Genomic DNA, 288,358 nt, shown 5'->3' with positions numbered 1-288,358 from the left:
GTCAGCTTATTGCCCCCAACAATCTGGATCCTCATTTTACTGATCGTGTAAGGATGGAAGGCTGAGTCAACCTCGAGCCCGTCAGGATCGAACTGCTGGCCGTGGGCAGAGTTAGCCTGCAAGACTACCTTCTAACTGCCACCACCACAAAATTTCTTTGACCTCAAGGCTGCGTAACTCTGAATGCAAATCCAATGGGAAACCCCCCCACTCTGCGTGGCAAGGAATGGAAGTCCATCAAAACATTGATGGGGTTCAGGATGACAATGTGTTGCTGGCTGGCTCTGCCTCTATTCTAGATCCCTTTCGGATGCTCTTTGGAACATGCCCACCCGCCCCCTGTTCAGCTTCCAGGGGTCACATCCTGAACCTGCTTTGTGGCTCAGAGCCTGTGCCACTTGGCAACTCCCCTCGCATTGCTTGGCAACCGAGCTCCTATGCAACCACCCCATGGCAACTTTCTAGCTTTGAATAAAAGCTCGTTCACGATTGTTCTTTGCCTCCCTCTGCAATATCCCTGACAATGTCAGGAGGTAATATCGTAACCAAAGCAACCGAGACTGCCCTTGAACATTTCCATTACGGAAGAGGGGAAAATGCAGACGGTTGGGGCGACGCCAAGAGCACCCTAGGAGAGGAGAATTCAGGAACGCAGAATTTCCCATTTCACCCTCCCATCTTGAACGGCAGGCTGAAGATGCCGGCAGGCGTCCGGTTTTCTTTTCTAAGTTGCAACTTGCTCCTTCCTTTTACCCTTGCCCTATATATCAAACTATGCAGGGGTGGGCTTCAAGAATTTTAGCAAGGGTTCTCTGCCTGGTGGTTGGGTGGGTGTGGCCATGGTGGGTGTGGCCTAGTTGGCCTCCTCCTCCTCCACCACAGTGTGTGTGTGTGGGGGGGGGGAGCATTTTTGCCCTCCCCATAATCTGGAGGCTTTCTTTGAGCCTCCAGGACAGTGGTGGGATTCAAAACATTTTCATTACCGGTTCTGTCAGCATGGCTTGGTGGGCATGGCATGGCTGGCATAGCAGGGGAAAGTTACTGCAAAATCCTTATCCCCTCCCCACCCCACTAACCTGCTTTCCAGCTCCATTCTCCTGTGCAGGGCAACCAAAGAAGACCCAGCCAATGATCAGCTGGGACTCAATGGGAGGCGGAGAAGAGATGAGGGCGGGGCCAGTCAGAGGCGGGATTTGCCGGTTCTCCAAACTACTCAAAATTTCTGCTACCGGTTTTCCTTAACTGGTCAGAACCTGCTGAAGATCACCTCTGCTCCAGGAGGGCAAAAACGGCCTCCCCAAACTTCTTCCACCCTTCCCAAGCCTCCGTGCGTATCCTGTACTTACCTGCATCCTAAACAGGCCACGTGGAGACTCCTGGGAGGAGTGGGGTGGGGGCCAGCCAGGAGGGGGATTTGGGGATTCTCCGAACTTCGTAGAATCTTAAGCTAGGGGCTCTCCTGAACCCCTGGAACTATGTGATCCAGAGAGGAATGCTCTGCATCTGTGGTAGAGACCCTCTCCCCGCTTGACCCTGACTCGTGGTTTGCTTAACTGTGATTGGAGTAGGATTCAGCTGGCTGCGTTTGCACAGTGCAGCAGCTGAAAACGGGTTTGCAAACCACGGTGGCTAATCGTTGAGTTTCGCAAGTTGTACTTGGCGAAACCCCAATCGACTGCATGATAGCTTAGTGCGACCCCCCCCAAAAAAAACCTGTCTGATCAGGGAGATGTCAGGTTTCCAAGTGATGAAACCCATTTAAAAAGAAAAGTACAAAGTCCATCTTTCAAAAAGATTTCTTTTATTTAGGAAGGCATTCAAATTGGTAAAGTCCATAGTAATTCCGGATCTGACCCAACCTGGAATTACCCCCGCAATATTAGAAGTTAGAAACAACCCCCCAAAGTCACATTCTCCAATAGGAGTAATTCAACGTTGCCTGATGTCATAAATCTCTACCTCCAGGGGATCAAGCACAGACAGCTCGTTTTTCCACGGTAAGAAGAACCACCTAGCCTAAACAACTCTATCTATCTCCACTCCTCCCCCGGAGGAAACCCTTCCCCCCATTACTGCCACAGAGTAAATAAGAAAAAGAATATATACTAAGACAAACTAAAATGGCTACACTTATGTCAATTTCGGGCTTGATAGGAGAGTTATCATGTGGACAGCTAAGCTTCCTTGGGATTCTTTCAATCCCAGTTTGCTCCCCACTGGCTGCCAGTTTAGGATTGTTTCTGTTTCTGTTGCTAAGTGAGATACTTGTTAAGTGAGTTTGCCTCCTTTTACGACCTTTCTTGCCACCCTTGTTAAGTGAATCCCTGCAGTTGATAGGTGAGTAACCTGGCTGTGAAGTGAATCTGGGACCAGGTGAGACATGATAGCAGTCTTCCAATATCTCAGGGGCTGCCCCAAAGAAGAGGGAGTCAAGCTATTCTCCAAAGCGCCAGAAGGCAGGACAAGAAGCAACAGATGGAAACTAATCAAGGAGAGAAGCAATTTGGAACTAAGGAGGAATTTCCTGACAGTGAGAACAATTAATCAGTGGAACAACTTGCCTCCAGAAGTTGTGGGTGCCTCTTGGAAAAACACCTTTGGGGAAAAGGGATCAGATACAGCAATAGGCATAAATATGAACCAGTGGCCAAGCATCAGAATTTTAATCCCATGATCATGGGGATGCTGCAAATGTTGTAACTGTGAAAAACAGTCATAAGTCACATTGTTGTAACTTTGAACTCTCACTAAACGAACTGTTGTAAGTTGAAGGCTACCTGTATCAGTTAAACTGGGAAGTTGATAAACTCTCCTGGAAAAAGGCAAGGTCAAATGTGCTCCATCTTGTTATCCGGTGCTGAGTCCAACAAGGGTAGTTTTTTCCCCTTTAATGTAGCTTTGCTCTGGCTTATTGCAACATAGATCTTAGCCGAGTAAGAGACCATATCTGACTGCATATCATAATCAGTCCCAGAGAGCTTCCTGTTCAAGGGAGCCACCCACGCTTATGCTACGCATGGCCCTCAAATTATATCACAGTTTGTCCACAGGAGATATAGTCCAAAGGTAAGCAATTTATAGTCTTCCAGATGAGATTAGATTTGGAGCAATTTTGAAGCACCCCTATAGCATAGCGCTTTGTTAAGTGATGTTCAAGATCAGTGTCTCTCAATCTTTGGCAATGTTTAAGGTGTGTGGATTTCAACTCCCAGAATTCCTCAACCACCACAGAGTTCTGGGACTTGAAGTCCACATGTCCAGTGTCAAGAAAATCAGAAGGCAGTTCAAATTGGTGTAAAAGGGGAGGCAGGCAATCCTGATGAGCCACATGGACCACGGGAAAGCTGAGAGATAAGAATACAAGCCGCCACGCCTGCCTGCCCCCACTCTGTCCCACTGTGTCTTGGCTTCTCTGCTCTGTTGTGACCTAGAGCAAGTAGAAGAACTAGGCCTCCCCAAAAATAAGACCCGCCCCCCCAAAATAAGGCCTGGTGCTTATTTTGGAGCTCAAAAATACAAGACCGGGTCTTATTTTCGGGGAAACATGGGCAGTAGGGCAAGGGTGGGACATTACCATCAATAATTTTGTGACCCTTGGGGATAATTTGCTTTTTGGTAAAAAAATGTGGTCCCTGGCAAAGAAATTGCATTGTCTGGTCTGAATGACTAATAATCACGGATCTTCATCCTTGTTCTTCTCTCTTTGACAGGGCGATGTCAACCAACCCGAATGCCAATGGTTCTTCCTCCCAAGTGCTCATGGAGGAGAACTCCATGCGGGACAGCATAAAGGTTATCACAGGGGTAATATTCAGCTTCATCTTCCTGGCTGGTGTGACTGGGAATGGGGTAGTCCTATGGGTCACTGGGTGGAAGCTGCGATGGACCTCCAACACTGTCTGGTTCTTCAATCTGGCCTTAGCCGACTTAGCATCCACCTCCCTCATCCTTGTCACGGTACTCAACTTGGCTCTTGACCTCCATTGGCCTTTTGGCTCCGTGGCTTGCAAAGTGGCCAATTGCCTCTTCGGGCTGAGCGTGTGTAGTGGTGTGTTGTTGCTGAGCTCCATCAGTGTGGATCGCTGTGTGTTGGTGGTGGCTCCTGTCTGGTGCCAGAACTACCGCACGCCCCGGCTTACCTGGGCGGCTTGTGGATTCCTTTGGCTCCTGTCGTTGGCATTCTTCGTTCCCAGCTCGTACTTCTTCACCCAGGTCTCCGTGGATAACAACAACCGGAGTTCTTGCAACAACCTGGACGTCTTCCAGGACTGGCAACAAGCCGAAGTCCTCACCATTTGCATTTTTCTTTATCAATTCCTCCTTCCCTTACTGGTCATCTCCATTTCCTACACAATCCTGGTGGTGACCATGAGCAAGAAGAAGCTGAACAAATCCAGCAAACCCTTCCTGGTCATCACCAGAGTGGTCTTCTGCTTTTTCCTCTGTTGGCTCCCTTATCACGCTTTGGCTCTGGCCAGGATCTCAATGGATCTCGTGCCCAACAGCATGCGACTGGTGGCCATTCCCCTTTCCAAATGCTTGGCCATGTTCAACAGTTGCATCAACCCCTTGCTTTATGTCTTTGTGGGGCAGGAATTCCAGGATGCAGTCCGGAGATCTTTGCTGCAGGTCTTCAGGACTGCTTTTGAGGAAGCACCTCTGGGCGCCAACCTCTGAGAGAAGTCCACCAGGAAAGCTGGTCTCTCAGGATTTCCCCGGCAAAAGAAGGCATTCTCAAACTACTAGGAATGGGAGGGGGAGAGAAACAAGGACTAAAAACTAGGCTTTAAAAAAAAAGAAGGGGAGTGAAAATGATGTGATAATTAGCACACCACCTTGGTGCAATGGAAGAGTAGAATTGTTGAATGTGTATAACCCGGCCGGCTGTGGATCTCTCCATTTTTGTCAATGCTGCCGCCCTCCTTTTCCTTACTAGCATAGTGAATCTTATCGGCGTCTGCTCAGACTTCAGTCCCATTAAGTTCAGTTGGGGGGCGGGTGTTTACATTTAAGTGAAAAAGATTGCACCGAATACTTAAGCTAGTAGAGTTATGTATCCGGTGGGCTGTTTATCAGCTTGACTGCTCTGTTTCTTTTTTGCAGAAGCTTGTGGAGAAGCGATCCTGCTTATAGATGTTCTGATGCTCTCCTCTCCAAATGTTTTGGGACCCAGGCTCCTTTGGAAAGTGCAGTGGGGGGAGGGGAGAGGAATTGCAGCAGTTCCTTACCTCCCTGCCTTAAAATGTAAATTCATGTAAAGCAAAATCTGCAGAAATCTGAAAAAAATAATCCTACCGCTTGGTGTATATCTGTCATGGCAGTCAGGATAGCTGGACTTCTGGTTACCTTTGCTAGATTATATCCTATTCCAGTATTTCTCAACCTTGGCAATGTGAAGATGAGTGAACTTCAACTCCCAGAATTCCCCAGACAGCCATGATGGCTGTGGAATTCTGGGAGTTGAAGTCCATTCATCTTCACGTTCCTAAAGTTGAGAAGCACTGTCCTATTCCATGCATTCCTCCCCGCCCCCCCTCCACTTTTCATTTTTCTTATAAAAATACATGTTTTCTATCAAGTTGAACCTGGCTCTTGGTGATGTACATACATCAAGGCCGTTTTCTGGGCATCAGATGGAAATGGCTGCTTTTATTGGATAATATTTTTTTTTGACTTCGCACTCTAACTAATAACCTCGAGATTTTGTGTCTTACTATCAAAAGCTCTCACTGTTCCTGAAATGTTTTCCATTTGTAAAGATCACCACCAAGAAGCATATGGTACCCATGCTACCATTACATCCCATTCTTCATAATGTCCCAGGGTGAATAACAGCCACGGATAATTAGCTCACTGAAAAGCAAGAGAGGCCTTTCTCTAGAATGGATAGGACAAGCTCTCCCTTCTCCTTTTAAGTGACCATCCAAAGATTACACCCCCAGCATCAGTTATACCAACCGACTCTTTGGGGTTAATCTTTCCGCAGAGCATGGAGTGAGGGATGAGTGGGGACGTTTTAACCTTTCTAATTTGCCTCTTGGAGGAAAAAAAACCACTCATTCCATTACCAAGGTTTAGGTGGCCTGTTCTTGAGGCTAGAGAAACAAGATTGGGAAGGTGAATGTGACCTACCGAATGAAAAGAGAAGCAGCTGAACTTTTCGAACAAACCTTGGGTAGTCTGGGTTTTTCAGCTGCAAAGAGGCTTCTAAAGCCATTTATGACTAGAAAGATGGAGAGTCAACTTTCCAGAGCTTTAAAGAACACCATTTGCTTTTTTGGACGGCTACAGACCTCACTCTCTCCATTCAATTTTTGTGACTGATTTTAAACAAGACATAATCTCTCTCTTACTTCAGACCAAGTTTTCCTAGTGGGGAACAAAATGGAACTTTATACCAGTGTGCATATCTAAAACCAAAAGTTGGATTGTGCAAGAAAGCGAATTCCAACTAACTGGCAACCAACTTGGTTAATGATGCAGGATGTCCCACATGATGGTCTCGTCTCTGGAGTGTTTCAGCAAAATGTGGCTAGTATTGTGTATTTTGCATCAAGGTAAACTCGGGCTAAAAAGTGCTTGTTCTTTGGACTCCAGATTGGTTGTATGCAGGGGGAGACATAAAAACAGATATCTGCTGCTTAGGATAACAAAATTTAGAGAAGGGGAGTGAATTTAGAGACAATCACCCTCTCCTGCCACCATCAAACTCCTACCATGCCTTACATCCTAACTGTGTTTGGGGTCAAACCACGTGCATTTTTAGAAAAAAGAATGCACATTACTTTTTAAAATCTTGTGTTTACCCACCACTTTCAACAGCTGAAGTGGCCCAGCATGTAAAGTTTAGTTATAATCGCAATATAGCTTAAGTTACGTTGTCTGAATTCAACCTGTTTGGTTAGCTTGCAGCTTTGACACAACCCACAAGTGCAGATGTGTTTAGTTACCAGGTTCAGCAAAGCCTAGATGTAAAATTAAGTCACTTTTTTGGGGTGTGGGTGGGGTGGGGTTTGTCTTGACATTTTCATACTGTTCTCAGCCTAGTTGAGAACACTTCAACCTGCTACTTGAAGGTAGAGTTGAGGCTCATCTTATGTGTATCTCAGCCATCACCTGGAAGATCAGTGGTACCCCTACCAAATGCCTGCCTTGTTACTACAATTGCCATAAGCCCCTGCAGGCAGCCCCGAGGCACTAGGCATTCAGTGATGGACAGAGATAATCTTTCCCTCATCATCTCGATACCGAAGTGCCTCCCCAGGAGACGAGTGAGGAACTACTACCTTCTGATTTAAATTCATCGTTAGAGCCCTTCTAGAGAGGCACAATGTTCTCTGCAATGCAAAAAAACCTCTTTTGATTAGCCCAGCGGCTGCCAACAGCACAGGATGAACAAAGGACAGTCATTTTAGCAAAATCACCATTCGCGGCTGAATTAAAGAGAAAAGCAAGGACGATCAAAAAAAACTAGCGTGGCAGTGAAGCTTTATGAATATGGCTAGGAAGCTGCCAGAAAAAGCAAAAAAAAAAAAAAGCCAAACTTGTTTCCTTCATTTAAAAAGGCATCTAAAATCTTTATTTATACAATGGACAGCTTATAGATTAGTCTGTCTCCAGATACGGGCGGTGATAGGGATAGACGCATGGCCAGATATTGTAGTGACCAGTTTTTTAAAAAAATTCAAGGGAAGAAAATGCTTTAGGTCTTTCTCTTTTAGTACCAAAAATATATCTTTTGGTTATTCTCAACCTCAGAAAACATTCATGGGGAAGGGGAAACCATTGGCGACTTGCTGCTTCAAATTTGCCAATGGAGCTAGGCGGTTACAAACAAAAAACAGCAGTCAAATTATATATCCCTTTTCAGTTTTTTGACCTGCAGTGGATCAGTTAAGATTAATTAAGATCGTCTGGGTTGTGATCCTTCTCAAAAGAGGCCTACGTGTTCCTTTAAATGCAGCATTTCTCAACCTGAGCTGCTGGTAGATGTGTGGGTTTCAATGCCAGAATTCATGTTGGTTGAGGAATTCTGGGAGTTGGTCCACATGTCTTCAAGCAGCCCAGGTGGAGAAACACTAGTGTAATGGTTGTAGATTCTTCTAGAAGGAAATTTCGGGCATGGTGAGTGCAAACCTTTGCAGTTAGAATGAATAAAGGGAAAAAAAACAACTGGCTATGAATTGCTAAGCGTAGATGTGGGGAATTTCTCTTGGGAAATGTCTGCTTGCTTTGAAATGCTGTTTGTATATTTATAAATAAAACAAGTGGAATAAAGACATCACAAATCTCCTACACCTTCCCATCCAGAAAAACAAGACAAAAAAAAAAAAAAAAACAAAAACTGGAATGGGTGGTGGGGACCGGTTTAATTTTAATTTCTTGAATTAAAAACATCCCCAGGCTTCTGGCTGTTGATCCTGAAACCTTTGTTCTCCACGTTTGTCACAAAAAAGTACACAAATAAGGTTCTGACCACACCACAAGTACAAATCAATTCCGGGTGAAATGCTGGAAGATACATTATACACCAAGCACCAGGACTGGTTGGATTCAAGACCATGTTAAGGATGGCACAGTAACTTTCACTGGGAAGCCTCCACCCATTAAAAAAGAAATCCTACGCCATTTTCTTCATGAGTCAATTCTGCTCCCCCCCCCGCTTCTCCCCAGCCTAGCTGTTTGCACACTGTTAATTTTAACAACAGAAACTGATAAACCCGATTACACAAAAGGTAGATCCTTTCATTATGTCAAATGATGTAACAAATATAACAAGGCAGCTTTTTGTGTTTTGTTTGCCAAAAGTATGACTGGAATAGAAAAAGCAGGCAGAATAAACAAATGAATGTAGGCCCCGAGAATAATGACTTAAATCTTTCCAGAAGCTGAAGGACCTCATCCAGTTCCCAAGCAGCGTAACTATTCTCCAAGGTAGGTTTTTTCAGTTGCTTTCAGATGTGTGGAGGTCCACACATCTGAAAAACTGCAAGGTCCTTGGTGCTGAAGTCGGTTGCTTTCTTGCAGATGCGATGGCACTGATGATGCTGTCTAATACGGTAGTGAAATGTCTACAAGAAAAGCAACCAAACTCAAGGGCCCTACTGCTCAATGTTAGGATACAAATATCCTTTTCTATTGGTACATCTGAATGTGGCTCAGGTCAGGGACCCCTGCTCCAAGGAAATGCAACATGGAAATCAGCTTGATGAAAGCCAAAGCTGGACCAAATGCAGTGTTAGTTCTTCCGGAATCACACATTTTGGGAAATTTTAACATTTCAAACAGAGATTTAGGAATATACTAAAGGTGAGCTGTTACAAAAACTACTGAGATATCTGTGGAGGGAAGATAGTGAAGGAAAAAGTGTCATGCTTATGCAGGCAAAAAAATAAATAAAACGAAACCCCGAATGAGGAAATCCAACGCTGTACTAACACTCAAGTGATCTGTTTAAGAGAGAAAAGCGATCCACTGTCTTTCTTACATATGGAACGACTGAACTGTAACCTGAATAATAGGTCATTATTTAATAGACCTTGCACAATCTACCCAATTCCTCAGTCTCAATCAACCATCATTTTTTAAGATAAATAGCGGAGTGATAGTCCTCTGAACACGCCTGAATTACAGGAGTTCTCAACTTTTGCTTAGCGGTCGTTTGAAGTTACAATGGATCTCCGAAAGGTACTTATGACTGGATCCCAAAGTTTTGAATCCAGAGAAAAACATCCTATAGCAAACAATGGGTTTACTTAATGACCACCGCACTGGCAGGCCCAATTATAGTCATAAGCCGATGGCTACCCCCTCCTATTTTATTCCTGGCTGTGTTGGCTAGAACCGAAAAGACTTGAGATCCCAGGAATATCTGGGTGGCTGCTGGTTTTCCTCCGCACCCTCATTTTAAAAAGATTCACTGACTCAGCTTCAGTCTTTCAGCCTTGTTAAGTAACCATCGAGCATTTTATTAATCGGAGAGAGGAGGAAAAAAATAAAACAAGTGTACATGCACACACACACAAAATTCTGACATTTTTAAAATGACGTTCCGCTAATGGGAGCGAGAGAAACAAGTGTGTATGTGCCTGTGTGTTAAGGGATGAGTGGTTAGAACACACACTTCTTTCACAGGTCCAGTGCAAGTGTTAGAGACAACCAGAATAGGAACCCAAAGGTGCCAAAGGAAAGCTTGGGACATCGCTAAGGCAAAGCTGGAAGGGAAGAGGACGTTCTACAGGACAGAAATCAGAACTCCCATTCATCCATCAAGAGCTCATGGGGTCATCCAAGCCCTGCGGGAGCAAACCACCCAATGCCCCCTCTTCTCCCGCCAATGGATGTGTCTTTCATCAAAGAGCATCTTTTCATTTTGCACCACCAGAATTTGGGAAGGGTTCCCGTTTGGAAGTTCAGTGGGAATATGGGACTAAATTTAGCCTGGAGGTAGCATCCCCACTGTGATGGGCCAAAGTGAGTTGAGTTTTCTACTCTTCAGCCCATGTAAACTGCTCCACAGTTTGCTTGCTTTCTGTCTGTCTGTCTCTCTCTCTCTCTCATTCTCTCTCTCACACACACACACACACACACACACATCCCCATGTGCCAAATAGCTACCTCCTTCCAGCAAAGGCCAGGGAAAGGAAACGTATGGTGAACAGAAAGGGCACAGGAGAGAATCATGCAGAGGAACTGAGGAAACACCGTATCATGAAGCCTGATAGACCGAGAGATTTAAATCAAGGATTTAACTACCCTTCTACCTTCTCTGGAACAACAACAACAACAACAACAAAAAGGCGAGACGCTGCTCAGTTTGATTTTTTGAGTGAAGGAAAACGTTTCCATTGACTGATATAGTTCGACGCCAAGTTAGGAGGGAAAAAGGTGGCGGCTTTAATTATCGGGATGAAAACGGTAAGACGACCCGCCCAGGCCGAGCATGGATTGGGACAAAGCTCAACTGGGGGGTATCATGCACAGTTACAGGCTGCATGGCGGTGGCATTCCCATGCGAACTGTGGCCAAGAAGTGACAGGAGGCCTCAACCAATAGGTCTCTCCTTGCAAGTTTCAGAGAACTGGGGTTGGGGAGGTGTCACCTGTGCCGCCCCCCCCAGATGGCGGGAACAAAACTGTTAAGTTGAACCTGACTATTATGAGAAGGGGAGAAAATATCACAGCTGCCCTAGAAGGTTCTGAAAACACAGAGCTAAGAGGAGGAGGAGGAGGAGGGGCTCCCGAGAGGACAATAGTCAGCCATGGCCTAATTCCATCATGTACATCCAATAGGAGATGGGTGGGCTGGTCATAGACATGCAGGGAAAAGGGAGAAAAAATGGTTGGCCCAACAGCATCCAAGTTGGAGAGACAACAGAGCCAGGTCCCGGATTCAAACTAACGCCAACACTGTATGGGAGAGAGAGAGGAAAAGAGTGTATTAAATGTTAATGGTTTATGAAAGCTAATAATTTCATTAACCGCTATACATTCAGTTGTGCGGTGCCCATTGTATACCGTTACTCACAAATCATCATCATTTAACGGCCCCATTATCCCTTGCGGGGTGGAATCTGGGCAACTGAATGAAGCTACAGTGTTTACTGGCCGGATGCCCTTCCTGTCGCCAATGCGGAGTTTTGTTCAGCAGATATATTCTCAGTGTTCCCAGAGAGAGAAATATCTGCCTCTAGCTAGGATCGAACTGACAGCCTCCTGATTGAGAGGCGAGAGCCCCACCTCTAGGCCACTGCACAACTGCACTGTTACTCACAAACGCTAGCATTCATTGGAAAAGGGGAGTTTCAAGCCCAGACTCTCCCACTGTTCAGACTCCAGCTATTTAGGTGCTCACTGGTTGGTCCCTGCAGAGCGCAAGTGGGACCTTCTGCTACAACTTCCACATCATCTCAAACATATAGTAACTTGCCCTTAATCCCTGGCTCCTGACTAACTGTGTACACAGTTCCTCCTGTCTTTGGGAAGTGTGCTGCTCCGAGAGTCCAAGGAAGCCAACCCTGAAATATCAGGGGATCGAGATTTTGAGAAGATTCACATCTTTGGTGCTACGAAACTCTTGCCCAGGCCTGAGCTTCTGCTTATTGCACTTTCCACAAATATTTCCCCAAAGGGAAACTAGATGCTGACTTTGAGGTAATTTTAGGAAGCAATCCTTACAAATAAAATTAGCCTGCTTGTTCAAGCTTAGGCTCAAGTTCACAAGCACCCCATAGATTTCCCTCTCTAAAGTGGTTACAAAGCTGCTGAATCCAAGAAATTTCTCCTGGAAACCTCCTGCTGGAAACAGCTAATAGCAGGAAAAACAAAGGACCAGATTCATTCAAAGGTCCAGCTGAATGCCAAGTGAGCTGGAAGTCACCTTGGAAACAGAAATTTAAAGATGAAGCCTAAAGAAAAGAGAAGGTTTATTATGTCCATCCTCCACGGGGACTTTCCATGGTAAGAATTAGGCAGACGTCTAGTGAGAAAGAAAGAAAGAAAGAAGGAAGAAAGAAAGAAAGAAAGAAAGAAAGGAAAGAGAAAGAAGAGAAAGAAAAAGAGGAAAGAGAAAGGAAAGAAAGAAAGAAAGGAAAGAGAAAGGAGAAAGGAGGAAAGAAAGAAAGAAAGAAAGAAAGAAAGAAAGGAAAGAAAGGAAAGGAAGGAAAGAAAGAAGAAAGAAGGAAGGAAAGAAAGAAAGAAAGAAAGAAAGAAAAAGAAGAAAGAAAGAAAGAAAGAAAGAAAGAAAGAAAGAAAGAAAGAAAGAAAGAAAAAGAAAGAAAGAAAGAAAGAAAGAAAGAAAGAAAGAAAGAAAGGAAAGGAAAGGAAAGAAAGAAAGAAAGAAAGAAAGAAAGAAAGAAAGAAAGAAAGAAAGAAAGAAAGAAAGAAAGAAAGAAAGAAAAAAGAAAAGAAAGGAAGAAAGGAAAGAAAGAAAGAGGAAGGAAGGACCATTAGGGACAGCACACTCACCAGTCAGAGCTTCCTGGGCAAAGTATTTGACATCCACATCAGGGTCCTGGGTGAGTTTCTCTAGCACTGGCTTTACTTCATTTTGAAGGGTGCTGGAGGAAAAAAAAAAGACAGGCAAGGAATGAGGAGGAGGAGGAGGAAGTAGGCAGAAGACAAGGCCTGTATCTAAGGTTTTCCAAAGCCTCAGTATTTTCACTACAGCAACAGCACTTATATACCGCTTCACAGCCCACTCTACAGTTTACAGAGTCGGCCTCTTGCCCCCAACAATCTGGGTCCTCATTTTACCGACCTCGCAAGGATGGAAGGCTGAGTCAACCTTGAGCCGGCCAGGATCAAACTCCTGGCTGTGGGCAGAGTTTAGCTTGCAATGCTGCCTTCTAACCACTGTGCCACCATGGCTCCTATCTCTTCCCTTCATTTCCTCCCATCCCAGTTATCAAGATATGCTCCAAACCCGGATGGCATCAACAACAGTCATTGTTCTCCGTACCTGTTATCCAAGATTGGTCCAATTTTTTGAAGTGATTTGGCTACATTGAAGCGAACATTTGCTACTGCATCGCCGGCCATCCGCAATACCGTGGGAAGCATGTGCTTGGTGGTGATTTCCTGCCCACAGACCTCTGACAGCACCTAGCAAAGGAAGATCCATGAGGGTAGATCAAAGGCCCTGTGCAACTTGGACCTGATGAGCTTTCATTATTTAAGAAGGTTGCTGTTACGGAGCTAGGCTTATGCTGGCCCTTGTTCTTCAGCTCTTTGATTCAGTTCCCTAACAAGGCAAGTGCTCTCCCTAGCCAGAAAACCCTAAATCCCTCCCAGGGAGGGCAAGGACAATTCTTAACTCATAGTTCATACACTGACTTGCATGCACCTCTTTCCACATCCCCTGAATTGGTCCCACTTCTTCTTCTCGCTCATCCCTTCCCCGACTCACATTGATGCAGAACAGCGTAGTCATGCGGTGTAGATAGTTGGGGTCATTGGACATGGCTAACACCTTGGGGATGATGGTGGCATGGGCCCAGTCCTTGCCAAACTTCTCTACAAGCTTCTTAAGGTTACTGGTGGCTGCTTCTCGGATGGCATAAACTGCACGAGGAAAGACACCGGACAGGTTAAAGCTAGAACACATATTCTAGAATAGCAACAGAATAGAAGACTAAGGGAGTTCTTGCTGTAATACTTGAGACCTGATTTGAGATATAGCTGCAGTAATCACATGATTTTGTTTCAATAGGTGAACTCTGGAGCACAAAGAGATATTCAGGGATATGGGAGAGTGTCGAAGATTATGAGAAAAAAAATAACCGTAAGATTTCGTGTTTTTTTTTTAAAAAAATCCTCTCTCTAAAATGCAGAGATAAAATGCAGAAGTGTGAGGTGCTCTCTGAGTTGGCTTGTTTTCTGGCCGATGTTTCATTACCCTAAGTAGGTAACGTATTGGTGGTAGTCAAAGAGGAAAAAAAAAAGTTCAGATAAGAGCAACTAAGATCATCAAAGGCCAGGAGACTAAAACGTATGAAGAACGGCTGCAGGATTTGGGTTTGGCTAGTCTAGAGAAAAGAAGAATTAGGGGTGAGAAGATAGCAGTATTCCAATATTTGAGAGGCTGCCACAAAGAACAGGGAGTCAAATTATTCTCCAAAGCACTGGAGGGCAGGACAAGAAACAAATGGTTGGAAACTACCGTAATCAACCTGGAATTAAGGCGAAACTTAATTCTAACAGACAGGACAATTAACCAGTGGGATGGCTTGCCTTTAGAAATCATGGGCGTTTCATCACTGGAGGTTTTTAAGAAGAAACTGGACAGTCACTTGTCTGAAATGGTACTATAGGTTCTCCTGCTTGAGGAGGGGGCTGCACTAGGAGTCCTCCAAGATTCTGTTCTGTTTTATTCTTCATTCCAAATTCTATTTTAGTCATTCCAAATTCTATTCTATTCATTCCATGTTGTTCTGTTCTGTTCTTCATTCCCTATTCTATTTCTATTCTATTCTATTCTATTCTATTCTATTCTATTCTATTCTATTCTATTCTATTCTATTCTATTCTATTCCTATTCCTATTTCTATTCTATTTCTATTCTATTCCTATTCTTATCCCTATCCCTATCCCTATCCCCATCCCCTAATTAGGGAAATGAAATGTCTGCAAGAAAACAAGCAAGCTCAGAGAGCACCAGGGACCCCTCATTTCAACTCTGAGCTATAAATATTCTCCTTTATCAGAGAGAGTGGCTGTGTGTGTGTGTCTATTGTGCATTTGACACTGGCCAAATTACTGTTCTTTGGTGGAACAGTATCTATACGTTTTCTTGGAACACAGCATGGGAAACCAGTTCTATTTTATGCCACAGGCAGCATTTCTAATTGAGCTGACTGTATTCTTTGACAGTCTGCGTTACCTCTTTCCTATCCAACTGGAACTGATGGTAGATGAACCTGAAATATAATGGCGAGAGCTTTGCGACAGTTAGCTTCCACCGGCAATTTATATCCTCATTTAATGCTGTAGCTACTCTGTACCTATCCCAGAAATAACTGAAACGGACAGTGAATTTCTAGGTTGAAAATGAGCTTTTAACCATGTTATATAATTACCAATCAGAGCTTGAACTCACTGTTGGTAGTACATTTTATTAGGCGAGAATGAGACCAAAAAGTGAAAATTCACTGTTATCATTAATGTGAAGCGGTACAAAATACAATAAAAATAAACTGAAAATTATATGAATGCTGCATGCTGAATAATCAAAGTTTGAAATTGGGAGGGGGGGGGGAAGACGAGAAAAGCTAGTGTGTTGTAATGTTTTTTTTCCTAATGTACTTGCATTAAATCTGTATTTAATTGCTAGAAAAGATTATCCCATTAAATGCAGAAATGTGACTCAACCTCTTTTACTTTAGTGCTAAAAGCTCTCAGTGATTCATTTTCTCGGCTGGAGAAAATTGCTGACACAATGGATCCCATTAATTCTGAAATATGCTTTCAGTGCTTTAGATTACTAGTTGGGGAAAAGCACTCTGAATTTTAAAAATGTGGGCCAAGAGCCAAATAACTAGTTTAACTTATTATTCTCCCCTTGAGCTACAGCCTCTTTCTTCTACAGGTACAGTAATTGGGATGAATTGCATGAAAATTTGGTCTGGTGATTTAAGGCGCCAGCCTGCAAACTAGGAGACAGTGAGTTCTAGTCCCAGCTTAGGTAATGAAAGCTGGCTGGATGACTTTGGGCCAGTCACCCTCTCTCAGTCCAGCACACCTCACAGGGTTGTTGTTGTGGAGAAAATAGGGGAAGGAAGGAGTATTAGGTTTGTTTTATCCCGATGAAGGCGGGATAAAAATCAACCGATCAAATAAATCTTTAGCAGTTGAGATGAAAGAAAGTGTGCTTCTATTCCTATGAGACATTTACATTTCTTTAAAAAAAAAACCTGATTCGTAACTTCCATTAGATACCCACGAAACAGTTTTCTAAGTGGTTTACAATAAGAGTAAGTTATAAACAATGAAATTGATCCACAAACTAAATATCTAGGGGCATTTAAGTATATGAAGAGTTAGCACATGAAAAACCAGTGACAGAAGAATACAAAAAACAGTCTTTCCTAAAGATATTATTCCAAGGATTCAGTAAAAAAAAGAACTTTATAATTATAAGTTATACACTGTCCTGCACTGACTGGGAGCCACTGAAAGCTTTTTCTCGGATGATCTCACGTTCAGTATGGAATATGTAAAAAGTGCTAACTCTGTTCAAATATCCTACGCAATAACTCCACAGTTTACCAGATAACCCTGATTGCGCTATATTCTCCATCCAAAGAATGGAGAACTGAGGAAAAGCTTCCGGTCCAGATGAAGCTGCAGCTGCCATCATTAGCTAAAATTAAAGATGCCCTGAAGCTATTAATGCTTTTAGAGATAAATACAAAATTAATCGCCACTCCATTTCAATACTCGATTTACAACCATCATGAAGGCTGCCAGTGGTCCATCACATGACCAACCTGATTTTAAGACCTTTTTTTCCCCCCAATTGTTAAGCAAATCCATTGCTTGCTGTAGCTGGAGGATTTTTTTTTTTTGGCCAAATATCGGAAACTAGCATGATACCCGTGCATCGCTATGAAACTATGCGGTCGGGCTTAGTTTTGGGGGAGGAAAATAAGGAAGAAATTCTGCCTCTGCCTACCAGCATCCATTGATATTCATCTGGCTAGCGTCCAGTCAGTGTGTGAGAGAGTTGAGGGCTGTTTGGAAACTAAAATAGTCATTTGCTGTGTGAGCAAGGAGACAGCAAGGAGCCTGGGCATAGCTTAGCTCAACTGTTCTGTACTAAAGCTGCTTGGTGCTGTGAAACAGAAACTGAAACAGAAACTCCTCTACTTTTGCATTTGGAACAGATTTCTTTTCAGGTGGGGAGGGGAAGAAGAACTCCTTAGCACCAGAGCGTGTTAACAATAATAATATATGAAATACTAATGCTCTGATGGTCATTTTGAAAAATCCTTTCTTAGTGAGCACCTAGTAAGGCGAAATACCAAGAGCACCTATGTGCCAAATTTCAAGTTTGTAAGCTTTATGGTTCTGGAGATTTTGTGATGATGATGCGTGAGTGGTATTTCGCCTTTATATATACTAGATAAATAAATGCCAGGTTTTTTGGCAAAATCATTGCAAATCGAGATCATTTGACCATGGGGATGCTACAAGTGGCCATAAACATAGGCCAGATGCCAAGTGCTCCAGATATGGTCATATAATTTAGGGAGGGTGGGGGCAGGGCACACATCAGAACTTTGGAACCAGGTAGTAAGCACCTTTCGGATGTCTCCTAAGCAACTGGTCGTAAGTGAAAACTACCTGTAAAAATACAGCTGCCTTCAGATTTGGCACTGTACCTTCCTTGACATAGAAGCAATGTGCACAAATGCAAACCAAGGTTACAGGAGATGACTGGTAAAGGAGAAACTAACCAATATCAGCCATCAAGATTTGAGTCTTACCATGATCCACTAGCCAGGCCATGCAAAGGGAGTTTAGCTTCTCATCAAAGAATTCCACCCCCTGAAGACAGGGAACATTAAAGTGACAGCAAATGAATCATCAGCAAGGATTACAAATTGCGAGGTTACAAATAAGGTTATAAAATTTTCACCGTTTTACAAAAAAAACAAAAAATCAACAGAACAAAAACATGAATCTGGAGAAACAGGGCAACCCAGTAGATGGGTCATCAAACTTGGAAGATCTTGACAAAACAGATCTAGCAGACCTATTAATCAGAGAAAAGCAGGAACTCTACAACCACCTGCGGCTATTCACATTCTAACTGATTTAATAATGCCCAGGTTGCTGAGTAAAAAGCTCAAACGTTTGCAGTTATTTTCAAAAGGTCAAAACAAAACAAAACAAAACCCACACTCACCAGCTGTCCAGCCAACAGGGGCATGTACTCAATAATAGCTAACCGCACACGCCACTTGGCATCCTCTGCCAACTCCACAATTGCTGGCAGCAGAGACTGAGACAACTGCCGGATGCCAATCACTTCATTCACACAGTCCAGGTTGGAGATTATGTTGAGTCGGACCTCAGGGCACTGCAGAAAAGATAAGAATGGAGTAGAACCACTGTCTTAATTGTCATTTCTAAAATGCTTCCTGTCCTGCTAGTTTAAGGGGAGGTTCCTAAGAACTCAGATAAGATGAAAAAAGGAACGGAAGTTAAATTTTCAACTTTCTGATTAGCTAAAAGATGGCAATACTAATGTAACTAGTTATAAGGTTTGGGAAAAAAATAATCCTGTACCATAATTGATACTATTCAGAAAACTATTCATCCTAGAATTAGGAAATGTCTCCTATAAATGATCTAAGATTTAACTAGTGGTGAATGTACATGCCTTAGTACTAACTCAAGTGTTTTTCAACTGTGGCAACTTTTCAAAACAGATTTCAACTCGCAAAATTCTGGGGATTGAAGTACCGCACATCTTTAAGTTGCTAAAGTTGAGAAACATGACACCAACCAATAGATTTTCTTTAATTATTCTTACTCACTAATCTCAGTGCAGTGAAGCCACCTGAGCAGATAACACTATTGTTCACCTGCAAGAGTTACCCACCAAGACTCTTAAGTGACGTCAAAAAGGGGAGGGGGGAATACTCACCTCATCTTTGAGCTGAGCCAGGAAGAGAGGCAAAAGATGCTCAATTGTGTTGTCCTTGCCCAGAATAGGAGACAATCCCATGATCACGGATGCCAAAGCTGATTTCACATGCTGATTGGCATCTGATACTAGTTCCTAAGTGATAAGACACAACAAACTATTTATGCAATGCCTCCGATGTCACTGCCTTTATACACACACCACTGCTGCCATCTTATTTGTTGATTGCAATAAAACTGGAATATTTAAATACAGATCCATAAGCCAATGTATTCACAGCAATGGAATATTGGAATACAGTTCAATAAAACAATGTTGAACTTTTACAATCAGGCACTCAAAGACACACATCTACAACATACACTCATAGAGGAAGTCAGTCAAACTCCCTCTACAATTTGGTCACCTTGTGAACATCAATATCTTAGAGGCAGATGCAAGCACTCACATTCCTTGTACTTGTCCTCTTTAAGAACAACTCCATGCCTTCTTCAGCCTTCCTGCATGCATGACTTTGATTGGACCAACTAAAACTATGAGCTGCTGATGCTTATAAGAATTGCTCAAAAGTTACTAGAGAAGGTGGTACATACCTTGATACAGGGCAAAATCTGGGTCATGATGATATTTTCACGGCAATCGGGAGACAAATTCTCACAGAATTCTTGGGAAAGAAAGATGGGAGAAATAAGAATTTCACTGCAGATTTCACCCAGGTAATATTTTTTTTCTAATTATTAACTGAGTACTTAAATCTCTCCAGCCCAACATAAGACACCCTATACTCATCTATGAAACTATATACAAAAATATTCCTGAACTCCGTTCTGAAAACTTAAGTCTTCCTACAGCTGGATCCAGACAATTTTCTTATGTTTACATCATCAAGAGGCTGCCTAAAACAATTACACAACTAGATTTATTTAATGAATCAAAATTCTTCTTTTCTTGCCCACAAGTCTATCCCTTTCAGAAAGCCTTTGCACAGGTAGTCCTTGATTTACAAGTCAAACTGGGACTACAGTTCGCACTGCTAAACAAGGCAGTTGTTTAGTGAGTCACGTCCAATTGTATGACCTTTTTTTGCCATGGTCAAGTGAATCACTGTGGATAAGTAAATCATAAAGTTGTTAAAAATGAATTCTGCTTCCCCCATTGACTTTGCTTGTAAAAAAAGCCAGCTAGGAAGGTTGCAAATGACCATGGGACACTGCAACTGTTTTAAATGCAAGTTGGTTGCCAAGCACCCAAATTTTGATCACGTAACTATGGGGATGCTGTAACGCAGGGGTCTCCAACCGTGGCAACTTTAAGCCTGGAAGACTTCAACTCCCAGAATTCCCCAGCCTGGGAGTTGAAGTCCTCCAGGCTTAAAGTTGCCAAGGTTGGAGACCCCTGCTGTAACGGTTTCAAGCCACTTTTTTTTTTTTTTGCAGTTTTGCTGTAACTTTGAACTGTTGCTAAGCGAACGGCTGTAACTCGAGAGCTACCTGTACGGGAAAATTCTATATAAATATCAAGACAATATCGCCATTGATTAAAAATAACCTTTGACTTTGCTGGAAGCTGCTGCTCGCACTTCAGCTTCACAGTCTTTCATGAGATTCTGGAAGGCCGGGACCAAGTCAGTTTTTGTGATTTCTGGCCCAACAGCTTTTTGGAGCTATAGGGAGGGAGAAAAAAAAAAAGAAACAGTCCCCAAACTGACCACGCAAACACTCCAAACAGCAAAACATTCCTCCCTGTCAGAAAGAATTCTACCCCGAAAACTCTTGGTCCACAGAACTGACAGTGGTGGGCAGAAAAACAAAAGCACTGGTACGTTTTTAGCATTTCCGGTCATTTCACTTTCAAAAATGAAACGAATACAATCTTCCAACTACAAAAATATTGGTACAAACCTCTGTGAACTTCTCAGCCACCATGTAACGGACTCGCCACGATTTATCCTCGGCTGCTTGTCGTAACGTCGGCATCACCAAGGACTCCAGGTCCTCCTGAAGCAGCAGCTGAGCAATATTGACACAGGCCTCCACGGCCAACAAGCGCACAGAGTCCTGTGTGTAACATGGAAGATCTTCCTCACAAAGAGCACAAGGGTAGACAGCTCACCCCTCGGGGTCAGCTTGCTCCCTTTATCACCCCAAAGCTAACACAAGGCCATGCTGACCTGCTCGTCAGACGCCAGGTTCGAAAACATGGGAATGATCTCGCTTTTGACATATTCCAGTTCCAAGACCTTGGCAAATTCGCCCAGTTTGGAGGCTGCAGCTCGCCTCACCATTGGAGTATCATCTGAACACAAGTTTCGGAAATATCTGCCAAAAAAAAAAAAAAAAAAGGAAGGTAGAAACGTATTAACTGCAACATACTGGGACAGGAAGAATGTCTTCTGTTTTGACTATTCAGAATTTTATCCTGGGGTCCCAATTTGGATTGCAAGGCCCTTGACTTACTGGCGGAGGTCAGCTTTAACTGAGCTGGAAACTCGGGGATAACAGACGCTGAAGAGGCCACAAGCAGAGGTGCGAGAGGTGAACCAGTCACCCCCGGCCAGGCGCTTCACCAGGGGCACAAAGTGAGCCTCAAGGTCAGCTGGAGAATGTTCATTGGAGGTTGCCCTCAGGGACTCCACGGCCTTGTCCCGCACCACCGTCTCCTCGACCGTAGCAAGGCTTTCGAGTGGGGGCTGGAGAAAGGAGGAGGAAATGGCGCATTACATGTGCATCTTACATGAGCCACCAGGAAGGAAAAACAAAAGAGCTCTACGATAATTTAATTACTGCCTTGTTCGTTTGGGTTCACCATAAGAATTTATGTAATTCCGCTCTTTTTTGAGAAGAGGAAAAGGTAAGAAAGTCTACACGGGGAGCAAGGAATATGACCAAAAATTGGGATTTGTACGTTCAAATGGGAAAAGTTACATTCCAGTCATACAGTTCTATCTGGGTGCAATTCAAGCATTTTGGGGGAAAAATTCCCATATACCATCAAATCCACCAATATAGTGTCAAACAATGTTCACCAAATATCATTTTAACACTTTTATTAATTTGGTAAGGGATACACATTTTCTTTACTAATTAACCAAACCACCCTAAACCACCCAGGCTAACTTCTTAGCAGTTTGGTCATCTCTGGGCGTTTAACAATATGCATGTCCCAATTTCATCTTTTGGAAGGAACAGTTCATTTTCTCTCTGTTTTAGTCAGGCTTCCCGAGTCCTTCACAGAAACTGGCCTATAACTTACCAACAAGCAGTGGACATACTCAGGTCCCCCGACCAAAGCTGTAAATGTTCCCAGTTGTTCTGCCAGAGCAAGTAACACTTCATCCTCATCATAAATAGTGTCTGCAAGAAGTTAAAAAATGAGAAACCAACAAAAAGTAAGACAAAGCTTGTATATTTTTAGAACAAAAAATGGAAAGTGGCAATTCCATTTTATTTTATTATCCTTCCATATGTACAGGCAGCCAAAATGAGTCTCTGAATAGCTCGACTGATATTTATTTTTAAGTAATAAATATTCATTCATTTATATAGTAATATAAATGACTATGAGAAATTACATTTTAAGAAATCTAATGAGAGATCTGAAGTAATACCAATGAACCATGGTAGAACCATGTCCAAATTTAACATCAATATTTTACAAACTGTCCTGGGAAGATCCAAGAAACAATACTGGGCAAAATTTGAATAGTTTAGAACATAGAATACTCTATACAACTTCCAAGGGTAACCTTGGTGACACTGCTTACAGGATATAATTCCATATCTGTTCAACTATAATTTCAATCAACCCCAGGCCAGCATGATCAATGGTCAGGAATGGAGCTATTGGGCAAAATGTCTGGCATGTTTCATGTTAGAGGAAGTGTGGCATACAATTTCAGACTTGATTGCTGTGAGATACAGGTCCAGGGACAATGTATTTCCACAGATTTTTTTTTCCGGTTTATAAATAAAGATAATTAACTTATTTAAATATTACTTGTTACTACCATTTCTGGTGACAAATGAAAATTGAAGTGAGGAGATTTACTTTTCATAAAGAGGATCATTTGACAACTGAAACATCCCTGAGTTAATGCAGATCAGCAAAGATTTAATCCCAGTGAAATTTCACTCCCCACATAGTCTTTGGCAGATTCTGGGATTCTATCAATGAGCATGGAGTAAAGGATATCACAGTACTTTGCAGGATCTTCATGCTCACAGAGCAGGCACACTGCAATCCTCAAAAATAAATGACTGGAACAGAAATATGCCCAAATTGTCTCTGGGCTAGTTCCACATTCTATTGCCTATCTTGCCGGGTATTTTCATTTACCTGTGAGAAAAGGCAAGAGTTCGCTGCGCGTCCTCTCAACGCCCAAGGCCAGTGCAATGGTAGAGAGTTTCTTTATGCTATTCAGACGAAGCTGCATATGGGAGGGAGAAATGCAAGGAACAGATTCATACAGATGAAGCTTAGGAGAAAACTGCCAGTTCTGTCTGAATGCTGAATACTGGCTTTGCAGATAACTGAAACTATTATGGCACTAAAGCATTCCATTTTTGTATTCATTTTCTTAATCCACCCACATGGCAGCAGGTGCCCCTTTGCACATACTTATTCAAATCTGTATTGCTCTGCTCTTCTACAGTATATATTTACCGATATACAGATAGTATGTATGGTTAACATAAACCACATTTTTAAACTACTAGAACTGTTTTGTTCCAATTTTATGAACAGGTGTCAGCTCCTTGCCTGTGTGTCTAGTGCATGTTGACTTCTGAATCTTTCTACAAATTATAACAATATGAACTGTCAAGATCTCCAACTGAATAACCCTGATCGTATACTACTAAGATATAATGACAAGATATAATGACTATAACTGCACTCAGCAAGACTTCACCTTTTTCCTTTTTTTCCTCACACAAAAGCTACAGAACTGCTGTTTAGATCTGGTGACTAATATATAGTAATGCTTTTATTCTGCATTTACCTGTGGTACCCTTTAAGGTCAGATATGTATTATCTATGTAAAAAATACAGACTGCTCTTTTAGATGACCATTTAGCGCTATCCTGGTGGATTGCTTCCATTCATTTCCAACAGGCACTGGTTTTCTTTTCAAGTGAGGCATGTATGAGTGTAAACTGGAAAAGAAATGTGACAGCAGTGGGGGCAATATCTTCGAACACCAAGATGATGTTTTTCCTCCCCTACCATTGCTGGGTTATTCAATTGGAGATGGCTAGTTTAAGGTTCAGATGCATATAGTTGTATCCCATTCTGCTGAATTAGTTCAGTTTCGAGAGTCTGATTGATCATCTATGACCTATTACTTGATGTTTATATGTACACTGTGATGTATGTTGCATAAGGATACATTATATGTATCCTTGTGTGTCCAATCACACTTGGCCAATAAAGAATTCTATTCCGTTCTATTTCTGTCCTGAAATAACACAGGCCTCACTGCCTAGGAGGTTCATTTGCTCCAAGTACTGAGATTTACCAGCATCCAGAAAAGACTATGCACCTCTTAACTCAATTCCATCATCTTGTTTGCTCTTATTTCATTGCCAGGCCATATTTCTCAACCATGGGACAGCTATAGGATGCATGAACTTCAATTCCTCAGTTTCCCCAGCCAGCAGTTGAAGCCCTTGCATCTTACAGTCACCAAGCTTGATAGATACTGAGCCAATAAACAGACTGGAAGCATTTTACAGCACATAAGGTGGCTGAATCCTGCTGGCTGGCTGGCTACCTACCAGACCAAGTGAGTCTCAACCGTAAAGCTGCTCCTGCAACAAGAGAACTCCAGGTGATTAGGTTTTTTTTTCTTCCTTGCATATCCACAGCAGCGTCCCAAAGTTGCTTTTTACAAGAGGCAACTGGACTTTCTGGTGTTTTTCTTCGAAGACGTTTTGTCTCTTGGAAAAAAAGCACCTTTGGGACAAAGTGGCTAAGGCTTACTTTTTTAAATTAATTTTTTATTTTGTATCCTGCCTTTATTATTTGGGGGATAACCATGACCTGGATGACAAGAGAATCTCCATAGAGCATTAACCGGTGGAACAGAAGTTGCCTTCAGAAATTGTGGGCGCTCCATCACTGGAGGTTTTTAAAAGAAGAGCCTGGACAGTCCCTTGTCTGAGATGGTCTAGAGTTCTCCTGCTTGAGCAGGGGGTTGGACTAGAAGACCTCCAAGGTCCCTTCCACCTCTATTCTGATTTGAAACATCTACAGCGAAGAGAATGACCGGACCGGCCTTTTCTCAAACAGAGACGCCCCAGAAAGCTCAGGATTGTGGGAGATGAAGAGCCACACACACCTGGAGGGCATCCACCCGGAAGCCAGTGGGGTGGGGAGGGAAGACTCCACCCCTTCCTCAACCATCAAGGGCTACCCTCCATCACGGCATCCTCTATTGACAGCCCCTCCCTTACCGTCTTTCATGGAGAGGGAACCCCCGGGGGGCTAAAACATCCCCAGCAAGGAAATGCCAGAACCAGGAAACCATCCTAGCGGCTGGCCCAGGCTCTTCACCGATTGGCTAGGAAGCTTGAATAGAACTAGGCAACGACCCAATCAGAACCCTCCGCTCTCTTCTCCCCCCCCCCAACCCCCAAGTACGCTTTGTAAAAGAAGACGACCTGCCTCCCATTCTTCCACCACCCCCGCCCCCCAGAAAGAAATGGGTGGCCCAACCAATCGCGCGGCTGCTTGCATTGCCGCAGGAGGTGGTGGGGGACAGATAATACGGCCCCTCTCATTAGCCACCCCCTTTCCTTTTGGTGTTCTCTCGCGACCAATCAGGGTCCGTTTCTCAGCACTCCCATCCGGGTTTCTCAGATAAAAGACTGTCCCCGATTGGTCATCGTGCCGGGAGTTGGGTTTTCGGGCCTGAAATCTTCTCCCTGGCGGCTGGGTTTTCCCCCTCTCAGCAACAGCTGAAGGCCCACCGAATCGGGCCGTACCTGAACGTCCTCGTTCCGCAGCTCATCGATCAACACAGCGATAGGATAAAGGGAGTCATCTCCATCGGCGGCCGCCATCTTAGCTCCCGGCTCCTCTTCTGAAGACTCCGCGGGGTTCTCACTGTTGCTTTGCAGGGGCGGGTGAGAGGCCATTGGTTCCTCGGGTTGTCACTCTGTCTTATGTGAGAAGCTGATTGGATTCTTTTTAGACGAGTTCCCCGTTTCCGATCTTCTAATTTAGCATAGCTGTCTATCTGTCATTAGGTTTCTTGTTCTTCATTGGACAGATATTTCAGAACTGCGCCGCCCACAAAGAGATTTGGGGAATTAGGTCGTTTACGCCCGCCTCTTTTTCATCTCAATTGGTTAGATGGACTATATTCCCGCCTTTTTCCGATTCATAATAGGATCTTTATTCTCTATTCATTCTGTTACAAGGCTCACAAAGGACTATGGAATAGTCCCGCCCCCTGGAATGCAATCTTAACTCCGTCTTCCGATTATGGAGAGGCGATTAGGCAATGGTTTTGAGGGACAGCTCATAATAACCAATCCCAGAGTGGAACCAACTTTTCTTTCCGCAGAAGCAGAGGAGGGCGACTGTGTGACTAGGTTGCCAAAGCGACTCTGCCTCTATTCTTGCCGTTGCGGTGACGTCAGGATAACTTGTGATGGAAGCGTACGTCATAGATCTATGACCTCACCTCAGCTGGGCGGGGCTCGATGCAAAGGCGTTTTCAGTGCCCTTTTGTGTCAGTCTTATTTTCTTCCAAAAATTGTGGATTTAATGTTTTGCATGTGTGCCTGTGTGTATACATACCCATGCAACTAAGAACTTGCTACACACATTAAAACTGTTAATGGAATTTTCATTATGACTGTTAATTGAGTTACATAGTTGGAGGAGTGTGTATTAAATGTGGATTTCAATTTTTCCCTTCCTGAAGGAGTCCCCATTAAAGCTTTTTAAATGGAAATCCTGACTTGTGTTGAAGTTAAAACCCACTCCTTTCCTAGGAAAATGAAATACTTTAGGATATATTAAAAAGAGCAGAATATTTCCCCTAAAACAGAAGTAGAAACTCAGCCCCCCTGCCTTTAGGCCTGGGCCAGTCTATTCTACATAACAAAGATCTACCTCCGTCAGTCCCAAAGGTGCTTTTTTCAAGGGGCAACTTTTTTCTTTGAAGACGTTTTGCTTCTCATCCAAGAAGCTTCATCAGCTCAGTCACCTCTTGAAAAAGCACCTTTGGGACAACCAGGGCCTGGATGACTGAGAATCTCCATAGATGTTGAAGGATCAGGGGATGGAATGTATGTGCAGAGGAGGCCCCAGGGATCAGAGGAAGGGTCTGATATGTGGAGATAGGATCCGGGTATGGATGGAATGGATGTGAGAGTGAGGAATATGAATTCTGATAAAACATTTTCTCTTGTCTTCATTTCTGTGCCTTGATCAGCCTTGCTCCTTCCTGTCCCTCTTTACAGAAGGAGGGGGGTTGTTAGGTATAACATTGATACCAAATATGGTTTGGGTGAATAAATATATAAAACTTAGATATCATGGTTTAAGTGCTTATCACTTTAAGCACAATGCAGCAGGAAATTAGCCGATTAAGGGTGCAGCTAGAAGTTACAATATAAGGAAGCATTAGAAGCTGGAAAGCTTGCTTACTGTAACTGTGTGCTGCTGCGACTAACTGTGATTACTGACTGTGAGTGCCTGTGACTGAACTGTTATTGTTTGCTACTGTTTGCTGATTTACTGCGTAAGTCTACTGAATATCCAGCGTTTGTTTCTCTGGAGAGTGAAACCGGAGGAGGAGAAGATATCTTTATCGGCTGATAAAGATATTGCAAAGACTCTTAACTTGGACTATACTAGTGAGTCTTACTTAATGGACTGAATGACAATGCTTAAACTCTAACTGGATTAAAAACTATTTAAACTACAAACAGTGTTTGTGTTCAGTGTGTGTATACTCTGGGGCCCTTCCACTCTCGTTTGGATTCCTGGTTTGACTACTGCTGCAATACTCTTCTAGGGGTTAATCCCCAAACCCTAACATTGGTTATGGGCCCAGCAGCATAGTCTAACTAACCAGGATATAGCAGAGAGAGTTGGTGTGAGTTGCACATTACTGTAAAAACAAACTGTTTTAAGTTTAAAATAGTCAAAATATCTGAAGAGTAATGGCACAAGTAAATTTGTCACAATTGTCCATGATATCCAGGCTGGATGGAACAAACTATGTTTCATGGTCAATGAAATGTAGTTTACTTCTACGCAGAGAAGGTTTGTGGGACATTATAGCAAACCCACCAGATGTGAGTAGATGGGATCCTGCTGATGATGATGATAAAGAAAAGTTACAAGACTTTAAACTGAAGAATGAGCAGGCTTTATGCATCATAGGACTGACTCTCTGTGATCAGCAGCTTGTCCATATTCGTGGAGGAAGAAAATGCTGCAAACTGCTGGGAGAACCTCAGGAAGATTTATGTTCGGGACAGTGTAGGAGCACATATAAATCTTACACGGAAGCTTTTCGAACGCATCTTCAGAGGAATGGAGATATGTTAGTTCATTTAAACTGTATGAAAAGCATTTTTCAAGATTTGCAAGAAAAAGAGCTTATATTTAATGAACTGCAACAAGTCTACATAATATTATCTTCATTAGATCAAAGCTATGATGACTATGTGACTTCGTTGGAAGTATTGCCAAAAAAGCCTCTCATTAACCGACATTACAGGCAGGCTACTAGAAGAAGCCAGAAGAAGGCGTGAGCGTGACGAGCTGAGAGAAGATAAGAAAGAAGAGAAATTATCTTCAAAGCTTGAAAGAAACCAGCAAAGCAAAGTAAAGCACCTGGAAGAAGAGAATTTATCTTCGACGGCATACACAATTAAAAGTGTTTTAATTGTGGAGGCAGAGGACATTTGGCAAGATTCTGCAAAAAGAGAAAAAGCCAGAATGTAAAAAAGCCAAAGAACGCATTTGAACTAGCCACGTTTAGCAACTCTGATGTGAAGAACAATCTATGGGTGGTTGACAGTGGCGCATCCCACTGCATCACAAGAGATAAGACAAAATTTATAAAAAATGTCTACAAGTTCTCAACATATATCTCTTGCTAATGGCTGGAACCTGAAAGCGAAAGGTCAAGGTTTTGCACGTTGTCCGTACATAAACCAGGATATAAAAATGTTGTATGTACCGCAACTAAAGTTTAATTTGCTTTCAGTAAGGGTATTAGATAAACTAGGTTATGTAATTACTTTTAAGGATAATAATTGCATAATTGAAAAAGATAACAAAAGGGTAACTGCAGCTTTAAATGGAACATTATATGTCTTAGATAATAGTAAGAAAGGGAGGCTCAAACTGTATTTAATAATATAAAGCCTCATGAAGAATGTATCCATTTATTGCATAGGCGTTTGGGGCATGTAAATTTTAAAATGCTAAAACGTACAGTTGAGTTATCTGAAGGAATAAGGTTAAAATCTTGTGATAAATATTTGCGTTGTAATGTTTGCTGTGAAGATAAGAGCAAAGTAATGCCTGCAAATAGGCTAAATGGTTTCAAAACAAAAGAACCTTTAGAAGTAGTATTTGCAGACATAATAGGTCCAAAGAAACCCAGTATGGGGGTGCTAGATATATACTGAGCATTATGGATCATTATTCTAGATATGGGTTTTGCTATTTAATGAAAAGCAAAACTGAAACATATCAACATTTTTTCAATTGGCTTAGGTTTGCTGAAAGAAAGTCTAAACGACAACTGATAACCCTGGTGACAGATAATGGTACGGAATTTATTAATAACAAATTCCAGAACAGACTTAAGGTAGCTGGAATAGAGCATAAGAAGTCTGCTCCATACAGGCCAGAACATAACGCTTTTATTGAAAGAAGAGGCCAAACACTACAGGCAATGGTTAGAACAATGTTAAATGATTCTGGGTTACCTGATTCTTTGTGGGGGAGGCTACAATGTGTGCTAATAACATATTGAACAACGTTGTTAATACAACAACAGGTGAAATACCATTCACCAGATGGAATGGCAGGAAACCTGATCTAAGTTACCTGCACACATTTGGTGCACCAGCATGGGTGCATATTCCTGCACAACTCAGAAAAAAAGGGCAACATAGAGCTAAAAGATTTTTCTTCGTTGGTTATCAGGCAAACCATAGGGCATATAGATTTTGGGAGAAAGGCACATCTAAAGTGTTATGTAGTGCTAGTGCCCAATTTCTAGAACATGAAGGATGGGAGAAAATAGAACAGGATGCCAATAAAGATGTAATTATTGAATCCTATAGAAATCCCATTAGTTATCCCTGTAACTTTAAAAATAAAGTAAAGAGACAAATACAGGATGAAATAGTGCCCATAAAGGAAGAAACAGATTCAATAGCTGAACAGAATGAGGAAGATGAACAGGTAGTAGTTCAACAAAGTCCTCCTGTAAGCCCTGTAATTCCCAGAAGAACTACACGTATATCTAGACCGCCTGATAGGTACCAGGCTAACACAGTGTGCCAGATTAATCAAGTTCCTAATTCTGTAGAAGAAATTAAAAAGTATCCTAATAAGGAAAAAGAAAGTTGGTATGCAGCGATGAATAAGGAACTAAATTCATTAAGAGATATGAAAGTGTATGAAAATGCCAAATTACCTGTAGGAAAGAAATCCATTGGCTGCAAATGGATTTTTAAGGTAAAAACAGATAAAGATGGTAATTTAATCCATAAGGCAAGGTTAGTAGCCCAAGGTTTTAGGCAGAATGCTAATGACTATGATGAGGTGTTTGCACCTAGTCTTAAGGCAGCAACCTTGAGGGCAGCTTTAGTGTGGGCAGCTAGTAAAAACTATATAGTTAACCATCTAGATGTGGAAACTGCTTACTTGCACGCCCCATTAAAACATATTATTTATATGAAAAAACCTGTTGGTATTAAAAGTGAAAATAAGGATAATAATGATTGTTGGTTGTTAAAGAAAAGCCTCTATGGTCTTAAACAATCAGGCTATGAATGGAACCAGTATATTGTAAAGGAACTAGACAATATAGGATTTAAAGCTGGTTTAGCCGATCCATGTCTGTTTAAGAGGGAGACAAATGGGAAAGTATCATTATTATTACTATTCACAGATGATATTGCTTTGATAACTGAAACTAATGATGAAGCAAATAAAATAATAGCATCATTAGGAAAGAGAATAAAGATCAAGCAATTAGGGAGATAAAGAAGTATCTCGGTTTGAATATAAAGAAAACACGGAAAGGTTTTAAGATATCTCAGGAAGATAAGATAAGCAAATTACTAAAAGATTACAAGATGGAGCTTTGTAAGCCGGCTAAGACTCCAATGAGTCAGGAGTTTAGCAACACTGATGTACAAAGCCCTGAGTTTGATAAGGTGATTTATCAATCTTTAATTGGTAGTTTGAGTTATATTAGTAATTGGTCTAGACCAGATATATCGTACTGCGTGAATCAGTTGGCTAGATTCAATTCTGCACCAAGTGAAAGACACTGGATTGCAGCTAAGAGGATATTAAGATATCTTAAAAAGACAATGAATTATTCATTGTATTTAGAACCAAAGGGTGATTTAATTCTGTGTGCTTATGCAGATGCTAGCTTTGCATCAGAAAGAGACACTAGAAAGTCGACTTCAGGAACAGCCATAATGCTGGGTAAGACATTAATAGGCTGGAAGTCAATAAGACAACAGCATATAAGTTTGTCTACTATGGAGGCAGAATTCTCCTGTTTATCATTGTTATGTACAGAATTAATAATGTATAAACAAATGTTAATTGATATATGTATAACTGTAGATTATCCTATAATTATACATGAAGATAATCAGGCAGCAATTCAAATGGCCACAAATATTGGAGTAAAAACAAGGAGCAAACGTACAGATCTAAGATACCTAAACGTGAGACAATCTGTAAGAAGTAAGATGATTCAGCTAGAGTACTGTATGTCGGAGGACAATTTAGCTGATAATTTTACTAAAGCCCAAGGTGCCAGTAAGCACCAGGAGAGTTGTGAAAAATATCGGATTAGATTGTAAAGGTATTATATATTTATCTCACCCAAAAGGGGAGTATGTTAGGTATAACATTGATACCAAATATGGTTTGGGTGAATAAATATATAAAACTTAGATATCATGGTTTAAGTGCTTATCACTTTAAGCACAATGCAGCAGGAAATTAGCCGATTAAGGGTGCGGCTAGAAGTTACAATATAAGGAAGCATTAGAAGCTGGAAAGCTTGCTTACTGTAACTGTGTGCTGCTGCGACTAACTGTGATTACTGACTGTGAGTGCCTGTGACTGAACTGTTATTGTTTGCTACTGTTTGCTGATTTACTGCGTAAGTCTACTGAATATCCAGCGTTTGTTTCTCTGGAGAGTGAAACCGGAGGAGGAGAAGATATCTTTATCGGCTGATAAAGATATTGCAAAGACTCTTAACTTGGACTATACTAGTGAGTCTTACTTAATGGACTGAATGACAATGCTTAAACTCTAACTGGATTAAAAACTATTTAAACTACAAACAGTGTTTGTGTTCAGTGTGTGTATACTCTGGGGCCCTTCCACTCTCGTTTGGATTCCTGGTTTGACTACTGCTGCAATACTCTTCTAGGGGTTAATCCCCAAACCCTAACAGGGGTCATGGGGGATGCTGTCTCAGACAAAGATTTAAAATTGCTATTACTTTTCTCTGTGGAAAGTGGGGTTGTGGGGGATGAGGATACTACCTAGAGCTGCTCTGCAATAGCAAAGAGGTTGGAACTGCACATTCTTAGCAAGGCAGAAGTTAGCACCTTAAACCACTAGCCAGGATATTAGGAACAAGAATGGCTGGCTTATAAGAAAAAACCCCAAAATCACATAGCTGGCACATGAAACTAGGACACTTTGCAAGATACCCATGACCTGGGGTGAAACACAGGTGATGCGACATTTAGCTATGTAGGGGGCTGAGATCCAAATAACCAATCAATGTTATCTCTTATGCATGCATTATTATTAGGGGAAGGGCAAAGGTTGTATGCGACCACCTCTTGACTATAAAAATTGCTGTAAGATTCTCATGGAGGCCCTTGGTTAGCTTTTGAGATTATATCCTGATATCTTGGTACCAAAATAAAAGCATGATTTTGTCCCACACCTTGTATCCGGTGACTTATCAGCTTCGACACCAAGCAAGAGCCCAGTTTGGGGGACAACAACATGTTATCATTTGCCTCCCTTTTAGGACAGAATTTTTCCTGGATTGAATTGGCTCCAGAAAAACCACACAGGATGTTGTATTCTTGTAGTGGGAAAAGTGAATCATGTCCCTCCAAATGCTGCCCAGCCTCTTCCATCTATTTTCAATCCTCTCTTCCCATTTCAACACACACACCTAGAGTATGTTTGTGTCCCACGTTGTGTTTCCCCACCGGGTAGTCAAGATCACAGATCTTAAACAGCAAGAATTTCCTTTAAAGTTCCTTAGTCAATGAACACAAGGTTTTGGTTGATCAAGTTGGACCTTCAGATGGAACTTGTCAACTCCTGCTTTATGGAATTGCTAAATTGAATTGCACAATACAGAATTCTGAAAGTTCGGTCAGTCTCTGACATTTTAAGATATCCTCCATTTCCAGATATCCCTCTGCTGCAGAAGAAGAAACTAAGCTGCAGCAGCAAGTGAGGGAACACAAAGAATTTGCTTTGAAGACTCTGGGTCTTCACAGGTCTGATGTGTCATGCCCCTGTCGGAGTCCGAATCGGAGGAGACAGGGAGTGGGAGTGTGGCTCCGTTGGCTGTGGAGGAAACTGGGGAAGGGCAAAGCCTGGCTGGGCAGAGCAGGGAAGAGGTAGAACAAGAGAGAGGGAGTTCAGAGGAATACCTAGGCCCACCCCCTCTTCATCCTAGGGCATGCAGGGAGGAACGGAGAAGAGAGCAATGTGGGTTGTGTGGCTTACGGGGGAGGAAAAGGCCCTGATTCCCTTCATTAGGCACACCTGGGAAGAGAGTTTAGAAGAGATGCAAGCTGAGTGTGGCATCTGCTGGGAACAAACGTGAGCTTATCTTGGGTTGATTTTGCTTATCTGTGTTCCGGGCATCCTCACAACTGGGTTGAATTACTGCCGTTCCTTCATGTCTGAAACTCCTTCTGTTGCCCTGCCGGACTAATTACCTCATCTTGCCTTGATTAGACTTATAGTTTACAGTTTTTGTTGACCACATTTTGGACTCTAATCTCTGCAGCCAAAGGCTATTCCTGGGAGAGTTTTTCTCCAGCCCAGAAGGTAACCAGGACATTGGGGGCAAAGTTGAAGCAAATAAAGGGACTCCTACTTAATATTTGACTGTATTGCCTTTGTGCCACAGCCTGGGTCATCACAGATGTTCAGAAAGCTCCATAAATGGTGCCAACTTAGTCCCTTCCTTCCACTTTTCTGAACGAGTGAAAACAAAATCATGTCTCCAGCATAATTAGACTGAATTGTAAAATGGGATTTAGAAAAAAAAAAGTAGCGGCTTTGATTACCATTTTTATTGTATGTGTTTTGTAGGATTCTACCCTGCTTTTAATCATGTTATTGTCCTTGCATGTTATAACTGTGAGATAATACAGATAGTCCTCCACTTATGACCATAATATGGATTAGAATCTCTGTTGGTAAGCAAGGCAGTTGTTAAATGAATTTGTGACCCTTTTTGCCACAGTTGAGTGAATAATTCAGTTATTAAATAATTCCAACTTCACCCACTGGCTTTGCTTGTCAAAGGTTGCCTGGGAAGGTCACAAATGGTGCTCACACAACCCTACAACTCTTCAACTGTTGTAAAAGCTGGTTGATTGCCAAGTGCCTGAATTTTGATCATGTGACTGTGGGAATGCTGCAGCAGTCGTAAAAGCGAGGACCAGTCATAAGTCACTTTTTTCAGTGCTATTGAAAGTCCAGATGGTTGCTAAAGGACTATAAAGGATTATAACTTGAGGCCTACCTGCAATATCAGAAATTACTTCACACACACACTCCAATGGATGACTTAGAGGAGTCAGTCTCTCAAAGGCCAACGCTTGCAAAACGGCAGCTGGGGAAATAAAAATGGATTTTCCCATATGTGCCACAAAGACACTCAAGAGGCAGACAAGTCACAATCAATGCAAATGTGTGGTACTGCTCAATTCTTCTTCCCTTTTTGCAAAAGTTTTTCCACAGGAAGAAGAACTTTGCTCTTTCTCAAGGGCAAAACTGAAGCACCATTGTTGAACAGCCTCAACGGGATTTAAAGGAAATGTTAGAGAGCCATAATGCCCCTTGGGCACATCTTGGCAGAATAAGGCACACTCCAAACTTGCAATTTTCTCCAGCGCGCCATTCTTCTTTGATGGAATTTTAGAAACAAATCCTCTTTCATTTCACTGAGCAAAAATTGGTGGGAGGGAACAAAAAAAGGCAAGAAAATTTCTCTATTGAGCTCCAGCACTGAGTGGTCATCTCAGAAAACATGGGAGAAATTAGAACACGTCTCCTTTTGATGCTCCTACAAGGCAAACTATCTTTGGAACAAACTATGGAATCTGGCATACTTTGAAGACGAAAGGAAGAACGTCACTACAGCTGATTCTTCTCTGGCCAATTAATACGGCCATGTTAATTAATATGGGTCCAAGAAGACAGTGGTGGGTCCTGCCCCTTGTGGAACATCATCCCCGCTGAAATGAGATTGGCCCCTACTTTTTGCAAAAGGCCTTGAAATCATGGTTTGGCCAACAGGCCTTGGGACTCCAAGAGTGATATGGAGCTCATTAAGTGGTTGGCTTGATTGTTGTCAGAGAAGGATGGGCATTTATTGCAGGGGGGTGGGATTCTACCGGTTCAGACCGGTTCTATAGAACTGGTTGTTATGATTCTGCACCGTTCGGAGAACAGGCAAATTGTGACCCTGGCTGGCCCAGTCCCTCTCCACCCGCCCCTCCCCTCCCCTCCCCACCCAGTCAGTCCTTAAGGTATTTCTTTTTTTCCCCCTCCCGACCAATCTATGATCAGCTGTGCTGGGATTCCCCTCGCTTGCTTACTTACTGCTTCGCCCAGGAGGCTTCCCTGAGGCCCAGAAGGCCCCAAAATGGAGCACGGGGGTGGTGGTGCTGCGAGCGCCCCCATGCTTCGTTTCTCTTCTTCCTGAGCCCCAGGAAAGCTTTCTGGGAGAAAAAATGCCCTCCCAGAAGGCTTCCCTGAGGCCCAGAAGGTCCAAAAAAATGGGGAGGGGGGGGTTGCTGTCAAAAAGCCATGCCTGCCCAGTCACATTGTCACGCCCACCTAGGCACACCCACAGAACCGGTTGTTACAAAATTTAAATCCCATCCCTGATTTATTGTCCCTTGTGCAGTGTTTTTATTTTTGTAAGCTGCCTGGAGTCTCTGTGAGTGAGTTGCAGCCACATACATTTTCTTAATAAATAAATGTTAGTCTCTGCCTTGCCATGATGCTTTATTCTGGGATGGGGTGACATGTCCTCATAGTTCATGATAAATCGCTAGACAGACAAACAGACAGATGATAGAGATAGAATTGATGGATAAATGATAGAAGTAGATAGATAGATAGATAGATAGATAGATAGATAGATAGATAGATAGATAGATGATAGAGATAGAATAGATAGATTATATAGATGGATGGATGATAGAGATAGAAGATAAATAATAGATTATATAGATGATAGATAGAAAGATAGATGGATGATAGACATAGAAGATAGATAAGATAGATTAGATAGATTAGATGATAGATAGATGATAGAAAGATATAGATGGATGATAGAGATAGAATAGATGGATGGATGGATGGATAGATAGATAGATAGATAGATAGATAGAATTAATTAATTAATTCTTTATTGGCCAAATGCGATTGGATACACAAGGAATTTGTCTCTGGTGCATAAGCTCTCACTGTGCATACAAGCAACCAAGTGGTAAGTCATAGCTCATTGTTGCAATTATTATAAGATACGACAAGTGTATGTATCTCCAGACCTCTCATGCTGTTGAGCAACTAAATATCAGACCTGTATTTCAAATGCAAATTGACACAAGGTGATTCTCAATTGCCAAGAACAAACCATCATCTGACCTCAAAGACTTTGTGTTTCACCTGACAAACCTTGTTATCTCCCTCCACAACACGGAAGGAGAACATTCATTCGAATAGCCGCGAGTACCCCCATGCACAGACTGCTTTTGGTTTTCAGCATCACTGCACTAACCTCTTCCCAGGAGTTCCCTTCTTCTTAAATATTTTGAAGAATTAAGAATTCAGTCTTCTGTAGCACAGTTTCCGCTTTCTTCTGTCTTATTCTCCCAGGGGAGGGGATAAAAAGCCTGATGCCAATTATTTCTTACCTATGTTAATGAAAAAGAAAAATCTGTGTCTAGTCAGCCATTTTATATTCTTTGTGGTAATGTTGCACTAAGAGCATCTTTGAGAGGAATAGACCAAGTGGAATGTCAAAATAGAATTACTGTATGTGTCTCCTCTCTGGAAACCCCCTGCATGCATATTGAATAGTTAAGCAATTCTCCTGTAGCAGAAATACACTGCAGTACAAGACTTTATTTCCCCTTGTGCCACAGTTCCTGAACCCTGGTGGGCAGAAAATGCTCACGTAACTAAATTTAGTGTGCTTGGATAACTGGTGTAACTTGGAGTAGACTCTCTTGTGTGCTCAGGTAGCTCCATGGAGAGTGCGCACGAATCTTCTGGCAGTGTATGATTTCCTGTGGAACTGTTGTAGTTATGAAAGTTAACCTGAGAGAACTTTGTCCCCCATCTTTAGGCGCAGTGTCCATACCTGTAACAAATCAAGAAATTTAACAGAATTGGAAGGGACCTTGGAGGTCTCTAATCCAACCTCTTGCTTAAGCAGGAAATCATATACTATTTCAGACAAATGGTTGCCCAATCTCTTCTTAAAAGCCTTCAGTGTTGGAACATCCACAACTTCTGGAGGCAATTTATTCCACTGATTAATTGTTCCGTCAGGAAATGTCTCCTTAGTGCTAGGTTGCTTCTCTCCTTGGTTAGTTTCCATCCAAGTCTCTCATGGCTCATTCGTACAACATGCTAAGCTGGTTAATTTTAGCAATGTTTCATTTTTCTTTGCTGGGTGACCTTGGACCAGTCACTCTCTTTCAGCCCAACACTCACAGAGTTGTTCTTGTGGGAAAAACAGGAGGAGGAAGGAATATTATGGGTGATCACCAGCCTGAGTTATGTATAAAAATAATAAAGGCAGGCTATAAATAAATAAATAAAATAAAAATAAAAGATGTGACAGAAATTTTGTCTCACCACTTGCTCCCAAACGACCCTGGAGGGCATGTTGTAATTGAGGAAAATATCATACCCCTCCCTGTGCACACACAATTTTCACACACTTCTGCTTTTTTCTGCACGCCACCATCTCTTTGGCGTCTCCCACAAGTTCAGCTCTATGGTCTTTGTCTCACAGCAGACTCAGCAACCGCTGGTCGTGGTGGGAAGAGAAAGTACATTAATTAGCCATAATAAGGGAGAAAAAATTCTCACTGGAGAAAGGAAAGAATCTGGAACGAGAAACCAAGGTATAGTCTTGTTGTGAGTTTAAGTAACTTTTTCTGAGGGATGTCTTGATGTATTTTCATTCGAATGCCGATAACTTCTGACTCAAAATAATTCAGAACATAAATCCTGATAATGATGTTAGATAAAGTTTGTGTGTGTGTGTGTGTGTGTGTGTGTGTGCACGCACACACACATGTGGAAGCTTTTGAGTCACTGTTATCTCCTGGTGACTGCTTGCACTAGCCCCTGTAGTTTTCTTGACAAGATTTTTCAGAAGTGGTTTGTCCTTTCCTTTTTTCCAGAATGGAGAGAAAGTTACTTGCCTTTGTGGTTAAGGCAGATCTAGAAGAACTGACAGTTGTTCAGTTTCTGGCCTGATGCCTTAAACCACTACACCAAACTGTCTCTCAAAACTGGGTTTCTGAAGCTTTCTTTTCGTAAACCAGAACTAAATTTGGACGTTAACTCCACTTTGAACTAGAAGTCAGGATTGCTGAACCATAGGGTCATGCATTAAAATAATATGGTTGTGGCAATTGTCAAAAAAAGGGCTGTGAAAATATCTAGACCCCTCACTGGACATAAATTGTTTCAACTTCTACCCTCAAAATGACGCTATTGGGCACTGCACACCAGAACAACTAGACACAAGGACAGTTTTTTCCTGAATGCCATCACTCTGCTAAACAACTAATTCCCTCAACATTGTCAAATTATTTACTAAGACTGTATTACTATTATTTTTCTCATCCTTCCTAATACCTATCTCTTCCCACTTATGATTATAACCGTGTTTCTTGTATCTTTTCAATTTATATTGTTTTATTTGTTTTCTGGTATGATTAGATTGCTTATTTGGTATCCTATGACTATCACTAAATGTTGTATCATAATTCTTGATAAATGTCTTTTTATTTTTTCTTTATGTACAAATATGCATATGCACCAAAGGCAAATTCTATTCTTATTCTTATTCTTATTCTACTCTATTCTTATTCTATGCTATGCTATTCTTATTCTATTCTATTCTATTCTATTCTATTCTATTCTATTCTATTCTATTCTATTCTATTCTATTCTTATTCTTATTCTTATTCTTATTCTTATTCTATTCTCATTCCTCTAATGTTTTCCTTCACCATGCAAAGAGTCTTTGATTCTTCTACATTGATCTAAGGATGCTTTCAATGTTTTGTTTTGTTTTCAATGAGTTATTTTTTCTGGTGTTTACTGTTTTAAAGCTAAAGAGCATGCAAATATTGCTGCATTCTATTATCTGTGTCTTCACTACGGATGTTTTCTGGCTATTTTGGCTTCCTAATCTGAAAATGGTCCACGGAGAAATTCCTTTGTGACTTCTTCCTTGGGGACTGAACCAAAGTGCATGGTTCAGTCTGAAGCCTAGCTACAAAATGAAACAATATTCACACAGGTCTCTGTCACCTTGTAACTGAGATAAGGGCACAAGAAATCCACAGGAAGAATATCTTCTTCCTTTTGGACATGTCAAAGTTAGTTCTCCTACATTAAGAGGAAAGCAACCAACCATCAACATAATCCATTGCTAACATGAAGGACAGAAGGTAATTAGGTCTTACACCCAAAAGGGAGTCTGTTCAAGCTATTACATAGCTCAAGGTGGAGAAAGAGGCATAGAAATATGATTACTATACCCCCACTAATATACCGACAGGACTTGCTTTTGATACCTAGCCGTTCTAGAATTCTTTCTTAATGGCTTCCTAGTTTTTCTACAATGACTTATTGAAAGTTCAAAGATTCTGTTCTTCTCTAACGACTTTGGGAATTCTCTGATGCACAGTAGATTGTCATGAAGCTTCAGATCGTACATTGGACAACCAATTTCATCTCTGGAGAGGTTTTTAAGACGAGACTGGAACAGCCACCTATTGGAAATAGTATAGGGTCTCCTGCTTGAGCAGGGGGTTGGACTAGAAGACCTCCAAGGTCCCTTCCAACTATATTCTGATTGGTTGATTGATCTCTGTCTCAGATTTAGCAGGAAGGTCAAGAGAGATCAGAACTGAAGTTCTTGAAGGCTCCCTGCCCTTCAAAGGAAGATTCTAGTTTCCTTACCAAGAGGCTATTGGAAGAGGATAGGATAAAGTTACAGAAGTCCCAGCAATTGGATTGTTTTCCTTTTTAATACTCAACATTTCCCAGGTTCTTAATCTATTCCTCATGGCTGCTGTATGAACAAGTAAGTTCTCCTAACCTACTACACAGGAAAATCAGCTACTAAGAATGTGAAAAGGGACGTGGTGGCTCAGTGCCTAAGATGCTGAGCTTGTCGATTAGAAAGGTCAGCAGTTCAGCAGTTTGAATCCCTAGAGTCACATAATGGGGTGAACTCCCATTACTTGTCCCAGCTTCTGCTAACTTAGCAGTTTGAAAGCATGTAAAAATAGAAAAATAGGCACCACTTTGGTTGGAAGGGAACAGCGTTCCGTGCGCCTTCAGTGTTTAGTCATGCCGACCACATGACCACGGAGACGTCTTTGGACAGTGCTGGCTCTTTGGCTTTGTAATGGAGATGACCACCGCCCCCTAGAGCCAGAAACAACTAACACATATGTGTGAGGGGAACCTTTATGTTTATTTAAGAATATGAATCTCTCTCCAGTTCTAAGTGTACCATTAGAAATTCCCTGGAAAAAAGACTGTACAATGACAAACAAGATACTCATATACCTTTCAGCCACCTCAACGTCAGTGGAAGATGGTGTACCTTACCTAGTAGAAGTTCACCCAAACATGCTGAATAGTCAAGACCTTGTTGATGACCCAAGCTCTGTAAAGGACCTTGGAATACTCACCTCTAATGATCTGAGTGCTAGAGCCCACTGCAACTACATAGCCAAAAAGGCATTAAGAGTTGTTAACCTAATCCTACGTAGCTTTTTCTCTGGCAATATCACACTACTAACCAGAGCATACAAAACATTTGCTAGACCAATACTCGAATACAGTTCATCAGTCTGGAACCCTCATTACGTATCTGATATTAGCACAATTGAGAAAGTCCAGAAATATTTCACAAGAAGAGTTCTCCACTCTTCTACTCGTTGTAGAATACCTTATGCCAACAGACTTGAAATTCTAGAACTAGAAAACCTTGAATTACGCCGTCTTTGGTCTGACTTAAGCATGGTATATAAAATCATACATTGCAATGTCCTACCTGTCAATGAATACTTCAGCTTCAACCATAACAACACAAGAGCACACAATAGATACAAACTCAAAGTAAACCGCACCAAACTTGATTGCAGGAAATACGACTTCAGCAATAGAGTAGTTAATGTCTGGAATACTCTACCCGACTCTGTAGTCTCTTCCCCAAACCCCAAAAACTTTAACCTTAGACTGTCTACCATTGACCTCACCCCTTTCCTAAGAGGTCTGTAGGGGGCGTGCATAAGCGCACCAACGTGCCTACCGTCCCTGTCCTATTGTTTCTCTATTCTTTTATTTTTCTTATATGTACCCATCTCATGTATTCACAACTATGTATACACTTATACTTATTATCTTGTAAACAATTGACAAATCAAATAAATAAAATAAATAAATAAAAATACTCCTTTGAGCAAACATAGAATATGGAAAACATGGAAAAATAGTTCTTTTTTTTCTTCTTCATAAAATTGGAAGAGATTCTTGAAAAAACAGCCAGAGATATTTTCAGTGCAGCAGTATATAACTAATTCAGGAAGTAACTTGAGAATTTGTTTTGATGAAGCAAACCAACTGAATCAAGCCAACTCTATGCTTCCTCTTTGGGGCCGTTGTTTTAAAGAGTATCAGAATCTGGCTAAGAGGAAATGGGAAACCAAACAGAAGCTGCACTGTCTATTTACTTTACCTCAGAAATTTTTTTCCCCTTGACCCTAAGCTAACACTTCAAAGTAATTAATAGTAGTTTCAATTCCCATAAAAATGTGTTCTCCTTGTCTAACTGACTAAATTACAGTAAGATCTTTTCTTAAGTTAAAAGAAGAAGAAAAGGACATATCACTTCTTTTCTAGACCAGAGATTTATATCCAGGCATGCCAAAATATCATGCAGAACATGCTTGGCTGTTGTCAAAAGACAAAAATGTCAAATAATAATCATGATCAAGGTTAATAATTGTAACTATTGGGATTGTTCAGATGGAAATCAGACAGAGAGCCACTTCTTAACTCATCCATCCTACTGCCAAAATATTTCAGGTGAATTCTATTAATGTAACCCTGCATGCAGAGGTGGTATTCAGCCCGGTTTGGACTGGTTCTACTGAACTGGTAGTAATGATTCTGCGGAGTTCAGAGAACCAGCAAATCGTGCCACCGGCTAGCCTCGTGCACCTCACTCTGCTCTGCCCCACCCTATATACCTTGCCTTTGCCATGTGGCCCAGCTAATCTCTGTGCCTCGCACTCACATTTTTGGCAAACCGATGGTGAAATTATTTGAAACCCACCACTGCCTGCATGGCGAATCCATTCTGGTTAGGAGGTGGTCTGCTTAAGATAATTGAACAATTTCTACCTTCCACTCCAACACTTTGGATGGACAGGTGCAATCTCTGTGACAGTTGCAAACATTTTTTTTTTTTTTGCTTTTTGTAAGCACACCAGATCACACTGCTTCTCTTCCTACTACAGAGCTCATCCTTCCAAATAAATATCAAGATAAAACAAGATGCCAGAAAATGACAGCACTTGTTGGATAAGGCTTCTTCCTTGTAAGAAAAAGAAACTGTTTCTTTCCTTGGCAGGAATCTTGGCCATTCTCTGCAAAGGTAGGTGCAATGTAGTAAAATAAGAAAAAATGTGGAATTTACTATCATTGCCCAGTTGACATTGGGAGTGACAGTGTTCAGCATATCTGGTGGACAGAAGGTTGCTGTACTTTGATTTCAGTTTCCTTTGGAGCAGTGGTCTCCACTCTTTTCTCATACTGGAGACTTGTGATATTTCTATGAAATTTGGTTTATTTACAAATGCGTAAGTTGATCAGGAGCTTATTTTGAGAAGCTAAGAAAGATTGGCTATGGATAGGACTTGGGTGAGAGACCTCCAGAGAATACAAGGGCTATAAGGTAGAATGAGAAACTAGCAATATTGCAGACAGAACCTCAACTGTAACCAAGGCATAGATATGGAACATTGTATTGGTTATTCCCAGAGAGGGAGATCAGAAGATGGTTTATAAATAAAAGTATTGAGAGATCCAGAAAATTCTTAGATAAATTTCCAATAACAGGATGTTGGTTGCATTTTGGCTGCGGTCTTTACACATCTCTTGATTCAGTCTGTCCTTTCCAACTGAGATAGTTTAACCATTTGGCAAAATTCACTTTTTATGAGTGAATTATAAATTTTGACTTACAAGTGTCCAATTATTATTTTTTCCTTGCATTTTCTTAAACCACAGGGAATCATTTCATTGTGGAGTTATATCTATTATTTATACTGCATGGTGGTACAGTGGTTAGAATGCAATGTTGCAGACTGACTCTGCCCACAGTCAGGAGTTTGATTCTGACCGGCTGAAGATTAACTCAGCCTTCCATCCTTCCGAGGTCGGTAAAATGAGGACCCAGATTGTTGTGGGCAATATCCTGACTATTCTGCCTGTCCTGTAAACTGCTTAGAGAGGGCTGTAAAGCATTGTGAAACGGTATAGAAGTATAAGAGCTATTGCTATTATTGTCTTGGATATGTGGGCTGTATCGGACATAACATGGCAAAACCTAAACCTGGATTAATAATAGACAATTGCTGTGTTTTTGTTACCTACAATTCCCAAACCACCAAAACTACACAATGGCTTTGCACAGTGTTGTTGTTCACCAATATAGCCAGATAATGCCACAACATAGAGAACCCTAAATTGCTGAATGACACCTTCTCTTTCAATCTTTTGAGCCTACTATTATGGTGGAGAGGGTGCACAGTGGATACATCCAGAGGTGGTATTCAGCAGGTTCTGACCAGTTCTGGAGAACCGGTAGGGGAAGTTTTGAATAGTTTGGAGACTCGGCAAATCCCACCTCTGACTGCCCCTGCCCCCGTCTATTCTCCACCTCCCATTGAGTCCCAGCTGATCGGCTGGGTCTTCTTTGGTTGCCCTGCATAGGAGAACGGAGCTGGAGGGCAGGTTAGTGGGGTGGGGAGGGAATGGGGATTTTGTGGTAACCTTCCCTTAGGAGTGGGGAAGGAATGAAGATTTCACAGTATCCTTCCCCTGCCATGCCTACCAAGCCACGCCACGCCCACCATGCCACGCCCACAGAACTGGTAGTAAATTTTTTTGAATCCCACCACTGGATACATGGCCTCATCTTTTAGGTGGTTTGACAACTTGTGATGTTCTCCATTTTAGGAGCTGGTCCTGCAAGAAACATTAAAGTCCCCCCCCCCCCGTGTTTTCATTTAGGTTTTGCCTGTATCCAAACTAATTTTGTTTTGTTTTTCTTCGATCAGGAATCAGAAGTCAAGCAGGGCAGGAGTATACTATTACCATGTCACCTTCTGTCTCTGTGCAGCGTGGTTTCGCTGTTTATATTCCATGCCAGTTCACTTATAACCAGGGAGACCTGTCAAGGAATGAGAAAGTAGTGGCTTATTGGATTAAGCATTCGCCACAACATCATTCCTGTTCTCCATCATCTCAGCCAGACTGTTTGCCTGTAGCTACCAATGACCAAAACCAGATAGTCGAACGTTCGGCCAAGGATCGCTTCTATTTATTTGGAGATCCAAGGAAAGGAAATTGCTCACTGGTCATCAGGGATGCTCGCATAGAAGATGAAGGGCAGTACTACTTGAGAATTGAGGGGAAACGGTACTTAAAATTTTCTTTTCTCCAAGGAAATGGGAATACTTCACCTTATGTTCATGTGATAGGTAAGTAGTTTTCTACTTTTTTATACAGTGAAGAGATCAGAAAAGATCGAGGAGAATAGCTATTTGGAGGTATGGGTGAAAAAACCCAAGATAGCCACTGTGACTGAATAATTGAAGCATCACCTCATTTTAAAGTGCATTGCATGTTATAAAAAGCTGAGCCATCAGTCACCTCCAGTACCCGCCATTTTGCCTTTTTTTTTTACTTCCTTCTTCCACCCCTCCACTCCTTTGAGGCCTGCAACTACATTGATGAGCAAAGAATGGCTTCCTCTCGTTTCATCTTCCAATGTTGACTCAGCAGAGGAAATAAATTAGATTATATTCCTGCCAACATTAAGAACCAAACCGTAACCTGTTGTTGAGGCCTCTTTTGGTGCTTTTAAAGAAGGAGTCTCAACCCTGGCAACTTTAAAACCTGTGGACTTCAACTCAGCCATTTGGCTGGGGAATTCTGGCACTTGAAGTCCACAGATCTTAAAGTTGCCAGGGTTGGAGACTCCTTCTTTAAAGGAGAGATGTGTTACCTGGTGCCTTCCAGATATTCTGGAGTACAGCCCCCATCCCATGTCTCCTCTAGCTGAACCTTAACTGATTTCAGACAGCTAAGGGTTGAAGGTGTTTGGCACTGGGTTGGGAGACCAGTAAAAAAAAATATCCCAGGGTTTAGATTAGCAAATTGACAAAACATTATGATGGTAGAAATGGCAAAACCTCTCCCAAAGCATTGCCTAGAGAAGCAAATGCATATTTCTGTTGACTCTTTTCTTTTCTAGCTGGCCAAGTTGGAACAACCGACTCTGTCTTCCTTGAGCTTGATGACTCTATGTAACTTCTTGGAACTTTCACTTTTCCTCTTCCTGTGTTTCAGAACCACCCCAGAAAGTCAATATCACAGTGGACATCACAGACTCGAGACAACTCGGTGAGATTTCAAATCATGGAGCCTTTCAAGCACCGTACAGGGGGTTGATTTGTTCCCAAATGTTTTTGCAAGCTTGAAATGTTCTCTCCTTTTATCCGATTGTTCCATAAGCAGCATCTCTTCTCCCCTTTTTACAAGGTCATTGCATTATATATTTCATGAGTGAAACCAAACAACCAAATATTCAGCTATCTTGGTTTTTTGAAATTAGGCCAAATCTGGGGAGGTGGCTTCCAATTTTCCGTTTTGGGTAGTTCCCTGACCAGTGCTCCTAAATGCTTGCAGGCTTACCAGAAAGGAAAGAGGGAGTCAACCATGTAACAGTCAAGGAAGGAAACACTGTCACCCTGATCTGCACTGCTGATGGTAGACCACCTCCCAATCTATCCTGGATGAAGGAGAACCAGAAAGTTGGTGAACCCACAGGTTACCTTCAGCTGCGTGAAATTGGACCAGAGGATGCTGGAAAATATCAATGCCTGGCAAATAGTCAGCACGGATCACTCAAGACGATGGTTGAAGTGATTGTCCAGTGTAAGATTTACTTGTTGTTGGGTTGTGTAGCTGAAAATACTCATCCACTATAGTTTGATTTACAGTGATCCAGCAAACATTCCAGTGGTGGGATTCAAGTTTTTTTTTTACTACTGGTTCTGTGGGTGTGGTTTGGTGGGCGTGACTTGCTGGGCGTGGCAGGGGAAGGATACTGCAAAATCTCCATTCCCTCCCCACTCCACTGACCTGCTTTCCAGCTCCGTTCTCCTGTGCAGGGCAACCAAAGAAGTCCCAGCCAATCAGCTGGGACTCAATGGGAGGCAGAGAAGAGATGGGGGCAGGGCCAGTCAGAGGCGGTATTTGCCGGTTCTCCGAACTACTCAAAATTTCCGCTACCAGTTCTCCAGAACTGGTCAGAACCTGCTGAATACCACCTCTGAAACATTCCCATTTCATACATCCTTACCCAGGTGAATCTTCCGTTAATGGAGGTCTCCACAAATGTGTATGGATATGAGTGCCTATTGTTCATCTAGGTCAGGGTGTCAAACTCAATTTCATTGAGGGCCACATCAGGGTTGTGTTTGACCTCGGGGGTCCGGGGTGGGCATGGCCATCTCAACATCACTCAGGTCGGGAGCACCTGTGGTGGCCTGAGTGGTTGCCAGAGAAAGCGGGGTCCCGAGCTCGGTGCTAAAACTCCACTTTTCCTTTCTTAAAAACATTTCAGTTGCGTCTCCCTTTTACCACAAAAGAACAGGCCACGCACTTTTGAGGGGAAGTTACGACTGTCTAAAATGAGGAAAGGAAGATGGGTGTGGTGTCTTATTTCCTAAAATAAAAGTTGAGCAAGGAAAGCTGGACTTATTCACGCAATACTTTTCTCTGATCTGCTGCTTCAAACCCTTTTCTTTCAGCTTTGCTTTGGAAAGACATCTATACCGATCTATTCTATTCCTTCTTGAAGGCTGGGGACGATGGAAATTATAACCCAAAGGATTGGGGGGGGGCGGAGAGAAGAGATAAAACATTATAAAAGGCTGCCTCAAGGGAAAAATGAAGGTTATTCCCTCACAAAAAAACAGATAAGAATTTCTTCCTCAATATAATTTGTATTGAAATGCTATGGGTTGTGCAGCTGCATCTCTAGAATTGCTGTTAGAATACAAAATCTGATACAGGCTTGTTTCCTCTATGAGTTGCCCCTTTTTTACTCCTAAAAAAAGAGGGGAAAAAAGAAATCTAGATTCTCAGAATGCCAAAAAGAAGTTTAAATTAGAAATTATTCTACTTCATTCTCTTTCCTCACTTCCCTCCTGCAAACAACGATGCAAATAACGATATGAAAGGAATTCACGGCATCCCATTCAGGAAATGTGTACAATGAAGGATGCAGGAAATATAGTCAGTAACCCAGAAATGGCTATTTTATTGTCAGGGCGCTGGGCTGATGGAATGGGACAACTGGCCACGGCCACATTGTTGTGGCCACTTCACTGCCCCCACCCCAATCCCAGCTGACTCACTATGGCCCTGCCATCCTGGTGAAGTGTCTGCAACAAAGTGGCCCTGGCCAATTGTTCTAGACTCCTGTGAAGAAGAGTACAGAATTCACACAGCTTGGATCCTTTATTTTGAAACTTCCGACTCCTCATTCTGGAGTTCTTTAGAAAAGCCATGAAAATTTGGCTCTTCACTCTTTGGTGAGAGAAAGTGAGATCCTTTGTTCATCACACTTGTCATTTACTGACCATAAGCTCTGAAGCAGAGGTGGTATTCAGCAGGTTCTGACCAGTTCTGGAGAACCGGTAGCGGACATTTTGAGTAGTTCGGAGAATCGGCCAATACCCCCTCTGACTGGCTCCACCAACCCCATCTATTCTCTGCCTCTCGAGTCCCAGCTGATCGGCTGGGTCTTCTTTGGTTGCCCTGCACAGCAGAACGGAGCTGGAAAGCAGGTCAGTGGGGTGGGGAGGGAACGGGGATTTTGCAGTATCCTTCCCCTGCCACGCCCACCATGCCACACCCACGTAACTGGTAATAAAAATGTTGAATCCCACCACTGCTCTGAAGCAATTTTTAAGATGCTCTGTCTTACAGGCCAGAGACCTTGCCCTTCTTCTCCACAAAAGCTTTTCTCTTATGAAGTTTGATATGTTTTTTTTCTTCCCCCCAGATCATCCAAAGATGCCGGTTTTCAACATCTCCCAAACTCACAGGAGAGGCTCCATACTCACTCAAGGTACTTAAGGATGCAACTATGAGCAGGATTTCTCCCTTTTCTGAAGGATGCCACTGGCTGGCTTGACCAAGGCTCTTTCATGGGAATGATGGGTGCTTTTACTCTGGTTTCAGGTTGCTCCAAGGAGCTGGCCAGTGACTCTGAGTTGACAGCCCAAGAAGGTGACTCATTGGAGGTGTTCTGCAAAGCAGATAGCAATCCTCCAGCTGCAACTAGTTGGGTGAAAGGGGACAGCCCCTTGCAGAAGCCTCTAGATAACCAATTGAGACTGACCAATCTGACAGTTGCAGATGAGGGTGTCTATGTGTGCAAAGCTACAAACATGTTTGGCGGTATTCAGAGGACCTTCTGGCTATCTGTAACATGTGAGTGAACCATAATCCTCTAGAAGACACTTCCTTCTAATCTAGAGGGAAGCTATTAATGCTGTTGAGTGCTTGAGCTAGAGAACATTCCTCATCCTTGGTAGAAAACGAGCCAAGGTTCAGTTGGGCTGAAGAGAGAGAGAGAATCGAAGAGAGATTCCTTGCTACGACAAGCCAAGTAGGATGTTCATAATGAGGGAGGTCAAATGAGGGTTGAAGGCCTATTATAGGACAGTGAGACTTATTATCAGTGATACTTTTGTCACTATGACAGTCCTACGTTTGGAAAAACCATGTCACCGTTTTCCTTTTCATGCAGAGATGCTAAAGTGTTGCACATCTGCCCCAAAGTCCTAATGTTGGAACTACATGCGGGGGTGGGATTCTGTCGGTTTGGACCAGTTTGGGTGAACCAACCCCTAGCTCCGACGATTGGCGGGCTCCGAATCGGTTCGCTCCGGCGATCGTGTGGGCTCGCCTGCCCGCCCCTGTGCTGTACTCACCTATATCTGCTCATCTGATTTACGGGGCAGAAGGGATCACCACACTTCAGCTGTGTTACTTCCTCAAAGTAACATTGAAGGGAAATAGTTTTGTATGCTGTCCATGTGCACGCACACGCGTGAAGTGCCCAATTAGTGAACTGGTTGTTACACCCCGAGCATCCCACCATTGACTCCACGGCTCTTTCGCTCTTTTTCAGATGCCCCAAAGCTCAGCAGGAGCCCCCAGAAAAATACAACCTGTTCTTACCATGACAATGGTTTCCTGTGTGTTTGTACCTTGCATGCTAAACCCCCTCCCCGGATCGAGTGGGAGGTGGATGGGGAGAGGATAACCGAGGAGAGAAGGAGGAGAGAAAACCTGACCGTCCAAGCGCTAGTCCAGAAGAATGAGGTCACCAGTACTTTAAAGTGGACGGGCAGCCTGGATAGAGCCCATAATATTATCTGCATGGGGAGCAATTCTTATGGAATCCAAAACATACCATTCCTTTTGGATGCCAAGCGACACCCAACTTCAGAGTCTTCCATAGGTAAGGAACTCCACTAGGTACGTGTAAGGCAGTGGTGTGTTTCAAATATTTTTTACCACGGGTTCAGTCGGCGCGGCTTGGTGGGCGCACACTTTGCGCAGGCGTGGAGGCATTTTGAGTCACTCTCCCTGACGCTTCAGCAGCTGCCGTGTGGCAATTACTGTGCCGCGCAAAGCAGCTGTGCTTCAAAAGCAGGACATAAAAGGTGAGTATCGGAGCCCGGGTGGGCGGGTGGTCCCAACAGCAGAGTTTTGGTGAGAACCAGCATGGTCTCTGCTGCTCATCGCCGCTACTGGCTCGGCAGAACCGAGCCGAACCGGTAGAATACCACCACTGGTGTAAGGATATGTAGGAATTACCTTGAAAAGTAGAAGGAAAAACCCATAGCCTAGACCAGTGATGGCTAACCTTTTCAGCTTGGTGTGTCGAAAATCGGGAAAAAGTGTAGCCTTCCTCGGGTCGTGTGTCACTTCAAGAAATATCAATAATTTGGTTTATGACGGACTGGGCTGGGGTGATCACACAGGGCTGTGAAACTCGTCTCCCTGGTCTCAGGGCTGCAGGTGCAGGATGTGGGGATCGGAAGGCCACCTTACAGGGCTGTGAACCTCATGGATCTCCTTTCCTCCTGTAGCGTTCCTGAGGTAATGAAACTGACAAACCTCAGTTTATGGCGGTTAAAACTGGTTCTCTGCTGCAAAGATCTCGCGGCAGCGGTGACACCACGCCTCCACGCAACAATCAGGGAGCAGGGATTGGAGCAGAGCACAGGCAGCCTCTAAATGTGCAGGTTTTCCCCACACCAACAGGCGTGTCAGTCAAAGTGCCTTGTCATAGGTTAGCCATCACTGGCCTAGACAATAAGAACCCTGGTGGTACAGTGGTGAAAGTGCAGTATTGTAGGCTAACTCTGCCCATAGCCCACAGTTCGATCCTGATGGGTTCGAGGTTGACTCGGCCTTCCATCCTTCTGAGGTCGGTAAAATGAGGAGCTAGATTGTTGGGGGCCATAGGCTGACACTGTAAATTGCTCAGAGAGTGCTATAAAACACTATGGGGCAATATACGAATCTAACTGCTATTGCTACTGCTAATGGTCTGATAAATGAATTATGACTCCTGAAGAAGGGTGAAGAAGAGGAGACAACATCTCAGAAAAGACTCTGGTTTTGGGAGAGTAAATGTAAGGATGGGAGAGGTAGTTGCAGGCTTGCAAGTTTCAGTTACAGATAACCCTTGACTTACAATTAACAATTGGGACCACAATTTCCATTGCTATGCATAAGTGAGTCACGGCCAATTTCATGAGCTCTTTTTGGGGGGGGGCAACGGTTGTTAAGCAAATCACTGTGGTCATTAAGTGAATCACATAGTCGTTAAGCCAAACTGGCTCCCTCTTCCCATTTTGATTTTGCTTATCAGAAGCCAGCTGGGAAGATCACGTATGGCGAACACGTGACATTGATATGTTGCAGTTGTCCTAAACACAGGCCGGTTGCCAAGTGCCCCAATTTTGATTCTGTGATTGTGGGGGAAGCCATGGTGGTTGTAAGGATCACTTGTAAGTCACCTTTTTTTCAGTGCCAGCGTCACTTGGAAAGGTCCCTGAATGGATGGTTCTAAAACAAGGACTACCTACTGGTATAATGATTCTTATCCGTTTCCTTCAAGGCAGTGGTGGGATTCAAAAATTTTTACTACCATTTCTGTGGGCGTGGCTTGGTGGGCGTGGCAGGGGAAGGATACTGCAAAATCCCCCTTCCCTCTCCACCCCACTAACCTGCTTTCCAGCTCCGTTCTCCTGTGCAGGGCAACCAAAGGAGACCCAGCCAATCAGCTGGGACTCAATGGGAGGCAGAGAATAGATGGGGTTGGCAGGGCCAGTCAGATATTTGCCAGTTCTCCGAACTACTCAAAATTTCTGCTACCGGTTCTCCAGAACCGGTCAGAACCTGCTGAATACCCACCTCTGGAACTAGACTTCCTAACGTCCTAAAATCTCTTACCAACTTCTTACCTGAAGAATCAGGTTTCCTAATTCCCCAGAATTGATTTCCTTCAACAGTTTTGGTTTATTGTTACAGAAAGATCTTTGTTCGTTGCTGGGATATGTGGAATTTTTCTGGGAGCTGGAATCCTCATGTTGTGTTTATTCCTGATCAGGTAAGTTTCTGTCCAGGACTTTATGTTTTGGCAGGATTGATAAGATCACGCTCTGAACAATAACTAGTATCAATCTATCAATCTCACTATACGTGAATCACAGCCAGCCGATTGCAGATTTGACAGATCCAGCCCAGGCCCTACCTTCTTCCACGTTCTAGGTTTTCAATACGTAGATGGTGAAATTCAGAAGCTTCATTAAATGTTGACAATTGTTATGCTCCAGATCTGATAGATTTCCGTAGAGTTGCAATGCTGAACAATTTGTTAATTGTTCTGTCATCAACACCAATGAAGAATTGGGCCAACATACTACTTATAATTATCATTCTTTATGGGATATATGACTGCAAAAGATGACAGGGAAATGGAAGTAGGGAAGATAGAGAACGTGTGGCAATATATGTGTGTTTATTGTTTGCTTGAAAATGAATGGTGTGGTGGCCTAGAGGTGAACCTCTCACATCACAATCAGGAGGCTGTGAGTTCGATCCTAGGTAGGGTCAGATATTTCTCTCTCTGGGCAGAATGAGAATATATCTGCTGAACAAAACTCCTCATTGGTGACAGGAAGGGCATCCGGCCAGTAAACACTCAGCTCCATTCAGTTGCCCAGATTCCACCCCACAAGGGATTATGGGGTCATTAAAAGGAGATGATGATTGTATGCTTAACAATGTTTCAAATGAGATGCTTCAGTACATGCAGCAGAATTGGTACAGCATCTCTTTAAAGCAGCCACTTTTTCAGGCTTTGTCACACAGCTGCTTTAATAAGCCACATTAAATTGTCCACAATTTTTCAAGCATGAAATAGTGTAGAGTCAGTAAAATAAATGACACTAATTTTAATACGTCTACTTTAGACAGGACTAAAATTTGGATCCATCTCAAAGTAGGTAGCAGCTTCTCTAGTGTTAGAGGAATACAGGATAAAGGTGCAGCAATTTGTTTGAACACAAATTGTTTCTCTTTTGTTACTATCACTATGTTACTCCCAAGTAGAATATCTATAATAGTGCAGAAAACATTCTGCTTTACTCCAGAAGTTCAACCTAAACTACCCACCTGTCATTGTTATATTTGGGAAGAGCCAAAGTATGATCCACCCAGTGGTGGGATTTAAATTTTTTTACTACCGGTTCTGTGGGTGTGGCTGGGTGGGCATGGCTTGATAGGCCTGGCAGAGGAAGGATAGTGCAAAATCCCTATTCCCTCCACCACCACCCCCACTAACCTGCTTCCCAGCTCCATTCTCCTGTGCAGGGCAACAAAAGACAACCCAGCCGATTAGCTGAGACTAAATGGGAGGGGCAGAGAATAGATGGGGGCGGGGCCAGTCAGAGGCAGTATTTACCGGTTCTCCGAACTACTAAAATTTCCATTACCAGTTCTGCAAAACTGGTCAGAACCTGCTGAATACCACCTCTGGATCCACCCCACTGTCTGAATCCTTAGTGTTTATATAGCATGTGGAAAGACACAAGCCCATAGCCCAATACAATTGTGATTTCAAATAAATGGAGTGTTGCATTGTTGTGGGAGGGAAATGCATCATTAATAAGAGACAGAGACAGAAAAATGATGGATGTAAACTGATTAGGGAATTGACACAAGCAAAAAGTTAAGGATTAAGAAATCAGCTTTAGGAGGAAAAATGGAGAAGCTGGTGGTTTCTTATTCTGGAATAAATATTGCTGTAGCAGTGGATTACTCTAGTAATAGAGGTTGGTCTAGATAGGGGTCCTTAAACTCTTTAGTTCATCAACCCCTTGATGAAGTTTCTAATTGCGCATTAGCCCCCAAACGTCCTCATCCTTATCTTCATCTTCATCCTCATCTTCATCATGTAATAAATATACAAAAAATATAGCAATAACTTCTTGGATAGTCCTATAGAACCATTAGTTAAAGTAGTGTTGATCACTTTGGGGAACCCTGAATTAAATTATTTCCTAGGTCCCATCCATTCTGTGACTCCATGGATGTATAATAATCTTATGTTGTCCCACTGAATTCCTGCCAGGGTTTTTAAGAAGAAGAAAGCATTGCTTGAAGCTAGCCATGTCGAAGGAACCCCTTCTAGAAGAGAACCTCAGGAGGAATCCAAGAATTCCACCCATATCTACGGCAATATTTTCCCGATGGTAAGAAACCCTTATTTTGGCAAAAACAATAACAACAACCACCTTGTGAAGCTAATGTATTGAAAAGGGATGCCAAATAGCTAAAAACAGAGATCAGCAAGCTTATGTCCATTAATCTTTTAGAAACCATCAAACTCTGTCAAGGATCTTGGAGTACTCAACTCTAATGATCTAAGTGCTAGAGCCCACTGTAACTACAGAGCCAAAAAGGCATTAAGAGTTGTTAATCTAATCTTACGTAGCTTTTTCTCTGGTAATATTACACTACTAACTAAAGCATACAAAACATTTGCTAGACCAGTACTCGAATAGAGCTCATCAGTCTGGAACCCACATTACGTATCTGATATTAAAACAGTTGAGAAAGTCCAGAAATATTTCACAAGAAGAGTTCTCCACTCCTCTACTTGTTGCAGAATACCTGATGCCACCAGACTTGAAATTCTAGACCTAGACAACCTAGAACTAAGCCGCCTTCGGTCCGATCTAAGTATGGTACATAAAATTATATATTGCAATGTCCTACCTATCAATGGATACTTCAGCTTCAATCAAAACAATAAAAGAGCACAAAATAGATACAAACTAAAGATAAACCGCACCAATCTTGATTTCAGGAAATACGACTTCAGCAACAGAGTAGTCAATGTCTGGATTACCCTACCTGACTCTGTGGTTTCTTCCCCAAATCCCAAAAACTTTAACCTTAGACCAGGGGTAGTCAACCTTTTTATACTTACTGCCCACTTTTGTATCTCTGTTAGTATTAAAATTTCTCTAACCACCCACCGGTTCCACAGTAATGGTGATTTATAAAGTAGGGGACAAAACCAGGGATGGGATTCAAATTTTTTAACAACTGGTTCTGTGGGCGTGGCTTAGTTGGTGGGCGTGGCTTGGTGGTCAAGTTATTGGCTGGGCATGGCCAACTCAATATCACTCACATCAAGGCACACATCTCCTCGCCTGGCCTCTCATGACTGTGGGATAATGCAACAGTCGTAAGTGTGAAAAATGGTCATAAGTCACTTTTTTCATGCCATTGTAACTTTGAATGGTCACTCCACACAAGCAAAGTACCAGCAAAGGAGGGGGGAAAAACTCCAGAGAAGTTTCTGAGACAGGTCGTCTAGTCCTGCCAAGAATGTAATAAGAGGCAGTTTCTGTAAGCAACACCAGAATGTTTCCTTCCTGCCTTCCTTACAGGATTAGGCCAGTAATTTCTTCTAACAACCGGGTCTCCGAACTGCTTAGAATGTTAACAACCGGTTCTAGTGAATAGGTGCAAACTGGTAGAATCCCACCCCTGGACAAAACTCCTACCGCCTACCATGAAAGCTGGAACACCCACTAGTGGGCAGTAGGGACCAGGTTGACTACCACTGCCTTAGACTGTCTACTATTGACCTCACCCCTTTCCTAAGAGCTCTGTAGGGGGCGTGCATAAGCACACCAATGTGCCTACCGTTCCTGTCCTATTGTTTCTTTTATTTTTTTTATTTTGTATTCATAACTATGTTTTTACTTATACCTATTATCTTGTAAGCCATTGACAAACCAAATAAATAAAATAAATAAATAAAGCCTTTTCTGAAATCAGATGGATTCCTGGTATTTTAAAAAAAATGTAAAGTGTTTTGTGTAAATTCCTTTAGGTTTGGAATGAGCTAATTAAAAGAAAAAGACATCTATTTCTTTTAAAAAATCTACTTCTTTTCAGTTCCAACCTCTTTGGGGCATGGTTCTTATGCCACTGAGATCCCAAATGTTGCCCGGGGCCTAAATTAACATAATATTGAGGAAACTGAGGCACTGACACTTCTGTGTGCCATATGTCAATCTGTCAAGTGCAGTTATTTTCCCCGCTCCTCTCTTAAATATGCTGCCATCAAGCCACTCTCAGGAAGGGAGAATAAAGAATACAGGTAATCCTTGACTTACAGCTATTTGTTCAGTGACTGTTTGAAGTTACAGAATGGCTGAATGAATGATAGTTACAACTGAATTTATCTGAATTATGGCTTGTCCCGGCACCCCTGTGATCATATGAACACAATCCTGGATCCTTGGCAACCTGTTTGCACTTATGACCGGTTGCCAGACACCCTGAGATCATGTGTTCATCATTTGCAACCTTCCCTGCTGGCTTCCCCAGAAAGTCAATGGGGAAGCCGGTAGAGAAGATCACGTATCACAGAGATTAGTGTTCCCCACATCCTTCCCGTCCCCTCTGAGCTTATGCTGCACCAGCCACTTGTGTACCCCCACACAATCTCCCCAACTGAAGGGGTTCCTCTCATGCTTGGCCACATCCTCCTCAATTGCATAGCACCTCTTGTGCACCCCCAGCTTTTACAGCACCTCTTGTGCACCCCTGCATCCCCCGGGACCTGTGTGACATTTCCATTCATTCCTGCATACCCCTGCACACCCCCTGGCATCCTTCTTGATCAGTGTGTGGCACTCTAGCACACCCTCCCTGATCCATTCAGCATCTCTCATGAACCACTGAGCATGGCTATGTATCCTTCCTGAGCTACCAAACACCCCTAAACATCCTTATCAGGCAGGGGTTAGTGGAAACTTTCTGTCCCTATTCATCAAGGAGTTCATTAAGGCTGAACATTCTGAATCTCATTTTGCAGCCTGGACTGAGCTGTTGCTTATGAGATAAGGTGTAGGAGATGAGTAGGCTGCAACCTGAGGGAGGAGTCAAATGTGTCATAAGTCACGAGTCCCTTCGTGCCCGCAAGAGATCTAAAGCCTAGCCCACCTTGAATGCCTTTCTATTCATAACTTCTGTGCATTTCTCTTAATGGTCCCTTAGCCAGATTCTTGCAGTGAACTTAAGCTTGCAATAAATCTCTATACTCATTTGAACTGCCCGAATCTCCTGATTTCCTGGGCAAATTTATCTCCTATTTCTTTGTTGTTTGTGTCCAACAATCACTTAGAAAATAAGGTGAGAACAAGGAAAAAAAATGAGTTTTTCCCTTCTTTTCCCCAAAACATTGTTCCTTTCTTTCAGGCTCCAAGATTATCCTGGGTCAATAAGTCAAAACCTGCTGAAGAAAGGAAGCCCAAAGTACCCCAGGGGTCCACTGTTCCAGCCCCAAGGAGATCAGAGCCACCTGAATTGCAATATGCTGCCATAGATTTCAAGCCGAAAAGTAAAGGCGTTCCAGCCTTAAGCAACGATGATGTGGAATATTCATCCATCCAAAGAAAATAAAGTCCTTGGGAAGAAACAGAAGAGAAAGCGGATTGACGTTTTTTTGAACTTCAGTGCTGACTCCTGAAGATAACCATGGATAGCCAAGAAATAAATCATGAAACAAATCAGTCGGTCATTCAAGCCACAAAATAATCAGTCTCAGATTATCTATTTCAGACCCATTATAAGAAGGCCCAGCTCTCTGTAGAAGGCTGTAATGCTGGGAAAGGAGGAAGGAAAGAGAAGAAGAGGATAACCAGCAGCAAGGGGGATGGATTCGGTCATAGTGGCAATGGGGCTACTTAAGGACAGAAAGTTTATCTATGTGGTTGCTAAGAACTGACACTGACTTGATACGTAATTAATTGATCATTCCTAAGAAACTCCACATATAACGAGGATAGGGCTACCAGATCAAAACTGAGATAATCGACATACACCTACATCCATACATAGTGTGCATATTATATACGTACTACTAAAACATTTGTGTCTCTTTGTCTATATATTTCCATTGGGTGAAGTGGTGCATCGCAGAGCAACAATTTTGGAACTAAGGTGCCTCAAATGGCCCAACGTACAGAACAGGTCCAAAATCCAGGACCTAAGATTCCTGTAGGATTGAAATTTGACAAATTTGTGGCTGCTGCACCACCATGCTGTTAACCAAAGGTTCAGTAGATTGGCCTCCTCCGTTGGCTTTGGAATGGGTCTACTCCCCATGGCCAACTCACCGTGACCAATTTCTCATGACCAACTCACCGCAGAAAATGCCGCAGCCATATCATTTCAGACCAATGGTTGTCCAATCTCTTCTTGGAAACCTCCAGTGTTGGAGCATCCACAACTTCTGGAGGCAAGTTGTTCCACTGGTTAATTGTTCCATCATTCTCCTTAAATTCTAGGTTGCTTCTCTCCTTATTAGTTTCCACCCATTGCTTCTTGTCTTGCCTTCAGGTGGTTTGGAGAATAGCTTGACTCCGTCTTCTTTGTGGCAGCCTCTGAGATATTGGAACACTGCTATCCTGTAACCTCTAGTCCTTCTTTCCATTAAACTAGACATACCCAATTCCAGCAACCGTTCTTTATACGGTTTGACCTCCAGTCCCCTAAGAGGGCAGAGTCAACATTGAGGGTGGAGTCAATGTGATAACAGGAGCTTAGAGCTTTGATTCCACTTTTCAGTTTCAGTGACAATCTTCTACTCTTAACCTGTTGCTTCAAAACATGACTATGACTTAATGAGCATATGATCAAGCTTATACAGCCGGCATCAGATTATCCTCAGCTCTGGCAGGAAACTTTTTAAAAATATTAGTCGACCGAAGGTTCTTCTTTAGACGAGACTGGTGATGATGAAAAATGCTTTTCAGAGAGTAATCCTTGACATTCCCATGATGGAACAAATCCAGCCATTTCCAGGTGAATAAAAACTGAGTTAAGGAACTGGTTCACCTTATTTCACACTGGGTCTTCCTTATATCCAGGTGACAGCTAAAATAAGGCACTTCAGGCAGTGGTGGGATTCAATTTTTTTTTTTACTACCGGTTCTGTGGGCGTGGCTTGTTGGGCATGGTGTGGCTTGGTGGGTGTGGCTTGGTGGGCATGTCAGGGGAAGGATACTGCCAAATCCCCATTCCCTCACCACCCCACTAACTTGCTTTCCAGCTCCATTCTCCTGTGTAGGGCAACCAAAGAAGACCCAGCCGATCAGCTGGGACTCAATGGGACTCAGACAAGAGATGGGGTTGGCAGGGCCAGTCAGAGGTGGGATTTGCTAGTTCTCCAAACTACTCAAAATTTCTGCTACTGGTTGTCCAGAACTGGTCAGAACCTGCTGAATACCACCTCTGGCTTCAGGATTTTAGAAAGGATTTGAGAGGAAAGGTGTGATCCAGATGTTTTCCTTCAGGCACTGGGATTTGGGGTTGCTTCCTTATGCTTCCCTGAGCATAAAACACTTACCAGATGAGGTTTCCTTTGAAGGAGAACTCCTCAAAGACTTAAGGTGCCCTCAGTCCAAATTTAATTTATGTCCATGTGTACATACATGCAAGACGTATGAAAGTACGATGATGAAGTGAAGACCAACAATGCATTTTGCTTGATGACAGCTGATTTGTGACCTTATGCAAGTCGTTTTCAATGCCCAAGAATTCATTTAGTGACAGTTCAAGGTTACAAAGCCACTGAAAAAGCGATTTATGACCATTTTTCACACATATGACCGTTGCTAGATCCCCATGATCATGTGATCAAAATTCAGACACTTGCAACTGATTCATATGTATGATGGTGGAAGTAAGTCCATGTTATCCCCTTTTGGAAACTTCTGATGAGCAAAATCAAGCCAGATTCACTTAACAACCGGGTTATTAACTTAACAGCTGCAGTGATTCTGAATGAAAATTTTATTTGGGTTTTACAAAATACAAATAAAACAGCTTTTTTGAAAATAGCATGGTCCCGGGTTGAACTTCTTTATACAGACACAAAACTCAATTTCATGCTCCTTTTTGTGTTCTATTCCATATCTTATACTGTTCTACATTTTCTATATAGTTTTTCCCCTCTTTTAATTTTCTCAATTTTATTTTGATTATCTCATCTCAATTCAAATCATTATATTTATACTTTTGTCTGTTCTGTTTCAATTTCATATTATCTTTTCTCATTAAACAAATTTTCTCCTGTAGTTACTAATTGGAGTATGACATCTTTATATCTTTTAATTACATCCATTCAACTCTTATTTAAACTTTAATATATACTTTAAGGTTATGTCCTTCAATATAATACATAATACATAATTTCCAATCGAATTCTGCTTGGTACATTCTTATAATACACACTATATTCTTTAAAAATATATAAATATATATAATTATAAACCCTCATTCCAATCCAATTCAGTTCTATCATTAATAATCATTAAAATCTTAACATCTTTAACACTTCTTTTCAATTAAATATCATGCTTCCTTAAAGACACATATAATCTCCATAATTAATTTTTCCCTTATTTCTCTTCACATATGTTTTGTAAATCATTAGATATTCATTTTGTTACATTTATTTATTGACAAGCATTCCACTGAATTATGATAGCTATTTTATCAAACATTTTAATCATACATTGTTTCATATTTTCTAAAATTATTTCTGTTTCTAATATAACAATACTATCTTATGTACCTTTGCAGAATCCCCTTTTCCATTAAATTTTCACCCATTATCTCTAAATAGGCCCTGTTTCTCTATATTTTGTTTCTGTCCTTTATAACTTCTTTTCCTTTCTTTCTTCCCTCTCATCTTCTCCCTCCCCTTTTTAGCCCCTTGTCTCTCTACTTCTAATTCTCTCTTCTGCCTTTCCCTCTTCTGTTGCTTTCTGATTTTATACTTATTTTTCACTCTATTTTTTTTGGAGTTGTTTTTCCCAATCTTAAACTTGCAGCTCTTAAAGATGCAGCTCTCCTCAACCCTGCAGGCAGTCTCCCCCTTCTTCACCACCTCTACGGGGTGGCTTAGCCCTGAAACCAGCCGGCTCGGGGTGCTCCAGCGGCGAGCACGTATCGAAGCCTCGCAGAAATGAGGTTTCGGTCTGTCGCCGAAGAAGCTCAAACCGGGAGTCCAGCTGCAGTGATTCATGTCACAACCGTGGCAAGAAGAGTTGTAAAATGGGGCAAAACTCACTTAACAAATGTCTCACTTATCAACATAAAGTTTGGGCTCCATTGAGGTAGTAAGTCAACCAAGGTTAACCTGTAAGAGCTTCCTGTTCCTAGAGAATCATGGGCTATTGATGGAACTATAGTTAGCTAACTAGATTTATTCATTTATTTATTTTTATTTTGTCAATCACTTACAAAATAATAGGTATAAGTATAAACATGACTAAGAATACAGGAAATAGGTACCAATAAATGGGGACAATAGGACAGGGACAGGAGGCACGATGGTGCACTTATGCACGCCCCTTACAACTTCTTAGGAATGGGGTGAGGTCAATAATGGATAGTTTGAAGTTAAAGAAGTGGAGGGTTTGAGGATGTAACAACGGAGTCAGGTAGTGTATTCCAGGCATTGACCACTCTGTTGCTGAAGTCGTACTTTCTGCAATCGATTTTGGAACGGTTTGCATTGAGTTTGTATCTGTTGTGTGTTCTTGTATTGTTGCAGTTGAAGCTGAAGTAGTCATTGATGGGTAGGACATTGTAGCAGATAATTTTGTGTGCTACGCTTAAGTTCAACTGTAGGCGGCATAGTTCAAGGTTGTCCAAGCCCAAAATCTCAAGCCTGGTGATATAGGGTATTCTGTTGATTCACATTATTGAATCAAAATCACCTTACATGTCTAATGGATATACGTACAGATAGTCCTCTACTTACAACAGTTCACTTAATGCCTGTTCCAAGTTACAAGGGCACTGAAAAAAGTGGCTTACGACCATTTTTCACACTTATGACCAGGGCAGGCTTGACAACCGACTCCCATTTATGACAGTTTTGCAGCGTCCTGGTGAGTCACATGAGCCCCTTTTGCGACCACCAGACAAGCCAAGTCACTGGGGAAATCAGATTCACTTAACAACCAGGGTACTCATTTAACAACTGCAGTGGCTCACTTAACAAACGTGGCCAGGAAAGTCGTAAAATGGGGCGAAACTCCCCTAACAAATTTCTCACTCATCAATATACATTTTTGGGCTCCGTTGTGGCTGTACCTCCAGGACTGCCTGGTATCTCAGGGTTGGCATGTGGTTGGCCATTATTCTCCACACTGATTTTTTTTTGGAAAGGGGAAGTATTTGAAATAAAATGCCTGCAACTCAAAACCCGATTCCAAAGAACTCCCAAAACAAATCACTACTATAATCGGATCTGATGTGCATTGAGGGTACATTCTTACTCCCCACAAACAAGGATAATCTCCTATCAGTGGTGGGATTCAAAAATTTTTACTATCAGTTCTGTGGGGGTGGCTTGGTGGGGGTGGCTTGGTGGGCATGGCAGGGGAAGGTTACTGCAAAAACCCCATTCCTGCCCACCAGAGGTGGTATTCAGAAGGTTCTGACCGGTTCTGGAGAACCGGTAGTGGAAATTTTGAGTAGTTCAGAGAACCGGCAAATCCCGCCTCTGACTGGAGATTTTACAGTATCCTTCCCCTGCCACGCCCACCAAGCCATGCCCACAGAACCGGTAGTAAAAAAAAATCGAATCCCAACACTGCTCCTCACCCCACTAACCTGCTTTCCAGCTCCGTTCTCCTGTGCAGGGCAACCAAAGAAGACCCAGCCGATCAGCTGGGACTCAATGGGAGGCAGAGAATAGATGGGGGCGGGGCCAGTCAGAGGCGGGATTTGGTGGTTCTCTGAACTACTTAAAATTTCCACTACCGGTTCTCCAGAACTGGTCAGAACCTTCTGAATATCACCTCTGTCTCCTATGTCACCCAATCGAACCCCATCCATTTTTAAAATTCATTGAAGGAGGATGTTGCAATTCACCTGTGAGAACCATAGCCACTTCTGCTTTCGGAAAGAGGAAAGAGATTTCCACCCAAAGCCCTTTTCTTGCGCTGTTCTGACAATAGCACAGAAGAAACCACAGGAGGAGAGAAGCTCTCCAGAGTCCTGGAGAAAGGTTGCTCTCCTGCACCAAGAGGTGAGACCATCCTGCTTTTCACTCAGTGGGGATTTTAAGAGTCTAGTTGACTTCAAAGGCCTCTGACTGAGATCAAAAAGAGGGTCTAATTGGAGCTTTATTGGCATCATTTATTTTGCAGCTTAGCTTGGCCGACCACAGTAAGAGAATATGGCTTATTCTGGAATTTCTGGTTTTAGTGGTACGTTTGATTTCTCAACTCCCTGACAGCGCACAATTCTTCTTTCCACTGCTGCTGTTGTTCTTATTTTTGGGGTTTTGTCTTCTCGGTGGAAGAAATACTTTAAAAGGTGTTTTTTTTTTTGCCACCAGAAGCTTTTACAGAGCTGGTCCAAGCATTGAGCAGGAGTTGCCTCAGAGTACAATTTGTTTAGAGACATGGAAGAGCAACGGATTGCTTTTTAATTTGATGTTCTTGCACTCTTACTCTAAAGAATTTTCTGCTTCGTAATCCAAAAATCATTGGGCTGCCATTGAATATTGCACATATGGATGGATTTAGAGATATGGAAGAAAACCTTGGTGGGGAAAAGCAAGAATCATTATGTAGTCATTTCTCTGCTAAACAACTAATTCCTAAACAACACTGTCAAATTAACTACTAAGATTGTATTACTATTCTTCTCATCCTTACTAATACCTATCTCTTCCCACTTGTGGCTATATCCATGTGGCTTGTATCTTTGCAAGTTATATTTCCTAGTATGATTTGATTGCTTATTAGTATTCTATGACTATCCCTAAGTGTTGTATCTTATATTCTTGATGAATTTATGTTACTTTTTCTTTATGTACACTGACAGCATATGCACCAAGATAAATTCCTTATGTGTCAAATCACACTTGGTCAATAGAGAATTCTATTAAGACTACAGCAAGACTAATTCTATTAAGACTAATATTCAAGTAAATGGCTCTGTAATTTACTGAACCGTAAGAAGGATACAGTACCACCAGTAACCATTCCCAGATTATATAATGTGTGATGGCACATGGATGTGCCATTCTGATTAAAATACCTCTACCTCTACCCCTACCTCTATCTATCTATCTATCTATCTATCTATCTATCTATCTATCTATCTATCTATCTATCTATCTATCTATCTATCTATCTATCTATCTATCTATCTATCTATCTATCTATCTCCCACTCTCTCTCCCCAGTTCATTTAATGACTGTTCGAAGTTACAGGGACACTGAAAAAGTGACTTATGGCCATTTTTCACACTTATGACCGCTGCAGCATCCCCATTGTTACAGGATCAAAATTCAGATGCTTGGCAACTGATTCATATTTACAACAGTTGCTGTATCCCAGGGTCATCCATTTGAGACCTTCTGACAAGCAAAGTCAATGGGGAAGCCAGATTCACTTAACAACCTGGTTACTAACTTATTAGCTGCAGTGATTCACTTAACAACTGAGGGAAGAAAATGGGGCAATACTCATACATTGAGGACTACGTGTAGTTTACACACACACACACATACACACACACACACACACACTATCAGAATGGTAAATCTATGTGCCATGCCATCTCACATAATATAATCTGTGGATATGTATATATATACATACCCTGCTTTTAATCCAGCAGGAATCATTTCAGAAAGGATCATTCAATCAATCGAAGGGTCAAGAATCAAAGGGCGTTTTTTGAAATGCTCATTCTTCTCCAGTTGAAACTAGGGTCTTTTCACACCTCTGATTGTCTGCTTTGGGTCATTTATTTAAGTACCTCTGTTGGAAGAATTATCTTTCTGGGTTCAGTTCCAAGTGGGGGGGAAAGACACTGGAGACATGGAGGCTGTTTGGAAAGATGGTTTAATGGTGGACAAAGATCACATGCCTTGGAGCTCCAAAGTAAAAAGGACAACCCCATGCTTCAAGATGTTGGGTGAAAGAAAAGAAGGGGCAAGATGCTGAGAGACCCTTAGTTTTATATCCTCTGTTGGGCCCCACCTTAGTGTTTCCTGTTCCTGGGCAAGAAATGTATCCCATTGGCTGTCAGACTCCCAGGGGTGGGGGTCTTAGCTAACTTTGTAGGCTTTGTCTGGACCACATGGTTTCACCTGAGTGCTGGCTGATGCAATCTTCCCAGGCTAGGTGGTGAGATGGGTAGAGGGCTTTGTTATGTAGAATATGCTGGCCTAGGCCTTAATGGCCCCCCCATTAACAAAGGTGTGGGTAAGCTTCTGCTTCTGAGGTGTTTCTGCTGAGTTTCTACTTGTTTTTTAGGGGAAATATTCTGCCTTTTTCGTATATCCTAAATATGTCACTTTCCTAGGAGAGGGGTGGGTTTTAACTTCTAACGCTTCGTTAAGTGATAATTCCTGGGATCCCTGCAAGAAGGAAAAGTGATGATAAATTCTGCCTAAAATTTCACTTTCATGTCTGCTTTGATAATATTTCTCTGAATCCTTCAGAACGTCTTATTCTCTCATCGCTTACAAGTCCCCAAAATCATCAAATTTGGAAATGCCCTTTTCTTTAGAAAAAAAGACACCCTCCCGCTCTCTCCTACCAAATATACATAGTTTATCCTGAAATATATTTTAAACCCGAGCAAATCTCCAGTTTCTTTTAAAAAAATCATGCTTTATTTTCTATCCACACCTAACATGTACTCTTACAAGATTGGCATATTGTAAATTATATATTTAGCATGATTATAACATGTAACTAAGGAATTTGCAACGAAGAGGGCGAGGCTATTACTTTAAAGAAATCTTCAACCCTGTTATGAAGTCTGGGAATTCCTCCAGTAAGCAGACACTCAATTTCTAACCACTTAAGAAACTTAAGTACCAGTAAAATTTCTCTCACAGTATGTAAATTCAGAGTTCATGCCTCTACATTCATTTGGGGATTGGCCTGGCATATGCCAAGGCACATTTATCAGTAAACAAGCCAAAAAGATAATAGGTTTTTAAAAATCTGAATAGGTATATAGAATAGCACCATGAGAACTTAATGTATTGGTAGGACTACTCTTAGATGTTGCCAAACCATAACTCGTTGGAGTACAAGTCAACCATGACCTACAGTGAAAGTTATTCTACATTCAATGGTCTAGGGATTATATTTAGAATTACAGCCCTAGAGAGATATAAAATATAGCAAGCCTAAGATTGTGATGCATTTGAAGTTTAAAGGAAGACTTAAAAAAATTCTGAATCATCGTGATTTATGGATCTTTGTTTACGATATATTGTAATGACTACCAGTCCCGATGTCCTCCTCCTTGAAACTGTACTCAGGAAGTTTGATGACACCAAAACTTCTGAGAGCGGTTTGCAACATGGTGATGTTGGGAAATTCTAAGTTTCTAGCTTCTCTGAATAGAAGTAGCTGAACGATAGGGAAAAGGTTGATACCATTTACCATGCAGAGTAGAGAAGTGAAAATGAACGGTGGGGTATTGGAAGTTAAAACCCACCCCTCTCCTAGAAAAATGAAATATTTCAGGATACACTAAAAAGGCAGAATATTTTCCCTAAAAGAGAAGTAGAAACTCAGAGAGGCAGAAACTCAGCCCCCCCCCATCTTTGTTAATTGGTCATTAAGGCCTCAGCCAGTCTATTCTACATAACAAAGATCTACCTCCTTCAGACAGAGCCATAACAGGAATTGCACAAAGCCCTTTCAATTACATCATCACCCAGCAAGAGTCAACCAAGCCTGAGGACTCAGGACAGTTTACAGAGTTGCCTCTGCATGGCCCCATCATGGGAGTCTGACAACCAATCGAAACACAAGCTCAAATTCAAAAGCCCAGAGAGGGTATAAAACCCAGGGACTCTCAGCATGCCTTCCCCGTTTTTTCCTTCACCCAAAGCATGTGATCTTGTCCACCATTAAACCATCTTTCCAAGCAGTCACCATGTTTCCAGTGTCTTTCTTCCCCACTCGGAACTGAACCCAGAAGGATATTTCTTCCAACAGGGGAATTCCAGGAGGCCAAAGCAAGAAGACCTTCACAAAGTACACATTGACACTTTGGGATTCGGTGTTGCACGCTTGGTGAATTACAAATCCCAACTGTCCTAGAAGAATATCGGGAGAAACATGTCTACAAGGATGAGGCCCATAATTTCTTCAGGCATCACAAAAGGACAGTTTGAAAAGGGGATTAGACAAACTAAAGAGAAAACTTCTGATTAAAAAAGCCATTTTACTACTGATATGACAGATTAAATTAGTGTCTGTATAAATTAGGATTATGACTTCATGGTTTACCTGCCAGTTTCCTAATTTCCCTACGAGACTTCTCTAGTATGAAACTTGTGATATGAACCAACAAGGATCCCCTTACTATTTTGTAAATGTGGTGGATGTGATCTCATCTGCTATTGTCAATCTTTTATCATTTATCATTCCTTTTTTTGTTTCAAGTTTTTTATTTTTATAGCATATAAAAATTCCAATTTCAAGTGAACAGTGTGTTGCCTGGGTACAAATGTTTTTAGGATATAATAATCAAAATGTTTACAATATTCATTACGTTGATGTTAATTATAGTATCAATAATAATAATAATATTTACTTAACCAATTCAACATGCCTTCCTTATATCACTGATCCTATCCATCTGTTTCCCTGTATCTAGCTCCTGTTTTTTTTCCAGCTAGCCATTGATAAAATAAGTCCCAAGTCAGAAAGTATTCACTTTTCTTCTTTGCCTTGATTATAAGTGTTAGCCTATCCATTTCTGCACATTCTAATATTTTTTAATCACATTTTCATCTGTTGGGATCTCTTCATATTTCCATTGTTGCGCAAATACAATTCTAGTTGCAGTCAATATATATAAAAGCAAATATGCATTCCCTTTATTATATTGACCGGGAAAATGCCCATCAAAAATATCTCTGGTTTCAATGTGCTGTTTTATCATTTTTTCCCAGCCATGTATGGATTTTGTCCAATGTTTTTTCTCTTTTTGACATGTCCACCACATATAATAATGTGAGCTGGGTGTCTCGTGACATTTCCAACATTTTGCAGACTTATCCTTAAACGTCATTTATCATTCCTAAATCATAGATTTAGTTCTGTCTCCAGTTCTAAAGAAGTAAGAATGAGAGTCAAAATAGGTCTTTGTGTACTGCAGATTTCTCCTGGGATTGTTCTCTGAATCAGCAGACAAGAGTCACCGCAACAAATATAATCACAAGACATTCTTCAATGCAGCCACAATGCATCTCAATTCCCTATTTTAGCAACAGTTCCTATCACATAAAGGGGATAAGAGGGACAGAAAAATGGAACAATCTCAGCTCTATCTTAAAGTGGTGGGATTTGGGAGAAAAAGTCTAATATTGGACAGCCGCTGTTCAGAAATATTCTGTCCAGTTGACTATCCCTTCTTTCTTTTACCCTTTCACTCACCTTGTGAACCCTCTGTCTGAAACTATGAACGTCCCCTTAAAGTCACAATACTTTCCTCTTGTGACCAGAAGCACCCGTTTTGATGGCAAAAAATAGAATTGACTGACAGTCTGGATAGTAAAAACAGAGCAAGTTTTTAACATATTAGTTCCACTTCTCCAAAAGTCCTTATGCAAGAAGACTCTCTTGGATGATTTGTTTCATTTGGCACCCTTAAATCAGCTCTCTTATTGACAGAAGGAATTGGCTGAAGGTGGGAAGGTGGCCCAGATAAAAACAAAACAACTGACGGCGTGATAATCATGCCATGAAATAAACTTCTGATTCCCAAACTTCCTAGAAATATCCTTGGATGCTTACAAGATATCTTACAATACTAAGGCAAGATCACCTGAATCTTCAGGTCTATTCATGGTGCTATTTTGGTGGCCATTCCAGATATGAAGAGCTTTTCCCGTTCAAAAGTATTCTACCGTTCCAGAATGATCCAGAAGGTCTCTCTGCATTGCAGTTGGTATCTGTTCTGATTTACTTTATTTGAAATAAAAAAATTACACCAGCAAAAACTCCAAAGACTCTTAGCCTAATCCAGGGGTGTCAAACTCAATTTCATTGAGAGCTGCATCAGGGTTGTGTTTGACTTTGGGGGCCAGGGTGGGCATGGCTACCTCGACATCACTCATGTCAAGGGTGCTCTGCCAGCGAAAACAGGCTCCCAAGTGTCTGCCAGCGAAAACAGAGCTTGGGAGGGTGGCTGTTATGTTTGGAGAATAATGGAGACCAGACATCTGACCAGTGACTTCAACTCTTTAATAACAGTAAATAGAACAGAACAGAGCAAGGCTATGGGGCAGCAGTAACCCTTTTATAGGGTTGGCTGCTACCTTATTAACCAATAATATGTGCAACAAGTTCAACTAATACCCAATAAGAAGTGTCCTAATATTGGCCAATCAGGGACTTGTTATGGACCAATCCTTATACGTTGTTTAAGGACCAATCAGGTGTGCAGGCTTTCAAAACCTGCTTTGCATTTAGGCTAGTTACTTTTTATTGATTCACAACAGTGGCCTTCTTTGAGCTCCATTTCACTGGCAGAGGCACCATGGGCCAGTCCTTTGTTGTTTCGCGGGTGGCCCCGCAGGCCAGATCTAAGCACCCCATGGCCCAGATCCGGCCTCTGGGCCTTGAGTTTGACACCCCTGGCCAGTGGTGGGATTCAAAATTTTTAACAACCGGTTCTATGGGCATAACATAGGTGGTGAGCGTGGCTTGGTGGTCATGTGACTGGGTGGGCGTGGCTTGGTGGTCATGTTATTGGCTGGGTGTGGCCAACTCAATATCACTCATATTGAGGCACACATCTCCTCGCCTGGCCTCTCATGACTGTGGGGATGCTGCAACAGTCGTAAGTGTGAAAAACGGTCATAAGTCACTTTTTTCAGTGCCATTGTAATTTTGAATGGTCACTCCACATAAGCAAAGTACCAGCAAAGGAGGGGGAAAAAACTCCAGAGAAGTTCCTGAGACAGGAAGTCTAGTCCTGCCAAGAATGTAATAAGGGTTAACGGAGAGGCAGTTTCTGTAAGCAACACCAGAATGTTTCCTTCCTGCCTTCCTTACAGGATTAGGCCAGTAATTTCTTTTAACAACCGGTTCTCCGAACTGCTTAGAATGTTAACAACCGGTTCTAGCGAATAGGTGCGAACTGGTAGAATCCCACCCCTGCCCCTGGCCTAATCTGTGCCCAGGCTGAGTGGCTTAAATGTCATATTCTTCCAACCTCAAAGAAAACGACAGATAGTCCTTGACTTATGATCACAATTGGGACCAGAATTTCTGTTGCTAAGTAAAACTGTTGTCAAGAAGAGATTGAACTGCCATTTGTCAGAAATGGTGTAGGGTTGGGCGGGGAGGTTAGACTAGGTGACCTATAAGGTCTCTTCCATCTCTGATTATCTATTATCTAACTGAGCTGTGTTTGATTTAATAACCATTTTACCACGAATCATTGGTGTTGTGAAGTGAACCAGGCAGTCGTGAAGTGGGACTGGCCTCCCCCATTGACTTTGTTTGTTGAAAGCTGGCTGGGAAGGTTGCACATGGGAATCGTATAACCCTGGGACACTGTAACCATCATCATAAATACAAGTGCCTGAATGTTTATAGCAATAGTACTTAGACTTATATACCACTTCACAGCGCTTTACAGTCCTCTCTAAGCAGTTTACAGAGTCAACATAATTGCCCCCAACAATCTGGATCCTCATTTTACTGACCTCGGAAAGATGGAAGGCTGAGTCAACCTTGAGCCGGGCAGAATCAAACTGCTGGCAGTGGGCCGAGTTTGCCTGCAATACTGCATTCTAACCACTATGCCACCATGCAGTGACCAACAGCCATAAGCGCAAGGCCTGGGTCGTAAATCACTTTTTTTCATTGCTGTCATAACTTTGAACAGTTACTAAACCAAAAGTTGTAAGTTGAAGACTACCTGTATTTGTCCACGTGGAGAAGAAACAGTTGTTACAATCATGGATAGATATTATTTTGAGTATTCATCATCCGATACTGCCCTGGTTTCAATATTCTCCCAAGAAAAAAACCCTCATTCTCACTGTTTCTGAACCCAGGTTTACCTCCTTGGGCTTCTCAGGATCCTGTTGCTGACCACAACCATCCAAAGAGGCTTAAGTTTCAGGGATGCAAACATGGGTTGTCCCCTTGAGGCGTTCTTCCTTGGGCTAATTTCAACACAGTTGCTTTGGAAAGGTAAGTTTAGTTTAGTTTACTTTATTGCCATTGCACCTCGTACAATGAAATTAAATGCTATCTTCAGTGTACAACGTACATAAGAAAACTATAAAAATAAAGCACAAACACACATCCTTCACATTCTATACAATTGAATTGAAAACACCTGATATTGCATTAATCTTGCACTATACAGTAGAATTCAATATCGCTACTGCTCTGGGATAGAAGCTGCTTTTCAGCCTATTTGTTCTTGTTTTTATTATCCGGTACCATTTGCCAGATGATAATAGTTAAAAAAAAGGGGGGGTGCCCAGGATGAGATGGATCTTTGAGAATGTTTTGAACTTTCTTAAGGCAGCGGAAGCTATAAAGCTCTTCCAAAGAGGGGAGAGGGCAACCAATGATCCTCTGAGCAATGATGTTAACCCTCTGGAGTGCTGTCCTATCTGCCCCTGTGCAATTGGCAAACTGAACACAGATGCAGTTAGTCAAGATACTCTCTATGGTGCAGTGGTAGAAGGTCACCAGCAGTTTTTCATTCAGTTGTTGTTTCCTGAGAAGCCTCAGGTAGTATAATCTTTGCTGGGCCCTTTTAGTTTAGTTTAGTTTAGTTTATTGTCACTGCACCTCGTAGAACAAAATCAAAACACCATCTTCAGGGCACATCATGACCATAAAAATAAACACAAACACGCATCCTTCACACTCCACACATTGAATTGAAAACTCCGACACCACACCAACACTGCACTATATAGCAGAATGCAAAAGAGCTACTGCACTGGGATAGAAGTTGTTTTTCAGCCTATCTGTCCTTGTTTTTATTATTATCCTGTACCATCTGCCAGATGGTAATAGTTAAAAAAAAAGGTGCCCAGGATGAGATGGATCTTTGAGAATGTTTGGAACTTTCTTAAGGCAGTGGGAGCTATAAAGCTCTTCCAAAGAGGGGAGAGGGCAACCCATGATCTTCTAGGCAATGACGTTCACCCTCTGGAGCGCTGTCCTATCTGCCCCTGTGCAATTGGCAAACCATACACAGGTGCAGTAAGTTAAGATACTTTCTATGGTGCAGCGGTAGAAGGCCACCAGCAGTTTTTCATTCAGTTGTTGTTTCCTGAGAAGTCTCAGGTAGAAGTATCAAGAGCTCGTGGGAAGGTGAGAGGCTGACTCTTGATCAAAGCCCTGGATTAGTTTTTGTCTCCAATGGTGGAAGTGGGACAGGGTGTCTGTTACTGGGTAGCTGAGTTTCTTGTTTTCCATTCTTTGCAGGTGTGATACCTGAAAAAGTAGGGGAGTATTACCTGAAAGCTCCTGATCATGTGTTGGTAGAGGAAGGGCTCTGTGCCATGATTCCCTGCAATTTTACTTATAATAAACAGCATGCCTTGGAGACTGCAGAATTGAAAGGATATTGGAAGAAAGAAGAAAATAATCAAGTTGTGGCCACCTCTACTCAAATATCGGCTGAGAATCACTTTCAACTCATTGGGGATCTGACAGCAGGAAACTGTTCTCTCCTCATCTTGAATGCCCAAGAATCTGATGAAGGGAACTACTTTTTCAGAATGGAAAAAGAACCTAGAGCAAAATACAGCTTTTTCAAATTCGCTAAACCATACCTGAACGTAACAAGTGAGTACCTGGAAATATGTGTGGCCTTTGTCAGAAGCTCCAGTTTTTACCAGCCATTGTAAAATGTTATTATTAACACCCCTCCCTCTGTTATTTATTTTTTGTCCTTGTTTTAGTTCTGCTTTGATAATGCTTTTAAAATAGTTATACGATGGGATGAGGTAATAATCATTTGATACAGTGATTGAATTCTTGGATTGTTGTATGCTGTCCAGAGTTACTTTCTGTCCATACAAATTTGATTAACACATAAATGAATAGAGTTGAGTTGTGTGATGACCCGGGGCGTGGCACAAAGGCAACACAGTCACATAAGTAAGGAAAGTCCCGTTAATACCTCCAACTTTGGCCCCAATGTCTAGTTACCTTCAGCTGGAGAAAACTCTCTCCCAAGAACAGTGTTTAAGTGGAGGAAATTCAGTTCGAAAACAAAGTACATATAAACTGTAAATAAAAATCCAAACAAACCACGCTGCAGCAATTAACTGGATAGGGCAGGATAAGGAATTGCAGACTTCAAAGGCCAACAAAACACACACAGTTGGGAAGACGCCAGGAACCCAGATAAGCCTCAACAAAACAAGATAATACACAATTTGTTTCCAGCAAGTTGCTGTGCGCAAACTCCCTTTTTAAACACTGTGTTCCCAGCTGCAACTAATGAAGGGAGTCAGGGCCCTTTCCTCCCCCATAAGCCACACAACTCAGGTTGCTCCCTTCTCCGTTCCTCTCTGCGTGCCCTAGGATGAAGAGGGGGTGGGCCTGGGTCTTCCTCCGAATTCCGTCTCCCTTGTTCTACCTCTTCCCTGCTCTACCCAACCAGACTTTGCCCTTTCCCACAGCCAATGGAGCCACACTTCTACTCCCTGTCAGCTGCTCAGCCTCCCTCTCGGAATCAGATTTTGACAGGGGTATGACAGGTTGGGGTCGCAGATAACAACCATAACATGCAGGAATAAAGCCACTACCAAATAAAAGAACCTCCCTTCGTCTTTCTCTCTTTCACACATAGACAGAAGCCCAGAAATAAGAGTTCAAGCAATATGATCCACAGACAGCCACAGGCTTAGACCCAGAAACATCAAGGGGTAGTGAAATGCTTCAGGAGACCATTAATATTTCTTTAGTGTTAAGTTTGGAGAATAATGGAGACCAAACATCTGACCAGTGACTTCAACTCTTTAATAACAGTAAATAGAACAGAACAGAGCAAGGCTAAGGGCAGCAGCAACCCTTTTATAGGGTTGGCTGCTACCCATTAACCAATAATATGTTCAATAAGTTCAAACTAATAACCAATAAGAAGTGTCCTAATGTTGACCAATCAGGGACTGGTTATGGACCAATCCTTATTCATTGTATAAGGACCAATCGGGTGTGCACGCTTTCAAACCCTGATTTGCATTTAGGCTAGTTACTTTTATTGATTCACAACACCCCTCCCCCTTGGGTTCCGTTTGAGGGGAGCTGTAACAAAATCCTCAAGATAGACAGGCCGTTTGGTCTGTCTGGATGATTTCCGTGGTTCCACCGGGTTAGGCCTAAAGTCCGGTTCCGGTGGAGCGTTTGGATGATCTCTATTAAGTTCTGTTTCGCTGCACGGTGATTCCGTGCTGCTTTCATTGTGGTTGTCTCCGTTAATCAGTGTTTCTTTGGGGTTTCGCAGTTCGGTTTCCCCCGTGTTTAAGTCCCATGGAAAAGTCAACTCCCTCCCCGCTTCACTACCCGGTACTTCGCTGGGCCGTAGGGTTTCCGTTGGCCTGCTATTTGTCATATCAAAGTCAATTTCCTCGATATTTCCTCCCCCTTCAGTTGGTGAACCCGGGGAGCCTTGGGCGCTGGGTGGTAATCTCGAGCGGAGTTGGTCTATGTGGCGTTTCCACACCCTCCCATCGTCTGTTAGCAGGCGGTAAGATCTCGGCCCAGTAAGGTGGGTGACGGTTTGTTTCTGTAGGAGTGGTTTCCCCATTGGTGGTTCAGTTTGTCTCGGGGTGTGCCGAAGAATCCTGAAGACTGGTATTCGGCCTGTCGGGGTTTGGAGTTTTGTTTGCTTCTGCAAACCTTTGCGATGTGACCTCGTTTCCCGCAAACGTGGCAGAGTGCATCGAGGAATTTGCAGCCGGATCGTGGGTGATTGGCTCCGCATCCTGCGCACGGTCGAAGTGAGTGTTGTGTGGACTGGTCTCGTTCCGTTCGGAGTCGGTTGACCTCTTCCTCATCGCTATCAGACGGGGACTCTAGGTCTTCGTGGTGAGTTGATACCGGGTGTCTCTCTGAGCGAGGCGAGGTATCGTTGGCTTGTTGTCGTGGCGGTGCGCTGGTGCGGAGCATTCGGGCTGCCGATTTTTTGGTTGCCTCCGCTGCAGTGGCTTCTTTAAGGGCATCGGTGAGGCTGATGTCCCCCTTAGCCATGATTTTACTCTGGATCGCACAGTCTTCTAGACCCAGAACTAGACGGTCTCGGAGGGCTTCTTCTAAGTCAGAGAACCCGCAGAGGCCTCCAAGGTTGCGGAGGTCTGCGACGTAGTTGGCAAGGCTCTCACCTTTCCGTTGGTTCCTCTGGTAATATTCGTGCCTTCTGACTAAGGTTGGCACGGTGGGCGCGTAGTGGGCCCGTAGTAAAGGCTCGAGGACGTCCCAGTCCATCGCTTTTACTTCGGCTGGCTTGGCAAGTGATTTCGCCATTTTAAACACGGTAGGCCCGCAGTGGGTTAGAAATATAGCTCTTTTTTTCCCGGTTGTTGCATCTTTCAAATTGTTGGTCTCCAGAAACATCTGGAACCTATCCATGTACGACTCCCAGTCTTCGGTTTCTGGGTCGAATGGAGCGGGTGGTACGGCACCGCTGGCCATGTTGCCGTTGATGGTGCGTGTTCGACCACGTGCTCTGTTGGTTGCTCTGTAGATCAGTCAGCTCTTCGGTCTCCGGATCCCACCTTCGTCGCCAGTGTTAAGTTTGGAGAATAATGGAGACCAGACATCTGACCAGTGACTTCAACTCTTTAATAACAGTAAATAGAACAGAACAGAGCAAGGCTAAGGGCAGCAGCAACCCTTTTATAGGGTTGGCTGCTACCCATTAACCAATAATATGTTCAATAAGTTCAAACTAATAACCAATAAGAAATGGCCTAATGTTGACCAATCAGGGACTGGTTATGGACCAATCCTTATTCATTGTATAAGGACCAATCGGGTGTGCACGCTTTCAAACCCTGATTTGCATTTAGGCTAGTTACTTTTATTGATTCACAACATTTAGTAATATAGATGATACCCACCCCACCCCCCATGGCCTTGATTTCACATGTCACACTAAGCGGTATTTCAGTTTCTTTGATTTATGCTAGTGGGATGTGTAAACCCATCTGATGTAATTTAGAAACTGTGATGTATAGATTTGCCATGTATGAAAAGCCAGTTGTGGATTTCTTAATAAATCATGGTCAAAGACAATTGTGTCCCAGCCTGTTGGTGGAAATCAGCAAAAGAGGGAAAGAAGCACTAAGACTTTTGATCAACAACCAATCAGTGAAGAACCTCCTGAAGAGTTCTTTTGTGATGTGTTTCCTGCCCTCATTTTGCATTTCCTGGGCTGCTGGATCTGTAACTTTTTTATTTTTATTTATTTAATTTGATTTGTCAATCACTTACAAGATAATAGGTATAAGAATAAACATAGTTATGAATACATGAAATGGATACATATAAGAAAAATAAAAGAAGCAATAGGACAGGGACGGTAGGCACGTTGGTGCGCTTATGCACGCCCCCTACAGACCTCTTAGGAAAGGGGTGAGGTCAATAGTAGACAGTCTAAGGTTAAAGTTTTTGGGGTTTGGGGAAGAAACCACAGAGTCAAGTAGAGTATTCCAGACATTGACCACTCTGTTGCTGAAGTCGTATTTCCTGCAATCAAGTTTGGTGCAGTTAACCTTGAGTTTGTATCTATTGTGTGCTCTTGTATTGTTATGGTTGAAGCTGAAGTATTCATTGATAGGTAGGACATTGCAATATATAATTTTATGTACCATACTTAGATCGGACCGAAGGCGGCGTAGTTCTAGATTTTCTAGGTCTAGAATTTCAAGTCTGGTGGCATCAGGTATTCTGCAACAAGTAGAGGAGTGGAGAACTCTTCTTGTGAAATATTTCTGGACATACTCAACTGTGTTAATATCAGATACGTAATGTGGGTTCCAGACTGATGAGCTATATTCAAGTAGTGGTCTAGCAAATGTTTTTTATGCTCTAGTTAGTAGTGTGATATTACCAGAGCTACATAGGATTAGGTTAACAACTCTTAATGCCTTTTTGGCTATGTAGTTACAGTGGGCTCTAGCACTTAGATCATTTGAGATGAGAATTCCAAGGTCCTTGACAGAGTTTGGATAATCAACAAGGTCTTGACTATTCAGCCTGTATTTTATTTTTTGATTATTTTTTTTGCCAATATGTAAGACAGAGCTTTTATTTGTTGAGATTTGAAGTTGCCATTTGTTTGACCATTCTGATACAGAGCCGAGGTCTTTTTGAAGGGTAGCAAAATTATCTGTGGTGTTGAATAGCTTTACATCATCAGCAAAGAGAACACAATTGCTCTTAATATGACCAGAATTTGATAGGATGCTCCCAATTTTGATCATTTGTTGTCTGTTTGACAGGAATGCTTCTATCCAGTTATGTAGGTGTCTAGAGATACCATAGGATTTTAGTTTTAGGAGTAGTTTGTCGTGTACCACTGAATCAAAGGCTGTACAGAAGTCTATGTAGATTGCGTCTATTGCTTTGCCCTGATCGAGTTGTGTAGTCCATATGTTTTTGCAGTGTAAGAGTTGCAGATTACAGGATAGTTTTTTTCTGAAACCAAATTGTTTATTAGAGAGTAGGTTGTCTCTAAGTGAAGGATGATGAATTAGTTAATAATTGATTCCATGACTTTACACTTGACGCAGCATAAGGAGATTAGTCTGTAATTTTAAACTAGGCTGGGGTCTCCCTTTTTGAAGATGGGGATGACCGTGGCTTGTGACCATAGTTTTGACAAGGAGCTGGTCCTGAAAGAGTTTTCTAAGATTATGCTTAGAGGTTCGGCTATGGCAGTGGGTAGCTTTTTTAAGAAGTAGGCACATATCCCATTGTAGATTCATGAGATGTTGACAAACATGGATTCATGCATGTCCCGAAGGTGTTTTTTTTAAAAAAGGCAACTGGACTTTCTTGACTTTTTTTCTTTGAAAATGTTTTGCTTCTTATCCGAGAAGCTTCTTCAGATGCTTGAGAAGATGCTTGAAATATAGATACCACTCCAGTTGCCTTTTGAAAATAAAAACCACTTTTGATACAACTAGGACCTGGATCACTGAGAATCTTCATAAACATTTGAAATATATAGAAGTTCTGTGGTCATGTTTGGTTGCATAAAATCTTGTGCTCCAAGAGAGGATAAAATCTCAATGGGTCCATCTGACTCATTTGGGAAGGAGCTTGAAAATCAAGCTCAGTGGATGGGTAAGAACGTAGTGCTGGAATAACTTTCTCCTGATTCCTCTCTTCTCTTCTTAGAAGGACAACTACCAGAAATACAGATCTTGGGGACGTTGAGAGCAGGATATTCTACAAAGATCACCTGTGCAACTTTTGCAAGCTGTAGTTGGATGCCTCCAAAGTTCACCTGGAACGGCTTACCCGAAGGCATCGAATCTCCTTTGCAGCTTAATGGGACCCAGGTTTACTCAGTGGTGGATTTCTTACCTTCTGTTGCAGACCACAAGCAGAATATCACCTGCAGGGTCAATTACACAAATGGGAACAATTCTGTTTCCAGAGAGACAACCATCCAACTGAATGTCACTTGTGAGTGATCCTTTCTAGGACTGCATGGGTTCAAGCCCTGAATCCCAAGGCAATTTCAACTCGGTTCTGGTTTGAATAATTGAGCTATGCCACTGGCCTTTGCATCAGAGGGCAAAGCCCCACAGTTGCTGTTCTCTCTTTCGCTCAGCCTGGCTTCCTTTGAGAGGTGTTTTTCTTCACTAGCTTGTGGGGGAGAAGGGGACAACCAGGGATTTTCTAGGGCGGAGTTTCCCAGACTTCTCAACTTTAAGACGTGTGGATGTCAAATCTCAGAATTCCCCAATCAGCATGCCTTAAAATTGCTAAGGTTGAGAAACACCAATGTGGACATTATCCATGGTGGCGTAGTGGTTCGAGTGCAGTACTGCAAGCTACTTCTGCTGACTGCCGGCTGCCTGCCATTTGGCAAATCGAATCCCACCAGGCTCAAGGTTGACTCAGCCTTCCATCCTTCCGAGGTTGGTAAAATGAGGACTCAGAATGTTGGGGGCAAGAGGCTGACTCTGTTAACTGCTTAGAGAGGGCTGTAAAAGCACTGTGAAGTGGTATATAAGTCTAAGTGCTATTGCTAAGTGTTATTGCTATCCTATGAAAATGGAGGCCAATTCTTAGCATCTTGTAACCAAAAAGGGAGAGTGTGGAAGAGAAGAGGTTGGGAGACCAGCTCCAGGAAATCAACATGTAATTTGGGATCTGATTGTGTCTATTGGAAAGAATGTCTGAACTGAAGTATTTATTTTTCTCTTACAGTTAAACCGCAGATACTGATCAGGGGGGAACATTTTTGCTCCAATAAAAGTAAGTTGCATGATTCTCCCAGCAGCCTTGAGCTTAGGAAGGAGGTATCAGAAAGAGGCAAAAAAGGCTAGCAGGAAAGGTGAAGAACTTTGCTGACCACCTGGCATGTATTTTGGATGATTACAGTTCCCCAGGGTCAAGGGATCCCCATTTGCAATGAGAAGATGGTTGACTTAATAACTGCAGTGGTTTGTGATTTAAACAAAGGTCACAAAATCAGGGGTGATTCACTTAAAAAAATCATGTAGCCTAACAATGAAAATTCTGGTCTCAAAGTCAAGGACTATTTATAGACATAGTATTGTTCAGAATTGCCCTGGAAGTAAGAAGCAATTCAAACTATTGTCCATTTCAAATAATTGTCTGTCTGTTTGTCTCATCTATCTCTCTATCTCGTCTCTGTCTATCTGTCTGTTTATCTCTCTCGTCTTTCTCATCTGTCTAATCCCTTGGTCTCTAGCTTATCTACCTCATCTCTCATCTATCTCCTTTCTCTATCTATCTATCTATCTATCTATCTATCTATCTATCTATCTATCTATCTATCTATCTATCTATCTATCTATCATCTTCCACCTTTATTATTTTCAACAGTAACTCAAGGTGGTGAACATACACAATACTCCTTCTTCCTCCTATTTTCCCCACAACAACAACCCTGTGAGGTGGGTTGGGCTGAGAGAGAGGGACTACCCCCAAATCATATGTTTCCTATTCTAATTATTTGGTAATTCAGGACTCGTGTTTAGGAGGAAGTCATGAACAAATGTTGTGAGATGGCATCAGTTTCTTCTCTAAATTGCAAACTAAGATATTTTTTTACCTGTTGTAAAAAAGGCATGTTAGTAAAATCACTCGAGCACATGTTGAGATTTCTAGGCATTGTTTTCTCAGGGTCTCTCTCAAATCTTGCAGGTCAGCAAAGCTTCAGAAACATTTCTCAGCTCAAGGTACAAAAAGGGGATTGCATCCGGCTACGCTGCAAGGTAAAAGGCAACCCTTTGCCCCAGGTGACTTGGGTTAACGGAACCAAAGTCTTGAAGACAAAACCCCGAGCCTTGAATGTCCTGGAGCTTCCTGATCTTAAACCGGAAGATTCTGGGAAGTACACGTGTCAGGCAGCCAACGAATTAGGCTCTGTTGAAGCATCCCTTGAGCTCTCCGTAACAGGTATGTGAGGCAATTTTGAGGGATGGAAAGAGGGATGGAAAATCTGGAATTATGGGAAGTCCTAGCACTTATCCTTGTATTCAGAAAGTATTCAGACTCCCTTCATTGCAAGATCTGCAAGGAAGAATGGGCAGAAAACCCATCAATCCAGACATGCAAAGTTTGTCGTGTCACACACCCCAAAAAGGATGTAATTACTGCCAAAGGTGCTTCAGCAAAGTACCGAGAGAAGGGCCTGAATGCTTATGCCAGTGTGATATTTCAGGATTTCCACCCCACCCCCCGCACCTCTTTTTAATAAATTTACAGACCTTTCTAAAATTTTGTTTTCACTTTGTCATTAAGATAAAGATAAAGGTTCCCCTCGGACATACGTGCTAGTCGTTTCCGGCTCTAGGGGGCAGGGCTCATCTCCGTTACAAAGACGTCTCCATGGTCATGTGGCTGGCAGGACTAAACGCCGAAGGTGCACGGAACGCTGTAACCTTCCCACCAAAGTGGTGCCTATTTTTACATGCTTTCGAACTACTAGGTTGGGACAAGTAACTCTGTTACACGGCGCCAGGGATTCAAACCACTGAACTGCCAAACTTTCTGATCAACAAGCTCAGCATCTTAGCCACTGAGCCACCATGTCCCTTGGTTTTGTTTCTTTGTTTGTTTGCTTCGTTATTATGGGGTACTAAATGTAGATGAATGAAGGGGGAAAAAAACAATGAATTTCAACAACGGTAGAATCAGGCTGCAGCATAATAATAATTGACAGAAGTGAAGAGGGGTCTGAATACTTTCTGAATGCACTATAGCCAAGAAGGGATGGAATTTGGGGAATGCTGGGGCAGGGTTCTTTCCTTTTTTAATTTATTTATATATATATATATCCTGCTTTTATTAATATTTTCATAAGCAACTCAAGGTGGCGAACGTATCTAATGTTCCCTCCTCCTCCTCCTTTCTCCACAACAACAACCCTGTGAGGTGGGTTGGGCTAAGAGGGAGTGAATGACCCAAGGTCACCCAGTTGGTTTTCATGTCTTAGCGGGATTATAACTCACCATCTCCTGGTCATTGACCCAAAATCACCCAGCTGGCTTTCATGTCTAAGGGGGAACTAGAACTCACCATCTCCTAGTGATTGACCCAAAATCACCCAGCTGGCTTTCGTGTCTAAGGGGTAGGGGATGAGAACTCATGATATCCTAGTCATTCAGTCAGCTCAAGGTCATTCAGTTGGCTTTCATGCTGATGATAGGATTAGAACTCATCATCTTCTGTTGACCATCCCAACTTAGCCAGCTGGTTTTCATGGTTAAGGATGGGACTAGAACTCACCATCTCCTGGTTTCTGGACTGCTACCTTAATCACTAGAGCAAACTGGCTCTGTATTTAAATCCAAACTGGATTAGAAAAACAACAAACTATTGAACTCTATCTGTTCTTCTGTCCGTCCAAAGACCCAATTAAAACCCTGCTTCTCAAGGTGACTGGTGCCCTTGTCGTGCTTGCTGTTATCATGATCATCACTGGGGTCATCCTTGCTTCTAAAAGGTAGGTAATTGTGGGAGTTTTTTTCTGGATTGATCGATGAACGATAAGGTTGAAAATATATGTTGGAAGATAATGTCATCTTCTGAATTTCAGGATATTCTTATTTGGCATGCTTACCATATTTTTTTGTAAAAAGAATAAAGGTGGGATATTAATGTGAGTAAATAAAAAAACACACATAAGCTATGGTTTCTCCTTAGCACTTGTAAAATGATAATAGTTATTCTGTTTACCCTGTTATACTGGTGAGTTTCATTTCAGGCTTACTATTGATTTGGAGGTTTTAAACTGAATGGAGTTAGACATGACTGGGGGAACATGGAAACTTTGTAAAATTGATTACAAAGATAGATAGATAGATAGATAGATAGATAGATAGATAGATAGATAGATATATGATTGATAGTTATTAGATAGATGAGATAGAGATAGATGAGATAGGTGAGATAGATAGATATGAGATAGAGTGATGAGATAGAGAGATGAGATAGATGAGACAGACAGACAGACAATCTAGGCCAGGGGTCTGCAACCTGCAGCTCTGGAGCCACATGCGGCTCTTTCGGCCCTCTGCTGAGGCTCCCTGTCGGCTGATCCCACCACTGGCTGGCCCCTCCCCTCCCAGTCACTCCTTGCCTGGCCTGAGAAAATAAAGGGGATGGTGTGGGATGGAGACTTGCTCCATATTCCAGAGCAGGACGTGACTGGGTGGGAGGGAGTGATGTCGAGTTGGCCACACTCACCCAGTCACACTGGTTGTTAAATTACTGGGTTTTCTTTTCTGTGGGAAATGGGCCCAAATGGCTCTTTGAGTGTTTAAGGTTGCAGAACCCCTGATCTAGGCAAAAACTGGTGCTCTCTGAGCTTGCTTGTTTTCCTGCAGACATTTCATTACCCTAATTAGGTAACATCACCAGTGAATGACAGATAGATAGATAGATAGATAGATAGATAGATAAATAGATAGATAGATAGATAGATAGACGGACAGAGAAACAGACAGAAGCTTTGCTTTTCAGATCCCTTGGGGAAATTTCTGCTTTTGCAGAAACATTTGCAAATTTGTGTAACTCATTTATTGGAACTTTCCAGATACTTTCCCCCGTCCAAATAAATGTGTTCATCTAGAGATGGTGCCCTCTCATAGCATCAGTGCTTTGATCGGAGGTATCAAGATATTGGTAGCAAAAAACCCAAATAAAACTCTATAAAAAAAAAGATATTGATAGCACAAAACTCAACAGCTGGGAGCCTCGGTTTGAGGCCTCCTGCCAATTTTTATAGCCTCAGCATTCTTGTATGATATTATTACTCTATGCATTGGTAATTCCTTCTCCTTCATTCTATGCCATTAAAATAAGAACTGACTATAAAGATTAACTCTCTCTTTCTTTCTCAAAAGTTAACTTATAAGACATATATAAATGTCCTATTATGTTTTAGAATTGTCTTAAATTTTTTATTTTGTTCCTATGAGTTTATGTACCATTGTCAATGTTTTATTGCCACTGATATATTTCTCTTTCTGGCTGTTCTTCCTTCCTTCAGACATGAAAAAAATCTATGAATTCCCACTTTGGTTTATTAGTTCCTCACATACTTAGTTGATTATTATCTGGAGTAATATTAAGTCTGAGTAATCTCTGTTCATAAAATACGCAACCTTTTCTGACAATAACAAATTATTTAATCTTCTCTGGCAAAGTTGCTCGTATTTATAACGGAACAAATTAAATATGCTTTGTTAGAATCAAATCATACTCGGGAACCTTCAAAGGGGAGAGAAGACCTAGGAAAACTTCTCACAGACTTTTTAATTTTTTTTTAAAAATAATGTTTATTGAAAGTTTCCAAAAAAAAAAAAAAGAATATTTAAAAAAAGAGAAACATGTTCTCACATTTTTGCAACATTTTCATAGCAGTGTACATTTCTATTAGTGTCAATTGAAGTCATTTGCTACAAGTAAATCTATAACTTTTTTCCTAAATCCTTACCATGATTCTCACAAAATAAGGCCGGGCCTTTTTTTTTTTTTTTTTGACCCCCCAAAAAATGGCTAGGCCACCCCGCCCTTCCCCCCCCATTTCACTTCACCTCGTGTAGTTTTAACGAACGATGTGAGAAATGGTGGGGAAACACATGGATTAAATAGGCCTAAATTTTGGGGGTGGGGCTTAATTTCACCTCATGCCTAGAAATCATGCTGGGCCTTCCTATTGGTAGAGGCCGTATTGTTGGAGAAACACGGTATTTATTTATGTTATTATTACATTTATAATACAATATTTATTTAATTATATTACTTTACATATATACATAACTGTATATATAGCTCACAGACTTTTATATACAAGTTTATCAGTGGTGGGATTCAAATTTTTTACTATCGGTTCTGTGGGCATGGCTTGATGGACGTGGCAGGGGAAGCTTACTGCAAAATCCCATTCCCTCCCACCAGGCTAACCTGCTTTCCAGCTCCGTTCTCCTGTGCAGGGCAACTAAAGAAGACCCAGCCAATCAGCTGGGACTCAATGGGAGACGGAGAATAGATGGGGGCGGGGCCAGTCAGAGGCGGGATTTGCCGGTTCTCTGAACTACTCAAAATTTCCGCTACCGGTTCTCCAGAACTGGTCAGAACCTGCTGAATATCATCTCTGAAGTTTATATACAAGACACTGACTAAACCTTACTTGGATCATTTGGTTTGTTATTTACTTATTTATTTATCCAATTCATATGACCACCCATCTTAAGAAAAGTGATTTTGGGCAATTTACTATTTTTTCTATCTAATTTCTTCTGCTTTTTCTATTAATTCTCAGAATTTGCTTGCCCCACAGCTAAGATGATATGCAGCGAATACCACCACTCTTTTAAACTCAATTTTATTCCCTTTTGAATTCCTGCATGGGATGGAAATTCTGTCTCCTTACCGTTTATCCTACCTTTTCTTAACTTTTTTTTCCCTAACTGTACAATATGTTAATGTTGTTTCCATTCAATGTTTCATGCCTATTATTAAAAAGATGAATAGGGGACTGGAAACCAAAACATATGAAGAACAATTGCAGGAATTAGGTATGTCTAGTTTGATGAAAAGAAGGACCAGGGGTGATTTGATAGCAATGTTCCAATATCTCAGGGGCTGCCACCAAGAAAAGGGAGTCAAGCTATTCTCCAAAGCCCCTGAGGGCAGGACAAGAAGCAATGGGTGGAAACTAACCTAGGAGAGAAGCAACTTACAACCAAAGGGAAAGTTCCCGACAGTTAGAACAGTTTATCAGTGAAACCACTTCCTCCGGAAATTGTGGGTTCTCCAACACTGGAGGTTTTCAAGAAAAGATTGGACAGCAATTTGTCTGAAACGATTTAAGGTCTCCTGCTTGAACAGGGAAGTGGATTAGAAGACTTCCAAGTTCCCATTCAACTCTGTTATTCTGTTATTGTTATGCTTCCGTTTATGAAAATGAGAATATTGTGTCTCATTTCTAGAATTAGTGTAAGCATATAATCACCCACTGGGGAAATTCTTATTCTCTGGGAAAGCAAGCACTTTCCCCTCCTTGGGAAGTGGTTTAGCTTCCTTCATGTACATCCTGTTACATAATTCCAGTCCTGTGAATCAGCATTCTTACTAATGATATGTATACGTGGAGGAAAAGGATATTTGCCAATGTTTATTACTCATAACAAGGAACTTTAACTGAGCCCAGACAATCCGCATGTAAAAGGAATTAATTATTATTATTATTATTATTATTATTATTATTATTATTATTATTATTATTAATTGCACAGTCAGCCACGTGTTTGGCATTTTTCTCTACCTATCGTTGTTATTGTTGTTGTTGTTGTTGTTATTATTATTATTATTATTATTATTATTATTATTATTATTATTATTATTATTATTATATTCAGATACTGGCAGAAGAGAAAAAAGACTGACTCCAACACAGGAAATACCGTAACGAATGTCAAGGTTTGTAATGCCTCCTTTTCTACTGAAATTCAAAGCAAGGGCATTTTGATATCGTGCCACCAAAACAGAGCATCTCAAATGGATGACTGATCAGGCAGGTGGGACTAAATAGCCCACTGTTTCTTTTCTCACACTCATCTCCTGCAACTCAATAACTCGGTAGGAGTTGTGCAAAAAATTGGGAGATTCCTCTTTGAGGTCCACTAGACCAGGCGGTCCTCCAACCTTGGCCACTTTAAGCCTGGAGGACTTCAACTCCCATTGCTGGATGGGGAATTCTGGGAGTTGAAGTCCACCAGGCTTAAAGTTGCCACGGTTGGAGAGCCCTGCACAGAGCAAGCTGTGCTCTTCCTTCAGCGCTGGCTGGGCTTCAGCTGTACTTCCCTTTAGCCAAAGCGACGGCCTCGCCTCTTTCTGACCTGCAATCAGGAAGTCTTGAGATGCAAGGCATTTCCCCTACAAGTTGGGGACAATGTGTCCTCACAGAGTTAACCTATTGCATTTGGTTCTTGGCTTCTGTCCCATCTCTCAAGTGGTTGAGATGAACTTGATTTTGCACGATGAGACCAGGCCTGAATTGCAAGTGGCATTCGAAGAGAAAAGGGGCTTTATTATTGGCCCCGTTGTCTATGGAGTTTCCCAGTCATCCGATTGTCCCAAAGGTGCTTTTTCAAGAGGCAACTGGACTTTCTGTTTTTATCCTTGAAGATGTTTCATTTTTTCATCCAAAAAACTTCTTCAGTTCTGACTGAATGGTGCGGAATGGAAGGATTTATATTCTTTGCAGTCATCTGGGCATTAGCACCCTTTCTTTCATTTTATATTAAGGTTTTGTTTTATTGTATAAAATATGAAGAAGAGAAGAAAAATAGGAAATTATGGGAAGAAAAGGGAGCTGGGGAAGGGGGGTGTGAGATACAAGGGAAAAGAGAGAGAGCAAAAAAGGACATTGACTTCTGACTCTTCTTAGCACAGTACAAGGTAAAAATACTCCAACTTCAACTTTTTGCTTTACCCAGCACTCTTTCTGACAGTTGTTGACACCATTTGGGGATTTATCTATGTCTCAGGGTCACCTGAATGGATGTAGAGCAATGGTGGGATTGAAAATTTTTTATTACTGGTTTTGTGGGCATGGCTTGGTGGGCGTGGTGTGGCTTGGTGGGCGTGGCAGGGGAAGGATACTGCAAAATCTCCATTCCCTCTCCACTCCTGGGGGAAGGTTACTGAAAAGTCCCATTCCCTCCCCACCCCACTAACCTGCTTTCCAGCTCCATTCTCCTGTGCAGGGCAACCAAAGAAGACCCAGCTGATCAACTGGGACTCAGGAGGCAGATAATAATTGGGAGCGGGGCCAGTCAGAGGTGGTATTTGTCACTTCTCCAAACTACTCAAAATTTCCACTACCGGTTCTCCAGAACTGGTCAGAACCTCCTGAATACCACCTCTGATATGGAGCCTTTTTGGAATTTGCTGAAAGGACTGTGTTGTAAGCCAGGGGTCACCAACCATTTGGACCTCAGGGACCACCAAACTCATCATTTTAAATACCATGGACTAGAGACCCTGGGAAAGTCCCCCAAAAAGTCTGCAGGAAAATTCTCCACCCCGTTTTCCTACCGATCGATCATTCTTTATTTGGGATTGCAGGATATTATCTCCAGCTATGTTCCTGGGGGGTGGGGGGTGGGGGGTGGGAGAGAGAGAGAGAGACAGAGAGAGACTTTTGGCTTCATGCAAGGAAAGCAGCAGAAGCAGCAGAAGTCTTTCTTTTTCTCCCCCAAACTCTGCCAGAAATGAGTGTTTGTGAAACTTGTCACGCCGGTGCAGCCTCTTGGAGCAGGAGGCCTTGCAGGGTCCCAAAGACTCATTTCTGGCAGAATTTGGGGGAGAGAAAGAAAGACTTTTGCTGCTTTCCTTGCGTGTAGTCAAAAGCAGAAGAAGAAAGAAGCGGAAAGAAGCAGCCCGGTGGCCAGGCAAGGTGCGTGGGGTGAGTGGGGCAACTTTCCCCCCTCCACCCTTTCCCTCCTCCCCCCACTACCTCGTGTTGTTTGCAATGCAAGCGATGCTAGCCTTGTGTTTCCACAGGCCATGTGGGCGGCGCAGCCTTGTGTTCCTGCGCAGCCTGAATTAATTGCTTTGGAGGTTGTTTTAGGGGTGACATTTCTCTGTGGACCACCAACATTTTCTCGTGGACCATCAGTGGTCCCCGGCCCACTGGTTGGCAACCACTGTTGCAAACAGGAGATAGGTGGTATCCGCAGTGGTGGGATTCAAATAATTTAACAACCGGTTCTCTGCCCTAATAATTTCTTCCAACATCCAGTTCACCAAACTGCTCAGAAAGTTAACAACCGGTTCTCCCGAAGTGGTACGAACTGGCTGAATCCCAACACTGGGTGTCCGTAATGGAAGGGTTACAACCCCACCTATCTCCTGTTTGCAACAGTCCTTTCAGCAATTCTCCCCCATTCAGTCAAAACTGAAGAAGCTCCTTGGATGAGAAGCGAGACTTCTTCAAGCAAAAACAAAGGAAGTCCAGTTGCCTTTTGAAAAAGCACCTTTGAGACATTATCCCCAATCATTACAATACCATGAGAGACAATGGAAACTGTTGGTAAGTTTGAAGATATATAGCTAAGGTGCTTCCTCCAGAGTTATGGGTCCTTTGGGGAATGCTTATTCCTAATTGGTGGGGAAATTATTGGTTTCTGTTGACTCTCCTGTTATTATAACTACTGGGCCAATAGTAGGGAGCCTGCTTCTCTTCTGAGACTACCTGCAATTCAGGACTGATCTCATCAGCCATATGTAATACTGCTGGATCAGAAATTTTCCGAGAAGCAAAATCAAATTTACTTTTAGATTCAGAGTTTCTGATAAATTAGGGGGGGCGGGTGGGAAAGCTCCACAAGGATATGACTGAGATTTTACTGCGTCGGATTTTCTTCCTTTCATCCTTTCTCAAATGCTGGAATTCAGTGGGATTGCTTTGCAAACAGAATTAATGAAATTAATTGTAATTAAGCACCAAGAGAAATTGGTGTTCAAAGAATTAATTCATTATTGTTCAAAGAATTAATTCAGGGTACTCACTGCCAAAGTGGGTAGTGAAATCCACTGATTTTGGAGATATAAAACGGGAGGAAAAAAACCATTTATGTGAAGGAGATATATTCACAAGAGATAAACTAGTCCATATATTCAGAATCTTTGAATACTAGATGCTAGGAACAAATAGTACAGATGGACAATGATCATGTTCTGCTTGAATCTGAATGGATAATTTTGGAAACAAGATGTGGCATGGCTATGTTTCCCAACCTAAACAACTTTAAGATGTGTGGACTTCAACTCCCAGGATTCTCCCAGCCAGCATGCTGACTTGGGGAATTCTGGGAGTTGAAGTCCACACATCTTAAAGTTGGGTTGAGAAACACTATGGTATGGATTATAATGGTAGACTCCAACATAAAATGGTAGATTCCAATATTCCTGTACTATTATTTTCTAAAAAGATTAAGTATGATTATATTTTGGTGCCTCAGTAAAATGCTTTAATCTCAATATGCCAGGTATTTTTAAAGTTCTGGATGATAAATCTCAAAAACTGAATTTTGGGAGAGAGGGAAATGAAACATTCAGTCCACCAAAGTTCAAACAGATTTTTTTTTAATATGAAATGTTATTTCCAAAATAACCTTAAGCAAACTTTTTTTCCCAGTTTGCAGAACTGATTTCCTTAGGGTTGTCTGTTTCTGCTGATTCTTCTTATTTTGCTTCTGCTTATTCTAAAAAAAACAAAAACAAAACAATTGCAACGTGGTTTGTGGTAGACTATAAAATTAGTTTAAATTTTAAGGTGTGTGTTGCTGGAAGAAATATCCTTCTGGGTCCAGTTCCAAGTGGGGAAAAAGACACTGGAAATATGGAGCCTGTTTGGAAAGATGGTTTAATAGTGGACAGGATCACATGCCTTGGAGCTCCTGGGTGGAAAAATGGGGAAAGAGATGCTGAGAGCGCCTGGGTTTTATGCCCTCTGTTGGGATTTGAATTTGAGCTTGTATTCTGATTGGTTGTCAGACTCCCATGGGGCCACGCAGGGGCAAGTCTATAGGCTGTCCTGAGTCCCAGGCTTGGTTGAGCCTTGCTGGATGATGATGTAATGAAAGGACTTTAGGATTCCTATTATGGGTCTGCCTGAAGAAGGTAGATCTTTGTTATGTAGAATAGACTGGCCCAGGCCTTAATGGCCCATTAGCAAAAGTGGGAGGGAGGCTGAGTTTCTACTTCTCTTTTAGGGGAAACATTCTGCCTTTTAAATATATCCTTAAAAATATTTCATTTTCCTAGGAGAGGGGTGGGTTTTAACTTCCAACAGTGTTAATGGTGGCATTCCACTCAATTCCTCTCTTCAAACAGAAACCCAACACTTCGGACCTTGCTGTACAGGAAGTGAATGGCGTCCCCTTCAAACCCAGAAGCACCCATGAATCTGTGGATGGAGATCCCAGAGACCCTGAAGAAATCCATTATGCGACTCTTACATTCAACACACCAAATCCTAAGCAAGATATAACTGCAGAAGAAACCCAAACGGATTATGCTGAAATCAGACATTGCAATTCTCGGGGAAAAGAAGCATGAAGTTTTTAAAGGAATTCCTCTGTTCTGATCACCAGCCAGAGTCTTTGGAAGTTGCCACCTCCTGTTTAGACTTGAAAACCTTGTCTTGTCTCTGTTTCTGTATATCCTCTTTGGAGATAGGAACTGCCCAGCCAACTGTTAAGCCCCAAACAACACAGCAGGACCAGGGAAGTGAAACTCACGTGGAATTTCAGCAATCGGGTTTAATACCAAGAAATAAAGGGTTGAAATACAGACTCTTGGAAACAGAATGAATAAAATGATTCCACATTTATGAATGGCGTCTTTCCCCCCCTCCCAACAATGCAAAATTGAAAGGTTAAATGCTTCCACCACCACCCCACACACACCCTACCCCAGAATAACTTGGCACTCAGATACCCATCTGCTCTTTGTTTCTAGTGTTTGAAATGCTTCCCTTCTTTCGGGGCTACAGTGCAGTTCTCTTATCAAAGTGCTTCAATCCAACAGTTTCACATTAAGTTACCCATTTGAGAATCACAGTGGCCTTCTCTCCATCTTAAAGCGGCCGAGTGTTCCCGGGAGGAGATGCAGCTGCTTTAAAGAGCTACGTTCCCTTTTATGTGGCCCCCTGAAGCCCCTTCTAAAGATTGAGTCCAGCCTTAAAAGAAAAATAGGTAAGAGACGCTTCGAACTGCGAGATGGGCGGCATATAAATTTAATAAATAAAGAAATCATGCCAATGATGCCTATTGAACATCTGGAGACTAGATGCGGTCTATGACTTCCAAGGAAGAAATGACAAGCTGAAGAAAGTGTTCTGAAAAGTGGATACTTATGTGTGTAAGAGTTTCCCAAACAAGACCATTTAAAGACACGTGGACTTCAATTCCCAGATTTCCCCAGCCAGCTATGCTCATGTTTGGACTTAAAATGGCCAAGGTTGGGAAACCCTGGTATGCAGAAGTACAGATGTTTAAACTTCCCTGAAGTACTCAATGCATTGCGGTATTGGGTAATAGGGAAGAGAAGGATAGCAGAAATACTTTTACACACCACTTCCTCTTTGCGCTGCAGAAGTCTCACAACGATGTACTTATTTGCCACAAATTTCTGTGAACCACACTCAATGCAAAACCTCTAGGAGCAAACACCGCCCCCCTTTCAAAGTCTGAAGAATGAGTTCTCAACTCTTCCTGAAAATAACAGTCGCTCGCTGTTAGATACAGATACAGATTAACAGAGTTGGAAGGGACCTTGCAGGTCATCTAGTCCAACCCCCTGCCCAAGCAGGAGCCCCTACACCAGTGGTTTCCAAACTTTGTCAGTCCACCACCCGCTTGGTGCTACAAACTCATCCTCAGTGCCCTCCACCCAGGGGTGGGATTCAAATTTCTTAATTGGTTCTGTGGGCGTGGCCTAATTTGTGGGTGTGGCTTGGTGGTCATGTGACTGACAAACCAAATATAAGTGGTCCTCGTTTAATGGCCGGTTGCTTAGTAAGTGTTCTAATTTATGACTGACCTCTCCTAGAGCTACTTGACCTGTTTGGAGTTTTGACAGCCGTGCACACACACACACACACACACACACACACACACACACACACACACACAAACACAAACACACAAACACACATAAACACACTCTCTTCTAACCCTGCTGGAGCAGGTGGTTGTATTTGATATCTCATTCACTTTCTCCTACCTCTCTTTCTTTCTTTCTTTCTTTCTTTCTTTCTTTCTTTCTTTCTTTCTTTCTTTCTTTCTTTCTTTCTTTCTTTCTTTCTTTCTTTCTTTCTTTCTTTCTTTTTATGTCCCTTCCTTCCACCCCCTCTCTTTTTTGGCTATCCTTTTTCTTCCTTTCTCTCTCTCTTTTTCTTTCCCTTTTCTCTTTCTTTTCTTTCTTGTCCCTTCTCTCTCTCTTTCTCTCTCTCTTTCCCTCTCTTTTTCTCTTTCTCTCTCCCTCCCTCCCTCCATATCCCATTCACGTTCTCCTCCCTCCCTCTTTCTTTCTTTCTTTCTTTCTTTCTTTCTTTCTTTCTTTCTTTCTTTCTTTCTTTCTTTCTTTCTTTCTTTCTCTCATTCCCTCTCTCTTTCTCTTTCTTTCTCTCTTTCCCCCTCTCTCTTTCTGTCCCTTTCTTCCACCCCCCTCTTTTTCTATTCCTTTTCTTCCTTTCTCTCCCTTTCTCTTTCCCTTTCTCTTTCTTTACATTCTTGTCTGTTCCTTCTCTCTTTCCCCCTCTTTCTCTTTCCCTCTCTTTCTCTCTCTCTTTTCTCTCTCTCGCTCTTTCTTTTCTCTCACTCTTTCTCTCTCTCTCTCTCTCTTGTTCCCTCTCTCTCTTTCCCTCTCTCTCTATCCCTTCCTTAACCTATCTACCTATTTTCTTCTTCCTTCCTTCCTTCCTTCCTTCCTTCCTTCCTTCCTTCCTTCCTTCCTTCCTTCCTTCCTTCCTTCCTTCCTTCCTTCCTTCCTTCCTTCCTTCCTTCCTTCCTTCCTTCCTTCCTTCTTCCTTCCTTCCTTCCTTCCTTCCTTCCTTCCTGCTTCTTCCCTTCCTTCTCCTTTCTTCTTCCCTTCCCCTCTTTCCTCCTTTTTCTTTCCTTGCTCTCTTCCCATCTTCCCTTCTTTTTCTTTCTCTTTCCTCTTTCCCTTCTTGCATGTTCAAATGCAAAAGGGGAAACATTTCTCCATTGGTTTTTAATTTGTTCTGACAATTCCTCTGCCAGCAAAAACGTAGCCCCCCCCCCCCCGCACCCCATTTTTGGCCTGTATGGCTTCCTGTAGCCCTATGCCTGTAAAAACAGAGCGGGGGGGGGCACACACCCCCTGAGCTTTAAGCACCCCTATCCTAGAAAGATCATTTGCCTCTACACACAGAATCTTTGCAAACACGTTTGCCAGGTATTTCTTCCCTCGGTGCACATTTTTAAGTAATGGATTGTGGATGAAAAAGACACAACTTGTGAGATTTAAAAGCAGCCCTGATGGTTATGCAACCTGCTGTTATTATCAATAATACTGCGAAGAGTGTTCAATTTCACCAGCTTTTAAAGGAAATAGATGCTGGCATTAAGCTCTACTTCCCTTTGTTTTTGTAGCTGGGAAGACAAACCTCTGCTTGTTTAAGGGATTGTTTGTCTGTTTGCTTGCATCGAATGTGCCCTAACTGAAAACACTGCAATTTTAGGCATTGATACGTGGAAGTAAATCTCCACCGCACACTTATTATTATTATTTTTATTATTATTATTATGCAGACTACTGATAGATAGGGCTACTCTGCCTAGCCCTTTCTGCATGCCATCTGAAAATTACAATCAGTAAACCAGAACTTTCTCATCATGCCTGTAAATGCATTTATTTTTCATTTTGTTTTGAGCCCTCCGACGTGGTAAGCAAATTTAGCTCAAGCCATGGAATAATAGAACATTTGGAGGCTGGTGAGGAGGGAGGATGAAGGAAGGGAAGGATACAGGGAGCATTTTAGTTGGTCATCTCCACCCTTCATTCCTGCAAGCAGCCCCCAACTTACCTCCACAACGGAGCCCAACAGTTGTGTTGCTAAGTGAGACAGTGGTCAAAGCGAGTTTCGCCCCCTTTTACAACCTTTCTTACCACAGTTGTTTAGTGAATCACTGCAGCTGATAAATTAGTAATCTGGTCATTAAGAGAATCCGGCTTTTCCCATTGACTTTGCTTGTCAGAAGGATGCAAAAGGGGATCCTGTGACCCTGGGACACGGCAACGGTTGTAAGTATGAACCAGTGGCCAAGCATCTGAATGTTGTTCGTGTGATCACGGGGGTGCTGCAATGGTTGTAAGTGTGAAAAAGGGTCGTAAGTCACTTTCTTCAGTTCTGTTGTAACTTCAGTCACTAAACAAATGTAAGTCAGACTCTCTCTCTCTCTCTCTCTCCAGACAACACTGTTTATTAAGCACTAAGAAATGTGTGTGTGTGTGTGTGCGTGTGTGTGGATAGACAGATAAATGAGGTAGAGAGAGAAGAAAGAGATGAGGCAGACAGACAATCTAGACAAAAACTGGTGCTCTCTGAACCTGTTTTCTTGCAGACATTTCATTACCCTAATTAGGTAACATCATCAGTGACAGATAGAAGAGAGAGAGAGAGAGAGAGATACAAGATAGATAGATAAAGAGATAGGTAGGTAGGTAGGTAGGTAAGTAGATAGATAGATAGATAGATAGATAGATAGATAGATAGATAGATAGATAGATATACTGGATGGATGGATAGATAGATAGATAGATAGATATACTGTGTTTGTATGTGTATATATACTATATATATTTTGGTTATTCGGGTTTTCTCCTGCGTAAAATTGGAAGTATTTTGGTGACGTTTTGACGAAATCTCATTCGTCATCGTCAGGCTTGTGTCTTCGGCTTTGTGCTTCTTGGAGTAATGTGAGCTTGCAATGAAGTTGACGAATGAGATTTCATCGAAACATCGCCAAAATACTTTCAATTTTATGCGGGAGAAAACCCGAATAACCAAAGATCCACATACAAATACCCGCGAAAACCTCAGAAAACAAATGTATGTATGTATATATGTGTGTGTGTGTGTGTGTGTATGTATGTGTGTGTGTGTGTGTGTGTGTGTGTGTGTATGTATAGATAGATAGATAGATAGATAGACAGACAGATAGATACATCCACATATATATAGATATATACATACACATATATAAGAAAACAAATACACACACACACACACACACACATATATATATAGAGAGAGAGAGAGGAGAGAGAAAGGGAGAGATAAAATTGAGGGATCTATAGGGCAGGTTTAACAAACTTTAATCCCTTCTAAGTGTCTATGGAGATTCTCAGCCATCCACATCATGGTTGTCCCAAAGGGGCTTTTTCTAGAGGCGACTGGTTTTTTCAAGGAAAAACCAGAAAGTCCAGTTGCCTCTTGAAAAAGCACCTTTGGGAATCCTTTCTAAGGATTAAAAGCAGGGCATCTTCCAGCAGATGGTGCTCTACACAAGTTTATGAAGTCCTGAGCACACAGCTATAGTAGCTACATATTATTTTTTTTCATTCCCACCCTCCCACTTTGTTCCCCTCTGTGTGTGCCTGAAGCGTGTTTGCCAATCTATAAATGTTTCATATCAAGAGCGTGTTGGAAAGCATTTGATAGGAGTGTGTGGAGTGCCTGAGGATGGAGGCACAGAGGGGGCCCCGGGCTTTGACTTTTGTCTGAGTGTTCATTTTCTTCCCTTTAAAAAAAAAAAAAAAGAAACTGTAAAGGCCAAAAGCGTTTTAGACCTTCATGCTGCTCTTTTCATACGAACAAAACTTTTCCAACTTGTTTGTAACTCCAGAGCTCAGCTGTTTTATTAAGCTACATAAAGTATTCATCAGAAGTGCCCCCCGAATGTTTGCACAGGAAGAATCCAGCGTATAAATGGTGCCTCCGTAATTAACATTAGACAACTAGCCTACAATCCTGGGCCTTTTAAGGTTGATTTGGCAAGAGCAAATTAATCCCCTGAAGTCTTTTCCGGAAGCTTTAGTATATTAGCTTGCATTCGCAACTATAGTTCAAAGCACCAGGAAGAGGATAATTTTAAAATACAGAAGCCTTTTTCCATAAGCACCCTTGGTTATCAAATCTCCAATTATAGCACAGGCTGTAAAGATCTGGATAAAGATCAGAGCACAGACGAAGAAAGCTTTCTATTCAGTATCTCTTTGTTGCCATCTAGTGCTCATTCCCTGGGTTGAAACCCAGATATCATTGCAAACAGACGCTTAAAAAAATAATTATCATCTGAGGAAGCTTATATCTTTGATACTGTCGGAAGAAATGTCCATCTGGGTTCAGTTCCAAGTGGGGAGAAAGACACTGGAAATATGGAGGCTGTTTGGAAAGATGGTTTCATGGTGGACAGGACCACATGGGTTTGAGGTCCTGGGCAATTGATGACATGAGAGAGGGAGGGGGAGAGGGAGAGGGAGAGGGAGAGAGAGAGAGAGAGAGAGAGATTTATAACCTCTCTTGGGCTTTGAACTTGCTGTGGCAAGGGCATGTTTTCTGATGGTTTGTCAGACTCCCATGGGGCCATGCAGGGGTAATTTGTAGGTTGTCTTGAGTCCTAGGCTTGGTTGAATCTTGCTGGATGATGTAATGAAGGGCCTTTGTGCAATTTCTATTATGGCTTAATGGCTTTGTCCTGTTTTGGATCTGAGTGAGGGCTAATTCTATCACCCTGGAGCTGAACATCTTTTGTCTTGTAGAGAAGATGTCACCAAAATATCTGCTGGGGCTAAGTTTCTGTGTCCCTTAAGATTTCTCTTTCTCTTTTAAGAGAAATATTCTGCCTTTTTTCAATATTTCCTAGAATATTTCATTCTTCTAGGAGAGGGGTGGGTGCTAACTTTCCACAACACAATATCTATCGATCTACCTAAGAAGAATATATATGCATACGTATATGTAAAAATATAAACTACAGACAGAGAAATAACTTGAGTAAATAAAGTTACTTCCAAGTTTTCAGAGATTCCTAATGCACAGGTCCTCATGAAGGAGGAAAAGAAATCCTGCTTCTTCCATCCATGTGTCATGTCTCATGTCCACCAGAGAAGCTCCGGAGATGCTCTGAATACAGAATTCACTGTTGACTTTGGGGACCAAGCCAAAGCAATTGCTAAATGAAAAATAGCAATAGCTATAGCAATTAAGACTTATATACTGCTTCACAGTGCTTTTACAGCCCTCTCTAAGCAGTTTACAGAGTCAGCATGTTGCCCCCAACAATCTGGGTTCTCATTTTACCCACCTCGGAAGGATGGAAGGCTGAGTCAACTTTGAGCCGGTCAGGATTGAACTGCTGGCAGTGGGCAGAGTTAGCCTGCAATGCTGGATTCTAATCACTGTGCACAATGGAAGGGAGGGAGGGAGGGAGGGAGGAAGGAAGGAAGGAAGGAAGGAAAAAGGAAGAGCAATAGCACTTAGACTTATATACCGCTTCACAGTGCTTTACAGCCCTCTCTAAGTGATTTACAACAATCTGGGTCCTCATTTTACCGACCTCAGAAGGATGAGGCTGAGTCAACTTTGAGTCTGGCGAGATTCAAACTGCCAAAATTGCTGGCAGATGGCAGTCAGCAGAAGGAGCCTGCAATACTGCACTCTAACCACTGCGTCACCACGGCACTTTCCTTTGGGTGTGTAGATGGCCTTTCTTTATTGGCATAAGCTCCTGTTCTCAAAACTCACCATTCTGATCATCTACCAACCTGTTTTCGACAAACATGGCAGACGCCAAAAGGGCAACCCAGAGATACAAAAATGGCTTGCGATCCTAAGCGGAGACCCTGATCCTCATCTTCTGTCCCCGGCTCTCAGGGACTCTTGCATGAATCTTTGCTGTCAGGAATGTTGTGGGGTGATTTATGTTGTTTCCTAGCCCAGTCTCTGGGTTGCAAATTTCTCCTCCTTCCTCGTAGGAAATAAAACGAGACCAGCATTTCTGTTCTATCCTTTGGGATAGACACGATTTTATTCCGCAGCGGCTGCTCCTGGGGGAGCCCTGCACCTGGGAGAAAAGAGAAAACAGTTTGATCTGATGGCTACTAAGTTTTAATCATGTTTCTTTCTCCTCTTTCTCCTCTAATTTGATCATTTATTCATGAAGGCATTAAAGCTGATGTATGACTCGCTCGGGATCCCCGCCTTGATTCCCCAAACAAAATCAAAAGCACGTCATCAGCAAATTTATTAGCCCTTGGTGCAGTCCCCAGAATTAGCCTCTGGGGAACCGTAGCCACGGTGCAAATTTGACTGGCTCCTAATACAAGAGTAAACTGGAGATCTGTCAGCCTGGATTGTCCTCAGAGACAGGCAGCCAGATGGGCAAATGTTAAAGATATTTTAGGAGATTTCATGTTACCCTGACCCTTCATTAAGCCACAGGATGGGAGAACCTGCCCATGGGGGACAGCTTAATTTTGAAGAAGAATCCTTCCATGCAGAGACGTACGCCTGCCTGCCTGCCCGCCTGCCCATCTGCCCTCCCACTCACCCACTATCCATCCATCCATCTCTCCTTATCACCCATCCCCTTCCACTTGTGACTGTAGGACTGTAACTTTGTCGCTTGTATCCTTACAATTTACATTGACTGTTTCCTAGTATGATTTGATTGTTGATTATACGCTATGACTATCATTAAGTGTTGTACTTTATGATTCTGGGCTCTTGATAAATATATTTTTTCTTTTATGTACAATGAAAGCATTTGCACCAAGACAAATTCCTTGTGTGACCAATCACACTTGGCCAATAGAGAATTCTATTCTATTCTATTCTATTCTATTCTATTCTATTCTATTCTATTCTATTCTATTCTATTCTATTCTATTCCATTCCATATTTCCTATTCCTATTCCTATTCCTATTCCTTTTCCTATTCCTATTCCTAATTCTATTCTATTCTATTCTATTCTATTCTATTCTATTCTATTCTATTCTATTCTATTCTATTCTATTCTATTCTATTCCATTCCATTCCATTCCATTCCATTCCATTCTATTCTATCTCAGGGGCTGCCACAAAGAAGAGGGAATCAAACTATTCTCTCACTAATACCCTCCTTTTCTTTTTGACCGGATTGACAGTGCTTCTTAGAAGCTTTTTGATGATAAGTCCAATATTTCTGGTTTACATTGTACACAGGGTTTCTCCTTCAGAGGTGAGCCCAACCCAACATAAAAATCAAACAGGTCCTAAGGTGCGAAAGATGACTAGTTACCTTATACCAGCTGCATCCCACAACCAGGGCTGTTTGAGTGGTGATTTGGAGGGTTCTCTCCATCCCTCCCCAAGTCACAACCATCTTTCCCCATTTCAAAGTAGCTCTACCTGGTGACAAAGTGCCTATCTATTTCTTCTCCATTGCTTACTGCTTCTGTCGGCCTCTCCTTCTTTCCCAACCTTCAACACCAATTTCACAGCAAGTTGATCCCATCATTTGAGGCCTTTTCCAGGCCTGTTAATCACCCTCCCTACACTGCACAGTCTCTGGCCTTGGCCGGGCCCATCTGGGTCACCAGGGAGACTCCCAACCCTGGCTTGGATATTGCAACAATTGGCATTTGCTTTTTTAGCCTGAGTCTCTTGGGTTGGCAGTGACAGCCATGAAGTGATCAATTGGTTAGAAAAGAGAAAGGGAAGAGAGAGGGGTGCTAGATAAGACATTATTAGATCAGAATGGATTTGTTTGATTAGATGACACAGATGGATGGACCAATAGAGAATGATATAGATAGAGAAAGAGAGAGATAAGAAGGGAGGGAGATGATAGATAAATAAGAGAGATAGAAATAGAGATGGGGAGGGGGAGAGAAGGAGAAAGAAAGAGAAAGAAAAAAAGGAAGAGAGAGATTGATATAGTGGTGGAGATGGAAATGATAGAGATAGAGAGATATATAGAGTGTGTGGGGAGGGAGGGAGGGAGAGAGAGAGAGAGAGAGAGAGTGTCAGGATTCCGGCAGTTACCCCAATTAAATCATGAGTCTCGAGCCAAACTTCCAAAAGGATTTATTGGGAGTTAACATGTCCGGCCTTGCCTGGGTGTATCATAATTCATATTCTCCAATGAGACACATCCATAGCCAAGAGTCATCAATCATGTTCTCCAGCTAAATATCTGTACAGCAGAAACTCCAGTTACTATCTTTGAAAAACTATTTATGGGATGCACTTTCGACTTCCCAGCTGATGCACTGCTCTTTCAAACCCCTTTCCCCCCTCACTTTCTGTTGGCAGCTCTTAAAAAGACCATAGAAATATTTTATGAGTTGACAAGAGAGAGAAGTTCTGACCCAAACACACCAGAGGACTGGAGGTAGATGCCACAATGAAAACTGGTGCCTCCTCACACACAGTTATCCACCCCAGACACGGATCAAATGGAATCAGCTTTTGGGTAGCTCCCATACATCTTAATGGGAATCCTATCAGACCATCCTAAGTAGCCAGGCACAGAAGAGCACCATGGGTTTATACATATCCATCAACCTGTGGCAGGTAAGCCTTGGAAAAACACCCTCAGAGATATCTGAGATCGACAGTCTTCTCTCAAAGCTAATGACACAACCCCTTGATATCTGAGCATGGCCAGACCTACAACTGGACTCAAGATTTATTCTTCCCCATGATAGTCATTTTGTTTGTCCCTAGAACTTTTCTCAAGCAGCCTCATACGTAAGGGGTAGTATATTTAACCCGGTCATACTGAGTACACCTTTAGCCACAGTTGGTAGCATACCCTCTGATTTACAACTCTCCCTGACTGATCCATACAACACACTAAACCAAAGGCCAAACAAATGCTTGACTTGATATAATACCAGAACACCAGAGTCCCCAAGATTCAGTTGACCTCCAACTCTCCCAACCAGCCTTTCAGAAAACACCAAGGCCACGGATGTCCTCTGAAGCAGGAGTGTTGGATAGTTAGCAGGGAATTACATGCTTGTGGTTCTGAGTTTACTATAGATTGGTTTTGGCCTCGGCCATCTATAGGTGTTTTTTACACTGTCTTGATCAGAGTTCTCCAAACTTGGCAACTTTAAGACTTGTGGACCAGGGAGTTGAAGTCCAACAGTCTTAAAGTTGCCAAGTTTGGGGACTCTTGGTCTTGATATTATTTTGGGTTGTGTTTTTCTATGTCTCATGTTGCTCTGGCAAGATGGCCAGCCCTACAAATTAATCACTCAGACAAACATGGAAATGCTCTCTTCTTGTTTAAAGTGGTTGTGGGAAGGAAGGAATTCTTCCTTTCTTTCCCACCTCCCTTCATTGCATTTGGTGCAGCCTCCCAAACTAACTCATTTCTAATTTGGGAACTGTACTGAGAGAGAGAAAGAGAAAGATTTGGGCGTCAAGCCAGGATATATTTATTTGTATCTTGCTTCTCTCTGTTATTTGTATACCTTTACATTTATTTCTATAACACTTCAGTTCTTTATACCTGAAGAGCAAAACACTCTCATTAAAAACTCCATAATGAAAAAAAATTGACTTTCCAAGCAAATGTACACAAGCAATCCTTGACTTAAAATTGGTTGCTGAGAGACTGAAGATACAACGGAGTTAAGAGAGAGAGAGAGAGAGAGAGAGAGAGAGAGAGAGAGAGATTTATGATCCAGTCCTGATAGCCAGCCCCCCCACCCTCCTCCTTTGATGGACACATGATTGTATTTTGGGCATTTGGTAACATTCCCACATTTAATGGCCATTTGTAGCATCCTGCAGTTTTTGACTGATGTTTAGTTCCAGGTTCCAGCAAAAAAAAAAACAAAAAAAACCATTGGATTGACTTAGCAACTACAATGTTTGTTTAGTGACCATGGTTTCTCTTAATGACATGGATTCACAACCACTTCAAAAAATTTCATAAAATCATAAAATAAAATGTTTTAGAGGTGGCATTTACCCCCAGCAAGACTGGCAAAGATGTTTAAAAACATGTCCACCAAATGTTGGAAATGTAACCAGATACCGGGCACATATTATCATAGGTGGTGGACATGTCCAAAGGCAACAACAACAAAAAAAGAATGGATAAAAATACATACACGGTTAGAATTTTTTTAAAGCAACACATAGACTATAAGTCAGAAATATTTCTGTTAGGCATAGTACCAGAAAAATACTATAAAGGGAATATATATATTTAATATTACATGTCTTAATGGCAGCAAGAATTGCATATGCACAGCATTGGAAAAATGAGGAACCTCCCATAGAAGAAGATGTAATTAAAAAAAAATATTAGATTGTGCAGAAATGGATAGTTTGACATTGAAGATAAAAGATACAGAAGATACATAATACTTTCAACCATGGGATTTGTTTTATCAATGGTTGAACAATAGAAGTAGAAATTAGAAATTGGAAAAATATTGTTATGTATGTTTCATGTTTAATATATTATTATATTATATACTATAATGTAAGCAAATTAACCCAGACAATACACTGTTCATAAAGTACTTAAAGTATGTTAAGGAAAATAAACAAATTGTTTTTAAAAAATCATAAAATCGGGTCGATCACATGATGTTTCACTTAACAACCAGCATGACTTAACTACAGGTATAACCTTAGATTACCTGCAGACAGCCATGCCTTTAAAAGAATCCTTCCCATGTAATACTCTACCAGCAGATATAAGGTGTATGCATCTTGTGTTCCTAAAGCTCAGGAATGCTTAAAACCTGGTTTTTCTAAAGAGAATTTGAGACCGTGAAGCAATGAGTAGATGGCAGATAATCCTTGAGTTGCCACCACAATTGAGCCCAATATTTATGTTGCTAAGTCAGACGTTTGTTAAGTGAGCTTTCCCCATTTTGCAACCTTTCTTGCCACCATTGTGGAGCGAATCACTGCAGTAGTAAGTTAGTAACAGGTTGTTAAGTAAGTAAATCTGGATTCCCCATCGACTTTGCTCATCAGCAGGTCACAAAAGTGGATCACACGAGCCTAGGACACTGCAACAGTCATAAATGTGAACCAGTTGCTGAACATCTGAATTTGGATCATGTGACCATGGGGAAGCTGCAATGATTCTAAATGTGAAAAAGAATCCTAAGTCACTTTTTTACAGTGCCATTGTAGCTTTGGATGGTCACTAAATGAATTGTTGTAAGTGGAGTAGTACCTATATTCAAAGGGGGGACTCCTGGGTGTGTATATCAGAAAGTTAAGATCATCATCATCTTCTTCTTTTAATAACCTCATAATCCCTTGTGGGGTGGAGTCTGGGCAATTGAATGGAGCTAGCAGAGTGTTGAATGGCCGGATGCCTTTACCTGTCACCAATGCGGAGTTTTGTCCAGCAGATATAATCTCAGTGTGCCCAGAGAGAGAAATATCTGCCTCTAGCTAGGATCAAACTCACAGCCTCCTGATTGTGAGGCGAGAGCTTCCACCTCTAGGCCACCACATCACGCCATCAGAAAGTCAAGATGATGCATGTGAAAAGAGGCGGGGCTTTGATCACATGTTGCAGCTGCCATCTTGATTTCTTTGATATTCTCTCTCCCCCCACAACCAGTAGACCCCCCTTGCAGCTTCTAATGTTGGGTGAAGGTAGCAATTACATTTGTAACAGACTTAGTGAATCTAGTGAACACGTCTTGTAACGGTTTTTGAGAATCACCCCAGGAGAAAGAGAGGAGAGCTGCAGACAAGACAATGGTCAGATAAGAAGCAGCCCTTAGACTGCAAAGGAATATAGCAATAGCACCTAGACTTATATACCACTCTCTAAGCAGTTTACGGAATCAGCCTATTGCCCCCAGCAATTTGGGTCCTCATTTTACCCACCTCGGAAGGATGGAAGGCTGAGTCAACCTTGAACCTGGTGGGATTCGATCTGCCAAATTGCAGTAGGAGTAGCTTGCAGTACTGCACTCTAACCACTGCGCCACCAAGGCTCCTATGGGCATGACAAGCATCTCAGAAACCACCCCCTCCCCCGCTAGTTTCTTGGGCTGTAAAGGTGATGTGGGAGATATGTACTTTCAGGCCTGCAAGGTTTTGTTAATGTAATATTACAGTAAAGTCGAATTAGCTCATTAGCTTCTTACCTGGAAGGCTGACCTTGCAAAATCAGCCCCTCTTCTTCTATCACTTTTCCTTTCCAAAATGCGTCCTTTTTAAAAACAAGAGCAAAGAGCCCAGACTTAGGATCTCTATGCGCTAACATTTGTTTTCCTCCCATTAAAGGAAGGGGGAAAAAAAAAAATCCTAATTTACCATTCCCCTCCCGTCTTAACCAGCCTCCACAAAGGCTTAACCACTAGACCTCACTTCTCCCTGCCAATTAAATTCTCCGGCTGCCGTAGACATTATGGGTTCTAAATTTTTATTTTCCTTCGGAAATTGCCCTGTAATCGGCTTTGCAATCGCCATGGTATTAATTATGCAAATTGGATGCAAACGATTGCAGGGTGGGGGTGGGGGTGGAATGTCAAAGAATCCGAAAGGCTGGGAGAGGGGACAATGAGAAGGCAGGCCTTCTGCGAGGGTAAAGTCCTTCCATTTTGTGAGAGAGCCAGATGTAGGCCATGCAAAGAGAGTAAAAATGATATAGCCTTGCAGGTTCCAATCTGAGTCGGTCACCGGGACCAGAGCAGAGGTGGTATTCAGCTGGTTCGGACCAGTTCTGGAGAACCAGTAGCGGAAATTTTGAGTAGTTTGGAGAACCGGCCAATGCCGCCTCTGACTGGCCCCGGCCCCATCTATTCTCTGCCTCCCGAGTCCCAGCTGATCGGCTGGGTTTTCTTTGGTTGCCCTGCACAGGAGAACGGAGCTGGAAAGCAGGTTAGTGGGGTGGGGAAAGAATAGGGATTCTGCAGTATTCTTCCCCTGCCACACCCACCAAGCCACACCCACCAAGCCATGCCCACAGAACTGGTAGTAAACATTTTTTTTAATCCCATCACTGGACCGGTGGCTTTCTCTTCCAAGCTTTCGAATTCGTACTGGAGCCCGTCTTCAGGGAACTTCTCTCTTAGCAGAGTTTGTGCTTTGGGTGTGGTATTTATACGGAGCCTGTAGTAGGTTGGTTTTGAGATGTTCATTGAGGTTGTGATGCTTGGCTATTAGGTTGCCACCTGTTGTTTATGTCTGCTGCCAAGCCATCGCCTCCTAAGTTTTTGATAAGCCGGTGGTAAATTAGCACTCTTGTTGACTGACAAGGGAGGAGGCCAGTTTCCCAGACTTCAATCACTTCCCTGGCTGTTTTTGTGCCTGCTCGTCCAACAATCTTAGTAGCTGCAAAATTAAATGTATGGTGTTTTTTGTTGTTGCAGTGTGAGGCTACCTATGATTTTGGGTCCTCTCACTTGTGTTCTTGCTTTTTCTTCTACTCTGTAACCAACTGACCTCTAAAAAAATATTGCAGGCAATAAAATTGACCTTCCAATGATGAGGCCCTTCTCTCTCTCTGTGTGTGTGTGTGTGTGTGTGTGTGCGCAAAAAGACATATCCAGGGCAGGATTAATCCTGAAACACAGGTGGACTCTTCTACAGGCCTGTTGTCTGTTGGGAAATAGTGGGAATAATAAGACAAAGGACGGGATATAAATCCAAGGTAAGGCTGGAAGTACTTAATTACTTTTTAAAGCAGTGGGATTGAATGCAGATGGTACAGCTTCCTTAACATTCCTTTCACCGTTTCTCCAGATAAAAAGAAAAAGAAAAAAGGACTGATTCCTGGACTCAGGTTGAGATCTTGTGTCATTTAGGATTAAAAGTTCAACCTGCAGTCAATTTAAATCCCATTATTGAGAGGGGGGAAATGACTCATTCCAATAGAATGTGTGGAAGTGGACCATTGAAATATCTTGGGTGCAAACAATGAATGGCCATCACCATTGATATATTTGCAGGTAGTCCTCAATTTACAATAGTTCATTTAGTGACCATTCAAAGTTACAACAGCACTGAAAAATGTGACTTATGACCATTTTTCACACTTATGACCATTGCGGCATCCATATGGTTCATGTGATCAAAATTTTAAGGTGACTAACTTTTTTACAATGAAAAGGAGGACACAAATAAATTGAAGAAAAAAAACAAAGCCACTTGCGCATGGCGCACTCTTGCGTGCAGCACATTCTCTCAAAACAATTCTCCTGTGTGGAGCACATGCGTCTCTTAATCACGTCTCGCCGCACTGTACCGAGCCTTGACGAATCGTCATGCCAAATACAAATACGTCACATCACACACAACAGATCGGATCGGCATCGATCAAATACGGAGATGTATAGATTAGTCTTCAAATATCAAAAAGGAGGACGTGTAGGAGGACACTTTTCGAACTTACGAAAGGAGGACTGTCCTCCCTAAAGGAGGACGGTTGGTCACCTTAAAAATTTGAGCACTTAGACCACTGACTCATGTTTACGATGGTTGCAGTGTCCCGGAGTCGTGTGTGATCCCCCTTCTGCGACCTTCTGAATAAGCAAAGTCAACAGGAGAGCCAGATTTACTTAACGACCGTGTTACTAAGCTAAAAAAGTACAGTCAAGAAAGGTCGTAAAATGGGGGGAACTCGCTTAATAAATGTCAGAAACATAATTTTGGGGCTCAGTTGTAATTGCAAATTGAGGACTACCTGTATTTGTTCAATTTATAAGAGTCCCACCTTTACAGGCAGGAATCCAGCTAGGTCAGGGGTGTCAAACTCGATTGAGGGCCGCATCAGGGTTGTGTTTGATCTCGGGGAGGAGGTCATGGCCAGGGGGGCGTGGCCAGCTTGACATCACTCATCAAGGCTCTGTTTTTAGCTGAGACGGCCTCCTACAGCCCTCTGCCAGTGAAAGGGAACTCAGGGAGGCTGCACATAGCCCTCTCAAGCTCCATTTTCAGCCACAACAGCCTCCTGCAGCCCTCCTTGAGCTCCGCTTTTGCAGGCACAGGTACTGAGGGCCAGGTGTCCTCGCTGTTTCAAGGGTGGTCCCACGGGCCAGATCTGAGCACCAGAGGCGGTATTCAGCAGGTTCTGACCAGTTCTGGAGAACCAGTAGCAGGAATTTTGAGTAGTTCGGAGAAACGGCAAATACCTCCTCTGCCTGGCCCCGCCAACCCCATCTATTCTCTGCCTCCTGAGTCCCAGCTGATCGGCTGGGACTTCTTTGGTTACCCTGGACAGGAGAACAGAGCTGGAAAGCAGGTTAGTGGAGTGGGGAGGGAATGGGGATATTGCAGTATCCTTCCCCTGCCATGCCCACCAAGCCATGCCCACAGAACTGGTAGTAAAAAAAATTGAATCCCACCACTGGTCGTGGTCATGGTGGACATTTGAGGCTCAATATGTGCTTTCTCCCTTCCCTTCTTTCTTTCCACAGTGCTCCCAGGCCTCCAGAACAGAGTCTTCAGCAGGTTCTGACCAATTTTGGAGAACCGGTAGTGGACATTTTGAGTAGTTCAGAGAACCGATAAATCCCACCTCTGACTGGAGATTTTACAGCATCCTTCCCCTGCCACGCCCATCAAGCCACACCCACAGAACCAGTAGTAAAAAAAAATTGATTCCCACCACTGCTAAGCACCCTGAGGGCTGGATCCAGGACACGGGCCTTGAGTTTGATACTTCTGATCTAGGTGATCTTGGGTCGGTCACTCTTTTAGCCCTGAGAAGCAGGAGGCCATGCCAAAGCTCTTATGAAATCTTGGTAAGAAAATGGCAGAGGTTTGTTTGGACAGTCACCTGTGAGGCATGCAGACCAGGATAGTATAGTGGGAAAAGTGTCGCGTGCATCAGCTGACTTTGTAGCGTTCGCTTGTGGGGATAAAATGCATTCGTCTGAAAAGGAAGAGTGTTCCACGTAGGAGGTCTCAACCTTCATGCAGCCAAGAAAGAACATAAAACAACCCCGCCATAGAAAGGGGATGCTCTTTCTGAACATATACAGCACGTTCCCTTCTTCATGCAGGAAAGGATACTCAGCTGTGTCAACTGAGCCTTGATTGCACACCCGTTTTTCTAAACCAGCTCACCATCTCCCCAGTTTCCAGGAAACACAAACAAACAACAGGACGGTTTCTTCTGCTTGCTCAGTCATTGCTAAGAAATCCCGGCCGCTTTGATGAACCCTTCCAGATGTTCCGTAAGCCATTGGTTCAAGGCTTTCCCCAGTGAGAGTTGGGAGTCTTCTAGGTTGGGGGTGATCCAGCCAGAGTCTGTTGGAGGAGGCCTATTTGGCATGCACAGAGCACATGTGGGTGTGGTGCATCAGGTCTCTTCTCCCCCACCCCCCATAATTTTATTCTTTTCTTCTTTTTCGTAATTGTAGCTCCATTCCCTCTGCTGTTCATTTAACACAGGGGTGTCAAACTCAAGGCCCTGGGGGCTGGATCCATCCCACAGGGTGCTTAGATCTGCCCCATGGGGCCACCCTGGAAACAGCAAAGGACCCGTCCACAGTGCCTCTATCAGTGAGCTTGGGGGGGTGCATGTCCCCCACACTCCATTTTCATTGACAGAGGGCTGCAGGAGGCCATTGCAGATGAAAACGGAGTGTGGAGTGGGTGCACGTGTTCCTCCCCCGGGCTCCATTTTCGCTGCTGGAGGGCTATCAATACAAACTAAAAACAAAACAAAAGGAGAAACGTTTTCCCACTTGCATTTGAGCATGCAAGAAGGGCCAGGAAAGGAGAAAGGGAAAGAGGAAAGAGGGAGTAAAAGAAGAAAATATGGGAAGAGAGCAAGGAATGAAAAAGGAGGAAAGAGGGGAAGGAAGAAGAAAGGAGAAGGAAGAGAAAAGAAGAAAAGGGAGGGAGGGAGGGAGGGAGGGAGGGAGGGAGGAAGGAAGGAAGGAAGGAAGGAAGGAAGGAAGGAAGGAAGGAAGGAAGGAAGGAAGGAAGGAAGGAAGGAGATTATAACGAGAGTGAGTGAGAGTCTGAGGGAAGTCCTGCCTTTAGCACTTGACCACCACAGGTGCCCTCGACACTAGTCCTCTGTCACGTCCCCCCTGCCATGCTCCCCCCACCAGCCCTTCGAGGTCAAACATAACCCTGATGCAGCCCTCAATGAAATCAAGTTTGACACCCCTGATTTAATACGTGGATATTCTGCTTCTAATTCAAAACCCTAAAAAAAAAAAAAAATCTCTTCTGGTTTTCATTTCCCAACAATCCTGTGCAGTAATAAAGTGACTATTAAGGCGATGCCACTTTTCCTTTTGTTCACCCGTGGCTTGTGGACTAAACCCCAGCTGGTTGGTTTTACAGGCATGAAGCCATCGACCAAAGTTGATAAACCACAATAGGTGGGTTCTTGCAACATGTTAAGTCACATGGAAAGAAAGCATCGGATGGCTCTGCAATGATGATTGAACCCTGTTCAAATGTGACTCCTCTAACAAAGTCACCGAATTAATTTCACAGCTGAGTGAGGATCAGATCTTGGATTTCCAGAAGCCTAATCTAGCATGTCAGTCTGCTGTTTAAATTGCCTACCCCAACTCCATCGGCAAGCAGTAGGGCAGAATATCACAACTGACCCAGATCTGATTGATTTCAGCAGTCTATAGGTCTGGTTGGCTAACTATGATGTCATTTTGTATTATTTCAATGAAGGTCTAAAGCCTGGATAGAGCCAGATGTTGCTCTATCTATGGAGCTGAAGAACTGACAAGAACCAGGTTGTTGGTTGTTGTTTTTTTTGTGCAATACTCTAGGCTAAAACCTGAGTAGTGCAGTGGCCTAGGGGTGAACCTCTCGCCTCACATCCCAGGAGGCTGTGGGTTCAATCCTAGGTAGAGGCAGATATTTCTCTCTCTGGGCACACTGAGATTATATCTGCTGAACAAAACTCCGCATTAGTGACAGGAAGGGCATCCGGCCAGTAAACACTCAGAACTCCATTCAGTTGCCCAGATTCCACCCTGCAAGGAACTATGGGTCATTAAAAGAAGATGATGACTCTGGGCTAAAACCTTTTAGATTTTGGTATATTCTGCTAAACCAGTTGACCGTTGGCATCATTCAGCGTGCAACTGTATCACCAAGCTTGGAGCTCAAACCAACAACATGAGTAATCAAGGTTCAGACAACCCAAAGTCACCCTGGATGGGAAGCCTAAGACATGTTTTCCAGCAATACAGTATTTGAAGACCGTGTTTTGACCTCAGTAGGTAAAATAGACTACAAGTAATCCTCAACTTATAACCACAACTGGGACTAAAATTTCCATTGCTAAGAAAGTCTGTTAAATGAGACTCCTCTGATTTTACAACTTTTTAAAATTATTATTATTGATGTTACGGGAATTGTGCAGCTATTCAGTGAATCATGCATTCATTGACTTTGCTTGTTGGAAGCAAGCTGGGAAAGTCACAAATGGGGATCGCACGACCCTGAGACACTAACTATTTGTAAATATGTTGTGGTTGCAAGTGCCTGATTTTTGATCATGTGACTGTGAGAATGCTGCAATAGGTCGTTTTTTTCAGGAGGCAATTGGACTTTCTAGTTTTTCTTTAAAGACATTTTGCTTCTCATCCAAGAAGCTTCTTCAGCTCTGACTAGATGGTGGGGAATAGAAGGGTTTATGCTCCTTGCAGACAGCTGGTCATTTGCATTCTTTTGGATAATCGTTGAGGCCACTTGGAGGTCAGGGTCACCTGAGGGCTGCAAATGGGTGTGGAGCCTTCTTGGAACTGCTGAAAGGACGGTGTTGTAGACAAGAGATAGACGATGTTATATCCTTCCCCCTCTGTTGAGACAGGGCTGCTCAGTTTTGACATAGATGGCCTCTTTGACCCCTCTTTCAAACCAATGGTCCTTTCTGTCCAAAATGTGGACTTGGCTGTCTTCAAAAGAACGGCCTTTATCTTTCAAATGCAGACGGACTGCTGAATCTTGTCCTGATGGCTTTGTTCTCCTATGTTATGCCATGCGCTTATGAAGTGGTTGTATTGTTTCACCAGTATACAGATCTACACATGTCTCCTTCCATTCCCCACCATCCAGTCAGAGCTGAAAAAGCTTCTCGGAGGAGAAGCGAAATGTCTTCAAAGAAAAAGCAGAAAGCCCAGTTGCCTCTTGAAAAAGCACCTTTGACCTGGAGGGCTGAGAATCTCCATAGATACTGCAACGGTTGTAAGTATGAGGACTGATCATAAATCACTTTTTGGGTGCTGTTGTAATTTTGAATGGTCACTAAATGAATGACCATTGGTGGTTAAGCAGGGGTGGGGTTTAAAAATCCCAGCAACTGGTTCGCTACCCGGTTGCTGGGTGGGCATAGCCAGGGTGGGTGAGGCCTGCCGGAACGTCCGTGCGGGCCATTTTTGCCTTCCCCAGGGTCCGGCGGCTTCCCTCAGGTCTCTGGGACTTACCTGCACTTTTTTTTTTTAAACAAATTTTATTAATTTTTAAAGACACACAAAACATCATTAAACATTGAAGACATTAAACCTCTTTCCATTATACATTTTTACAAGGCAGATAAAACATTGTTTTGTACAATATAGTTCTAATATATCCCATTTCCACTTAAATATCTTTTAGCAGATTTCTCATTGTTTCTCTTTGCTCTTATTCAGTTACATTTCTTCTATATTTATCCATTTATAATCATCATATTCATATTTCCCTCTGTCTTGTTTGCAATTATTCTCCTCTAGCTTTCCTCCAAGGTTTTATTAAATCTCAAACGAACATACACACACAAAACACAAAAACATAAAACTTCTTTTTAAAAAGTAGCTTGGCCCTGGATTACCTCTCTTTATATGGACTTACCTGCATCCAAAACAAGACACGTGGAGACTTCTGGGAGCGGCGGGGTGGGCAGGGCCAGCCGGTCGGCTCAACTACCAGTTCGACGAACCAGATGTAAATTTAACATCTGGTTCGCTCGAACCAGTCCGAACTGGTAGAATCCCACCCCTGGTGGTAAGTGAAGGACTACCTGTAAGGAAAGATATATAGTAATTCATAATATAACACAAGGGACTCTTAAATAAACAATTTACTCTCTTTTTAAAATTGCCCTGAGCTACAGGTATGTTGGTCAAAAAAGCCATGAATCCTCCCGTTAAAAAAAACAGTCATTCCTCTAAAGTATACCTGCATTAAAAAGCTGGTAAAGGTAGGTTTTTGAAATGGAACATCTATATTAAATTCTTCTGTCTTCCCATTCCTACCCTGTTCCCCATTATATGTTCTCCATTACATGCACACAATGCTCAGGATAACCGCGCCATAAGAAAATGCACTTGTCTGCATTCATAGCCATCTTTTCAAGTGAAATGGCTCCAGGTATCTCTGAAAGCCAATTAATTAGTTGACAAATGAGTGTCTAATCCAATTAAGACCCATTTTCCAGGGTGTAATGAAAAGGGTTTCAATGCAGAGAGTGGTCACAGTGGAGTTAATTTTTTAAATGGTCAATTTGGCCTCTAAACAGGAAAAAAAAATAATCGCAACATCTTAAAAAGGGTTTATTCACAAAATTGGTCAATTATGAGAAGAATGGCACAGGGATTCATATGTGAGATCTCCTGGACTTGGAAACACAGGAATCAGTCCACAACTGATGTGGGGAACTGTGGAACATGTTTGCCCTCCAGGTTCCAGTTCAGATCAAAATGTGTGTGTGCCATTTTTGGACAGCGTTTGTGGTTTGACTGGGGGTGTAACTCACCAAAATATGGCTAAGGTTTCCTGTGTGCTTGGAAACAGGGATGGGGAAGAATGGGAAGAGGAGGGAATGGGGAAGGAATAGGCAAATAATTAAGGGAGGGTGGATTTTCCGGGGGGGAAGAAAGGCTTAATCCTGAAAAGGAGGAAAGGGTGCAAAAGAACCTAAAGTGGTGTAAGATCAGAGGTGGTATTCAGCAGGTTCTGACCAGTTCCGGAGAAACGATAGTGGAAATTTTGAGTAGTTCGGAGAACCAGCAAATCCCACCTCTGACTGGCCCCGCTCCCATCTGTTCTCTGCCTCCCATTGAGTCCCAATTGATCGGCCGGGTCTTCTTTGGTTGCCTTGCACAGGAGATCGGAGCTGGAAAGCAGGTTAGTCGGGTGGGGAGGGAACGGGCATTTTGCAGTAACCTTCCCCCAGGACTGGGGAGGGAATGGAGATTTTACAGTATCCTTTCCCTGCCATGCCCACCAAGCCACACCCACCAAGCCACGCCAACACAACCGGTAATAAAAAATTTTTTTAATCCCACCACTGTAGAGAAAAACTTCAACAGAACTTTGGACAAATAATTCAATCAGAATAGAGCTGGAAGAGATGTTGGAGGTCTTCTATGCCAAACTTCTGTTTAAGCAGGAGATCCTATACTACTTCAGACAAATGACTGTCTGGTCTCTTCTTAAAAACCTCCAGTGATGAATCCTGCAACCATTCTTCATATATTTTAGTCTCCAGGACTTTAATCATCTTAGGGTGGGGGACAGCGGCATTTGGCGGGGACAGAAAGTGGGGGCTTGCCTCAGCCAGGGTGGGCGACAGCCACCCTGAGTTGCTCGAGACAGCGAGCCAGGCGGCATAGATCCTTTAACACAAGCTACCCTCGACGATTGAGCCTAAAATCTCTCTACTGATAAATGAGGCGTTTATTTAGTTTTGCCCCATTTTACGGGCCTTCCTTGCCACCGTCGTTAGGTGAATCACTGCAGTCGTTCAGTTGGGAACCCTGGTTGTTGAGGGGATCTGGCTTCCCCATGGACTTTGAAGGCCAGAAGGTTGCAACTGGTGTGTATTTGCAACGGTCGCAGTGCTCGTTCTTTCAAGAACCTTGTTTTTCTACCACATCACAATACATAATACAGGTATTCCTTGACTTACAACAGTTCTGTGGGTCTCAATCTTGTCTACCTTGAAGAGCTGACAACAATCTTGAAAGCCTGTTGGATTTTCTTTGTTTCATCATAAAGCAAACAGAATAGAATAGAATTCTTTATTGGCCAAGTGTGATTGCACACATAAGGAATTTGTCTTGGTGCAAATGCTCTCAGTATACATAAAAGAAAAGTTACATTCGTCAAGAGTCAAGAATCATCAGGTACAACACTTAATAATAGTCATAGGGTACAATAAGCAATCAAATCATACTAGGAAACAGTCATAATCCTAAGGATACAAGCGACAAGGTTACAGTCATACAGTCACAAGTGGGAGGAGATGGGTGATAAGGAGTGATGAGAAGATTAATAGTAATAGTAGTGCAGATGTTGTAAATAGTTGGACAGTGTTGAGGGAATTATTTGTTTAGCAGAGTGATGGCATTCAGGAAAAAACTGTCCTTGTGTCGAGTTGTTCTGGTGTGCAGTGCTCTATAGCATCGTTTTGAGGGTAGGAGTTGAAACAGTTTGTGTCCGGGATGTGAGAGGTCTGTAAATATTTTCACAGCCCTCTTTTTGACTCGTGCGGTATACAGGTCCTCAATGGAAGGCAGGTGGGTAGTAATCATTTTTTCTGCAGTCCTAATTGTCCTCTGAAGTCTGTGTCTGTCCTGTTGGGTTGCAGAACCAAACCAGACAGTTATAGAGGTGCAGATGACAGACTCAATCATTCCTCTGTAGAACTGTATCATGAGATGATGCAATGAAATCAAGGTGGAATATTTTTTGCATTTCCCCCCTCATTCTTTCCATTTTCTCGGAAGAGAGTAACCTTTCCTGCCTTAACTGTTCACACATTCCTTTCTCCTCCCCATAGGCAGGGTGTCCACTCCTTCACGAGGGGCGATCTGTCCATATAGGCACTAATAAGCAGCTGTCCAGGACATCTGGTAAATTAGGGTGCCAACGTTCCAGGCAAAACAAATACATTAAAAAATGATTTTATTTTTTTTATTTTTTTGTTGGCAGTAGGGAAGACACCTTAACTGCATGTTTTGTCTAAGGATGACAGTATCTGGCAGCTAATTTATAGCTACCCTGCCTGGAAACAAAACTAGGGATGACCCTCTCTCTCCTAGTCTGCTTTTGAGCAATGACACTGCAGTCTCCATTCATTCAAGACATTAACATGATTACTGAATTGATCCGTGTTCTGAGCTTGTTCCAGTAGTGTGGATGATAAATTAACCAGATGGGTTGGCCAATACACTGAGCCATCCAACGAAAACCACCAAGATAATCAAGCAGAGGTCACAGGCCAGCATGGTACAGTGGTCAAGATATTAAGGGAAGAGTAGGGTGACCTGAGTTCTAGTCATTTCACTCATAAAGGCATTTAGGGGGAGGGTTAGGGCCAATTCCCCTCTATCAACCGAAGAGCCAAAGTTATATACAAGTAGTCCTGACTTACAATCAGGAGCTGACCTTGAAAGGAAACAGGTAAGAACCAGGGGTGGGATTCTCCCGGTGTAACAACTGGTTCGCTAATCGTGCATGCACAGCTATTGCGATTGCTTATCTTCAATGTTACTTCAGGAAAGTAACACAGCTGAAGTGCGGCGTTGTGGTCCTCATGCAGCCTGTGCAGATGGCAGCAGAGTCATTGACAGTGGGGAGGAACATTGGGCCAGTCTGGGAGTCTGGGAGGTCTCGGAGGAGGGTCCTGCGTCCGATACAGAGGTGGGGCCAGGGGAATCTGGGAGTTATATGCTGATTCCGGAGCCTCCAAAATCTGACAGCAGTGAGGCAGAGGAACAAAGGAAGCCTGTTCCCAGTGCGTGCATACGCAGAGCTGCCAGAAGGCAAGAACAGTTAAGACAAAAGGAGTGACTTAGGAGTAAGGCTTGGAGGTGATTGGCCCTCCAATAAGACATAAAGGAGGAGCAAAGGGACATGACCCTTTGCAGGAAGCAACTTTGGTCAGTGAAAGCTGAAGCTCTGTGTTGAATTTGTGTTCTGTTTGGCCTTGTATAACTAGTTGGACATTTAGTCGTTGGCAGCATTTCAAAGAAGATAAAGGTGAGTGCTTATCAGTCTTATCCTGAAGGACTTTGGCAGACTTCTATGGGACTATTTACAAACTGTTTGAGACTCATTACGGGCTGTGAATGATTAAAATTCACAGCCGTTGAAATGAAAAAAAGGTTTTGGGACTAACGTGTGTTTGTTAGTGTCTCCATAAGCCTTGGTCAGAACACACACCAATATGCTCTGCCGTGCAAATCACCTGAGCAGATACAGGCGAGTAGAGTGCAGTGGCGGCCAGCCGGGCCAACATTATCGTTAGATCAAACCGGTTCAGAGCCAGCTGATCATTGCAGCTAGAGGTTCACCTGAACTGGTCCAAACCGGGAGAATCCCACCTCTGGTAAGAACCATTATGAGGGATCCCTTGAATCACAAACCATTCGGTTTGAACTGTTTGAAGCATCTGAAATGTTGATCCTGGGGATGCTTCAATGGCCTAAAGTGTGAAAAATGGTCATAACTTAAGTCACTTTTTTCGCTGTAGCTTTGAACGGTCACTAAAGGAATGGTTGTCAGTCGAGGACCATCTGTATTCTTCCGCATTTACAGAAGCAACCTAAGACACTCTCAAGGCCAAAAGCATTGGCAGCCCCTACGTGTGAATAGGGATGGACAGCTGGTTTGCAAAACGTTTATTGATTTGTTTTGTAGAACAGCTCTGCTTCTATAGCCTGATTTGCAAAAAACAAGCAGAGGAAGATTGGCTGAAGGTAAATATTATCGCTCGCTAAGCGATAGTGATTAAACTCCCTTTACAGGTTTAAAGATGATTAAACATAGATACAATTATTGAGGTGCTCAAGTGCATATATTTCATTGAGCTCTTTTACTTCCGGACAGGTTGAAGTTATCGCCTGATTTGCATAAAGCCATTATTCTTTTGCCACAGTGACTAGACTCCCACAACATACCTAAGCCAACTTGAAGCCAACTGCAATCAAACCACAGTTTAGTGTGGCATGGCGCAATGGTCCAGGCTCAAGACACAGCGATCGGCTCTTTCGCCTTTATTGGGACAACAGCGGTGACCTTGCTTTTCCAAAAAGGACCCCCCACACACAAAACTCTGGATTTGTGTGTGTGTGTGTGTGTGTGTGTGTGTGTGTGTGTGTGCAGTAAGAAGGAAGACAATGTATACAGAAGCAAGGAAACCCCATCCCCACCTTCCAACATTGTGGTTACTAGTCTTCTACTTAGCTGAAGCAAACAAAGGTGTTTATCTGTTGTGTAATTTTAATTCAGGAAGATACAGAGAGCTTTTAATATTCTAGCAGTATATTCCCTTCTGAACATGCAGGCTGATATCCAGCTAATCTTTGTTTCAGACTTCAGATCTTTCATGCATTTGTCTGCTTTTAAAAAGTCATCCAACCCAAAAGATATAAAGGCGTCATACTCCAATTAGTAACTACAGGAGAAATTTTGTTTAATGAGAAAAGATAATAGACAATTGAAACAGGACAGACAAAAAATTATAAATACAATGATTTGAATTGAGATGAAATAAATAAAATAAAATAAATAAAATTAAAAGAGGGGAGAAGCTATGTAGAAAATGTAAAATAGTAATAAGATATGGAGTAGAATATAAAAATGAGCGTGAACCTGAATTTGTGTCTGTATGAAGAAATGTAACCCGGGATTATGCTGCTTTCAAAAAAGATGTTTTATTTGTATTTTTTTTTCTTTTGTGAAAACTCAAATAAAACTTACCAAAAAAATAAAAAAAATTCATCCAACCCAGTAACCCTGCTGGCCGTATTTGGCAGCGAGCGATGTATTTTACAGGGAGTGGATTCTGGCAGTGTTCTTGTTTTCCAACCTCCCAAGCTGGGGAAAGCGATTATTCAATCTTGAAACATTGTAGGACAGGGGTGTCAAACTCGATTCCATTGAGGGCCACGTCAGGGTTGTGTTTGACCTTGACGGGGGAGGCAGGGGGCATGGCCAGCTCAATGTCAGTCATTGAGGCTCTGTTTTCGGCCATGATGGATCTCCAGGGCTCCGTTTTCGGCTGCGATGGCCTCCTGCAGACCTCTGCCAGTAAAAAGGGAGCTTGGGAGGGCTCCCAAGCTCCCTTCTTGGTGGCAGAGACACTTCGCTGTTTCCAGGACAGTCCCACAGGCCAGATCTAAGCATCCTGAGGTCCGGATCCAGCCGCTGGGCCTTGAATTTGATACCTCTGCTGTAGGATCTCCCTCAGGTTGTGCTCAACTTCTGGTCACTACATAGGCATGGCTCCTAAAACTAAGAAAGATATGTTGATATTTCTTGTAAGCGGTTTCTGTTATTGTTCCTTGCTTGTAGACAGAAATCTTTTCAAACTAAAGGAAGGGTGGGAAAACTATGTTGTTGTTTTTTTGCATACTTCAACTCCCAGAATTCCTGAGCCAGCCATGGATTCTGGGAGTTGAAGTCCACAAGTTATCAAAGGGACTGTAGTTCCTCACTTCTGACCTAAAGCAAAGTACTTCTATAATTAAAGATACATTCTCAGAACTTCTAATTCCAAGTATGATTTGATTGCTTATTAGTAACCTATGGCTATCACTAAGTGTTGTATCTTATGATTCGTTTTCTTTTTTCTTTAATTTTCATTGGTTTTTAAAACAAACATAAACAAACAAAACATAAAAACATCAAGCCATCTTCCACATACAGTGTGCCGGTTGGTTTACAAATTGTTTTGTGCTTCCATTTCATAGTCTTCAATTACAATTACATTGTATATTCTCTCATATTTTCAATCAAATATTAAACACATTAATATCATTATTATCAATCATTTGATCATGCTTTTATTCATTAATGTTTTACATATCTTATGATCCTTGATGAATGTATTTTATTTTTTCTTTATGTACACTGAGAGCATATGCACCAAGGACAAATTCCTTATGTGTCCAATCACACTTGGCCAATGAAAAATTCTATTCTATTCTATTCTATTCTATTCTATTCTATTCTATTCTGTTCTGTTCTGTTCTGTTCTGTTCTGTTCTGTTCTGTTCTAATTCTAATTCTAATTCTAATTCTAATTCTATTCTATTCTATTCTATTCTATTCTATTCAAAGATGCATTCTGAGAACTTCTAAGGAGGAGCTACTTTGACCCTCTTCCTCCCAACCAAACTTAAACTTCTCTGTCTCTTGGTCCTCTGGAATGCAGCTCCTCCCACCTGGGAATCCAGACTACATTCCGTTACATCACATCCTTAGAATTGTCTTGGCAAGAATGCAAAAACACGTTGCTGTTTCCTTCTTCTGGGGGCCTTTTCCAACTTCTTAGTCTAGACTATAATCTTGCAGACCTTCCCTCCGAACGTTAATCAGGTTTGATTCGATTTAGCCTTTTTGAGATTGGTCAGAGCAGAGGCATTCATAAGTGAAAGGAAAAAAATTAAGATAGCGGCCACAATTTGAAACCTGTTTTAGAACAAAATAGAATGGAATGGAATGGAATGGGACGGGACGGGATGGAATGGGACGGGACGGGACAGAACAGAACAGAACAGAACAGAACAAAACAGAATAGAATAACAGAGTTGGAAAGGACCTTGAAGATCTTCTACAACCCCCTGCTTAGGCAGGAAACCCTACACCACTTCAGACAAATGGTTATCCAATCTTTTCTTAAAAACTTCCATGTTGGAGCATTCACAATTTCTGGAGGCAAGTTGTTCCACTGATCAATTGTTCTAACTGTCAGGAAATTTCTCCTTAGGTCTAAGTTGTTTCTCTCCTTGATTAGTTTCCACCCATTGCTTCTTGTCCTGCCTTCAGGTGGTTTGGAGAATAGCTTGACTCCGTCTTCTTTGTGGCAGCCCCTGAGATATTGGAACACAGCTATCATGTCACCCCTAGTCCTTCTGTTCATCAAACTAGACAGACACAATTCCAGCAACCGTTCTTTATATGTTTCGGCCTCCGGTCTCCTATTATACTGATGTTACGCCTACCATCTTGTCTTTTTTGACATACATTCCCTGTGGACCCTCTTAATCCTGAGCCAGTTGGGTGATGTCACCTTTTATGATATAAAATATCTACCTTATGATATAAAATCTCTACCTTATTATATAAAATCTCCATCTCATGTGGTCCCACTTTGCTTAAAGTGACTTTATTTGATTGCCTGATTGTCGACAAAAACTAAGGGAGAGATCAGCCCCGTTTTCAAAGCGGAGACACTGAATTTGGGGATTTTGCCCTGATTTATTCCTCACCTTCTTATCTTTCTCCCTCATTTTATGGATAAAAATCCAGAAAACGTGTATAATCCCTCAAATCTTTTACGGTTGTACTGATGAAGGTGCCTCAGGAAAATGGACTCAAAAGATCCCAGCTCTGACCAGTACAACCTGCTACCTTACTATGGACCAAAGTCCGTCCCCTCCCCTTTTATGCTTTTTTTTTGCAATCTTATAAAGCCCAGAATAAGTTATAGTTTAATGACCCTTCTGTTCTGTGCTTTGCTTAACGGTGGGGAAAGGAACATGTCTCTTTGGAGCTGTGATGGATCATCCAATTTACACTCAACAAAATGAAGTGTGAGTGAAGCCGCTGACAAACTGGTGGAGAATTAATTTCCATTAGGATTAACTAGTGGAGCGCTACTGCGAGAAAATTTTTAAGGGAGCCCAGGCAAGAGACTCATCTAATGCTGATCAGTTACCCCTTAGCACCCTTTAAGCAGGTTGTCACATTCACAGTTGTGATGGGTTGTGCAGGATTCCTCCTCCTTCCCATTTCTTTCCCCCCCCCTCCCATTTGGCTCTGTGTTATTAGTGGCTGCAAAAATGGAAAGAGGGGATAGTGGTTATTCCTGGATAATTAATTCAAAATATGATGGGTATCATCTAGCCAGCCATATGTAGGGCTAACTGATATGTTAGTGTATGTGCAAATGAATAGCCATTTGTTTGGCTGTTACTTACACTAATACAATTGTACATTGTCTGAAAGGACTGTTTTCTCTTCCCATTTTTATTCTGCTCCAATATTAGCCGTTGTCAAGCTAAAGAAATCTGAATTAAGTGCATGAGTAGAATTGATTATGGTTTATATTTACCTACATTTTGGAAGAAGAATAATTCCCTGTCCTCCAACACATGAGATGATCTATCTATCTATCTATCTATCTATCTATCTATCTATCTATCTATCTATCTATCTATCTATCTATCTATCTATCTATCTATCTATCTATCTATCTATCTATCTATCTATCTATCTATCCATCCATACATTCAACCCATATATTATCTATCTATCTATCTATCTATCTATCTATCTATCTATCTATCTATCTATCTATCTATCTATCTATCTATCTTTCTATCTTTCTATCTTTCTATCTTTCTATCTTTCTATCTTTCTATCTTTCTATAATCTATCTATCTATCTATCTATCTATCTATCTATCTATCTATCTATCTTTCTATCTTTCTATAATCTATCTATCTATCTATCTATCTATCTATCTATCTATCTATCTATCTATCTCTATCTGCCTGCCTGCCTGCCTACCCATGCACCCACCCACCCAGATAGATAGACAGATAGATAGATAAATGATATAAATAATTGATGATAGATGGATGGATGGATGGATGGATGGATAGATAGATAGATAGATAGATAGATAGATAGATAGATAGATAGATAGATAGACAGATAGATAAATGATATAAATGATTGATGATAGATGGATGGATGGATGGATAGATAGATCACGCAGATAGATAGACATCTATATGTAACTCTACTGATATAAAAGCACATCTGTATTATATCAATGCTTCCGTGCAACCAACTAAAGGTTTTAACACACTTGCAACCAGTCAAGTTTCCAGCAGTGCCTCGTCATCAGTAGTCATGAAGATTCCTTGGAAATGCAAAAGCTTGCAGTTAATTTGCACACTTTATTAGTTACTCTAATTAAACACATCACAATGTTCCAGGATCTGGCTGTTGGAGGAAACGAGCCATTTCTGATAGAATGGAGGAGTCTTAAACTTTCTCCATCTAGGCCCTTAGAGCAGAAACTACTTTATCTCTATTAATATATATTTTTTTCATCTTTACTGAGCAGAAATCAAATTGCTCTCTTCAGCAATGTATGTGGAGAAAGGGAGAGGCCCTTTTGGTTGCTTTTAGCATTGTTTGCTAGCCTCAGCTTGTTTTGAGCATGTTTTCCTGGCATTATCCATGAAAGTCTAGCTTATTCATCAGCATTCAGCTTTGGTGACTTCTCCAGTTCTAATGCATATCCTTTTACTATTATTACTTTTATCGCATCACTTTTACTATTACTACGTTTAGTCCATCACTGAGATTTTTTTTCCGTAGCTTTTTCTTTCTTTCTTTAAACAATAGTGCTTTGCGTTGTGGCCCGCCAGTGGACAGTGGAGCTGGCAGCAGACTCGGACAGTGACAAGGTTGGGGAGGAACATGGGTCAGTCCTGGAGTCTGGGGAAGGCTCTGCATTGGAGCAGAGTTGGGGCCAGGGCTGCCTGACAGTTATCAGCTGCCTTCAGAGTCAGAGATCAGTGGGGCAGAAGAACAGCTGGAGCCTGTTCCCAGTATGTGCATGTGCAGAGCTGCCAGGAGAAGGGAACAGTTAAGGAACAAGAGTTGATTCAGCTCAGGTGGATGGTGAATGGCCCCTCCCATAGGGAATAAAGAGGAGCAAAAGGGGAGTGGTGTTAAGCAGGAGGCAGTTGGTTCAATTCATTAGGGTGAAGATCTGTTTCTGACTTCTTGCTAAACAATTGCTGCTACAGTGTGGCATTTGGAAGGTATCAGCCTGGCAACTCTCCAAGCCTGATAAAGGTCTGTAGTTGTGAAATCTCATGAAAGACTGTTTGCCAAGACTTTGCTGGAGAGGAATTCCCTTTAACCTAAATAAAAGGGGTTTTATTGGGATGGGGAGTCTGCTTCATGATCTTGGGAAGCCTAGCTCAGAACACTTTGAATATACACTTTGTCTTGAGAACTGTTTGTGACTAAAACTTCAGCAGCTCTTTTCACAGCTGTCATCCTTTGCATACCAGGCACCATTTCCCCTGGCTGCTTTAGTCAAGAAAATGCAGATATTATATACAGCATGGCATGACTGAGAGCCAGTTTGGTGTTGTAAGATATCAGGCTAGGACTCTGGTGGCGTACCTATGACACACGTGTCAAAGATGACATGCCGCAACATTCTGGGTGACATGCCGGTGCTTACCAACATCTGACAACGACTCTTCTTGAAAGCATGTTCTATTCTTGCATGATATTTGGAGGCTGCGCGGCCCCTGAAAATCACACCGGAACGAAGTGTGTTTTCGGAGGCTGAAGAGGCTGCAGAAGAGCACTCTCTAAGGCTGCTTCAAGAATGAAGGCCCACAGGTAGACCACAAAGGCCTGTCGACAGAAAGAGAAGCTGCCTGAAGACAAGCAGTGTGTGGCAGATCCTGGAGAGTGCTGGGATGTGTAAGGAATGTGCAATTCTCCAAGGTCACATCCCTTGAGGAAAGGTGTGAGGTGGCCTTTTGAGTGGCAGCATGGCCTAGGGTTGAGGTCAAAATGGGGGCCTTTACTTTAGGCCAGGCGCTACTCCTGAGTACTGATGTTCAGGTTGGCCTACATCAGGGGTGTCAAACTCGAGGCTTGGGAGCCAGATCCGGCCCACAGGATGTTTAGATCTGACCTGCGGAGCTGCCCTGGAAACCGCAACGGATCAGCCTGTGGTGCCTCTGCCAGCCAAAACGGAGCAGCCCCCCCCCCCCCGAGCTCCATTTTGGCTGGCAGAGGGTTGCAGGAGGCCGTTGCAGCCAAAAATGGAGCCCGGAGCCTGTTTTTGCTGGCAGAGTGCTCAGGTCCCCACAGGCACCCCGACATGAATGACGTTGAGCAGGCCACGGCCACCCCAGCCCCCTGAGGTCAAACATAACCCTGATGTGGCCCTCAATGAAATCGAGTTTGACACCCCGGCCTGGATGGAGAGTGGAGGGGAGAGAGACAGGGAAGATAGAGAATCCTTTCTCTTTTGTTTGAAAGTGTATGTTTGCTTGTGGCCTGCCAAGTTAAGCATTTTCCAAATCTTTGGCACATTGGGCTAAAAACCAGGAGACTGCGAGTTCTCGTGTTTCCTTTGGTCATATGGCAGTTGAGTGACTTAGGGCTACTATCTGTCTTGTCTCTCAGCTCTAGGAAGAAGATGATCCTTCTAGAAATTTTGCTGAGAAAACTGCAGGATCCAGCCCATTGCCAAGGGTCAAGAGTGCCCCATGTACTTTCATGGACCACTGAAAGGAGCAAATGGCTCACATGCTTTGTCCAAGAATGTGATAGGTAACAGGCTTTTAAGGGGCTGCCAGAAAGAAGGGGGGCAGACAGTATATTTTCCAAAGCACCAGAAGGCAAACAAGAAACAACGGATGGAAACTAAGCAAGGAGACAAGCAACCTCGGACTAAGGAGAAATTTCCTAACAGCGAGAACAATCAACCAGTGGAATGGCTTGCCTTCAGAAGTTGTAGGTACGCCACCACTAGAGGCTTTTAAGAAGAGTCTGGACAGCCACTTGTCTGGAATAGTTTAGGGTTTCCTGTTTGAGCATGGGGTTGGACTAGAAGACCTCCAAGGTTCCTTCCAACTCTGTTATTCTCTTCTCTTCTGTTCGTGTCCTGAATCCAGAGTTTCTGGAGTGAAATGCTGCCATTGGGTGTCTATGGGGTGCAATACAATAAACCAGCAGAAATATTTGCACAAGATTAAGATACTACTTGGCTTAAATATTCCTATTTTCCTATCCAGACCAAGAATAAAGCCTACACATCCTCTTTAAGGTCAACATAGCTGTCCAAAGACTTGTCCAGCCAATGTTTATATTTTACAGTTTTTACAACTTTCAGCAAATTTCTGAATTTGCATAGGATAAAACTTTTTTTCCAAGAGATCTTGGTCTCTCGGTTACTTTCTCTGCGGGAGTCTAAAATTATCCTGTCAATTTATATTTCCAGCTGACCCTACTTTGGCCCAATTCCTGTCTTTGGAAATGCACGAACTATCCCTCTTGGCTCCTCATCTACCATCTGTAAATTTCTCCCCTCGTTCTCTTTAAATTGCTTCCATGGCATTTTAAAGTTCTGCGACAAAAACCAATATATTTAATGAATGAACACAGATATTATGGTAATCTCTCTAACAACAGATATCTGTGATTGCAGGAATTACAACCAACCAAATATTGTAACTACAAGCATTAATTGATAAGATGCGAGCGATCTGGATTTTCCCCCTTCTGCAAATATGTATGGGGATATGTAGAAAAAAAAAATCAAAAGTCTATCTTAATGTAATTTCAAGGGCTTTTGGCAGCTTCTGTGCATTTAATAGAGGTGTGGAAGCCGCCTTAGAGTAAATACTGTGTAACAAAGCAGTTCTCTAATAGTTTCTTACTTGGATGCCATAGCTGGGAGTCCTATGTAGCATCCAGTGTACCCCTTAAGCTTGCCTTCAGCTGTCAAGGATGAAAAAAGACCCTTACCCATTGCCATCGTTGAAGTGAGATTTAACTGCCAGTCCACTCTATTTCTGTAATTGAAATGGAGAGATGTGCCATCTCATTTGTCTTGGGCAGCAAAATGATAATGCCTGAGGAGTCCCTGCCTCCTTTCATGATCAGGTTTCACTTTCTTCTCAGCTACCCAGCAGGCAGAAATTCAACGAGGGTGGCCTTTCCACACACCCCCTTCGATTTATCCTGTCTAAGAAAAAGAGGACCTGTTTAATTCCATTGGCCGGTAAGAGATTAAAGCTTTGATGTACAGGAAAGCCATACCTGAATGATGGAAGGTAGATACATCTTCATGGGCATCGCCACCAGGGGTGGTCCAGCTCAAATTCAAAACTGAGGATGAGCAAAATGGAACTGGATTTGCTCTGGATTTAGAAGTCCTTCTGAATCTGGCTTTTCCAAACTGCCTTTTTTTTTTTTTTGTACCTAACTCCAACCCTGGCATAAAAGGGGTACCATATCCCTGTTTTGCATCTGGTGGGGTTCCAGGCCATATTTCTTTAATTATCTGAAGCATGAACAACTTTTCTCCCACTTGTCATCTTCTTATGTGCATCTTTCCTGCTTGGAGAGGATATAGGCAAACAAGGACTGATCTGAAAGATGGGTGCAGGTCCAGTTCAGTGGTGTTATTCTACCGGTTCGGCCTGGTTTTGCCTACCCGGTAGCAGCGAAGAGCAGCAGAGACCAAACTGGTTCTCTCCGCCACTCTGCTGTTGGGCCCACCTGCCCACCCGGGCTCCCCCATACTCACCTTTATCCTCTGCTTTTGAAGCGTAGCTGTTTTGCGTGGCACAGCAGAGTGCCGCGCGGCAGCTGCTGAAGCAACTGGGAAAGTGCAGGCTTGCAGGACGTGGAGTTGGAATGCCTCTGTGCCTGCACAAAGTATGCATTTGGTATGCGCATGCACACTGAGTGTGTGCACCCGTGCAAAGCCACCAAGCCACGCCCATCCAACCGGTGGTAAAACTTTTTGAATCCCACCACTGGTCCAGTTGATCCTACCTGAAGTTCCTTTTCATTCAAAACACCTGACACCCTATTGGTGAATTCTAAGCATGTCCTACTTACTAGACCTGCTGCCCAAGGAAATGCACAGTCGTGTGCGTGGGAAGAGTGAGGAATTAAAGAAGTGAAGATGACGGTTGTTGCAGCATGGTTGAAGTCATCAACATCACAGCTAGGTGCAGAAGGGTGGAATTTCAATTGTGTGCCTTCTTGGCTTGTTTGATCCCGCCAGTCACCGCAATGCTGAGCTAGATGCTAGATATATCCAGCCTGACCATCATGTCCTCAAAGCACTTTTCTTCCTTGGAATCCATTTAAATCCACAGCACACTTCTAGTCTTCAGAAGTCCCTTCATACATACTGAAGCACGCGCACATCCTTCCGGTACATTGAGAAACGTACAACCTTCCTTAGTACAACGTACAACCAAGTCTTAGCTGCCCAGTCTTCAGCTGCCTAGGGACCACTTCTTTCCATTTTTATTTTCAGCCTCAAAGGCTCCACAAGGGACATGGGGCCAGTGATGTAGTGATATCAAACAAGCTGTTTGTTTTTTTGGTTCGGTCAGAGGGTTGAATGCTTTGTTTTGATACTAGGAGAGAGGAGCTGAATTGGCTGGCAATGGCATCTCAGCGAAGAGCTTAGCCATAATAACATCATGAGTTCCAGGTCTCCATGTGAGTATTTCCTGGTTGAAGCCACCACCTTAATGATGCCAACACCTGCTGGTTGATCGGCATTGCCACTGTTAGACAACGACCACCCAATGGTGGGATAGGATTAAATGCTGTTCAAGGCACTGAACGAGCCTTGTCCAAAAAAGGTGAAGTCCACTATCTCCTCCGTAGCTAGGGGGACAATATGGGGAGAACCTAGTAGCAAATGAAGTTAAATACCCTATTGCCATGGAGAAATTAATACCTTATAAATCACCACGACAGGCGGTGGTTAAGGACAATTTTCTTCCTGTCAGGACGCCTGCCTCATGATGTATTGGACAATATTTCCCCGGCTACGTGGAGAGGTTTCGGCCTGAGGTGTTGCCATAACAACATAATTTTGGTCAGAAGTTTTATCTATATCGCTCCCACCGCCCTCCATAGGGATATAATAGAAATATTTGGGGATAGGGTGAACCTTGAAGAGGCAAAGACATGGCTGCTTTCTGACACAGAAAAGAGGAAAAATGAGGGAAAGTCATTGGTCACAACCGATCACAGAGTTTTACGTTAATGCAGCTGTGATTGTATGGGATGATGTGCGTGCCTCTGTGTGGAGAGGCACACAAACACAAATGCAGAGTCCTCTCAGCTGATCAACATCATTCTTAGCTTGTACTTCCTCCACCTTGGTGGCAACTCTTCAAGTTGAATTGGTATCAGTTGACTTGCCCCAATTTATCAATGGAGAATGAGGGACAGTAATGTTTGTTTGGGGAAAGGTGCTTCTTGAGGCTTTCTTTTGGAATGAGTCATATTTCTGATGGATAGACCATGCATAGGTGAAGATAGGACCAGATGAAAGCGAGAAGGGAGAAACAGTCATGTAGGGGAGGGGGAGATGGGTTGAATTCAAACCAGCGTCCCACCAGAGCAAAGTTATTATTGATTGACTTTCTCCATGGTTATTGCTTTGGGTCACTGTGTATGGAAGTCTGTTTCCATGCCCAGATAAAAGGTTATGAGAAAAACCACTTAGGGCTAGATGTTATTATCCTTCTGAGTTGACCACACAGCATCAGTGTGAACTCCATGGCATGTATGGCAAAGCACAGGTAGTCTCTGTGGAACCTCAAAATGCAGTATTGGTACAATTAACACATTTTCTTAATGTTAACATTTCATGGGATCCTCAAATTCTGATATGATCATCGTGAGGCCTTCAGATGAGAATACTTTTTAAAAGAAATATCTGCAGTAGGGTTGTCCTAAACCTCTGAAGATTCAGCCCATTTGAGATTTAACTTTAATTTCTGACAGCCTTATGGTGTTATTGACTTCTTATTAAGTGGTTTGTTCACCCCTAGTTTGTTGCATAAATCACAATTAGCTGGTGGTTTGGCATTACAAAATTAGTTGGAACACAACAAAGGCCAAATACATCATGTCTCAATATGATGCAGGAATCCAATATATATAGGTAGTCCTTGAATTATGGTCACAACTGAGCCCAAAATTTCTGTTGCTATGCAAGTTAGTTGTTAAATGAATTTTGCCCCATTTTACAACCTATTCTGTTTTGTTCCATTCCATTCCACTCCACTCCACTCCACTCCATTCCATTCCATTCCATTCCATTCTATTCTATTCTATTCTATTCTATTCTATTCTATTCCTTGTGTATATAGTACCGGTATTCTACCTTCTGGAAAGTAACTTAAAAGTTTAAAATAGCAATGCCCATTGTGCTTTGAAGCTATCCACCCCAGCAGAGGCCTGTTTCTTCACAACCACAAAGAGATCTTTCTAAGTAAACTTTCATCTTGTGCTAGATTGCTCATCTGTGCAATATCCAGACAGTCGGGGTCCAGCTCAACAGAGTAATTCACCAGGAATGGCAGATACATATTTCTTGTTAGACAATCTTGGGAGTTGTAGAATTCCCAACATACAAATAGTGGATTGTTGGGTGGAGGGGCAGACACAGATAATTGTTAGGTTTATAAGTGAATATCTTATTTTTCCTTTTGTTATCCTAATGGTGAGTTAAGTGAGAAAAGAACCATGGCATCTTATGCCATTTTGTCCCTGGACTTTTCTCCCAGCCCTCAAGATCAGCAAGATATGCATTCAATAATTTTGAAACAGTCATTTGTGTGTTTTGATTATTTTCCTCTGGAATTGAAGGAAATTGTGAGAAATTGGGGAGGCTGCAGGTCACTGTCTAGTGAAAAATATTTTTCTCACATATCTCTTGGCTACCTTGTCACTAACTAAGTGCAACAACAACACATTTTACCCCTGAGCTTTTCTCTGAAATGCTCTTATTTGAAAGAATTTTGGAAGCAAACTCTCTCATCAGATTGAAAGAGAATGGATGGAACAAAATGCAGGAGATGTTTTTTTGTCCCTACATTTTTTTTTACATGGTATATACTCCCAACAGCTGGCATTATGCAAGGTATACTGTAAAATATTCTAGAAAAAAAGCCTACATTGCCTTAAGGCCCAACTTCATATTATAGCAATAGCATTTAGACTTACCGCTTCACTGTATTTTACAGCCCTCTCTAAGTGGTTTACAGAATCAGCCTCTTGCCCCCAACAATCTGGGTCCTCATTTTACCCACTTCGGAAAGATGGAAGGCTGAGTCAACCTTGAACCTGGTGAGATTTGAACTGTAAATTGCAGTCAGTGGCAGTCAGCACAAGTAACCTGCAGTACTGTATTCTAACCACTGCGCCACCATGGCTCTGGGCAAGATACTGGCTCTAAATTTGCCCTTCTTTGCAGGGATATAGGGTGTTTGTTGGGAAATTATGATTTCTTCGAATAAAAAGAGAATATTGTCAGGGCTCAAACAAAAAATGGTTGTGATTCTTTCAAGCTGAGTTTTTTTTAAAAAAAAATCAGTTCATAACTTGCCAAATCTTGCCAGACTGAGCATTCTTCTATCTGCATTTACAATATACTTTGTGAGCTATTAGGGAGGGGTTGTCTTCATCTTCTTTCTCTCACACATAACATTCAGACCGAGTTGCCTCTTATTTTTCTGGAATTCCACCCCTCCCTCCTTGGAGTTCACTTCCTTGCTGCATGACACTACCACAAACATACAGTAAATGTAAGAAGTAGGTCATTTCCTAAACGTGTAAATTTGATCTATTAGTTCAGTGTTTCTCAAACCTGCCGCTTCTAAGACATTTGAATTTCGACTCCCGGAATTCCCCAGCCAGCATGCTGAGTGAGGATTTCTGGGAGTTGAAGTCTACATGTCTTAAAGTTGCCAAGTTTGAGCACCACTGCATTAGATGACTAAAAGTGGCGTTGCTAACAGGTTACAGGCATCGTGTGGCATTTTTGCAATGAGAAAAAGACAGTGTTTTGAAACCAACAAAGTGTGTGCGTGTGTGCATATATATATATATATAAAATGAGCAATATAGTGGACGGTGTAAAGATTCAAGACCTCCCTTTTTCAACATGTGTATGAATGACCTTGGTACAAAATATCCAACACCTCCTGATTTCAACCCCTCCCCTGCTACTCACTCCCATCCTCCCCAAATGGATACCATCTTTTTCTCCTTTTTGCCTTTTGTGGTCAAGCAAGTATGCCAGGAGTTAGTAACTCTATGCATGCTGTGTTTATTAACTCCAGATAATTTCTGCTAATATTAGCTTGCGTGCCTTATAATGACTTCTTCATCACCACATCATAAACTTTTGATCTTCTCCTCCGGCATCTTCTAAGCAATAATAATAATAATCATAAAGGCGGTCCATAAATACCTCTCCCTGGAGGCTGAGTGGCCAGCTGTTAGAAACTGTGGCTGGAGCAGCAGCTGAGGGACTATATTTTTTCTAGGTTTTTACAACTGATTCTTTTCTACTGGTGTTTTGATGGTATTACTCCTGCTTTTGTTTTGTCCTCAGTGGGTCATTACTCCCTGCCAGGTTACTTACCTGAAAGGTGGAGAGTCTAAAAGTTATAAACAGCTAGATTTCAAACTTAATTCCCACTCCCTCCCACCCCAAGAGACATTAGTTGTTCTTGTTTTCTGGAAAAGATTCGGAGACATGTTCAAAGATATATGTACCTACTTAGCAGTAGATCACTGGCAAGAAAATGTAGACAGGTGATGAGATCCACTGGTAGGTCCATTAGGGAATTCAGACTGCCAGTGGCTTAGCATTAGCCACAGCCAAGTCTTTCCTATTCCAAATCACATCCCTGACATGGTGAAACCAATGCACGTTTTCTACAAGATTTGCTTACTGGGCCTGAGTTACAATCTGGTTAGCTTTGGAGTAGCATGTGGTGCCATACCAGCTTTCTGGTTGTGTGCATCCAGTGAAGGGGGAGGGTTTCAAATCCCAGATTGACAGCCATGGGAGCTCCCTTGATCACTTGGGTCAGTTGATTTCTTGCAGCCTGGCTTGCCTTGCAGGGTTTGGGGGAATTCAGTCATAGAAGCTTCCTGGATCACTTGGCCTAGTCATTCTCTCTTGACCAGCCTACCTTACAGGGGTATTTTTTATGGAGAAAAACGAGAGGGAGAAATGCTAGATAAATGATTGCATGAAGGGGAATAGGAAGACAAAAGGAGTTGGAGGAGGAGGAGGAGGAGGAGGAGGAGGAGGAGGAGGAGGAGGAGGAGGAGGAGGAGGAGGAGGAGGAGGAGAGGAGGAAGAAGAAGAAGAAAGAAGAAGAAGAAGAAGAAGAAGAAGAAGAAGAAGAAGAAGAAGAAGAAGAAGAAGAAGAAGAAGAAGAAGAAGAAGAAGAAGAAGAAGAAGAAGAAGAAGAAGAAGAAGAAGAAGACAACAACGTGTATTTCAAATACAGTACCAGGTGAATTATAAAGCAGCATATTTCAAAAAAGGAAAAGAAAGAAAGAAAATGGAATTGGTATCCTTCAGTACAACTATTAGACGCAGAGATGGAGAAGGGACCTGGAGAGAAGGGAGAGGATTCTAGAGCAGTGATCGATTTGGGTGAGGGCTAATATCAATTATGGAACCTGTTTACTAAACGTCTGTTAATTAGAATTGAGGATGTCAATGGGAATTACGGTCCTGTATAAATACCCAACCAAACATATGGCTTTGTTAGACTTAACAGGACAATTACAGCTGGCTCAATACAAATTAATAATTTATCCTTGAAATTAGTTTTCTCCAAGGTTTAAGTAATGCTGCAAACAAATCCATGCATTGATATTGATGGGCCAAGGACCATCAGCTCACAAGCAGAGGGAGGAAGAGACATACAAGCTCAGACTTCATTGGGGTATCTCAATCCTTGAGCAAGCGTAGCAAACAAGGAAAAAAGGATCGGAGTCTGGTTTGCGAAGTCTCTCTGGGCTTTCTGTATAAATATGTTTAACTACCATAAGAGGACCATCTAATTATTTCACAAAGTTCGGTTTTGTACCACCCTTCATTAAAGATTCCAGATTGATTTCCGAAATGAAAAACTAAGGATAATTACAATATGTCAATCAATTATGAAGAAGCGGTTGGAATACCAGGATAATCATATCCTAGTTAGTTAAACCCTTGGTGAGTCAAAACATTTTGCTGTCACTAAAAGGACCAGCTATCCTTCTCCATTACATGAGTGCCCTCTAGATCTATGGACTTCAGTTTCTAAAATTCCTCTGATGTGGCTGATATTGAAAAATCTACAGTCTAGGCCAGGGGTGTCCAACCTTGGCAACTTTAAGACTTGTGGACTTCAACTCCCAGAATTCCTCAGCCAGCAAAGTCCACAAGTCTTAAAGTTGCCAAGGTTGGACACCCCTGGTCTAGGCCAACCTAACGAAGACATCTGGAAACTGACAATTTCTGAAAGCCTTCTTTTGGCAACCCTTTTTGGGGGAGTTGCAGTGGTTGAATCCAAAGTAACAGCTGCTATCCTATCGTTTCCAATACTTGGACCCATTTATAAGGGTGGATCTTTTCACAAGCTACTTCTAGAAACTGTAAATGTTCCTTTAGGAACAGACCAGGAAATTTGACCATCAAGTTTAGTGTGGTCTATTTGGGAATCTAAGTTCTCAAATGTTGGCATGCTTTCCTATCATCTGTTCATTGAGTCTGTGTTTTACAGGGTTTCAATGTGGGAATGCCACTTTGTGCAGGAGGTATCTGGCAGTAGTGGATGAAGCTTGGAATATCTCACTACCTCTGAAAGAAAAGGAAAAAAAGATGTCCCCATTGAATCTAACCATAGGTGGTTAAGCTGAGCTTCACTGATCTTTAGACCAACCTTTCTGACTAAACCAGCTGTTAAAAACTCAAGGATTGTATCAAAGGCAAAGTCCAGAAAAGCGAGTTCTCATGGGTTGTGTGTAGGCTTCACCCAAAGGTGCCCAGTTCTTAAAATAAATAATTTTTTAAAAAAATCATTTTATTTGCTGAAGTACAAAGTAAAGAAGACATATGAGAAACAGAAATGAAAATAAGATATATCACAACACTGTATAAAATACAATCCCATAAAAGGGTTTGATAATCCATTAAGCCTTGACCATACATAGCTGTATTTTCCATCTTTTCATTATATCTACAAAGGACCAGTTCAAAGGTCAAAAGTCCATATGTTTCTCCGGTCCACAATTTAATATATAGAGATGCACAATTCCAATTAAACTTTGAGGTGGATGAAATTATCCAATGTAGTTTCTGCATTGACCTTTCCCACTTGTAATAGTAGGTTCCAAGACTGATCAAGATTCAGGAGATAGGGAGGTAAACATCCAGCAGAAAAGCTTCCTTTATCAGTGAGAAGTCTTGCCAATTAGCTGGGGCTTTTTTTTTTTGGAAAGACAGAAATTAATGTCATCTTTCCCTGATGTGCTTTGGGGCTTATTGGTTATAGAATCAATAAGTTTTATGTTAAGTTGCTTGAATTCTTGTACCCATATTCTATTCTCAGTAAATTTTGCTAAAGACTGTGAGAATTTATGCTTGATTGGTTTTGGGACCACTGCCCCCAAATCCAAGTCACAATTTTGGGGAATGTGGCTCCAAGATACCTGCAAAAAAAAAAAAAGAGAGAGAGTTAAAAATGTTTTCTCAACCCATGAGAAACTTTGCACTGGTGATCTGGATTATCAGAGTCCTTTCTAGAAGCACTTTAACCACAATTGGTTGGTTGACTAAAGCTTCTGTATGGACCGGATCAGATATAGGCAGCCTGGTTACTCAAATACCGTAGAATTTTTTGTTTAGCTTCAGCTTTTATCTCGAATCTTACAGATCTTGAAGAGGGGTATATCCAGATGCCTTGGCAGCGGAGCTAGCCGTATCTCACGCAAGGGACTTGTATTTTTAAGAGTGGGAGGAAGGTGAAGGTAGAGGAAGAGAGAGAGGTGGGGGGTGATTTCTTGCTATGTCTAGAGTGCCCAGGATAATCAAGTGCCATATTTCACAGTGGAAGTCTTCCTTTTGAGTAGGGGCAGTTCTTTGTGTTGACAAAATTATCTGAAACATTCCTCCTGCTGTTGGTGGCTTGGCAAGTAGAAGGCAAGCATGAAAATCAATGAGAATATCAGCGCCTGTGGTTTGAGAGACAAAGGAACGGGACCGAGCAGAGATAGATCATTCTCGACAAGCATAGCTGGGTCAGATTTCCCCCCCACGCCCCCCCTCCTTGCGCGCTTTCAGGACTCTAACCTGCTATAATGGCTCTTAAATTTTGCTCCTTTGACAGCCATAGTTTCTAGTTTTTAAAAAAAATAATTATGGCAATTCTGTAAGAAGGTACCTGAAAGTCATCTTTCAAACAGCACTTAAACTTCTGAGCAAGTCCACCCACTCTACTGTACAGACAGGAAGCAGGAAATTTGTATTTATATACTTGTTTAGAAGGCCATTGTCTCTTAAGTGGTTGCCCTGCTTTGTAATGTGCTCTGCTTCTTTTCCACTATGCTTGCTTGGTCCTTATAGCAAAGATATCGATATATGATATAACCTGGGGTTACCACTCAGCCTGAGAACCAGGAGTAATAACAATTATAGACTTATATAACCACTTATATAACCATTATAGACTTATATAACCACTTCACGGTGCTTTACAGTCCTCTCTAAGCGGTTTAAACTTGAACCAGTCAGGATCGAACTGCTGGCAGTTGGCAGAATTAGCCAGCAATACTGCATTTTAACCACTGCGCCCCCACAGCTCTTATAATAGCCATAGCACTTAGACTTATATACCGCTTTATAATTCTTTACAGCCCTCTCTAAGCGGTTTACAGAGTCAGCCTATTGCTCCCAATAATCTGGGTCCTCATTTTACCCACCTCGGAAGGATGGAAGGCTGAACCTGGAGTCGGTCAGGATCGAACTGCTGGCAGTAGGCAGAATTATCCAGCAATACTGCATTCTAACTGCTGCATCACCGCGGCTCTTAGTACCCCGTCCGGGGCTGGTTGGGATCCAGACTGCACAAGCAGTGGGTGAACGCATGAAGCTCCATTTGCGCAAGTGGTGGGCACGTGCATGAAACTGCCCCTACCTCCCCACCCACCCTTGCCACCACTGCCGATTCATAGACCCACAACTGTTGGAGATCGCTGATGTAACCAATGATTTGTTTTCCAGGTGGTCTGCCACAGACCCTGACACTGGAGAGGAAGCTCATAGCCTGAGGTTTCCAACTGGCTTTTGTGCCTAAGCAAAGGTTACAATGTGAGCTAATACCTAATCCAGCATCTTAACCATTAGATCACATTAGTCCTCATTATTTGCAAACATTAAACATTTATTTATTTATTTATTTGATTTGCCAATTGTTTACAAGATAATAAGTATAAGTGTATACATAGTTGTGAATACATGAAATGGGTACATATAAGAAAAATAAAAGAATAAGAGAAACAATAGGACAGGGACGGTAGGCACGTTGGTGCGCTTATGCACGCCCCCTACAGACCTCTTAGGAAAGGGGTGAGGTCAATAGTAGACAGTCTAAGGTTAAAGTTTTTGGGGTTTGGGGAAGAAACTACAGAGTCAGGTAGAATATTCCAGACATTGACCACTCTGTGGGTCGTATTTCCTGCAATCAAGTTTGGTGCGGTTAACCTTGAGTTTGTATCTATTGTGTGCTCTTGTGTTGTTATGGTTGAAGCTGAAGTATTCACTGACAGGTAGGACATTGCAATGTATGATTTTGTATACCATGCTTAAGTCAGACCGAAGACGGCGTAATTCAAGGTTTTCTAGTTCTAGAATTTCAAGTCTGGTGGCATAAGGTATTCTACAACGAGTAGAGGAGTGGAGAACTCTTCTTGTGAAATAACATGCTCATTTCTCCTGTCCCATTTTTTTTTAGTGAAAATGTTCAAACGCATCCCTCATATTTGCATTTGGCATCCATTTCCCCACCCCCACCCTTAGGATTTGGCATGTATGGTATTGTGGAATGATGCATGTATGATATTGTAGTCCTCAATTTACAACTATCCAAATCACGAGGGTGCTGCGATGGTCATAAGCACTAAGAGCAGTTCTAGGTCACTTTTTTTTTTAGCCATGGGATCAGTGGTGGGATTCAAATTTTTTTTACTGTGGGCGTGGCTTGGTGGGCATGGCAGGGGAAGGATACTGCAAAATCCCCATTCCCTCCCCACCCCATTAACCTGCTTTGCAGCTCCGTTCTCCTGTGCAGGGCAACCAAAGAAGACCCAGCTAATCAGCTGGGACTCTGTAGGCAGAAAATAGATGGGGTTGGCTGGGCCAGTCAGAGGTGGTATTTGCCGGTTCTGCGAACTAGTCAAAATTTCCACTACCGGTTCTCCAGAACTGGTCAGAACCTGCTGAATACCCACCTCTTCACGGGATCTTCAAAGGATCACTAAATGATTGGTTGTAAGTTGGAGGCTACCTGTAGTGTAGAGACGATGCCTAGGAATCAGGTTTGTGAGCGACCAGGATTTATCCCCCAGCAACGTCAAGTAATTTAAAGTTCATTTATCATCTGCCATAACAGAATGGGAAAACAACCCCTCATGTGGGATTTATGCCAGGTGGGAGACATAGCAATGCCACTCAAATTGATGGCTGTACCCTCTTCAGTCTAGGAGGAAAATAAAAGCATATGGACAGGAAATGTCAAGTAGTCCTGAAGATTGGAATAGGAGTGAGGCTTTGATTGCAACATCGCAGCTGCCATTTTGACTGTTTTAAAAAAAAACACCTGCAGATCCTGTGTGTTACGATGTCACAACACAAGCTTCTACCATTTTCCGTCATGACAGGTATTTATACCTCACTTGGATGACATCATCAGTTTTGATTGGTTGAATACGGTTACTTCACCCCACACATCATTTTGGTGGGCTTTCTCTATCTCCTGGCAGATTTTTCTTGCTCCCTCACGGGAGGACCCAGTAACTTACGTAAACTTTTTCCTTCTAGAAATTTCTGGCATCTTCTTGGGGTGCCATCAGAGTCGGGATGCTGAGTGGGGAACTCTGGGAATTGAAGTCCACATATCTTAAAATTGCCAAGTTTGGGAACACTGTTTTAAAGTATACGTTAGTATACTTAATTGTTTATGTGGACTTGTACTGCATCTAAATTTTGTGTTTCTCTCAACGTACGGTTTTAAAATATTAGATCTAATTTGGTTTGTTATAATAAGAATCAATCCTTGAAATTTGATAGAAACATTGTTTATTCCGGTTGTCAATATGATTTCCTTTCATTGATTGATAATCATTGATTCAGTTCTAATAACAGTTGCATAACCTAATTTTGGTTCAGAATTCCCATTTATTTTTTTCTTTCCTTCTTTGTGGTTGTGCTATTAAACGTCTGTTAAACTAAAAAATATATAGGCATATTTTAAAATGTGCAAAGCTTTGTGCAAACTGCCCCTTCTATAGGGTCAAAAATCAGGACAAGTCTGGTATGGAGCATCTTTTCAAGCTAACCCATTTTATTAAAAAATGCTTGAAGCTTTTGTGAGCCAGTAAGCAGGTGGAGAGCCATGCTCCGCTTTCGTTAATTATGTTAATCTATGGTAGACAAAAATCAAAAGCAGGCTGGTGGCATCCTTTTAGACTAACCCATTTTATTAATGTGGAGAAACTTTGGAAGCTCCTGATTTCTGGCTACCGCAGACTAACACACCTTTGCAGGTCAAATGCCTTTTCTCCTCCTTTCTCCATCATAAGTTGTCTCCAGGAGGGCTGGAAATGTACATGAGACCTATATGTTTGGCGTGCATGATGGGACACAGAGCTGCGCTCCATACTGAGCCAACCTGTTTTGTCAATATGGAAAGCTCTCAATATGTTGCAGAATATGTCCAAGCTGGAACAAGCCAGAATATGGCATAAATTTGTTTCTTCTCTTGGATATGCTGCCCAGGACTCTGCTCTGTTTTGGCTCTTCCATTGCCATAGCTTTGCCAGTAGAACAGATGAAGAAGGAAGCTTACCTGCCAATGGAGCCCAGCAATTTGGTCACCGTCTCGTTCATGCCAGCCACACAGTTCTTTTGTCAACCATAATCAGGTTTTATAGGGTTTGTGCCAGATCCTACAATGCTTGGCTGGTAGATCAAAGGGTGTGCACCTCGCCTAGTTTCTATGCATGCAAAACGCCTTTTCTCAATGTATTTCTTTTATTGGAAAATGGATATGATTGATTCCTCCAAAACGCTGTTGTTGGGACATTGAAGGAAGCTTATGGTAATGTACAATTTAATAGAAAGAAAATGCTATTCTTTCTGTTTTAAAAAAAGACTGCAATAAGACAACTTAAGCTTTAATTAAAAGAAAATGTATTGCTAGTAAGCAAGAAAGATTCATTTTCATATTTTCTTTTTCATTTCTTCTTCCAGACACACACTGGTTCCTCCCCCTTCTCCCAAAATAAAGGCCTTACATTATTCGCCATCGATTTCCAAATAGCTCTCGCCCCATTAATAAATAATTTATTTCATTTCTCTGCTGTCTTCCTCCCCCCACTCCCCCGGGCTCCAAGGACTTTAGGACACTGAGGATGGGGAAAAGATGGTGTTAGAAAGAGAAAAGGGAGGGAAGCTTGGGATTTGGAATTTGAATGCAGTGATGGGTATATCTTTCCTAACACAATAGCTCTGAGAGAAATTTCAAAAAGTCTCCCCTTTGCAGGGTTAAGATTTTAGGGTGTCTTTTCCTAGCATGCAGCCCTGATGCTGCAATCAATAGGCAATGAACCCCTACAGGGTGTTTTAATATCACTTTAAAATATGATAGATAAATAAATACAATAAGATACAATCACAAATGCTTCTGACCACAATCAAATCGGGTTCCAACCAAAACATTCACAAAAATTTTGAATCTGGTCACGAGTACATACTCAGGTAGTGATCAAACATAACCTCTGACCCAGGAATTCCTGAAGATGAAACATTAGAAGATGAAGAAATCGCCAAAGTTATGGAATGAATTATGGTCGTAACTAGATGTTCTACTGTACAAAAGATTCCAGGCTATCTATCACAATGGACTCTCCCATTATTAGTTGCCTTACAACAGGATGGGAAAGGGATATTTGACCCATCCTTTCCCCAAAAGATCACACCAAAAAGCTTTGATGGCATGGAGTAATAAACCAACACATCTTCAGGACATCAAGCAGGAGAAGACAATTTTCCAGAAAGTTCCCCTCCCCCCATCCATAAAGTGGCCCCAAACCTGAAAAAGGTTCTTGTTCTGTTGGGCTCTGAAATTTGGCACTGATAATCTTACCCCATCCTACCCTGCCAAGATTTGATTGATGTTTTTCCTTCCTATCTTAAAATGTCTCTTTCTTGCCTCCAGAAACCTTTGCTGACTGGTTTCCAAAGTCAGCATGAAAGCTCATACCTATGTTCATTTCTTTTTCTTCTCATTTGCATAGTTTGGTGCTTGTGTTTTTTTTTGATAGGTTCTCCTCTTGCGCCTTTTGTAATATACCCATTATTTCCAAGCAATTCCCCCTAATGTGTGTTTATGTACACATTGCCCCTAATAGACATAATTTTCAGGAGTGCTTCCCCCATATAATAGATGCACTTGGTAAGCCTTTCTTAAGTGAGCGGACTGTTGGAATGGAAATTGGATAAGGAAAATGCCTTTCTTTCAAATCTCCGTGCCTGACTTTACCTTCTGAGTTTGCTTTCAGGGAGACACTGCAAGAGGGAGCTTGGACTTAGCCAGTCAGCCCTCTCAAGGGCATAAACCTGCTCCTTTTCCATTGATTCAAGCACTCTACCAGCTGCATCAATAAGGGTCAAGTAACCTAGAAGCCTCCTGGGGATTGACTTAACAGTAAACTGGCCCATTGATTTCCTATGGCAGCCAGATGCAGGGAATACATCTAATGCATGTTCTTGAAGTTATGCCAAAGAATGGGGAGAAAGGAAATCCTTACAGCTTCCAATTGGGTTTTAGGACCATTGAGCTAAAGGACCAACCATTCTGTCTGTCTGTCTGTCTGTCTGTCTGTCTGTCTATCTGTCTGTCTGTCTATATATCATCTATCTAAAATGTTATGACTGCCTAAATCACCCACATTACTCTGGGTGGTTTACAGAAGTAAAACCCCAAATACAAAACTCCATGAACTCTCACCTTCCTGAAAGTCTGTAGAGATTCTCCGTCATCCAGGAGATGTTTTGTCCCAAAGATGCATTTTTTTAGGAGGCAACTGAACTTCCTTGTTTTTTTTTTCCTTTTGAAGATGTTTTGCTTCTCATCCAAGAAGCTTCTTCAGCTGTGACAGGATAGGGGGGCATGGAAGGATGCAAGGAATATACATCCTTCTATTCCCCACCATCCTGTCAGAGCTGAAGAAGTTTCTTGGATGACAAGTGAAACATCTTCAAAACAACAACAAGAACATCCAGTTGCCTCCTGAAAAAAAAAACATCTTTGGATCTCACCTTCCTGGTTTGGGGAATTCTGGGAGTTGAAGTCCACACATCTTCAAACTCCCAAGAAGCCATTGCTGGACTAGAGATTTTTCAGGTATCCAAACTGTGACTTGGTGCAATGTGCAAACCCAAATTCTTGATGTTCAGATTATTGAGTTCTCTTAGGGGTTCTTACCTGGTGGGGCAGCAAATCTCTTAGGCTTTTAATAAAATGACCTTCTACCGCTGCACCATAGAGAGTATTTTAATTTACTACACCTCTGTATGGTTTACCAATTGCACAGTGAGAAAGCACTCCAGAGGGTTAACATCATTGCCCAGAGGATCATTGGTTGCCCTCTCCCCTCTTTGGAAGAGCTTTATAGCTCCCGCTGCCTTAAGAAAGTTCAAAACATTCTCAAAGATCCATCTCATCCTGGGAACCCTTTTTTTGAACTATTACCATCTGGCAGACGGTACAGGATAATAAAAACAAGGACAAATGGGCTGGATTCTTTTGAATTCTGCTGTATAGTGCAGTATTGGTGTCAGGGGTTTTCGGTTCAATGTGTGGAGGGTGAAGGATGTGTGTTTGTGTTTATTTTCATTGTCATGGTCATGATGTGCACTGAAGATGGTGTTTGATTTTGTTGTACGAGGTGCAATGACAATAAGGTAAACTAAACTAAAACTAAAGGAAAGTATGTATTCTTAAATCACCAGAGGATAACTTCAGTAAATCCACACCAGAAATAAGGATGGTGCAAAAGAAGGAAAGTGTATAATTAAGCTAGAATTTGTTCAAACTTATAAAAGGAAATTAAAACTTGGGACAACTGAGTGGTGAATCATAAAAATAGGAAAAATAAACATTAACATATGAAACCATTACATTTTATCCTCATTTTCTATCTCGCTTTGATTTTTATCTTCCCTCTTTTCCCTGCTGATGCTTGAGTTAATTGATAACACTTAACGTTGTAACTTCAGTATGTTTGAAATGATCTTGGTAATCTTAATCTCCTCAACTCTAGCTAAACCATTACATTCTGATCCTCAAATCTGTATATCGAAAGGTTTCATTTATTCGTAACTATCCGCATGGATCTTTCTTCCATTGGTTTATATGTCACTGAATCACGGAGGTTTGCAGGGAGAAAAATATATGAATGATGCAAAATGCATGCAAATGAGGTGTAACCTTCTTAAGAGTATTTAATCTTGGCCATTTTGGGTCTTAAGGAGGAAAATTCGTAAAAATTTCCCTTCTGTCATGCTGTGAAGATCAACTGAAAATGTTATTTTTGTTCGCTTTGAACAAACCAATCTGTTGATGATTAAACCATGGGGGTTTTATTTATTTATTTTTTATTTAATTTCTTTTGTCAAATGCTTACAATATAAAATAAGAATAAACATAAGTTTAAATAAAAGAAATAGGAAGTAATAATTGGGGACAATAGGACAGGGATGGTAGGCACGATTGTGCGCTTATGCACACCCCTTACAGACCTCTTAGGAATGGGGTGAGGTCAATAGAGGTTAGTTTGAGGGTAAAGGAGTGGGGGGTTTGAGCAGGTGACAACAGAATCAGGTAGTGAGTTCCAAACATTGACTACTCTGTTGCTGAAATCGTACTTCCTGCAATCGAGTTTGGAGTGGTTTACATTTAGTTTATATCTGTTGTGTGCTCTTGTGTTGTTGTGGTTAAAGCTGAAATATTCGTTAACTGGTAAGACGTTGTAACGTATGATTTTATGTACTATGCTTAAGTCCAATCTTGGGGTAGTTCAAGGTTGTCTAAGCCTAGAATCTCAAGTCTGGTGCTGTAGGGTATTCTGTTGCAAACAGAGGAATGTAGTACTCTTCTGGTAAAATACTTCTGGACTTGCTTAATTGTATTAATGTCTGATATACAGTGCAGATTCCAGACAGTGGAGCTGTATTCAAATATTGGTCTAGCAAAGGTTTTGAATGTCCTAGTTTGTAAATCAGTATTACCAGAGAAGAAGCTTTGTAAAATTAGATTAACAACTCTTAAAGCCTTTTTTTCAATTCTGTTGCAGTGAGCTTTGGTGCTAGGTTTCAAACACTAGCTTGAGACTTTACTTTTGAGGGAAGACCCCCTCTCCTAGAAGAATGAAATATTTTGAGAAATATTAAAAGGCAGAAGATTATATTTCCCTAAAGGAGGAATGGAAAAATATGCTCTTGGAAAGCAGCCACCACATTTCTTAATAGCCCCCAGCAGATATTTGGTGCCCATTAAAGACTGGGCCATCCTGTCTACAAAACAAAAGACTTTTGGCTCCAGGATGATGGGATTAAGACATGACCCTCCAGGACATGATAGGATTATCCCACTAGCAGCAGCGCTCACTACATTGCACAATCTCCTAAGGATATTGCATCAGCCAAACTTCAACCAAACTTGGCTCAGACCAACTCCTAGGATTTTTATATGGCCCTGTGGGAGTCTGACAACAGCCAATAGAATACATGTTCTTGCACAGGAACAGGAAGCTCAAGTTCAAAGCCTGAGAGAAGGTATAAATACACCTCACTCTCCACTCCATGTGGTCAGCTGCACTTGTTGTGGTCCGCCACCGGCCTGCGGAGCTGGCAGCAGTCAGACAGTGGGGAGGAACATGGGCCAGTCCTGGAATCTGGGGAGGGCTTGGATGAGAGAGCTGCGTCCGACACAAAGATAGGGCCAGGACCATCTGACAGTTATGTGCTGACTCCGGAGCCTCCAGAATCTGACATCAGCGAGGCAGAGGAACGGGGGAGCCTGTTCACAGTGCACGCTTGCACAGAGCTGCCAGAGGGCAAGAACAGTTAAGACAAAAGGGGCGACTCGGAAGTAAGGCATGGAGATGATTGGCCCCTCCCATAAGACATAAAGGAGGAGCAAAGGGACATGAGCCTTTGCAGGAAGCAACTTTGTTCGTTCTGGTCAGTTTAAAATTTGAAGCTCCGTGTTGACTTTGTGCTCCATTTGGCCTTGTATGGCTAATTGGCAATTTAGCTGTTGGCAGCATTTCAAGGGAGACAAAGGTGGGTGCTTATCAGCGTTATCCCGAAGGACTGTGGTAGACTTCTGTTGGACTATTCATAAACTGTTTGGGACTCATTACGGTCTGTGAATGACTATAATCCACAGCCGTTGAAATAAAAAGAGGGTTTGGGGGACTAAGTGTGTGATTGTTACTGTCTCAGGAAGCCTTGGTCAGGACAGCACCAGAACCATGAACGTTGATGGTTCTGTTCACCATTAAACCATCTTTCCAATCAGCCTCCATGTTTCCAGTGTCTTTCTCCCAGCTTGAAACTGAACCCAGAAGGATATTTCTTTCAACACTTTTTATATCTCATTGGTGGATGCAATTCTATTGGACTCAAAATGAGCCAGAAATAGCACCCCACCCCCAAATCTAAATGATGTCTTTTGTATATTTGTGTACATGTAAACATTCTCTTTCTTTAAATGCACAAGGAGGCAGAGAGATAATATCATGTCAAGAATATATTCTTTATTATTGTATACAGAATTTCTGTGGTGTCCCCCCCCCACTTCATTCTGTTGGATTGTTGTTTCTCCCTCTTGTCCAATTCTCAGTAAATCAAATATTCCCATTCTATTTTCGTGAGACCATTTGTCCCTCCGAAAAATGGGGGGAGAATATTCTGAGAATTTCACAATTTGGGTGGAAGGAGGTCTGACATTTAAAAATGAGGTGGCCGGTGGCTAAGTTCAATCCCTATCGCTTTTTATTTAATAGAAAGAGAAAAAGAAATTGATGCTACGGCTGGCTTGAACACACTGTGTTCTTCTGAACAGAATACCTTTGAGAACAACAAAGAAAAACTGTTTTAAAACTTAAACTGTGTTAGTTTTTTGAAGAAAGAACTTAGCTCTGAAAAACATGTAAATTTGCCTTGTGTCTGAAGTTTAATATATTTCCAGGGCTGCATTTTTTATTCATCCCTGTTGGAAATTAAGTAATTCAATCTGCTCTAATTCATTGGTCCAGAATCTAGAATTCAGGTTTTTTTTCCGTCACATAATTTTATCATTTGGGGAGGAAGATTGGTGAATCTGTTGCACTAAACCGTGGATATTGTGATTCAACATCCCAACAGACTTTTTTTTTTCTAGTATTATGCAGCAATGTGGATAACTTCTGAAAAAAAGGAGGTATATGTTCACACCCCTGCAATCCAACAAGCAGTTTGATCCCTTATCCTCTTTGGCAGTAAATTCACTGCCCCATTACTGTACTGCTCCCTTCAGTGGGCTGTAAACTATCACTAACATTTTGTGGCTAATCTAAAACCCAAGAAGAAAAATAGTGCTTGCAATTTTTTACATTACATAGTGGAGTATCAGAATACAAGGATGCAAGAACTGCACTGGTTCAAGCCAAAGACGTCTCTAATTCAGGATTTGGCTCTGGCAGGAGTCCTGCAGGTGCCTTTGGAAAGCCAGTAAACAGCCCGGAGCGCATTCATTGCTCTCAGTTCACCTTTGGCACCAGAGATGCCACTGCTAACATTGGATGTAATATGTGGCGATCATGAATTGTAGTTATGGATAACCTCTTGGAGACCTCTATTTGTCTCATCTTTAAGGCTGCTGGAGGGGGTTGCTTGTTATGACTAAGGCTGTGTGGATCATGCAAAATCCAATCCGAATGGAAGATCTGATCCATTGAACCAACCGGACGATTCAAATTGTTTTAGACAATTGGTCTGATTCGTAAGGGATGCTGGAAATGAATGGCTGAATCTGGGTTTTTTTTTTCTACTTGAGCTGAGGAGAAAGAAAACATTGTGGTGTAGGCAATATCTGAAATTGTCTGGTTTGATTTGTAGGCATTTATTTTAGGCATTCCTACTTAAGAAAGCAAGCCAAGGACTTCTATTTACTTAAGAAAGTGGGGAGAAGCTAGCCAAACAAATTTCAGCATGTGATGTAATCCAAGAAGCCGTTTATATATAAAATTAGTGTCCAAACTATCTTTTATTACTTTTTCCTTCCCACCCTGGGAGACCGACTGCTTTGTTCTCTTCTTTTGAACTGGCTGCTTTCTGCCTGTTTTTTTGCAAGAATGAGATTTGTTCTCACCTTGTTTTTCATTGGCTGCGTGAGAACTCTCACCTCCAGTTTGATTCAACATTTCAGACTCGAGTTCCCACTTGAATTGGCAAATTAATTCAAAGAGCAGCTTCCCAGCAGACCTCCAAAGTGAATCTTCACACATAACCTTAATTGCTACTTCTCTCCCCAGTGAATTCCAGTTTAGTTCTATGCCTTGCCTGGGTCTGCAGGCTCTGCTACGCTGTAAAGTGGTATATTTGGTTTTAGCGGAGTTGGTTGGGTAACCCCAGACAACACGGTTTGTAAGACATGGTTCCCAAGAGTGTTTTAGCAGCCCACAGAGTACCTCCAGAACCTGCAAAGGAATTTGGCAACCAAATTGTGCCATTTTAAAAAGGGTAGTTCCCATCCAGGTTGTGCTTTTTTTTTTTTTTGCCTCTTAAAATCTCTTTACCTAACCCCAAAGGGCCACACCTTCTTCATCCTTTGAGGACCGTTAAAAAAAAATAATTTCCAGTTGCAAAAAAGGACACGCCCACACTCACATCCACAGCTGAATCTTGCTGAACCCAGACAATTGTGATTGGGTCTATTCACAAATCTCGCAATGGTTAGAGATACTGAATCTTCCTCTGTTTAAATTCCTTGGATGAGCCTAGAACACGACAGGACAAAAACCCACCTCATATCCATTTTCTCCACAGGCTGCCTCATTTGATAGGACATTTCTTGTGCCCTGCTTCCCAGGCCTTAGCCAAAAAGTCAACTCTCACCTGGTATCGGATGCAATCTGGGTTGGTTACCGGGATCAGACCGAGATGGGCTGCTGCGGCTTTGCAGGGGTTCGGGAGAGCCCCTAACTAAGATTCTACACAGTTTGGAAAACCCCCAAATCCCACTCCTGGCTGGCCCCACCCACCCCTCCCTGTCCCTCCCAGGAGTCCCCATGCAGCCTGTTTGGGATGCAGGTAAGTGCAGGGTGCATACGGAGGTTCGGGGAGGGCAAAAAAACGGGCCTCCCGGAAGTTCAGGAAGGCCAGAAACGGGCCTGTTTCTGGGTTCCAGGGAGCCTCCGGAGCCCATGGAGGCCATTTTAACCCTTTCGGAGGCTCGAGGAAAGCCTTCGGAGCCTGGGGAGAGCAAAAATGATACACACACCCCCCCCCAGCCGTGGTGTAGGAGGCCGACTAGGCAACACCCACCATGGTGGCCAGCAACTGGGCAGAGAATCCCTTGCTAAAATTTTTGAAGCCCACCCCTGGGACCAGAGGTTTTGGATTCGCGCAGAAGCCCATCCTCAGGGAATTTCTCTCTCACCAGAATGTGTGAGAGGCTCCAGCACAAGACCAGAAGCTCAGAAGACTAAAACCTCTGGTCCTGGGTAACTGGCCCAGATTGGATCCTGCAACATTGTCCTTTATTCGAGAGAGCATGTTATTTTGGAAAGGCACCCATGCACTTCTGCTCTGCAGGGCTCTTTAGTGTGAAGTTACAGAGGACCAAAAGTCAGCCTCCATCTTTCTCCTTCACTTGCTCCCTCGTTGTTCTTCCTGGAGAAAACCAGAGTGACAAAAAGGGAAATGTACACATCAGCCTTCATTCCCACCCTCTGTTTCTTTTTCCCCTGCCCAAAGTTGTTCCATTCCCCCAGGTTTAACCTTGGTCTTCATGCTTACCCCCACGACTTCTTTCTTCTTTTCATCGCTGACTCTTCTGTGCCTCGCCTCTGGTCTGAAAGAGTAAAAGATGGCTCCTTTACACCTGTTAACCATCTTGGTCTCACCATCCATGACACATTACTATGTGGAGCACGACTTTAATGAAGTGCTGCGCTCTTGTGCTGCATAATGAAGACTCCGCAAGGCTCATTATAAACATTTCTCCTTTTGTGCTGATTTTGTTCCTACATTCTAGAATACAGAGAGCAATTGTCAGGAACGCCCCTCACACTGGATGGATGAATGGATGGATGGATGGATGGATGGATGGATGGATGGATGCACGGAGGGATGGATGGGAAGCTCTCTATCTGTCTCTTTTGAAATGATCATTTTTATTATCAGGACCTTTTTAAAGACTTGAACAGGCTCGTGGGACAAAGGTTCACCTCACCTCAACCTTCACCCTTACTAATATCTCCTTCTCCTCCCCGCTTTTTTCCCCTATTGATGTCCATGGCCTGACAAGCAAAACGATGCAGGGAAATCCAAATGTTTTTACAAAATAATCTTGGCGTTTGACTGCAATTGATTTTATGTTCTGCCTCGAATAGAAAATATTCTTCCTTCTCATAATTCCAGATGGTGATCCCTGCTTTGGATGACACCCCCCACCCCACTTCTTCTATGTGTATGTCATGAGGTAATTATGCCTCTTCCATCTTGCTTGTAGTGATTATCTTGATAGCTCTTCAGTCTAGTATCTTGTGGATTCATCAATTACAGATATTTCTATTTATTAAATAGATTTATATGGCAACCCAATTTAAACAAGGTGGCTCTGAACAGCGTACAGCATTAAAATAGTTGGGAATCAGACTCCAAACCAAGGGTCTTCAAACTTGGCAAGTTTAAGACTTGTGGACTTCAACTCCCAGAATTCCTGAGCTAACATGACTGGAGGAGGAATTCTGGGAGTTGAAGTCCATAAGTCTTAAAGCTGTCAAGTTTGAAGACCCCTGCTCCAAACCATCAATTAGGCCCAGGGTTTGGGAAGATAGACTTAGAAGCTGAGTTCATGCAATATTCTCTACAACAATAAACCCAGATGCAGTGTTGGGCAAATGTACATATGTGCTGCAACTGACTTTTAAATTTTTTTTATTTGTTTTATTAATATAATACATAAAAATTCCATTTCAATCCAACAATGTGTTGTCTGGGTACAATTGTTTTTAGGTGATCACAATCAAGGTGTTTACAATAACATTTATCACAATAACATTAATACTGTAGTAACAATCATATTTTGTTTGTTCATTTTAACACATTTCCATTTTAACATTTATCCTTTCTGTTTTTATTGTCTAGCGATTGATAAAACAAGTCCCATGTCAAAAAGTATTTAGTTTTTTCTTTGTCCTTAATAGTGAGCGTTAGTCTATCCATTTCTGCACATTCTAGTATTTCTTTAATTACATTCTCATCTGTCGGGATCTGCAACTGACATTCTTCAATCAGGCATTGCAATGCAAAAATGTAATGGTGGCCTTTGTGGTTTGTTATAGATGTCCCTATTGCAGTGTTGATATCAAATGCCCAAAGAAATGTGCTTTATTATCTGACAATATATGACTTGCTCAGTGAATGACTGTGTGTGCCTATCACACATTGAATTACAAGCAACCCAACTCTATTTTAGCCTACAGTAGCATTTCAGTTCATCAGTAGCAATCTCAGTTCATCAGAAGTTGAATGGCCACATTTTAAAGTTATCCGATCAAGATGTATTCAATCAGAGGAGTTTCTCCATGCAAATGTATTCTGCATGCAGAAGTTTTCAATTAAAAAAAAACACATCAGCAAAAGGAAAAAAAAAGATCTTCCTCTTTTCTTGAGACTCAGAATAGCTCAGCCTCTCTCAACCTGGTGTCCTCCCAATATGTGGTAAGCTCACATTACTAAGCTTAGATAGGGGTGGAGGAGCCTATTCAACCCAAGAGATACAGACTGATTCTTGGTAATTATATCAAGGGCAGCGTGCCAGTGGTGGGTGTAACCAAAGTCCATGATGGATGGAGACAATCTACTGCAGATACGTTGTCTCCAAAGTGCTTTTCAGCATAGGCAAACCAACACATGCCTGCCCATGCTCCTTATTCATTCATGCACCCTCCCTCCCCACCACTTGCATCCGGCTTATTGATTTCCTTGTGTCAGCACAAGCAACCAAGTGAAGATGGACACCACCCTACAGTTTCAGCCCATTGTTTGTAACTGCCGCACTTCTCCACATTTTACTTTCACATATAAGTCTTCGACTTATAAGCACAAATGGCAATCAACCATCATAAATACAAACCAGTTGCCAAGTGCCTGAATCTGAATCATGGGACCATGGGGTTGCTTCAATGGTTGTAAAAGAGTGAGGATGGTTTGCAAGTCACTTTTTTCAGGGCCACTGTAATTTTGAACGATTACTGAATGAATGGTTGGAAGTCACGTGTATGCAGGAGCAGAGGTAGGGGGATTTCCCAGGCAAAATAATTTGAAATAAGTAACTTTTCCTGCAGCCAGAAGAAAGTGTAAACATTGTGGTTGCTTTTTAACACACAAGACCACACAGGTCATGGTAGTAATTCTGGTGAAAAGTGAGTGGTTCTGCTGCCACATTTTGGTGGCAGAGCCTGGGGGTGTAGGCTGCAAAACTAGGGCAGCATTATGTGATTATTCTACACAGGCAGACCCTAGATTAAGAACAAGACCCATTCCCAAGACAGACTTGAATTGGCATGTATGGTGGAGCTCATACTTACGAATGGACTGCCTGTCAGCTTGGAAGCCACATTCACTGCCTGGGAATTTGGGAGGGGGATTTCAAGGAGCGGTGGAAGATTAGCCACAACAACATTCCTTTCTCAGAAAGTCAAGGACATGTTACCCTGCACCTGGAGGGGAGTTACTTGGTAGTCTCCAGTTGGAATGAAGTAAAGATTGGACCATGTGATGGATGATTGGGTGCAGGGGATGGATTTGGGGGTTTTTTTGGGTTAGGGAAAACCCGGAACTCTCAGATTCAGGTTTTCCCCAGATGTGCCCAATTATGACATCTCTAATAAAATGGATCTTTGGGAAAATGATATTCTCAGAGTCTTTTTCTTTGGAGGTTGTTACTTGGAACGCTGACACTGCCTATTATAAACATGGTGGACGTGTTCTCCTTCCTCGAGCTGACGAACTGCTGAAGTCTTGCAGTGTTTTCATGAGAAACTGAAAACCAGCAGTATATTAAAAACATGCAGCTTCAGCACTTTATGAAAACATTATGGGGTTTCAGAGCTTTGTCAGCTCAAGGAAGAATGCCGGCTACCATTTTTAGTAATAGACTGTATGAGTTGTCCATCAGTCAAGAGTTCTTATATTGAAGCTTAGTTAACCACAATGGGGATATTCTTGCCATCTTTTTCTGAATGGTCCTTTCAGATTTCTACTTTTGACAGACCTCAAGGGGCTTGACATCTCCTGAACATCTAGAGCAGTGCTTCTTTACCTCAGAAACTTTAAGATGTGTGGACTTCAATTCCCAGAATGCCCCAGCCAGCTTGCTGGCTTCGGCAGACTGGGAGTTGAAGTCCACGCGTCTTAAAGATGCTGAGATAAACAAACCCTGAGGGTCATTATTGGAGAAAATGTTACCAAAGAACTGGGGATCCGATTACAACACCTGGAGGGAGTCTTGTTTGCTTAACATTTGCTCTGATAAAATTCTCTTTTAATATTGCAAGCTTGTATCTTATTGAGTTTTTAACCCGTATGCCACTTCGAAGGCCCCCGGGAGGAGAAGCAGCTGAAAACAAAAAATAATAATAAGAGCATCAACATATATTTATACAGAATGTAAAATAACACAGAGACAGAAAGATGCCTAATGCGAAAAGCAAGGCACTGAATTGAATTCTTTCCTCAAAAGAGAGTGAGGGAATGTGGGCAATTTTTAACGTTGTGATTGTGAGTGAATTACAATTCCACAGTTTGCCAGGGAAAGGCATTAACTGTCTACAGTCCTCAACTTACAACTATTCACTTGACAATTGTACTAAGTTGCAATAACTCTGAAAAAAATGACTTACAACTAGTTCTTATGCTTATGATTGTTGCAGCATCCCATTATCACATCATAAGTTGGTTGCTTGGCAACTGGCATGTATTTACAATGATTACAACATCTCGGGGTCATGTAATCATCATTTGCAACCTTCTCACCTGATAAGAAAGTCAGTGGAGGAAGCCAGAACTGGAGTGCTTTGCTTAACAACTTCGGCAAAAAGTTTGTAAAATTGGGTACAACGCAACAATCGTCTTTCTTAGAAATGAAAATTCTGGTCCCAGTTGTGGTGACAAATTCTGAATGACCCAAAAATGCATCCTATCAGATGTTTGAATTGCTCGATTAATGAAGGACTTTGCAACTGATTCAGAGATTTCAAAGCATGGAAGGGATCATAAGGGTCATCTAGTCTAATCCCCTAATCAAAGCAAGATCTGCTGGTTAGTACATCTGACAAAAGCTGTTTGATGTCCTCCAGTGAAGGAGAACTTACTCTGTCATGTGGCAGACTGTGCTATGGAAGGACAAGAAATTATTGTGCGTGCACCCCCGTTTTCCCCTCAAATTGATTCAAATCTTCAAATTGAATCAATTAGAATGGATTTGACTCATCTTTGCAAATCAAACTGCAGATTTGAGGCAAATTAATGTAACTCATCAGACTGCAGATTTACTGCATTACTCTCCTCCGTTTTTATTTTTTCTCTCTCCTCCTTTTTTTTAAGCCTTTATCTTGACTGGCTTTGTTAAGCCAGTCTCTACCCTCAAGTCATGAAATCTTGCACTGAATACAGTGTTGTGAACTAATATTATGGAATGCACATATTAGCCCAGAATAGATTATAGAGAGCTTGCTGTGCTGGTTCAAAGGCAGATAAATGGCTTTTTTATTTTAAAAAATGTGCAGAAAAGCCTTTAATTAATGGAGGTCAGTTTTGCTAAACTTGAGCTGTGAGATGGGTGACACTTGAATTCTTAGGAGAGATGTTAGCCTTATCAAGGGTGTTTTCACTCACAGTTGGAATGCAGATAAATTTTTAAAATCCCCAATAATCCATGAATAATTAGCCCTGGGGACAGGGACAGCAAAATTTTCTCCTTGCCATTTTGAAGAGTCACAATTTGTCCACACTTTCTGTTCTGACTGTCCAGCCATCCATTTCCCATTCACTTGGATGTCTTTTGCCAAGACTGATCAGCCCACCTAACCTGGTACTCTTGCCTTGCCCCAATAGATCAGGCCAATGGCTCCCATCTAGCCTTGAAGCGTGAAATTCGATTACCACATCCCCATCATTAGCCTCATTGCTATAGCAACAGATGTTATTACCAGTCATAAAATTCCCCAGCCCACTTATTAAATCTAACTGCAGAATTTGTCTCCTTGACCCACTGTGTGTCTAGCAGCTGTTTGATGATTAGAGTCCGGAGTGGGGAGGAGGTTAGAAGTTTTATCTCCTGGAGTTTTCAGCTGATGGGTGTGTGTGTGTGTGTGTGTGTGCATACACACGCACCAAAGATGGGCTCTTGTTCCCAGCTCTAGAAAGGAGTGGGAGATGAAGGAGGAAGGGCTGGAGAAGAGTCACCCACCAGGTTTACATCTGTCTCTTGAAAGCATCAAAATGCTTTGAGTGATTCCCAACCTCTTGCTCAACTCCTGTTGGTGATCTTCAAATTAGGTAGACTTTAACGGGGTGATTGTAAGACTTAAGAAGCAGACCTAATCATAGGGAGAAGACTGGACATCAACTTATGAAAACCAAGTGGATTGCATTTTTAAAAAGTTAATTAGTTTTATGATAATGATGATGGTGGTAATGATGATGATGATTTTTCTACTTGGACCACACTCATTTCCCCCTTTGCCCCAATACACAGACAATCCTCAATGCATTCATCTTGAAACTACCTGGTGATTCTCAATCCCGAAAAGGTACCTGTGTTTTAGAGAAAAGTGCACCTGTGGCTTTCCAGGTGTACTAGGTTATATTTCCCAGCATACTTCCAAGAGCTGTGGTGGCGCAGTGGTTTGAATGCAGTATTGCAGGCTAATTCTGCCAACTGCTGTAGTTCGATTCTTACTAGCTCAAGTTGACTCAGCCTTCCATCCTTCCGAGGTTGGTAAAATGAGGATCCAGATTGTTCGGGGCAATCTGTTGACTTAGAGAGAGCTGTAAAGCGCCAAGAAGCTGTATATAAGTCTAAGTGCTATTGCTATACTTCACAATAGACCAGCTGGCTGGAGAATTGTGGGAGTTGATGTCCATGTGTCTTTAATTACCAAGGTTGGAAAACCCTACTTTAGAGAGACGTTTTCCTCCGGAGAAATGGGAGACAGGTGTTCAGCAGGTGAGATCAGTAGCATAAGCCAGAGTTTGTCAGCCTTGGCAGCTTTCAGGTGGAGGGGCCTCAACTCCTAGAATTCTCTAGCCACCACTATTTATCATTCTTTTTCCTTTATAAACTGCCTTGAGGCTGTTGGATTGAACAGCATATAAATAAAAATAAGCTAGAATTGCTAGCTAGCACAGCCAAAGGGAATTCTGGGACATTTCCAACACAACACATCTAGAAGGCTAGAGAGTCAGTATGGTGCAGTGGTTCAGGTGCTGGCTTAGAAGCCAGGAACCTTTAAGATCAAGTCCTGTCTTGGGCATGAAGGCCAGCTGGGTGACTTTGAACCAATACACCCAGCCCACCTGGAAGGGTTGTTGTTGTGGGGGAAAATAGGAAGAGGAAGGAATACTGCAGAGGTGGTATTCAGCAGGTTCTGACCAGTTCTGGAAAACCAGTAGCGGAAATTTTGAGTAGGTTGGAGAACCAGCAAATGCCACCTCTGGCTGGCCCCGCAAATCCCATCTATTCTCTGCCTCCCATTGAGTCCCAGCTGATCAACTGGGTCTCCTTTGGTGGCCCTGCACAGGAGAACGGAGCTGGAAAGCAGGTTAGTGGGATGGAAAGGGAATGGAGATTTTGCAGTATCTTTTCTCCTGCCACGACCACCAAGCCCACAGAACTGGTAGTAAAAACTTTGAATCCCACCACTGGAATACTGAGTCTATTCTCTACCTTGAGTTATTTCTAAAAAATAATAAAGGCTGGATTTTTCATCAAATAAATAAACGCAAATCCCACTTCTTCTTTTTTTGAATTTTTTTTTATTGTTTTATATCATACATTTCCTTTCTATCTTGAGAAGTGTGCTGTCTAGGTGTCCAAGGTGTTAACAAACAAACATCATCATCATCATTATGATTATATATATATATATATATATATATATATATATATATATATATATATATATATATATATATATATATATATATATACATACATATACATACATACATACATACATATATACATACATATATTATTCAGCTTTGTTCGGGTATTTTCCCACGTTTCGGCAGAATCTCATCTGCCATCATCAGGCTTCTGTATTGTATTCGTCTGTGAGTCAGACTTTCACAGCCGTTTCAGTTTTAAATTTGGGGCTAGCCTACTGCTGTGCCAGAATGGTTTTTTCTTCATCCTAATTGGTTGGGAGTCTTCTGAAGCCTGATGATGGCAGATGAGATTCTGCCAAAACGTCGCTACAACTTTAAAAGCACAACTATAATGATGTGGGAACATAACCAAACAAAGCTGAATACCATACATATAGATACCCGCGAAAACTTAAGAAAACAAAAATATGTATATGTGTATATATATATATATATAAACAAATATGCAGTAATATATAAACAAATATGATAACATCAATCATATTATATCATACATTATCTTCCATTATAGTATCAATTATATCACCATCAGAAATGTTTGCTCATCTTTTTCTTTCTCCTGTAAACCACTTTTCACCTAATTCCACTCCTCTAACCTCAATATCTGTCGTTTAACCATTTGTAAAATGGTTCCCATGTTAGGAAATAGTCCAAATCTTCCTTTCTTTTAATTTTTAGGGTTAACCTATCCATCTCTGCATGCGCATACTTGCCTTGTGATTCTGGGCCTGCCAACTGGCTTGTTTTCTCTTTCCCCAGACGCCTCTGCTGCCTTATAACTCAGTCATAGTTCTCCACCCAGAGAATTTCTCCCAAAAGCTCCTTTCCCTGGAGAACAATTCTGAAAGCCAATTCTCTTCCCCTCCAATTGAATGAGAACGTTGGGGGAGGGTGAGAGAGAGAGAGAGAGAGAGAGAAAGCCAGAATAGCTTTGCAGAGCCCTGCCGCTGTGAGCGGGCCAGCCCAAAGCGGGGAGAGTCTTCAGGGTGCAAGGCTGCACTTTAAAATGCCTTTCAGGAAAAGTTCTTTATTCTATTTATGCAGCTGTGCAATGCCGAGCTGCCTAAGTCCTAACAATTCTGGGCAGTATACAATGAAAAACAAAAAATAAGAAGTAAAAAACAAAACAAAACCAGAAAGAAATCATGGGAGTCCCAAAGAATCAGAGGTGGTATTCAGCAGGTTCTGACCAGTTCTGGAGAACCGGTAGCGGAAATTTTGAGCAGTTCAGAGAACCAGCAAATACCACCTCTGACTGGCCCCGCCCCCATCTATTCTCCACCTCTCAAGTCCCAGCTGATTGGCTGGATCTTCTTTTGTTGCCCTGCACAGGAGAACGGAGCTGGAAAGCAGGTTAGTGGGGTGGGGAGGAAATGGGGATTTTGCAGCAATCTTCCCCTGCCACGCCCACCAAGCCACACCCACCAAGCCACGCCCACAGAACCGGTTGTAAAAAAAATTGAATACCACCACTGCAAAGAATATCTGTGTAACCTCAAATCCTCATCCACAGGATGATGGTGTGGATCCGGTCATCCCTTTGCCCCAGGGCCTTGGAGAATAGCTGGGTCTCTTATAGCTTCCTGAATGTGATGAGGCTGAGAGCCATCCAGCTTTCTTCAGGGGTGATATTATTCCACAGGGAAGGTGTCACAAATCAGTAGGTTTTCCTCCTGGGTCCTGTTGAATTTGAGTCTCTGCCTAACCTCAAACCAGTTTGCTACCTTCCAGGTGGTCCTCGCCTTACAATCACAACTGAGACCAGAATTTGCATTGCCAAGCAGGGCCGTTGTTAAGTGAGTTTTGCCCAGTCTTATGATGACCTCTTTTTTTAACCACTGTTGTTCAGTGAAGAATCTGGCTTTCCCCACTGGCTTTACTTGTTGGAAGCTGACTGGAAGGGTCACAAATGATGATCCCACGATCTTGGAACGCTGCAACTGTTGTCAGTGCATGCCAGTTGCCAAACGCCCAAATTCTGATCACACGAACATGAGGATGTTGCAATAGTTGTAAGTGCAAGGGCTTACACCAGTAAGTCACTTTTTTTTCACTGACGTCACTTTGTTCGCATATTGAAGATGCTGTACCGTTCTCAAGTTGCTCTTAGGGATAGTAACTGAGGGAAGAAATCTTTCCCAGGGAAATCTTTATTATTTATTGGTGTCAGGTTAATCCTACATGCTTTTAATGCAGGAGTGGGCAATCTATCTGTTCCCCAAAGGCCGCCTGGAGTGTCAAATTCTGGTCTGCTCAGTCATGCATTTATACATGCATGCAACTCAAGCACGTGACCAGTACCTGTACATCCATCTGTTATTGCTCCCCACAACCTGGTCTCAAATTAAGCAGATTCCCCATTATGGCCGAGAGCCCAAATTAAAAACAAAGCAATAGGACTTAAACTTATATACCTCTTCACAGTGCTTTACAGCCGTCTCTAATCTGTTTACAGAGTCAGCCTATTGCCCCCAACAATCTGGGTCCTCATTTGACCCACTCAGGAAGGATGGAAGGCTGAGTCAACATTGAACTGGTGAGAATCAAACTGCCAAACTGCTGGCAGTCAGCAGTCAGCAGTCAAGTAGCCTGCAGTACTGCATTCTAACCACTGTGCCACCACCGCTGTTTGATAATCCTCTTTCCAATTCTCTGAAGTGGTTGACCATGTCATAAAATAAAAGGAAATTCCTGACTAAGCTATGATTGTAAGCAGGAGGCTAGACTAGATGATTCCTGGAGTTCCTTTTAACTCTACTATTCTACAATACTAATTGTCCTCAGTGGATGCCTTATGGATGCCGACTCTTTGGTCCACTGCTGTACCTTATACCTCCAGGTAGTGCCTTGAACTATTGAGAATGAGATGAGTGTCCACCAGTGGTAGGATTCAAATTTTTTTACTACCGATTCTGTGGGTGTGGCTTGGTGGGCATGGCGGGGGAAGGAAATTTCCTCTACCGGATCTCCAGAACTGGTCAGAACCTGCTGAATGCCACCTCTGGTGTCCAGCCATTGTGTGAAAAGACCTTCCTTGTAGCATTGTAATACAATGGATTCTTAAAGTCTTTTAACACTAATCTTATTTTTGTACTCATTGAATTTTCTTTTTTTCTTTTTAAAAAAATGTTCTTCATGGTTTGTTGTTTGCTGCCCAGTCCTGCCTCATGAGATGGGTAGCCACACAACTATGATTTGTAAATAAATATAGATAATCCTTGATTTACAACCAGTCACTTAGTGACTGTTTGAAGTTGTGATGGACTTCCCCAAAAAAAGCTACTTAGGATCTGATTTCAAGTTACAATATTGTACACACACACACACACACACACGCACACACACAACTGTAGTCTCGTGATTGCATTTTGGGTGCTTGGCAAACTTTACGGCCGTTTGCAATTGTTTGTGGTCACACGGCTGCCAATTTTCAATGTCATTTTCTAGTTTCGTACATTTACTTCCGGTTTCTGACAAAAAAACCACCATTGGCTAATTTTTTAATGACTGTGGCATTTGCTTAATGACGGCAGTGTTTGCTTAACAACCTTGGTGCTTGCTTAACTACTGTACAAAAGGTTGAAAAATTGGCTCCAGTCGTATGATGCTTCGATTTACAACTGCAATGTCTTACAACCTTAATTCCGGGCTCCGTTATGTCCGTTGGTTGAGGACCACCTGCAAATAAAAACTGTACCATTCCAGCAGTTGTGAAAGGTAGACTATCAGAAGCCTCCTCCTCCCTTTGTATCTGTGTCTTGCTCATTTAACAGGACGTGCTCAGATGGAGTTTCTTCGAACGGTGGCACTTCTCTTGCCATTTAATATTTGCCATTCTTGTTTCCTTTTTAAAAAAAAATTAAAAAGTGCTTAAAACATCTGTCTTTCTGGGTCTCTCTCTCTCTCTCTCTCTCTCTCACACACACACACACACACACACACACTTCATTCTCCTCTTCCGGAAGATGAGAGGAATGGGAAGAGAAGCTCCAGTTGAAACTGCAGAGCACGCCCTCCTTCAGCGACAGGGGAGATGTCAGATCTTCTATAAACCATGCCCTCTGACCTAATTTCAAAATTAAAGGATATGGGGGCATTTGGGGAATATTTGCCAGCTGCTGAAGAAGAAAAAAAAAGACCCCTCTGTGCAAGGACTCAGATGAGGTGCCAGGAGCATTAGGGAGTGGACTGCTGCCTTCAGAGATTGTGGGGGCATCTGAAATACGAGTTGGATGGAGTAAACTTACATACGAGAGCATCCTCTGTACCACAAACAGGCTGAGAAATGCCCGTACAATTTTGGTAGACAGAGGAGCAAAAGGAGGGATGCTTCTCCCAAATTTCTACAAGGGAAGGAGAAGTTCCTCCCATCATTTCTCGGGGGAAAGCTCCCCCCTTAATAATGACGGTGGTTCTGTTTCCTTACAAAGCGCCACGGGAGGCATTCCCTCCTAATGAATTCTCTTGGGGTTTAATGGAAATATAGGAAGCTGCAAACAGCTGGAGTGAGGGTTGTGCAATGAAAGGCAGGCCACGGATCACTCCAGGGGACCATCCTCATGGATCTGAGATGTGGAAATCGGGACCAAGAAATACATTCGATCAATCTTTGCTATTGCTTAGCAGTCATCTGGATTCTTGCAGTCCCAATCTGGTGGCCCTAAATTAGATGCATTGAGCCAGTGTGGTGCCAAACCACAAACTATAGCAGAGTATTGTGTAAAACCTGAGCAGTTGTGGCTTATGCACTATTCTGGGCTAAGCCAAACCTTCATTTCTTAAAATGTGTGAATTCAGTGTCTTGAGCTAGATTGGGTCTCTCTAGCATCTTGGACATTAGAAGTGAGGGGCATGTCCAACTCTTCTCAAAGTGCAATTCTAGTCACGGTGAAGGCTGCTGGGACTTGTAGTTCAGCAACACAGGGAAAGGGACAAGGCTCCCAACTCAAGAGAGTTTGGTCTGTTCTCACGTTCACAGAAGGTATTTTTAGATGGGTGCATAATGTATGATTTTTTTTTCATGTGTAGGCAACCATTAGGCATGGTCAATAGTCCCTGTGGATCCTAGACAGATAGATAAATATCCTGTTTCCCCGAAAATATGACCTACCCTGAAGGTAAGTCCTAGCTTGATTTTTACACGTGTGTCCAATAAAAGCCCTACCCCCAAAATAAGCCCTAATTAAGATCCCGCCCACTCCAGAGTGCACGGGTAAAAATTAAGCTAGGGTAGGGATGGGGAGGTGGAGCTGCCCTACTACTTACCTTTGGATAGTTGCATCCAGGCCTCGCACACCCCAACACTTGCCTTGCCGGCCCATTTCTTCTGCAGCTGGCAAGGCTGGCAAAGCTTTCCTGAAGGCCTCCGTAGCTGATATCAAAGCTCTGGATCGATCCACAGCTCTGTTATTGGCTGAGGAGGTCTTCAGGAAAGCCTTGCCGGCCACAGAAGAAGTTCCTGAAGGCCTCTGACAGCAAAAAGGAGGCCAAAGGTGATGCGCGCAAATGAGGTTAGTCAGTGGATGACATCCCCTGAAAATAAGACCTGGTGCCTTTTTTTGGTGGCAAAGGTTTTTTGGGGAAACATGGTACCAATAGATAGATAGATAGATAGATAGATAGATAGATAGATAGATAGATAGATAGATAGATAGATAGATAGATAGATAGATAGATAGATAGATAGAGAGAGAGAGAGAGAGAGAGAGAGAGAGAGATGGATGATAGGTAGGCAGGTAGGTAGATAGGCAGGTAGATAGGTAGACAGATATAATGTAAAGCTGATATTCTACCAAATGCCAGACTCTAATATTATTAATTGTTGTTGTTCTAGTATTTTGGAGATTAGAAATGGAGAACATGTCCAATTAGTGCAGTTCTGCTCATGGTGCAGTTCTGCTCATGGTGAAGGCTGCTGGGACTTGTAGTTCAGCAACCCTGGGAAAGGCTCCCAACTCAAGAGAGTTTCAGGCAGGTTTCAAGTCCTGCTTGGAGATGATGGGGATTAAAATGGAGACCTTCTGCAAGTTGACACGTGCCCCTTAGCACTGAGCCACAGCCCCCTCCTCTTGGCTGGTTAAGGAGCAGCAAGGTATGAAATGGGCATCAGGCATCCTGGTGAGAGATGAAGTCAACAGAGCAGAGCGAAGAGATGGAGGAGAAGCTCAGGGCCCCCTCCCTCTTGCAATTCAGTGCCTTGGGAATAGCTCATATTAATGACTCTCTTCTCCCTATCCCAGAAGCTGAGTGCTTCATCGTTAATGGTGTAAAGAGGAACAATTAAATCCTTAGTAATTAGCATCCATCACCAGCTCACCAGCACCAGCATGGCTGCAACTATACTCTCAAGAGGCTGGAGAGTCAAGGCTGCTAGGGTGCGCCCTTGACACAGCTGCCCTTCACCCCAACAGCCACTAGGCGGCTTTCTCTGGAAGGGCAATGGCTGGTGGGAAATACGGTGGGTTGGGGAGGGGGAGCAAAAATTTGTCATTAGCCATGCAACAATGCTCTGATATTGTTCTCCATTGGCAGGGATGGAAATGGTTAGCTAGGCAGCTTCAGAGCTGATGAAAGAGCTGATTTCCTGGAAGATGGAATTTGGTCTGTTCTCATTTGGTCTGTTCACAGAAGGTATTTTTGGATGGGTGCATAATGTAAGAATTTCTTCATGTGTAGGGAACCATTAGGCATGGTCAACAGTCCCTGTGGATCACAGATAGGTAGATAGGTAGGTAGGTAGGTAGATAGATGAATGATAGATGGGGAGGGAGGGAGGGAGGCAGGCAGGCAGGCAGATAGATAGATAGGTATCTAGGTAAGTAGAATAGATAGGTAGCTAGGTAAGTAGATAGATAGATAGATAGATAGATAGATAGATAGATAGATAGATAGATAGATAGATAGATAGATAGATAGATAGATAGATAGATAGACAGATGATAGATGGGTCGGTCGGTAGGTAGGTAGGCAGGCAGGCAGGCATGGAGGCAGGCAGGCAGATAGATAGATAGGTAGCTAGGTAAGTAGATTAGATAGATAGATAGATAGATAGATAGATAGATAGATAGATAGATAGATAGATAGATAGATAGATAGATAGATAGATGATAGGCAGATAGGCAGATAGGCAGATAGGGAGGGAGGATGGCAGGCAGAAAGATAGATAGGTAGCTAGGTAAGTAGATTAGATGATAGATAGATAGATAGATAGATAGATAGATAGATAGATAGATAGATAGAGATAGAGATAAATATATAGAGATAGAGATAGATAAATAGAGATAGATAGATATAATGTAAAGCTGATATTCTACCAAATGCCAGACTCTAGCATTATTAATTGTTGTTGCTAGTGATTGATCCTCTGCCTTTTCTCCAGGAGCAAAATGAGGCTTTGCAAGACAGATTGAACTGCGAGAGAATGATTAGTCCCCAAAGCCCCAGGTTGTCCCAAGTCCTAGTCCAATAACTCAACCATTGCCCCAAATTGGCATCATATTTCTTTCCCTCTGGGCTTATTTTATTTTATTCAGTCCACAGATTTACTGCATTTTCTGCCTTTTTATTTTTCCAACAGGAATTAAAGGGGTGTGCAAAATATGCCCATCTTTTATTTCCCTCTGTCACAACAACTTTGCAAGGTAGATTTTGAGCTTCCACGGTTGAGGACGAATTTGAATCCAGGGCACAGCGTCCTCTGGTGTCAACAGAGTGACATGAATCGATGCTATCATCACCAAATCCCACAACTGTATTGTTGTATTACAAGGTTTAAGTGTATGAGTTACACAGCACCTGTGTGATGATGTCATCCTGTTTGTGTCATCTCGCCTCCTCAGCTCCCTCCCCCCCCCTTCATGGGTACCATGGGTCTACTTGCTCTTTTCCCCATCGTAAACCTGATGCCAGGGTAGATGAGTCACCTAGATAGAATAGACAAAAGAAAAATTGTGCCATGGAAATAGGAGGTACCGATGGCAAGGATTGGAGAATATGGTATGGAACTGACTTTCTCACCTTCTTCAGGTAAACCCTGAGTGACCCCAATTAGCTGTTTTGATAGATCCTTTATGAATCAGAAAGCCACACCAGAAAGACATTAGGTTTGAAGAATTGGTTTTGTGGGGAAGTGGTATAAAATGGTCAAGGAATCCAGAAAAGGTACATTATACTTTTGCAAGACCAGTTTTGCAGACAATGTTGCTATATTTTCTGGGAGATCACCTACTCTCAAAGCTTCCAGGTATACATTTTGTAAAGTTCTGAGGGGCAACTGAAGATATGGGTGATAAGTCGACAGAAAGCACCAACTTTTGGAAGCCGGATCTCCAAAACAATCTGAGAAGGATAGACTATGATTCTGTGGGAGTGGGATGCAGTGATTTGCCTTCCCAAGGAGGGTATATCTTGGCTGCACCTGCATTTAAAACAGTTGGGATAACATGGTTTGTTCAAACTACATTTGTGAAACCTGCTGAACCATACTATGGTTGGCTGGAAGCCTTGGATGGCACCTGAATCCAGTTACGGTTTTTCAAAACCAGAGCTACAGGCTTCGCTAAGACCAACTGATACTAGCTCATCCAAATAAGCTATGTTTAAGTTAACCACTGCTTGTGGACAGAACACCACCAAGACAGGATCAGCTTGCCTTCAGAAGTTGTGGGTGCTCCATCACTGGAGATGTTTAAGAAGAGACTGGACAGGCACTTGTCTGAAATTGTGTAGGATCTCCTGCTTAGGCGGGGGGGTTGGACTAGATGACCCTTCCAACTCTGATTATCGTCAGTACTGTCAAATCTCTAAGGTCCCTTCCAGCTCAGTTCTGACATATGGCTGGTCAAACAGAAGCCTCACCAGCTTCCCGATCAGAGCATCAAACCTGGTTCTTTCAGCTGAAATCTGTGATTTGTTCCTGCCGTGAATTTTATTCACTCGAGGGAACTTCGGCCAGTGTGTTAAGAAAGGTAGCAGCGCATCTTGGGACGCCTGACCAAGCTTAGGAAGGATTTGCATCCTTGCAGAAACTTAGCTTGGGTGAGAGATGCCGGTTAGCTGAATGCCGATGCTAGAACCGGGTTGGGTTATCAAGGAAATGTCGGAAGCAGAAATATCTGACTTCGGCTCTGTCTTGGGCTCCCCCGGTGGCCCACTGCCTTCCCCCTCTCCCGCGTTCCCTTCCTCGGTCCCGCCGTGACAACCAGAGCGCCCCCTCACCACCACCCCGAGCATGTGCAGAGTGCTTTCCACCTCAGCGCAGAGCAAGAGGAGGCAGCCCCATCCCCCTCTCAAACCCTCCCGGCTCCTGCTTTTGAGCAGGACTTACAGTCGGTGGATGGGATGAAGGAGGGAACGGGTGTGTGTGTGGGGGGGAAGGAATAGCTGACGAGGGCTTTAGAGAGCATCCACATTTGGGGAGGGGGCGGAGGAGACCCCCCTCGGGGGCGACCCGGCTGAGGAAAGTAAAGGGGGCGGAACTGAGGCGAGGAATGCGAAGATTCACCCCCCCTCCCCTCTTTTTTCCCCCCACGGAAGACCCTTCTCCCTCTCCCGGAGGCAGTTTTTGAGGGGGCCTCGGGGAAGGGCAGCAGGGGGAATCTCTCTGGGTTTCCCCAGCCGTTTGCGTGGACGGGGAAGGGGCGCCCCTTCTCTCCCCCACCTCCTCAGCCCTGCTGCAGTAACAAAAGAGCCCCTCATAAATCAGCAGCGCTCCCCCCCCGCGTCCCCCGCCAGACCTTCCCACCAGCCCTCCCTCCCTCCCACCCATTGGTGGTTCCCCCCACTCGGCCTCATTTGCATGCCCCGCCCTTTTCCAAGCCAGCCCACCTCTCGATTGGTCCACTCGGGGGCGTCCCTCATCTCTGCCCAACTGTCTGTCAAAATTTTCAAGCCCTTCTGTAGCTTTCTTTCTCTCCCCCCCCCACCCCCACTCTTCCTCCTCCTCCTCCTGCCCCCCCTCCCCCTTATGAGATGCAGCAAGGCTGGCGGGGTTGAATGCGAGAAGCCAGCCCGTACCTTCCTCCGCCGTCCCCCGTCCCCCCCGCCCGCCCGCCCGCCTGCCCGCGCTCTTTTCGGCCGCTCCTCCTGCCGCCGCGGCTGCAAGAAATTCCCCCTCTCGCCTCCATCCCAGGACCAGCCGGAGAGATGAACCACGTCCTGCTGGGCGCGCTGCTCTTCAAGATGAGCTTCCTTTGGCTCTCTCAAGGTACCGGCCATCCCTTATCAGGGCCGGGTGGGGGGTCTCGGGTGGAGGTACGGGGTTTGGAAGGACCCGGAGGGGTGGGGGCTCCGGGCCGGGTGTGTTTGTGTATAGACGTGTGTGTGTGTGTGTGTGTCGGGGTGGGGGAGGAAGAGGGTCCAGCCGAGCTGGGAGCGAGGAAGTCGTGCGCGGACGGAATACCCAATGCGTCTCTGGGCACACGCGTGGGGGTCGTGGGGAGGGGGGAAATAAGCGCGCGCGCGCCTCCGCCGCCGCCGCTGCCGCCGGCGGGAATCACAACAGGGTTGCGTGCCACGAAGGTAGCGCAACCGTACCTGTGCCTCTGGGAAGACGGTGTGTGTGTGTGTGTGTGTGCAGGGGCTGAGTCCCGGCGAGGTACCCTAGATACACACACACACACACACACACACACACACACACCATTGCCCGCTCCGCTCTGGGGCAGGTTCCCGGTCTGCGCCTTTCCTGGAGGTCTCGCTCCCCGCTCTGCAGATTTTGTGTCGCGTTGGGTGTCGCGGCTGCCTGCCTTTGGAAACCCCCATTCCTCCCTGTCTCCCTCCCTCCCTCCCTCGGCGGAGATGTCACAACAACTGCAGGCGTGCTGTAGGAATGCACAATTGTGCCCCCCCCGATGAATATGCATGGAAGGGAAGAGAGGAGAGAGCCCTCTTTCTTGGAAAGCGCAACGTGCCTGTCAACCTCACTCCGAGCGCTCGGATGGGGCTTTCCGCCGCTGCCCACCCCCCTTCCCCCCGCCCTGCCGTGGGCGGCGGTGGAAAGATCAGACCCGGCTTTGGGAGTAAAAGACCTGCAAAAGGGTTCTCGGCAGGGAAAAGCCGGCTCCGCGTCGGGGCCGCCCGAAGAGAGAGAGGGGAAAAGGGTACCGCGCTGCCGGGAGGAGAGAGCGCTTTGCGGCGGTCTTGGTTAGGCTCCCTGCTGGATGGAGTCGTCGGTTTGGGGGGGGGGCGGAAATCCAGAGAAAAAGAGAGAAAAAAGGGCAGTTGTGTAATATGCGCAGGACTCAGGGCTGGGAGTTGCAGGGAGGGAAGTCCTGGAAGCAGGGAATCGTATAGGTGACGCTTCTGACGCTTTGGAGGATGTATAGAAACAGACTGGAACCCCAAAAGAGAGAGGGAAGATTTTGGAAAGGGGAGAAACCCAGCCATATGTTGCAAAAGGACTAGGAGTTCTGCAAAGCTCCTGGGAGAAGCGCTATATACATGCTTACCTGGAAGTTAGGCCTATAGTAGCAGTGCCATCGGTAGTGGTTTCCACACAAGATACTTAACCAAGACAATTGCAAACTTCCCAAGTGCAATTGCACAAGACAGGAAGCTGCTGTGGTTTTAACCTTGGTGGGTTTGAAGGGTTCTTTTTTTGGGGGGGAGGGGAGGAAGAGGTGATGCAGGTTAGTGTATTGTGTGAACTCAGACCCAGGTGCCTCACAGAGGGTTGGTTGTACAAACCCGGAAAATGGGTTACTCCAGGAACCAGGAAAAGATTGCTATGTGATCTTCAACCACTGGATTTCCAATCTCCTGCCTTTCCAACTCCACATTTCCTGGGGGTTTAAATCTGCCCTTGGAAGCAGGCAGATCTGCTATCCCCGCAGGCACGACAACAACACAAGAGTTGATGTGCACAATGGTGTCATGTATTTATTGGTGCAGATGCCAGGATTGGCTTACTGGCGTTGTGGATAAGGCTGATTAGTTCCCGAAGTGCTTTGAATTTGCTGAGGTACAGATCTCCCCAATTCTAAGGTCAGCTTTTTTAAAATGCCAGGAGTGGCTTCCCTAATTTCACAGCAGCAAAAGAAATCTGCTGGATCCCCCCACCATCAAACAAGCCTCCCTGCCATTTGTCATAGATAGAGCCTCCCTGAATGGAGAGGTTCCACAGGGTTATAAAACCCAGCGGCTTTTGAGCCGATCTGCCTTTTTTTTTTAACCCCCCCCCCCCCCTAATCATTTCCTAAAGCCCATTTTACCAAGTGGTAATCTTAGTCTTCTGCAATAATAATACCCTGTAGTAGCGGATTTGGAAGGAATAATTCTGGATGATTCATCTCTGCTTTTCTAGAGGCAACTGCCAAGCAATTTAACTCCGAGCATCTGAGAGATGAGGTTGTGGGGGGGGAAAAGGGAGAAAACAGAGCTCTCTCTTTCCAGATTTACAAGTGGCATGACAGCAAGTGTTGATGTTGGTAATGTTTTCCTGAGCACCCTTCTGATGATTGCTCAGCTTTGCCTCTGTTGCTCAGCTTTGCCTCTGTTGATGCTGAAGTTCTGTTTTTAGCATTGCTCAGTTTGATCACCCTTGCAGATGGTTGATTGGCATTCTTAGCATGTACGAGCATGCAAGAGTCTTGTGGAACCTTGAAGACGAGCAAAATTCCTCTTGGCATCTGCTTTCCTTGGCTGGCTCTTATGTCACCAGCTGTCAGATCCATCTGACGGTAGAGTTGCTCGCCTTGAAGAGGCCACTGGGATGTTTGGTTCTGCTGCATCAAACTCTTTTCTGGAAAGCTCGGACCAAAGAAGGCCTTCTCCAATAGTTCATTGTCGAGCCAGAGAAGGTCCAGAGAAAGTCCGAGGAGCTTCGTGTATGGACGGAATATGTTCTAAAGCCCACCTCCTTTGGAGTGTCGAGGGCTCTCATTGGCTGTTTGTGTGGCATTGCCAAGCAGGCCTTGTTGCTTGGTGCCCCCATCAGTGGTGTCATGACACTGAGCAGTTCTATTGGCAGAGCTGGATCTGGGGAGCTTCGATCTCAGTATGATTGGCAGTACAGGGAGCTGGCAAATCTGGAAGTGTTGTGGTTGAGTGCAGAGGACTGGCATCATTGGGCTGAGGCAAGGCCAAGTGAGGGACCACCAGCCCTGTTCTGCTTACTGGAGCAGCAAATGATCCTCCAGCAACGATGCAATTCAAAGCCAGAATTGAAACACTGGCTGTCTAGGAGAGAGGTCAGAATGATGTCAGCGTGGCCTTGGAAGGCTTGAGGGTCAATATTGGGCTTCAGTAGAGGACTACTGTACAGAGGAGGCCTTGAAGAAGGAATGCAGGAACAGCGATGGGAAAATAAGGAGGAACTTGATTTTAGGAAAGGGCTGGGAATGAGAAAGGAAGATTTGTTTAATATCCAGGTAGTTTTTGATTTACGACTGAAGTTCAATGGAGCCCCCTAAAAGGTACTTTTGACATGACTTCAAAGTTGTGATGTATACACACACACACACACATACACACATCACAGTCATGTGATTGCATTTGGGCCATTTGGCAACCAGGTCAAACTTTATGGCTGTATTTGCAGCATCCTAAGATCACTTCAGTGGGATGCGGTGGCTCAGTGGCTAAGATGCTGAGCTTGTCAATCAGAAAGGTTGGCAGTTCGGCGATTCGAATCCCTAGCGCCACATAATGGAGTGAGCTCCCGTTACTTCTCCCAGCTTCTGCCAACCTAGCAGTTCGAAAGCAGGTCAAAAATGCAAGTAGAAAAATAGGGATCCCTTTGGTGGGAAGGTAACAGCGTTCTGTGTGCCTTTGGGCATTTAGTCATGCTGGCCACATGACCACGGAGACGTCTTCGGACAGCGCTGGCTCTTTGGCTTTGTAACGGAGATGAGCACCACCCCCTAGAGCTGGAAACGACTAGCACGTAGGTGCGAGGGGAACCTTTACCTTTAAGGTCACCTCACCATGGTTTGTTTTTTTGACATTTTTTTTCCTGGTTTCCAGCATTTACTTCTGGTTTCTGGCAAAAATGCCCTTTGGGATTAATGGGTTAACTTAATGACCCCCCCTAAAAATGTCATTAATCTGGGTGATCTGGCGACCTGCTTAATGACCTTAATGACTTCTGGGCTCAGTTATGAATCCTAAATTGAGGACTACCTGTGAAAGGAGGCAGAAGAAAGCTGGTAGGCTTTCAAGATTCTCTTCTTAAAGTCTCCAACAAATAAGCGGCATTTTATCCATCTATGGATTGTCTTATTTCCTAACCTGGCCTACCCCCAAAAGGTTGACAGCTCCTTGAATGGAAAGGGGGCGGGGAATGCTCCTGTCACTAAGGACAGGGGTCTCCAACCTTGGCAACTTTAAGACTTGTGGACTTCAACTCCCAGAGTTCCTCAGCCAGCAAAGCTGGCTGAGGAACTCTGGGAGTTGAAGTCCACAAGTCTTAAAGTTGCCAAGGTTGGAGACCCCTGAACTTAGGAAAGTTGGAGGGAATGAATAGGGAGATCTAATAAGAAAGTTCTTTTATCTGCAAATATTAAGGACTGAACCCTAACATTCACTTATTGCGGGGGTTCCTAAACGTTTTGGTATGAATAGAATAGGCAAGAGTGTGATGGAGACAGGCTGCTGACAAAATGGCCAGCAGGATTTCTAAGCTGGACTTTCAATGTTGGTTTGATTTGGTCAAGGAAGGGAATAGCCATTTCCACACACACCCAGGGCACGAAATACAGAAATGCTTGAAACCAATTCAGATCAATATTGTGACAGACAGGCTCTGGGCCCAAGTTTGCAGATTAGGGATCCCTGGATCAGAGGAGCAAAGCAGTGGGGCCTCCCAAAACAATGTTCCTTGAGAAGACTTCACTTTTACTCCAAGGCTGCCCTGTTCTGACAAGAGAGGCAACAACAGACTGGAGAGGAAGAATGTCTGTTTCAAATAGTTTAGGTCATGAGGATATTTCTTAATCCCTCCAGAGAAAGCAGAAGGTACATTGCCCAGCATTTAGTTTCTAATAGAAGGCTGGACAGATGTTTTGGGGACCTAAAGCTGAGAGCCATCCTCTGTTATTGTCAGGTACAGCAGATGGGCACTTGACAACTGGCATGAATTTAACAATGGTTGAGATGTCCTGGGGTGGTGGGATCACAATGTGTGACCTTCCCAGCTGGCTTCGGAGGAGCAAAATCAATGGGGAAAGCTGAATTCGCTTAACGATCACGTGTTTCACGTAACTACTGCAATGATTCATTTAACAACCATGGCAAAAAAAAAAAAAAGGTTATAAAATTGCGCATGATTCATTGCGTAGCAGTGGCAATTCTGCCCCGTATTGTGGTTGTAAGTTGAAGATTATTGTAGGTAAGACAAGATAGTCAGAGAGAGAGAGAGAGGAAAGAGAGAGAGGAAAGAGAGAGAGAAGTAGAGAAAGAGGACAAAGGAGAGAGGAAATAAATAGAGAGAGGAAAGAGAAGGGGGAAAGAGAGAGAGAAAGGGAAAGAGAGAGGGAGAGACAGGACAAAGGAGAGAAGAAAGATAGATAGAGATGGAAGAGAGAGAGGGGGAAAGAGAGAGAGAAAGGGAAAGAGAGAGAGGGAGAAAGAGGACAAGGGAGAGAGGAAAGGGAGAGAGGAAAGAAAGGGAGAGAGGAAAGGGAGGGAGAGAGAGAAATTGAGATTTTGTTCATTTCATCACTATTAATACGTATATGAATCTCACCTTCCACACATGAAAAATTCTCCAAAATTCTCTTGTTCCTTAAACAAATTCCTCAACTTGGTGCCTTTTGGATACACTAGAATTCCCAGTTCCCAGAATTCTCAAGTCATCCTGGCTAATCCTGGCTGAGAATTTGGAAATCCTCCTCCTAGCATTTCTGAAGGACATGAGAGTGGAAAAATTAACTAGTTAGAACCAGTTGGGGATATTCACCTGGTAACTCTATGAGACAGCATCTTGTAATTAATTAAGACATACTATATACTGTATATTTATGAGAACTGAATAAATACTAGAGCATCCAACTCATGATATTGCAACAACGTTCTCTTTTCCTTGCAAATAAATTCTGGTAGCCAATTGTCTTCATGGTACTAAATGAGAACTGCTTGGGGAAAAAAAAAAGGGTCAAGAGAATTTTTCTGCAGTGCACTAATCTCACCAACCAATATTTGTTTGAGCAGTGGGAAATGAATAGCAAAGCTGAGCAGGACGTCCATATCGCAGAAGGTGGAGAGAGATGTCTCATTGCTTTATTTGTTGAAGTGGAATAAATTACACGTTGCAAATGTGTTGCTGTTTAAGATGGGGAAGAGTTGGGAGAGTCCAACCTGGGTTGATTCAATTCATTCCCATGATTCAGTTTAGGGCCTTAGGACATTGCAAGCTACAGAAATCCACGATGAAAATAACCAGATAAGCTGATCAGCACAATTTAGATCACCAAGTGGAACAAATGCGACTCCTTGCAATTAATCAGATTGCCTAGTACAGACTTGTGATGATACCGATCGACAGCACTTTTTTAGAGAGATCCCAGGTTGTGGACTAATTTAATTACAAAGCCTGTGAGATTTTTTTTTCTGCATCTCCCTCTTTCTCTCTCTCCCCTCTCTCTCTTCCTCTCCCTCTTTCTCTCTCCCTCCCTCTTTTTTTTCTCTCTCTCTCTCCCTCCCTCTCTCCTCTTTCTTTCTCCCCCTCTTCTTCCTCTCTCTCTCCCTTTCCCCCTCTCTCTTCCTCTCCCTCTGTCTCTCTCTCCCTTTTTCTTTCTCTTTCCCTCTTTCTCTCTCTCTCCCTTTTTCTCTGCTTCTCTGCCTCTCCCTCTGTCTCTCTCTCTCCCCCTTTCTTCCTCTCCCCTCTCTCTCGTTTCTCCCTCCCTCTCTCCTTCTCTTTCTCTTCCTCTTCTTCCTCTGTCTCTCCCCTCTCTCCCCTTTCTCTCCCTCCCTCTCTTTCTCCTATCTTCTTCCTCTTTCTTTCCCTCTCTCCCTCCCTCTCCCTCCCCCCTTCTCTATATTGGGTCTAGTAGTTAAAGGATAGAAATCAGGAGACTGTGAGTTTTAGTCCTGCTTTAGGCACAAAGCCATCTGGGTGACCTTGGGCCAGTCACTTTCTCTCACCTCTGGGAAGGAGACTATGGCAACCTCCTTTCAAAACTCTTGCCAAGAAAATTGCAGGGACTTGTCTATGCAGCTACTAGACAACAAGATTGATTCGTGGGCATAAAAAAAAAAAGAAAACAAAATCCATAAAATTAATACGATGAAATGTTGTGCTTGAGAATCCAAAATTGAGTATGAATTAAAAAGCTGTATCCAAAGACTTTGTTTTTTGTTTTTTTTAAAAAAAGATCAAATTTGAGCAAGTTTTCCTCATTGGTCACATGTTCTGCCTAATGAATGGATGCTGTTTCTGTGGACAGGCACAAATATATGCTTTGATCCCGTTTCTTGACCTCTTGGCCTGTTTTTGTGAAGTTTGAAGTGCTTAGAAACTCTTTCCAGACTTTTCCAGTGAACAAAGAAAGATCAGAGATAACCCAGGCGGCTCCTGGGATAGTTGGGGGTTAAATTTGCATACGGGCCTGCTCCAAGACTTAAATTTGATTCAGTTCTGATTGCTGGGATCAAATGCCACCTTATGAATGAATCTCGCATTTCAAATAGGTGAAAAAAAATCACTTTTCTGAGATGATTTCTGGAGGATAAATCTTGTAAAAGAGTAAAAAGTCCTATGGGGGTTTTAATACATTTTTGAAGGGTGTCCTCAAATACAGTATGAACTAGTATTTTGTGAATGGCTACCGTCAAGAAAATAATGTTCCTTGTTTGTACTTTCTACCCCGCTTTCCCTGGTTTAACCCACCTCATCCATGCTACTATGCATGTACTCAAGATGGTATAGTCAATAAATATAATATGGTAATGATATGTTATAATTGATTATTATGGAAGGAACTATAATATGAAATAGAACTTGTAAAAATTGAGATTTGCTCGAAAAGGATAGTGTGAACTTGCAATTAAGGTCTAATAATGATAATAGGACATGGAAAGTTGATTAATATAAGATGAATATAAATTTAAATTTAAGAGGGCAAGACTATGAATTTTGTGCACAAGAAACATGTACCTACCGACACACTGTACAATTGAAAGAAGGTTTTATTTGTTGTTTAGTGTTTATGTTTGTTGTCTAAAAATAAACATTTTGGAGGAAAAAAGATGGTGTAGTCAGTGAAGGGATTAGAGTCCATGAAGGTGATTGATTGATTGATTGATTGATTTTGATTGATGTGTCATCAGCAGGAATGCCACCATATAGGTAGTTCTTAATTTACCACCATTCATTTAGTGGCGGTTCAAAGTTACACTAGCACTGAAAAAAGTGACTTGTTATGACCGGTTCCTGCACTTAGGGTGGTTACAGCATCTCCACGTGATCAAAATTTGGGCACTCGGCAACCAGCATGCATTTATGACAATTGCAGCATCCCGGAGTCGTTGGATCAATCATCATTTGCGCCCTTCCCAGCTGGCTTCTGAAAAGCACCGGCTTCAATAGGGGGAAACCAGATTCGCTTAATGACCACATGATTCATTTAACGAGTGCAGTGTTTTTCGCTTAATGTAGCAAGTTGTAAAATTGGGCACGTGCCTCGCTGAACCATTGCCTTATTTAGCAGGGAAAATTGTGGTCCAGAGTTGAGGATAGCCTGTAGCCGTTTTTAATACGCTGTTGAAACTCTGCAGTGTTAGTGAGATGACCATGAGAGATGTGGTTAGAGGGCAGGAGAAGGGGAGGTCAAAGGTCAAGATGGTCACCATCTTGACTTTCTTGACCTCCTCCATGAGAGCTGCTGTCATTCATCATCTCACAAACATAGGAAGGAGGTTTATGCCTCGCCTTTCTCATCCTAGGTTCTCCTGCTTGAGCAGGGGCTGGGCTGGACTAGAACATCTCTAAGATTTCTCTCTCTCTTCTCTTCTCTCTCTTCTCTTCTCTTCTCTTCTCTTCTACTCCACTCCACTCCACTCCACTCCACTCCACTCCACTCCACTCCACTCCACTCCATTCCATTCCATTCCATTCCATTCCATTCCATTCTATTCTATTCTATTCTATTCTATTCTATTCTATTCTATTGAACTGTGGTTGTGCAGTGGTTAGAGTGCAGTACTGCAGGCTCCTTCTGCTGACTGCCAGCTGCCTGCAATTTGGCAGTTCAAATCTCACCAGGCTCAAGGTTGACTCATCCTTCCATCTTTTCGAGGTGGATAAAATGAGGACCCAGATTGTTGGGGGCAATAGGCTGACTCTGTAAACCGCTTAGAGAGGGCTGTAAAGCACTGTGAAGCAGTATACAAGTGTAAATGCTATTGCTATGGCTATTGTCTCTTGTCCCTTTTGTGTATCTTTTTTCATCAATAGAGTGCTGATTTAAAAACAGGCGTTGCAACAAGTTAAGATGACTTCAATTAAGTAACAATCCCAAAGGCCAAAGTTAATTAGCACTAAAGCCAGACTATAGGGTTCTTTTATTGTTTTGAGGAATGAGTCGTATTTAATAATCCAGGCATGGAGGGAGACTTATGGATTGTGGTCCGTGATCTGCCTTGGGAACGCTGATCAAATAGGGAAGGATTGCCAGATTCAAAGAATTTACAAAACTGGTTTAACGTACTTAAATGGGGGAGCATCCGGATCTCGGGGGGGGGGGACCTCATTCCAGAGAGCCAATGCGGCTACAAATAAGATATGCTTCTGGGATTCTAGTAGATGAGATTTCTAATCGAAGGAACCCAGAGTGTGCCATTCCTACAAGACTGAAGTTCTGGGGCAGATGTTTTGGGAATGGAATGCAGGCGGTCCTTGATTTATGACAATCCAGACCAGAATTTTCATTGCTAAACAAGGTGGGTTGTTAAATGAGTTTATGACATTTCTACCACTGCCGTTAAGCGAATCACTGCATTTGTTAAGTGAATCACAGGACTGTTCTGCAAACATGGCTTTCCCAGGACTTTGCTTGTTGGAAGCTGACTGGGAAAGACTCAAAAGAGGAATCACACATGCCCGGAATGCAGCTGTTAGTGCTCCGGTAGTTACCCCCATTTAAATCATGATTCTCTAGCCGGATTTTCAAAGCTTAAAGAATATTTATTAGGAGTAGACATGCCGGTGCTGCCTGGGTGTAGCCGACTCTGAGACACATTATTCATTGTCACCCTTGACCCTGGTTTTCCCCCACCCCTCTGGGTGTTTCATAATTCATATTCTCCAATGGGACACATCCATAGCCAAGAGTCATCAATCATACTCTCCAGTTAGAATTTTGCACAGCAGAAACTTCGGTGGCCTGGAAACTATCTATGAAAACATTTATGGAATGCAAGCTGCTGCACTGCTCCCCCTTCCCTTTCTGTTGGCAACTCCAAAAAGACCATAGAAATATTTTATGAGTTGACAGCAGCAACACTGTAAATAAACACTGCTTGCCAAACGGACAAAAATTGATCACGTGGATGCAGTGTCGGTTGTAAGGGCGAAGAGCAGTCCTAAGGCACCTTTCTCAGGGCCATCGTTAACTTCAAATGGTCACTAAATAAATCATTGAAAGTCGAGGACTACCTGTAGCCTCTAAGGCCCTGTTGACCGAACAATGCTGAAGTTCATTGCAGTACATTTCAGGAGGAGTCAAATATTATAATTGATGAATTGTGGTGTTTTTTTTAAGATCTATCATACCCATGGTTCCTTCTCTCCTACATCTGGGGGGGGGGGGGCGGAAATCAGGAGGAAGCTTTACTTTGCAGAACCCAAAACTTTACATTTGATTCACATGCTGCAGTTAACCATTCTTTGTTTGATCATGGTTTATTGAAACAAAAACAAAGTTGCTGGTTTCGCAGGATAGGCGAACCAAACAAACTGGGGCTTAAGATGCTGTGTGAAGTTTGCATTTGTGATCTGAACCAGGGGTCGCCAACCTTTTGGACCTCAGGGACCACCAAACTAATAATTTTTAAATCTCGCGGACCAGAGACTCTGGGAAAATCCCCAAGAAATTCTGCAGGAAAATTCCCCACCCCGTTTTCCTACCGATCGATCATTCTTTATTTGGGATCTCAGGATACCGTCTCCAGCTCCGTTTTTATGAGGGGGGGAGAGAGAGAGAGAGAAAGAGACTTTTGGCTTCATGCAAGGAAAGCAGCAGAAGCAGCAGAAGTCTTTCTTTCTCTCCCCCAAACTCTGTCAGAAATGAGTCTTTGCCAGTGCAGCCACTTGGAGCAGGAGGCCTTGCAAGGTCCCAAAGACTCATTTCTGGAGGAGTTTGGGGGAGAGAAAGAAAGACTTTTGCTGCTTTTCTTGTGTGCAGCCAAAAGCAGAAGAAGAAAGAAGCGGAAAGAAGCAGCCCGGTGGCCAGGCGAGGCATGTGGGGCGAGTGGGGCAAGTTCCCCCCCACCTGCCCTTTCCCCCCTCCCTCCACTACCTCGTGTTGTTTGCAATGCAAGCGACGCAAGCCTTGTGTTCCTGTGGGCCATGTGGAAGGCACAGCCTTGTGTTGCCACACAGCCTGGATTAATTGCTATGGGGGTGACTTTTCTCTGTGGACCACCAACATTTTCTCATGGACCACCAGTGGTCCCTGGCCCACCACTTGTTGACCACTGATCTGAATGACTCTTTGGCCTGTCCATCTATTTTTTTTGCCCGCCTTAATCTGGAAAAATTCATTCAGAATTTTGGGCAACACAGAAAGGAAAAAAAAACATGGCCAATGATCGCTTCTTGATTAATGTATGGCATTATTATGGAGTTTTTTTAATTGTGGTTGTCTGGATTTGTTGTTGTTGTTGTTTGTGAGCTACCCAGGGTTGTGATTCATAATAACATAATAAAATAAATAAAAATACCCATATGGTCTGACAATAGGATTGAAATTTAATCAGAGAGTCCCTCACGAGAGCAAACTACAAGTAGCCCTCCACCTATAATGCTTCGTTTAGTGACCGTTCAAGGTACTGAAAAAAAGTGACATATGACAGTTTTTCACACTTATGACCATTGCAGCACCCCCCCAGGGTCACATGATCAAAATTCAGTTGCTTGGCAACAGGCTCGTATTTCTGATGGCTGCAGTGTTCCAGGGTCACGTGATTGCCTTTTGCAACCTTCTGACAAGCAATGGGGGGGAGTGAGATTCATTTAATGACCGTGTGACTAACTTAACAACTGTGGCTACTGTGGCAAGAGAGGTTGTAAAATGGGGCAAAACTCACTGAGCACATGTCTCACGTAGCAACAGAGATGTTGGGACTCAACTGTGGTTGTAAGTCAGGGGCTATCTGTTGTGCTACCCAAAATGCAGAGTTCTCATATCTGGATGTGGCTTTTGTCCATCACCTGAAATGATGGAGTGGTTCATGCCAAATCAGCTTGTTTCTTTGTTCATCACGTCAAGTCTGTCTTGCTTGCAAGGGGTGATATGGAGAACAAACCCTTGCAAGACGCTTTCTTCCTCTTTCCCGCAAGACATAACGTCCTGCTTTGCTTCTGACTTTCGGAAGTTTCATCCGATGCCATAAGAGCTCAAACATGGCTCTAAGCAGGGGTGAGCTTCAAAATTTTTTAGCAAAGGGTTCTCTCTGCCCGGTTGCTGGGTGGGCGTGGCTATGGTGGGCGTGGCCTAGTCGGCCTCCTGCACCACAGCGGGGGGGCGGGGGAGCGTTTTTGCTCTCCCTGGGCTCCGGAGGCTTTCATCTGGGAGGGCAAAAACTGCCTCCTGGGGCTCCGGAGGCTTTATGGAAGCCGGAAACAGGCCCATTTCCAGCCTTCCCGAACTTCCAGGAGGCCCGTTTTTTTCCCCTTCCCTGAGCCTCCATGCGCACCCTGCACTTACCTGCATCCAAAACGGGCCACGTGGGGACTCCTGGGAGGGGGAGGGAGCGGGGTGGGCGGGGCCCAGCCAGGAGTGGGATTTGGGGGTTCTCCAAACTGCACAGAATCTTAGCTAGGGGGGCTCTCCCAAACCCTGTGAACCCCCCAGCAGCCCCACCCCTGGCTCTAAGCCATCGTGTCACTTCCTTGCTCCTGTTTCAGCACAATCTACAAAACCCTCCCGGTTCTAGGATTTATGGCAAGAACATAATGTGTGAACCAGAAAAGTTGCGGCTGACTTAATTGGGCTAATACGATGAGCGGAACTGTGGTTAGCACCTTGGGGAAACACAACTGGCTGCTTGCGACCTTTCAAACCATGAAGCCTTGGAGGAAGAAACTGGGGCCCGAAGCTGCGTTTGTACAAAACGCTCGTTTGAGGCTGCGTAGCTTGCGGTTCAGTGCGCTGTGTCTGTAGATCATGTTCCCAAAAGACAACTCCTCCGCCACTTTGCAGCCGCATCAGTCACTGCTGCATGCTACTAAACGACATGCTACACAGGACTCTTAACTGCTAAGGAAAGCTTAGAGCAGGCTTGTCTTCCTTTATTACTCACAACTTCTAGGGAGCTCTGTGATAACAAACTCTGAAAGGGCAAAGATTTAGGAGCCAGTCCCAAAGGTGCTTTTCAAGTGGCAACTAGACTTTCTGGTTTTTCTTTGAAGACGTTTCGCTTCTCGTCCAAGAAGCTTCTTCAGCTCTGGCTGGATGGTGGGGGTCAAGGAGTATAAATCCTGCCATTCCCCACTACAGTCTAGGCAGAGCTGAAGAAGCTTCTTGGATGAGAAGCGAAACATCTTCAGAAAAACCCAGGAAGTCCAGTTGCCTCCTGGAAAAGCACCTTTGGGACAACCAGGACCTGAATGACTGAGAATCTCCATAGCTATTTGGGAGCCAGTTTTGTCTAGTTGGTGAAGGCACCAAGTTTGAAACTTGGAGATGGTGAGTGCTAGGCCTGCTTTTAGGAATGAAAGCTGGCTGGGTGATTTTGGGCCAGTTCCTCCCTCTCAGCCCTGCCTACCTCACAAGGTTATTGTGGGGGAAATAGGAGGAAGAAGGTCTGTTGGATAGGTTTGGCTCCTGAATTTTTTGTAAAAAGTAATAAAGGTGGGATAAAAATAAGTACATAAAATTAAAAATAGGATTAGGCAGCAAATACGAGTAGTCAGGCAGAAGCTCTTGAGATGTTAACCTTGCTGAAGGTGAAATACACTTTGGGCGCATCTCAAACTGCAATATACAGGTCAACCTCGACTGACAACTATTTGTTTAGCGAAAGATCGAAGTTACAACAGCATTGAAAAAAGTGACTGATGAACAATTGTCACATGACCATCACAGCATCCCCAGAGTCACATAAACTTGGGCACTTGGCAACTGGCATGTATTTTCCAATGGTTACAGTACATCGTCTTTTAATGACCCCATAATCCATAGCGAGGTGGAGTCTGGTCAACTGAATGGAGCTAGCAGAGTGTTTTAGTGGCCGGATGCCCTTCCTGTCACCAGTGTGGAGTTTTGTTCAGCACATATATTCTCAGTGTGCCAATGGTTATAGGATCCCTGGAACATTTGATCCCCATTTGCAACCTTCCCAGCCGGTTTCCAATAAGCTAAGTCAATGTGGGAAGCTGGTTTTGCTTAACAACTGCGTGATTCCCTTAACAATTGCTGTTAAGTGAAGTTGCAGAACTGTGGCAAAAAAGGTAAAATTAGACATGGCGGACTTAACAATCACCTTGCTTGGCGAAGGAAATTCTTGTCTCCATTCTGGTCATAAGAAGAGGACTACCTGTAGTTGGTTGGTGTAGAAGGAATGGCAGAATCAGAAGAGCAATCAGCTTAGAATCCTTACAAAGCCACAAACGTACTAAATTCAATGAATCTGAATTCAATTGACATCTAACTTCTAGCAGGTGCTAACTATTAGTTGCAAATATTTCTCTGCATAGGCATGTTTAACCAGAATGTCATGTGGTCCTGGTGGTTCTGTAGGTTGTGAAATTCCAGTTCAACATGCCCAATTTGTTATGAGTACAGTAGGGCAATTGTGTTTTCTGAACTTGGTTTTTAGTGTATGGTGTGAATCGACGGCTGCGAGTGCCTATTGCACTTGGATAATATAATATACATGAATCCAATCTGTCACTGCACTGCAACCAGGTCTGAAGTCAGTTACAAATGTGGAAGGCAGATGACATAGCTGAAACCTGACAAGTTAAAACGGCCAGCCCCAGGCATAAAACCCAAGTTGTCTGCTCTTGTTCCCTTCGTTTTTGGAAGTTCCCCTGTCAAAATTTCAGCCTTGTGTTCCAGGCGCCCCTGATTAAATCCGCGGAGAGCCAGCCAGCCTCCAGACTGAAGGCGACAACAATTGTGGGCTAGGAGTGAAAGACGTTTGCTTAGATCACATGTCTGATAGACAGCTGAACGTCCACTTTCTCGCAAGGAAAGGTTGCGGCAGGATCTTATCCCAGGGCTGATCTTAGCTGCTGCTATCTTTTTGCCAAGGGAAGCTGAAAAAAAAAAACCTCATCATTTTTCTGAAAGACTAGGGGACCATTTATATCTGCAGAGAAATAGGAAGAAGTGACAGAGTCGGTGGCCAACAAGAAAAGGAATGGAGGAAAGATCGTTTAAAGTACAGCAACAACAAAAGAGATTCTTGAAGGATGCCTCCTACCTAGATTGAAAAGGAAGGTGATATCCTGATGGAGAAACAGGATACTGGATCTCACCTGGCCAAAAATAGACAATCCTGAACCTGTTTGGCTTTCCAGAAGGTTTCCCCCCAGGGGTTGGGATTGAGGGTGGGATGTTGGTGGAGGTACAGCAGAGATGTGGTCATGTTTGATATGTTAAGGATGTGATTTTTAGGAAGCTGGAACCAGTTTATTGCTAATTAATTTCTATAGCTTGAGGAAGGAAGGAAGGAAGGAAGGAAGGAAGGAAGGAAGGAAGGAAGGAAGGAAGGAAGGAAGGAAGGAAGGAAGGAAGGAAGTCTCACCAGAAGTTGACGGAATTCCCAGAAAGTGATCTACTTGAGAAGATCTCATGGATGAAGCAGAAACACAATTTTGTTCTCTGAAATGTACGCTGGACACCTGGAAGGGGAGAAGGGAGGGTTTTATTTCCTGGCTTGCCCATCCCGAAGGTTTGGTCTGTTCCAGATTTGAGGAACAGACCATGATATGGAAACCTTGTGAGCTATTGTCTCAGGACTCTGATAGGTTTTTGGGTCAGGAGGTTCATTTGCTTTTCCCCTTTCTATTCACATTATGGAGTGTCGGTGCTTATTTGTCCTTCCTTGTTTTTGGTCTGTTGAAGTCCAAACAGTGGTGGGATTCAAAGTGTTCTACCACTGGTTTGGTGGGTGTGCTTTGCACGTGCAGGGGACAAACGTGCGCTTTGCACGCACGCAGAGGCTTTCTTTCTGACCACCTCCTGCACTCCTGCACTCTCCCTGTGTCCAACAACTGGCTCACGGCAATTCGCTATGCCGCATGATGCAGCTGAGCTTCAAAAGCAGGAAGTAAAGGTCAGTATGGAGCCAAGGTGGGCAGGCGGGCCCAGCACCTGATTGTCGGAGCGAACCAGTTTGCTCCCAGATGATTGTCAGAGTTGCTGGTTTGAATGAACCGGGCCGAACCAGTAGACTATCACCACTGAGTCCAAAGCATGTTGGCTGGAAACCCTGGGATTGAGCGGAAGATAGGTAAAGATAAGACCTGGCTAACATTAGGAGCTGGGTTGGTCTCAGCTCTAAGTCTTCGTTTGGGCTTGAAAAGGAGAAGCAAATTCCTTGTAGCTGCCATGATGGCTTGGATGGCCTGGGATACGGTCTCCCTGTGGGATCCAGGCTAAAGTCATAAGGCACTGAATTGCACCTGTTCTGTCCCAGGTGCAGCCCAGGACAACTTTCCCTGCAGGTCTGCTGAACCACCTAAGAATGACCATCTGCCCTGTAGGTGGAAGCAAGGATTCTCATTTCCTTCACAAACTAGAGGACAAAATTTTGCATCTCCTCTGTGAGCCCTTTTATGCCTTCCTTATGGGAGGAGATGATGGAGATGAACACCAGGGTAATACCGGGAGCAGCCACTCCGCCCATACTGGAAAAAAAAAAAACCATCTGCCAAGGGGTAGGATGTGATACTTCACATAAACATCAGGGTGCTGGCAAGGCTTCCCATTTAGCAATGCTTGTTTGGTAGCTATGCAGGATGGAATCTGTCTATTTTTGTGCACTTGTGGTGGAGGAATATTTGATGTGTTGGTGGAAGACAGAGTTGTTCAAAAAAGCATCTGCAATAGAGCACTTTCTTGTCTGTAAAACAAGTCCTGCAAATAAAAACAAAGATGGTTCCAAGATTTGGGAGGAAGCATTACAGCCCTGGCTGTGCATTTGCTTGACATAAAAGAAGAGGAAGCAGCAAAACTGGCATTTTCTCTTGCTGCTTCTGATCTTTGGATCCTGCTGATGTCCTGATCTAATCCATTAGCTAGGCACTAAGGACCATCAATTGCCATCCATACCCCCTACACCCCGAAATAAATTGAATTAACGGCAACAATCAACTCTCTAAGCTTATTTTCTCTTCAACTGTTTCTCAGCACATCTCCCACATTTTAAAGGACACACTGAAGGTTGTTCATATTCTCAAATGAAATATCAACAATTAAAAAGCCCAGTAAAAACACATTAAAATGATTAGGACTCCAAAGACATGGCTGAATGTCTTAATGCCTTTCCTGAAAATGGAAATATTACAGACTTAAGTGTCATTCCCAAGGGAGCGAGGCAAGGAAAAACCCACCTCCTACAAAATTGACAAGGTCATGCTGTTTGTGTTTGCGTGGGTTGCTGAACAGCCCACCTATCACAGTTTGGAATCAGTGAAGTTTCCTGATAGTTTTTTTTTTAAATAGCACCTGTCAATTGTCCTGAGGATGTCATAACGGTACTGTAAGCAAGGCGGGGCTGACCATCACTAAACCTGGTTGATCTTGAAAGGGTCACTATTGGTGTTGCACATATAGCTGTACCAATGCATTCCTTGCCATTCCTGTTTAATGGAGATCTTGCAGATCTTAAAGGTTTCCCATAAGGATTCCCAGAATGTGGATGTATACCTTTCTAGCTCCAGAATAGTGTTTCTCAAACCTGGCCACTTTAAGAGGTGAGGGACTTCAACTCCCAGAGTCCTCCAACTAGCCAGGTTGGCTGGGGAATTCTGGAAGTTGAAGTTCACACCTCTTAAAGTGGCCACGCTGGAGAAACGCTGATGTAGAATAAATCTCTTTTGCTGGACTGGATCAAGTCAGTTCCTTCCTTTCCATGTTGCCTCCATCCCTTTCCCTGGAGTGGCTCATCTTATCCATATGCATTGTCTCAGCAAACATTCATTGTCTGAGAAACAAGATAAGAACACCACAAAGAAGTAGATTCCACTGGGTGCATTGAACAGCATGAACCGGTCTTGAGGCCCTGGCAAATGACGCATGCTCCCCACTCTTGGGATCCAGGAGCAGAAGTTAAAATTAATGCTGCTCGGAGTGGCCATGTTATTTGATATGCAAATTCCTTATTCAAAAGGGGCTTGAATTTTTTTTTTTTTTTTTTTTAGCAGACAGCCTCTGGTCGATTCCCTACTGCAAAATGTGGCTTTGGGTTTTAATGTTCTGCAGGATTATTTTCTCCCCTCTTTATATTTCCCAGGGTGCCCAAAGTTTTTTCTGGTTAGGAAAAGCTTCTGCAAATAATGGCACATGATGTGATGTTGCTATTAAGACCCTATTCTGGAAACACCATAATTTCCCCATGCCGTTGTATGAAATAATTCTACCACAGAGAACTCATCCATGTAATTGTATGGACTGAAATCGCCAACTGATTCTTCTTCATGATACGGCCAGCCATATTGTGGCTTCATTCACCATGTTGTCTACATCTGAAGCACACTGACTTAATTTGCATTCAAATCAAACCATCTTAAGAGTTTTCACAATACTTACCTTGAACCATAAACTAATTCTTCTGGGTTCACCCCAGAAGTGGTATTCAGCAGGTTCTGACCAGTTCTGCAGAACCGGTAGCGGAAATTTTGAGTAGTTCAGAGAACCAGCAAATACCGCCTCTGACTGGCCCTGCCCCATCTATTCTCTGCCTCCCGAGTCCCAGCTGATTGGCTGGGTTTTCTTTTGTTGCCCTGCACAGGAGAACGGAGCTGGAAAGCAGGTTAGCGGGGTGGGGAGGGAATGGGGCTCTTGCAGCAACCTTCCCCTAGGAGTGGGGAGGGAATGGAGACTTTGCAGTAACCTTCCCCTGCCATCCCCACCAGGCCACACCCACAGAACCAGTAGTAAAAGTTTTTGAATCCCACCACTGGTTCACACAACCCATTAAGTCCCTAAAAACTAACCCCAGTTAAACCAATGTTAGTTTAGCGTGTTATGTAAGTGCAGCCTTTGTAAGTCATGGTGAGACCTTTAGCTGCAATTGTTTCTTGTCATTTGTTCCTAGATGAACAGCATGGGCTGTGGCTTTGAAGAGAGAGGGGAAAAAAGGAATGAAACAGAGGTGTGAACCAAAATGGAGAGAATTCAGGCTGAGGGCGTATCAAAACCGAGATTCATGACATAGCCTATCATTAAAAATGGGGCTCTTGGCTAGATTTCCACAAATATTTAACAAGGGCTATTGCAGATTTTGCGGCAGTATTCATATAACATAGTAGGTTCAGTTAGAGTTAACCCTGTTTCATTTTTTTGATGGCTGTGGTCAGTGGTGGGATTCAAATAATTTAACAACCGGTTTGCTGAGGGTCAGATTGGTCATCGTGGGAGGCGTGGCTCATCCCCAACCCCCATCTCTACCACACATAAGGGACGAGCCTCAGATGATGGCCAACTTGACCCAGTTGTTAAATTACTCCCCCCCCTACACACACACACATTATCAAAGTGGATCCTGGGTGTTGCACTGCCATGGAGAAACAAGAAACGGAACGGCCAGCATGAGGGGAGGAGGAGAAGCAGGGAGAAGAAAGAGGGAAAGCATCATTCTCCTTCCCTCGCGCCGGCCACTCTGTTGCCCATTTCTCCATTGCAGAGCAGCGCCGCACCCAGGATCCACTTTGATAGCGGGAGAGGTAATTTAACAACCGTTTCACCTGACCAGTGGTGGGATTCAATTTTTTTTTTTTTACTTCCAGTTCTATGGGCGTGGCTTGGTGGGCGTGGCAGGGGAAGGATACTACAAAATCCCCATTCCCACCCCACCTCACTAACCTGCTTTCCAGCTCCGTTCTCCTGTGCAGGGCAACAAAAGAAGACCCAATCGATCAGCTGGGACTCGGGAGGCAGAGAATACATGGGGGCGGGGGTGATCAGAAGTGGCATTTGCCGGTTCTCCGAACTACTCAAAATTTCCACTACCGGTTCTCCAGAACTGGTCAGAACCTGCTGAATACCCACCTCTGCACCTGATCTGGTGTGAACCGGCTGAATCCCACCACTGGCTGCAGTGTGTGCATGAAATTAACCTTTCTGATTAGTTCATGACCGTATATGGCACAACCTGGCTACACAGCTTTTATCCACTGAAACGACTGCATTCACAAGGCCTGCGTAGCTTCTTTTGCCTTTCAGTTAATGGAGTTCAAGGTTTGCTTGTTTGTTTGTTTATTTTTCACGGGTTTGTTAGGCTGAAGAGAATCTTCTAGGTTGGCGTTTTTCAGCCTTGTCCCTTGAAAATGCTTGGGCTCCAATTCCCAGAATTCCCCAGGTTGTTTTATGGATCTGGCTTCCTGTTGACTCTGCTTGTCAAAAGGTTGCAAAAGGTGATCCCGTGAGCTTGGGACACAGCAGTGGTCATAAGTACGAACCTGTTGCCAAGCATCTGAATTTTGATGACATGATCATGGGACGCTACAAAGATGGTAACTGTGAAAAATGGCCATAAATCACTTTTTTCAGTGCCGTTGTAACCTTGGGCGGTCAATAAATTGAACTGTTGTAAGTTGAGGACTACCTGTAGTCACTAGGTTTATGCCTGATTCAGTTAAAGACACTTTGTGGGTGGACCCTGTACTCTCTTTTCAATCTTATCATCGGGCAGCCTAACTGGATCTTAATTGCTCCTTCTCCCAAACATGTAGGATCTGTTGCTGGATCTGGGATTCGTACGTTAGACAGCCAGTTTGGTGCGGTGGTGAAGATGTTGGCTTAGAAACCAAGAGATGGAGAGTCGTAGGCCTTCCTTGGCCAAGGATCCCTTGGCCAATCCTTCTTTCTCAGCCCAGCCAAACTCACAACATTGTTATTGTGGGGAAAAAGAGAGACAGGAGTATTAAGTATATTCATTGCCTTGATTTAACCAAAGACATAGAGATGAAGAAGTGTGGTGATAGGCCGGTGGTGGTAAAAAAAAAATCTTAATAATAATGTTAAACTATGCTTTGCTTAGCTATGACTATGCCACAATGTTTTGGGTTTAATCTGTTGTGAGATCTTACCACCAGGATTTGTTCCTCATGGAGTATAAATTGGGGACATTGGACAACATGTGAACCCAATCAATGTACCTGGGGCATTAGCCAGAAGGGGCATTAAAAAAAATGGCAGATAGAATGTGGTGGCGCAGACTCCTCCCCTTTTTAAATACGCACCTCCTACAAAAGGGGAGGGGCCCACATTGCAACATTCCATATACAGCCTTATTCATGGATGCCCCTGATTGGCTGGTTATGTCCACCGTAGTCCATAACTAACAGACCACACAGTTTGGGTTCCCACAATGCACTAGCCCAAACCATAGAAATAACTATGATTGAGCATGTTTGAATGCTTTTAGTGAACCCTAGAAGGCTGCAGTTGGCTTTGGAGATTTCACGATTTCAGGATGGGATAAAACTCTCAGGTTAACTAGCTAGGAACCTGCAGTGTTTTCTAGTTCGCATTATAACTTTGATAAGCAGTATATGTGCGCCTTTTTTACTTGCCTCTCTGTGCCCTATAATCCTCATCCAATATGGGATTGTCCTATATGTTAAGGGCGCAAGGCCAGAGAAAGCTGGTAGAGATGAAAAGAAAGGCCAGTCCCATTTACATTTTTAATTATCTCTGCATCCTGCCATTGATAAGTTTGACCCATAATTATTTTATTACATTTTTAATGAAAATAAACTAAGAAGACCTGCATTACTCAGAGCATCTAACATTTTGATGGAAATTGTTTCTTCAGCTATGGAGGATAATGGTTGCTTTGTTTCTTCATGCAGCTCATTAACGTTATTCTGATACGAGGGATGAAAATAAACAAAAGAATTAAGTTTCTAGCCCTGATGAATGAGGTCTGCTGCAAAAGGCCCAGAGAAACTGCAAATCTACTTGTCAACAATCCTTGCTTTGAATGTTCACATCACTTTGCGTGGCAAGTTAATATCAGTTTGGACAAGCCGGATTGGCATCCTTTAATTTTTGATTTGTCACTTGAGTAGCCTTCCTTTGAAGAAGAAAAAAAGAAAAAAAAATTGTGTGTTTGGAAAACTTGTTTGCAGCATTTTGAACATCGGTACGTACATGAAACAAGGTGCTTTGTTGTGCTTCGAGGCAAGAGAGTGTGTAAGTGGGAACCCTTGGAGTGTTCCGACTCTCCTTGATTGACAACAGGTTGCTGGAATATCAGGCAGACTTTTTCCAACCTTGGTGCTTGAGAAATCCCTTTAAAACAGAAAAAGAAAAGAGAGAGAGAAACACTGGAGATCTTACTGTGTAAAACATGATCTCTCTCATTTGGCGATGAAGCAGAGATGTTGCAATGAGTCTTGGGATTACCCGTCTTTTCTGATCAGTTTTTTTTTTTTTTTTGCCCCCCTTCAGCAGTTGCTCTCCATGGAGGGCCTCCTAAAGGATTCATGTTTTGCCAATTCCACTTCTTGGAAAACCCAGTTAAACTACAATTCTGGCAGATTTGTGTTATTTTTTTTCCACCCCCGTCCGGGGTGTTTTGAATAGTGCGCCTAGGTCCCAGCTCCTTCAAGTGGATGGAGCCAAGACAAAAGCAAAATGTGATTTAATGGAAATCTACATGCAATTAAAACTGAATTAATTAATTACAGTTAAGAAGGTTACACCATGTGCATTGGATCGTTTCCCCCCCCTTCTGCTACATTAAAGGTGGCGGGGAGTGAGGGGGCAACTTTGAGAGAGATAAGATCTCCTTTAAAGGCCCTCCTACTCCATTTCATCTCAGGTCTCTTCTACTTCATCTTGTTTTAGGTCTGTTAAGGAGAGGGGTGGCTTTGATGGGGTGGCTTTGATGGGTCTGCGGTGCTTCCTCTGGAAATGATGTGTGTGTGTGTCTGTGTGTGTGTGCAGGACCAAATAACGCACACTACAAAGGGCATGGATCGATCTCTTCCCCTTTTTATGTGGTGGAGATGAGGGGAGTTTTGTTACTGCAGAACAAAATGTGCTCTTTGATGGCAAGTTTGAAGATGATTGCACATGATCTGCAAAGTACTTTTGAGGGCTTGGGGAATGGAGAACAGTAGCAGCAGGGGAGTACCTTTAGTTATAGCTTCGCCTTGGTTTTCTTCTGGCTCCCCTTTTAATTTCTCCTCCTCCTCCTCCTCCTCCTCCTTCCCCCTCCTCCCTTTCCTCCTCCTCTTCCATTTCTGAATTCCATTACTAGCAATGCCACTCCCAACCTATGGTGTCTATCTCTGCTCTTATAGAGACCACCTGTTGTTGTTCTACGGTTGCTCCAATGTTTGTCGTTGTTTAATGAAGGCATGTTCTCCTGCAAGAGATTCCATAACCTATCTAACCTAGCTGTCTATGGAGATTCTCAGTCATCCAGGTCATGGCTGTCCCAAAGGTGCTTTTTCAAGAGGCAACTGGACTTCCTGTTTTTCTTTTTCTTTGAAGACCTTTCATTTCTCATCCAAGAAGTTTCTTCAGCTCTGACTGGATGGTAGTGGGGAATGGAAGGATTTATGCTCCTTGACCCCAGCATCCAGTCAGAGCTGAAGAAGCTTCTTGGATGAGAAGCAAAATGTCTTCAAAGAAAAAACCAGAAAGTCCAGTTGCCTCTTGAAAAAGCACCTTTGGGATATCTAATCTAGCCTCTCATCCACTGATGATCCACTGGCCACCCACTTCTTTTGCTGATCCTCCGAAAGTCCTTAGGAAGCTCCGAAAGCCTTAGTAAGACCACACCTAGAATACTACATCCGGTTTTGGTCATCACACTATTAAAAATATGTTGAGACTCTAGAAAAAGTGCAGAGAAGAGCAACCAGGATGATTAGGGGACTGGAGACTAAAACCTATGAAGAACAGTTGCAGGAACCGGGCCTGGCTAGTCTAGCGAAGAGAAGGACTAGGGGAGACATGACAGCAGTGTCCCAATATTTGAGGGGCTGCCCCAGAGAGGAGGAAGAGGTCAAGCTATTTCCCAAAGCACATGAAGGCCAGACAAGGAATAATGAATGGAAACCGAACAAGGAGAGATTCAACCTGAAAATAAGGAGAAACTTTCTGACAGTGAGAACAATCAACCCATGGAACAGACGTTGCCCTTCGGAAGTTGTGGGAGCTTCATCACTTGAGACTTTCAAGAAGAGATTGGACTGCCATTTGTCAGAAATGGTGTAGGGTCCCCTGTTTGGGCCGGGGGTTGGACTAGATGACCTACAAGGTCCCTTCCAACTCTGATTATCTGTTATCTGCCCTCTAACGCACCTTAGCCTCTTTGCTGTGGCTTCCTATCTGCCTGCTCTGCCCAGTGATGCAGATAGCAACAACACCAAGGAGAAAGATCAACAGCTCCTTGAGGACACTGGGCTGACTAACCACCACCCCCCCTTGAACAAAAGCCTGGAGCTGATCCTGTTCAAACAGGCCCCGTTGCCTTAGATGTAAGACTGCTCTGACCAGCCTGGATCCCTCCAGTGTTGAGATGAGCTTTGGTTGGGAAGGCAAGGCAGATAAAAATGTCTTGACATGAGTCCTGGGGGATGTTGGAGCTGGCTTAGTAGGTTAGTGCCGAGTCAGGATTCCTTAGCAGACTTCAGGAGAATCGATAGGAAAGGTGGAGGGAGAAGGTAGAGGGGCTTTTGAGGGGGAAGCGGGAGGAATAATCTGATGAGCTCTGTAGAGATTATAAGAAAGAGCAATGCAACTTGGCTGATTTTAAAACTAGCAAGACTGGCAAAAAAAACATGCCAGCTTCCAAATGCACTTTAAAACAATAAGCACAGACTTTAAGGGTTATAAAAGCTTCCTCAGCAGGAAGGACGTTTGTATCGTATTTTGCAGCCCCCCCCTCTCCTCCCCTGCCCCCAGTGTGAAGTTCATGCAGGCTTTCACCATACAATGGATTGAAACTAATCAAGGAGAGAAGCAACGTAGAACTAAGGAGAAATTTCCTAACAGTGTGGACAATTAACCAGTGGAACAGCTTGACTCCAGATATTGTGGGTGTTCTAACACGGGAGGTTTTTAAGAAGAGACTGGACAATAACTTGTCTGAAATGGTATAAGGTCCCCCTGTTGAGTAGAGGGTTGGACTAGAAGACATCCAGGGTCCCTTCCAACTTTGTTATTCTGTTATATATAATTCCCCCAGAGCCCCAGCCTGATGCTGGTTTGCTTGAAAGAATGAGCCATGGTTTTCTATGGCAGGGGTCTCCAACCGTGGCCACTTTTGGCCTGGAGGACTTCAACTCCCAGAATTCTGGGAGTTGAAGTCCGCCAGGCTTAAAGTGGCCAAGGTTGTAGACCCCTGTTCTATGGAGTTTGCAGAATGATGCAAGTATTGGGAGTGTGTGTGTGTGTATGGGGGGGTATTTTCAAATGCACAAGTTAGGATGAAATAGGTGGATTCTAAAGAAGCAAACTTGTAGCCTGAGGGGTGTTAAAGAATTCTTTATTGGCCAAGTGTGATTGGACACACAAGGAATTTGTCTTCAGTGCATAAACTCTCAATGTGCATTAAAAATACATTCATCAAGAATCGTAAAATACAACCCTTAATGATTGTCATAGGATACTAACTAAGCTATCAAAATCATATTAGGAAACTAAATAAAACAATATGAATTTTAAAAATACAAACAACAAGGTTATAATCATAAGTAGAAGGAGACAGATAATAGGAAGGATGAGAAGAAGAATAGCAATACAGTCTTGCTAAATAGTTTGACAGTGTTATGGGAAGTATAATGTGGTGGGAACCTATGTACTTTGCATACGAAGTAGCCCAGGGAAGCAAGTGATTGAAAAGGCAGAGAATTGTTGTTGTGTTATCAATTTGTAGCCCTGCAGTTCATGTATTTGTCTTGTTCCCCTTTTAAAACCATCTCAATTTGTAGGCAGTAATTTTCCGCCATTCAGAGGCTGGCTGCCATGCAGTGCGCCTGAACTACAGCTATGCAGGCTGGAGAAAAGTACCATGGACAGATCATAGAAGTGACAGATAGTCCTCAACCCACAGACATCCGCTCAGCTGCCCTTTGAAGTTACAATGGCATTGAAAACAGTGACTTATAACAGGTCCTCGCACTTACACCCGTTGCAGCATTGCTTCACGGTCCCAGGATCAAAATTCGGGCACTTAGTAACAGGAATGTATTTAGAACAATTGCAGCTGGGGTCATGTGATCCCGGGATCATATAATTGCCATTTGCCAGCTTCTGGAAGCAAGGTCATTGTTCTGACCCACGACCTTTTCCAACAAATCAAACACAATTCAAAAGGAACAGAAACCTTGTAATGCTTTTACAAAATAATCACCTGTGATAAGCACAAGCCTTGCCAAACTGTGTGAAACTGCCAAAAGATAACAGACAAGAAATAATTTGCAATACAAGAATCTTCAAATACGAACTCAGGATACTGGAATGTCCATGAGGCTGGGGTTTCAAAACGTCTTTGCCTTCTGCAAAGTACATTTGTTTCACAGCTGGCTTTGATCTTGAAGGAGAGGCCATTACCTTGCAGCCTTACTCCTGAGTCACCCATGCTGTTGTAGCTGCTCTTTCTTGTGAGCAATCCTGTACACACGTGTACTTGGCACAAGCTCCTCAGGAACTTCCTCATCACAGCTGCCAGCCCCCACAATCTCTGAAGGCAGCAGTCTACTCCCTAATGGTCCTGGCCCCTCACCTGAGTCCTCCCTCTCCTCCGCCATCCACACCTGCTGTCAGCTAACCACAACAGTCATAGGGAAAGCCTATGATTCACTTAATGATTGCACGATTCACTTGATAATTGAAGTGATTTGTTTAACAACATGGTGAAAAGGTCGTAAATCACTGAACTTACATTGCTAAGCCATGCAAATTCCCAATTGTAGTTGCAAGCTGCACAGATGATTGCCAATTGTCATCAAAAGCCACTTGAAAGTGCCAAGTTAGAGAAAATTTCCACAGATAGGTTGAAGATATTATAAAGGGATTTTTTTTTCCTTTGTACCACCCTGTGATCCTTTTTTATCAGCGGCCTTAATGCAAGAGCTCTTTTCAGAATCCAGAACAATGTTTCTGAACCTTAGCCACTTTACGGTGTGTGGACTTCAACTCGGTTTGTTAGCTGGGGAATTCTGGGAGTGCAAGTCCACATCTTAAAACGGCCAAGGTTGAGAAATACTGATAGAGAAATCTGGGATTTCCTCTTTGCTTTAAAAAAGAAAAGAAGAAGTAAAAATGTGTTTTGACTTCGCAGCTGCAAAGGTGATATACGGCTGATAAACTCTATGAACATGGCAGTTTTATTTCAGGTACATGTGCTTTGGCTTGGTTACAATCAGGTATGATGAGCCAAAAGTTTCTCAGAAAAGATGAATCTAAGGACAGATGAAACAGAATATTGAGAAAATATCCTGGGAGACACTTTGGAATAATAATAATAATAATAATAATAATAATAATAATAATAATAATAATAATAATAATAATAATAATAATAATAATAATAATTAATAATAATAATAATTAATAATAATAATAATATAGTAAAAGATCTACTGAAATCATATTAGAGAACAGATCACTGCCTAGTAAGAGCAGAGGGGATTAATGAGAGATCACAGGATGATCATAGAAAGAAATGTGAGAAAGTCATAAAAATGTTATTTTTTTTTCAGGAACCAACCTGAAGAGGGCAGGAAGCCCGATATGGGATTAATGTGTTAGAATAGAGCTGGAAGGGTCCTTGGAGGTCTTCTAGCCAACCCCCTGATCAAGCAGGAGACTATGCCATTTCAGACTGTTCAGTCTCTTTTTCAAACCTCCAGTGATGGAGCGCCCACAACTTCTCGTGGCAAGCTGTTCCACTGGTTAATTGTCCTCACTCTTAGGAAGTTTCTCCTTAATTCCAGGTTGCTTCCCTCCTGGATTGGTTTCCAACCATTGTTTCTTGTCCAGGGATTAAAAGAAGAAGGCCATTTGGACGGAAGAGAATAACTTGGGTGTCAAACTACGGACGGAAAATGAGAAGAGAAGGATGTGAAGACTCTTGCCATCAAGGAAAGACATGAATAGAGTAGTATTTTATGACAGATGTACAGGTCATCCTTGACATACAACCAGTGGTGGGATCCAGCCAGTTTGCACCAGTTCGGGAGAACCGGTTGTTAACTTTCTGAGCAGTGTGTTGAACTGGTTGTCGGAAGAAATCATTAAGGCAGAGAACCGGTTGTTAAATTATTTGAATCCCACCACTGCTTACAACCATTCATTTAGCGGTTGTTCAAAGATACAATGGCACTGAAAAAGGTGACTTCCAACCAGCCCTCACACTTTCCACCCTGACAGTATCTCCAGGGTCATGTGATCAAAAATTTAGCCACTTGCCAAGTATTGCCAACAGTTGCCGTGTCCCAGGATCATGTGAGATCACCCTTTGCCACCTTTCCAGTTGGCTTCTGATATGTAGAGTCAAGGAGGGGTTCCTTTGATTTGCTTAACAAACGCCAGTGGATTCATTCAACCCTTTTGACCAAAAAGGTTGCAAAATGAGGCACTCAACAACCCTCTGGGCCTTAGCAACCGACAATTCTTGGCCTAATTGTTGTTTCCAGTTGAGGACCCATTTGTAAAAGTGAGAAGAAATGGGGACGAATTTCGTGAATTCAGAATTCATGGGTCAGGGATTGGCAGAGCCTGCGGGAAAGCGGAAGTTCTTAAGAAAAGAAAGGAGAAAGAAAAGACTCAGTTTTTTTGGCCTTGTGGTTTCAAAGTCCATATATCAAGACCTTTCCAGGTCTGGCACAGATTTTTTTCACGCTCGAGGGCCACTCTTTCGGGAACAGAAGCTTGTAGGATAAGGGGGAAAATGTTTCCCAGCTGTACTTTGGCATCTGTTCCATTCTGAAGGATATACGGAACATGTTAATGGCCTGCAAGTAAATGTGCAAATTGATGGGGACATGCTAACTCACATGGGCTTCAGTGTGCAACAGTTTCTTCCAATTCTGGAATGCGCTCAGGTGCACGATGGGTAGGGAGTTGGGTAGGCAGATGATGGTCAGGGATGCATTGAGATGAATGGATGATGTGTGTGTATGTGGTTTCTTTGCCAGGGAGGAGGAGAAAGAAAACAATTAAAATCCCAATACCTATTTCATGTACTTATTCATTTAATTGCACAGTGGCAGATAGGGCAGCACTCCAGAGGGTTAATGTCATTGCCCAGAGGGTCATTGGTTGCCCTCTCCCCCCTTTGGAAGAGCTTTATACCTCCCGCTGCCTTAAGAAAGTTCAAAACATTCTCAAAGATCCATCTCATCCTGGGAACCCCTTTTTTTTTAACTATTACCATCTGGCAGATTTTATAGGACCATAAAAACAAAGACAAATGCGCTGAAAAACAGCTTCTATCCCAGGGCAGTAACTCTATTGAATTCTACTGTATAGTGCAATAGTAATGCAATATCAGGGGTTTTCAATTCAATGTGTGGAGGGTGAAGGATGTGTGTTTGTGTTTATTTTCATAGTCATAATGTACACTAAAGATGGTGTCTGATTTCGTTGTACGAGGTGCAATGACAATAAAGTAACTAACTAACACCCATACATGGCTGCCCCTCATTACTCTGGGCAGCTCACACAAGCAGCAATACAGACATAAAAGAAACAATTAAACCAAAAAAGAAAAACCTAGTTTGATCTACAGCTTAAGGCACCATGTTAGAAATCAGAAGATTGTGAGTTCTAGTCCTGCCTTAGGCATGAAGGCCACCTGGGTGACTTTGGATCAATCAACAGGAAATGGTGAGATTGGCTTCCTTTGGCTCAATCATGATGACACCGTGAGTTCTAGTTCTGTCTTAGATAGAAAGCTGGGTGGGGGACTTTCATCCAATCACCAGGAAACTGTGAGTTCTAGTCTCTTCTTAGGCAGGAAAGCCGGTTGGGTGACTTTGGTCCAGTCATTCTTTAAGATAGTGTATTGCTCAAAGCATCTTCAAAGACAAGTATCTATGGAGATTCTCAGTCATCCAGGTCATAGCTGTAGCAAAGGTGCTTTTTCAAAAGGCAACTGGACTTCCTTTCTTTCCCTTGAAGAGGTTTCGCTTCTCATCCAAGAAGCTTCTTCAGCTCAACTGAACTGAAAAAGCTTCTTGGATGAGAAACGAAACGTCTTCAAGGAAGAACAAAAAAAAGTCCAGTTGCCTTTTGGAAAAGCACCTGGAGCACTGCGTCCAGTCTTGGTCACCACATTACAAAAAAGATGTTGAGGCTTTGGAAAAAGTGCAGAGAAGATCAACTAAGATGATTAATGGCCTGGAGATGAAAACATATGAAGAACGGTTGCAGGATTTGGGTATGGCCAGTCTAGAGAAAAGAAGAACTAGGGGTGACATGATAGCATGATTCCATTATTTGAGGGGCTGCCCCAAAGAAGAGGGGGTCAAATTATTCTACAAAGCACCAGAGGGCAGGACAAGAAACTATGGTTGTAAACTAATCAAAGAGAGAAGCAACCTGGAATTAAGAAGAAACTTCCTAACAGTGAGGACAATTAACCAGTGGAACAGCTTGCCACCAGAAATTGTGGGTGCTCCATCCCTGGAGGTTTTTAAGAAGAGACTGGACAGTCACTTGTCTGAAATGGTATAGGGTCTCTTGCTTGAGCAGGGGGCTGGACTAGAAGACCTCCAGGGCCCCTTCCAGCTCCATTCTGATTGATAGAACCTTTGGGACTTCAAAGCCAAGCTTTGTACAAGCCCTAATACCAAATCGTGAGGACGGCTGGACACATAACGCTGTGTGGGTGATTTATGTCTTATTTTGACTGCAGCCTGCTGTTTTCCAGACACTCTAGGAGCTGAGCTGTGAAAAAAACAAATCCCAAACAACACACACAGGTACAGCTGGCTCTGAGAAACGATTTTCTCAGATCTGGAAGCTTTTCCTAAGAACATTGGATCTTGTTCAAAGAAAAGAAGGTGGTTTTGAGTAACAGATCAATAATGCGGCAGGAGAGCACCCAAACAGTTGATGATATGATAGTGCTGTGATGGCGAACCTATGGCACACGTGCTACAGGTGGCACGCAGAGCCATTTGTGCCGGCACACGAGCTGCAAGGCAAACTTACCTCATTACTGCATGTGTGCGCCTCACAGCTGATTTTTGTCTGGTTTGAGGCCTTTTTCGGCCTACCAAAGGCTTGAGGAAGGCTTCTGCAGGCTTCTACAAGCTTTGTAGGCCGAAATCTAGCCCCGTTTTGTCACTTCCGGTATTTTCGGAAAAACAGGAAGTGACAAAACGGGGCTAGGTTTCGGCCTACAAAGCTTGTAGAAGCCTGCAGAAGCCTTCCTCAAGCCTTTGGGAGGCTGAAAAAGGCCTCAAACCGGACGAAAATCAGCTGTGAGGCGCAGTGCAGGTAATGGGGTGGCAGGGGGTATGGGTGTGGGGGGGATTGCACGCGCATGCATAAGAAATGTGGGGTGGGTGCGTATTACCTTCTGGGTGCTGGCACATGAGTGCAAGTGTGCAAGTGCGCACACAATTTTTGGCACAGGAGCCCAAAAAGGTTAGCCACCACTGTGATAGTGCATTGCAAGGGTTCAATATATGAAGCCCCAAGAGACCATATACTGGTAGTCCTCGACTTACAACAGTTCATTGTTCAAAGTTACTACGGCATTGAAAAAAGTGACGATCATTTTTCACATTTAACGGCCACTGCAGCATCCCTATGTTACGTGATCAAAATCCAGACACTTGGCAATTGACTCACATTTATGACCATTGCTGTGTCTTTTGATCACCTGTTGTGACCTTCTGATGAGCAAAGTCAATGGGAAGCCAGATTTACTTAACAACCATGTTACTAACTTAACATTCCCTTAACAAGTGATGCAAGGCAGGTCGTAAAATGGGGCAAAACTCACTTAACAACGGTCTCGCTTAGCAACGGGAATTTATGTCGAGGATTACCTGTAAATCCCCTGCACCCTTGATGGCTGCCCCACAATTTCTCCAAAAACTTTTCTCTCCAAGTCCTGTGGAACAGGGGTCCCCAACCTTAGCAACTTTAAGCCTGGAGGACTTCAACTCCCAGCATTTCCCAGACAGCTTTAAGCCTGGAGGACTTCAACTCCCAGAATTCCCAGCAAAGCTGGCTAGGGAATGCTGGGAGTTGAAATCCTCTAGGCTTAAAGTTGCCAAGGTTGGAGACCCCTGCTGTGGAAGACATGGAATACACTGGGAACAATCCTATGAAATGTATCTAATTGTGCCTAATTTTTAATTGCAGTTCCATGTAAATTAAATCTTTTTTTCCCCCTCCTGGCTTCATCCCCTTAGAAATGCATTTCCTGGTTTGCTACTCAAAGACAGTCTCCCACCCTAGAAGAAAGGATGTTATAAAATCCCTATTTTTAAAGATAAGGTAGAAAAAATAGAGAGATTGGTTCTCTTTCTCTCTCTGCAGCTTTTCTGTGGCAAATACTTTTAGTTTTTGTTCTGGCCTAAGCCATTTCTTTGTCACCGCTTCCTTTGGTTTTATAGAATCCAGCCCCTGGCTGATCATGAAAAGCTCAGAGTTTGTCCTTGGCCTTGGAAAAAAAAAAAACATCTTCACACATCCCTTGTATTTAGCTGAGGACAGAAACAGGATAACAGCAAGAACGATCAGTTTGTGGAAGTTACCGAAGAGCCGTGTTCATCTATGGGAACAAAAAAAGAGAAAGAAAGGGGAAAAAATGATGTCTACCAATAGTACTTTTTCCGCCTAACAAATTTTATTAAAAGGCTGCAGCTCGTTTCATCAGTACAAAAGCGCCTGCTTTTGAATGAAATTTGTAAGTTGCAAAAGGTGCTGCCCGGCTCTGGGTATTATTATTTTTTTTTTGTCAGTTCAGAGATGATGGTTAGAAAAAAAAACCAAATCTTGCATTTGTTTCCTCTCAGGTCTCATTCTTTTGAGATGAAAGAGAATCGGATCTGGGAAGGCTTTCAGAGGGGAACTTCAGAGAAAACAGTGCATCGGGTACTGTGATATTTTTAGTTACACAGCAGCCATGGGATGCGTGTATGTGTAAATGTGCAGTTTTCCATTGCACAATCTATTCTGGTTTATAGGCAAGGGTTCAATCCCAAGGGAAAATATCAGGAATTAATTTTATATCTCACCTTTATTATTATTTTTTTATAAACAACTCAAGGTGGTGCACATATCTAATACTCCTCCTTCCTCCTATTTTCTCCACAATAACAACCCTGTGAGGCTGAGTTAGGCTGAGAGAGAGGGACTGACCCAAAGTCACACAGTCAACTTTCATGCCTAAGGTGAGACTAGAATCCATCAACTTCTGGTATTGGCCAAAAGTCACCCAGCTGGTTCTCAGGCTTAAGGTGGGATTAAAAATTCACAGTCTCCTAGTAAATTCTAGGGAATTGGTTTGTATATTTGGAAAAGTCGGGATCAAGATGTTCTTTATCTGTGAATTGTATTTGTAGAAAAAAAAAAGCAGCTAATATTTCCTATCTAGTAAGAAATTAAGATGTTTTATTTTTGTAAGCATTATTTCCATGTAAAGAAGTTTAAAATAAAATATCTTTTGAGATTTTATTTTGAGTGGGATTTTTGAGGACTTCCTGGCACCTAATCATGTAGTTTTCTTAGCAGATCGAGGTAATTTATGCCACTTTGATGCAGGGATCTCTACAGGAAGGGAGTTAATCAGTTAAGGTCATCTAGCTGCTCCCATTGGGCTGGGTGAGCAAGCACAACTACCGTCTCCTTCAGCTTTTGAAATACTCTTGACAATTTCCTTTATAACGCCATTCAGGTCTAGTAAACAGAACTAAGGAGAAGAATCAGAGGTGGTATTCAGCAGGTTCTGACCAGTTCTGGAGAACCGGTAGCGGAAATTTTGAGTAGTTCAGAGAACCAGCAAATACCACCTCTGACTGGAGATTTTACAGTATCCTTCCCCTGCCACGCCAACCAAGCCACGCCCACGGAACCAGTAGTAAAAAAAAAGATTAATCCCACCACTGAGAAGAATGTGAACGAACCAACATTATTGAAAACAAAGGTTCTGGCAGTTGCTTTCCAGACCAATCAATGTTCTCAAAAGACATAATCCAAATCATGAAAGCCTATATCTTTTGAGGAAAAATTGGTAATAGTTCCCATCAGCTAGCATACTCGTATCCTACAGTGTTCCCAAATTATGGAAATAATGTTTGGGATCCTCTTTAAGTATAGTAGGCCTTCCTTGGAGGACAAGTATTGATTTTTCTCATCCTCTTGAGTAGTGAACCAGACTTATGATGGGGCCCTTCAAGTGGTGCGGTGGCCTAGAGGTGGAGCTCTCGCTTCCCAATTAGGAGGCTGTGAGTTTGATCCTAGATAGAGGCAGATATTTCCCTCTCTGGCACAATGAGAATATATCTGCAGAAAACAATCTCCACATTGGTGACAGGAAAGGCATCTGGCCAGTAAACACTCGGCTCCCATTCAGTTGCCCAAGACTCCACCCTGCAAGGGATTTACGGGGTCTTTAAAATAAGACAATGACTTATGATGGGGCCCTTTCACGTGTATAGATTGGGCAGCTGCCTCTATCAGTGTGTGGGCCCTTCCCATAGCCCCACATCTCAAGACTTGCATGGATGAGTTGTATAATAAGCATAGCAGTGGTGGTATTCTACTGGTTTTGCCTGGTTCTACCAAGCCGGTAGCAGCAATGAGCAACAGAGACCAAACCGGTTCTCTCCACCGCTATGCTGTTGGCCCCACCTGCCCACCTGGCCTCCCATATTCACCTTTATCCTCTGCTTTTGAAGCACAGCTGCTTTGCGCGGCACAGAAGAGAAGAGCTGCGCAGCAGCTGTTGAAGCGACGGGGAGAGTGCAGGCTTGCAGGAGGTGAGTTGGCATGCCTCTGCACTTGCACAAACGCCTCTGCGCCTGTGCAAAGTGCGTGTTTGGCACGCAAAGTGTGTGCACACCTGCAAAGCACGCCCACCGAACCAGCGGCGAAACTTTTTGAATCCCACCACTGAAGCATCGGGGGTTGGAAGAGAGAGGCTAAGACAAAAACTGCAGCTAATGTAAAAAAAAAACAATAACAACCCTGCTTTTTAAACGTGGAAAGACGATGTCTTTCCATAGATCTCGTCTGCGGCTCCAGCGGGCAAACTCAAACGGTCAGATGGATAGACCTTGATCACCTTCGAGACCTGTGGAGAAAGGCAAGTCCAGGCAGCCTCCAGCGAGGGCCGAGGACGGCTGTCAAAGACATATATTCACCGCCATTCCCTTGCAATTGAGTGAACTTTTAGGGGCATTGAGACCAAGTTGCACATTGCCAGGCCTTACTGGGGCTTTGATTTGTGATTACAGCTTCATTGCCTGCAGCCTGGATAAAAGCAGGTTGCTTATTCTTCCATCTCGCCATCTCATTTTTTTGTGACCGTGGGGTTATTTTACAGGCAGGGATGTCTCACATCTCCGACAACTTTTGGGTCCAAGGGCTCCTGGAGGAGCATTGATTTGCTTTGGCCAGGTATAATTTACTTAGATGGGATTTCCCTGGGTTGCACAAGTCTCTTTTCTGCATCTATCATTCTACAGTGTGCATGTCCCCTTCGGTGCCTGTCTATCATCTCGAGACTCCTTGGTCCATGTGAAATATTTCTTGTTTGGTTCTCTTCCCCCATTGTGTTGTGCTGGCCTGTTTTTTCAAGCTCCAGAATTTGGTCTACTTCTTTCACATCAGCTACTGACCTGGACATCGTACAAGGTTAATTGGTATCCTCTGAGTTTACTCTAATTATTTAATTAACCCATTTTGTGGGGGGGGGAGGAGTTTTGACCAGTGCACTGAACTGTACATGACACCAAATAATTCAAACAAAATTTGAAGGCATGCACACTGAAGTCCCCAAACCAAGATGAAATTTAACTGAGATTACTACATTACATGTTGTAAAAATTTGAAGGTGTGCACACCAAAGTCCCCAAACCAAGATGAAATTTAACTGAGATTATGACATTACATGTAGTAAAAAGACCAAATACATGATATTACACATAACGACAGTGGTAAGGATTGCATTCGTGCAATGTTGGAAGTGAGATAGTGTACCGCCGGAGGAATTAGTAATCCAGAAGGTACTAGAATGTGCTGAGATGGATAAACTCATTTTAGAGCTAAAAGGCCAAGAAGAGTCAGAGTACTACGTGGTCTGCGATAATTGGTATGAATAGTTGAATAAGAATAGTAGAGATAAGAAAAATGAATATGAATGAATATAAATGTATGGAGATCTGTATATATAACAACGATGCCACAGTGTTGTTAAAGATGTGAATGAGATATGTAAACATGAAAAAGCATACTAAAATAAATAAATAAGTTTTTTAAAAAAAGAAATTTAACTGAGATTAGCACGTTGGGCAAAATGCAGCCATTAGTGTTTGAAACGGATGGATTGCAACTGGTGGAGGGTGATTTAAAACAAATGTCTTTTAGTTTAATATGTTCTTCTCATTCAAGAATCTCAAGAAGGGGAAACAAAACCCTTTTAACAAATATGCTGACCGATGAATCATATATACGGGAGAAAAGAGTGCTAAGAAAGATATAGCGGCATAGATTTAGCTGTTATAGACCTCAATAATCTCTGAACTACAGTTCCCTTGGCCAGGCTAGCCGAGACTGCTGGGAATTGAAGTCTTACAACATCTGCAATGGGACAGGTCGGCCAGACTGCTTAAGTCAGGGTGTCAAACTGGCAGCCCACAGGTCGGATTCTTCATGCGCAGGCCACGCCCACCCCAGCTCCGCAAAGGGGGAAAACATCCCAATATGTCACATGGTGGCAACGGGATGCCACGAGTTTGACACTGTGCCTTCTTGGGTGAACAGATTTATCTCAGGATGATGGTCTTTTCCCTTCATTCCCTCATTCTGCTAAACAACTAATTCCCACAACGCTGTCAACTTAACTAAGACTGTATACCACATCTGGGTCCTATGTAGCTCTGCTATCCATAGGATTGACAGCTAGTTTCATATTTGTGGTTAAGACCCCAGGCTGGAGATTTTAAGTTCTAGTCCTGTCTGAGCCGGTCATTTTCTGTCAGCACTAAGAAGGAAACAATGGCAAGGCACTTCCGAAATCTTGCCAAGAAATCTGCAGGGAGCAACGTGGGCAGTTGCTAGGAGTCAACCTTGACAGCATAAAATAAAATTTAAAATACTGTACATAGGGCCCATAATTTGAGCAAGGCTTCTCTTTAGAAGTCCTGTTGGCTTCTGACCAGTAGGAGGCACTAGACAACCACTCTCACACTTACTGGGATTCATCAGCCATTGTTATTTGAAGGATACCTAGGCCTGAAATGTCCCAATAGGAACATTTAAATTTATTTAAGCCCCCTCTTAAGGAGGTGGTCCAGTGGTAGGATTCAAATTTTTTTTACTACCGGTTCTGTGGGCATGGCTTGGTGGGCGTGGAGTGGCTTAATGGGCATGGCAGGGGAAGGATGCTGTAAAATCTCCATTCCCTCCCCACCCCACTAACCTGCTTTCCAGCTCCGTTCTCCTGTGCAGGGCAACCAAAGAAGACCCAGCCAATGATCAGCTGGGACTCGATGGGAGGCAGAGAATAGATGGGGCCGGGGCCAGTCAGAGGCGGTATTTGCCGGTTCTCCGAACTACTCAAAATTTCCGCTCCCGGTTCTCCAGCAGTGGTCAGAACCTGCTGGGGTGGTGCTTTGAGGTCTCTGGCAAGAGGTCCAGACCAATAAGATTATAGAATATATCATGAGACTCTACCCGAAGAGCATATTGGGGCAGTGGGGGGAATGGAGGAGGAAGGCAGACTTATACAGCTTTTATTATTGCCAATATTTCTATGTAGATCAGCTCTTTAAGAAGGGAAGTGCTCATGTTAGTTTTGGGATCAGTTTCTCAACTCCAACAACTTTAAAAGGTATGGATTTCAACTCCCAGAATTGCCTAGGTAGCACCCTAGCTGAAGAACCCTTGGGAATTGAAACCCACCCATCTTAAAAGTTGACACGGTTGAGAAATAATGCCTTGGATTGTATATCATTTAGGCCTTTGATGATTGTCTGCAAGGGTGGGTGGAGAGAAACATATTGTGAACTATCCTGGTGGGGGTCATGAGGCCCCACCCTGACTTGCATTGTGCTTTTATTGATATGTTTAAGTGCTGCCCAATGCTTGTGGTCTTGCCCATAGACAAATATTTTTGTGGGAAGGATATCTGCCTGCCAGAAAAAAATAGCGGAGCAGACAGAACATCGATGCAAGATAAACTAATATGTCTGACTTTTTTCTCCCTTTTTTTTTTCATTTTAATTGCATTACTCCTTGGCGAACAATCTTGCCTTTACATTTTTCAATATGTCTTCACAAGTTCGAAGTGGCTATCTGACAGCTTTCAGATTGGCAAGAACATTGCATCCTTCATTAGCTTGGGATTCTGGGAGATGTAGTCTGGCACACGGGCTGAAGGTCGCAGGAGGTTCTGGGACGTGTAGTCTGGTACATACAGTGATAGGATTCAATTTTTTTTTTACTACCGGTCCTGTGGGCATGGCTTGGTGGGCATGGCAGGGGAAGGATACTATAAAATCTCCATTCCTTCCCCACCCCACTAACCTGCTTTCCAGCTCCATTCTCCTGTGCAAGGCAACCAAAGAAGACCCAGCCAATCAGCTGGGACTCGGGAGGCAGAGACTAGATGGGGGCGGTGCCAGTCAGAGGCGGGATTGGCCAGTTCTCTCAACTACTCAAAATGTCCACTACCGGTTCTTCAGAACCAGTCAGAACCTGCTGAAATACCCCCTCTGGGTACATAGCTCAGGATGATAAGGGGCCCTCGCTTTTACAAACCATGATTCATACTTTGCCCTTATGCTTGTTCCCATAGATATCTCTGGCTTTTCATCCAACCCATTAACCTGGTTGCCAAATTAACACATTTTTAAGGTGAACATGCATTAAGAAATAGGAGTGGTGCGGTGACTTAAAGGTGGAGCTCTCACCTCACAATCAGGAGGCTGTGAGTTCGATACTAGGTAGAGGCAGATATTTCTCTCTCTGGGCACAATGAGAATATGAATGGTGAAAAAAAAACCTCCACATTGGTGACAGGAAGGGCATCCAGCCAGTAAAAAACTCAAAACTCCATTCAGTTGTCCAGACGCCACCCGCAAGGGATTATGGGGGGTCATTAAAAGAAGAAGATGATGATACTTTAAGAAGTAGCCTAGATTGACCACTAAATTTCAGTTCAATAAACCAACGAAGGTTGAAGCTTATCAGTGACAGTTTAGCACGTTGGGCAAAAGTTAGCTGTTGGCTTGTTGCAGATTTGGGTAAGTGGGTTGTGGGAACACAGTTTGCATCCTGGATCAAGACCACTTTGGGACTTGAGGAGGCAAAGTTACAAAGCTCCTTTTAGGGGGTGTGGGGCCAGGTTTCCTTAGTGATTAGAGCAGCAAAATCCCTAGTTAGCAGAAAAGGTGGCATCCATCAAACCCCGAATGAAATTTTATCTGTGAAGCTATTTCCTATGGAAAGTGAGAGGAAGAGCATAGTGGGGGTGCCCTGCTGAGGTCCAGATGGATTCTGACCCATGCCCCATAAACAAGCTGTGTTTGCTAGGTTACCACCACCTTGGGTTACCCTTGGGCTATTATTCAGCTACTCCAGCTTCCATACTGAGTCAGCAGCTAACCCCGGTTGAGTTCACACCACATGCTAACCTAGAACGTGATTGGTTTGCAGTTCAGAAGGTCACTTACCAGTGGCGAGCGCTTGGCTCGGTTCCAGCTACCTCTGAATTGAAATCTGCAAGCATTGTCCTCTGGATCTTGGCTTGCTTTTACTGGATGTTTTGCTTTCCTCTGGCTGTGTTCACACAACACACTCGTTCAGGTTCTTAAAACTACAGTCTGGAGGGACTCCCGGAGGCCTCTGAGACTCTCTTAAGAAGTCCAAGAGGTCAAACAAATGAATATTTTAAAATTTCTTGGTTTTAATTTCTAAGATAGTAAATATCGATAGGTATCTAACTCACATAAAACCAAAGCTCTTTGGGGTCCTCTTAAAGTAATTTTTAAGAGTGCAAAGGGGTCATGGGACTAAAGTATCAGAGAATCGCTGGCTTAGAGTAAAAAGTGAGAAGTTTGTACATCTATAAGTTGTTGGAGTCTTAACAACTTCGCGTGAGGTGACCAAGTATCATATGAATCAGGCTCTCTTGTATTAAACCAGAATACAGTTCTTTTGTTTGGATCTAACATATTTTAAAGGCAGCAGTAATGGATTCTCATGCAGTGTGTGTGTGTGTGTGTGTGTTGGATTAGATGATCTCTTGGGTCCCTTCCAACTCTTTCATTTTTTTTTGATTCTGTGTCAGCAGAGGAGTTGTGCTTTATTTTTTTTAATAAGCTTAACCACATCAGCTCTAAACCTGCTAAGCTTGATTAGTTTTAACATTAGTTCAATCTATGTGCAAACTCAGAAAATAAATTAATTGAATAAGCAGGCTGAACGTGCTTTGCGAACACCGAAATTATATACTCGTTATTAGAGCTGCGTTTCTCAGCCTTGGCAATTTTAAGAGGTGTGAACTTCAACTTCTAGAATTCCCCAGCCGGCCAGAATTTGTTCTGGATGTGGTCAAAAAAGTCAAGATGGTGTCTTCGAAGCCCTTTTCATAGTTAGTTTACTTTATTGATTAGCCCTTGGCTGATATCAGAGTGCACAGTTCCAGACACAAATTATTACTGAAATCTGATAAAAACAATTTAAAATGAAATTGGAATAAAATATGATTTAAAATGAAATTGGAATAATATATAACAATTTAATATCTCAATAAAATATGATAAAATTATATTTCGATGTCATCCCTACAATCTACCCCAATCAGTCCCACATATGCTGATCTCTCTTTTTATACGTATCGCAACACCTGTAGAAAGCAGGTGGGTCTTCGATCACACCTTCTCAGCAGCCATCTTGGCTTTTTTTTTTTAACCACAACCCCATTGCTTTTTTAATAAAATAAAATAATAAAAAAATCTCCAAGTCACTTTTTTGAGTTTCTGGGTTTCCCTCTGACTGTACGATATATACAATTTATTGCTTTCCGGTTCGCCCTCGAGAACCCAAAAGAGCTGACTTAGTTGACTCCAGGGATGGAATTCTACCGGTTCGGACCGGTTCTATAGAACCGGTTGTTATGATTCCGCACAGTTCGGACAACCGGCAAATCATGCCCCTGGCTGGCCCCTGCACCTTTCTGCCTGCCCCTTCCACTCCATGCCCAGTCAGTCCTTATCATGCATGCGTGACATCGCTGACTGCGTTCTCCGCCCAGTCATTCCTGAAGGTATTTCTTTCCCCGCTCCTGACAATCCGCTGTTCCGATGATCAGCTCTGCTGGGATCCCCCTTGCTTTCTTACTGCTTCGCCCAGGAGGCTTCCCTGAGGCCCAGGAGGCAAAAAGGGGTGGGGGACGTGCGGGGTGGGGTTGCTTTTTTTTTTTTTTGCCTTCCTGGGCCCCGGAGAAGCTTCCTGGGAACCAAAAAACCCCTTCCCAGGTGGCTTCCCTGAGGCCCAGGAGGCAAAAAAAAACCCAGGTTGCTGCAAAAAAAGAAAGAAAGAAAGAAAGAAAGAAAGAAAGAAAGAAAGAAAGAAAGAAAGAAAGAAAGAAAGAAAGAAAGAAGAAGCCACGCCCACCCAGTCACATGGCCACGCCCACCTAGCCACACCCACAGAACCGGTTGTTAAAAAATTTGAATTCCACCCCTGGTTGACTCTCTTTGTTTTACCCTCACAACAACAACAACCTTGTAAGTTAGATTCAGCTGGCTGAAAGTGTCTTGCGGGTCTGGCTTGAAGGGAAACTTCCCCCTGGATCTCCTGATCAAAAGCCAACATTTTAATCACTTCATTTATGCTTTAGGCTGCTTGTCCTTATCTGCTTGTCTCCTTTTTACAGTATTTGCCCTCTAAGAACAATTCGGTCTGCGCAGTAACTGTTCCAAAATTTCTCCATCTTGGCTCTATGGGGATTTCGTCTCCAGCAAATTCTGTGACCATCTCTTGAAATAATAATAATAATAAATATTTTTAGAGAGAGACACTTCTAGAAATCGGATTTTGGGTTGGGGAAAGGGGTAAGTATACTATAGTTCACTGTAATTGCGGGTGCTTTATTTCAACGGCAGAACCGGCTTGGTTGGAAAGCATAAAATTGGATAAACGTTGTGCAGGAGCATTTCGGTTTCTCAACATTTTGAAAACCCCATTGGGCAGGGAGGGAGGTTTTCTAGGCTGCTTCTGAAGATGGACAGCTTTGTTGTGCTTGTGTGCAAAAGAGAAAGTTGTCAGCGTGTGCCCAAGGGCCTGCACTGTGCATCTAGTAAGCAACTTCTTTTTTCGCCCCACCATTGGGATGATTATTATTATTATATTATCTCCAGCCATAATCCATTCCTCTTCTCTCCCCCCATCCCACCCCCCCCTGCAATTTCTGCATTTCCTACCTGGTTGCACTGCCCTCTTTTTTTCTCCCCTATATCTCTCTGTAGGGCTGGTCAGCAAATATCCTTGTCCATGCATGGCAGATGTTTGTCTGGCTGCCCTCCATTCTTAAAATTAAAATTAATTCTTCCAACTGAGAAGTACCTAGCTAGAAGAAAAGGGATTGGATTCCTCTCCCTCTCTCTCCCTCTCTCCCTCTCTCGCTCCCTCTCTCTCTCTCTCTCTCTCTCTCCCTCCCCCTCCCTCCCTCCCTCTCTCTCTCTCTCTCTCTCTCTCTCTCTCTCTCACACACACACACACACACACCATTTTGCATTGGCTGTTGGTTGTTGAGCTGGCCGATGGATGTGTTTGTATATTTGTGTACAGTGAAGGGTGGAGAGAATTCAAGAGATAATAAGCATAATTGGAAACTAATCCCAGAAGGGCAGCTTGTTGTGGTTGAAGAAGAGGGGCTGTTGAGAAGCAACGGCAAGCAATTACTTTGTCACAGCAGCCGAAAGGACAAAATCAGATAGAGGTTGACCTTTTGGCCTCGGCTACATTTTTGTGGACTGGAAATCACCTTCTGAAGTTGTTCGTCGAGAGATGGTTGGGAGGGCAACTGGCAGCAAAACCAGCTGTCGGGCATTGAGCTTCAAGTCCCATCATCCCCCCCGTCATCATGTTTGATGGCTAGGCTGCCTAAAGATTAGGGGAGTTGGGCCAGTGTATCTGGAAAGGGACTCCTGCAAGGGAAGGAAGATTTAACCTGTTACAGGTGTGCCTTGACTGACAACCAAAATTCGGACCAGAATTTTTGTTCCTAAGCAAATGCATTGTGTCCAGTTAAGTGAATCATGAGGTCGTTCAATGAATGTTCAGAGTCCCCAAATTCTCCAGCCATCGTGCTTCAAGATGTTTGGACTTCCAGAATTCCACACACTTCAGCAGGCTAGCTGGGGAATTCTGGGAGATGAAGTCCAGATACCTTAAAGTTGCCAAGGTTGAGAAACACTGGGCTGGACTGAGAAAAAATAAAATTCCTGTATTATAGAGCTGTGGTGGCGCAGTGGTTAGAATGCAGTATTGCTTCTGTCAGAAGTTTGATCCTGACCGGCTCAAATTTGACTCAGCCTTCCATCTTTCCAAGATGGGTAAAATGAGAATCCAGATTGTTGGGGACAATAGGCTGACTCTGTAAACCCACTTAGAGAGGGCTGTAAAGCAGTGTGAAGTGGTATATAAGTGCTAAATGCTATTGCTATTACTGGCAGGAAAACCACTGTGGAATATGTGCACGTAGTCATGGGCTTAAGAGAGACTTTATCTTTTAATTTTATTTCTGCTGCAGAGGAATCCTTTAAACAACTGCCCTTCTCAAATTAGTTGTCAGATTCAGTACCTCTCCCCACCCACCTTGGAAATGCACAGCCTCAGTTGATTAGCAGGTGATTATATTTCTCTTCTGGCTATTTGTTGAATTGCTCCTATCGTACAACTGCCATTGAATTAATTAGGCCAGATTTCAGCCTGTCCTTTCCAGAGCATCTGAAATCAGGCCAGAAAAGGGAGAATTTTGGAGGTGTGCAAAACACAAAATTCCTTTGCCAGGGATTAAATACAGGTCGCCCTCATCATACTTTTGGTAATTATCCACCAAAGCATTTTTTTTTCCTGTGATGCCACACATCATCCGACCATTTGGTGGTTTGTAGATGAAGTCTTGGGTGACACCTTCCCACCCCTGAAATTTCTGTATTTAAAGAGTTAATATATCCAACCATCTGGGAAAAAAATAGATCTGGCTTCAGGCTGCTTGGTTGCTGATGGTTCTTCCATCTATGCAAATCATCTTTTGATGATTCATCACCTCAACCCATCAGGAGAAATCATTGCACAGTTGCTGGGAGATGCAGCCTTCAGAATCTTCCCTTCCCTTTAAATCTGCCACGAAGAAAATCAGGCAGCTCTTCCCACTTCCTCCCCCCCCCCAGCTAGCGTGTCCTACTTGCTACAGGAGGGGGGTGGAGAAGAAAAAAAATGGAGGAAACCCTCCTCCCTCGGTTCTCACCTTCCCAGTATAGAACAGTGACAAAGTTCAACATGAAGTGGGTTTTTATCGCACTGACTGCAATTTGAGAAAATTTGTAAAGTTTCTTTTGTACTTCCCTTCCCGTGGCTGGTTTGGGCTAAACCCTAAAAACTGGGTTAGCACAGCCCAGCTCCTAAACAATGGATTCCTGCCACAAGCTAATCCACAAAATGATAGTGGATTTCAAACTTGGTTTATTGTATTAGGTGAATCTGGCTTCTAGATTTAGCTATGAACTTTGTCTCTTTCGAACTATCTGGTCATTGACCAAAATAAGTATGTCTGTCTGTCCATCTATCCATCCCTTTCTTCTGTCATCTGTCTATCTATCTATCTATCTATCTATCTATCTATCTATCTATCTATCTATCTATCTATCTATCTATCTATCTATCTATCTATCTATCTATCTATCTATCTTATATCTATATCTGTCTGTCTATCTATCTATCTATCTATATCTATCTATCTATCTATCTATCTATCTATCTATCTATCTATCTATCTATCTTATATCTATATCTGTCTGTCTATATCTATCTATCTATCTATCTATCTATCTATCTATCTATCTATCTATCTATCTATCTATCTATCTATCTATCTATCTATCTATCTATCTATCTATCATCTATCTCTGTCCATTCATCCATTTCTTCTGTCATCCATCCATGCATCCATCCACTCTTTCAAGATCTCAGTATTTCTCTTAATTGATCAGAAAAGCTGGCTGGGGAATTGTGGGAGTTGAAGTCTGCTCATCTTAAAGTGGCTAAAGATTAGAACCATTGATTTAAAGGTAACATATGCATAACAGCGACTGGGTTGTTCCAATTTCAAGATTTACACACACACACACACACACACACACACACACACACACACACACACACACTTGCAATGAATTATAGTTTGCTGAACAAGCATGCCGGCAGTGGAATTGTGGGAGTTGAAGAAGTCTGCGCGATTTAAAGTTGCCAAGGTTGAGAAATTTGGGCCTCTTCGACGGGAGCTGTCCAACATCTCAGCAACTTTTTCTCCTTTGCTGACAGGAAGGACTAACCCACCATTTCTGAAACAGCAGAAGATTATATTGGCATGTAATCAACTGTCCCCATCACAGTCTCCACCCTGCCTCTCTTCCAATCCTTGCAAACAGATTTCTTCCCTGCTTACCCTTCCTTAGGAATCCCGCCAGTGTTGATGTAGTTCTTACTTATTATTTATTTAAACTTACTGGCCACCCAACTCTCGCGGACTCTTGAGTGGCATATAAACCAGAAGGAGGAAACAAACAAACAAAAAAAAAAAACACGCACCCACCCAGAAAAACAGCTAAAACCATGAAATCAAGCAGGCAGCCCCCGGCTAAAAGGCTCTAATAAATATGAAATCAACCAAACGAAACAGGGGCCCTGTGGGAATAAGAGGGGAAAGGACGACTTGAAAACTGGGATAGTTGAGAATGACTTGTGCAGAGGGAGGCAACATCCTGAGGACAGAACTGGGGGAAAAAACAACACAATTCAGACTGCATCATTTGTGCCGTGTTCAGGTCCAAGCGGGGAAAAGGACCGTGGTGGGTGTCAGCAGGATTCAGCCAGGCTGTTTCAGGAAAATGGACCAGGAGGAGCTGCCTGCAGACAGAGCCGAGCGCTGAAGTGCTGAGAAGCTTATATTCTTCTTTTAGGCTCCTTAATGTGTAAGAAATCAGAAAAGGTTGCCCTTTACTTTGAGGTCTGTTCTATCTGCTTCGTCTGGCAAGAAGTTGATGCGGGCGGGGGGGTGGAAATAGACCCAGCCAAGCACAATCGGTGGAGAAGATCATCCCTTTTGCATAAAATGTCAGCTTTCTGGCTTCATCCCTAAATCCTTTCCATTATTTCTGGGCCGAAGAGGGAGGGAGGGGACGCCGCGGTGGGTGGAAGGGTAGGTGGGAATTGCCGTTCGGAGTTCTTGCTGCATTACATCCCCGGCAAAACCAGCAGCTCTGTGGCTGCTGCCTCTTGCAGCGCGTGGAGATTAACTGCAGCTCCCTTCCACCGCAGTGGCCCCCCAGCACAGCATCAGGAGGTGGGCAGGTGTAGTGAACCGGGAAATAGCGCTAAGGCGGTTCTGCCGCAGACTTAGGCTACACGTTGATCAGATCAGCAGCTCCCTCGGAAAATGCCAGCTTGGAAAAGGGGGGGGGGGGGGGAGAGAAGAGGAGGAGGAGAAAGGGGGAGGGGGGCAGATTCCTGATTCTTGGTATGTAAAACAAAGGAGCAGAAAAACAGTAAGGCAGAGGGGGAGGTCAGGAGGCTAAATATGTCCTTCCTTCCTTCTTTCCTCCCTCCCTTCCCTCTTTCCCTCCCTCCTTCCTTCTCTCTTCCTATCCACTTTCTCTTTCCCGCCCTCTCTGCATCTCTTCCTTCCCTCCTTCCCTCTTTCTTTTCCTCCCCCTCCCTTCCTTTCCTCCTTCCTTTCCTTCTTCCCTTCCTTACTTCCATTTTCTCTTTTCCTCCCTCTCTTCCTCCCACCCTCCCTCCCTTCCATTCTTCCTTCCATTTTCTCTTTTCTTCCCTCTCTGCATCTCTTCCTTCCCTCCCTCCCTCTTTCTTTTCCTCCCTCCCTCCCTTTCCTGCCTCCTTCCCTCCCTTCCATTCTTCCTTCCCTTTTCCTCTCTCTCTGCATCTCTTCCTTCCCCCCTCCCTCTTTCTTTTCCTCCCTCTCTTCCTCCCTCCCTCCCTTCCATTCTTCCTTCCATTTTCTCTTTTCCTCCCTCTCTGCATCTCTTCCTTTCCTTCCTTCCTCCCTCTCTCCCTCTTTCTTTTCCTTCCTCCTTCCCTTCCTCCTTCCCTTCCTTCCATTCTTCCTTCCTTTTTCCTCTCTCTCTGCATCTCTTCCTTCCCTCCCTCCCTCTCTCTATCTCTTTTCCTCCCTCTCTTCATCCTTCCCTTCCTCCTTCCCTCCCTCCCTTCCATTCTTCCTTCCATTTTCTCTTTTCTTCCCTCTCTGCATCTCTTCCTTTCCTTCCTCCCTCTCTCCATCTTTTTTTTCTCCTTCCCTTCCTTCCTTCCATTTTCTTTTCCCCCCTCTCTGCATCTCTTCCTCTCCTTCCTTCCTCTCTCCCTCCATCTTTCTTTTCCTTCCTCCCTCCCTCCCTCCCTCCCTTCCTCTCTTTTCCTCCCTCCCTCCTCCACCATCTTAACCTAAAGCCTTTAGAGTGCAGTATAATTCCAAGCTTTGTTGGGGTGGGAGAAAGCAGAAGGCAGGGCATGCGGAGGGCTGATGCTGCTCCCAGCACTGGCAGGGGGAGGCATTCTTTAGAGGTTGGATTGAAATGCTTTCCAGGGGGATGAGGGCCTCTCCCCCCCCCCATCCAGGCTGGATGAAAGCCAGCAATATACAATATTTGTCAGCATCAGGATGACCTCTTTCTCCCCGGCCCCTGCCTCCTTACCCCCCGCCCCCCCCACCGCGGCTCCCTGGTCCTCGGTGCCTGAAGCAAACCAGGTTTTTCCGGCTGGCAGATGTGCTATGGTCCAGGTGACCTGCTTTCCCAGGAGGAGGCTGCAGGCTATAGAAGCATTCCCGCCCCACCCCCTTCTCCTAAGCATTTGGTAGCTCAGATCAGGAGGTGGAAAACCCTTGAGTAATTAAAGTGCTTTTCCGTTGTTCCTGTTTGTTTCCCCTGCTGTCTGTCAGGGTTTTTTTTTTCCCCACTGGCATGATGCTCTCCAGCAGATAGTGGCTGGACTGCAAATAGATGAGCAGATACAGGTATTCATCTGGCGTTAGCTTTGAGAGGAGAGGATTTAGTACTCGGGACACCTGGGGTTTTATATCTGGCTTGGCCAGGTTGTGGGAACAATGGTGGTCCACCTGACAAGCTGTTCAAGGGCTGCTTTCCCCCAAAGGGTTGGATAGAAACTCTCATAATTTCCAGCCTTTCTGGCTGCATCCCCAATTCCCATGCAGTTGCTGTAGGTTACACGCCAATCCTTCTGGGCAACCGCCAGGCTGAGACACTGCTCTAAGGATTGGAGAGGTAATGCCAGGAATTCACACAAGACGCTTAACCTGGGTCCTAGGCCTGGACTTGGCTTTTGCACAACGTATTGATCAGCGCTATTTTTAACTGGAAGGAGGAGAGGGGGAGAAGAAGGAGGAAGAAGAGGAGGAGGAGGAGGAAGCATAGCGAGGTGTGTGAGCATGACCTGTTTAGTTAGTTTGTAAGACTAAATATGGTGAAATCCAGAAACCTCTGTGACCAGCTTCAGTGAGCTTCCCTAAACTGGAGATTGCTTGCTTGCTTGCTTGCTTTATTTATTTATTAGACTTTTATTTCACTACTAACATTGCTAGCACTACTATCTCACCACTAGTTTCTCTACGAAACAATGTGATCGGGCAAGTTTTTGGGGAGGAAAATAAGGGAAACATTGCTGCCTCTGCCTACCAGCATCCATCGGTATTCATCTGGCTAGCGTCCTGTCAGCATGTGAGAGAATTGAGGGCTGTTTGGAAACTGAAACAGTATTTGCTGTGTGAGCAAGAAGGAGACATCAAGGAGCCTGGGCGTGGCTTAGCTAAACTGCAGTTGGAAGAGATTTCTTTTCAGGTGGGGAGGGGGAGTAGAACTCCTTAGCATCAGAGCATGTTAATTAATTTCTGTATAAGAAATAATAATGATCTGATGGTCAAAAAAACAGATGGCACACTAGGACACACCATATATCAGAAGAAAACACACACCAACCGCTACCTCAACGCCCAATCCCACCACCACCCAGCACAGATAAACTCCATGGCCAAAACACTAATCGCCAGAACCAAATGCCTGGCAGACAAGACACACATAAAGAGTGAACTATGCACCCTGACTAAAGTACTGACAGCCAACGGCTTCCACAAAAGCAAAATCACTGGCTTGATCCACAAAAACACACTGAGACATAATGGAGACCTAGAAGATGCTGTTCTATGGAACAGCTGTCCTGCCCTACATAAGAGGTACTACAGACAAAATCAGTAAGATACTACACAGGCATCACATCAAGACTGCCTTCAAAACAGACAGAAAAATAGCAGCCATCCTTAGAAACACCAAAGATAAAATTGACTTGGAAAACCAAGGCATATACGAAGTCCCCTGTGCATCATGCCCGGCCACATACATGGGACAGACCAATAGAAGAATAAGTGCCTGCCTGGATGAACACAAAAATGCAGTAAAAAAGCTGGAACACACTTCCTCACTAGTCCAACACATGAAAGCCACAGGTCATAGCATCAACTTCAATGGCACCAAAACCCTAGCCACTATAGAAAACCCCAGCCGCAGAATTATCAGAGAAGCCATAGAGATTGAAAAAAGACCTGAAAGCATGAATAGAAGAGATGATTCCACCAGACTGTCAATTATTTGGAAGCCTGCACTCACAAACAAAAAAATCTCCACACCACAAGCCAGGCAAACACCTGGGCACAAACAGATCCCCTCTGACACCTCCAGCTCAAACACACCCCAACCAGGCACCCAGATGAAACCTAGCTTCCTAATAAATGATAACTGTCCATTTACTCGGAGCCAAGCCACACTAAAAGCCTCCAATACAGGAAACACAATGTTGCCAGCCAATCAAGACAAAAAAAAGTCACAAAACAGACAGAATATATTAGAAACACCAATCAAGCAGAACACAGCAAACTCCAAGAGCAATAAACACAGACCAAGACTCCCAACCAATCAAGATGAAGGAAAAACCATTCTGGCACAGCAGTAGGCTAGCCCCAAATTTAAAACTGAAACGGCTGTGAAAGTCTGACTCACAGACGAACACAATACAGAAGCCTGATGATGGCAGATGAGATTCTGCTGAAACGTCGCTACAACTTTAAAAGCACAACTATAATGACGTGGGAAAATACCCGAACAAAGCTGAATACCATACATACATACATACATACATACATACATACATACATACATACATACGTACACACACACACACACACACACACACACACACACACACACATTAGGAAGCAAATATACCTAATTCTCCTTCCTTCTCCTATTTCCCCCCCAACAATAACAACTCTGTGAGGTGGGTTGGGCTGAGAGAGAGGGGGGGCTGGGGGAGGGAGTGACCTAATGTCACCCAGTCGGCTTTCATACCTAAGGTGGGACTAGAACTCATAATCCTTGCCACAATCTTATGACAAGAACTCACAAGAACCCCTGCCGATTGGCCCAAAGTCACCCAGCCTCATCCAATAAACACCTCCCTCCATTTCCCCTGGGGAATACATCTCTCTAAAATAGGCTTTTCCTAACATGGAGCCTGAGTGGGCTTCAACTCCCAGAATTCCATGCTGGCTGGCTGGCTGGGGAATTCTGGGAGTTGAAGTCCATCCATCTTAAAGTCACCAAGGTTGGGAAACCCTCTTTCAAACTTTGAATGGATTGGCAAGCAGGGCCAAAGCTGATGAAGGAAAAGCTAGGAAGCCCCCTCTCTGTCATGCCCCTGGTGGAGACTGACTCTGAGGGGGAGGAGGAACAGCGGACAGGGAGTGGAGGTGTGGCTCCGGAGGTTGGGGAGGAGGTTGGGGAAGGGCAGAGGCCGGCTGAGCAGTCAGAGGAGGACCCAGACCCATCCCCTCTCCATCCTAGGGCATGCAGGGAGGAGAGGATAAGGTTGATCTACTCGGGAGGAGAGGGCCTCTTCATGGGCTGCAGCTGTGACAACTGGATAAGAGGATGGACCTGCATACTGGCGAGTGCTGGAAACAAAATGTGGAAATATCTCTAGTTTATGGTTCCTCTCTGAGTTTGGCGTCCTTCCCAGTGTGTGTTATCTGTGGATGTCCTCCAGCCCTTATCTTGTGTTGCTTTTTTCCTTCTTCTTGTAACTGTTTGTGGGGGAGTTTTTTGTCCTCCGTCAAGAATATTCGGAGCTTGGAAACAAAGTGAAGGAGTAAAAGGGGCTTCACCTGTTTTCTGTTGACTGTGTTTGTTTTGTATCCCACCCTGGGTCATCACACTCCCCTTCCCCAGCTCCCCCCTTCTTCCTTTTTATCTCTTGCTCTTCACCCTTCCAATCCTGACTTGAACTGCTGCCTCAGCGACTGCGTGAACAGGCCAATTTCTTCCCCTCGCTGCGGCTGCCAGTAGCTTTTTTTCCACAATCGATAGGCTTGCCAAGAAGCATTTTCTTATGAAAATCCAAGTGTCTCTTCCCATTTCCATCACTCCCTTTACTTTTCTTCGCTCTGCGATGATGCCGCCGCTATCAACTCTGAACTCCGGAAGAGACCGGCTGAAGGGAGTAGAGAGAAGGAGAGGGATGAAAAGTAAGAAGCTGATGAAAAATAAATGAGGAAAAAAAGTAAGACGGAGGAGAAATGTGGGACGCAAGCCTGATGAAATGTCTGGCCTGTATTTCAAACAATCTTATTTTTTTCTTCCTGGCTGTGGGAAATTACAGGTAGTCGTTGGTTTACAATCCACAATCAGAATTTCTACTGCTAAGCAAGACAGTTATTGAGTTGTCTTCATTTTACGATCTTTTTTGTTGTTGCCCTGCTTGTTAAATGAATCGCTGCATTCGTTAAGTGAGTCATGCAGTCTTTAAGTGAACTCAGCCTCCCTCAATGCTTGTGGGAAGCCTGCTGGGAAATTTGGAAATCACATGACTCCAGGATGCTGCAACTGTCATAAATACCGGGCAGTTTCCAAGCACCTGAATTTTTTTTTATTTTTTTTGTTTGTCTTGACTGTGGGGATGCTGTAACGGCCATAAACGTGTTGGAAGAAATATCCATCTGGTTCAGTTCCAAGCTGGGAGAAAGACACTGGAAACATGGAGGCTGATTGGAAAGAAGGCTTAATGATGAAGCAGAACCACATGAGTTTGAGGTCCTGGGCAGCTGACCACATGGAGTTGAGAGTGAGGGGTATTTATACCTTCTGTTGGGCTTTGAATTTGAGCTTCCTGTTCCTGTGCAAGAACATGTATGCTATTGGCTGTTGTCAAGACTCCCAGGGTACCATGTAAAATCCTAGGAGTTTGTCTGAGCTAAGTTTGGTTGAAGTTTGCTAGGGGTGATGCAATGTCCTTAGGAGATTGTGCAATGTAGGGAGCTTCATCTCTTAGTGGGTTAATCCTATTATGTCCTGAGGGGTCATGTCTTAATAATCCTTCGCCCTGGAGCTGAAGATCTTTTGTAGATAGGCTGGCCCAGTCTTTCTTAATGGGCACAAAATATCTGCTGGGAGCTATTAAGAAAGGTGAGGGCTGCTTTCCAAGAACACGTTTCTCCATTTCTCATGCAGGAAAATATTTCTCAAAATATTTCATTCTTCTAGGAGAAAGGGTGGGTGCTAAACTTTCTACAAACATGAGGAACAGTTGTAATTCACTTTTTTCAGCACTGTTGTAACTTTGAACAGTTTGTAAATGAATAGTTGTAAATCGAGGACTATTTTTATAATACTAATTATATATGCTTGCTTTCGCGGAATGCTTTCTTTTTTTGTTTTTGTTTTATTTTAATGGTGATTGTTCCTGGGTTTTAGAATCTTTTGGTGTTTGCCCCTCACTCCAAGCTAGCACCGAACTATTTGTGTCCTGGGGAAGGAAATGCATCTTATTCTGTTTCATACTTGCACTTAAATTTACTTGGATTAAGACTATCGTATCAGGTCTGCTTACTTAGCCATTGTGCAAATTGTAATTGTCGAGGTATGTTTAATACTGCTGCTATTAAATTGGGAGAGGATTCTATTCCCCCACCCCTTCTCTCTGTGGTATATTTGGCGTAACAGTAGACACACTCTGACTAAATCTGTCTGGGCCTGGAGACTAAGCAAGGTCGCGGCTGGTCAGTATTTGTCTGGGAGACCACAAGGAAATCCATGGCTGCCAGTTGTAATAGTATAGGTCCGTGATGGCGAACCTATGGCACGCATGCCACAGGAGGCACGCAGAGCCATTTGTGCCGGCACGCAAACAGCAGGCAAACTTACCTCACTGCGCATGCCAGTGCCTCACAGTTGATTTTTTTTTGGCTGGTTTGAGGCCTTTTTTGGCCTCCCAGAGGCTTCAGAAAGGCTTCTGCAGGCTTTTCAGGAAGAAAACTAGGCCCGTTTCATCACTTCCTGTTTTTCCGACCCCTCACATGCGTGTGCATGCGTAGGGAGCGTAGGGGGTGCGCGCGCATTGCCTTCTGGATGCTAGCACGTGAGCACGAGCGTGCAAGAGCACACACAATTTTTGGCACAGGAGCCAAAAAGGTTAGCCACCACTGGTATAGATAGCCCTCAACTTACAATGGTTCATTTAGTGACTGTTCAAAGTTATAGCAGCATTGAAAAAAGTGACTTGTGACGGTTTTTCACACTTACGACCATTGGGAGATTCCCCAGGGTCATGTGATAAAAATTTGGACGCTTGACAACAGACACATATTAGCAATAGCATTTAGACTTATATACCGCTTTACGGTGCTTTACAGCCCTCTCTAAGTGATTTTTACACAGTCAGCCTATTGCCTTCCAACGATCTGGGTTCCAATTTTACCCACCTCGGAAGGACGGAAGGACGAGCCAACCTTGAGCCTGGTGAGATTCGAACTGCCAAATTGCAGGCAGCTGGCAGTCAGCAGAAGTAGCCTGCAGTACTGCACTCTGACCACTGCGCCACCACGGCTCATCATATTGATCATAGTTGCAGTCTCCTGGGGTCGTGTGATCCCTTTTCGTGACCTTATAAGCAAAGTCAACAGGAAAGCCGTTAAATTCACTTAACAACCGTATTACCAACTTAACCACTGCCATGATTCACTTAGCAACTGTGGCAAGAAAGGTTGTACAATGGGGCAAAACTCACTTAACAAACGTTTCACTTCAGCAACAGAAACGTTGGGCTCGATTGTGGTCGTAAGTCGAGGACTACCTGTACACAGGAGTGTGGCCTTGGGAGAGAAGAAGAAGAAGAGCTGCGAGATAGACAATGGCCAGACCAGAAATGATACCCAAAGTTCTCCTGAAGAAATGGGTCCGGGACCAACATCTCAGCAGGGACTCTCCTGGGATTGTAGAAGAGATGCGCTTTCAAGACTGAAAAATGCTGTTTATGTAACCTTAAAGCAGAGGTGGCTATTCAGCAGGTTCTGACCAGTTCTGGAGAACCGGTAGCGGGAATTTTGAGTAGTTCGGAGAACCGGCAAATCCCGCCTCTGACTGGCCCCGCCCCCATCTATTCTCTGCCTCTCGAGTCCCAGCTGATTGGCTGGGTCTTCTTTGGTTGCCTTGCACAGGAGAACGGAGCTGGAAAGCAGGTTAGTGGGGTGAGGAGGGAATGGGGATTTTGCAGTATCCTTTCCCCTGCCTCACCCACCAAGCCACGCCATGCCCACTAAGCCACGCCCACAGAACCCATAGTAAAAAAAAAAAATTTGAATCCCACCACTGCCTTAAAGGTAGCAACTTCTGGGTGTGCTTCTTGTCTAGACTTATCTCGCAAAGCCGACAGTAGGCTAGACGCGATGGGAAAAGAAAACTCTGAAATAAAGCATAGTCAAACCACTCACATGCGGCTGCCAAGAAGACGGCACGGATGCACCACAAAGTTGCCAAGGAATGGAGCTTGATTTGAGAGCGTTTTTACTTTTCCCTTGGCTTCTCCACTTTTAACACCAACTGGCAGATCATCCGCTGCGACTAATGCAAAAAGCAGAGCAAGAGGCGCAGGGGGAGGTTGTGCCTTAGCTACAGGATGGAGGTCAGTGGCGGCATTACTTATTTATCAAATCCACCTAGCGGCCCATTCACGCCCATCAGTGACTCACAGAAAAGAATGAAATATAAAAATAGCCATTCTGAAAAACAATAATTTGGGTAAATAGGAACAGTTAAAAATCAAAATGTTATTACGAAAGCAAAGTAAAATCTTGCACCGAGAAAGGAGGTTGTGGATTTGCATAATTTCCACAGTGTCATTCAGGAAGGTCAAAGCTCAAAGTCACTCTATGGGGAGATAGGCAGTTTCTAAATGTGATTGTCTGTATATGTGTATACACACCTACACACAACATCTCTCATTTCTTTCTGTGCAGCAAGGGCTTCCCCCTTCTACCCGTTCATTATATATTCTTCCTGGAAAATAACAGAATTGGAAGGGACCTTGGAGGTCTTCTAGTCCAACCCTATGCCATTTCAGACAAATGGTTGTCCAATCTCTTCTTAAAAACCTCCAGGGTTGGATCACCCACAACCTCTGGAAGTACTTTTGAGCAGTAAGCAGATCCGGAGATGCCCAGCTTTAGCAAAAGATGCAGTGATGCCTAAATCAAACTGGACAATCAAAATTAGACAAACGGAAAGTTCCTTCCCCAACTCTCCATCCCATGTAGAAAGATAATAGCAACAGCAATAGCACTTAGACTTACAATGCTTTACTGCCCTCTCTAAGCAGTTTACAGAGTCAGCATATTGCTTCCAATAATCTGGCTCCTCGTTTTACCGACCTCGGAAGGATGGAAGGCTGAGTCAACCTTGAACTGGTGAGGTTCGAATTCCTGGCAGTGAGCTGAATTAGCCTGCAATACTGCAATACACTGTGCCACCACGGCCATTGGATAAATAATTCCTTCCCCATTCCACCTACCCCAATGATGGGAAAATTCTCCAACTCTTTCTCAAGGTCAAAGACTCCAACCATCCTAGCAGTAGCATTCCACACCTAGAATACTGCATCCAGTTTTGGTTACCACACTATAAGAAAGATGAAAGATGTTGAGACTCTGGAAAGAGTGCAGAGAAGAGCAACCAAGATGATTAGGGGACTAGAGGCTAAAACCTATGAAGAACGGTTGCAGGAACCGGGCATGGCTAGTCTAGTGAAGAGATGGACCAGGGGAGACATGATAGCAGTGTCCCGATATTTGAGGGGCTGCCACAGAGAGGAAGGGATCAAGCTATTTTCCAAAGCACCTGAAGGCCAGACAAGAAGCAGTGGATGGGAACTGAATAAGGAGAGAGTCAACCTAGAAATAAGGAGAATTTTTCTGACAGTGAGAACAATCAACCCATGGAACAGACGTTGCCTTCAGAAGTTGTGGGAGCTTCATTACTGGAAGCTTTCAAGAAGAGACTGGACTGCCATTTGTCAGAAATGGTATAGGGTCTCCTGCTTGGGTGAGTCAGTTGGACTATATAACCTACAACAAGGGTCTTCAAACTTGGCAAGTTTAAGACTTGTGAACTTCAACTCCCAGAAGTCCTTCACTAACATGACTGGAAGAGGAATTCTGGGAGTTGAAGTCCACAAGTCTTAAAGCTGTTAAAGTTTGAAGACCCCTGACCTACAAGGTCCCTTCCAACTCTGATAATCTGTAATCTGTAAATTCCGTGACTCTTTTAAAAAAAGAGAGAGAGATTGAGATTGGACTGAATTGAAGGATGGGAATCCAGGAGGACCACAAGTTGCTAGAGATAGGGTTGTACCAGGAAAGGGAGGACATTCACACCCACCTTGTCCCCAAATAAACCTCACGCTGCTGTCTCTTTCATCACACTGAGTGAGAATTGGAAAAAAACCCAGGAGAATTTCTCTGCCTGCTACAGGTGTGAGAGTTGGTTCTCACTCAGCCAGGAGGAAACAACACGGGAACAAAACTGATGCTTAGAAGAAGAAAAACACAAGACAGACAGAAACAAGCACACCCAACACCAAAGCGAGGTACAAGCAGTCTGTTATATAGGGTGGATAGGAAAAAGAGATAGAAGAGCTATGTTTCTCTAGATAGATTCTTTTTTTAGAAACATAGCCGTTGCTGAAAAGTTTGGCCTTGGTTTCCTAATGTTCTTGAATAACTACAGGTAGTCCTTGACTTAAAACCACAAATGTTGAGCGCATAATTTCTGTCGCTAAATTGGACAGTTGTTAAGTGAATGTTGATCCATTTTACGATCTTTCATGTTGTGGTTGTTTAAGTGAATCGCTGAAGTTGTTAAGTTAGTAACACAGTTGAATCTGGCTTCCTTGTTGATTTGGCTTGTCAGAAGGTCGCAAAAAGGGATCACTTGATCCCAGGACACTGCAACCATCATAAATATAAGTCAGTTGCCAAGCATCCAGAGGTGGTATTCAGCCAGTTCTGACCAGTTCTGGAGAACCGGTAGCGGAAATGTTGAGTAGTTTGGAGAACCGGCAAATCCCACCTCTGATTGGCCCCGCCCCCATCTATTCTCAGCCTCCCGAGTCCCAGCTGATTGGCTGGGTCTTCTTTGGTTGCCCTGCACAGGAGAACGGAGCTGGAAAGCAGGTTAGTGGAGTGAGGAGGGAATGGGGGTCAATAAATGAACTGTTGTAAGTCAAGGATATTACTAATCGGGGTTATTGGTTTTCTCGTGAGCTTCTTGCCTATATGGTTCAATCCAGGACCTGGGGAATGAAGGAAAGATGTGCAAAGATAGTACAGCAAGCTTTTCTTTTAGTATATTACGTTATTCCTGGAGCCAATATTTCTGAGGTGACACCATTGTCCAAATTTCGGAGGAGACGCTTCAAACGGATATGCTGCCCCCAATCAGTTCTGGACAGATGGTATACAGGAGTTAATTATGAGGGCTTCTTGCTTGGCTCATTTCCTCAACCTCCTTGAAATTTCCAGACGTTGGCTGGTTCTTCCACCACTTGCCTTGATTCAGTTGCTGAATCGGATCTGTGCTGGTACCCAGGGCAGTGACACGTACGGCCTGGGTGAAGAATGATGGATGGAGCATCGGAAGGGTCAGAGGTTAATTGAGTACAGTTAATTGGGGAATGGCAGCTATTTACTGACAGAGATGGATGACAAAGGGGCAGGATGGGAGAGGACAACTGGCTGAACGGATAGATAGTGAGTGGAAAGATGAAGTAAAGAAGGGACACCATTTCTGGTTCCAAGAAAGGTCACCAAGGAACTGGTGGACACACACTTGGGCATCTAAGCAAGACAGAGGATTATTGATACAATACCTATGGGAAGGCTACCAAGTCATTTGGTGGGGGAAAAAACCCTCCTACAGTTGTGTCTATGGAGATTCTCAATCATCCAGGTTATGGTTGTCTCAAAAGTGCTTTCTCAAAAGACAACTGAACTTCCTTTGTTTTTGTTTTTCTTGAAGAGGTTTCGCTTTTCATCCAAGAAGCTTCTTCAATTCTGACTTCAGAAAGAACTGAAGAAGCTTCTCGGACGAGAAGCAAAATGTCTTCAAGAAGAAAACGAAAAACAAAGAAAATCCAATTGTCTTTTGAAAAAGCATGTTTGAGACTCTTACATTTGCGGCTTCTCCTGTGCTTCTGACAACAGCTTGACCTGCAGAAATTGGCCAACCTAGATGCTGACATAACACGAGTTGCTGTTCCGTGTTCAGGAGCAGCAGGGGATAAAGAAAGTTGACAACCCAGTTTCTGAGATCCTGAGAAGTAAACTGAAGCCGTTGCAAGTACATAAAATCTAAATGGAATGTTACTTGAGAAGAGTGGTTGAAACCACACGGGACGGTTGCTTGGAAATACCTGGTTTTCTACGCATGCTTCTAGCTTTAAGTACTGAACAAATTAACATTATAACTAATTAAATTTACTAGATATGCATGCCTAAGGCAACACTGGGAAGAAATGCTTGTAGATAACAGCACTGTAGCCACAGAGTATTTAAGCAAGGTAGGGGAAACATGCAGTGTGAACATCTGGAATATGTTCTGAGCAGCTACCCAACAGCCCCTCCCACAGAAATACATTGGGGGATTTTTTTTTTCCTTTCCTATACACAATTTCAGATCTAATTGCCATTTAATTGTTTTTAGTAAGTTTTAATGAGATGTGTTGTTTTGTATTAACGATCATGGTCTTTTATTTTTCTGCGCCGTTAAGAATCTTGTGGCCTAAGTTTGGCAGCAGCCCTATAAATGCTATAATAAATAAATCAATACATTTTGGGAGGTGTTTTTTTCCTCCTAGCCGCCCCCCCAAGCCCCATCTGGCCTATTTTCAAGCTCAATCTTTTTGTTAGCTTCTAAACTCCCCCCTCCTGTATCAAAACTGGCCCCTTCCTGTTTTACTTTCAAGGACTGATCCTGCTAATGGACCCTGAGAAAGATGAATGGAGCCTGGACTTGTTTGCATAATTTATTTCCAGGACTCCTTTGGGTGAGAAAGAATAAAAGGAATCTCTAATGAAGCATTTTGGAGTATAATCATTTTGATGGGACTGTGTGGTTTTGGTTTGGAGGAATTAATCTAAAGATCCTTCCTGAGTAAATGTGGCTAAGACCACCGAAATAAAAAGTACAGGCAGGGATGGGGCTGCTGGGGGCTCGCAGGGGTTCAGGAGAGCCCCTAGATAAGGTTCTGTGCATTTTCGAGAACCCCCAAATCCCACTCCTGGCTGAAAACCCCCCTCCCCAAGTTTTTATGACGGATTCAGAGTCCAATTTCTCCCCCCTAGTCATGTGATCATATTTGCGGGCTTAGCAACTGGTCCTCGTATGCGGCTGCAAGATTGCAATTCATAGCACAAAACACCCATTGCTTGCAATGGGTTGATTTAATAATTGTGGCATTCACTTAATGACTGTGGCATTTGCTTTACAGTCATAGGGGCGGAGGCTCAACTTTTGATCGTCGTGACATATAATGGAAATTCCAGGCTCCATTGTGGTCGTAAGTCGAGAACTACTTGTACAGTATCTTCCCCCCACTTAGTGTCACGGGGGAAGCTGCAATTGTCAACATTCTCCTTTCTATGCCAAACTAGCAACTTTATCATAAAACAACCCAGCATAGTTTTCAGTTCCCATTCTAACTTCAAATTAGCTCCTCCCTTTACAGGCACCCAGAAACACCATTGTGGGATTTATGAACATATTAAGGACAAATTCTTACTGCAGTGAACAAAAAATACACAAACACCCTCCCCGGATTTGATTTAGGAAGGTGTCTTTTTTTCTTTTCTTTCTCTTCTTTTCTTTCTTTCTTTCTTTCTTTCTTTCTTTCTTTCTTTCTTTCTTTCTTTCTTTCTTTCTTTCTTTCTTTCCTTCCTTCCTTCCTTCCTTCCTTCCTTCCTTCCTTCCTTCCTTCCTTCCTTCCTTCCTTCCTTCTTTTCCTTCCTTTCCTTCCTTCCTTCCTTTTTTCCTTCTTTCCTTTCTTTCTAAGGCATAATTATCTCAATTTGAAGCCTAAACCCAGCCTTCTGCCCCAGTTTCTCTAACGGCACCATGGAATGGAAGGAGGTGCCGAATGCGATTTTTGTGTGAAAGGTGATGAGAAGGAAGAGGCAATTTATGAAAGCTTGCCAGGAGATTTTGCTTCTTATAGTTTCTTTGTAGGATTACTGCAGTTTTAAGGAGGAGGGGTGGCTCAAAGTTAGGGATTTATCAGGCTTAAGCCATTGTGAATGGGGGATGCACCCATGTGTGTGCGAATGTGTGTGAGAGATACAAAGGGAGAGAGAGAGAAAAAACCTTGGGTATCAGTATTTCTCTAGTGGTGACATTTATTTCAACCCTCCCATCACCTTTCATTTGGAATGCATAAGTGGCTGCGTGCAACACCACATAATTTATTATAATACCACGATGCCAATAAATGTACCGCTTTACAGAAGCAGAAGCTGAAAATTGGGTTCTGCCCCAAGAAACTTGGAACATCGAAGCAGGGAAGCGTCGAACCTACCTGTCAGGATACATTTATAGGTTTTGATGTAATCTGGGTCAAGGTCAGAGATAACATTAAAAGGTAAACGTGGAGGGTGTGTTTCTATGCTCTCCTGTCTCCATAGAGTGGAGGATAATGCTGAATGATACCCGGAGAGGCGCATCAGAGCTTCAGAAAAGGGATGAAATTTGATGGGGGAAGTTTTTAAAGGAAAAAAAAGGCAGAGAGAAAGGAAGGCGATAGTTCAATTAAATCATCATCATCATCATCATCATTATCGTGGTGATAATGTCCCAATTATCGTGTTTGCTCTTTGGGGAAATGAGAAAAGCTTTAATTCCACTGCAGTCAAGAAGATTAATGGAAGGAGAACAAAAATTGCCAGCTGCCAGATATTTTATCTGCCTATTCAGAATTTTCGTTTGATGTGAATCTCAGGTTGTGTGTGTGTGTGTGTGTGAGGGAGAGAGAGAGAGAGAGAGAGAGAGAGTAATAAACAAGGTAGCTAAATCTGTGGGTTCAAACTTGTTTTTATATTATTTGCAATTCCCCTCCCTCCTGTAGGATATGTCCTTCCCCTTCACCAAATAAGGTAAAGGTAGAAGTTCCCCTCGCACATACATGCTAATCATTTCCGGCTCTAGGGGGCGGTGCTCATCTCCATTACAAAGCTGAAGAACCAGCGCTGTCTGAAGACGTCTCCGTGGTCATGTGGCTGGCATGACTAAACGCCGAAGGCACGCAGAGCGCTGTTCCCTTCCCACCAAAGTGGTCCCTATTTTTCTACTTGCATTTTTTACATGCTTTCGAATTGCTAGGTTGGCAGAAGCTGGGACAAGTAATGGGAGCTCACTCCGTTATGTGGCGCTAGGGATTCGAATCGCCGAACTGCAGACCTTTCTGATCGACAAGCTCCTCATCTTAGCCACTGAGTCACCATGTCCAAATACCAAATATCACATTTTTCTGTTCTACCCTAGTGGTTTTTTTTTTTCAAAATTCTAGTCTGGGAGAACTGAAGAAGCTTCTTGAATGAGAAGCAAAATCTTCAAGAAAAAACAAAATCCAGTTCCCTTTTGAAAAAGCATCTTTGAGACAACCATGACCTGGATGACTGAGAATCTCCATACACGTATAGTCTGAGACTATCCTTATTTTCTTTCTGATTCTACTGAGAGGTTCCTAGGTATTTTCCATATGTTCTGGAGAAGATTTTGGGGAATTTATGAAGATGCTTGCTAACCTTCACTCAATTCAGTGGGCAGGCCTATTGAACAGATGTTATAATTCCTTCACAGAATCTTGCTTCCAATTCTCCAGTTGGTTTGGCCTACAAGCCAAGAATTCCCCCTGGCTGGAAATATTGAAAGATTATTAGATAACTTAGCACATCTGGATGGGGAAAGATTATTCCACATGAAAGGAAATTTTACCCAGAGGAAGTGTCAAGGCTCCTACAAAAATGCCCCTTTTAAAAGAAATGTTGGCTCTTTTGCACAGCAGGCTAAACATTCCACAGTCATGTTAAAATGTTGAGCGGGAATCATTGTTCGAAGAAACTTGCTGATGTTAGAACATGGGAATGTGCATGTGCTTGTGAACATAGCTGTGTTTTGCAGACCCCCGGTTTCAGGTCTCCTGGGTTGTATGTGCACTGCACTGGAAGGAACATGCACATTACAACCTGTGACAAATTCTCTCTTATGAACTGGACCATCAAACCAGTGTGTGGAAATCTGTGGTGATTCTCAGTCATCCAGGACATGGTTGTCCCAAAGGTGCTTTCTCAAGAGGCAACTGGACTTTCTGGTTTTTGTTTGAAGAGGTTTTGCTTCTCATCCAAGAAGCTTCTTCATTCTTCACCATTCAGTCAGAGCTGAGGAAGCTTCTTGGATGAAAAGAAAAACCAGAAAGTCCAGTTGCCTCTTGAAAAAGCACCTTTGGGACAGCATGTGGATAATTTGTTCAAATGTGGCATGTTCCTGGAAAAGACACAGGGATCCTTTTTCCTTAGTCTGGCTTCAGATTTAGTGTGTCGGCCCTTGGAGAAGGTTCCTCTGTGACCATCTTCCTCACCAGGAAACCTGGATGAGCGTCTGAAATCCTCCCGTCGATCCTTTTTGTTTTCAGCCCTTCAAAGCAAACCTTCCTTAGGTCCTTCCTCTCAGCATCTTCAAGCAAATCTTCCCAGCTCAGCTTCCTTGCCCTGCCATGTCACCCTCTTCCTGATGCCTCTCCAGTTCACCTCACTCCAATTTGCATAATTCCCAGCCACCATTAATCATTCTAATTAGCTGAAGCCAGTGAACTGGAAGATGGCGGAAATGCAGCATTTGGTGTGGAGAAAGGGATTTGGCGCTGATGTGGAGGCTAGCTAGGGAAAAACCGGCTACTCTAGCTGTCTCATGGAAGGCATATAATACCTACTTACCTATGTGCTTGTCACCAGTCCAGCATTTCCTTTTTTCAGCCTCATTGCACTGGACATCTAGCTGTTTCTCAGTTTAAATTGCACCAGATTTGCATGGGATCTTGATTGAAATTGTGCAGTGCGGTTCAGTGGTGGGATTCAATTTTTTTCACTCTGTGGGCGTGGCTTGGTGGGTGTGGCAGGGGAAGGATACTGTAAAATCCCCATTCCCTCCCCACTACTGGGGGAAGGATAATATAAAATCGCATTCCCTCCCCACCCCACTAGCCTTCTTTCCAGCTCCATTCTCCTGTGCAGGGCAACCAAAGAAGACCCAGCCGATCAGCTGGGACTCGGGAGGCAGAGAATAGATGGGGGTGGGGCCAGCCACAAGTGGTATTTGATGGTTCTCCTAACTACTCCAAATTTCCGCTACCAGAACTGGTCAGAACCTGCTGAATATCACCTCTGGGTACATAGCTTAGGACCATAGGGACTCTCGCACTTTGCCGGTTCTCTGAACTGCTCAAAATTTCCGGTACCGGTTCTCCAGAGTCAGAACCTGCTGAATACCATCTCTGGCTCAGCATGTCATACGTTCTCTTCCTTCCGTCAATCCAAGTGTGTAAACCAGGCTAAGTCAACTGTGCAAATCAAGCTTCTTTCTTTAACAGAGTTAAAGCACTATTGCTTGCCTTAATGTTTGTTTGTTTGGACTAAAGAAAGGTGGTCTAGAAACACCATGCCTAAAAGAAAATTCTAGCTAAACCGTATTTTCATCTTAGTTTGTGGTATGAATTCAGACCATGTCCTGACACAGAACCAATCCATTAGAATCTTAACCAATGCATTCACCCAACAGGCAAAACTTGGTTGATTTAACTTTTTGTGATAATGGTGATAGTAGTAATGGCAGAGTGTCGTACAGGTTCGGCCCGTTTGGTGAATTTATGGAAGATACTCAGAGGTGGTATTCAGCAGGTTCTGGTCAGTTCTGGAGAACCGGTAGCGGAAATTTTGAGTAGTTTGGAGAACCAGCAAATGCCACCTCTGACTGGAGATTTTACAGTATCTTTCCTTTGCCACACCCACAGAACCGGTAGTAAAAAAAATTGAATCCCACCACTGAAGATACTGTGCAGATATAAAACCCAGGAAACAGATTAAGTCATGGACTAAGTGAAACTGCACAAAAGCAACCAGCGTTATGTTGTGTAAATGGAGGCAATTGGAAACTGGTTTATTTACTAACTGTATTTATAACCCACCCAATCCCGACTGTGAAGTTCTCAGGGCAGTGTCCAAAAATAAGCCAAACATTATAAAACCAAGAGATTATAATACTCAAATCACGATACAGGACAGACGTAAACAGTCAATCCATGAGTTGGGTTAGAGGGAAAACAAAACAATTCTTAATTGTCTTGTTAGCTGGGACAGGCCTACCCATAACCCTGAAGGAAAGATGTTCCAGAGCACAGGTAGTCCCTGTTTAGTGACTGCCTCATTTAGTGACCATTTGCAGGTGATGAAACCAATAATTTTATGACCAGTCTTAACCTTTATGATCTTTGCAGATCTGTAAAGCAAAGAAAGGAATCTGTTCTCTTCAATGGATGTTAACAAACCCATCATTTCCTTCCCTCTTAATTCTTCCAGAAATCTCTTCAAACCCCTTACTCAATTCCCATATTTTCCATAATAAAATGCAAAAAAAACGTCAGTACACTTTTTTTCTTCTTCTTTTAGCAAATTTCCATAAAAGGTTTCTGGGATTTTTCTTGGACTTATTCCTGAGTCAATGCTTAACTTTCAAAATGGACTCTGAATTTAGCTCCCTAAGGCTCCAGAAGCAGAAGCGCATTGCATTTAGGATAGATTTTTAAAAATCATTGTAAAATGCCATTTCCCCAGCATGCTTCCTTCATTCACCCTTCAGCAGCTCTGCATCTCCTGGATATCTTATTCACATCGACTTAAGATTTCTGAGGACTGAAGTTCTAATGCATTTGGATGGTACCAAGCTGAGGAAAGCTGTTTCAACTTATCGTCCTGCCAGGACTTGAGGCTCCCATTGCTGAAATCAGGCTGTCCAAAACATTTTGATTTCAAAATACTTGAAAGGGAGGTTTGGGAGCATGAAAACAAAGCTTCGCAACCTTTTGTCTTGTTCTGCCTTTGGAGCGAACTTTGGCTCTTCCAGGCCATGGAAATGGGGGGAGAGGGGAGGAATGGAGAGAGAGGGGTACTTAAACAGGGGTGGGCTTCAAAAATTTTAGCAAAGGGTTCTCTGCCTGGTTGCTGGGTGGGTGTGGCCATGATGGGTGTGGCCTAGTCCTCCTCCTGCACCATGGCCGGGGGCGGGGGGGCATTTTTGCCCTCCCCGAGCTCTGGAGGCTTTCCTTGAGCCTCCGGGAGGGCAAAAACAGCCTCTCTGGGCTCCAGAGGCTCTATGGAAGCTGGAAACAGGCCCATTATTGGCCTTGCCTAACTTCCGGGAGGCCTGTTTTTTGCCCTCCCTGTCCTGAACTTACCTGCATCCAAAACGGGCCTTGTGGGGACTCCTGGGAGGGGACAGGGCGGGATGGGGGGGGCCAGCCAGGAGTGGGATTTGGGGGTTCTCCTAACTAAGTAACTAACTAACTAAGGTAGTTCTCAACTTATGACCACAATTGAGCCCAAAATTTATTTATTTTTCCCCCAAAAAAGTTTTTTATTTTTAATCTTTTACATCACTTTTAGTGATCAGTGTGTTTCCAGGTTTTTACATTTCCATACAAATATGACCATAATTACATATCTATCTCACATTTCTTCAATTTCTTATCATTACATTTTCCATTTTCTATAAATTTTCAAAACTATTCTTATATTTTTACTTTTATTTTATCCAATTTTAATTCATATAACTTGTTCTATTTTTAATTATACTCTTACCTTCTTTATATAATATCTTAAAATTCTTTATTTCTTATTCTATGTTCACTACATTCTTATGCTTTTATCTGTCATATTTGCCATTTCATCACATATCCTTATTTCATTATTCAATACATTCCATCTTAATATTAATAATTCCAAAATTTTCCCCCTTACTTACCCACTTGAGAGCCCAACATTTCTGTTGCTAAGTGAGACATTTGTTAAGTGAATTTTGCTCCATTTTATGACCTTTCTTGCCACAGTTGTTAAGTGATGCACCGCAGTTCTTTAGTTAGTGACACAGTTGTTAAAATGAATTTGGCTTCCCAGTTGACTTTGCTTATTGGAGGGTTGCAGTGGGCGATCCTATGACCCTGGGAGACTGCAACCGTTGTAAATATTAGTCTGAATCATCTGAATTATGATTATTGTGACCATGAGGATGCTGCAACGGTCATAAGTGTGAAAAATGGTCATAATGGCATTTGTTCAGTGCTGTTGTAACTTAGAACGCTCGCTCAACGAACTGTTGAGGATCAACTATACATAGGTACATACCCCCAAAATGGGTTGTTATAACCTGAAAGATGGGCTGAGTTAAGGATTAGGAGAGCTGTATGTTGAGGTGAGAAATGAAACAAACATTTTGGAGATTTTGTCCAGATGTAGACTACTCAGAATAGTCCAAGAAAAAGAACTATTTAGTGGATCTGTTTAATCGTAAGCTGGAGAGAAAGCACACTTCTCATTTAATGCAAGCTGTAAGATGCAATGCAGCAAGCCGTTTTGCACACTTACACTTTGTGTAAAAACTAATTAATTCTGAGGTTCTTTTTTTTTTTTTAACATAAAAGTGCACCTGCTTTCTCTTCCTCAGGAGTATTCCAACAGTCAGATGGCTCTTTTCAAACATGGCTAGGTTTGAAAATATAGCCCCGGGTTCAGAAAAAGAAGGAGAGAGATCAAGATGTGGAGGTCAAACATTTCCTGGCAGGTTAAAAGAAGTATTTGGGAGAAAGCTGATTAGTTCGCCTTCTGGCGAAGGGGTGTTTTGTGCTTAATGTGCTAAACGCTGGGCTCAGGGATCCAAAATAAGTGTGAAGGTGTTGAGCCTGGCAGAGGGGAGATGATGGGAATGGCTGACAGTGATTGGTGGAAAAGAGCCTTGTGCTCTGAGGCATGAATTCCCAGCTCCCCAGCTTTGACCTTCCCGACTCCTTCAGGTAGAAAGGAATGATCTTGACAGGCTGGTGGGAGAAGAAGGCATGGGATGCAGAGAGAGGGAAAGGGTGCAAAGAGAGAGAGAGAGAGAGTCCTTAGGGGTAAGCTTTCGTCCCTTGTTGGGACATAGCGCTTCCTAAGATGTAGGCATCAGCTTATCACTTTCCTTTTAAAACTTAGACATTCAAAGTTGGTGTTAGACATTTCTGTTATAAAGTAAAAGCTCAGATGGGGCACTAGGGAAGAATCGGGAGAGAGAGGGTGAGGGGAGAGAAAGAGGGAGGGAGGGAGATAGAGAAAAAGAGAGAAAGAGAAAGAGGGAGGGAGGGAGAGAAAAAGAGAAAGAGAGAGGGATGGAGAGAAAGAGAGAGAAAGAGAGGGAGGGAGAGAGAGAGAGAGAAAGAGAGAGAGGAAGGAGGGAGGAGATATAGAAAGAGAGAAAGAGAAGAGAGAGGAAGGGAGGGAAAGAAAAAGAGAGAGAAAGAGAGAGGGAGGGAGAGGAAAAAAAGAGAGAAAGAGAGGGAAGGAGGGAGGGAGAAAGAAAGAGAGAGAAAGAAAAAGAGAGAGGAAGGGAGGGAAAGAAAAAGAGAAAGAGAGGGAGGGAGAGAAAAAGAGAGAAAGAGGGGGAGGGATAGAGAGAAAAAGAGAGAGAGAGGGAAGGAGGGAGGGAGATAGAAAAAGAGAGAGAAAGAGAGGGGGGAGGCCTGTGTGGCGACCAGAGGGTGAGGTGGACGACAAGCTCTGGAAGACCACCAGATAGCTTTAAAGAGCTAAGGAAAGCTCTTAATTCTTTGGTGGTATCTAGTGAGAACCTAGATTTTGGCCATCAAGTAATGGTAGTTCTAGAAGTTGGCCATTAACTCTTAAAAACAACGACAACAAACCAAACAGGGTGAAGTTTGGTTTTGCAGGCTAATGTGAAGGACTGACTTGGTGAGATGAGGTCTCTCTCTCTCTCTCTCTCTGTGTGTGTGTGTGTGTGTGCGCGCGCGCGTGTGTGTAGACAGATCTAGAAGTAGAGAATGTCTATCCATACATCTCTATCCATCCTATCTATATATCCATCAATCCATCCATCTCGAGAGTTAAACTAAATCTAAAACTCCAATCTTGTTATATATATTTGACTCACTAATGGTGGCTCATTTTCCAGGCAGAAAGGAGACTGGGGGCCTCAACTGGTGGGCTCCTGGTTTCCTTACAAATCCCCATAAGGAAAACTACACTTCCCATTGTCCCCAACCTCTAGACTTTGTGGCATTCAGAGAGCATCTGGAATAAGGAAAGGGAACTGCGGTGATGTGAGCCAGAGAGAAAAACAGGACCTCTCCATGTGAGTGTTGTGAGTGGAAAATGTCCATACGCGCCCAGCCAACTAATTACCAACTTTGGCACCGTCTCTGCTCCTCGTTGGTCACCGCTGAGTCACATTTCCAGCTTGTGGTTCTTCACAGCAGCACCAGTCGGTACAGAAGGTGGAGTTGAGGAACTTCTTAGCTTCAGATAATGATAACAAGACCGTCACAGTTAAAGAAATAAAATAGAATCAGTTACAATGCTTTAAACAGCTTGGAGCTTGGCAGCCAGAGAGTCTGCCTGTGTCAGTATGAATCTGTCCAGACATTAAAGTCAGCAGGATATATAAATATATACATATCTTAAAGATATAGCCACTTTCTGAGATCATTTGTAATTCCCAATTTATGGAGTTAGGCTCAGCCCCTACTCTCTACCAGGGGTGGGCTGCTACTGCTTCACCCCGGTTCAAATGAACCGGTAGCTAATTTTATCATTTTTAATAGCCGGTTTAGTAAATCCCACCCTGGCTGGTCCCGTCCAACCTGCCCCTCCCCTCCCAGGAGTCCCCACGTGGCCCATTTTAAATGCCAGGTAAGTGCAGGGCCCACGCAGACGCTCGGGGCGAAAAATGAGCCTCCTGGAGGCTCCAGAAGAGGGCCTCTGGACCTTGGGGAGGCCATTTTCGCCCTCCCAAAGGCTTGAGGAAAGCCTCTGGAGGCCAGAGAGGGCGAAAAGCGGGCCTCCTGGAGGTTCCAAAAGGCCGGAAATGGGCCCATTTCTGGCTTTCAGAGAGCCTCCAAAGCCCGGGGAGGCTGTTTTCGCCCTCCCAGAGGCTCGAGGAGGCTGGGGAGGGTGAAAACGGCCTCCCTGCCACGGTGCAGTAGGCCGACTAGGCCACACCCACCAGCAACCAGGCAGAGAATCGGTTGCTAAAATTTTTGAGGCCCACCCCTGCTATCTACCACTGACAGGAAAGGAATGAGGACTTTGCAGATTGGCCTTTTCAGTCCGACTTACAGGCAGTGTAGGAGCCCATAGGATTGTAGGAGTCAATGTGTTGACCAATGGAGACCCAAGTTGACCCAAAACCACAGGTTTGTTCTTGTGGGTCAAAATTGGACAAAGAAGTACATCTGGAGCTTCTAGAGCAGGGGTCTCCAAACTCAGCAACTTGGATGAGGACAGTAGATGCCAATAGATTACAAAAGTGCAGGGACTATAAAAAGGATTGGGGGACATACGTTGCCCACCTTGATTTAATCCACGTTCTGTCAACGCAGTGTACAGAGAACTACATTCTTGGCAACTTTAAGACTTGTGGACTCCAACTCCCAGAATTCCTCAGACAGCCACACTATCTGGGGAATTCTGGGAGTTGAAGTCCACAAATCTTAAGGTCTGTAGAGATTCTCAGTCATCCAGGTCATGGTTGTCCCAAAGGTGCTTTTTTTCAGGAGGCAGCTGGACTTCCTTGTTTTTGCTTTAAAGATGTTTTGCTTCTCATCCAAGAAGCTTCTTCAGCTCTGACAGGATAGTGGGGAATGGAAGGATTTACATTCCTTGCAGACAGCTGGTCATTTGCATTCTTTTAAAGGGTCGTTGAAGCACCTGGACCTTCTAAAAGGATGGCAAATGACCAGCTGTCTGAAAGGAATATAAATCCTTCCATTCTCCAACATCCTGTCAGAGCTGAAGAAGCTTCTTGGATGAGAAGCAAAATAAAAACAAGAAGTCTTTAAAGAAAAAACAAGAAACTCCAGTTGCCTCCTGGAAAAAAAAAACAAAAAGCACCTTTGGGACACAAATTTTAAAATTGCAAAGTTCAGAGACCCCCTGTTCTAAGGAGCGATGAGATATCATTGTGTATCAAATAAAGATGGGCGCTACCCAAATTTTGGAAGAAGCGCTGGCTAGGATTGTGAGCCTGGTGACTGATCTCTGCCCATGGCTCATCATCTTCTCCCTGGTTTTGCATGTAAACAAACCTTCTGCCTCTTCAGCTGGTGGCCAGCTCCATCCGTCAGCTCCACAGAATCTTAATCAGCCATTTCACCGGTAAGACCTCGGCTGGTTCCCCCCTCCCCAACCATCCCTTTCTCTTTTCTCTCTCTGTCACACAGAAGCACACTCATGCACACACACTTTCCTGCTGATTGGTGGCTAGATTTAAGAACGACCAAGGTCACCTGGCCCGCTCACCATCCTTGAATTACCCAGGCACACTCAAGCACAACAGATCATACCATTTCACGTCTAGTTCAAATCACTTTGAGGATGGGCGAAGATGGGAACGAAGGAGAATATCCACTCCTGCTTAGCAACATTTCCTAGATTGATCTGTTGGTTTATTTCTTTTAATCTTAGGTCAACTGACAAGGATTGTTACAAGTAGGAAATTTCCTGGGAGTAGACAACAAAGGGAGAAATTGCCATTCAGTTTCCATTGTAGGTTTGGTGTAAGTTTTAATGGCAATGGTTTCAACGCAACTTGGGAAGCTAAGTTAGCATTAACGTGGGTTTTTGTGTTTCTGCGTGGGATTTAGAATAGGATAGAATAGAAAATAGAATAGAATAGAGAATAGAATAGAAATTAGAACAGAATAGAAAATAGAATAGAATAGAAATTAGAATAGAATAGAAAATGGAATGGAATGGAATAGAATAGAATTCTTTATTGGTCAAGTGTGATTAGACACACAAGGAATTTGTCTTGGTGCAAATGCTGTCAGTGTACATAAAAGAAAAGATTACATTCATCAAGAGTCAAGAATCATAAGGTACAACACTTAATAATAGTCATAGGGTACAATAAGCAATCAAATCATACTAGGAAACAGTCAATAAAAATCATTAGAATACAAGCAACAAAGTTACAGTCGTACAGTCATAAGTGGGAGGAGATGGGTGAAAGGAAGGATGGGAGGATTAGTAGTAATAGTAATGCAGACTTAGTAAATAGTTGCACAGTGTTGAGGGAATTATTTGTTTAGCAGAGTGATGGCGTTCAGCGGAAAACTGTTCTTGTGTCTAGTTGTTGTAGAGTTTTGCAAAGCAGGACTTTTTTATTATTATTATTGTGCAAATCCAGAAAATGGATTAATACAATAATCAGGCTTAATGTGCAGAATGAAAAAACGATTAGAATCACCCGGTGAATTGAGGCAGTGCCTCAAAATCCTTCAGGGATTTTGCTGCCTGGAAAGATTGTCCTAGTGATTGAAGTCAGAGGTCAAGGGAAAAAGAAGGCATTTTTTAAAAAAAACAAAATAAGGAAACACCAGGGGGGAGAATAAGAACACCCCCCCCCCAAAAAAGAGAAAATCATTAGGAAAGGGAGATGTATGCTGACGGTGTTGAAAATGAAGAATGTTTTGTAGTTTTAGTGGGCTTTGAATTCCTACTCTCACAGGACTGCTTCCGTTGGAAAAAAGAAAAAGAAAAGACGGGAATTTATTTGAGCGGAAAGGAAACGGATGTTTAAAAAGCTGATTTTTTTCAGAACTGAAATTTTAGTTCGGAGCCTTAGCCACTTCTTGTTTGGCTGCAGTTTCATTTTCCAAGGAAACACCACTGAACTCTGTATGAACAGCAATCCTGGATGGGGTTATACAGAAATTTAGTACACATGTAGTTCTCCACTTACGACTGGTCATTTAGCGGCCATTGAAAGTTACGATGGACCTCCTTGGTGATATTTAGAAGCTGGTTGTGGAGTTCCGACCTCCACTCTTCCTCCATGTACGGCCATTTGCAGTGTCCTTTAGTCACCTGACTGCGTTTTTAATTATTTCGAGTTTGGGACAAAACCAGCCCATAGCAAACAATATTCTTCCGTCCAATTACAAGATTGGCTGAGGATTCTGGGTTCTAAAATTAGAGAAAGTCTGGGCAGTTTGCATGACAGCAATCCCCAGGTGACCATTTCTGTTGCTCCCAGCAGCCTAGAGGACTTCCAAGTCTGTTATTCCGTTTGTATTACAAATGTGTTGCTGAACTTTGATGGACAAATATTATTTTGGGAAAAGTGATTCTTTGCTTTTTTTTAAGACACCCCACCCCACCATCAATCGTGTGCTTTACCTATTACGGGAAAAATACCCCTCCAACCTACCCCTCTAGAAAACCTCCCCTCCCACAACGTTACTGCAGGATTATCAGAGACAAAGGAAAGCTGGCAGTTTAATATCTTTGCCACTAAGAGGCATCTTTCCTTGAAAAGGAGCATGGGAAGTCTAAGCTAAGATGTAATCATCCTGAACAAGTATTTTTGAATCTCTGCAGAATAAATGTTCCTCACCATTGTACAAATTCAACCGTCCGCTGAATCACTTGAGCCGTGCATTCCAGAAGAGGCAATGCAGTTTTCTGAATCTTGACATATACCTTTCTCCCTTCTTCTTCTTCTTCTTCTTCTTCTTCTTCTTCTTCTTCTTCTTCTTCTTCTTCTTCTTCTTCTTCTTCTTCTTCTTCTTCTTCTTCTTCTTCTTCTTCTTCTTCTTCTTCTTCTTCTTCTCCTTCTCCTTCTCCTTCTCCTTCTCCTTCTCCTTCTCCTCCTCCTCCTCCTCCTCCTCCTCCTCCTCCTCCTCCTCCTCCTCCTCCTCCTCCTCCTCCTCCTCCTCCTCCTCCTTCTCCTTCTCCTTCTCCTTCTTCTGAAAATTTATGGGAAAATTTATGGGAAAATTTTGTTTGGTGCTCATCATTTTTAATACTCATCGCGCCTCCTGGAACCAATTAACATTGAGTACCAATAGGTGTCCATTTTAGGTCTTGTGATGTAATAGATCCTAGAAATTTGAAGGTCTCTATTGTTGATACTGTGTTGTCTAGTATTGTAAGAGGTGGTAATATGGAAGGGTTTCTGCTAAAGTCTACCACCATTGCTACAGTTTTGAGTGTGTTCAGTTCCACATTGTTCCAGTTACACTACAAGGCAAGTTGTACAACCTTCCGTCTGTATGCGGATTCGTCGTTGTCTTGAATGAGACCAATCACTGTTGTATCATCAGCAAACTTCAGTATTTTAACAGATGGATCGTCTGAGATGCAGTTGTTGGTATATAGGGAGAAGAAAAGTGGAGAAAGCACACAGCCTTGGGGCCCCCCCTGTGCTGATTGTACAGGTATCAGATGTGATTCTGCCTAGCTTCACCTGCTGCTTCATATCATATACAACATGATGGGGAACTATGGCCCATTTAGGACTTGTGGACTTCAGGAATTCTGGGAGTAGAAGTCCATAAAAAGGCCATAATTCCCCACTCCTGATATAAAAGATACCTGTACCGTTCATTCTTTCTAATAAAAAGAATGCTTCATTTGTGGTTGACTTCATAAACATATCCCTGCAAAAAAAAAAAAAAATTAGCAGCCATATGCAAATGTTTTTGCACAGCTTTCCCTCAGAGTGTGTTTTTCTTTTTCCTCTCTTTCACTTCCCAGTTTATCCCACAGCCCTGAGATTATCTAGAACTCTCTCATTTAAGCATTAGCCAAGCTTGACCTGCACTTTTCAAGAGGTATCTAATTAGTCTCTGACAGAAAAAAAGAAAGAAAGAGAGATTCTGGGTAGCATTATTTTGATCATATTTCTGTATAAATTAACCTGAATTTGCACTTCCAGGAGTTAACATGAAAATGAGAGCCTGGCTTACGTTTAATTTTGGCAATAAACATGCTTATTTTTAGGATCAGGTTTGTGTGTGTGTGTGTGTGTGTGTGCCTATGCGCGTGCGGGGGTGGGTGGTGTATTACTTGTTGCACTCCTATCTGAGATATGTATATTCTGGAATAGTGTGCCACTCTAAATGCATATTTTAAGGAAGAATATGTGCAAACGTCTGCAGCTTTCAGGTGAAATTCCTACAAGGTTAAGCGTTTCAGATAAAGACGTATGAAAATGCAAAAAGAAGAGGAAAAATAAAAATGTTCAGGCATCAGATTTTAACGTCGACATGAAGCCACGGGGTGAGATCCTCCATTGCCATAGGGCGCAATATCATCAGTACATCGATGGTGCCCAATTATATCTTTCTACCCCCGGCAAATTAAGCAAAAGCGGGGGACAGTCCCCACGTGGCCCAGTGCCTGGAAGTTGTGGAGGCCTGGGTGGGAGGCAATTGAATCTTGGCAAGGCTGAGTGGCTTTCATTTTTGGGGTCTTCCGCTTCAGGGACCATGACAAACAGACCCATTATACCAGTGGTGGGATTCAAATTTTTTTACTACCAGTTCTGTGGGCGTGGCTTGGTGGGCTTGGTGTGATTGGTGGGCGTGGTAGGGGAAGGATACTGTAAAATCTCCATTCCCTCCCCACCCCACTAGCCTGCTTTCCAGTTCCGTTCTCCTGTGCAGGGCAACCAAAGAAGATCCAGCCAATCAGCTGGGACTCGGGAGGCAGAGAATAGGTGGGGGCGGGGACAGTCAGAGGTGGTATTTTCCGGTTCTCCAAACTACTCAAAATGTCCACTACTGGTTCCCCAAGAACCGGTCAGAACCTGCTGAATACCACCTCTGCTTTATACAGTCTGGGGGTCCTTTTTGACTTGTGATTCCTGCTCAAAGAGCAGATGACAGTTGTGGCTAGCTAGAATGAGACAACTCACCGCACCCAACCTGCCACAGCCAACTCGGCGTGGCCAATTCTTCATGGCCAACTCAGCACAGCCAACTTAACGTGAGACAACTCGCTGTGAGACAATTCAACAATTCAATTTAATTATTTAAAATCATCTTTACAAATGTTTTAACGTTTGTCACTCACATTTCATTTCATCCCTCCTTTGGTATCCTTTCTTTAATAGCAATAACACGTAGACTTATATCCTGCTTCACAGTGTTTTTACAGCCCTCTCTAAGTGGTTTACAAAGTCAGCCTCTTGCCCCCAACAATCTGGGTCCTCATTTTACCCACTTTGGAAAGGATGGAAGGCTGAGTCAACCTTGAGCCTGGTGGGATTTGAACTGCCAAACTGCAGGCAGCCGGCAGTGAGCAGAAGTAGCCTGCAGTACTGCACTCTAACCACTGCGCCACCATGGCTCAGATTATATTCCACTACTTCTTTGATATTAGCGTAACTTTTGTCACACAGCAAGTTGTCCCATGGTGAGTTGGCCGTGGCGAATTCTCCATGGCATCCCCTAGCTACCGTAGGAAAGCTTCTGCAAAACTTTGTGTTATGCACCATTTGTACCCATTCTTGAACCAGGAGGGTCTACTCGTGACCCTTCATGGCTTGGTCACCTCCCAGATAGACTATTGCAACCTTACCCATTTCTGTGTAACTACCCAAGCTTGCATAGTTTCACCTCCCATGAAAATTCTCTTTTTCAAACCCATCGGTTCTCGGGAGGGTGGGGGGCGCAGTTCTTCACAGCCCAATGTTCATGCTGTCTTCTTATTTTGTTTTCTTTGCCTGCCTAGGGCTGCTGGTTCGAGGTGCAGATTTCAATCAGCCAGCTGACAATTACACAGTTTGCCAAGGGGACAATGCAACGCTAAGGTGAGCTTCGGCCTGCGACATGGAAATCTCACGGGGTAGGGCGTGAGCCTGAGATTTTTCCCTGCTGGCATTTTGCAGCGAGGTTTTCCTGGTTGGTTAATTAAGTTGAGGCTTTGGAGTCTGTAAACTTTTGCATGTGTGAACTGCACCCAGTATTCGAAATTTACTTGACTTTGTCAAGTCCTCAGCCCTGATTCCCTGCACCATTGGAAGACTACATCACAGGCTGACATTAGATTAACAGACTTGGAAGGGACCTTGTAGGTCATCTAGCCTAAGCCCAAGCAGAAGCAGAAGACCCTACCCCATTTTTGACAAATGGCAGTCCAATCTCTTCTTGAAAGTCTCAAGTGATGAAGCTCCCACAACTTTGGAAGGCAACTTCTGTTCCCTTGGTTGATTGCTCTCTCAGAAAGTTTCTCCTTACTTCTAGGTTGAATCTCTCCTTGATCAGCTTCTACCCATTATTCCTTGTCTGGCCTTCGGGTGCTTTGGAAAATAGCTTGACCCCTTCCTCTCTGTGGCAGCCCCTCAAATATTGGAAGACTGCTATCCTGTCTCCCCTGGTCCTTCTCTTCACTAGACTAGCCATGTCCAGTTTCTGCAACCGTTCTTCATAGGTTTTAGCCTCCAGTCCCCTCGTCATCCTGGTTGCTCTTCTCTGCACTTTTTCTAGAGTCTTAACTCTTATCAGTGTTTGTCAGTATCATCCCAAATTAGTGGGATGATACTGACAATCCCAATTAAAGGGATTATTTCCAATTATTTGCAAACAGCTGAGGATGCGAAGAGGTTATTTTTAATCCTGGATGAACAAACTAAAAGCCCAGGAATATCATGCATCTTCTGTGACATGATACACACAGGGAATCAGGGGTGGGATTCTACCAGTTTGCACCTATTCGCTAGAACTGGTTGTTAACATTCTAAGCAGTTCAGACAACTGGTTGTTAGAAGAAATTACTGGCCTAATCCTGTAAGGAAGGCAGGAAGGAAACATTCTGGTGTTGCTTACAGAAACTTCCTCTCTGTTAACCCTTATTACATTCTTGGCAGGACTAGACTTCCTGTCTCAGGAACTTCTCTGGAGTTTTTTTCCCCTCCTTTGCTGGTACTTTGCTTGTGTGGAGTGAGTGACCATTCAAAGTTATAGTGGCACTGAAAAAAGTGACTTATGACCATTTTTCACACTTACGACTGTTGCAGCATCCCCACAGTCATGAGAGGCCAGGCGAGGAGATGCATGCCTCAATGTGAGTGATATTGAGTTGGCCACGCCCAGCCAATAACATGACCACCAAGCCACGCCCACCACCTAAGCCACGCCCACAGAACCAGCTGTTAAAAAATTTGAATCCTACCCCTGCAGGGAGTCCTCGACTTATGACCACAACTGAGCCCTGTTGCTAAGCAAGGCCGTTGTGAAGTGAAATTTGCCCCGTTTTACGACCGTTAAGTGAATCGCCGCACTTAAGCGAGTAGCACAGCTGCTAAGCAAATCTGACTTCCCCATGGAGTTTGCTTGCCAGAAGCTCGCACGCATGACCCCCGTCCTGAGTTAGGAGTTCCAAATTTCGATCACGTGACCGTGGAGTGCAGTGGTCGTAGGTGTGAAAAACGGCCATTAGTCATTTTTTTCCCCCAGTGCCATTGTAACTTTGAACGGTCCTAAAATGAACTGTTGTAAGCTGAAGACTATCTGTGTGGGCCTTCTCTCCATTATCTTGCTCTTTTCTGTGGGTTGGAGGGTCTGAATCAGCGGTGGTATTCAGCAGGTTCTGACCAGTTCTGGAGAACCAGTACTGGAAATTTTGAGTAGTTTGGAGAACCGGCAAATCCCACCTCTGACTGCCCCTGCCCCTATCTATTCTCTGCCTCCCATTGACTGGGTCTTCTTTGGTTCCCCTGCACAGGAAAACGGACCTGGAAAACAGGTTACTGGGGTGGGGTGGGAATGGGATTTTGCAGTATCCTTCCCCCAAGAGTGGGGAGGGAATGGAGATTTTGCAGTATCCTTCCCCTGCCATGCCCATCAAGCAACACCCAGCAAGCAACATTATTCCCACCAAGCCACGCCCACAGAATTGTTAGTAAAAAAATTTGAATCCTACTACTGGTCTGAACCTAGCATATTTTTACGCCCCCAGTTTCTGTTTTCTGATTTAGCCCTTCTCTCCCACCTGAGTTTCAGCCCAGCATCTTTCCTCGGTTTAAATCAAAGATAGCTCTGTGGCCAAATGCACAATTACCTACCTATATTGCATTAATAGCAGCCAGCAATGACTTACAAAATGGCTAATAACTCTGTCAAGAGCAACATAAATTTACCTGGCCTTGATTTTAATACTCTCGCATTCTTTCAGAAGGAGACCATTTCCCGTGTCTGGGGAAATGCAATTCCCTCAGCCCACATGAGCGTCACTATTATATGATGCTTAGCGGAGCTTTTAAGTTATCCATTTAGTCTGCAACCCTCTTTCTGTTTTCTGTTGTTCTTTGTTTCCCCCACCAACCCCCATTTGTAAATGATGTGGTTGGTTTATAGCAGGGGTGTCCAACCTTGGCAACTTTAAGACTTGTGGACTTCAACTCCCAGAATTCCTCAGCCAGCTTTGCTGGCTGAGGAATTCTGGGAGTTGAAGTCCACAAGTCTTAAAGTTGCCAAGGTTGGACACCCTGGTTTATAGTTTGATATGGTGTCAGAAACTTCCGCTTAGAGCCATGTTTCCCAACATTGGAAACTTTTAAGACGTGTGGGCTTCAAGTCCCAGAATTCCCCTGGCTGCCTGGGGAATTCTGGGAGTTGAAGTCCACACATCTTAAGGTTCCCAAGGTTGGGAAACACACTATCTTATAGCTTGGCATTATCAGAGGAGGATCCACAAAATGGATCCTTACCTAGAATACGAGGGTCTCTGGGAGAATTCAATAGCAACTAGGAAGATGGTTAATTTCTCCAGAAATTGGATCTAAGGTGTATATAAGTACAGGCAATACAAGGCAGTAGAGTGTGGGCTCTGAATGAGGACTTGGCATTAATGGATGGTCTGTCCAAATCTGTTGCTCAAAGGAAAGAAGGAAAAAAGATAGAAAAAAAGGTGACTTCTGAAATCCTTCCCATCAGTAATAAGTACAATAATAGTTAATTCTTCTCTCCAAAGTTACGTCATGATTCTCTCCTTTTTTTTGGTAATTTGTCCTATCTGTCATCCGTTCCATAAATCCTATGTTGATTAAAAAAAAAAAGTATGCAAAATGTCCATCAGGGGTTTCCTGTCACCAATAAATGTAGATTTATTTTCTCTAATCAAAGAAGTTATTCATCTCAGCAAAATCTGTTAATTTCATCAATCAATATCTCCATGGTGTGTGGTGTCCTTTTCTCCCCTCTTTCTAATGGACCAGACACGTTTCAACACACAAAACCCCGATTTCCCATTCTGTTCAGCCCTAAACAATAAATGCTTGGTTCTTTCTTTCTTTCTTTCTTTCTTTCTTTCTTTCTTTCTTTCTTTCTTTCTTTCTTTCTTTCTTTCTTTCTTTCTTTCTTTCTTTCTTTCTTTCTTTCTTCTTTCCTTCCTTCCTTCCTTCCTTCCTTCCTTCCTTCCTTCCTTCCTTCCTTCCTTCCTTCCTTTCATCTCCTTTCCTTTCCTTCTTTCCCTCCCTCCCTCCCACCTCATGTGGCACAGCCCCTGTTGTCATCCACCATTCCTTGTGTGCTTCTTGAGATGAGCTGATGAACAATGATAAGGTGCCAGTTCATAGCAAAGCTCTTTGTTCTCTGGATTTGCATCAAAGTCATGGAGATACAAATAGCCAGACCAGTCTCTTCTTCCTCCCTCCTCCTCCTCCTCCTCCTCCTCCTCCTCCTCCTCCTCCTCCTCCTCCTCCTCCTCCTCCCTCCCCTCCTCCTCCTCCTCCCCTCCTCCTCTCTTGGTCTTCCTCAGAATAATCCCAGTGCTTCTCAAACTCAACAGCTTTAAGACGGGTGGATGTCAACTCCCAGAAATCCCCAGCCAGCTATGCTGGGATTGGAAGTCCACCCACCCTAAAGTCACCAAGTTTGAGAAACATGGTCTACACCAGGGGTGTCCAACCTTGGCAACTTTAAGACTTGTGGACTTCAACTCCCAGAGTTCCTCAGCCAGCTTTGCTGGCTGAGGAACTCTGGGAGTTGAAGTCCACAAGTCTTAAAGTTGCCAAGGTTGGACACCCCTGGTCTACACACTCCACCTCCTTTTAAGCTATCAAAGGAGAATGATACACATGTCACCTTAATATCTTGACCTCAGGTGCAGGGGAGTCTTCCAACACCACCAATTTTTTAAGGGGGCAGGATTTCTCTACTGTATTTTATACACTGTGTAGTGCTTTACGTAGTGCCTCCAGATATCTCTTCTGCAAGGCAGTTATGCCACCTCCACCCACACTGGAAGCTGTGAGTCAGCATGCCAACATCCTGTCTCTTGCCATTTTTTTCATTGTCTGTTTTTTTTCCCCTCTCCTCCTCTTCCCCCCCTTTTCCTCTTCCCCTCCCCCACTGTCCCCTTGAGCAACCTGCACTGCACTGGATTCCCCAGCCTGAATCCGTGGAGACTCTGACCTACTTCCCAAGACTTCTCTGACCTACTTCTTTCTTTCTTTTTCTTTTTTGCAGAATAAAAGAAGGAGGGGGAGATGAAATCTTGAGTTTGTAGGAATGGAAAAAGGGGGACATTTTACATCAGGGGCTTTCAATATTCTATTAACAAACCACCACCACCACCTCCACCCCGAAGAGAGGTGGGAGTCCTTAATCACATTTCCCAGGGAAGACTTGCTTGGCTCAGTTAGATTTCAGATCATCCTGCTGTTGAAAATGGATTAGGACTGTAATGCCACTAGTGCGAGGACTATAAAAAAGGGGCTGAGGGGGGGTGTATGTTGCCCACCCTAGTTTAATCCATCATTCCTGTGTGTCAACACAGTGTACCGAGTACTGCATAGATCACTGCATAGATCACGGGTCTCTTAACTTGGCAACTTTATGACTTGTGGAACTTCAACTCCCAGAATTCCTCAGCCAGCCATTCTGGCTGGTGAATTCTGGGAGTTGAAGTCCACAAGTCTTAAAAGTTGCCAAGTTGGGAGACCCTCTGCCATAGAAAAATCACCATGATGCTATCATGAAAATGACTATTCCGGCCAGCCATCTTTCCCCAACTGGCCTTGATATTTAGCAAAGTCCTCGCAAGTTCCATAGTTGTGTACTAGGAGAAGAAGCTAAGTTGCCTTTTGTCAGTGCCAAAGCCGCAGCCAATTAAGGTAACTGGCTAATTTCTATGATAGCTTGTTGCCTTTTTGTCTGCCTGACTCTGTATTTCACAACCTTAGCCATTATAAGATATGTGGACTTCAACTCCCAGAATACCTCAGGTAGCAGAATTGAAGTCCACACATCTTAAAATGACTAAGGTTGGGAAGCACTGCTCTAGATGAAAGCATATCACATAAAATGAAATGAATGAGGAGGCAGCCACAGCCTCTGACTCGGTTTCTCCCCTTTAAGCCATCAGCTCACCTATGGGGCCTGCTATGGCAACAAAGCTTCCACCCTTTCCCTTGGTCAGGAGCTAGAAGTGTGCCAGGGTTGGTTGGGCAGAGGAGTTGGGTTAGGAGAAATTATGACTCTCTCATAGCCCCCTTTCTTGGTACTTTAGGAGACATGTAAATGAATTTGCTATGGGTCTGGTCAACCCTCTAATATCCCAACCCTCAACCTCAACAACTTTAAGCTGCGTGGACCTCAATTCTTAGAATTCTCCAGCCAGCATGAGGAATTCTGGGAGTTGAAGTCCACGCAGCTTAAAGTTGCTGAGGTTGAAAAACACTGCTGTATCCACTAGGTTAGAGAAATCTTCGAGAAAGGGTAAGACCAGATCCTTAGAAGAAGGAAATACCTGTCGACCTACCTGTCACCTAGCCTGGCATTAATACCTGAGAGAGTTCTAGAGCTGATCATAGCACAATTTATCTACTAGTACTGTGAAAACAGTGTGGTGATATTCAGAAGGCAGCATGGATTTGTCAAGAGCAAGTCTTGACAGATTAACTGTCTTTCAATGTTTTTTGATTGAGTATCTCCCTGAGTAGATAGTGGGGTTGTTGGGGACATAATATATCATGACTTCAGTAAAGCATTTGACAAAGTACCCCATGACATTCTTAGCAAAATAATTAAGTGGGGTTTTGAGTGGCATTACAATTATGTAGAGCTATAACTTACTAAAAGTCAAACGTGCTCATTGGTGGTTACTCATCACATGTGGGAGGGAATCAATTGGAGATATCAAAGGAGTGCCAAGAGGTTCGCTTCTAGGACCAGTCATCTTCAATATTTTCATTCGTGATTTGGATAAAGGGCACGAAGAGAATGCTTTTCAAATTTCTGGGAACAAGGAAGAAATTGTGGACACAAAACCCACTATGGTTCTGCAACCCAACAGGACAGACACAGTCTTCAGAGGATAATTAGGACTGCACAAAAAACAATTACTACCAACCTGCCTTCAATCGAGGACCTGTACACTGCATGAGTCAAAAAGAGGGCTGTGAAAATATTTACAGACTCCTCATAACCCGGACATAAATTGCTTCAACTCCCACCCTCAAAACAAAGCTATAGGGCACTGCACACCAGAACAACTAGACACAAGAACAGTTTTTTCCTGAATGCCATCACTCTGCTAAACAAATAATTCCCTCAACACTGTTCAACTATTACAAAGTCTGCATTACTATTACTATTAATCTTCTCATCACTCCTTATCACCCATCTCCTCCCACTTGTGACTGTATGATTGTAACTTTGTCGCTTGTATCCTTACGACTTATATTGACTGTTTCCTAGTATGATTTGATTGCTTATTGTACCCAATGACTATTATTAGGTGTTGTACCTTATGATTCTTGACTCTTGACTCTTTTCTTTTATGTACACTGAGAGTATATGCACCAAGACAAATTCATTGTGTGTCCAATCACACTTGGCCAATAAAGAATTCTATTCTATTCTATTCTATTCTATTCTATTCTATTCTATTCTATTCTATTCTATTCTATTACTCTACTCTACTCTACTCTACTCTACTCTACTCTACTCTACTCTATTCTGGGATTCAATAGACATTCAGATTCAAAATGAGCAGAAAGCAGCACAAACACCTGGAAGGAGAGGAATATCTTGGCTTTAAACCAAAAACATTGGTGGAATGTCCACCCCAATCTTGGTGTGGACATTCCACCAATAACGATCCACAGTTAAAAAGTTTACAAGACTGAGCACAAAGTAGTAGTATTTAAGGATGACTGTAGGAGATGACCAGACTGAGACTGAGGTCACACATATTATCAGCCTCAAATCCCTTCGCACCCACAAGAGATCTAAGTCCAGCCCACCTTGAATTCCCTTGACTCTTATCTGTTCGCCAACTCACTTTGACCATTAGTAGTTCAGATTCTTGTAGACAGCTTTAGCATGCAATAAAATTATGCATTCATTTGATCTACCTGGATCTTCTGATTTCCTTGGGGCTTGACAGTGACCAAAGAATCAAGGTGGATAATAAAGCAAAGGCCTCCCTTGAGATAAAACTTTTCTTTTTTTAAAAAAAAAAAAGGAAGAAGAAGGAACTACATGATTTCACTAAATGGATAAGTTTGAACCTGTAAGGTCTAGGACACTAACCTCTTTTTCTTCAAGGCACACTTCAGGCTGAGTGCTTGACTTTAGAGCTGTACTGTGTCACAAGAGAGCAACAATAGCACCTCGGTCATATTTGGGGCCAGCCCTGATTGAAAAAGGGGTGAATTCAACGTCTTTTCTCCTTGAAGCTCTTTTCCTATTATCTTTACAAGTGTTTGACCAATCTTTGTCTGACAGCTGTCAGGGACCAAGAAATCGGAATGACTTAGTGCCCTTTGCCTTCAAGCAAGAGAAAAACATTTAAATAATTAAATCTTCCATCTCGGAGCAGCAGGGCAGTGACAGTGTGTCTGTAGAAATTAGGGGCCTAGCCGGCTGGTGAGAAGCCAGGCCACAAGGTGTTTGGGGGGGGTGTCACATGGAGGTGGTGGGAGGAAGCATCTAAAGCCTGATTGAAAGAGGTTGCATTTGAAGGAGTCCTTGTAAACACAGCGGGTTCACAAAACTTAGGACATTGTTATCTCCTTTTTTATATTGTTAAGATGTCGTCACCTACTTTTTAATCTTTTTATATTGTTGTCACTATGACAACAATAACGATCGGTTCTCTGCCCTAAAGATTTCTTCCAACAACCAGTTCACCAAACTGTTCAGGAAGTTAACAACCAGTTCTCCCGAACTGGTGCGAACTGGCTGAACCCCACCACTGGTTGAGGCTCTAGAAAGAGTGCAGAAAAGAGCAACAAAGATGATTAGGGGACTGGAGGCTAAAACATATGAGGAACAGTTGCAGGAATGTCTTAGTTTAATGAAAAGAAGGACTAAGGGTGACATGATAGCAGTGTTCCAATATTTAAGCGTTCTTTTCTTTTGCTCATTTTACATTAATTAGCATTAGTTTTCACCTTGTTTTTTTAAATCATTAATAAAATTAGAGAACAGATAATAACAGGAGTGTTGGGACTCCAAAGAGTTTGGTGGAAGCACCCAAAGGCTTTCCTATGCCCCGAGAAGAACCTGGAGTTATGATGTTCTTTACTCTTCTTTCCTAAAGGGAGAATACATTTGCAATACATCCGTCTCTCAGGGATAAAAATGGGCTGGTTTTGACAACTGATTGTAAGTGGAGTCATGGGTAATTCACAAAATCTTGCCCCACTATGATCTACTCCATTCTTTTTTAATAAAAAAAGTTTTTTATGTTTATATTTTAAACATCTCTTTTGGTGAACAGCGTGGCTCCAGGTTTTTACATTTCCATACAAACAGGACCTTAGTTACATATTCATCTTTCACATTCAGTTTCATATCACATCATTACATTACATAATTTCGATAAATTTTCTCAAATATCCTCACACTTATTGTATATATTTTCTATTCATATCTTAGCTTATTTCATTTTTCTTTTAATGTTATCGTATCTTCTTTATATAATGTTTAAAATTCTTATTTCTTGTTCTTTATTCATTATAGTTTTATACTTTTATCTGTCACATTTGCAATTTCATCGCATACTCTTATTTCCTTATTCAAAACATTCCATCTACTCCATTCTGATGCATGATACGACTGTTACGATTTGAGAAGCCCAACTTAAGGTGTTGCACAAATTAAAATAGTTGTGGATGATTCAGTTATACGATTATTTCACAGCAGATCCTTCAAGAAACCATGATGCAAAGCATTTGAGGTGGAAAGCCAATCTCTCTGCTTTTTCTGTTCCCCTGGATCTCCTGTTCCTCATTCTTTTTTTTTTTTTTGAAACAAATTTTAGTAATTTTAAGACAAACAAACCATCATCCAACCATTGAATACATAAAACCTCTTTCCGTTTATAAATTTTACGTCAAATAAAACATTATTTTATACAACGCTAATTCGATTTTACACATTTCCATCCAAGAAGCTATCTTTAGCAAATTTCTAGCTCAGAAGAAGCTTATTCCTGATGATGAAGCTAAAATGGATAAATCAAAGGAAAAAAAATAATAATAATAATCCAGATGCCTTTAGGGGAAAAAAAAATGCCTTTTTGGGAGTTGAAGTCCAAATTTTGTCTTAAAGTTGCCTTTGAAGGTTCACACCCCATCAAGACCATGTAGTTCTCAAACTTGGTGACTTTAGGGAAAGGTGGATTTTCCAATCCCAGCATAGCTGGCTGGGGATTTCTGGGAGTTGTCATCCATGACCTGGATGACTGAGACTCTCCATAGACACTCACTCTTCTTCCTTCTACCTCCCCTTCTCTACAGCTGCTACATAGACCAACAGGTGACACGTGTGGCTTGGCTGAACCGTTCCAACATCTTGTACGCTGGCAACGACAAATGGTCCATTGACCTGCGAGTGCAACTACTGCAGTACAGCCCCTCCGAGTTCAGCATCATGATCAGCCACGTCGATGTGTATGATGAAGGGCTCTACACGTGTTCTTTCCAGACCCAGGACAAGCCTCACACCTCCCAGGTGTACCTCATCGTACATGGTACGGGTGCAGGGAAAGGAGGGGGAGGGTCTGGAGCACCTCCAGGTGACCCTTTGCTCCAATCAATTGCAGACCTCTCTGGTGTCACCGTGTTGAGAAACTGGGCGAGATTTTTGTCCAGCGATGCTGTTGATGAAATTGCAATGGGTGGAAAGTCTTGTTTTTTTTTTAAATGTTTCCGACAATATTTCCATAAGGTCTTCTCCGTGCAACCAGGGAACTGTGGCTTGGCATGCCTGGCAGATCATTCTCATAGCCATCCCAATGATGGGCTGCTGCCAGTTGGGGCCGGTTCTATCAAACTGGTAGTTCTGACCATCAGCTGGCCCCGCCCACCCACACCCACCCTATCCTATCCTATGTTTCCATCTTTCTCAGACCAGCTGATATGCATGGCACAGCAGAATTCCGCGCTTCAGCTGTTCTACTCATTGGGGCTACCCTAGAACAGTGGTTGCCAACTGGCAGGCCGGGGACCACTGGTGGTCCGTGAGAAAATTTTGGTGGTCTGCAGAGAAATGCCCCCCGCCCCAAAAGCAATTAATCCAGGCTGTGCGGGAACACAAGACTGCACCGCCCACATGGCCCGCCCACCCTCTGGCCCCCCACCCCTCGGCCAAGCGCAAACCTTACCTTGAGTAGAGCCACGCGAGCTGGAACTGGAAGGTAAGACCAACGGCGGGGAAGGAAATCTGCCCCTGGGTGGCTTGCTGACGTTGGTGGGAAAGTCGGTCCCATATTCCAGAGCTGCAGTAGTCACAAGACTGGCCCTTTGGTCATCTTGGAGCAGCTACTCCAGTCCATGGCAGGCCAGAGGGGTGGAAGAGCAGCAGCTCTGGGATGACCAAAGGGCCAGTCCTGTGGCTACTGCAGCTCTGGAATATGGGACCGACTTTCCCACCAACGTCAGCAAGCTACTGTCAGTGAAAATTCATATTAGTGGTCCGTGGGATTTAAAATTATGAGTTTGATGGTCCCTGAGGTCCAAAAGTTTAGGTACCCCAGCCTAGAAGGTAAGCTGTTGATGTTAAAAATCACTGTTTTCTGAGCGCTGCACAAAATGCGCGCTCACCAAACCAGTTGTTAAACCTGTTGCAGCCCACCACTGAAGCCATCCGTTAGGAATTTCCTGTACAACCAGATCAATGTGCATATGGGAAGGATGTGGTACTTTTTCTCTCTCTTTTTGCTTAGTGTGGTGGTAAGGCCATTTTTATTATTTTGAGATGACCAGGAGTTCGAGATAGGACATTTTTGGCAAGCTCTTTATGTGTCAGCCAGAGGAACACTGACTAACTCAGATAAGTTCTCAAGATTTCAAAGCTGGGGAGGCCAAGAGGATGAGGAATTTGCTTCAAGCTGCTTTTGAGAGATTGGAGAAGGAAACAAGTGTAATGTGGAAGTGCCCTGGTTCCAAAAGCGGGAAATGTTGTGCCCAGATAAGACACTTTTATGGTGTAATTCCCCTGTTTCTTTTCATGGAATTTTACTATCAACGGCAGAGAGAAGATTCCAAATTACATTCTCTCTCACATCTAACCCAGAATTCTGGGAGTTGAAATCCACAAGTCTGAAAGTTGCCAAGTTTGGAGATCCCTGTCCTAAGGTGTGATTCACATCACAGGCTAAACTCTCATACCAGTCTCTCAGCTAATGCCAAATCCTTCTATCATCTCTGGCTCCCTCCATAAACTGAGCTGGTCGGTCTTAACTTGGGCAGCCAGAGCTCATCTGACTGGCTGATCCAAATTAGCCACTCCCAGACTGCTGGGCCTCCCAGAGGGAGGAAGGAGGAGAAGCAAGGGGTGAAAGGGGGCGATTCCCAAAAATTCTTGTGCTGACCAGCCCGTCTGTCAAATTTTAAAGTGAATGCGGCCCCCGAGCTTTTCCAAAATTGTTTGCCTGCACCCTGGGCTAAACTCTCATACCAGATCAACAAACCAAAGCCTTATATCATTTTGGATTCCTCCCATAAACTGTATGATGGCTTAACCTTGTGGCAGAGGCTCATCTGACTGGCTGATCCAAATTAGCCAGTTCCAAAGTAGTCTAGTAAAAACAGATGAACAGATAATCAGAGTTGGAAGGACCTTGTAAGTCATCTAGTCCAACCCCCCACCCAAGTGAGAGACCCTACACCATTTCTGACAAATGGCAGTCCAATCTCTTCTTGAAAGTCTCCAGTGATGACGCTCCCACAACTTCTGAGGGAAACTTCTGTTCCATTGGTTGATTGTTCTCACTATCAGAGTTGCATGAATCCAACCAAAGAGTCTGTAGAGCAATAGCTCTTTTCTTCCTTTCCTTTCTTTCTCCCTTATCTATCTATCTATCTATCTATCTATCTATCTATCTATCTATCTATCTATCTATCTATCTATCTATCTATCCATCTATCCATCTATCTATCTATCTATCTATCTATCTATCTATCTATCTATCCATCTATCTATCTATCTATCTATCTATCTATCTATCTATCTATCTATCTATCTATCTATCTATCTATCTATCTATCTATCTATCTATCTATCTTCATTCCCAAAGAAGGGGGTGTGTAGTTTGGCCTCCGAGAACTCAAATCTCTTCCCAGCTGTCAAAACCAGCTAAAAAAATTCTGCTCTCTCTCTCTTTCTTCCTTTTCACTTTCTTCCCCAATTCCCAGGCGCCTCCAGCCTTTCTGCCATATTAGCAAAAGCCACAACTGCAATGCTATGCACCCCATAATTATAGTCCCACACATCCCCTTTTCTGGTAGTTGCCGGAGCCAGGAAGCTGCTACAATACAAGCTGATTGGGCCCAGTCTGGGATAAGCAACCTGCAGATTAAGGAAACAGCTGTTCTCCCTCTCCCATAACTCTGCCACTGCAGACACCACCTCAGTTTATCATGCAAACAATGAGGATCGTTAGGCCCAGTCTGGGAGGGGGGAATGTATTTTTTTTCATTGAGGGAGGGGGGCTTCTTCCATTGCAACAGGGAAGGGAGCCTGAAGCACCTGGTGCTGAGATTTTCTGAGGAGGCAGTCCAAAAATAAGGCGGGTGGGATGGTGATTTACAAAGTATGGGGAGTACAGTACACCTGATGTTGGCGCCACATCTCCAGGGCCTTTGTATTTTTCTCTTAGGGGATTTCTATCATCAGTGTGGAGGGTGGTCACTGGATGGTAGAAGAGTTGGCCGAGGGAGATTTTGGAATTGCCTTTATCAACCAAGTGGAAATCTTTACATTTCCAACAGTAACATCTCCTTTCAATCAAGTTTAACACCTAATGGCTTCCTCATTTCTGGAGCAAGTAGCGATTGTATCTAATTACAGGACAAACAAAAGCGGGACTATAGAGAAAATGCATACAACTCCAGTTGAATTCAACCTCCAGTTGAATTTAAAACCCAACCTTCTTCCTCCTCTCTAAGCCCATTTGGGTACAGCTTATGCTGTTAAGGGGGACGCAGTGGCTCAGTGGCTGAGCTTGTTGATCAGAAAGGTTGGCAGTTCAGCAGTTCGAATCCCTAGCGCCGCGTAACGGAATGAGCTCCCATTACTTGTCCCAGCTTCTGCCAACCTAGCAGTTCGAAAGCATGTAAAAATTGCAAGTAGAAAAATAGGGACCCCTTTGGTGGGAAGGTAATAGTGTTCCGTGCGCCTTTGGCATTCAGTCATGCCGGCCACATGACCACGGAGACATCCTCGGACAGCGCTGGTTCTTTGGCTTTGTAACAGATATGAGCACCGCCCCCTAGAGCCAGAAACGACTAGCATGGATGTGCGAGGGGAACCTTGTTAAATCTGTATGTATGTGTGTTGGGGACACCTCTATTGAACAGATTGCTCCACCCCAAAAAAGTAGTTATGGTTTACAAGTTCCTGCAGTTGTCTTGGTAGCATTTTCAGAAGTGGTTTGTCCTTGCCTTCTTCTTCCAGGGGAGAGAGAGAGGGAGAGGAGGGAGGAGGGAGAGAGGGAGGGAGGGAGGGAGAGGCGGGGGGCAAGCATTGGTCCAAAGTCACTCATTGGATTTGTGGCTAAAGCAGGACTAGAACTCCCCGTTTCTCCTTTCTCCAGTGTCTTTATTCCAATTGGGTCTCTAAATATTGAGTGATCTCCAGTAAATTGTTCTCTTCTTTTGAACCTTCAGCTCTCCTTCCTTTTGTGGGCTGAGGCCTCTTTTTTTCTCTGTCCCGTCTCAGCTCTTCCTTCTGTCTCCCAAGGTCATTCTCCCATGCCATTATGCCACCTCTCTCTTTTAAACTCCGCAGTTCCAGCTCGGATCGTGAACATTTCTTCAGCTGTGACGGTGAATGAAGGAAGCAATGTGAATTTGCTCTGCCTGGCAGTGGGAAAACCGGAACCGACGGTAATTTGGCGACAGCTGAAAGGTGAGGAAAACGGGAGGTGGTGCTGGCCCTCCTTTGCAAGCCACTAATTGCCAGCATGAGTGAGAATGGGTGGGTCAGGGAGCTGTGTTCACACCACATGCCAAACACAGTTAAATATAAACGAACCCATGTTCAGAGTTTGCAGGATATCTTGAGTCGTGCACTCGTCAAATGGACTGAGTCCCCGTGACCACTTAACACCCAATAACGAACCAAGATTAAAATAGACCAAGTTTAGCATTTGTATGACATCAACTGCTTATTTTAAACTGTCCAGATTGAGCATGTCTAGACACAGCTTGGCCCTCTGCACAGAGGTGGTATCTGCCAGGTCTCAAGGCATCTTTTAAGCAGATGGAATTTAGTCCTAAGTGCAGAAATCCGCCTTTTTAAATATTTTTTCCCCTGATCTCATCCCTTATTCCCCCTTTTAAATCAATCAATGGAATTCCATTTTTTTAAGGCTGCAAAAAAAAAAAAATATCCATTTGAAAAGCTCTGGATAATAGGTATGAAATCCCAGATACCAGGAGGGGTGGGGGAGGGAGGAAAAAGTAGCAAGCTGGGCTGAACGGACAATATTGACAGGGAATGAGATTTCACATGTCGCATAGATCAACCTCCTCCTGGACCCACACAATGAGCAGGAGACAATGCTATTTTATTTATCTGTTGGCCCGGTTTATTCCTGGCACACACAAAAAAAAGGCTGCCTTCCCTTCATGCAGAATTTCGCTTCATTCATAAAAGGAGCACAGCTGCAGCAAAGCGACGCTGCTGAATATTTGAATGGGAGTTTTGACATTTTGCGTGAAATGTTGTGAATGGAAGGGAACAAGGTGAGGTAGCGAGGGATGACATCCTAATAGGAATTTCTGCATTTCTGACTCACCAGAAGATGGAGCCTTACGGGAGAGCTTCCCTTCCTAACTGTGCATTGTGTTACACTCAGCTGACTATTCGGTTTATTGCGTATACACCTACAATTGAATCCTATAGGTAATCTTAAAACTGGGAGGGTTGTGATGGCTCAGGGGTTAAAGAGCTTGCAGAGCTGAGAGTCCGGGTTCAAGACCCAAGCTCCGCGCAGCAGGATGAGCTCCTGTTCTTGCCCAGCTCCCGCCCGCCTAGCAGTTCGAAAGCATGCAAATGCGAGTAGATAAATTGGTACCACTTTGGTGGGAAGAGAACAGTAGCCAATGCGGTTCACACGACCATGGAGACGGTCTTCAGACCACGCTGGCTCCCTCGGCCAAGAAACGAAGATGAGCACCGTGCCCTAGAGTCGGACATGATTGACAGGGAAATCTTTACCGTAATCTTAAAATTAGTCAGGCAGTAGCTTTACCATCCACATTTCCTCCCCCTGCAGAATATGGCAATTTCACGACCATTATGGGGTCCACCACTAGTTCTGAATTTGCTTTCTGCACTCTGCACTCTCTCAGCCTGGGACCTAAGATTTTTTTTCTCCTTCATTTTTGCAGTGGTGCAAGATGTTCTTTGAAAATCAGGGCGTTCTTTGAGCTAAAATCACTTGAGGGTTGGTTGTGAGTCGGTTGATTGTGACCATTTGGAGCATCCTTCCTTCCTCTGTCTGCCCCTTATGTCTGCCCTGTGTGGGGCAGCCCCTGTGTGGAGGAGGAGGAGGCCTGGATAACCGTGTTGTGTCATGTGTGTTTTCTTGTGTGTAAGTCTGTTTGTGTCTGTCTCCCTGCCATTGGCCCTGACCCCGTTGCTGCCTCCCTCCTGCTCCCTCCCCACAGATGGATTCACCAGTGAAGGAGAATATCTGGAAATCTCAGAGATCAACCGAGAACAAGCTGGGGAATACGAGTGCATCACGGCAAACGGGGTCTCCACCCAAGACAGCAAACACGTCCTTATCACGGTCAATTGTGAGGCAACTTTTCATTTCCTTTCTGCTCTGCATGCTGACCTGTTTTTATTTTCCTTTACATCTGCAATTCCTGGGCCTGAGCAGGGTGGTTTCAAAAGGAAAAATAACCCCAATGATTGGTTGGGGATCTGGGCTTAAAGATCAGCCTTGTGTTGCATTCACAACTCATGGCCTCAGTGGCTCATTTACAAACCTGGCAGCTACCTTTTCACCATCTGTATATGTTGATTAGTTAACCTTAGTTAGGTTTATATATATTCTATATTCTATTCTCTCTTCACTTTTTTCCTCTCGTCTCCTATTAATTTTTATTCCACCATTCTCACTTTACAAGTAAGAATGTACTTGAACATAACTAATACTCCCTCAGAATGTACTATGAACATAACTAATACTCCCTCATTCTCCTATTTGTTCTTTCACAACAACCACCCTGTGAGGTGGGTTGGGCTGAGAGAGAATAACTAGGGCAAACTGACCCAGCTGGATTTTATGCCTAAAGCAGGACTAGAACTCGCAGTCTGCTGGTAATTGGTGCAAAGTCACGCAGCTGGCTTTCATGCCTACAGCGGGACTAGAACTCACCGTCTCCTGGTGATTAGCCCAAAGTCACCCAGTCTTCTTTCATGCCTAAGGTGGAAATAGAATACCCAGTCTCCTTAAACTATTATGCTGTTCCATCCATTCTTTTTTTATGACTGCCAACGTGAGAAGGATTTAATTTTCTTCTTCCCTCCTTGGAATGAACTGAGCTATAGGGGATGATGGGAGAAGTTATTTTTGAAGTTAGAAAGATCGCAGATTCCAAATGGGGGGAGGAGTTTGGGATCCTTCACTGGCCCTTTAAGGATCTCCCTTGAAGGTCTTTTCCGCCTGTAGTTGAAGGGCTGCAGGAAATGGCTTCAGAGAGAGGAGAATGGCTTTCACAGTTGACCTCCAATCCATTCCTCTATCCATTGCTCTCTTTTCCCAGATCCTCCAATCATCACGGATGTCAAGGACTCCCGCCCCTTGATAGGGAAGACAGCCCTCCTGCGCTGTGAAGCCATGGCTGTGCCCGCGGCGGAATTTCAGTGGTTCAAAGATGACAAGCAGTAAGTCTGTATTTTCCCATCTCCTTCAGCGTCTGCATTTTAGCACAGACTTTTCAAGAGCCTGCTTGGGATAGATTGGGTAGAAGTACTGGAATTGTATAAGGGACGCAGTGGCTCAGTGGCTAAGGTGCTGAGCTTGTCACTCAGAAAGGTCGGCAGTTCGGTGGTTCGAATCCCTAGCACCGCGTAATGGAGTGAGCTCCCATTACTTGTCCCCAGCTTCTGGTGACCTAGCAGTTCGAAAGCATGTAAAAAAAATGCAAGTAGAAAAATAGGGACCACTTTGGTGGGAAGGGAACAGCGTTCTGTGTGCCTTTGGCGTTCATGCCGGCCACATGACCACGGAGACGTCTTCGGACAGCGCTGGCTCTTCGGCTTTGTAGCAGAGATGAGCATCGCCCCCTAGAGCCGGAAACAACTGGTATGTATGTGTGAGGGAAACCTTTACCTTTACTGGCATTGAAGTGCTGAAATATCTTGAAGGAACCTTGGAGAACTCAAAGAGGACAGTGGCCTTGGGATCCATGAAATAGGGAGAGATGGATTTCACACTTTCTAAACAATCAAATTACAATTGAGCACAAAGGATTTTGGAAATTCTCCACCAGGAGAACTTCTCTACTTCTCAATGGCAGGAGTCTTCTGAGTTGTGACAAAAACATTACTCCTGAGGACAAAATATCCACAGGTTGAATTTTCTCCTGAATGACTTCCTGTGGGATTTAATAGAAGTATGGGAAGAAAATCCAGGAAGGTACAGATTTTTAGAGAGGAGATGAACAATGAAAGGGGGGAGAAAGTTCACCCAAACAACTTGGCCACCTTAAAAATAAGGAACACCATTCTTCCATTCCATCAAAGAGATATTTGCCAACGTTCTCCTCTGCTTTGCAACAATTTTCAAATCCCGTTCCTGCCCCAATCGTCTTTGGAAGGTCCCAACCACTTAGCTGTTCTTTCGGGCTCATTCCATAAAACGGAATATATCTTAGTATGCCTCAACTGTTCTTGCTTGTTGTCCTCCGTGGAGTTTTGTTGTATTTCATTTTATCTTTTATTGTTGTACGCTGCCTGGAGTTGCATTTGAGAGTTGGATGGTCATATAAATCCAGTGAACACATACATACAGTGTATGCTCACTTTTTCCTCAGATTGAAGGAGAACTCTTTAAAATTGGAAGAGAGTTTTATATTTTTGCACTAATCCAAGCAAAGGATCTATAGATCAGGGATGCCCAAACTTGGCAACTTTAAGACTTGTGAACATCAACAAGGCTGGCTGGGGAATTCTGGGAGTTGAAGTTCCACAAGTCTTAAAAGTTGCCAAGTTTCAACATTCCTGACCTATAGCTACCTATTGAAGATGCTTTAATTTGGATTACAAGAGAAGGTAACCTTCAGGTCAACTGGCCTCACGCCCTCCTGGGTTTCAAAACTTAATCTGCCTGTTCTGAATTGGGCTCAGAAACCAGCTGGAAATCCATGCAGTTAGTGAAAAGTACTGGCTTAAGAAATGATCGGATAATCTAGTATAATAGATGGGGAAATAGTCTGGCACGGCAAATGGACAAATAGCACAGGATGAAGGAACTGTCTGTGCAGCCAGGCTGTGTGTCTCATTAGTGAAACAACATTCCATGCTTCTCCCCTTCAGAATTGCAGTCGTATTAAACAATCTTGTGGCACGTAGTCGTGATTGTTTAATGCAGATTAATTTGTGATCCACCAAGCAGAACGTGATGCCTCAGTTGTGTGTTGGTACCCTATCCCTCGGGCAAGGCAGGGGTGCCTGCATGGAGGGGAGGTGATAAATCTCCCATTTTGGCTGCCTGCCTGGGATTGCAATGCAAAGGGCTTGTGAGCACCTGGCAAGCCCCAAACAGTGACTAAGCTCAGCTTGGAGGGGTAGATTGAAGACTTTTTCAGTTGTGCATTTGGCTAAACACTCTGATTGTGCCTGGACATTATTTCTGTAATCCTGACAGCCACGACATACCCATCAACGTACATTGCACCAAAGCTTCCGTCACCCTTACTTAGATTAGCAAGATTCTGGAGATGAGGACATCCTAGGCCAATAAATTTGGAGGGCAGCTGTGAAGGCCATAAAATCTTAAAGTTTACTTATTTATTTATAACCTGCCTTTATTATTTTTATAAATAACTTAGGGAGTCAAACGTATGCAACACACCTTCCTCCTTCTATTATGCCCACAACAACAACCCAGTGGGGTAAATTGGACTAAGAGAGAGTGACTGGTCCAAGCTCACCCAACCAGCTTTCATGCCTAAGGCAAGACTAGAATTCACCATCTCGTTGTGATTGGCCCAAAGTCACCCAGCTGGCTTTCATGCCTAAGGCAAGACTAGAACTCACTATCTCCTGTTGGTAATTGACCCAAAGACACCTAGCTGGCTTTCATGCCTAAGGCAGGATTAGAATTCACTGTCTCCTGGTGATTGGCCCAAAGTTACCCAGCTGGCTTTCACTGATAAAATGAAATTATAATTCATGGTCTGCAGCTTTCTAGCCTGGTACCTTACTGCAGAGGTCTCCAACCTTGGCAACTTTAAGACTTGTGGACTTCAACTCCCAGAATTCTCCAGCCAGCTATGCTGGCTGGAGAATTCTGGGAATTGAATCCACAAGTCTTAAAGTGCCAAGGTGGAGACCTCTGCCTTACTAGACCAAACTGATTCTTGTTGCATTTAGTTTACAAGCCAAGGGCTCTTAATTTAATGTTTGTTTAGAATCCAACTAGTTGGAAGCATAGTGTGCCCATCTCTTTAATCATATCGTATTTTTCACATCCCATCTCCTCAACATCTCAAGGCCCTCTGAAAGATCTCTTGCTAAACAGGGGTTAGTTGGGAAGGAAACAGAGGGCAAAAAAAGATGTAATCTCAAGTTGTGGACTAGCAATACCCATTTTCAGTGAGTGCACGGTTGTATAATGTCCCCCTACTTGGGAAATCAAAATTTGTTTGACAGTACCACCGCAGAGATATTATATCTAAAAGCAGAACAAGCTATTCCTGGGCAAAGAGAGGTATAATCGTGCAGGGAAGAAGTTATTATTGTTCTGTCTTTTTGGAGAATGGAGACCACCTGTTTCTCAGGTCTAACTTTCCAATTTTGCCAAGACTGACATCCAACAAGGTGATTTTTCTATGGCTCCCAGATCAGCCTGTCTTCCATTTCTTTTCCTGTGTTAGGCTGGTGATAAAAGTTCATGGTCCAAATCCCCTGAATCTTTGGGGTGCTGTTTGTGGTTGGAAGAGCTTGGAGAAGGGAAACTGCCACTCTTTATCTTCTTTTATTAGGAAACTGTGACAGGTCTGTGGGTGCGTAGGAAGTCAAATACCAAAAGAAAGGGAAACACTATAGCCACCACACAGTGTGAGGTGGGAGAGAAGAACTCAGTAATGCGAGGTGAAAAACCTCAGAAATCTGTGCTTTATATCACCCCAATGGCCATAAAATCCTGAAGTTGCATTTAGTGCGCAAGCAAAAGGCTCTCCATTTGGCGGGTCAGGAGTCAAACTTTCTGTTGTGTAAGGAGATTCACAACGGACCTAAAAGCCATATGGGGAAAGGGAAGGTTGGACTGGAATCAGAGTAGCAATGGTGATGAAAAGAAAGATTATACCTTTTCTGTGTATTTGCCCAAATCAAAATAAACTTCCCATCCGGCGACATGGTTGAAACCAATGTTTTGTTTCAACGCTGGACACTTTAAGAGGTGTGGACTTCAACTCCCAGAATTCCTTAACCAGCACGGCATTCTGGGAGTTGAAGTCTATACTTCTTAAAGTAGCCAAGGTTGGGGGAAAAGAACTGGTTTAAATAATGGAACCTGTAACAGAGTTACACAGAAAAGCGTTTAATGGTGAATCCCGCTATTTTTTATTTCCTCATATTTCTTGTGAGGTGGAACAAGGTTTTGGGAAGCTCATTTCCATCAAGGGAAATTCCCTCTCTTTGCAGTAGCCTTGATTTGCTCTAATCTGGTGTTTCCTTGCGTGCCTTGAAATTAACCAGGGACCTGAAACTGCTTCTGATCCTATTTTCCAAAATCTGAAATGATAACCCGGAGCAAACGAGCATTTGAACGTGTACGGAAAGTCTCAATCTGTCAAAGAACCCTTTGCCTATCTGGGATAGGGATGAAAAACTTTGAGGTTTAGCAAATCTTCCCAGAAACATCCATCACGGCGTTATAGGTTTTTCCCACTGCTTGAAAATTATCCAGTAAAACGAAAATGAACGACTGTGAGATATTGAATTTTATATTGCTGGACAGAAAATCTCTGCATCTCCCCCAGCTTTCTAATTCATATGCAATTGGAGGAAAGAGAAATGACTCTAGAAATTGCTTTGAAGGAGAAGTGCATTTCCACAGACTCGTTTGAGGAGTGGAGTCTCTGTTATTATTTAGTGATAAAGAGACTGAGGTGTTTGTGGGGTTTCTGTGTGTGTGTGTGTGTGTGAATATCTCAGGAGTGTCAAAGTGGATTTCTTCGAGGGCCAGATCAGCAATGTAGTTCTTCTCCGCGGTCCAGCCGGGGTGCGGAGGAGAGACTGGATGGATGCCTCCTGCAGCATCCTACCAGCCAAAACGGGGCACGGGAGCCTCATGCGCCCCCCACGGACCCCATTTTTGGCCTGGATAGCCTCCTGCAGTGCCCTGCTGGTCAAAACAAGGTGCGGGGGGGGCCTCATGCAGCCTCCCATGCCCCGTTTTGGCTGGCAGAGTGCTGCAGGAGGCCACCCAGGCCAAAAATAGGGCACTGGGGCTGCATGCTGCCTGCCCCCCAATGCCCTGTTTTGACCGCCAGAGGCACCACGGCTATTTCCAGGCCAACCCCATGGGCCAGATTTAAGCACCCCGTGGGGCAGATCCAGCCCACGAGCCTTGAGTTTGACAGCCCTGGAATATCTTGTTTTTGATTATTCTGTAATCAAGCCATCTCCCTACCCTTCCTTAAGTCCAAGAAATCCCCAAAAAAACATTAGGGATTCAATAAAGGTAGTCCTTGACTTACAACAATTTCCATTAATGACCGTGTAATGTTACAACACTGCTGAAAAAAGTGACTTATGACCAGTGGTGGGATTCAAATAATTTAACAACCAGTTCTCCACCCTAATGAGTTCTTTCAATAACCACTTTACGAAACTGCTCAGAAAGTTAACAACTGAAGTGGTGCGAACCGACTGAATCCCATCACTGCTTATGACCGATCTTCACTCTTACAACCATTGCATCTTCCCCAAGGTCATGTGATAAACATTTGGGCACTTGGCAACTGGCCTGTATTTAATACACGCGGCAGTGTCTTGGGCTCCTGTGATTTGTGACCTTCCAGCAGGCTTCAGACAAGCCAAGTCAATGGGGTGAAGCCATGTTTGCTTAACAACTTCGCAATTCTCTTAACGACGGCAGGGATTCGCTTAAGAACTGTGGGCAAAAAAAAAGGTTGCCAAATCAGGCATGATTCACTTGACAAGTGCCTGGCTTAGCGATGGAAATTCTAGTCCCCGTTGTGGTTTTAAGCCAAGGTCTACCTGTATAGACCTCTGTCCTCCCCCACGACTCTTCCACCACAGTGGTCCTTTTTCTCTCTGTGCACACAATACTTTAACTATTTACTTTCTCATTGTCTCCCTCCTCTTCCTAGCAGAGTAATTAGTGGCTCGGACGGACTGCAGATCCAGAACGAACGCACACGCTCCATATTGCTCTTCACCAACGTTACCACTCGACATTACGGAAATTACACCTGCCTGGCTTCTAACAGCCTGGGCTCCTACAATGTCAGCTTACGGCTTATCAGTGAGTCTTTCCTTCTCCCTCTCTTCTCACGCTTTGCAAACTGCTGGGGCTTACCGTAAATTTTTACACCACCTACAGGACCTTTTAGCTCTTTGTTCAGTGGTGGGATTCAAAAAATTTTTTATTACCGGTTCTGTGGGCGTGGTGTGGTAGGCATGGCGTGGCATGGCAGGCATGGCTTGGCGAGCGTGTCAGAGGAAGGATACTGTCAAATCTCCATTCCCTCCCCACTCTGTTAACCTGCTTTCCAGCTCCGTTCTCCTGTGCAGGGCAACCAAAGGAGACCCAGTTGATCGGCTGGGACTCAATGGGAGGCAGAGAAGAGATGGGGTTGGTGGGGCCAGTCAGAGGAGGTATTTGCCGGTTCTCCGAACTACTTGTTGTACCTGGAGACAACTTCACCTGGAGGTCCTCTGGATAGATTTGGCTATGGAGATTCTTACTCATCGAGGTCATGGTTGTCCCAAAGGCAGTGGTGTAGACGAAGCAGGTGCTTAGGGTACCAGGTCCAAAGAGGGCACCACAAAGTTGAGAACATAGCTTTGTTTTACAGTATGTACAAAGGTGGGGGAGGGGCACACCAAGATTTGTCAGTGCTTAGGGCACCAGTGAGCCTTAATCCACCACTGCCCAAAGGTGCTTATTTTTTCCAAAAGGCAACTGGATTTTGTTTTTCCTTTAAGTCGTTTCACTTCTCATCCAAGAAGTTTCTTCAGTTCTGAAGAAGAACTCTGAAAAAGCTTCTTGGATGAGAAGCAAAATGTTTTCAAGGAAAAACAAACTCCAGTTGCCTTTTGGAGAAAAAAAAAAACACCTTTAGGACTTTGGATAGATTGTTGTCCTTTCAAACAGAAGATATGAGAGAACAGCAAAAAGGTGGGGGAATTTCGGCATGCCTTCACACAGGGCGGGGAAACCAGTGTATGTATGTAAGGAACCTAAGACCTAAGCTTGGCCTTGGAGTAAACATTTCTTGAAATAATAACAGTATCAGGTATGAAACTCTTAATTTTAAGAGAGCTCTAAGAATGTTCCAAGGATCTGTGTCAGATTTTGAGTTGAATAAGTTTGTGCGGTCCTTGGTGCTTTCTGAGTTTGGTTGTTTTCTTGCAGATGTTTCATGACTTAATCCGTGCACTGATAACGTTAACCTAGTTTGATAATGAAATGTCTACGAGGAAACAACCAAGCTCAGACAACACCAAAGACCCCAAAGTTCAACCCTGAGCTACAAATACTCCCTTTTCTTGAATCAGTTTATATTTTCTTAACATCCTGTGGCTCATTAGCCCAAAGCTGAATGATATTTTCAAAATTTTGGGAAGAATTACTCATCTCAGGAAGCTTTACGTCTAGTTTTTCTTCATAGGATGTAATTGTCCACGGAGCCTTACCTCTTTTTTCAGACTTCAGGTAGTCCTTGATTTATAACCAGTTGCTTCGTGACTGTTTGAAATTACAACAGACTCAAAAATGGTACTTAGAACCCAGTTCCAAAGTTCCAACTTTGAATGGTTACTAAATGAACTATTTTAAGTCAAGGACTGCCTATAGTGAAGTCTAACTCTGCCCACAGCCAGGAGTTTGGTTTGACTGGCTCAAGGTTGACTCAGCCTTCCATCCTTCCGAGGTTGGTAAAATGAGGAGCCAGATTCTTGGGGGTGATATGCTGATGTTGCAAACCGCTAGGACTGCGGAATGGTATATATGTCTAAATGCCATTGCTATTGCTCATTGAAACCAGAACAATGGCAACCTCTTGTTTTTCTTTTTTTTTTCTCCCAGGACCGGGTTCTCTGGACAATGTAGCGGTGGCCAGCACAGAGCCTCCTGTCCTTTTGGGTTTGCTGTCATCTGTTTTTGTGACTCTGTTGTTTAAGATTTAGGGTGCCTGGGAAATGATGCAGAACAAGGAAATGGAAACAGGTGAAAGGGAAAGAATCCAAGAGAAGGGGAGAAAGAGAAACGAAGACATCTCTACTTTCTGGGGAAAAAAATGAAGAAAGAAAGGTGGAGAGAGAGAGAGAGAGAGAGAGATGAAATTTATCAAGAACCCATCACTGTGAGGGATAGAAGAAAACAAACAAAAACAACAACAAAAATATGCATTTGTTTCTACCGCCATTTCTCTTCACCCTTCATCTCAGACACTTTCAGTTGAACTACGTGTGGTTTAACACAACTGCAAAGACACAGGGCTTAACAGTAGATGGCAACGCATCAGTCCCCCTTCTCCTCCAGCTCTGCGGTTTACTAGAGAGATCTCCTCCTCTTCCTTGGGCCAATTGGCCTTCTGAATGCACAGAACCTGGAATGTTGATTCCACAAAGGATTGTTTGATTGTTATCGCTATGATTATGATTATTAATTTCCTTTGGGGCTGTTGGTTTTTGATTTTGTTTTGTTTTTGCTGGGGTTTTTTTTCTGGTGGAAATTTCTCACCAGGGGGCTACATTTGAGAGGTTTCCCCCCCTTTCTTTTTGGTTACTTTCTAGGTTGAGAATCTTGACATTCGTTTAACCAGGTTATTTCAGGTGGTGTGGGCCAGTTTAGCAGCCAAGGACCAGGCAGAGACTCCCAACCTTTTGGTAGGTCTCGTAGCCTGGGCTTCGAATCCGTCCTTCTCAGTGTCCTCACGAAAAACTTTGGCATCAAGTTCAACTCACCGCATGAAGGTGGTCCAACATTCTGCACTTGGGCTGCATCTCAGAGACCCCAAGATCCTCTTTGCTGCCATCCCAGATCTTTGGAAGAAGGATGAAAGAAATCTGATTTTTTTCGGGCATGGCTTTTAAGCTATCGGGGTAAGAATATCTTCTGCCAATGTTTACTAGAGGTAACTTTCTGTTGTCTAGAGACAAAGACTAAAAAATGGTCTGGCTCTTTGACCATCCTGGAAATTTCCTTGCTTTTTACCTTGGGTGGGGGGAGGTATATTATTCGCTGGAAAACTGTGGCTTGGGACATCTGCCAGCTCTTTAATTCGCTCCTGTTTTCCTTTCTTTTCTTTTGCACTTTTCACAAAACCTTTTCCCTACTCCCGACAAGTCATGTCTTTCCTTCACACAACTGGCTTCTCTCTCGGTGGTCAATTTCTGAACAAAACAACCATGCCCTGAAAAGTTTTCCATATTTCTGTCTCTGTTTTGATTTTTTTTTTAAAAAATTATTTCATTTCACCTCAGAAATACTCTAAGGTTCTTTTTTGTCGATTGCACTTGGGAATACGGGATCACAGATGTGCTTGTTCAGTACTTCTGCATTTTCAAACAACTGGGCGTGCGTGGTAGAGGGTAGAAATCGGTATCTAGAGATAGCATGCAAAAATTAAAATGCTCGCCATCCTTCCAGTGGCAAAGATAAACTTAAGCATGTGTCAACAGATCTTCAGCTAACATAACAAGCCCAAACTTCTTTCTTATCATGGTACATTACTTATATTTACCATGGTGAGTTTATAAAGTTACACTACACCACTAAGGTTGATAATGGCTGTATTCACACCATCTCTTTAACCACGTTACTGAATTTATGCATTTTCTGCTATTGCACAATATATTAAGCCCTAAACATATCCAAATGGCCTGCTTTCACACAAGATCTAAAACAGTTAGCCAGGACTGAAACCTGCCATGCTGTGTGAATGCAAGCACTAGGTCCTTATCAAACTTGGTTAAATATGTCGTGTGAATACAGCCAACATGTTGCTTTCCCCAAGAGAAGATGGTTGGAAGTGAAAGATATCTATGTGTGGCAAATGTGTTTTTATCCTTCTTTTCTGTCTGGATATAGTTTGACATATTTCTGCCTTTAAGAGATTGAAATTACAGGTAACAGAAGACAAATGGCTGCTGCTAAAAACTAGAGTAAGATGCATGAGACAAGGTCTGTCAAGCAAAGATGGAATTTCTTCCATAAATCTTTTTAGTATTTCTTTCCCCTGGCTCTGTTCACACAACATAGGTAGCCTGGTTATAGAATTTATCCATTTTCTGGGTTTACACAGCAAGTGAACCAAGTGGGCTGGGTTCACACAATGGGCCCGATCATTTATTCAAAAAACAAACCAACAAACCACTAAACAAGGTTAAAAGTTACCAAAGTTGGCATGTTGTATGAATACGCTTCACTCGATGTGTAAACTGAGCTAGTTTTGAGTGTCGGGTAGAGCCAGGCATTAAACTCTCATGTTAAATTTCTCTCTGTGTGAAGAAAGGAATTGCCTATCTCCACGTGGAAAGAAAACGAGGTAGAAAAATTCCTACCATAAGTATGAAGCTCTAAGAGGTTCTGTTTTAGAGGCAGGGAAGTTTGGGAAGAAGTAGAAAAGTTTATCCTGAGGTCTTTCTGGGCTGGATGAATGGATATTCTCACCCTGAGCCACTTTCAAACTTGTGGATTTTAACTTGCTGGCTGGGGAATTCTGGGAGTTGAAGTCCACCATCTGAAAGGGGCCAAGGCCAAGAATTAACTGCTTCACAAGATAGCTCTCTCTGACAGGCCAAAATTTCCCTGTACCCCAGATAAATTTTACGTGTAAATCAAATTAATTAAATTCCTCACCTATTCCAGTTGTGTCCTCAGAAACTGTTATTTTTTCCCCCCAACAGAATATTATAGGTCCTCCTAACATAGCACAAGTACTTTAAGAGCACCACTTCTGAATTTGCTAGAGGATAAAATTGCACCAAGAATGACTGATTTAATTATATTTGCATCTTTAATTAGATTTTTTTTTCATACAGTAAAAGACAAATTTTGAAAAAGGAAAGACAGAAAAAGAGAAATAAAAAAGGGCAAGAAAAAAAAACGAAAGAAAAAAAAAGCAAAAGGGAAGAAATATAAGGAAGGATGACTTCCATCCCAGCCTTCTTTTCAACAGATAATTACAATTTTATTATCTCTTCTCCCTCTTGAATGTTACATAATTATAGTTGCATCTTCTTGGCGTTTTTTTCTGGGATTTTCGCAGCTTTCTACAGGTAGTCCTCAATTTACAACCGTTCATTCAATTAACAATGAAAATCCTGGTGATAAGTCAAGGTCTACCTGTATTTCTTTTCTGGCATTGAGCAATGCCATGTTGACCGTTCTCTGTTCCCATGATGCTGCAATAGGAAAAAACAGGAAATGGTATGCTATCGTGTCTATGGAGAGTCTCAGTTACCCAGGTCGTGGTTGTCCCAAAGGTGTTTTTTTTTTCAAGAGGCAACTGGACTTTCTAGATTTTCTTAGAAGACGTTTCACTTCTCATCCAAGAAATGTCAGCTTTGGAAGCCATATTCCACGCTGCCACATAGCCCGAGAAAGTGGGAGGGAGGGTGATTTTAATTGAGTAGTTCTAAGTAGACAAAATAAAATTATTTTCTTAGTTCAAGGTTATTAAGGGTGGCGCAGCAGAGAAAAAGGCTCTTACACTGGGACGGATGGTGATTGGTCCATGTGATGTGATGATGGGGGGAAAGGGGGATGGATTGTAGTTTGGGACACTTTTAGTTTCGAGATTCCACAGATGTGTCAGGTGCTATTCTAATAAAGGTACTTTTGAGATGATGCTTGTCTCGGAGTTCCTCATTGGAATGGAGGTTTGCTGGAACGCTGACAAGAAATTTCTCCAGCTCTGAAGAAGCTTCTTGGATGAGAAATGAAACGTCTTCAAAGAAAAACCAGAAAGTCCTGTTGCCTCTTGGGAAAGTATTTTTGGGATGATTACACTATCATATTTTTTTTCATAGTATTACACATTGCTGATGGAAAAAGAGGTGAAGAAGGAATTGCGGGGGAATGCAGCTGTGCATTTTCTGTAAAGTATCCTCAATCCCCCACCCACCTTGGACCAAATAGTGAAGATGTGTTCACAGATTTTTATTTTGATTGCGTGGGATCGAAAGCTTCCAGTTTTCCTAACAGCTTTGCGTCTGTTTCCAAGATAAAGTGTGTCAAATATGCAAAAAAGAAAAAAGAAATTGCGGGGACTGTATTGTATTTGCACCATTGATTTAAGTTTTTCTCGACCCTAACATTTGATTAGCATTATGCAGGTATCCGGTGTTCAGTTCGTATTTAAACACAGATTATGTGCAGCTCAAATGCAGCTTTGTAGAAACCACCGTGAGAAAAATATCATTGGATGTGATCATGGATGTAGAAGTCAGTTTCTAAGCTCTGGGCTTTTCCTTTGGCAAGCCGCGATAACTATGAAAATAGACTGAGGATTTTCATGCTGCTGAATCTCCAAGGTGCTGATGGAGAAATTTTGGTGGGGTTTGGCTTGCCCAAAATTTGGAAAATGTCTAACTTGATGCATGTTCCCCCTGCCCCTCCAAACATACGAGATATACAGGTAGTCCTTAACTTACAACAGTTCATTTGTGACTGTTCAAAATAACAACAACACTGAAAAAAGCAACTTATGACCATTTCTCAGACTTATGACCATTACAGCATCCCCACGGTCCCTTGATCAAAATTCAGACACTTGGCAACTGGCTCATAGTTATGACAGCTGCTGTGTCCCAGGGTCACGTGGGAACTTTTGTGAACTTCTGACAAAACAAAGTCAAAGCAAGATTTACTTAATAACCATGTTACTAACTTAACAATGGTAGTGATTCATATAACAACTGTGGCAAAAAGGTCATAAAATGGGGCAAAACTCACTAAACAGCTGTCTCACTTAGCAACAGAAATATTGGGCTCAATTGTGGTTATAAGTCAAAGACTACCTGTATGCTTTCAGCACAAAGGGAAATATAGAGCTCGTGGCTCCGTTGCTGAAGTCTCACCATTTTTTTCCTAAGGAAAAAAAAAATCTGGTTTCAACTGGCAGCTCTCCCAGAGCATGGTCATTTGCATACATAAGGATTAGGTCTGGGTTTACTGATAAAGCTTCAAGAGATTTGCAATAGGTCACAGGGATTTCTGACTTTGGCATTTTTAGTGCTATAACATTAAAGAAAAAAAAAGAAAAAAGTGACGGTAAGGCAGGCCTGAAGGTGAACTGATGCAATAAAGAAAGTTTGAAACAGCTATGAGGATGTTGGGCATGTGGATGTAATAGGTGCTTTATTCAGTTCAGAATATATTTTTTGCAGACACAGAGGTTTTTTTACTCTGATGTCTGGATCTTGTTGTTTGAGGAAGAGAGCAAATAAGGCTTGTAAATCTGAAATCTGCCCACCCAAGGTTTAGATTACCATACAAGTTCGCCTTACTTAATGACCAGTTGCTTAGCAACTGTTCAAAGTTGTGACAGATCAGTGGTGGGATTCAATTTTTTTTTACTATCAGTTCTACGGGCGTGGCTTGGTGGGCGTGGAAGGGAAGGATACTGTAAAATCTCCAGTCAGAGGTGGGATTTGCGCTTCTCCGAACTACTCAAAATTTCCACTACCGTTTCTCCAGAACTGGTCAGAACCTGCTGAATACCACCTCTGTGACAGATCTCCATTCTTCCCCAGAAGGTACTTACAATGCGATTCCAGAGTTTCAAGGGCAGCATATATATTTTACAACCACTGCAAAACAGGTTGTAAAATCAGGTCGGTCATGTGGGTATCTGGATTGACAACCATTATGACTTAAGGGTAGAAATTTGGTATTTCATTGTGGGCGTAAGTTGAGGAGTGCCTGTATTTCTTTTGAGCTATTGATGTAACAGAACGCAGTGGCTTAATGGCTAAGATGCTGAGCTTGTCGATCAGAAAGGTCGGCAGTTCGGCTGTTCGAATCCCTAGCACCATGGAACGGAGTGAGCTCCTGTTACTTGTCCCAGCTTCTGCCAACCTAGCAATTTGAAAGCACGTAAAAAAAGGCAAGTAGAAAAATAGGGACCGCTTTGGTGCGAAGGTAACAGTGTTCTGTGCGCCTTCAGCATTTAGTCATGCTGGCCACATGACCATGGAGATGTCTTTGGACAGCGCTGGCTCTTTAGCTTTGTAATGGGAGATGAGCACCGCCCCCTAGATCTGGAAATGACTAGCACGTATGTGCGAGGGAAACCTTTACCTTTATTGATGTAACACACTTTTTTTTCTTGCAGAAGAGGAAAGTGGAAAAAGAATTAATTGTGATAGTGATGATTCTGCTCAGTATTGCTTTAGGACATCTTGGTCATGCAGAATACAACCTTTATATAGATTGGAACCTCACAAAGTGATTTAGTAAAGCTATGATAACTTATTATTATTATTTCATTTTTGGTGACCCAGTAGGAAAGATGGAAAAGCCCCTGGTTATAAACCACAGAATTCATAAACTTTGGCCAGTGTTACTGTTAGTCTTTAGAGAAGTTAAAAAGTAGGTTGCAACTGGCTAATCAAAGCTGGACAACACATTCTTGACTATTTTACTATCCCAGTGGATGTCCCAAGGTCAGAGATAATGAATAGAATAAGAATAGAATAAGAATAAGAATAGAATAGAATAGAATAGAATAGAATAGAATAGAATAGAATAGAATAGAATAGAATAGAATAGAACAGACTTCTTTATTGACCAAGTGTGATTGGACACACAATGGTGCATATGCTCTCAGTGTACATAAAAGAAAAAATACATTCGTCAAGAGTTAAGAATCATTAGGTACAACACTTAATAATAGTCCTAGGGTATAATAAGCAATCAAATTGTACTAGGAAACAGTCAATAAAAATAGGATACAAGCAACAAAGTTACAGTCATACAATCATAAGTGGGAGGAGATGGGTGAAAGGAAGGACAGGAGGATTAATAGTAATAGTAATGCAGACTTTGTAAATAGTTGGACAGTGTTGAGGATCTTCTGAAGTAAATTCCATAGGATAACCAGTAGCACCCAAGGGAAAAAAAAAACTCCTATTATTGCACCAGAACTGTGTATTGAGGCTCTTTCCCTGACTGTTCATTACACAGTAATTGCACAGGAAAAGGATAGTGACACCAATGCATGAAGATACTTCCAACTGCATGAATGTGTGGACATAAGGAGTGTGCATGCAGATAACAAGTTTTTTTCCCTACAGAAAACTGATTCAGTTTAAGAAATGATTCGGTGAAAGATATTCTCCCTTGGTAAGTCTTAACCAAATTCTCCAAGAGGAAATTCTCCTGTGTTCTGTAGTTGTGTGCATGAAACATGAAGGAGAACTTCTTCAACTGAAACCCGATATAGTCAGTTTCACCAGCTATTAGCTAACACTGTGGAGAAAAAAAAAACATGAAAAATAAAGACATTAAGCTCAGCTTCTAGTAAAGGCATCCCTGTCCTTATCTTGGTCACAGCTCCAGAAGTGGTTTATAATTGCTTTCTTCCAGAATTCCATGTATTTGTTTATGGTGACACACCAAAGAAATCCCCCTTTTTTTTTTCTTCTTCTCAGCCTAACAAATAGCCCTGGAAATCTCAGGTGGTCCTTCATTCAAGTTCTACTCAGGAACAACCCTGCTTAGCTTTGGAAACCAGCAACTCACAGAGAGTTGGTGCTCATGTTGGTTGAGGAATGGCATGGATTGAGAAAAGCTTACAATCTTAAGCATGTCTATGGAAATTCTCAGTCTTCCAGGTCACAGTTGTCCCAAAGATGCTTTTTCAAGAGGCAACTGGACTTTCTGTTTTTTCTTTTAAAACGTTTTCAAGATGAGAAGCAAAACGTCTTCAAATAAAAACCAGAAATCTTAAGCATGCTTGCTAATGGGTTACTTCTGGATGAATGTACATAAGCTTATGTTATAAATGGAAGGTGTAGTAAATAAGGAGGAGAACAGTCCAGGTGAATAAACATCCATCTCTTCAGATAACCATATTTTCTCCCATCACTTCCTTCCTCCATGAAGCTTATCTACTTATGAGAAAAGGAGACAATCATCATCCAGATTTTCTACATGTTTTGGTCTCTCATTGGCTTTCCTTCTGTTGCTTTTTGAAGCCAGGTTAAAAGGGGAAAGCTGCCATGGCAGGAAGATCTGCCTTTGATGTGGATCCTCACCCTAGACTGGTATTTCTCAATCCACCCATGCAGAGGGAATCCAGAATCAGAATAGAGCTGGAAGGAACCTTGGAGGTCTTCTAGTCCAACCCCTGCTAAAGCAGGAGACTCTATTCCCTTTCAGACAAATGGCTGTCCAGTCTCTTCTTAAAAACATCCAGTGATGAAGCACCCACAACTTCTGATTCCACTGGTTAATTGTTCTGACTGTTAGGAAATTTCTCCTTAGTTCTAAGTTGCTTCTCTTCTTGATTAGTTTCCATCCGTTGCTTCTTGTCCTGCCCTCAGGAGCTTTGGAGAATAAGTTGGAGTACAACTTGATAGCCAAAAAGTGGTGTTTTATACCAGATGTGATGGAATATAAACTTGAGTCTGGGAACGAGGAGCAAGCCATTAGGGCAAAGGAGTTCAGAAAAAAATCACTCCGTCCTGGAAAAGAAGAAAACACGAGTGAGAATCTCAGACTAGCCCTACCTTGATTTTGTTGGGTGCAAGATGGAGTAGAGAAAAATTCTGGCAGCCTTCAAGATTCTGCATTACTCCCGCAAGAGTATTCTTCAAAGCCCCTCCCTCCCTGGTTTCATGACCTTCCTTCCCTAAGTTGAAGGGCTGACACCAGGCAACACAGCGGCTGCCTGGATTTATGTTAGCAAGTCAATTGTGTTCCTTAATCCCAAGTCTGTGATTGAACTGCCATGGCTCGTAACTGTTGGCAGGTTTGCTTCCATCTCTCGGGAGGCAAAAGGTGTTTTGCACAAAAAGCAATGAGTAGGACAAGCATCTCCTTGATCAATGGCAGAATCCTTAACTTTCTTATGAAATAGTCTCAGCACTGCAAACATGTTTATCAATAGACCCTGGCTTAGCTCGCCCTGATGGGATGTCTTGGCCATTTTTTTTAAAATAGCATCCTTTCCTCATGAAATGCAACGTTCTTATACTTTCTCCACCGTTGATTGATGGAAACAGAGAAGGAAGCCCAGATTTCCTCCACTGGAAAAGTACTCGGGTTTGAAGGATGATGACAACTAGGGTGTTTATGGTGAACAGCAAGGTGTGATGATCTCCATCAGGTGGTGGGTTTCTATTGACAGAATTTGATGACATTTTAAGCATGGTTTATTTTGTGATCAGATGGGAGTGTGTCCATATTTCCAGAGAGATGCAAGACTTTAAAGGGGAATTGGCCTTCCTTCCTTTCTTCCTTCCTTCCTCCCTCCCTCCCTCCCTTCCTTCCTTCCCTCCCTCCTTCCTCCCTCCCTGCTTCCTCCCTCCATTCTTCCTTCCTTTCTTCCCTCCCTCCCTTCCTTCTTTCCTTCCTTTCTCCCTCCTTCCTTCCTTCCCTCCTTCCTTTCTCCCTTCTTCCCTCTCTTCTTCCTCTCTTCCTCCCTCCCTCCCTCCCTCTCTTCTTCCATCCTCCCTGCTTCTTCCTTCCCTCCTTCCCTTCCTTTCTTCCCTCCCTCCCTCCTTCCTTCCTTCTTTCCCAAAAGAATGTTCTATTGTCTCTGTGGTTTGAAATCTGTCTGCAATTCCACCAGCCATGACAAGGTGAGCCTGCTCTGGGCCTCTTCCTTGAAGCCATGTCACCTAAGGGACCAAAAAGATGTGGCTGCTCTACCACAATGCCTCTCCGATGATGTACCACTCCTCCCGAGATTTAGATGGCCTAACCCTGTTGGCTTTCCAAAAGTCTTTAAAAACTTGGTTGTTCCCTTGGTTATTGAGTCAGGATGCTAAGTGAGTTTGATGGTTTGGTTGTGTTTGTTGGATGAAAGTCAGCTTGAGGAAATAACTGCATTATATTAATGTTATCATTGTGTTCATTTTTTGTCCAACTGTGTAGGTTGATGGATATCGATATGATGTATTGTTAGCTGCCCAGAATCCCAGATGTACTATAGATTTCTTTTTTTAAAAACAATTAAAAGGAGCAGATCTTTCCACTAAGATGTGACTCTAGATTCTCTGCACAACATTTCTGGAGGATGGGTTCTAATGGGCTCCAGAGTAACTGCAGTTTAAAATTGATATTTTAATTGCCATGAAGGCAAAGATGATGAGGGAGAAGGGCGGATATGAATGAGTGGTGGTGGGACCCAAGGATCCATATCTGGAAAATATAGAGTCCCAGTGTCATTTCCTCAGGGTCCTATCATAGAACTAGGTCCTCAAGAAAGCATAAAGCTTCAAAGGCCCTTTATCAGAACCAGACACTGAGATTTGTGGAGAATAACAGAATAACCCAGCTGGAAGGGACCTTGGAGGTCTTCTAGTCCAACGCCCTACAGGAGACCCTATACCATTCGAGACAAGGGGGCATCCAGTCTCTTCTTAAAAGCCTCCAGTGTTGGAATACTCACAACTTCTGAATGCAAGCCGTTCCACTGGTTAATCATTCTCACTGTTAGGAAATCTCCTTAGTTCTAGGTTGTTTCTCTCTTTGATTGGTTTCCATCCGTTGCTTCTTGTCCTGCCTTCGGATGGCTCAGGAGATCAAAAGCAGAGCTGTTGAGTTTTCCCTGGATGATTTATGAATGTTCACTCTTCTATTTTTTTTTTAAATAGTTTTGCAAATCTCAGGGTTCCCACGAATGCAGTTTCCCAACCTTGGCCATTCCCAAGTGGGTGGACTTCAAGTCCCAGAATTCCATAGCCGGCATGACTAGTGAATGAACATTCTGGGAGCTGAAGTCTAACATACATTATTTTCATTACATTACAATCAGTACTCACAGCTAGAATAGGGGAAATAAAGGGACCGGTATAAGCTAGGCAATTGGCAACAGTCATCCCATAACTGTCATAAGTAAGAGAATTTTTGGCAGAGTTGCATTGTGGCTACAGGTACATTTCAAGACCCAATGAATGATCTCTAGGGTACCCCCTTTGTTTTGTGGCTTTCCCACATCTGGCCCGTTAAGATCATGTTCTTGCTATATGAAAATGCATGAGAGCTTTGAACAGAAGAAAGACACAAAACCAGCAGTTGGCTGTTTCCAGAAGTCCTTGCATTGTGCTTGTGAATTGTGAAGGAACTTCGTGAAGAATTGGGTGGGTGACCTTAGCTGACCATTGTTACTTTTTTAAAAAATGGAGAATCTTTAAGGTTCAGCAGTAGGCTTAAGAAACGGAATCCAACAATTTGCTGCCCGGCTTGTGAGTGTGTAAAAACCATCGCACTTTGAGAACTTTTCACACTGCTGGTAGAGCTAATGTTCTTATGTGTCTCTCCAGATCATGTTTATCTCTTACAAATCCTCTTAATATGCTGGCTGCCAGAGAAACAATAAGGGAAAGTGAGGGCAGGGGTCTTGGCTGCTCACAAGTTATGCTTTTAAAAACTTTGTTATCTACCTAAAGTGCTCACCAGAAGAAAAAACCCAAGGCGGGTAGTAAGCCATGAGACTTATAGAAATCACGAGAATTATAGAAAGGGAATGACATTGGGATCCAGGTTTGAAGTGGTGAATGGATGGCATATCGTGGCTCTTCAGTGGTAAATCTGAAACAGTTCATTCAAATCATGGCATTTATGTTATTCTTGCTTCATTTCAGGGGCTGTTGCCTACTTAATATGCTTAAGTTTGGATTCAGATATGGATGATTCTCTTTCCCTCTTCTTCAAGTGTTGGCCAGTTGGATTCTGGATTCTCTTGTTCCTTCTAGGACAGGGGAAGGGCATCTATGGCCCCTTTATGACCTGTGGACTTCAACTCCCAGAATTCCTGAGCCAGCCATGCTCAGAGTTGAAGTCCACGGGTCATAAAGGGACCCATCGTGGCCTGCCTCTGTTCTAGGAATTTGTAACCTAATGACCTCCTCTTAGCCTCAGTGCCTTGAATAATTGGTAGCATAACCAGTTTTAAGATTTGAATGGAGAAATTAAGGGTAGCTTCATGATTATTCTGGGAGGTGAATCAGAGATCAAAACCATGAATAGTGATTTAGCCACTGAACTATATGGCCAAAGAGTCCATTGGGACCAATGTCCAAATCTGATGCACTATCGCAGAGGTCTCCAAACTTGGCAACTCAGCCATCTGACTGAGGAATTTTGGGAGTTGAACTCCACAAGTCTTACCAAGTTTGGAGACCCCTGCAGTATCTAATTCATCATGCTGGATTTGGGAGGTATCAGCGCTAAAACTGAAAGGGTTAGGGATTGAGCAACATTGATATTTATTCACAGAGTAAGCATCCCACCTTTGTTTCATGAGAGAAGAATGAGATGGCCAAATTAGAAGCGAGCTCAACTCTTGAGTTGAGCTGCTTGCTTGCTTGCTCATGAATTCACATATCCACATCTTTTCATTTTGCCTTCCAGCTACTACTTTATCTCATTAGACTTTGGGGCCTGCTGAGACCTATTCTCTTTAATAGGACAATTTGTAAAACAGATTGGGCCTTTTTTATTCTTATTACTAGTAATCCTTACTGGAGTCCTGTCATAACTATAGCAATTCACTTATCTTTTGCCATAGTGTTAGCATTTCTGGATCTTTATTAATAACCTGTCAAATATCCACCTGGGTGGATGGGTGATAGAGTTTTGATGAGCTGATGGGATGTATTTCTTACTCTCTCTTCAGGAGGGTGGGCAGCACTGTGGCTCAGCAGTTAAGACTCTGGGCTTGTTAGCTGGAGAGCTGGCAGCCCAAAGTACGAGACCCGAGCTCCATGTGACAGAGTCAGCTCCCATCCTTGCCCCACCTCCTGCCTACTTAGCAGTTTGAAAGCATGTAAATGTGAGTAGATCAATGGGTACCACTTCAGTGGGAAGGTTACAGCATTCCATGATGTCATGCTGGTCACATGACCGTGGAAATGTCTTCATATAGCGCTGGCTCACAGCCTTGAAACAGACATGAACACCTCCCCCTATAGCAACAACTAGAGGAGTAAAATCCACAGGGGTTCCTACAGGAGGGTAAAAAATACACATTCTTCCCTTGTATCTCCAGCTCGCAGACATGAGAATTTACCGGTGTCGATCAAGGCTCAATTGATATGAACAGAGTTTCCTAAAACATTGAAGAAAGTACTCTGAAACCTTTTACACCATGGTGTTGTAAAGGAGGAAAGAAATTTCTTGGGATAGAAAACCTATTAAAATCACGCAGAGGAGATCCAGTCAGTATAACTTTGACGAAGCAGTTAAAATTGGCGTTGGCAGGCCATTCAGAAGACACTGTAAATCTCAGCTGAATTCTGAATTCTTATTCTCTAAATATGGGTTTTAAAACATTTATTCTGCAGTCCATTCTGTAATCCAGCTAGAGGGAAAGTGTGTGCATAAGAAAGATACCGACAAAATCATCGTCATTTCAGAACAACTGAAATGGGGCCACAGTTCTATTGAAGTTTTTTCCCTTCCTCTTCCTCCTCCTCCTATCATCATCATCATCATCATCATCATTATTATTATTATTATTATTATTTCTGTGAGGACGGCAGAATCAAAGGATGAGTTGCACATGTGCTACCCTGAACCTAAAACTGAGGTCAAACCTTCTCATAGAACTCAAAATGCCTTGCATTGTAACAACTCACTCATGTTGAGCTGCAAATAGGGAGCGGGGAGAGCATAACTGGGGGAGTTGGGAGTTGATGGTGTAGAGATGTCAACAAGCTTTTAGTTATTTGTCCCAGGCCTGACACTTTTTCCATGCAAAGGGGGAGAGGGAAGCTGTGGTTCCCCACAGCAGAAAATTGGGCACTATGCAATATTTGCAGCTCTTTGATAGGATCTGAGTTTAATTTCTTTTTAAAAGTTTTTTGTATTCATTTTTAATCTGTTGCTTCTCTCAAAACTCTCAGGAGAAACCGTGGAGACTTTGAAAAGGGTGTTCCCTCCCCCCTCTTTCTTTTCTTTTATTTGTTTTTTTTTCTTTTTCTTTTGTGAAATCAGTGCAATAAATAAAGAAATAAACTTGAACCATGCAAAACCGGTATCCACTACCACTGGCATGAAGTCCCAATTGCTTCTAACAGTAACTTCTGCTGCTGTTGGTCAACGTAACAATATCATCTTCACACATGGTACTGTTTCATGTTCAAGTAATAACATTAAATCGCTACTACCCCCCAAAGAATGTCAGATGGGGTTTGGTTTTTTTTTTGTTTTTTGTTTTGCAGTTCTGGATAGAACAGGTCCAGTAGAATCTCTCTGGTGGTCCAAACTGTTAGTATCCCTGAAGTAGGAACTGTGCTTCTGACATCTTAACAAGTCCATGCAAAGTTGACAATGTTTTCATGAGTTTACAATCCTGCTTTACACACACACATCTTCTTCAGCCTTAGGGGGGAATGTCTCAAGAACTGCATTTTGTAGGATGTCTGTGTCAACCGTGTGCAATTTACCTGCAGAAGTATATAGCCATGTGTGTGAAGTTAACCTCAGTTCGGATTAAGGTCACGTGTATATTTCCTGCCTGGAGTGAGTACATGTTGCGCACTTGGAAATCAAGCAATGAATGTGCATGCATGTGTTTTGTGCATAAGTCACACACCAGAAATAAGTGAATAAACCTTTTGCAAGCCATTAGTAAGTCATGTGCAAAGCATGAGTAGACAATGTGATAGTCGCGAGGAAGTCGTGTTCAATTTGCAAGTTCATCACAAGCAATTAATGTAAAGCATGAGAAATCCGTGAGTAAAGCAGGCGTTGAACCATGAGTAAAGCATGTGTTAACTATGTGTGACATTTAACTTTTTGAACAATTCTGTGTACACTTTTGTGCCAATCACAGTTACTCTCTTCCAAAAAAAATGTGTCTCACGTGCTAAGCATGTGAATACCAAGTGCAAAAATTACCTAAATATATGTGTCAACCATGTGTCAACCCATGTCTACACCATGTGTAAGTCACATGAAAATCCACATGTAATACATGTCAATACTAATTAAAACATACACACACATGAGCCAATATTTGCTCATAGTGATGGAAGTGTATTATGATTTTCAATCATTATGCTTTGTACCGAAAATGCATATCTTGGCTATTATCCTCAAGTTACTATTCTTTTAGTTAACTGGTGTTTTCAAATCAAGCCACAAGATTTTCTCAGTCTATATCTGAACAGCAGGTACACATTCTAAAGTTCTGGAGTGTGTCATGTACATTTCTAATGCCTATGTGAAATAAGGATCTTTTACAAAAAAAAAGAAAGTTGCAAACCATGTATAAACTATGTGTAAACAAGGCATTAACTTTGTGTAAAGCACTTGTAAACACTGTGTAAAGTGCATGCCGGACAAAGTGCAAACTCATTAAAAAGCATATGCAAATTCATTATAAAGCACAGGCAGACCAAGGTGTGAACTTGGTGTAGATCACGTGAAAAAGCTCTGTAAAAGCATGTGTAAGCAGAGTGTAACTATTTCCAACTATCACACCATGTCAAGTATGTGCAAAAAAATGGATGTAAATGATTTGTGAAGCACATGTAAGCCAAATGTAAAATAGTTGTAAAGTGTGTGTGTGTGCTGCAGAGAGTCTGGCGTTTTGCAAACCAGATGTAAACAATTCATTAAGCATGTCGAAACAGAGTGTAAACTCTATGGAAAGCATGTGGAAAGTCATTGTTAGCTGGGCATAAACACTGGGTATTATAACCCCGAGAAGTTTTTAAAATGCTGTTTTGAACAAGATGGTTTTAACAGAATTGCAAACTCCCCCTTATGTTTATGTAAACCAAATGTAACTGTTTTGGAATAAGAGTGTGCAAACAAAGAGCAAAACCTATCTTGCAAAATAAGAAGGGATGGTCAAAGGTGAATCTCCAGGCTTTACACAGACTTTACACCTTGTCTGCACATGTGACTATTTGTGCAAACCACGAATTATTATGCACCGTATCAATCCTATAAAACTTGAGAGAGGGGGAATGTATTATTATTTCCACCCACACCCTGGGGGAAGACTGTGAGTGATTTCTGATGAGTGGGTGGCCCAGAGCTTAGGCCTATGCTCTTAGTTGCCATCAGCAATCATCAGAGAAAGGAAGAGTAGGTAGCCCTTGACTTACAACAGGTAGCCCTTGACTTACGACAGTTCATTTAGGGACCAAAGTTGCGATGGCACTGAAAAAAAAGATGACTTACGACTATTTTTCACAGCCATTGCAGCCTCCCTCCCCCACGGTCCCGTGATCAAAATTTGGATGCTTGGCAACTGGTTCATGGTTCGTGTTTATGACTGTTGTGGTGTTTCGGGGTCATGTGATCACATTTGCAACCCTTCTGACCAGCAAAAGCCAATAGGGACACCAGATTTGTTTAAGAACCAACTTAACAACTGCAATGATTCACTTGAACAACTGTGGCAAGAAAGGTTGCAAAATGGAGCAAAGCCCATTTAATAACTGTCTCGCTTAGCAATTTCAGACTCTGTTGTGGTTGTAAGTCAAGGTCTACCTATATTCTCTCTCTCTCTCTCTCCCTCTCTCTCTTTCTCTCTCTCATTTAAAGAGCCACATTCAAAACGGCCTTCTCCAACATCTTGTCCTCCAGAAGGGCCAGGCTACAATTCTGAAAATCCAAAAATGGGAATCATAGTCTGCCATTTCTGGAGAGTGCCCAGTTGGAGAAGGTTTGGTTTAACTCTGCATTGTTGAGTGATTTTAGAGCATATCTTCTATTAGAGGTAGAGCTTGTCACTTCCATTACCACAAAGATTATGGAATTAACAGTCCCCTGATGAGGCAGAAGTCCAAGAGGTTCAGTTTTCCAACGCATCAAGAGGCAAGGAAAGGCCAGTCAATGTATTTGCCTGCTACTCTATGAAGGGCACTCGGAAGCAGGGAGAAAAGATGCAACTCAACAGTGGAAGCACATTTAAGTATTGATAGCCACTAGTGAGTTGATAGTCTTAGCAGAGAGCACCTTATCTAAGCTAAGGGAGGTCAGGTCTGCTTAATCTTGAGATGGGGGAGTCCTCTTTTCAGTTGGCCAACTCACCGCCGCCATCTTGCCACGGCCATCTTGCCACAGCTAACAAGCCCTGGGAGCTAAACTAACCACAGACCACTAGCCATGGGGCTACTCACCGCAGACAATTCCATGTGGGATAACCTGATGAGATAAATGTTATCCACCATTGTTTCTTTGATATTATTTCCATGGACAAAAAAAATGGAAATAACCTCGAAGAAGCAAATAAAATTTACCGGTATCATGTTCAGTTATCCCATGTGGAATTTTCTGTGGCAAATTGTCCTGCGGTGAATTGGCCGTTGGTGAGACAGCCACGGTGAGTTGGGCTGCGGTGAATTGTCCTTTTCCGATGTCAAACCACGAAGTAAACTTAATAAGCGTGTCCATGAAGTTAACGAGAGTTGAGCTTCACTTGAATTTCTTTTCTTTTTTTAGCCAATTGATGAGCCCCTAATAGGAAAGTTGAAAACTTGGTAGGCCTTTAGTGCTGAACCTCAACTACCCACCTTCCTCACCAGCTCTTGCCTGAATCTGTTAGGAGATCTGATTCAGCAGCAACTCCGGAGTTCTAAGATCTCCAACAGTTATTTGGTAACGATGCCTGTCTTTGTTAGTCACATGGGTAGATGTGATTGAAGTCATGGGCTGGAGTTGTCTACCAGTGAGGAAGAATGAGACAGAGGTGTGCAGATGCTATGGGAAAAACCTCTACAGGGGAGATCATTGGTCACCTGTTACAAAACATGCAGAAGGGTTGGGGGAAGAAAATCTGGAAACCCTTGAGATACTGACAGAGAGATATACCGGTAGAAGGAACCACTGTAAATGAGCAAAGCATTCTGGGAAATAGAGCCAAAAAAAAAATAACCCCACCCCTTTAGTTGCAGAGCCTCTGAAGGGAAAGCATAAGTAGCATAGCTGAGCATGAGGCACACTAGACTTGGTCATGTAGGATAAGCTCTCCTACGCCATGTTCTACCAGTTTCCCAGCTGTTTAAATGCCTAGGATCATCTTCACAGCAAAGGAGGAATCCCAGATAAAGGACCTGGATTTCAAGGCTACCATATCTGGTCCTCAAAATTGCAGGTGACCATCGGAACAAAGCAAAGGGACACTCAGTGCCACCTTGTGATGGTTCAGAGTTCTACAACCCAGATATGGCATGCCTAGTCGATGAAAGCAGAAGAAACCTGATTGAAGGGAAAGCAGGGTAAAGAAGAGTCAACCCAGCAAGGTACAAGTAGCAAAACAGGTTTGGTAAACTATAGAGCCAGGTATATAAAGGTGTCATGAAAAAGGGTCTTAAGATCATCATTGGGCAGATTCATAGAGGATGGCTGGGTGTCCAGTCAGGTAAGAAAGCTAGGAAATTGTAATGATAACCAGATGATAGCAGAGCTTTAGAATTCTACTCGATGTATCTTTGCAGCCTGAAGTCTATGGAGGTGTAGAGCAGTAAGACAATAGTGGAACAGCACCTTCACGGCCTTTGCAGGAGCTCCAAGGACAATGTGGCTGGTGCCATAAATAGTAGAAGACAGGAAGTAACAGAGAGATCTTTGATCTGGTTCAGGAAAGCAATTGGCCAGGCAGAGGTGCAGAAGAGAAGATGAATGGCCCAACCTGGAGAAGGAAACAGGAAGATCTATGGAAGGGCAACCATGCTTGACAGTAGGCCAACTGAGTCTACCTCCTCCATCAATGGTCCCACACTCTGTTACTGTCACAAACGTTAGAGGGTAGGACAGAAGGGCAGCTGGACGGGGTGGGGGCATGTTAGTGGATGCTGTACCTCAACACTAAACTATTAAAAAAGGAGAAAATATTGTAAAATAATAATAATAATAGTTTTATTGCAAGCAAAATGAACAAACCACCTTGTCTTCCATCTCATGCAGGCCCGCCAAGGGCCACACACCCATTGCAGGGGAACCGTAGCCATCCCAAAGGCGTGGGATTCGAACCCACCTCAAGCAAAGGGGCTCAAATCCAACGCCTAAAAAGAGGAGGGGACTTTGCGGAAGAATTCCCGAGTCTTTGGGTTATTTTTTAAATTTATTTATTATTTTTTGCCAAATCCATGAGGGAAAAAAATTACAAATGAAAGTACTAAAATAATCCTTTTTTCAATAAAATCATAGAAAAACCATGAAAGCGAATGATGTGTTCATTTTTTATTTATTTATTTATTTGTCAAGCAAGTATTAGATAACAGGTATAAGTATAAGAATGGTTATGAATATATGAAATGGATACGAATAAAAAAGAAACAATAGGACAGGGACGGTAGGCACATTGGTGCACTTATGCATGCCCCCTTCATGTCGAAGTATAAATGGTGGTAATCTACATGGCTTACTTAAGCGTGACCTACCAAGTAAACCATTTACAGCTGGTTTCATCCCAAACCATATTTTGGTTGGATGCTTCTTATGAATCCAGTCTTCACTGCAGCAGCTATGCTATCCTTACAAGAATGAATGAATTAAAAAAAATAGAGTAACCACATCTACACACACACACAGAGAGAGAGAGAGAGAG

At 43.0% G+C, this 288,358-nt stretch overlaps 5 protein-coding genes across 11 annotated transcripts; 4 read left to right on the top strand and 1 right to left on the bottom strand.

Annotated features, from left to right (window-relative positions):
• The first annotated feature begins 3,714 nt into the window (after positions 1-3,714).
• LOC113423276 (chemerin-like receptor 1) lies at positions 3,715-4,677 on the top strand. Its single transcript, XM_026684590.2, has one exon. It carries the CDS (start codon positions 3,715-3,717, stop codon positions 4,675-4,677), a length of 963 nt encoding a protein of 320 aa, XP_026540375.2.
• Positions 4,678-9,950: 5,273 nt separating this feature from the next.
• Positions 9,951-26,434, bottom strand: PPP2R1A (protein phosphatase 2 scaffold subunit Aalpha). Its single transcript, XM_026684591.2, has 15 exons — positions 26,133-26,434; positions 23,485-23,575; positions 22,402-22,502; positions 21,606-21,838; positions 21,320-21,467; positions 21,051-21,206; positions 20,698-20,812; positions 19,743-19,813; positions 19,150-19,284; positions 18,406-18,579; positions 17,984-18,044; positions 13,906-14,060; positions 13,459-13,601; positions 12,966-13,057; positions 9,951-11,408 (listed from the first exon to the last, which is right to left on the bottom strand). The coding sequence occupies exons 1-15, from the start codon at positions 26,283-26,285 to the stop codon at positions 11,392-11,394; spliced, it is 1,845 nt and encodes a 614-aa protein (XP_026540376.2). The 5' UTR covers positions 26,286-26,434; the 3' UTR covers positions 9,951-11,391.
• Positions 26,435-38,611: 12,177 nt separating this feature from the next.
• LOC113423253 (sialic acid-binding Ig-like lectin 10) lies at positions 38,612-58,773 on the top strand. Of its 5 annotated transcripts, none has more exons than XM_087971024.1 (11): positions 38,612-38,804; positions 43,455-43,591; positions 45,279-45,701; positions 46,573-46,626; positions 46,912-47,160; positions 49,298-49,363; positions 49,477-49,728; positions 50,432-50,764; positions 52,849-52,927; positions 54,953-55,073; positions 58,102-58,773. In XM_087971024.1, exons 2-11 carry the CDS (start codon positions 43,492-43,494, stop codon positions 58,303-58,305), a joined length of 1,881 nt encoding a protein of 626 aa, XP_087827150.1. In that variant the 5' UTR covers positions 38,612-38,804; positions 43,455-43,491; the 3' UTR covers positions 58,306-58,773. The 5 variants fall into 5 exon arrangements, with proteins under 5 accessions (XP_087827150.1, XP_087827152.1, XP_087827151.1 ...); XM_087971026.1 differs by having other exon boundaries at positions 38,615-38,804; positions 45,489-45,701; XM_087971025.1 differs by lacking the exon at positions 58,102-58,773 and adding an exon at positions 56,280-56,390 and having other exon boundaries at positions 38,626-38,804.
• Positions 58,774-63,674: 4,901 nt separating this feature from the next.
• On the top strand, positions 63,675-92,024 carry LOC113423254 (sialic acid-binding Ig-like lectin 13). Of its 2 annotated transcripts, XM_087971029.1 has the most exons (9): positions 63,677-63,952; positions 71,985-72,123; positions 73,381-73,743; positions 79,309-79,599; positions 80,350-80,397; positions 81,313-81,567; positions 83,023-83,116; positions 87,039-87,099; positions 91,522-92,024. In XM_087971029.1, the coding sequence occupies exons 1-9, from the start codon at positions 63,782-63,784 to the stop codon at positions 91,744-91,746; spliced, it is 1,647 nt and encodes a 548-aa protein (XP_087827155.1). In that variant the 5' UTR covers positions 63,677-63,781; the 3' UTR covers positions 91,747-92,024. The 2 variants fall into 2 exon arrangements, with proteins under 2 accessions (XP_087827156.1, XP_087827155.1); XM_087971030.1 differs by lacking the exon at positions 73,381-73,743 and having other exon boundaries at positions 63,675-63,952.
• Positions 92,025-166,517: 74,493 nt separating this feature from the next.
• On the top strand, positions 166,518-271,635 carry IGLON5 (IgLON family member 5). Of its 2 annotated transcripts, XM_087971022.1 has the most exons (8): positions 166,518-166,657; positions 243,454-243,532; positions 253,472-253,704; positions 257,964-258,083; positions 259,850-259,981; positions 260,957-261,077; positions 266,762-266,913; positions 268,699-271,635. In XM_087971022.1, exons 1-8 carry the CDS (start codon positions 166,597-166,599, stop codon positions 268,797-268,799), a joined length of 999 nt encoding a protein of 332 aa, XP_087827148.1. In that variant the 5' UTR covers positions 166,518-166,596; the 3' UTR covers positions 268,800-271,635. The 2 variants fall into 2 exon arrangements, with proteins under 2 accessions (XP_087827148.1, XP_087827149.1); XM_087971023.1 differs by lacking the exon at positions 243,454-243,532 and having other exon boundaries at positions 166,523-166,657.
• The last annotated feature ends 16,723 nt before the right edge of the window (positions 271,636-288,358 follow it).

Source organism: Notechis scutatus, chromosome 8 (genome assembly GCF_049901735.1).
Source record: "Notechis scutatus isolate UNSWTSFEM ecotype Mainland chromosome 8, rNotScu1.2, whole genome shotgun sequence".
Lineage (NCBI taxonomy): Eukaryota > Metazoa > Chordata > Lepidosauria > Squamata > Elapidae > Notechis > Notechis scutatus.
This window is presented reverse-complemented; position numbering and strand designations above follow the sequence as displayed.

Excerpts from the sequence above, each read along its gene's own strand:
- LOC113423254 (XM_087971029.1), top strand. The coding sequence starts at position 63,782 with ATGTTGCAATTCACCTGTGAGAACCATAGCCACTTCTGCTTTCGGAAA. Across the intron at positions 63,953-71,984 it reads TTGCTCTCCTGCACCAAGAG|GTTTACCTCCTTGGGCTTCT; the intron begins GTGAGACCATCC and ends TTCTGAACCCAG. Across the intron at positions 79,600-80,349 it reads CATCCAACTGAATGTCACTT|TTAAACCGCAGATACTGATC; the intron begins GTGAGTGATCCT and ends TTTCTCTTACAG.
- LOC113423253 (XM_087971024.1), top strand. The coding sequence starts at position 43,492 with ATGCCAGAAAATGACAGCACTTGTTGGATAAGGCTTCTTCCTTGTAAG. Across the intron at positions 43,592-45,278 it reads CTTGGCCATTCTCTGCAAAG|GAATCAGAAGTCAAGCAGGG; the intron begins GTAGGTGCAATG and ends TTCTTCGATCAG. Across the intron at positions 50,765-52,848 it reads AACTTCAGAGTCTTCCATAG|AAAGATCTTTGTTCGTTGCT; the intron begins GTAAGGAACTCC and ends TTATTGTTACAG.
- IGLON5 (XM_087971022.1), top strand. The coding sequence starts at position 166,597 with ATGAACCACGTCCTGCTGGGCGCGCTGCTCTTCAAGATGAGCTTCCTT. Across the intron at positions 243,533-253,471 it reads GGGGACAATGCAACGCTAAG|CTGCTACATAGACCAACAGG; the intron begins GTGAGCTTCGGC and ends CCTTCTCTACAG. Across the intron at positions 258,084-259,849 it reads AATTTGGCGACAGCTGAAAG|ATGGATTCACCAGTGAAGGA; the intron begins GTGAGGAAAACG and ends CCCTCCCCACAG.
- PPP2R1A (XM_026684591.2), bottom strand. The coding sequence starts at position 26,285 with ATGGCCTCTCACCCGCCCCTGCAAAGCAACAGTGAGAACCCCGCGGAG. Across the intron at positions 21,839-22,401 it reads AGTATGTCCACTGCTTGTTG|CCCCCACTCGAAAGCCTTGC; the intron begins GTAAGTTATAGG and ends TCCTTTCTCCAG. Across the intron at positions 20,813-21,050 it reads TGGCTGAGAAGTTCACAGAG|CTCCAAAAAGCTGTTGGGCC; the intron begins GTTTGTACCAAT and ends CCCTCCCTATAG.
- LOC113423276 (XM_026684590.2), top strand. The coding sequence starts at position 3,715 with ATGTCAACCAACCCGAATGCCAATGGTTCTTCCTCCCAAGTGCTCATG.